Source organism: Mustela nigripes, chromosome 2 (genome assembly GCF_022355385.1).
Source record: "Mustela nigripes isolate SB6536 chromosome 2, MUSNIG.SB6536, whole genome shotgun sequence".
Classification (NCBI taxonomy): domain Eukaryota; kingdom Metazoa; phylum Chordata; class Mammalia; order Carnivora; family Mustelidae; genus Mustela; species Mustela nigripes.
In genome coordinates, this window is record NC_081558.1 from 19269365 (window position 1) to 19521511 (window position 252147).

At 47.5% G+C, this 252147-nt stretch overlaps 8 protein-coding genes, 1 long non-coding RNA gene and 1 pseudogene across 16 annotated transcripts in view; 4 read left to right on the top strand and 6 right to left on the bottom strand.

The window, feature by feature from the left end:
- UBA7 (ubiquitin like modifier activating enzyme 7) overlaps window positions 1-215 on the bottom strand; it is an 8796-nt gene extending 8581 nt beyond the window's left edge. Inside the window, exon 1 of the mRNA XM_059389760.1 lies at window positions 1-215. This exon is cut by the window's left edge and continues 11 nt beyond it. Within this exon, the coding sequence (XP_059245743.1) occupies window positions 1-45 (45 nt within the window). The 5' untranslated portion in view covers window positions 46-215.
- A 6585-nt stretch (window positions 216-6800) lies between these two features.
- On the bottom strand, window positions 6801-27950 carry TRAIP (TRAF interacting protein). The gene is made up of 15 exons (XM_059387832.1): window positions 27728-27950; window positions 22182-22239; window positions 21594-21677; window positions 19523-19562; window positions 18773-18900; window positions 17491-17585; window positions 16881-16994; window positions 15831-15918; window positions 15136-15225; window positions 14612-14700; window positions 9895-10050; window positions 8170-8218; window positions 7747-7896; window positions 7597-7647; window positions 6801-7395 (listed from the first exon to the last, which is right to left on the bottom strand). Exons 1-15 carry the CDS (start codon window positions 27823-27825, stop codon window positions 7276-7278), a joined length of 1410 nt encoding a protein of 469 aa, XP_059243815.1. The 5' UTR covers window positions 27826-27950; the 3' UTR covers window positions 6801-7275.
- A 1400-nt stretch (window positions 27951-29350) lies between these two features.
- CAMKV (CaM kinase like vesicle associated) lies at window positions 29351-42529 on the bottom strand. The gene is made up of 11 exons (XM_059387833.1): window positions 42134-42529; window positions 33751-33859; window positions 33509-33640; window positions 33254-33328; window positions 32901-33039; window positions 32644-32764; window positions 32400-32475; window positions 32166-32302; window positions 31926-32004; window positions 31603-31690; window positions 29351-31305 (listed from the first exon to the last, which is right to left on the bottom strand). Exons 2-11 carry the CDS (start codon window positions 33843-33845, stop codon window positions 30724-30726), a joined length of 1524 nt encoding a protein of 507 aa, XP_059243816.1. The 5' UTR covers window positions 33846-33859; window positions 42134-42529; the 3' UTR covers window positions 29351-30723.
- A 3123-nt stretch (window positions 42530-45652) lies between these two features.
- On the bottom strand, window positions 45653-49393 carry LOC132010411 (uncharacterized). Its single transcript, XM_059388280.1, has 2 exons — window positions 47459-49393; window positions 45653-47368 (listed from the first exon to the last, which is right to left on the bottom strand). Exons 1-2 carry the CDS (start codon window positions 49391-49393, stop codon window positions 45653-45655), a joined length of 3651 nt encoding a protein of 1216 aa, XP_059244263.1.
- Window positions 49394-57964: 8571 nt separating this feature from the next.
- MST1R (macrophage stimulating 1 receptor) lies at window positions 57965-70995 on the bottom strand. Of its 4 annotated transcripts, none has more exons than XM_059389764.1 (20): window positions 69507-70995; window positions 66488-66676; window positions 66279-66407; window positions 65934-66104; window positions 64989-65149; window positions 64469-64634; window positions 64219-64355; window positions 63640-63801; window positions 63451-63544; window positions 63085-63297; window positions 62836-62982; window positions 62593-62755; window positions 62333-62416; window positions 62041-62253; window positions 61622-61702; window positions 61319-61500; window positions 61099-61208; window positions 60686-60851; window positions 60138-60274; window positions 57965-58540 (listed from the first exon to the last, which is right to left on the bottom strand). In XM_059389764.1, the coding sequence occupies exons 1-20, from the start codon at window positions 70743-70745 to the stop codon at window positions 58285-58287; spliced, it is 4200 nt and encodes a 1399-aa protein (XP_059245747.1). In that variant the 5' UTR covers window positions 70746-70995; the 3' UTR covers window positions 57965-58284. The 4 variants fall into 4 exon arrangements, with proteins under 4 accessions (XP_059245747.1, XP_059245745.1, XP_059245746.1 ...); XM_059389762.1 differs by having other exon boundaries at window positions 62041-62256; XM_059389763.1 differs by having other exon boundaries at window positions 62041-62256; window positions 63085-63294; window positions 69507-70994.
- A 59-nt stretch (window positions 70996-71054) lies between these two features.
- On the top strand, window positions 71055-81799 carry LOC132011337 (uncharacterized). The gene is made up of 3 exons (XR_009402363.1): window positions 71055-71224; window positions 73232-73444; window positions 81427-81799. It is a non-coding gene; the product is annotated as an uncharacterized LOC132011337 (long non-coding RNA).
- MON1A (MON1 homolog A, secretory trafficking associated) lies at window positions 74662-87293 on the bottom strand. Its single transcript, XM_059389766.1, has 6 exons — window positions 87035-87293; window positions 79052-79191; window positions 77268-77753; window positions 75909-76674; window positions 75047-75194; window positions 74662-74946 (listed from the first exon to the last, which is right to left on the bottom strand). The coding sequence occupies exons 2-6, from the start codon at window positions 79176-79178 to the stop codon at window positions 74806-74808; spliced, it is 1668 nt and encodes a 555-aa protein (XP_059245749.1). The 5' UTR covers window positions 79179-79191; window positions 87035-87293; the 3' UTR covers window positions 74662-74805.
- A 7920-nt stretch (window positions 87294-95213) lies between these two features.
- RBM6 (RNA binding motif protein 6) lies at window positions 95214-201510 on the top strand. 4 transcript variants are annotated; one of them, XM_059389767.1, is made up of 21 exons: window positions 95214-95398; window positions 123952-124062; window positions 129176-130454; window positions 131663-131752; window positions 132978-133047; window positions 150585-150658; window positions 178306-178380; window positions 185227-185287; window positions 187860-188132; window positions 188533-188693; window positions 189917-190014; window positions 190706-190748; window positions 190883-190964; window positions 191203-191288; window positions 191833-191979; window positions 192746-192841; window positions 193959-194219; window positions 196163-196237; window positions 197166-197263; window positions 200466-200595; window positions 201263-201510. In XM_059389767.1, exons 2-21 carry the CDS (start codon window positions 124019-124021, stop codon window positions 201386-201388), a joined length of 3369 nt encoding a protein of 1122 aa, XP_059245750.1. In that variant the 5' UTR covers window positions 95214-95398; window positions 123952-124018; the 3' UTR covers window positions 201389-201510. The 4 variants fall into 4 exon arrangements, with proteins under 4 accessions (XP_059245750.1, XP_059245753.1, XP_059245751.1 ...); XM_059389770.1 differs by lacking the exons at window positions 95214-95398; window positions 129176-130454; window positions 131663-131752; window positions 132978-133047; window positions 150585-150658 and having other exon boundaries at window positions 123999-124062; XM_059389768.1 differs by lacking the exons at window positions 95214-95398; window positions 123952-124062; window positions 129176-130454; window positions 131663-131752; window positions 150585-150658 and having other exon boundaries at window positions 132976-133047.
- LOC132012603 (U4 spliceosomal RNA) lies at window positions 143119-143273 on the top strand (annotated as a pseudogene).
- Window positions 201511-208963: 7453 nt separating the features above from the next.
- Window positions 208964-233566, top strand: RBM5 (RNA binding motif protein 5). 2 transcript variants are annotated; one of them, XM_059389771.1, is made up of 25 exons: window positions 208964-209086; window positions 210439-210509; window positions 212118-212283; window positions 213050-213205; window positions 216717-216786; window positions 217275-217348; window positions 219829-219912; window positions 221725-221785; window positions 222250-222315; window positions 222576-222736; window positions 223172-223269; window positions 223869-223956; window positions 224131-224208; window positions 224292-224364; window positions 225179-225264; window positions 225656-225740; window positions 225955-226046; window positions 228468-228629; window positions 229055-229204; window positions 229290-229361; window positions 229954-230133; window positions 230440-230514; window positions 231483-231580; window positions 231659-231788; window positions 232916-233566. In XM_059389771.1, the coding sequence occupies exons 2-25, from the start codon at window positions 210493-210495 to the stop codon at window positions 233039-233041; spliced, it is 2448 nt and encodes an 815-aa protein (XP_059245754.1). In that variant the 5' UTR covers window positions 208964-209086; window positions 210439-210492; the 3' UTR covers window positions 233042-233566. The 2 variants fall into 2 exon arrangements, with proteins under 2 accessions (XP_059245754.1, XP_059245755.1); XM_059389772.1 differs by lacking the exons at window positions 208964-209086; window positions 210439-210509; window positions 212118-212283; window positions 213050-213205; window positions 217275-217348.
- Window positions 233567-252147: the final 18581 nt, after the last annotated feature.

Consider the following 252147-nt stretch of genomic DNA (forward strand, 5'->3'; position numbering starts at 1 on the left):
GTACAGCTGCTCATCTAGCAGCTTGGCGGTCTCCAGGACACCCATCCTCAAGCAGGAGGCAAGACGGCAGGCCGCAGCTCCTATAGACAGGGTCGCTGTGTGGGAGGCTGTGCCCGCGGAGACCAGCAGCCCGTAGCAGCCAGTGCAAAGGTGCACTAAGTTTCCGGGAGTGAAGGACGCTACTGCTCACAGCTTTCTTCCTGGCTTTTCTGTCATTTCAGGGAAAGGGAAAGTGAAACTAGACTGAGCCAGCTCCTGGTCCTGCCTCCAGAGAGATCTGGCAGCTGGAGGGCACAGGCAAAGTGGGATGGAACTCTAGGATATTTGGCCTCTGGGAAAGCAGGTATTTTTTTCTTTTTTTAAGATTTATTTATTTATTTGAAGGAGAAAGAGCAGGTGCTTGTGAGTTGGGGGAGGACCAGAGGGGAGAGAATCTTTAAGCAGACTTCCAGCTGAGCATGGAGCCCAAGGACGCAGGTCCTCCCAGGACCCATAAGATCATGACCTGAGCTGAAACAGAGTTGGGTGCTCAACCAGCTGAGCTCCCCAGGTGCTCCAGCAGGTGTCTGTCTTGAGGACAGGAGCCATGGAAGAGACGCAGGTGGGCTGGAGGCCATGGTCCCCTATAGGTCCCTAAATGTTTCAAACCTTGGGCCCCATTCCCCTCAGTGTCGATGCCTGAATGGGCTTCCTGCCCACAGAGTGGTGGCAGGAGCCCCCGTGTCCTGAGGATTCTCACCTGGTCCCTAACACAAGACAGAGCTGGTCCCATTCCAGAGGCTGTGGGAACTTGTGAGGCTTATGTTGCCCCATCCCCGGAGCCCAAAGCACAGATCCAGGTAAAGTCTGACATCTTTGGGAGTACCTACTTGGCCCTGGGCCCACTCCTGAGGATAAGGATTCCCCCTTGCCCACAGCTGCCAGCTCAGAACAGACGGCAGTCCTAGGTGACCAGTCAGGGAATGAGTCCTGGGACTCAAAAGAGAATGGTCAGTCTCTGAGCACCAGACCTCAGAGTGGCACCCATGGAGCAGCTGTGGTCATGTGTGTCCTTACTTTTCCTTTCAACTTTTATTTTGAAATAATTACAGACTCAAAGGACGTTGCAAAAACAGTAGAGGCCCTGTGTACCCATCCCCTAGAGATGTGTCCTTTTGCCTCCTTAGGAATTTGGGGCCAGTTCTCTGGAGGGTGGACCACAGTTCTCCATAAAACTCCACAACAGGGGTACCTGGGTGGCTCAGTGGGTTAAGCCTCTTCTGCTCAGGTGGTGATCTCAGAGTCCTGGAATTAAGTCCCGCATCGGGCTCTCTGATAGACGGGGAGCCTGCTTCCTCCTCTCTCCCTCTGCCTGCCTCTCTGCCTACTTGTGACCTCTCTGTCAAATAAATAAATAAAATCTTTAAAAAAAAAAAAAAAGAAAAAAAAAAAAGAACTCCACAACAGCTAGACCAGATGTGGTCATGGATTCTTTTTTTAAAGATTTCATTTATTTACTTAACAGAGAGAGAGAGAGAGAACAGCAAGGGGAGCAGCAGGCAGAGGGAAAGGGAGAAACAGGCTCATAGAGCAGGGACCCCGAGGCAGAGCTCGATCCCAGGATCCTGGGATTATGACCTGAGCCAAAGGCAGACGCTCAATGACTGAGCCACCCAGGCCCCCCCCCCTCCTTTTTTAAATTGAGGTAAAATTCATATAACATTAAAATAACCACTTTATATGCAGCTATCAACTCTCTGTAGTTTCAAATTTTCCTATCAACAACCCCCACCGCATTAGTGACTGTTCATCCCCTACCCCGATCCCCCGGCAAATACTTAGATTCTTTCTGCCTCCAGGGATTTACATAGTCTGGATGTTTCTGTAAAAGGAATCATACAAAATGTGACCTTTGATATCTGCTCTCTTTCACTCAGCATGTTTTTGAGGGTCATCCAAATTATAGGATGTATCAGTACTTCGTTCCTTCTTACGGCTGAAAAATATCCCATCATATGACTGTATCATGATTTGTTTATCCAGTCACCTGCAGATGGACATTTGACTTGTTTACATTTACTGCGAGTGTCATATGTACAGGGTACAAAAATCAGGGCCGGACTGTCTTCTTCTGGCTGGCTTATTCCACTTAGCAAATATCTTCAAGGTCCATCCATATTGTAATATATTACAGAGTTTCCTTCCTTTTTAAAGCCACATCATAGTCCTTAGATGTATGTACCACATTTTGCTTATTCATTCACTGGGGGATGGACACTTGGGGGGCTTCCATTCTTTAGCTATTGTGAATAATGGTGTTATGAACATGGTGGTACAAAGCTCTCTTCAGGATCCTGCTTCCAGTTCTTTTGAGTAAATACGCAGAGGGGGAATTGCTGGATCATATGGTAATTCTATTTTTAGTTTTTTGAGGAGCTGCCATACTGTTTTGTGGAGTGGCTGTACCATTTGACATTCTCACCAACACTGCACAAGGGTTCCAATTTGTCCAAAGTCTTCCTAACACTTGTTTTCTGTTTTTTAGATACTAGCCATCCCAATGGGTGTGAGGTGGTATCTCATGGTAGTTTTAATTCATACTTCCCTAATGTTTAGTGATATTGTATATCTTTCATGTGCTTATTGGCCCCTCGGCATCTTTGGAGAAATGTCTATTGCAGTCTTTTGTCTGTTTTTTTCTTCAAAAAAATTTTTAAATGTTTTATTTATTTATTTGACACACAGAAAGAGATTACAAGTAGGCAGAGAGGCAGACAGAGAGAGGAGGAAGCAGGCTCCCTGCTGAGCAGAGAGCCTGACTCGGGACTCAATCCCAGGACCCTGAGATTATGACCCGAGCCGAAGGCAGAGGCTTAACTCACTGAGCCACCCAGGCGCCCTTTTCCCTCAAATTTTTATTTAAATTCTTGTTAGTTAACATACAGTACAATATTGGTTTCAGGAAAATTCAGTGATTCATCACTTACGTGCAACACCCAGGGGTCATCACAAGTGCTCTCTTTAATACCTGTCACCCTTCTAGCCCATCCCCTCACATCCCTCACTCTGTCAACCCTCAGTCTGTTCTCTTAAGAGTCTCAGGGTGGAACACCTGGGTGGCTCAGTTGGTTAAGCATTTGCCTTAGGCTCGGGTCATGATCACAGGGTTCTAGAATTGGGCCCCTTATCAGGCTCCCTGCTCACCCTCCTCCCCTCCCCTGCCACTGCTCATGCTCTCTCTCTCTCAAATAAATAAACTCTTTTTTAAAAAAAAAAGTCTCATGGTTTATTTCCCCTGCTCTCTGCCTTATGTTCTTCTGTTTCGTTTCTTAAATTTCATGTATGAGTGGAATCATACGATATTTGTCTTTCTCTGACTTTTTTCATTTAGCATAATACACTATAGCTCCTTCCATGTCCTTGCAAATGGCAAGATTTCATTCCTTTTGATGGCTGAGTAATATTCCATTGTGTGTATATACTATATCTTTATCCATTCATCGGTCGATGGACATTGGGTTCTTTTCATAGTTTGGCTATTGTTGATAATGCTGCTATGAACAAAGGGTGCATGTATGCCTTCAAATCTGTAGTTTTGTATCCTTTGGGTAAATCCCTAGTAGTGCACCTGCTGGGTCACAGGGTACTTATATTTTCAACTTTTTGAGGAACCTCCATTTTTAAAAAAGATTTTATTTATTTGAGAGAGAGACAGCCAGAGAGGGAGCACAAACAGGGGGAGTGGGAGAGGGAGAAACAGGCTTCCTACAGAATAAGGAGCCCAACACAGGGCTCAATCACAGAACCCTGGGATCATGACCTGAGCCGAAGGCAGATGCTGAACTGAGCCACCTAGGTGCCCCTTGAGGAACCTCCATACTATTTTCCAGAGTGGTGGCACAATTTGGCATTCCCACCCACACTGCAAGAGGGTTCCCCTTTCTCTGCATCCTCACCAACATTTTTTTCCTGTGTTGTTAATTTTAGCCATTCTGACAGGTGCAAGGTGGTATCTCATCGTCTCTTGCCCATTTTCAAATTGAATTTTTGTTTTTGACTTTTATAAGTTCTCTATATATTTGGGATATTATCCCTTATCAGATATATGACTCGAAAATACTTTCTCCTTTCTTTGGGTTGCCTTTTTGCTATGTGGACAGTGTCTTTTTGGTGTTAATCCTTTAAAAAATTTTTTTCGATAGAATTGCCAGTGAAGCTATCTTGTTCTGGGCTTTTCTTTCTTGGGAGTTTTTGTTTGTTTTTAAAAAAGATTTATTGAAAGAAAGAGAAAGAGTATGTGCACGTGTGAATTGGGAGAGGGACAGAGGGAGAGAATCTCCAAGCAGACTCCCTACTGTGTGCGGACCACCCCCCCACGAACACAGGGCTCCATCCCATGACCCATGGGATCATGACCTGAGCCAAAACCAAGAATCAGACACTTAATTGACTGAGCCAGCCAGGTGCCCCATCTTGGGAGTTTTTTGAATACTGGTTCAATCCCCTGACTAGTTGCAGGTCAATTCACATTCTCTCTCTTCTCGAGTCAGTTTTGTTAGTTTCTGTGTGTCTACAAATTTGTCCATTTCAATTAAGCTATCCAGTTTGTCGGTGGACAGTTGTTCACAATATTCTCTTATAATTCTTCCCATTTCTGTAGAATTGGTTACAGCATCCCCATTTTCATTTGACTTTGATAGTTTGTCTTCTCTTAATCAATTTGTTTAAAAGTTTGCCGATTTTGTTGACCTTTCAGAGAAGCAGCTCTTGGTTTTGTTGATTTTCTCTATCATATTTTAGCATTCTGACACTAATTCCTATGTGTGTGTTTTATTCCATACCACCAAGCAATTCTCCAATGCCAACTGTGCATCCTGTAATTCAACTGAATTCTGAGACCAGCTACCTGGGGATGAACTCAGACCCACTGCCTGCTCCAGCACCAGTCAGCTACTTTTGCAACTGGAGCTGCTATCCACACCTCCATGAGGAATGAGGGACAGTGGCTGGGTCAATCCCCGCTTTTCCTCTGCCAAGTACTTTCCCAGTTGTCTGATCTGGTAGCAGAGTTCTGAAATAGTTGATTACAATTGCTCCTTTCATGTCTTTGCATTTAGTCTAGCATAGTTGTTTTGTTACTATTTTGTAACCATCACCACTATCTATTTCTAAAACTTTAGAATCACCCCAGGCAGAGGGGAGGTAGAAGTAGGTAAAGGGGATCAAGATTACCCTTATTGCAATGAGCCCTGAGTAATGTATGAAAATGTTGAATGACTATACTGTACACCTGAAATTAATATAACCCTGTATGTAACTATCCTGGAATTTAAAAGAAAATTTTTTTTAAGCAGGCTCCATGCTGGGCCTGAACTCACAACCCTGTGATCAAGACCTGAGCTGAGATTAATAGTTGGATGCTTAATTAACTGAGCCACCCAGACACCCCAGCTCAATTTGCTAGGTGTCTCAGTTGTTAGGCTTCTGCCTTCAACTCAGGTCATGATCTCAAGGTCCTGGGATTGAGGCCCACGTTGGGCTCCCTCCTCAGCAGGAAGCCTGCTTCTCCCTCTGCTGCTCCCCCCGGTTGTGTTCCCTCTCTCGCTGTATCTCTGTCAAATAAATAAATAAAACCTTAAAAAATAAACGGTTGGGGGAAGTTTATGCAGCAAGAAAACAAATCACCCGACAGAAACTCTCTAACCATTAACTCCTCCTTTTCTCCTCACACTAGCTCCTGGTAACCTCAATTCTATTCTCCTTCTGTCTCTATGAATTTAGCCATTCTAGATTCCTCATTTAGGTGAAATCATACAGTATTTGTCTTTGGAGTCTGACTTATTTCCTCAGGGTCGTAAGTTCTCAACCTGTGAAGCTGACTCATCAGGCTCCCACAATTGGGAGGTTAGGGCTATTGTCCGCAGTTTAAAGGAGTGGAGACACCCCGAGAGGTAGGGAGTTTGCTAAGATCACTCGGCTGGCCTGAAAGCCTATTAGGCAGCCACAGAGGGCCCCCTAAGTCAATGCTGCGCTTCTCCTCACCAAACCTCCTTGGTTCAAGGCGGCAACAGAAGAATCTGGCTCCCACCACGAAGAGCATTACTTTCTGTGTGTGGCCCCTCTGGATGCACTGGAGGCACCTGGGCGTGCTCAGCCTGAAGCACGTGGGCACCCACCTTCATTCCCTGTGCCAGGCCCACGCTGGGCCCCGAGGAGAGAGATGAACCCCCATGCAGTAGTGAGAAAGAGAAGTGTAGGAGACCTCAGCCAAGCTACAGGTCACAAGGGGAAGACTGGGAGAAAGTGCTCTTGAAGTTAAGACCCAAAGGTCACAGATTATTCATTTTGCTTGCTGGGAGTTCCCTATACGGCTATACCTGTTTACCTAATTGCTTTCCAGGCTATGTCATTTGGCTTGTGCCCAGCTTAGAGACTGTGGACAAAACTGCAGTGATTTAGGGGTGCCTGGGTGGCTCAGTGGGTTAAAGCCTCTACCTTTGGCTCGGGTCATGATCCCAGGGTCCTGCGATCAAGGCCCGCATCGGGCTCTCTGCTCGGCATAAAGCCTGCTTCCTCCTCTCTCTCAGCCTACTTGTGATCTCTGTCAAATAAATAAATAAACCTTAAAAAAAAAAAAACAAAACTGCAGTGATCTCATTCCTGCTGGGGTCTCCTGGTGCCCTATGAGGGGGTACATGCCTCAGGGTAGGGCTACTGAATCTGAGTCTAGGTGAAGGTCCCATTTTAGAAAATTATGCCAAATGGTTTGTCAAAGGTTGATGCAAATTTATACTCCCAGAGCCATGAAGAAAAGATTCTATCTTTTTTATTTTACATAGAAATCTCCCCTCCCCCGCCCAACCATCCTCTCCCTACCACCATTCCCATCCTGCTCAGCTCTGGCCATGCCTAGCAGCAAGTCAGAAGTAGGCAGAAGCGGGGCAGGCTGAAATTGCAAGAAGCCCCAGGCACTTTGGTCCACACAGTCAACAAAAGACCTTAGTCTTGAGAACCAGCAGCAGCCTAGGCACATCGGCTATAAATAGGAGCCTTGAACAAGGAGGCACACGTAGGCCCAATATGGTAGACCCAGTTGGGGTGGGGGGGGACAGGCAGGGTGAGTGCAGGAAATGCAAGGCTTCTGGGCCTCACCCTCACCCCCATCTTTTTGTTTACCCTTGCCCTTGGGGCTGGTCCTGGAAGAGGGGCCATGCCCCCCATGCCCTCTGCTGAGCCAGTCCTGGCCTGTAACTTGGAGGCACAATATCTGGCCATTGGTCTGGCTCACTGTTCTCACTACCACAGGAAGGTGTCCAGCTTGGCCTGGGAGGGAGGGAGCGCTCGTCTCGCCGTCACTCTCTGCTTAGTCTTGGGCTTGGGTTTCACAGGCAGTGGGCGGATCGTAGATGTGTCAGTCTGAAGAAGATGTCAAGGAAGAGGCCTAAAGAAGAGACTGGGCAGCAAAGGCTTAAGCTTGGGGGCTGGGTAGCTCTACTCTGAGTGAGGTCTAGCTCTGCACACTTGAAGCTGTAGCCACTACCAGGCTGGGGGCTGGGGGTACAGGTGAGGGACGGTGTGGCTAGCTCAGCTCCGCCCAATGTTACAGAACAAGGATACAGGTTGGATGAATTTTGTCCGACCTCCAAGCCCATCGAAGCCTGTCCTTACCTAAAGTAGAAGGAAGAAGTGAGTGGGCCAGACTAATAGGCTAGGGGGCTGGCCACCGAAGAGCACTGGCGCTTGCCCCTCGTGGGAAGCCATACTCACTGCATCTGTGCTGCGACAGGGCTCTGCCTTGGCTCTTTTGGGCTGTTTCTGGCCGAGGACGGCATTCCGGATGAAGACAGGAAAGGCACTGGCCAGCTCCTCATCTGGCTCTCCCACACAGCGCTGGCCGCCCAGTGAGAGCTGGGACTCCTGGAGGGCAAACCCCAAAGCCAGACCTGATGAGCCCGGTGGCAGCAAAGGAGGGGGTGGGTTGCGGCAATGGACCAGGACCAGGAGCTCTGGCACCTCACCCATATGCAGAAAGGATAATGAGAAGAGTTCCCAGGTAGTTCCAAAGTATTTTAGTCCTGGGCCAGGAATGAGAGGGCTCTGGCAAGACCCTGCCCCCTCCGCGGCTCAGCTTCACACTCAGTCCTGGCAAGGTTGGATGGTGACTGCCTGACTTCTTCTGGGAAGCCTTACCTGCTTGGGGCCTTTGGCCATCTTCTTGGGGATGTCTTGAACGGGAGAGCTGCGAAAGCGAGACATGAAGGCAAGAAGCAGGTGAGGAAGACACAAGGCCAGGCAAACCAGGCTCAGCACACAGCCCTTAGGGAGCCACCACGGGGCACGGCTTCTGTAATGGTGGTGTGCTGGGCAAGGCCCCTTGGTCAGCCCCACCCCATGTGCAGGTCTCTGAACAGCTGGACATGATCACAGCTGCCAGAGTGGGGAGAAGGAAGTTGAAGCACTTTCCAGTCTTGTGGCTTCCACTTGGAGCCAAGCCAATTCCAATGCTCCCCAAGGCCTTAGGCACCATAGTATGTCCTGGGCTCTTTGTGGGGCTGGAGGCCCCGCTGATTCACCACCCACAAGAGGAAACCCAGTCATGTCCATACAAGCAGAAGGCACTTCGTGAGCTAAGGCCTAGCTGCATCTGCCCAGAGAGGGGCCACTAGCTCCATAAGACCCTTGGTTGAGAGCTTAGAAAGCTCTGTTATTACACAGGGCTAGGCCATCTTCCTAGATAATCTGTGCAGGCAGGGTCTGGGGAAAGAACTGATCATGGCCCAGGCTGTGGCCATTCATTCACTCCCAGCTCCAGAACTAGACACAGTATTTTCATCCAATTCCTGAGGACACTAGCAGCTGAATACCCTCTCCTGGTATTTACCCAGGTGGGTAAAAGGATGGTAACGTAGCTCTGACCATATGGCTTCTCAAAGCCATGAGGACAGAGCCAAGATTGGGCCTGTCAGCTCTGGAGCCCTCCACTCCTGCCCTCAGAGCCTGTGGTGAGGCTATATGATGACCATGGGAAGAGTCTCCACTTGCTGCAAGTTTGGCCCTGGGGAGACAGATCCAAGGTGGAAACATCCTGGGTTCCCCCACCCTCCCTTTAGGTCCTAAAGATGATAGAAATGTCTTACCCTTTATAGCAAAAGAGACATCAAGAAACCAGTGCCCTAGGCACTTGTAGGTCCCGACAGCAGCCCATATGCCCAAGGGTTGCCTGACTCCCTATGACATAGGTATCTCCAGCCCTGAGGGCAGGGAGAGGTAGCAAGCCCACCTGGCTCTCCATTTTGCCCTCCCCCCAGTAGTCTTCCACCTTCACTGCCTAACACCTTGATTTCTTTCTCTCATCTCCAAAGTCTCTGATTAAGGAATGCCCATGGAGGCATTCCCAGTCCTCTACACCCCTAGTACAGGTCCCACCCAGCCCCTTGCAGCTCCCTACAGTTTCTTATACCTGCTCCATGGGATACCCCCTTAGGTGGTAGAGTCCTGGGCTCCATGATTTGAGATGGTCCTAAACATGAGCCCAAGAGGCACACAGTAGAAGAGGAAGTTCAGAGTCCCTGGCCCAGGACTCTGTTGGGCAGACATTCAAGGTATGGGGAGCACACACATCCCCCAGCATCATCAACCCAGACCCCTACTGGGGTCTCTCCAACTACTGGGACCCCTATGTTCTCTCCAACTCACATTACAGCACATTTGCTTAAAGGGTAATAGTGATGACTACAACAAGCAAGAGAAGAACTCAGGAGAGGAAACAAGAGGTGGTCAGAACCAAAGTCATGGCCAACCCCAGGTGACCCTCACTGCCCTGTCAGCCACTTGGAGTGACAAGGGCAGGGCCAGCAGAGACCTCTTCGTTATCCTCCCTCGAGGCTGTGGACAGGGCTGGGGACTACTACTTACCGTTCTATCTCTTGGCAGAGCTTCTTGGCACGGCCATGATGGATGCTGGAGGCCTGGGATGGAGGGGTGTTGACGTCAAATGTGGCATTGAGGTCAATGTCCTCACCAAAGGCTGGTCGGCGAAGCTTTAGGCTCAGCATCTCCATAGGGGCTGGGCTATAGGCAGAGTTGGACTGGTTACTCTGGACCACCGTGGCAGTCCAGAAGTACAACAGTCCCTGAAGCATCAGAGATGGCCTGGTTCCAGGGGTCTGGAGCCCACATCCAGCCCAGGGCCACCCTGCAAGGAAGCCTGAATCTCTATGGAAAAAACCACTTGGCTTAGTGCTTTAGTCATGGGACCAAAGTCTTCAAGACATGGAAGGAAGAAAGCAAAACACACACAAAACCCAAGTTTATAAACAAAGGCTGTGTTTTGACCAAATAGCTTCATTTGTCAGAATGTAGTGCAAGGGGCCAGAGATGTGCCCACAGACTGATGGAGACGGCAAATGGCATAATTTTGGAAATGGTCAAATGACTCCCCAGAGGGCTGGCACTTTCACAGCCTGAATATGATGCAGACATTAAACTCATGTTTTTGGAGAATAAACTTAATAACATGGGGAAATGCTCATACGTGACATTTAAAAAGTAATATGAAACTCTGTGATAAAAGAAAAAACAGACAAGTTGGACTCTAAAAAGATTTAAAATTGTGTGCATCTAAAGACACTGTTTGGGCACCCAGATGGCTCAATCAGTTGAGCATCTGATTCTTGGTTTTGGCTCGGGTCATGATCTTGGAGTCGTGGGATCAAGCCCTCCATTGGGCTCTGGGCTTGCAGCAGAGTCTGCTTGTCCCTCATCCCCCTGCTCCCATGCTCTCTCTCTCTCTCTTTCAAATAAATAAATAAAATCTTAAAAAAAAAAGAAAAAAAGACATGGGGCGCCAGGGTGGCTCGGTTGTTAAGCGTCTGCCTTCGGCTCAGGTCATGATCCCAGGGTCCTGGGATCCAGCCCCGCATCGGGCTCCCTGCTCCACAGGAAGCCTGCTTCTCCCTCTCCCACTCCGCCTGCTGTGTTCCCTCTCTTGCTGTCTCTGTCTCTGTCAAATAAATAAAATCTTAAAAAAAAAAAAAAAGAAGACACTGTTAACAGAGTAAGAAGGTGATCCATAGAATGTACGAAACTATTTGCAAATCATCTCTCTCGTAAAGGACTAAAATCCAGAATATAGATAGATAGAACTGAAGCCCTGTAACAGAAAACAAACAAGCTAGTTCAAAACTAGGTCCAGGCCCTGAATAGACTTTTCTCCAGAAAAGATCTACAGATGGCCAGTAAGCCCGTGAAAAGATGCTCAACATCACTGGTCATTAGAGTGATGCAAGGTTACCATGAGCTACTACTTCACACCCAGGAGGATGGTTGCTAGAAACAACAACAAAAACCCAAACTAACAGAAAAGAACAAGTGTAGGTGAGGATGTGGTAAAATTGGAACCCTGGGGTGCCGGGCTGGCCCAATGGGCGGAGCGGGTGATTCTTGATCTCGGGGTCATGAGTTCGAGCCCCACATTGGGTATGGAGATGACTTAAAAATAAAATCCTGAAAAAAAATTGGAATCTCTGTGTACTATTGGTGGGAATATAAAATGGTACATCTGTCGTGTAAAATAGTACAGCAGTTCCTCGAAAAGCTAAAAATAGAATTACCATATGATCCAGCCGCTCCACTTCTGGATATACATCCAGAGCTGAAAGCAGGATCTCAAAGAGACATCCTATGTTCATAGCTGCATACTCTCAACAGTTAAAAGGTGGAAGCAACCCAGATGTCCGGCCAGCAGCGGACATATAAGCAAGATGTGCTATACACATCCACCCTGCTACAACATGGGTGAACCCTGAGGACATCACGAGCCGAGTCACAAAAAGACAAAAACCGAATGATTCCCCTTAAATGCGGTATCTGGAGTAGTCAGAATCAGAGACACAAAGTAGAGTGGTGAGTGCTGGGGGCTGGAAAATGGAAGTTATTGTTTAATGAGTATAGAGTTTCAGTTTTTCAAGACGAAAAGGGTTTCGGAGGTGGCTGGTGGAGATGAAACCGCATCACATATGTAATGTTACTTAATTGTGCCCTTGAAAATGCTGGTAAATTTTGTCAGGTATGTTTTGCCACTGTAATTTGGGAAAACAATTCTATGGAAAGTACAGTACTGGTGCACACACATCTCCTCTCAACCTTTCCCCACTAAGAGAGAAAGGACTTGAAGAAAATATATCACATGTCAACAGCGACCTCTGTGCTAAGTCCGTATTTTCCAAATTCTCCATGATGAGTATGTTGTTACCTTTATAACGAGGGCTGGTGGTTTTCTGTTAGAAAACTGCAGCTATTAGGATTTTTCCAGCCTACCCAGGCCTGGTGGCGCTCCTGTGGTCAGAGAACTCTGGAGAGTGGCAGGGCAGCCCCAAGAACATCCTTCCTTTAGGGACCTTGTCATCAGGGGTGTCCAAAGCCCTACTCCCACTGGTCAAGGACAGAGGGATGTCCTGTGAGAGTATGAGTCCCTGGCCGGGAGCCCACTGGGGCATGCGGATCGGAGGAAAGTGAACTACCTGCACTGATTTGGGTGGGTAAGCAATGTGGGAAGCTTGGACTATCTCTTCCTTCCCCTGGCCAGGTCCCTGGAGCCTCTACCCTTCTTGCCTGCAAGTGAAAACAAAGATTGCACAAACCCACCTCAAATCCATGCCATGCTGGTTGCTTTGCTTTCCCCTCTGGGAGCCACAGCATAAAGCAGGAGCCAGGAGCATTCGCAGCAACACTGTTGTAGTATCTGTTAATTCTGCCTCTATCTACCAACCCCAGCGAGTCCTCTGCCACTATCTCCCACCCCAGAGGGTCGATAAACCTCATCACACCCCACTCTCCACAGCCGTGCCACACCCCACTACATCCGGGGGCCCGAGATGCCCGCCCTGGAGGCTCCCACATGCCGGAGAGCTGGAGCTCAGCCCTCACCGAAACCTCTAGATACAAATGGCATAAGCACCATTTTTCTTGTCATGGGATCTGGCCTGTCCTCACGGCCTGTCATGGCCGGGGGCTTTTCGGGCTTCGCCATCTGACCCCCCACCCCAGTTTGTCTACCCTACTGGACCACAAGCTCCAAGAGGACTGAGAGGGCCTGACATGCAGTGTGCTCTCAGTGAGAACCTGCTACAGAAGTCTAGGCCACATTCTGGTGCGGAGTGGTAAAGAAAGTAAGCAAAAGCAGGTATGCAGAGTCCCAGAGAGCCTGGAGGCATCCCTTACTGTGGATGCCGGACACAGAGCACAAGTGTGTGGAAATGCCCTGAGGCCCATGGAGTGGGAAGTGCAGGGAGCACGGTGGAGCTTGTAGATAGCAGCCTGGAGTGACAGCCTAGGAAAAGGATTTTTACTTCCTGCCTTGAGGCAATTTGAGTTCTAAATGCCTGACCACATGAGATGGCCTTTGAGACTATCAGATCTCCACGAGCCAGGCTCCTGACAGAGCCCTTGTGCAACCTGGGCTTTCAAGCCACCGTGGCCATGGGCTCTGAGAGTGGAGTGGGGAGAAAGGACCAGACACGGAGTCTAGTTTGTCCAAATCGGCAACACACTGGACCTCACAGAAAATCACACTCCCACAGCCGTTTCTCAGTCCAACCCAGATGGGTGGGCGGGCAGCTCTAGCTCCATGAGGAGATGCTGGAGGGTCTGAGGTAAAAAGGAAAGAATACGGTTGAAAAACTAAAGGTATGATGAGAATTAGAGGACCCTGGCTTGTTGGCACTCACTCCCCGGTGAGGAATGTTTGTGTAAGGAAGTTCATGTGAGGAACAGAGAGAAAGATGTGGCTCCCGGTCTACTCATCGCCAGGTGTGTGCGCATGGGCTGGTTCCATGAGTGCCTCAGGTACAGTGCCAAGAGGTCTGGGAGTGTCTGGTGGGGGAGGGAATGACGTGAAGCCCAGGAGCTGATAACCTGGGCAGACAGGAGAAGCCGAAGGATGGTCACCAGCCTCACCTTCAGGTGGCCGGGGATGCGGTCAGGAGGCACCACAGAGGTTAGCCAGGTAGACTCCAGCAACTGATTGTATGTGAGGAAGAAGGAGCATAATGATTTTCCAAAGGATATTGAAAAGTGACTCAAATAAAAGTCTGGGCCACTGGCTTATGTGCTTTCCATCTGGGCCAGCAGCTGGGCAGTTAGGCAGGACAGCCCTGAGGTGCTCTTAGCTGGTCAGCTTCTGTGAAACACTCAGTAGGAATGGGCAGCCGGTCCTGGCAGGGACACCCATCCCTCTGCCTCTTGGCTCCCCCTGCCGGCAGCTTTAATGCACACATTCCTGAGAGCAGCAGGGAATTTATTTTGGTGCCTGGTTTCATGTTTGTTTCAGAATCTGGGGCAGACAGATGCATTTGGTAAGCATTCCATAAACAGGAAACGTGCGGACAGTCAACGCTCCTGTCCCTTCCCTGCCCATCCCTAGGTCCTCTCTGGCCGACCTTTCCTTGTCAGAGCCCAGAGCTTGCCTCAAAGCTGTTTTCCAATTACATCTTGGCTATGTCTCAGGGCAGGAGGCCCACAGCCTTCACACCCACACGGACCACCCACCCAACCAAAGCCAGGAGTAGTAAAGACCCTTTCTGGGGAGTTCTTCCAGCTTATGACCCCTGTACACCCCAGAAAGTCAACAAACCTCTCTAAAACTAGGCGGTTGACAGTCTCAGTGTCCACTGGTGGCAGGTTCAGGGTTTCCTGCAGCATCGTTAGCTTTTTTTTCAGGCTCTTGGGGAAGGAAAGAGAAGAGTGTGAAAGGAAGGCTGAGGCAGCAAGCCCAGAGAGACCACCAAGGACGTGGATGACATGCACAACAGGCAAGCCCACTGCGAGCAGGGCAAGGCCTGAACCCCCAACATCCCGAATACCTGGGATCATCCAGTCTCAGAACCCCTGTCTGGTGAAGCCTCTCCTGTGGTGAGGCTACGTCCCTGGGAATATAGGTACAGGACAGGTTGTAGGAGAAGACCCACGGTGCTGTCTGTCCCTTACTGAGGAGGCCAAGGCTCCAAATCAGGGCCAAGGTATACATCTTGACACCCTCTGAACCAGGAGGATGCAGGGAACCCAGAACCACCGCCACAGACTGGGACATAGGTTCCTAGGCTCTCGGAAGATGCACAAACAACCCCTCATTCACGTATGGCCAGGGATGTCCCTCACCACAATCTCCTTGTCAGCACTCTGTAGATCCTTCTGGGCCGACTTCAGCTCCAACTTGGTCTGGTCTAGTTCAGAATAGACTGTCTGCAACTATAAGAAAGTATAGGGAATAAAGACCAGGCCAGCAGGCGGCCGCGTGCTCTGGCCCCACCTGCTGCTACCCAGCGCACGCTCACGGGATCCCCAGGTCCAGAAGAGTCTGAGGACACACAGGGAGACCCTGGCTTTGTGGGGCCTGTCTGTGCCCATCTGGGGCTGCCTGGGAACTAGGGCTGTGCTCTACACCCAACAACCCATGGAGGCACCAGGCCCAGAGATAAAGCAGCTGTGCTAAAAGAACCGGGTTCCAAGTATGTTCCTCCTACTCTGGGCCTGGGGCAAAAGCAGGCCTCTGACACTGTCTCATTCAGGATCTGTGCTCTCCAGCCAGCTGAGAGGTGCCAGAGGCCAGAGAGAATAGAGGGCATCGTGAATGTACATGTACGGGGTGGGGGGGGATGCCTGTGTGACCATCTACCCTAAGTGGACAAGCCACAGAGCCAGAGCTGAGGCCCAGTAACCAGTCCCTGTGGGCCACCCAATGGCCCCATGGAGTCTGCTGCATCATCAGGGCCCATGCCTTTGCTCAGGAGACAGGAACGAGCACTACAAAAGGATAGCCACCACACCCCTCACCTTTGGTTTCCCACTGTTACCTTGCTTTTGGAAGAAAACAAGTCCTTCTTCAGTTTGTCCGCCAGCTCCCCTGAGGCCTTCCGAGCTTCTTTGAGATTCTCATACTCTCTATGAGGGAGCCAGGAAAAGGGATGTCAGAATGGGGCATGCTGCTGATCAGACTGCACCCCGGCACCAAACAAACATAGAGCCCAGGCTGTCCCCTCAGCCAGGTCTCCTCCCTACTCTGAACCCTGAGCCCAACAGGGTGGGGCTGCGGAGGGTCCTGCAAGGGGCGGGGGGAGTCTCTGTTCCCTGCCGGTCCTGCAGGCCCTGGTGATTGGAGAGGGTATGCAGGAAGCCCCGCCCTCACTAAGGTCTCAGGAAGAGGCCCCTATACCACCTGGCCCTCACTGAAGACATCTGGGATCCTCTGCACCTGTCAGCCATGTGGCCCCTTTCCACAACCTCACATCCGCAGTAGTGGCGAATCTGAGCAAAGTTTCTGATTCAAGTTAGGCAGAGTCGGTAAGTGCTGATGGGAAACAGGATCCATTTATCACGATGGGGCTTATAGCTCAGAGAATGGTACCAGTCTGCTTAGCAATAACACTTCTGGGACGCCTGGGTGGCTCAGTCAGTTAAGCATGTGCCTTCAGCTCAGGTTGTGATCCCAGGGTCCTGAGGTCAAGCCCTGGGATCAAGCCCCACATGGGGCTCCCTGCTCGGTGGGGAGCCTGCTTCTCCCTCCCAAATCCCCCCCTGCTTGTATTCCCTCTCTTGTTATCTCTGTCAAATAAGTAAATGAAATCTAAAAAAAAAGAAAAAAAAGAATAACACTTCCCTTCACACTCATTGTCTCAGTAACCCAATGAGGCAAGTTATTACTATCCCCATGCAGGAAGCTGGTCAGAGGCTAAGAAATTGACTCCTAGCCACATGGTGAGAGGGGAGGTCACGGTTCAACTAAGGCAGGATAGCTCCAGAGCCTGCCCTTTTACTCAGCCTTCTCTGCTTTGTTAAGAGATGGGCAACAGAGAGGGTGCCATGGCTTAGCTCCTGGACTGGGCCACAGGGGCCAGAGTACACACTTCTTGAGGGACACGCAGTACACAGCCAGCTGCTCCACCGCGGACTGTCCCACACCCATGTCTCGGATCATCTCCTCCACCTCGGGTCGCTGGCTCTGGAGCAGGAGCTCAATCCTGAAAAACACCCAGCCCACGACATTTAGAATCTGGAGGCTGATGGGTAGGTACCCAGTGCAGCTCTGCTCTCCTTTGCTGCTGTTGCTATGGTGACAGCCTGGCCTGCCAGCATGCTTTAGCAGGCGGGTCTACCCAAAGAAAGGCCCTGCAGCAGAGCCGAACGCAGCTGCAGGGATGCTGCTAGGGAAGAACGGGTGCTGACAGGTCCTCAAGGTCAGGGATCCCTGGAGAAGGGTCTCTGGAGCCAAAGACCTGCCAGGTCACTGAGCCACGGGCAATAGAAAGGGGGAAGACTGAGGCCAGGGGCCCCATGGCAAGTGGAGGAGCCCCCCGAGGCCGAGTGAGGACATGGGGCCCACAACCCCCTGGCCTGAGCTCCACATGGCCGATGGAGATTTGAGCCATGGAAGTGATCCAAGCCCCACTGCAATCCTAACAGCTGGGCCCCGGGGCTAGAGGAGTGAGCTGAGGGTGGTCCCAGTGTCGGGCTCACCGCTCCATGGTTCGCATCTTGGTCCTGAGTCGGCGTGCCTCCTCCTGGGCTTGCCTGCTCTCGTCCTGTTGCTGCTCCAAGTACTTCATCTGCTTCTGCACAGCAAACACACCCATGCCCACCTGTCGCTTGGAAGATCCCAGGCACCACAGCTAAAGTCATCCTGAGAACTGTCCACTTTTCCAAATGCCGATAACCGTGTGTCCCCAGCCCCGTGGAAGGAAGGCTCCTGGGCCCCATTCTGGCTTGTGCTTTTTCTGCTCTGACGCCCTACACCAGCTGCTCCTTCACCTCCCTGCTTGCTTCCTCCCGAGATGTATCTTACCCCAGGCACATCCCACTACCTAGAGGCCCACTGTGGGCTGCCGAGGTACCATGGCGTAAGGGCTCAGGGTGCATGTTGTGTAGGCAGCTGAAGAAACACAAATCCAGGTCTCTTTATCCACATCTAGACCCAAGGACAGTTACGAATCAGGATAGGAGAGCTGGACCAGAGGCAGTGGGCCAGGCTGCCCTCAGCACAAAAGCACTCCATCTCTGACCTGGGAATGCCATCGAAGATGCCTGCTCTGCGGTCAAGTACTGATTCACTCCTTCCCTCCCACTGGTCACGCGTGATCCAGCCCAGCCACCAAGCAGGAACAGAGACAATGAACACCCTGGGGCTCTGTCTGTTCACAAAGATGGCTCCCATTCCCTTTCAAATGGCATCCAGCAAGGACTGCTCCTTCTTACGAGGCCAGAATATCAACCGCAGGTTCAGATCAATCGCCTCATGCCCCTTAGAGAGCAAGAGGCTCACCAACCCAGCCTGATACAAAATTCATCTGGGTCTAGAGCGCCTGGCTCTGCAGGCTTTGATCTGCCTGGTCAGCTCAGCACATCTGACTTCAAAGGCCCCCTGCTCCTCCCTGGGATGCTGTTTGATCTGGCTCCAGAGAGCAGCCCAGCCAAGGACTAGAGTGCTAATGGAAGGTTCCTCAGTCTGGCTTCATCGGTGGAGTACAAACCACTTTTGGAAACAAGGTCCAGCCTCACTGAGGTCTTGGCTGAGCTGACCCTCCGAGAAGCGCCAGGAAGGCCTCACCTCTTCATACTACCTGGCGCCAAATCCGTAAGCATGGCCAATGTGACCCTTTGCTTACGGGCTGGATGGGTACAAAATGGGTGGCCTGGGTAAGAAGGGATTTGCCTCCATTTTATAACCGCACAAAGGTAATGACCAAGGCAGAACCAGAAGATGAGCCCAACCGACTTGTGCCCACAGAACCTGGGGACCCACCTTGAGGGTGGAGCACAGCATTTCGGCCTTGTCTAAGGCCTTCTGCAAGGATTCCACGGTGGCGTTGCGCTCTTCCAGCGTGTCCCGCAGGGTGTCAATGATTACCTGACTGTCCCTTTTCTCCTTCTCTGCAGCAGAGGTGGGAAGGGGGAAGGCCTGTTCACTCATCAGTGTAAGAACCTGAGCCCTTGGGCTCCAGCACCGCACACCGCACCCCAGAGCCATGTAAGGAACAAGTCTCCAGTCAGCAAGTTGGGTGACCTGCTTTTCTCTCTGGCACACACCAAGCCAGGGAAGCTAAGCCAGAGTCTCTTCATGCATGGGATGAGACCCTCTTTCTGCTGCTTAGAACTACTTGAGTAAAGATTTCACTGCTCTCCACTCCCAAGGGTCTAGTTAATTCATCATCTTAGAACTCAAGTAGGTTTCCTGTGAAACTCAGCAGCCAAACTCTCTCCTAGAAATAGTCTGTTCCATTTGGTAGTCCCTTCCCTTCCCAGTCCCAGTCCTGGGGCTCTCTCTTTGTCCTCAGACAAAGAGAGAAAGCTTATCGGGCCTAGGTGGACAGCTTGAGGCACCTCCCTTTCTTCCCCTTTCCTGCCAATCACAAGAGCTGGCAAAACTCTTGGCTGTACAAAGCAGGGAGAGCCCCTAGCTTCACCAGAAGACTGGAACCATTCTTCCCAGGGCCTCTCCCCCAAGCACCTGGGTCAGGGGCTTCCCAGGACCCCTTGTCTCTTACTAACTCACCTTTCTGAGCAAGCTGGGCTCTGGTGTTATCCAGTTCATTCTACAAGGCAATATCCACAATAAGAAGCAGAAAGGCATCATACCTGGCTTCCATACAGCATTCCAAAGGCTTGCAGGGAGATCCAGGAGGGGACAATGAGGCCTGCAGGTCCAGGGAGGCACAGACCCTGATATATGTCATGGCCAAGCTAGGCCCACAGTGGAGATACGTCTTGCTTTTTTATCTCTATGCTTTTTTTAAAAAGTAGGTAAGACGGAGGAAAACAATCTCAAGTATAAGACCCTGGGACAGAGAAGGAGGCAGAACAGGGCAAGAGAGGGGCCATAAAGGGGTAAGAGAAGTGAAGTTGGACCTGTGGGATCAGTCTCACAGCAGAGGCTTCCAAGACTTCCTTGGCCCTGTGCTGGCCCTTACAATCTCTGGGCTTCACTGATTGGGGTCACAGAGTTGGGAGGGCTAAGGACTTTGGGTCACCACTTCCTCCCTCTACCCCAGGTCCTGCTTGCTCCACAGTCTACTCTCCAAGCTCTGAGCTGGCTCTGTGTACCACGAACCTTCCAACCCTAATAAAGTAGGTAAGCTGGGACAACTTCGTGTCTCTGGATGAAACCTCACACGTGCTAGGCTCTAACCAGACTATTGTGAGGGTCAAATGAACCTCTCAAAGCCCGGGCATTAAGTTACAGAGCCACTGCCACAGAACCACTGAGAGGCTGGGGCAGAAATGAGTCCACCTCCCATTCAGGAGTTTGGAGCACTCAACACCCCCATGGGCAAGAGAAGTTTTCCATAAGCAGAAAAACCAGACACTGTAGAACTGAAAGGCTTGGTCAAGGGTTCATGGTGGTGCTGGATGGAATTCAGGCAAAGCTTCCCCCAGATCACCCTTTCCAGGTCAGCACGAGACTCAGAATTTCACTGGTGACCAATACTAAAGACCAGCCCCAGTAGAGCGGTGAGCTCCCTTCGGTAAAAATCCCCCATCCAGGACTCCAGAGCAAAAGCTTTTGGTGGCTGGGTGGCTCAGTGTCGGCAGAATATCCTGGAGAGCAAATGGTGGGTAGAGAAGGGCATGCATGGGCTGCCAGAGAACAGACACCAACCCAAAGCTCCCCCAAGTTGCCTGCCTCCTACACTTAAGCAAGATGCCTGCAAGCCCTTGCTCCAGACTACTCAAGATGCTGCCTCTCTGTCTCCTAGATCTGGCTTTGAAAGCCAGAAAGAAAGGAAGCTGCCTTTGTTGTCTTTATCACAGGGAAGACGCAGCTTAAAACCAGGAGCAGTTACCATGACGATGAACGTGCTGGCTTTAAGCACAAAAGCTCTACGTACTTGAAGCAGGAAGGTTCCAAGGAAATCACAGCAACCCGGGGCCAAGGCCAAATGAACCCTGGGCTGACAGATGCCCAGCAAATGAACCCTCGTGTCCAGGTGCATTGTGAATCCCAATCCCACTTCCTCAAGAGGTTTTGACCAATTCAGTCCCCCCAGTACACAAAGAAAGTTAAATCTTGGACTTGAAGGGAAGAAGTATAGGAGAAATGGTGGGTTTCTGCCCTGGCTCACATCCTGATTCCAGTGGTTCTGCCCTCCATTCCTGGTTCCAGAAAGACTCAAGCAACTGGATATATACCAAGCTTCCCCCCCAGTTTTGAGGCACAGCCAGGTTTATGAATAGTGGGTTCACACATCCTCCGTGGCTGAGGACTGGAAGAGTTTTCTGATCGATTTCTAGCTGTCCAAGCAGCAAGGTGGGCTGGGAAGGATGGCTGTACAACCTCCATGAGAGAACCTCAGGAGAGACACTCTGGCCTTTGGTGGGAATCGCTCTGAAATCCCAAGGGCGAAGGCTCACAGTCACGTGGCTCCCTTCTTCCCCAACAGTGTATCTCTCCAATGACTGGGTCTTTATCATCACGTTTCCTTTGCTCTCTTCCCTTCTGCCTTGAAACCTCTACAAATCTCCCTCTAGACTCTATCTCCACAGTTTACACACCCACCCTGGGAGGGAACAGAGAGTAAATTCTCAGAGGGCTTGCAGTGCAGTAGAATGACATAAATCCCAGGTACCTTTAAGAATTCTGCATCTAAGACACTCTCCTCCTCTTGGGCAAGGTCAAAGAAGAGCTTATTAATAATGGTTCTTCTGCCAACCTGGATGAAAGGACAAGAGAGAGTATGACTGTATAGCTGAGTCACGTGCAAGGCCGACAGGAATGGACATGCTGCTTAACATGGAGCCAGGCCTGTTCTTAGGCCTAACTTTTCACAGCACATCCCTTGGAATCAGATGAGCTCTGTAACCCTACAGGTGCCCCACGCTGATGCCACTGGTTTGGTGGTTACTGAAGTCATGTCACCATAGACCCATGTGGTTCAAAAGACATCCCAACTCTAGGTGCTGGGCACTGAGGATGGGGAAAGGCAAGGAAGGAGGTCAAATTTAGCTAGGTGAAGACCAGCCCGGGCAACAAGTCTATCTGCCAGCTATTCTTGGGCACAAGTAGGTCTCCTGAGCCACTCAAAAGCACAAGTAAGGCTTAATCAGCCTCAAACCATGAGGGTCCAAAAAGGTCAAAGATCTTGTCCAGTTTCAGAGATTTTTTCTCATTCCTCCTCCCCAGCAAGGAAAAGGTGTTTTCACCCCATCGCCCTCACCTGGATTCGACACTGTGGACAGGTCCGACTTGGTGCTGTCTCAAACCACTGAATTAGGCTGGAATGGGAAGCAGAGAAGTAGACTGGTGAGCGCTTACGTGGGCAGAGACGTACAGGCCAGGCAGTCACCCTGACCACAACAGCATCTGACTTATTCCTCCTCAACCCAATGCCTGACCACAAAGGAGGGTAGTATCACAGTGGGACGGTACATCCCACGGGGCCTCACTGGTACAAACACTCTGACCAGTCGGCCCTTTTTTGGCCCTGTTGGTATGGCCGTCCTGACCTGAGCTACTTGCTCTTTTGTCAACATTCCAGGCTCTGACTAGGATGGAGCAGCAGCCAAAGCCCAGGGTCCCTCAGAGATAGGGATTCCAATAATACCCCCCACTTTAAGTTAGGACTCCAAAGGGCTACACTTTCAGAGTAAGGGTACACTAGAAGTAAATGCAAGTTGTGGTAAAAGTAAAACACAGTCCAGCTTCGCCTCATCTATCTGAGTGGTCCAACAAAACCTCAAACCTTAAACTCTAATTAGTCTCCTACTAGTAGACTCTCCCACCAGGGACCAGGGAGAAGCAGAGTCCTTTCTGGAGGGTAATACCATCATCCCAGGTCTGTTTTTTTCTGTAAATACTTTTCCATATATTAGGCATGAGATAAATTCAAAGGTACCCAGGTACAGCGATGAGAATGAGTGAGTCTACATCTAAGAACAACATTATGGATGAATCACATACACATAACATGGAGGAAGAGAAGCCGGATACAACATATATTATGTATGACTCCAATTACATAAAGTAAATGTTTCAGGTTGTTTGTTTGTTTTTTAAGATTTTATTTATTTATTTGGCAGAGAGAGAGAGAGATCACAAGTAGACAAAGAGGCAGGCAGAGAGAGGGGCAGGGAAGTAGGCTCCCCACCTAGCAGAGAGCCCGATGCGGGGCTCGATCCTAGGACCCTGAGATCACAATCTGAGCTGAAGGCAGAGGCTCAACCCACTGAGCCACCCAGGCGCTCCCATTTTAGTTTTTTTAAAAAGCAAATAGACAAGGGAAAAAGCACTACACACACAAACCAGAACATACACACAAAGACTTCAGATATGGGAATTGTCAGACACAATGTAACACAGCATGCTAGGAAATAAAAATCAAGACTGAAAATATCAGTAGAGCGGTGCCTGGCTCAGTCAGTAGAGCATGTGACTCTTGATCTTGGGATTGTGAGTTTGAGCCCTATGGTAGGGGTAGAGTTTATCTTAGAAAAGAAAAAAATATATCAGTAGAGAACTACAGAATAAAAGGTGGCATGGCAGAACTTAATAAGAACCAAACAGAAATTTGAAAATTAAAAATGGCCAAAATTAAGAATTCAATGGATGAGTTTAATGGCAGTTTATGCACAGTTGAAGAATTAGTAAAATGAAAAGATAGGTCAGAAAAAACACTAAGAATCAAAAAGACAGAAAAATATGAGACGGTAAAAGATACAGAAAATAATGTGAAAAGCTCTAGCATACATATAATAAGGAGTTCCAAAAAGAAAGTATTAGGTGGAATTATGCACATTCCCCAAGAAGTCTATATCCTAATTTCTTAAAACTGTGACTATTTCACCTAATATGACAATAGTAATTTTGCAGATGTGATTTAGGATCTCGAGACAGGGGGCGTCCTGGGTGGCTCAGTCGGTTGAGTGTCTGTGATTGAGCGTCTGCCTTTGGCTCAGGTCCTGATCCCAGAGGGATCAGGGATAGAGCCCCATGTTAGGTTCCATGTTAGGCCCTGGGTGGCTCAGTGGGTTAAAGCCACTGCCTTTGGCTCAGATCATGATCCTAGGGCCCTGGGATCGAGCCCCGCATCATCGGGCTATCTGCTCAGCAGGGAGCCTGCTACCTCCTCTCTCTCTGCCTGCCTCTCTGCCTACTTGTGATCTCTGTCAAATAAATAAATAAAATATTTAAAAATAATAATAATAATAATAATAATAATAATAAACAAATAAATAAATAAATCTTAAAAAAACAAAACAAAACAAACCTTGAGACAGGGAGATTATCCAGGTGTGTCCCCATGTAATCACAAGGGTCCCTAAGTGAAGCAGGGGTGTCAGAGTCATACAGAGAGCAATGAAGATGGAAAATGGGGCCATGAGCTAAGAAAGGCATATATCTACTTACAAACATTGACTATAACCTGGTAAACCCATTTTGGACTTCTGACCTCTGGAACTGCAAGATAGTAAATCTGTGTTGTTTTAAGCCACCAAGTTAGTAGTAATTTGTTATAACAAATGAGAAACTAATATGAGAAGAAAACGGATAATGAACTAGAGACAAGACCTGAAAAGATAATGGCTGATAATTTTCCAAAACTAATTACAGAAACCATTCCACAAGTTAGAGAACCATAATGAATCCCAAGCAGGATAAGTTAAAAAATGGTAACAAAAAGAGAGCTGAAGTGCTATGTTATTGTCAGACAAAATAGACTTCAAGTTAAAAAAGGTACAAAAAACAAAGAAGAACTTTACATATTGATAAAAGGTACAATCCAACAGGAAGAAATAACAATTATAAACACACATGTACCTAATAACAAAGCCAAAAAAATATATATGGAAGAAAATTGGACAGGATTCAAGAGAGAAATAGACAGCTATACAATAAAAGTTGAAGAGGTCAATAACCCAAACTTTTAATAATGGATAGAATAATCACACAGGTAATCAGTAAGAAAATAGAGGACTCAGACAACATAAACCAACTAGATCTAACACACAAATACTCCACCCAATCACAGCAGAATATGCATTCTTCTCTAGTGCACACAGAACATTCTCCAAGATAGACCGTATATTGGGCCACAAAACAAGTACCAATAAATTTTAAAAGATTAAAATCATACAAAGTGTTTTTTCTGATCACAATGGAATGAAACTGAAAACCAGTAACAGAAACACAACTGGAAAATTCACAAATACATAGAAATTAACACACTCTTAAATAACTGATGGATCAAGGAAGAAATCATAAAGGAAATTAGAGAATACCTTGAGATGAGTGAAAATGAAAAGACCACATACCAAGACTTACAGAATTCAGTAAAAGCTTGCTAAAAGGGAAGTTGATAGCTTTAAACACACACACACTAAAAAAAATACCCATTAGGTAACTATTATAAAAAAAAAAGAAAACAGAAAATAACAAGTGTTGACAAGGATGTAGAGAAATTGGACCCTTGTGCATTGCTGCTGGGGATGTAAAATGGTGCAGTCAATGTGGAAAACAGTAAAGCAGTTCTTCAAAAAATTAAACATAGAATTACCATAGGATCCAGTCATCTCACCTCTGGGTATAACCCAAAAGGAATGAAAGCAGGCACTTATACAGATACTTTTACACCAGTTCATTGTAGCATTATTCATAGTAGCCAGAACACGGAAACAACCCAACATCCTTTAACAGATGAAGGGATAAATAAAATGTGGTATTCCCGTACAATCGAATTTTACTCATAAAAGGAATGAAATTCTCATACATGCTACAGCATGGATGAACCTTGAAAACATTATGCTGGGCGCCTAGGTGGCTCAGTGGGTTAAGCCGCTGCCTTCGGCTCAGGTCATGATCTCAGGGTCCTGGGATCGAGTCCCGCATCGGGTTCTCTGCTTCGCGGGGAGCCTGCTTCCTCCTCCCTCTCTCTCTCTCTGCCTACTTGTGATCTCTCTGTGTCAAATGAATAAATAAAAATTAAAAAAAAAAAAAAAGAAAACATTATGCTTAGTGAAGTAAGCAAAACTCAAAAGAACAAAATTGTATGATTCCACTTACACAAGATACCCAGAATAGGAAAATTCAAGGAGAAAGAGGGTAAAATAGAGGTTTTGAGGGCAATGGGGAAGAGGGGTAATGGAGAGTTGTCATTTATTGATACAGTTTCTGTTTGGAATGATGGAAAAGTTCTGGAAATAGATAAAGGGAATGAAGAGGTACAAACTTCCAGTTATAAAATAAATAAGTCATGGGGTGCCTGGGTAGCCCAGTGGGTTAAAGTCTCTGCCTTCAGCTCAGGTCATGATAGCAGGGTCCTGGGATAGAGCCCCGAATCGGGCTCTCTGCTCAGCAGGGAGCCTGCTTCCCTTCCTCTCTCTCTCCCTGCCTCTCTGCCTACTTGTGATCTCTCTCTCTGTCAAATAATTAAATAAAATTGTTTAAAAAACAAACAAACAAATAAATCAATAAATAAGTCATGGAGATGAAAAGGAAAGCGTAGGAAATATGCTCAATAATACTGTTGTATGGTGGGTGCCTGGGTGGCTCAGCAGGTTGGGTGTCTGCCTTCCCATCAGGTCAGAATCCCAGGGTCCTGGGATCAAACCCCACACTGGAATCCCTGCTCAGCAAAGAGCTTGCTTTTCCCTCTCCCTCTCTCTCTCTCAAATAAATAAATAAAATATTTTAATTAATTAATTAATTAGACAGAGAGAACACAAGCAGAGGGAGTGGAAGGAGAAGCAGACTCCCCACTGAGAAGGGAGACTGATGGGGAGCTGGACCCCAGGACCCTGGGATCATGACCTGAGGTGAAGGCAGGCACTAAACAAACTGAGCCACCCAGGTGCCCCATAAATAAATAAAATCCTAAAAAAAAATACTGCTGTATAGTGACAGACAGTGACCACAATTAAATCGTGGTTAGCATCGACTAATGTACAGAATTGATGAATCAATATGTTGTGCAACTGAAACTAATATAATATGGTATGTCAATTATATTTCACTTAAAAAAAAGAGCTCTGAATCAGCCAGTCCACAGATGCTAAGGGAATCTTTCCTCACCAGCTGTACATTCAAACGGTCAGTAGGATGGCTGGATTAAGGAGCACCTCCTTGCCCTCCATGTTTGTTTGGCTTTTTTAAAAGATTTTATTTACTTATTTGAGAGAGAGAGAGAGAGAGATCACAGAGGGCAAGGGAGAAGCAGACTTGCTCGGTCCCAGGGCCCTGAAATCATGACCTGAGTCGAAGACAGGTGCTTAACCAACTGAGCCTTCCAGGTGCCCCCTTGCCCTTCCTTCCGTGTTATCTTGGGATTCTTGGCGTCAGTGAGTACACTGAGAAGTCCGACCAACGAGATGACTCTGGGTGGAATAATCCCAAACCATCAACCAAACCACAAGTCGGATAGCCAGAGGCCTTCCAGGTTATCTCAAAGAAATAAAAGCCGTTGTTAATTTGGCGAAAGTCACCTCTGCCCGGACTAATAATTTTGAAGTCACATCTCTCTGCTAGCGGATCAAGGAAGCCCCTACTTTATGTTCACCGAACCAACTCTGTTTCCCTGGACTCAGTTCAGCAGTTACCTCCTCCGGGAAGCCTGCCCAGACCCGCCTCTGCTCAGGTCCGGTACCTACCGTGGGAATCAGTCTAGTGCCGTCTTAATCACCTGTCTAGGCTCCGCCGGGGGACCCAACACCCCTCAGTTCTGTAGCCGTACAAGGCCGAGAGCCCGGCCCCGCCACTGTGGTCACTCACCACTGAAGATGGAATGTGTGGCCGCAGTGGATGGCGGCCACATCTCGGGAATGGTCGAAGAAGTCGGAGCAGATGGTGCACAGGGCACGGATAGGCATGACGACTGATCTAAAGGGGATCAGGCAGCCAAGGAAACCTCGACGGGTCCAGCTTCGCGGCCGCGCCCCCGCGTCCCCGCGGGCTTCAAATTTGGCTCCACAGCGCAACTTCCGGGAGCGAACCGGAAGTGGTGATAAGGTACGTGGAGGCGGAGCCCGGGAGCTGGGTCTGGATTGGACGAGCCATGGGGGCGGGACTTAACGACCGAAGAGATTCCTGGGGCTGAGCGCGAGACTGATCTGTCAGTGGTATCTCTCCAGTAGCTCCCGGAAGGATTCGGCAGGTACCCGCAGTAGCTATGCCGCCGGCTGGCCCCTTTGTGGGGCAAGATAAGACATTATGGTCCGAAGCCAGATCTTGTGCGAAGCGCGCCGGGCACGGGCTCCTCAGCCCTGTTCTATCAGGGCAGGCTTCTCTGCACCTCGGGAGAGTCGAGAAGACCGAAGCCGTAGGGAAATGGGACGGTTGTCCCGATGGAGAGCGGTCTCCTGGGCTCCGGGCAATGCCCGGCCATACACCCGTAAGCCCATTGTTCCCACAGACTAAAAGAATACCCCACCCTCTCAGCCCTCAGCTCTGAGTGGTCCTAGAAATATGCACACAGGTTCTAACCCCTCAGGACACCATGAGCTTACTCTGGCTTTATCCAAGCAAGGCATGATGACCCCTAAGTTTGGAGGCGGCAGGGCCAGTACCCGGACTTCAGCTCTTAACTCCCAGGAGGATCAGCATGCCTCTGGACCGTAGTGGGGTTAGAATGTTGAAGGCCCAGATGCTTCATAGACCAGGGACTAACAAACCCTTTTATTGATTCCCACATCAGAGAAGTTATCTTTGGGGTCCTCCCTGAGAAAGAGCAGCATCCCTGGTGAATTCACCTGGACCAGTCAGGACTGGAACAAGTCTTCCTGGAAGTTTTCATGCTTAACAATTTTTAGCAGCATTACTACTTTCTCTACAGAAAAGAAACCTTATGTAGAGCCCCATGATCTAAAGCTGATTTTTTTCCACCTGAAGTAGACCCAGAGTGAAGTTCTTTGGGCCTATGTGGAAAGCACAGGCATTCTTCACAAGGGGGAGGAATTGACACAAACGGCAGCATAGAACCTTTGCGCACCGCCCACCGTGCACCCTCTCCCCAACCTAAGGAAGCCCACTTTGGCTATGGGCAAGGTCTCTCCCTATGGTGGCTGGTTCGTGGTGAGATTCAGTTGTATGCCTAAGTCAAGACAAGGGCTCCTTGTTCAATAGGACTTGTCAGAACAGCAGTCCAGAGATTTTTCCTTGGCACAAGCCCAGGTCAGGGGCCACCACCCAACGTGGATTTCTGGAGTCCAGAGGACCCGCCACCACAATCAAGGAACACACACAGTGGTAAAGAATGATCTGTACTCTCAGCCTAAGCAATCCTCATGGCACTTAGCAGACCTGTGAACCTGCTCCCAGCCTCTTCCCTCCCCATTGCCTTTCAGAGGCCCCTCCCCAGTAAGACAGAGGAAGCAAAGGCAAGAGGATGGCCAGAGGCTTTGGCAGGGTGACATTTATTTGCCAGGTTCAGCAGGCACACAGTTAGCCTACCAACCTTCATACACCAGAGCAGACCCACAGGCATGCAGGGAGGAGGGCAGGACTGCCACTGGAGTGCCGAGCGAAGGCCAGGACCAGTGTGGCTGCCTGCCCAAGCTGTGGTGGGGTCTGACAAAGGGCACCTGCCAGGAGCCTCCATCAGGAAAACTGGGGAGCCTTATTCCACTTTCTCATCCCAGGAAATGCAACTCAGCATAGCTCAGAGGCACCTGGGCCTCTCTCTCTAAGCCCTGACAGAAGGGGAAATGGGTCACAGACATGGGGGGAAGGGGGAAGTTCCTCTTTTATTTTTGAATTAGGAGAGCAGAAATTTGCCCCTGTGAAGGGCAAACCCCCAAATCAGACTATAGGACACTGCCATGCAGCAGGCCACCTGGGATGGAGACAACCGTAGCCGTAGCCTGAGGAACACCAACACCAACAGAGAAGAGCCAAGGGGTATCAGCCCTCCCTGTCTGGCTCAGGGTAAGGACCCAGCTAGGCCAGTGCCCTAGGTACTGCGCCTGCACACTGCCTTCCCGGTTTTCATTGTTCTCACATCCTGAACTGTTCCTTCTTCCCCTGACAGGCTTATGAAGCTCAGGGCACAGGGCAACCCACTGCAGAACCCAGGAGGGCAGGAAATAGCACAAGGGTATTGGTGGGAAATTTCCAGGAACAAAGGTGGACTTTTCTACCCTCCTACTCATTCTCTTTCACTTCTGAGGACCCCCAAAGCTACCAAGCAGTGCCCCCCACCATGCGACCAGTCTTTGTCTTAAAGTACACTGCCCTAGATTTATACATTCTCTCTACCAGCCTGTGTCCGTTCTTAGAGCAGCCCACATACCACAGGCACATACCTTCATGTGCAGGAGCCTAAGACCGCTGACAGGGCCTCGCTGGAGGACCAGCTCTCAGGGCAAGGCCACCCAAGTTTAGGGCCTGGGAGAGGATGGGGCCTGCAGGGCCTGCCTGGGGAAATCATGAGGCAAAAAAGGAAGGGGAAAGGGAGCAGGGACCTCCTGAATATCCCTAGAGCAGCATCCCGCAAGGAACAGAAACTGGTGAAGCTAGCGAAAGACAGAAAAGCCACAAGGAATCCATGCAGGGGCTGGGGCCGGTCCTGCCTCTGGCCTGCCCACCACTCACGCACATACACACAGGAGATGAGACTGCTCTCCCGTGGCCCCCAGACATGCCCCACACTGGGAGGCAGGGGCAGGAGGGGAGCAAGGGCATCATGCCAGTGACTCTTATGTACAGTGAGAAGCCCCTCATCCACTCTCCCACCCTCCTGCCCGCCCCCTATCCCACACCAGCCTGCTCACTCAGCTGGTCTCCTCCCTCCGAGACTCCTGGGCAAAGCCAGAAGCCTCTTCCCCTTTACTAGAGGGCGGGGCCTGGCCTGTTGTGCCCCCAGGGGCTGTGCTGTCCGGCTGGGCCAAAGCCGGCTCAGGGGTGGCAGCTGCCTTGGTGGCTGGTGTGACACTGCTTTGGGTGGTGGGCATAGTGCTCTCTTCCGTGGCTGGTGTGGCTCTCCCATCAGTGGCTGGAGTAACACTCCTATCAGTGGCTGGGGTGATGCTCCCATCGGTGGCTGGGGTGATGCTCCCGTCGGTGGCTGGGGTGACACTGCCGTCGGTGGCTGGGGTGACACTGCCATCGGTGGCTGGGGTGGCACTACGGTCTGCGGGGCCTATATCATCGCTCTTTGTGGCAAGAGCAGCAGCACCCGCTATGGCTGAGGTGGCACTGCCCCCAAGGGCTGGGGCAGCCCCACTTGCAGCTGCGACCCCACCTGCAGCACCAGCGGCGGCAGTGTCTGTGGCTGGGGCGGACTGGGCTGTCGCTGTGCCGGACTGCTCCGGTGCGCGGAGCCGCTTCATGAGGGTGGTCACTCGGACAGCCTTCTGAAAGGAGGGCAGCGGAGAGAGGCCCGGAGTGAGGCTTACAGAAGCCAGATCTGTTCCTTGGCAAGAGTCAAAGCCAGATCTTTCTGAGCCAAAGCCTCAGACTACCCCAGGGGAGCAGGCCAGGGACCCAGCTGTTCACACACCCACTTAAGGCAGTGACAGTGGCTACAGCCACAACCAATGGCTGAAGAAATGCTTTTGTGTGGCTGCAGGGGTGTGATACAAGTAAGACACTGTGTGTGCCAGAAGGAGCTCTTGGGATCAGTCCAGGAAAGGGAGTCATCCAAGTCTTACCTTCCACTTAGCCCTGGCAAAGTTCTTTTCAATCTGGGCACAGACCCCATCCTTGATGTTCTTGTCGGAAGCAGCATTGCCAGAAATCCTAGAAAGGGTGCAAGTGCATCTGGATCTGAGGGGGTAGAGGCCTTCATGGAAATTGCCCAGCCCTCTTCTCTTAAGATCCAGAGGTTACCAGGCAGGTCCTCTGGGCTGGGCCCAAGTTCTGGGCACCCCCAGCCCCTACTCAAAGCCTCATGGATGGGGGCTACTAGATGCCAGGAGGACAGAGGCCAAGGGAAACCTGGCCTCTCCTTCTGTCCTCCATGGGCCCTGCTCACCACTCATGGGAGATGGCCTCTTCTGCGGTGATGCGCTGGTCTTGCTCCACCTCCATCAGCCTTGTTACCAGGTCTTTGGCTGGGGACAAAGCCAGGGAGAGGCTAGGCATGCGCACCTCGTCTCACTGTCTAGGGGTGATGTATGGGCTGGGAGGTAGGAGCAGAGTCCGGCAGAGAAGGCTGAGAGCAGGTCCCCCACACCAACCCTTCCCTTTACCCACACGCTGGGCACCTCCTCACCCGCCTGTGAAATATCATCCCAATATGGAGAGTCAAATTCATAGTCGCCAGCCAGGATCTTGCGGAAGAGGTTCTTGTCGTGGTTCTCATAGTCATCTTCCTCTACCTCCTCGTAGAAGGGTGGGTTCCCTGAAAGCCTGCATGAGAGTCAAAGGGCAGGTTCACCCAGGAAGGCCATGGGCACAGGACCCCACCGGCCTGACTGAAAGCCTGTGTGCCTGCCCATTCACTCACAGGATGTACATGATGACTCCAATGGCCCAGCAGTCCACAGGGCGTCCATACCGCTGCCGCCCTACCACCTCCGGGGCTGCAAACACAGCGTCCACCGGCTGGTCAGTATCAGGCCTGGCGAGGCCTGGGACCACTCACACCCACTTCCTGGGCTAGAGACTTCCTCAGTCCCATCCCCCGCCCCACCCAGAGCCACTCCTTGAAGGCTGTCTCCCACACTGCCCCTGCCCCACCCCCTGCTTGCCCAGGTACTCGGGAGTCCCACAGGGCTCCTTGATGAGGCCATTCTCTAGCTTAGCCAAGTGGAAGTCACTGATGACGATCTTTGAGTTCTTCAGCCGATTGTAGTAAACCAGGTTCTCCAGCTGCTCCGGGCAGGAATGACATGGGGGTGGGCAGGGAAAAACTCCGTGAGGACCCCAGAAGCTAGACAAAGACCCCAAGGTGCTGCCCACCTGCCCCTCAAGGATGTCTGCCCTCACACCCAGTCCCTGGCCTCACCTTGAGGTTCCTGTGCACTATCTTGAGTGAGTGCAAGTAGGCCACGGCCTCCAGGACCTGCCGCACCACGTTGCTCGTGTCTCGCTCCGAGTAGTAACCCTGGTCCAGGATCCAGTCAAACACCTCCCTCCCCGTGGCCCTGAGGGACACCAGCCCCTGAGCCCGGCGTGGGCAGGATCGGGGGTGGGGCAGGAGTACTCGGGCAGGCTGCCTACACCAGGGAGCCGGCTGGGCAAGGCACAGGGACCCAGGACCCCAAGGGTCTGCAAAGGGGGCTTTCCCTGGTTGCAGAGGGCAGAGGAGATAAAGGCCCCAGGGACTGAGGAATCCTGGGACCCCAGGCCCACACTCACAGCTCCAGGAAGATGAAGTACTCCTTACGGGTCACAAACACATCCACCAACTGTAGGATGTTGGGATGCTTCACCCTGGCAACAGGGAGGGGGGCCAACCTCTCTCTTAGGGCTGGGCAAACCCCTGAGAGGCTCTACCTCCACTGTGGGCCATGGCAAACTGGCCAGAGGCTGGTACTGCTTGAGGCCACCTGCCCTTGCAACCCTTCTCTGCTACCTCATATGGCCCCCCCCACCCCTAAGCCTCACACTCACATCTTGAGGATGCCTATCTCGTTCTTGGCTGCCTTCCGCACCTTGCGGCCGTCCCGCTTCTGGAACTTCTTGCAGGTGTGCAGCTTGCCTGTCGTCTTGTCCTTGGCCCGGAAGATCTCACAGAACTCCTCACTGCAGCCGGCAAGCACCCCACTCAGCCCCGGCCCCAGGGTGGGCTGTCCTCTGCTCCCCTCTCACCAGCCCTTGCCCACCCATCCTCGACCACCAGATCCAGCACTCACGTCTTGATGACCTGTCCCAAATCATATCTGTCAGTCACCTCCGACGGCTGGTTATAGTTCTTCTTGTCGCCCAGAGTCACACACCCAAACGGCATTGCCGGGCTCGGAGCTGCAGGCAGGATGGAGGCTGGCTCAGCAGAACCACAACATGGAAGCTTCTCCCCGAAACACAGAGGATGCCCCTGGGAAACCCCAGCCTGGCTCAGGCCAAGCAAGGGGCAGAGACTGCACTAGAAAGGGCTAGAGGCTGGTCAGGCACCCATCCCTGCTTTTCTGGTCATGGGTCTTACCAGTCGGCTCAGCTGCCTGGTTACAGCAGCCCCCACTTAGGAAAAACATATTAAGCTGCCATAGCATGGAATCATTTTGTACTGTATGCATTCAACAACAACAACAAAAACATTCGCCAAATGATTTCCGTACATTTCAGCTCTTACCCAGCTGAAGGGGCTACAACCACCCGCCAAGCAGATAGCCACCTCTGAAAGTCTGAAGATACCAAGTGTTGGCAACGACACGGAGAACATGAGCGCGGCTGGCGGCGGCCAAGTCTCTCCTTTGGCAAACACTTTGGTCAAACCGATAAAGTTGACCGTGCCCCCTCAAACCAGCATTTGCACTGCAAAATCTAGGCTCTACAGAAATATACACATTGAAGCAGCAGGCCACTCAGACAGGAGCACTCATAGTGGCAACAGTCGTCATTGTCCCTAACTGGAAACGGCCCTCAGAGCCACCAGCAGCAGGATGTAACATGGCACAGTCACACAACGGAATATTAACACAGCAATGGAAATGAAGGAGCTACAGATCTACCCGATCACGCGGTGGATCTCGTCAACATAGCATCAAGTGAAAAAGACACAAAAGAGTACACAGGGTATGATCCTATCACTTACTTATAGAGTTCAAAACATGCAGAACTAACCTGTACTGTGTACAGGTGTATACAAACATTCTGGTGAAACTTTTTTTTTTTTTTAAGATTTCATTCATTTATTTGACAGAGAGAAAGAGAGATCACAAGTAGGCTGAGAAGCAGGCAGAGAGAGAGGAGGAAGCAGGCTCCCCACCCAGCAGAGAGCCCGATTGCAGGGCTCGATCCCAGGACCCTGAGATTATGACCTGAGCCGAAGGCAGAGGCTTAACCCACTGAGCCACCCAGGGGCCCACTGGTGAAACTATTAAAAAAAAAAAAAGGCTAGGAAGTAAGTACCACAAGTCCTTCTGGAAAGAGAGCAATTGGGATTGAGTCAGGACATGGGGAGATTCTGGAGGGCTGGTTTCTGAACCTGAGTGGTGGTTTCACAGGTTTCTGTTTTATAATAATTAGTAAAAATGTGGGACGCCTGGGTGGCTCAGTTGGTTAAGCAGCTGCCTTCGGCTCAGGTCATGATCCCGGCGTCCTGGGATCGAGTCCCACATCGGGCTCCTTGCTCCACGGGGAGCCTGCTTCTCCCTCTGACTCTGCCTGCCACTCTGTCTGCCTGTGCTCGCTCTCGCTCTCTCTCTCTGACTAAATAAATTAAAAAAAAAAAAAAAAAAGTAAAAATGTACATACAAGGTGAGGGCACATTTTTAGATTCTTGTTATATTTCACAATTTTATTTTTTTAAAGGATTTTTATTGATTTGATATAAAGAGACAGAGTGAGAGAGGGAACACAAGCAGGGGAGTGGGGGAGGGAGAAGCAGGCTTCCATGCTGAACAGGGAGCCTGATGCAGGGCTCAATCCCAGAAGCCTGGGATTATGACCTGAGCCAAAGGCAGATGCTTAACAACTGAGCCACCCAGGCGCCCCATATTTCACAATTTTAAAATGTTAATAAAAATCATGGCCATCCTGGGGCACTTGGATGGCTCAGTCACTTAAGTGTTCAACTCTAGGTTTTGGCTCAAGTCAGGGTCATGGGATCAAGCCCTCGAGTTGGGCTCCGTGCTCAGCGCAGTCTCCTTGGCATTCTCACTCCCTCTCCCTTAGCCCCTCCAGCTCGTGCTCTCTCTAATGAATAAATAAAATCTTTCAAAAAAATTACGGCCATCCGTATGAAAGAATACTTGGTAGTTATTACAAAGAATATAGTAGCAAAATGTGCTGTGGTCGGACAGTTTCTGAGATGTTAAATGGAAAAGTAAGGAACACAATGATGGGTCAAGGGTGCTGCTATTTGGGTAAATTTTTTAAAGTTTATATACCAGTGTATACTCACAGACTCAATTCTGGAAAGACATCTAAGGAAATCAGAGTGCTCTCTGGGGCAAATTTATATCTTTTATTACTTTTCTGTTAGAATTTTTTCTACAGGGGCATCTGGGTGGCTCAGTCATTTAAGCATCAGCCTTCAGCTCTGGTTGTGACCCCAGCCAGGGTCCTAGGATTGAGCCCCGTGCCAGGCTCTCTGCTTAGCAGGGTGTCTGCTTCTCCCTCTGCCCTCTGCCTCTGACTGCTTTCCGCTTTCTCCCTTGCGCTCAAGCTCTCTCTCCCTCTCTCATATAAATAAAATCTTTAGGGAAAAAAAAGAATTTTTACGGGGCGCCTGGGTGGCTCAGTGGGTTAAAGCCTCTGTCTTCGGCTTGGGTCATGGTCTCAGGGTCCTGGGATCGAGCCCCGCATCAGGCTCTCTGCCCCGCAGGGAGCCTGCTTCCTCCTCTCTCTGCCTGCCTCTCTGCTTACTTGTGATCTCTCTCTGTCAAATAAATAAATAAAATCTTTAAAAAAAAAAAAGAATTTTTACTACGATTACCTTTATTGATTTAATAAATGTTGTATTTAGGCTTAGTGCTTGGAGAGTTTCCTCAGAAAGAGAACCCCCATTTGGGTGGAAGTGAGGCAAGGTTTTGAGGAAAAAATGGCATCAGGGCTGGGCCTTAGAGAGGAAGGATCTTCCAGGAGGCATGCCGGAGTAACGGTCTGGAAAAGCTAGACAAGCTTGCCAGTGCCTCGGCACTGGGGCCTACAGGAGACCTGGCCAGTCAGGCCCAGTGCACAGGTCCCTGGTCAGAGGTGGGTGTTCCAGGCACAAAGGCAGGCACTCTGGCACCTTGGGCACGAAACCCGTGGGTCTGCAATGCTGCTCACTCCATCCTCTCATGTGGTGCTGGGGGGCCTATCTCCCAGCACCCCAAAAAAAGGGTACTCACAGCTCTTGCTGGAGGTCAACTTTAGGAGGAAAGCTGGTGACAGTGTCTGGACCTCCATAATGCCCAGTCAATGTGACTCTGGGGCCACGGCACAGCTCTGCACTAAGGCCGCCTGCACACTGCTCGGCCTCTGCTGACTGTGCATATTCTCTCCACAGAGGAGCGCTGGCTGTGCACTGGGCCCGGCCTGTGGCCTTGACCACCTAACCGCTCCTCTACCTGGAGTCACTCCCAGCTACAGGAGGAAATGGAGAGGGGAGGAAGCCATCCCCAGAGGTAGCAGCTTGGGTCACAGCCACTCTGCCAGCTGGGATCAAAGGCCAGGACCCACACGAGCCCCGTGGCCAGCACTGGCTTTTGCCGGCTTCCTCTCAGGCGGAGGCCACCCACTTCCCAGGGGTCATATTCCCCGAAGTTTTGCCTCAAATCTGCCTTCAGGATTAAGGAACAAATTCCATCATTCCCTCCTCTGGGTTGTTTGGGCTCAGGGAGAGCAAATGCATTTCATCGGTGTGATTTAAGCCAGGGCTTAAGCCATCTTGTGAGGCACTGCAGAGGCAAACAAGAGAAGCTTTGAAGATCGTCCCCGACTGCGTGTCTTTGCCACCATGGTCACAGCCCTGCTCCTGCGTCTGCCGGAGAGGAGCATGTGGCTGGAATCCCACACTCACAGCTGAGAGCAGAGGCACAGCCACCCACCACTGCCGGCCACCCATCTCTATGCCCTAACAATCTGGGGGAGGGGGTCCATAACAGTCCCTCAATGGCTCTAAGGCACGGCCATTCCCTTTCCAGGCTAGAATCCAAGGACCGCTTACCGGGCGGGAGGGTGGTACCTTAGCCTGCATTGGTAGGGGGGGTGGGTATGGGGGGTGCAGGAAGCTGGGAGGAACCTATGTCTCAGCCCTGTTGGCTTTGCTTACACCGTTCCTGGTGGCAGGAATGCCCTTCCCCCAAAGCCTCCATCAGTATCCTATTTGTCACGGCAGAGTTATTTATAACGTAAAAAAAAAAATCAGCAACTACCTAAAATCCAACAACAGGTGACTCGCCAGCTCAGCTGTGTCCATTCAGTGGCAGGGAGCGTGGGCCCTGGCGACAGCCCTGCCCACCTTGGCCTCCCTGCGAAGCAGCCTCCACATGAGCTAGGTGTCCAGACAAGGGCTTAATCTGTTTCCTCTTTCATTGTGATTTCTGACATTATAAGGCTGTTGGCGCAACAAATCCTCTAAAATGATCCTGATGTTCCCGACTCAAAACGGCCCTTCTCTGCGATACCTTTCCACAAGCTCCACCTCCCCCCCCACCCCAGCTCCACCAGCTCCTTGCTCTGCCGCGTGGCGGGGGAGGTTTTGTCTATGCCCATGCCTGATCTTGCCCGCGGCCATGCATATGCACTTGTGCCCACAAGATCCCAGGGTTGGTCTTGCAGTCTGTCTCCCACCACTGAAATCCAGGCCTCTGCTCACAGTCACATCAGCCTGGATCCCCGTCCTAAAACCTCAAAAATGCATGGCTTGGGAGGGGGCAGATCTGCCTCTCCCCCTACCATGGGGCCCCTGATTGCCGCCAGTACCGCTTCTGCTCACCAGTCTAATGCACTCATCTGTCTCCACCCCCAACCTAGCCCCAGGGCAAAGAAAGGAGAAAAGGGGTCCCCTCCATCCTCACCCACTCCACCATCTGCTACCCACTGCTGCTGCCTGGGAGGCTGCTGGTGGACGCACCAAGCCCCTGGCACCTGCTGGCAACAAAGGGGGCCCTGGCCCCAAAGCTGGGAGGAGCAGTCAAGGGACAGCTTCAAGAACAGTGGAAGGCCAGGCAGAAAGGGGTTTGCTTCTCACCCCCACGGCTCAGACAGCCCAAACCCGATACCCAACAATGAAGAGCTCTCCTCCCATTGACGTAGGACCCAGACTGTGCCTTGGGTCCACATTGGGACATGGGAGGGCACAACAAATCTTGTAAAATGATCCCATAGCGCCCGTTTCCCTAGAGACATGGCTCCTTCCATTTTCTGCAGAGAAACAGTGTGCACGGGGGGCTGTCCAGAGAGAGCTTGGGGGAAGTGCAGAGCCTGGCACTGCCAGTGCCCTCCAGCTGACTCGAAGGGTGCCTGAGGGCCAAGCGCTCCCCAGTTACTGCTTGCTCCTCGGGTCTGACCCCTGGGCTTTGGGCAATCGAGCCTCAGGCAACCCTGAGGGAGCCTCTGCCTGTTGGTGGCCTGGTAATAAAGGGTCCCCTAGGGGCCCTGCTGTAGCCTTAAGCAAGTCTGGCTCCAGAGGTCCTGCGGTCCTGCATTGGAGTCCTGTCCCTTCCTCCACTGGGGTCATCGTGGCTCAGGCCCCACCATTCAGAGCCATAAACAAGTTTCCTGTTGCCCTGGTCTTCTCCCATGTGGAGTAAATCTTGGGAGGCCAGGAGGGGCCCAAGAGGCCTCCAGCTACCTCCCAACAACTGTGGGCAACACCTCCCGATTTAGTGGCAGCTGTGAACACCAGCCTTCAGGTACCCCCTCCTCTTCCCTGCCCTTTTCTCTCAGGGACTGGGACTGGGTTTCCTACTGCAAAGGACATGCCTAGGCCCAAGCCTTGCCTGGCCCATAGCTGAAGTCTCACTGTAAAGATGGCAGGGGGCAGAGGGAATAGAGACTTCATTCTCAGGGTCTGAGGTGTCAGGAGGCAGAACCAAGTTTCTAGCCCATTGCCCTGGGACAGGGGCAGGGGAGTTGTCCTGGCTGGCCGCAGGTGCTAGTCAAATCACGATCCGCAATTTCTGCTGTTGACTCTCTCCCATCTAATGATGGAGTAAGGAGAGGGGGGCCTCTCCAGTCTCGGTGGTGGGCATACAATCCAGTGCTGTGTCCAGAAAGCTCAGCCTTGAACTTGGCATGCCAGAGGTAAGAGCCAACTGGCTCCTCCTAGGCACCGGAGATCCCAGTCTTTGAACCCCTAAAGAAAAATCCACTTGGGTCCCTGTTTCCCCTGTGAGTGGAGGAGGGAAATGAAGGGGAAGTCCCCAGAATAAGGGACTGCTATGGTGATGAAAGTTTTGAAACAAAGGGAAGGGGAATGGGAGAGGTATTAGCCAAACCCCTTGTCCAAGAATCCCCTAAGACTGGCCTGACTCCTTCCCCATGGGTTCTATGACCTGGCCCCATCAAGGAAGGGGAGATGGGTGAATTGAGAGACCTTAGAAAAGAGAGAGGGGCAGGGACGGAGAGGGACAAAGGCAGAAACTGTGATGGAAGGGGAGCAAAGAGGTGACAATGAAAAGGACACAGGCACAATGACACAGGAGGGGAAGGTGGGTAGGGGGTTCTGAAGGGGCCCATGGGTGTCCAGCAGAGCCCTAAGTCCCCCACAGCCATGTGCTCTGAACACCTGGGCCAGGAGCTGCCCGTGGTTCCTGGACCTTTGACACTGAACCCTTCTGTATGCCTCAGATATGCATTGGACTTGGTGTGGGAGGCACAACCGTGGCCTGAGAGAAGAGGTCAGCTGTTGCAGTCCCCTCAGAACAATTCCACAGCCCCTATCCCAGTTATCAGGCAGCTTAGATAAGTAAGGCCTGTCCATCATGTGGAGGGCACAAGTGCGGTGGGGGAAATGAAGCTGAGAGACCTGGCTGCTTCTCTTTCTAGCCCCTCCTCTCAGCCGGCCCAGCCCTGCCTAGACTCCCCAGCCACACCCCCCCTTGTCCCTGTCCTCCCTAGGCCTTGGGTCCCTTGGGCCCCTCTTGCAGTTCAGCCTAATTTCCTGTTGCAGCCGTCCCCCTTTCCAACAGTGGATCCTGTTGGAGGAGCCAGAAACAGCACCCTAAACAACCCAGAAACAACTGCACAGCACCGACCCCCTGCCTCAGTTTCCCAAGATAGAGATCATGGACTCTGCAGCCTTCTCCCAAGGCAAGGACTGACCATCTGCCAGTGAGTGATAGCCAGAACTTGGGCTGGAGAGGAGGGTCAGCAGCAGATATGGGAAAGGCAGCCTTTGGCACCTGGGGGTCCACACCAAATGCTGTAAAAGAAAGGCAGAGAGACCTCTGCCCCACTCCTGGGACCCAGACTGACACAGAGGTGAGGAGAGACACCAGTTCCCCAGCTAAGGAAACTGGGGTCCAGCAGGTGGCTAAAACTCCACTAGGAAGGTGAGGTGGGGGAGGGGGAGAACCAGGTCTCTCTGGGTGGTCCTGGGGGCCACAGGAGTCTGGGCTTCAGAGTGGAGCAGCAGGACAGGGGCTGGACTGCTGCAGACTAAGCTTCTGGTGAAGGATAGAGGGCCCTACTCCCCACAAGGAAACCTGGCAGAGCAGGCTCTGTCTAGGGGGTGCGGACAAAAGCAGTTTGGCAGAGCTATGGGGGGCTGGGAGAGCCTAGGGTCTCTGCCAGGCATTACAGGCGGGGGAAGGCAGAAATTCATTTGTTCATTGTCCACTCCCCTACTTCCCCAGCCCGGACCCGGCTCCCCATCGTGGTGCCACCGTGACCCCCTTCCCCAGCGCTGCTGACTCGCCCCCGCTGGCACAGCAACACACATGCGGGAGGCACACGTGTGAGCACCAAGCCCCGCACCTCCCAGCTGAAACATGTGCGTCCCCTACCCCCACCGCGCAGCGTTGAGACGGGGACCCGAGCCCCCCGCTGGCCCCCACGTTTAGGCAAGACAACAGGATCTCGGCTAGGGGGCTGCTGGGCCCCAGGGGCTTGCAGCCTCCTCCCCCACCCCGCGGCAGCCCCGCCCAGCCCCCTTCAGGTTGTCGCCCATAAAGAACTCTCCGTTGTCATGGAAATTAGTGACTGCTTAGCGGGAGGAAGGGGACCCAGGGGCAGTTGGGAGGGGTTGAAGGCGGCCCCGGGAGTCAGGAGGGTCGGCTCAGCCCTCGACCCCTACCCCCTTGGGGCACCAAAATTGTTCGAGGGTTAAGGTTTTCACAATTAGTAGCCCAGCGAGACGGGGGGCGGGGGTGGGGAGGGCAGGGAGGGGAGATTCGCCTGGACCCGAGTCTCAGAGGCTTCCCCTGGGACCCCCGAGCCGTCCGAGGTGACGGGGAACTTTAAACCTAACCCCGCACGCCGACCCCCGGATTTGCAAATCCCGCCTGTTCTGCCCCCGCTGGGACCCCAAGCCCTCGAGGAGCCCCCGCGCGCTGTAGGATCCGAACCTTGAGTCAGAGACCCAATCCCCCAAGACCCCCAGAACGTGCGTTCGGGGGCGCCCCCCCAGCGCGGCCCGCCCCGCACCTGCAGCGCCGGTCGGTCACACGGAGGAAGCGATCGCGTGTTCAGTGGGGCGCCGAGGGCTCCGGGGGCGGCGGGCAGAATCCGCTCCGGGCACGCGGGGCAGACGCGGCGCCAGCTGCAGCCGCTTCGGCTCGCAAACCTCCAGCATCTCCCGCCGCTCGCCAGCATCGGATTCGCACCCGGGGCCGGGGGCGGGCTGGGGGGCGGGGCCTCCCTCAGCCGGCTCCGCCCCGGCCCTGGCGGAGCCTGAGGCCAGAATCCCACTCTGAGGGGGGCGGACAACGGGTGGCCGCGAGTCCGGGAGCTGTGGCCTGCCCGGCGCCGGCCAGGCTCCCAAAGACTCCCTCAGGCTTTCGGACTGACCGGGCAAGAGGGCCCGAGGGGCCTTTTTTCGCCCCTGAGAGGGAGCCGGGAGCAGAAGGTGTGGGAAAAGACTGAGCCCTGGAGCTGAACAGGAATCTCTTAGCAGGTGGTAGTCCCCAGGGGACCAGCGCTCTGCCTAGCTCCCAAAACCCGACCCAAAGGGCGGAACCGACTTACAAGAACAAAGTGGGCAGTCGCCAGGGCAAGCTGCGTTATAGACTGGCATTCCCTAGCTAGGAATAGTAAACATAGGGGTGAGTGTGTGTGCACGTGGTCAAGGAGGGCTCCCGACCGTGGTAGCAGAACCTCCTATCCCCTGCCTCCTGCCCCCTTCAGCCTTTCTCATCCCCAAGTCCCAGCCAAGGCGGCTAGTCTGGTCCGCCCCACCCTGCTGAGCACTGATTTTCCCAGCCTATAAAAGTCACCTATGACATGGTGTGGATTCTACTTTCTTTCCAGTACAAACAGCAGCAGCAGCCCAGGCTGGGATGTGGGGATACAGGAGAACTCTTGCACCAAAGGTGTCCACCAGGCCTGTCCTCTGATGGGAGAGAGCTGAGAATGGTGAGGAGGAAGCCTGGAAGTCTGTCCTCAGCCATTTCTCTGTCCTTTGTTAGGGAGGCACAGGGACCCAGTGCCTGCCCCTCCTTCCTTACAGGCGCTGAGGACCTTCCTGAGTCCCATGTCTGAAGGCCTGACAGGCTTCTTGGTCCCTGGAGCTGGCTTCCAGCTCACTCCAAACCACCCAGGGAGTCTTCTGACCCCATTCAGGGAGGGAGGTCATCTCCAAGCCTGGGATGTTGAGTGAGTCTTCCCTGCATGGTTCCCTGTGGCTGCTCACAGGAGTGACTGCTCCAGTGAGGAAGTTGGGGCTGACTCTGGGAAGGCTGGCCTGAGTTATGACCACTGAACTCAGGCCCCTCAGTACTTCCCCAGACAAGAGTGTCAAAGGGCCCTTCACATCCTTCCCTGGCTTTGGGTCACTTCTTGCAGGCCAGATAGATGACACCTCTGGGGCCCTCTGGGCTCTGGGTGGTCTCAGTCACAGCAGCGACCCCACCACTGGATATAGGAATTCCTGACAGGCGGAGGCTGTGTTTCATCTCAGTCTGCTCAGTTCATGTCTGCAGAATGAATGAATGGCCTGGCACTCAGTCCTTCCCGTGGTCCGCCCAGTGTCCCCGAAGCACTGTTTTTCTGAGATGTATCGTGCAGCTGAGCCTTGGCCTGCCAACCCTGCACATGTGACACACATTTTCTATCTTTCCTGAAGGTCATGGCTATCTAGGCACGGACAAGCTGGGCCGAGGAGAAGCTGAAATGGGGGATTTTAGAGGCAGGGGAAGAGGTGGTTCGCTAGAGCCCTGCCTGCTGCTGGCAGTGCTCCACCTCTCCTCGGTCGTGTGCACATTCCATGTGCCTGTGGCTGAGTGCACGTGGTGGGGTGTGTGTGTACACGTGCGAGTGTGTCTGTGTATGTGCATGCGTGCACTCTCATGCTGGAGGAGATGGCAGGAGCACCGTGCGTGCGGTGATGCCCAGTGGCACGTGTGTCTGCGTTCTGTGTGCATCCAGCCGTGCTGGCTTGCGTGTGCACATGGACACAGTTGCCAGTCCCTGGAGACCCTGGTCCCTGGAGCCTCCGGTCCCCTTCTGGCCTGACACAAGCCTCAGGACCGTGGAAGCTGAATCAGGGCGTGAAAGCTGGATGGGGAAAGAGGCTGGGCCTGCCTAAGGGCTGGCAGTAGGCTACCCTACATCCTGGGCTATTTCCAGCCACCCCACCCAGGACAGCCCTTCACTCTCCTCTTTGAGGGAGAGCCAGGTCTTGGCCCTTTGTGGAGAGAAAAACCCAAGGATGAGAACCCAGGGTTGGGACCAGGACCTGGCTTGATCCTCAGCCCCCAGTCTGGGAGGGAGACACAGGCAGGATAGGGTTTTGGTGTCTTCACTTCATTCGCCCTCCGGCCGCCCTCTGGGTAGGAAGTAGCCGTACCAGCTGGATGCCATCCTCTCAGCTCTACTAGGCCATGGACTGGGCCCACGTGGAACGTTAGTCCTACCTCTGCTATTCAGAGCTAGACCCAGTCATGGCCCACAGCTTCTAGCCACTCCCCCTGGCCAGAGAAATGACACATGGTCCTTTAGGATAGGGCAAAGCCTGGAAAAAGAGCAGGCGCAGTTGGCATTGGCATTGTCCAGTAGCCTCTCTGAGGACCTCCTGAGGAAGCCTGTGCCCTAGGCGCCCTGCGGGTGGGAGGAGGAGGCTGAGAAAGAGAAGGGATCCCGAGGTTGAGAGTTCTGGCTCCCACCAGAGCGAGGCAGTCAGAGAGGCAGGATAAAGTGTGAGCCTCTCTCCACAGAGCCTACAAAGCCGGCCAGATCTCAAGGCTCAGCTTACGTCGTTCCACCCACCCAGGACCCAGGACTTCTCTGCCACCCCACCATGACCCTGACTTCCTGCCCCAGGGTGCCAAAGGCCAGCACTCCCATACCCTCGTAATTTGACTGGCCCGCAGCAGCATAGAGCTCTAGCTGAAGTTCAGATTTTAGGGGGCACCTGCATTACCAGGCTAGCTCCCCCAAGAAGCCCAAACTTTGACAGGTACCCTCCCTTGGGGGCAACAAATGCTCCAGGTCCCCAGCATCTTTGGAACTGTTAGGCTGTTGTCCACATTGCTCTCCTCAGCCCCGTGTAGAGGGCCCAAGATGGAGGAGGCCGAGCAGTCTTTTCCTGGGGAGCAAGGGGAGGGGGCTGTTCCCCCCCTTCATGACTCACTCCAGGCTGTGTGGGTTATTACATTATGTTTGAAATTGCCATGGCAACCAGCTGGCAATCAAGGGTAATTGCACTTGTCGCCAGGGCAACGGGGCAAAACCCACAGCAGCCACTGTCTGTGGTTGCCCTTGGGGTGCAGTAAAGGTCAGGCTAGACCACAGCCAGTGCCAGCAGAGGGCCTCTGAGGTTCTCTGAAAAGGACAGGATTGCTAGGCCCCATGGAGTTCCCATGTGTGGAGGCAGGGTGTGCCTTGGGAGTTCCAGGGCCAGCCTCCACCCCTGACTCCACAACCAGCCTCTCTGCCCTTCCCCATACCATCCTGTGTCTAAAACACACCACAGTGCTCCAAGTCAGCAGAACAAGAACTTTTATGCGCTCACAGATGGTACTTGTAGATGGCCCACGGGCCCTCCTCCTCGTACTCACGGCGGCTGAGCCACAGGCTCTGGAAGGAGTCCCGGGATGCCATGATGGAGCCTCCAAGCCAAGCAGCAACAGCGCGGTGGGGAGAGCCCAGCACAGTGGCTCGGGGGCCCAGCTCCTGCCGCAGGCGCTCGGGAAAGCCATTGATCAGGGTGCTGCCGCCGTCCAGCACCACATTGGCCAGCAGCTCCTCCTGCTGCTTGGCCTCCAGCCGGCTGATGCTCAGGAGGGCCAACTGCGGGAGGCCAGGCTGGTTGAGGCCCAGCAGACTGGGCTGGAAGAGGGCCTCAGGGCAGCAGAAACGCTCGGAGCCCAGGGTGATGACCTGCTTGTCTGGAAGCACGAAGTCCACCCGGGGTTGGGTCTGGGTGCGGGCCACCTCAGCTGTCATGTTCATGGCCACATAGCAGCAGGCCTCTTTAATCTGGTTGACCAGCCCCACCTTGGGCGGTGAGTGGCCCCCCGCCAGCAGCAACTGAGCCAAATATTCGGTGAGGTCAGCCCCAGCCACATCCAGCCGGTAGGTGTCAAGGGGGGCCAGATCCCCGGTGAGGATAGGCGCCACGTAGGACGTGCCGTGGCCACTGCCCAGCACCAGCCCAGTGGTGCGCCCGTAGGCGTAGAGCGCCAGCAGGGCCTGGTGCACTGTCTGCATGGCCGGCACATGGAAACGCTCGAAGAGGATCTCAGCCACCTTCTCTCGGTTGGTGCGCGGCGAGATGGGCGAATCGGCCACAAGCACCGCCAGCTCCTCCGGCCGCACGCCCAGCCTGCAGTAAAACAGGTGCTGCCACAGTACCTCCAGGGCATCCCAGTCGGAGACCACGCCTCGATTCAGCACTGAATAGGAGGCCTCCTGGTTCTCGGGCACTGTGTACCGGGGCTCATCCTGGGCCGAGTGCTGCAGCAGCTGGACACGTGAGGGCACCACGCTGAGGATGTGGTCCTCCCCAGCCAGTCCGCACTTAGTGAAGCCGGTGCCCGTGTCAATCACCACCGCCGCCATGTCCTGGTAGGGGCCCAGCGAGTGACGGCAGAGCAGTGGGGACTGCACTGACAGAGTGCCCGCGGTGGGCACCAGCTCGTAGCAGGTCCCGTGGAGCAGGCCAAGGTGTGCAAGCACTGATGGGTGTGAGATGTCCTCGGGTGTCAGCTTGAACCGGGGACCCTGCGGCTCGGCGCCCACCATGGCCACGGGCAGGACCTTGTAGCCAGTGCCGGGTGTGGAGAATGTGACCAGGGAAAACTGTTCCCCCTGGGTGCTGGGGGGGCTTCCGGGTTCCCAGGATGGTACCCGATGTGTGCTGGAGCTTTCAGCAGCTCTGACGCCGACCTTGTCCCTGCTCATGTAGACACAGGTCTCCTCAGGGGCCAGAGGTACCTGAAGCACTCCTACGTGGGCCGCCGGCAAGCTCAAGGGCTCCCCTTCCTGGCACAAGGTGGAGGCCTGGCCGGTCTCCCTGGTGATGGGGGACCTTCCTGGGACGATGGGCTCTTTGGAAATGGGGGGTTCTTGGGGAAAGGGAGGCTGCCCAGTGAGAGAAATCTGCCTGGCAAGAGAGGTTCCAGTGACAGGAACCTCACCGGAAATGGAGAGTTTCCTGAAGGAGGGAGGCTGCTCAGCCAGGAGTGGCTGTCCAGAAAAGTGGGTCTGCCTGGTGAGGGAGCACTGCTCAGCAGGAGGAGGCTGACAAATTGGAGGGGGCTGTCCAGAAAGGGGATGCTGTTCAGTTAGAGGCGGCTGACCGCTGGGCAAGGCCTGCCCAGCACCCTCAGCTCCAAGGCTGTCAGGGTGAGCGGTAAGGACCTCTTTCTGGTCATGTTTGCCTATATCCTTCTGAAGGAGGGATCTGGACACCTCCTGGGTTGGGGCTTGAGGGGCAGGCTCTGCGGGCTGCTCTGAGATCATCCACTGCAGTTTCTTCGGCTGGATCGTGGAGGTGTCCTGCATCCTGGAGGGGTTCAGCTTCCAGATGGTATGACTAGTTTCATTTTTTTCTGCATTAGGTTTGGAGCAGCCCGGATCGTGAACATGGCTCAATCTCCTCTCACTGGGTGTCCCCAGCAGAACGGACCGAGTGAACACCCTGATGGGTGTCTCAGTACCTGGGGAGTCCCGCGACTCCAAGTTGAGCCTGCCCTCCTTGGAAACCAGGGCCACCTCTCGGTAGCTTCCAGCTGAGAGGCTGGAGGGCGCAGGGCTGGACAGAATGGGCGAAGTGGACCAGAAGTTGGGGCGATTGTGGTCAGGGGAAAAGATGGGCATGCCTAATGGTGGAGCAGACGACACATTTTTGGGAACATAGACAGATGGGTTGTTGGGCATGACACCCAGCAGCACTGCCCGTGAACCCGTGGGGTCATGGCATAGCAGCCCCATCCTGGTGTTCCCGGTGGCCATATCGAACACCAGCACGCGGTCTTCCACAGCATTCTGGAGCTGGCAAGTAGGGGCAGTGGAGGGGGGAATCTGGTTGGTTTCTCCGGAAGACTGGACAGGTGACTGCTTGTGGCAGGCATCTGGGTAGGCAGACTGGGGCACATTGGAGTAGGTATTGTTGCAAATGTTGAGAGGCTGCTGGTCTGGCTGAGAGCTGCAGTTCTCCTGGCTATTCCTCTGGGACTTAGGGGTCCCTGGGGGCCCTGAGCCTGGTGTTGGGCTGCCTGGCCTAGAGGTACAAACTGGGGCCTTCGCCACTGGGTTCTCAGGCAGGTTGGATAACACCTGTGTTCTGGCAGCCTTGATCTCCTGGACATGGTCTGAGGACTCATTTGGAGAAGGCATTTGGTTGGGAGGCTCCTTCTGAAAACCAAAATCCACTTTGTCCTGGAGGGATGAGACCACTTTGGAAGACTCCAAGAGGACTGGCCACTGGTTGTCACTCTTACTGGGGAGGAGGTCTTGGGACAGGCTATTGGTTGTGATAGTGGTGTCTGTCAAGTGGCCAGAGATGCAGGTAAAAGTTTCAACTACTTCTGGCATTGGAGTTGGAGCCACAGCTAGAGCATTTGCCTGAGTTGGAGTTGGAGGAGTCTGGGCTGGACATGGGCACTTGTCCTGGCCTTGACCTTGGCCTGGAGTCAGAAGAGGATCTTGGCCTGCAGCCGAGCCCTCATCCCCTGAAAGGAGATAGGGTAGCCACCGGCTCTTCCTGCTTCCCAAGGGGGCTACCTGGTCAGGGCTACAGGGGCCTTTGCCCCAGCCTACCAGGACTTTAGCGGGAGCTTTGCCCTGCCGTGCAACCTGCGCCTGAACCCGGAAGCGGCAGAATCCACGCTGGACCGTGTCACTGGTGCTGTCACTGTGTGTGCCCACAGGGAGGGCCAGGGTCCTGTTCTCCATGATGAGATGCGTTGGAGTTCCCACGATGGAGCTTGGAAACGAGCTAGTAGAGGGGGGCCTTGGGGCATCTTGGGAGGCCCTCTCACAGACACACTGGGAGCCAATGTCAGCAGGATCCTGGTGTAGCTGGTGAACAGGGTCAGGGGCATGGACCTGGGAGGCAGGGCCGCAGGTTCTATCAGTGATGGCCTCAGGGGACAAGGACAACCCCTGCCTGAAGTACACAGATCCTGAGTTTATCCATGGTCCCTCAGACCTTCTGAGGCCACCCCCTGGCTGCTGGCTGCTGGCCGAGGTGTGGCCTTGGGGGCCCGGTGGATCAGGGCCCCCCACCTTCTTGGTGACTTCCATAGTCTTGCTCCATGCCCTAGGTGCCCTGCCCCCACTTCGTTGTCATGGCAACCCCACACATCACAGCCCCCAGTGACCTGGTGGGGGGTGACAGAGTGTGGGAAACCAGGGGCCCCACCCCCTTGAGGAATGGGGCCTTCCCTAGGGAACCTTGGGAGACAGAAATGCCCAGGGACTCTGGTGAAGTCTGCCAACCCTAGGCCAGCGAGGGGACTAACTACTCTCTACCCAGGCCAGCTGTGGGGTGAGGGTGGTGCTCCTTGTGGCAGGGGCTGGGAGTGGCTGGGAGAGGACAAAGGGGAAAGGTAGACAGGGGAGACCTGGATTCCTGTTCTACCTCAGACGCCAGACTTGGTTCTTTCTCCTCTCTTATGTGGCAGCTTGAGACTTTAGCCCTGACCCAGAGATGAGTTCCAAGAATGTGACACAAGGCCCTTTGGGGGATCAAAGCCCCTTTACCACTCAGTCCTGGGAGACAGAAGAGGGTGAGGGGCTCAGCTCAGGCCTGTGCTCTTCTCCCGCCGTGTTCCCTGGCTCCCGCTCCAGGGACAACAGCTCCTTGGCAGTCTTTCTACTCCAGATGGTTCTCCTCTGCCTGTGCCTCATAGAGCCCCCTCCCCAGAGCCACATGTCCTTGAAGCCTAGAACCAGTAGCCCACAGATGTGGCTATGGGGGCGAGAGGGGCAGGGGTGGGGCCTTTGCTCAGAATCCTCAAATCAGAATGTTCTAGCTCTTGTCACATTGTGTCGACTTCCCCTTGGCTGGGGGAGGGGGCAGCGGGGTGCAAAGCACTTAGCATAGGGCTAGGCCACAGTGGACACAGGGCCTGCCAAGTGGCAATTACATACAGATGGGGCATAGTAGGGACACCGTGAGCAGAGGGATGGTTATGGAGTGCGGATATGGTTGGTGCAGGACTGGGCACACAGTGGGCATAGCTGTGTATACAGTGTGGACAAGTTGGACACAGGACTGGACATAGGGTAGGCACATAGGAAAGGTAAACTTATTAGACTGGGTTCTATTGGGTTCTTCCTGCAAGTTTTAATTAAACTTATTAAACTTATTAGACCCTCCCTTTCTTAGATGGGTAAACATAGGCCAGAGAAGGGTGATACCTGTCTAGACCCCCATCCCAGGCCTAGTCGTGCCCTACAGCCATAGAAGACAGGCCTAGGCAGCAGTCTGGGGACCCACCCCTTACCACAAGCCTCTTTTGGAGGTTCTGACCTGGGGGGCGGGGTCAGCCCTCTTCCCTACTGCCAGCTGCGAGCTCTGAGCCTCTCTGGTCTGGTCCCCAGGCCTCTGTCCCTTCAGGCCTCAGTTTTTCTGCCCAGGAAACAGGTTTGTGGAGAATGCAGCTATCGGCTTGTCCTCCAAAGCAGTGTTTTCACAAAGGTTAAAAATAGTGTTTACAGTTGGCCGTGGGGTGTGAAACGATGTGACCAGGGACCGCGGCTGGCACTGTGCAGCATCTGCACCTTCCTGACAGGCACTGGGCAAAGCCTGACTCAGCCCCGTTCGGGCCCCCTGGGTCCCCTCCCTCTCCCTCAGATGCTGCCTTCAGTTAAGCTTGGCGACAGATTTCTCGGGATGTTACTGCTCACCCTACATTATGACCCAGGAAGATAGCCAAGTGGAGGGGTCTGTGGCGTGCCTGTGTGTGCCTTTATGCACATCCTTGCTGAACGCTATTCATTCACCTCTGACCCGGACCAAACAGATTTCTTCCCCCACAACAGAGGTGCTAGTGGCAGTCTCTAGAGCCAGGTTGCACCTGGGAGGGATGGGGAGGCAGGGAAGGGGGCGCCCCTCAGCCATACCCCATCTCCTACAGAAGTGGGGCATCTTTCCCAGGGCTAGGAGCTTTGTGAACAACTGACCTGAGAGATCCCCTCCAGGTGTCCTCTGGGAAGGGAGCAGAGCCAGCTGAAGGGTGGGGCTCATGAAGGCTTCCCCCCACACCCCCCAAGAGAAAGCAGTCCTGAAAGAGGAGGAAGTTCTCCCCAACCACCACCAAGCAAACGCCTGTTATAAAAACAATGTCTGATTTGATTGGGTTCTTCCTGCAAGCCTGGGCAGTGCTGAGCTCTGGTAACCCAGCCTCGCAGTGACTGAATGAGACAGGCACTATCATCCCTATTTAACAAATGAGGAAATCAAGGCACAGAGAAGAGAGAGAACGCACAGAGAGCTCAGCAAAATGAGTGGTAGAGCCAGACTCTGCAGCCAGGCAGGCCACCGGGCTTCGGACCTACACTTCAGAATTCTATGTCCCACCACTGGATCCTGTGCCCAGGGCTGGCAGGCAGGGACCTGGCTAGAAGGGAGCCAATATGCCTCCCTTCTGAGTGCTGCAGCCCCAAGCCCCCACAAAAGCCATGTCCCACATGAACCATCTCCTCCTCCCAATAGCTTAGCAGGTGGCTGGAACCTGGGAGGGGCGTTTTCCCTGTGGGCACGTCAAAGCCAATGTCCTCCCAGGAGAGGAGTGCAGAAATAGGGGCCAGATACACACCCTGCTGAACCAGGCTGAGTCCTTTGTCCTCAGAATTCTTGCCTCGCCAAAGCCCACTGCATTTCATCCAGGGAAGAGGAGGCCAGGAGGGTGGCCAGAGAGGCTCCTAAGCTAGCCCCCTTCTGCCGAGCCCCCAGGGTTCAGGCGGGGACATTGCCACGGTACCCCTCCCCCATACATGTTTTTAAACAGTCTCTCACCACGAAGAAGGGCAACCAATTCTATTTCTGATTCTGGAAAGTGAGGAGGGCCAACATGTTGCCATGGCAAACTGGAGAGCCCCTCCCCAAGGCTGAGCCCATTCCCCAGGCTGAGGGTTCTCCGCAATGGAAGGACCCAGAAGAACTGGAAGAAGCCCAGTCTGAGGGCAAGGACAGAAGGAGTCTCCTATGTGAGGGCAGGTCCCGACATTGCCTCCTGTCACCCCTCACCTGGCCCCCTCTGAGCAGGCTTTGGGGAAAGGCCCCGACCCCTGTGGAGAGAGTTGGGCTTCAGGAGATGGAGTCAGGGCACCCCAAGAAACCATTCTTTCTTGTGGATCAGGCTAGAACCCTCTTGCCCTAGGTGGTCTTGAGGGTTGTGGGCCAGAAGGGCATTAAGAGGAGAGGGAAGACTTCAGGACCAGCCAGGTCTCCCAGACCTGATTCTTCAATGCACCTGTATTTTTGGCTTCTTTGTGTTCTCAGGAAACAGCTCTGTCAAATCCTCGGCCCTGCACTTTTCCAGTCTACCTGTCTTCCCCTCTCAGGGCCCTGAAGACTCTCCAAAAATCTAGGATCAAAAGGAGCCACAAAGGGCTCCCAGTGGAGGCAACCACTCGGTAATGGAGTGAAAAGCAAGGCCTGTTTCCCCAGAGGTCGTGCCTGGTGTCCAGGGGCTCATACACCAGCTGTCCTGCCCCAGACCCCAGAGCGTGCAGACGGGTAGTATTTAGATCTTTAGGGAGGGCATTCTGGGTAGGAGCACAGACCAGGTAAAGGCAGGCTTCTGAAAAGACCTAAAAGGATGTTGTGATCCAGCCTTCTCGGGGTGCTAATGGGAAACCAAGGTCACCTGGGAGAAAGGAGGCACCCTTGGTTTCCTGGCTCCACAGACTGGTCTGAGTTTCCCACTTCTGACCCTCCTCCCTGGGGCTCTCCAAGTGACCTGTGAGCGCTAACATCCTGCTTCCCTGAAGCCTTTCCTGGCCAGGGCACACCCATTCCAGAGAGGCCTTGGTCCCCTCCTCCTCCCTGGTCTCCCTGCCTGACCCCAAAAGGAAGACAGCCAGGGTGCAGAGAACACCGCCCCAGGGGGGCCCTTGGTGGGACATGGGGTGATAGTCTACTCCTAATCAGGAATGTGGAATGTAGATCCAGGAGTGCCAGGAGGATGTGGCTTTTGAGTTCTAAGGCATAGGAAATTTAAATAACAGATGTTTAAACAACCTTCCCTGCCAGCCGTGGTGCACTGACCCCTCTGCTGTGATGTGTTACAGCTTAAAAATAGCCCACAATGAACTGCTCCGAGCTCCAATTGACTCAAGCTTACGTAACTCTGCGTGAAAGATGGCCAGCCGCACCAGCCCGGAGGGAGGGCCATAGCACAGACGCCCGGACTGCTCCGGGGCTGAGGCCAGCTCCTTGCCGTCCCTGGGAGCAGCCCCCCCAGCCAGGAGCCAGCCTCAGTCGGGGCAGAGCAAGTGCTGCCAGAAGCACGCATCATTCCATGACTATTGGGAAGAGACCTCTGATCACATCTGCAGAGAGAAGCTGAGATCAGTCCTCCCTCAGGGTCCTTGAAGAACGCAGGCCCCGTGGAGGGTGGGGGCAACTTTAACAACAGGTGGGTCAGAGCCCGTGGGTAAGGAGTCATGTGGGAAGGGTGACTGGGGCTGCCCAGAGGATTCTTTTCCCCCTTTGAAAAGGTGGCTCCCCAGCTCGGAGGAACAGGTCAGCAGGACTGATGCCTGGCTGCAGCTGGGATTACCGTGCAGTCCAGGGGTGGAGTGGACTCCTTGGGGGTCTCTCAGTCTCTATGGTCCAGGCTGCACAGGTGGGGCTTGTGACATGAGAGAGTGAGCACTGGCTTCCTAGCTGACTGAAGATTCTGGGATCTTGGGATCTTGGCTGCCAGCTGCTCTGAGTCTCCTGCCTTTCCTGATACATTTCCAGATCCCCAGTGCCCAATCCAAGACTAACCACATCTGTGCAGGTAGCTAAACCAACGGGAGAGGGAATGGAGGAGAGGAGGCAAGGATGCCCCACTCACGGGACCCTCGTGTGCCCCCTCTGCCTCTGTCCTTGCTGAGCCCCAAGGATGCAGCAACCTCCCTCAGCTCCTACCACCTGAGTTCAAAATAGGAACCACCACGGGCCCTGCATCTGAGCTTCCGCTGAGCAATAGACCGGTGAGGGCCAAATACTGGGGCATCCTGTCACAGGCCCAACAAGTGGTTGTCAGGGCCATAAGTGCCTCTGTTTCCCTGAGAAGGTCAAGGCTGGCAGATGGGTGGAGCAGATGTTGCAGGGGAATGAGTGGTAATGGTAGGGCACAGTCCCAGATTGGGATTCTTATCCTGCAAGAGGACTGTGATCTGGGGACCTCCCTCTACAGGGCAGTGTGACCGTCCCCGCTAGACTTAGCTGGAATGTTCTGGAACCAGGGACAGAAGGTGCTCAGAGCATTGAGAGAATAGAAAACAAGATTCAGAAGCTGTAGGGAGGCTCAGGAGCGGAACCACCCTCTCTTACAGAGCCTGGAGCTGTGAGTTCCTATCCTGGGTAGACTGATGGGGCTGCGGGGTCAGGAGAAACAGTCATTTTTAAGGGGGTCTGCGGATATCAGTGTGAGGGAGCTGGGATCCAGGTGCCCACCCATGGACTGAGCAGGGTCAGGCAAGCTCTGCCAAGAGCTGGGCAACTCCTGCCAAGCTTTGGGCCAAGAATTCCCACCAGCGGTGGACCAAGTGTGAAGATCATGGCTCTAGGTCACCATCCTTAAGCCTGAAGAACCCAGCCCATCCAGGAAGCTACGATAGCTGGATGTGAATGTCACAGCTGCCCAGGCTCTTCTTACATCTACACACATTGAGTTAAAAACCCTGGCTGGAACAAACCCGAGAAGAGTGGCAGGAGAGAACGGGGCTTAGCCGGCCCTTCTGTAGCAGGTGGGGAAAGCTGAAGGCCCTTCACGGAGTCAGCCCCACTCCTCTGAGCTGGTGGAGCTCCACGTTTGGGCTGGTTGAACCCTCATGAGGGCAGAGCAGAGGCTCAGAGTAAGGAGATGCTCAGAGTCTGGGGTCTTCACAGAGGGGAGCTCTCCAGCCCAGCTCGGAGTAAACAATGTTCTTCAGCAGAGCCTGGTGGATGGGGCTCCACGCTCAGCTACAGATCCCTGGGGCTGTTTCTCCCCAGAGGCAGGGGTAATAAGTGTGAGATGAAGCCTGGGCCTCTCTGAGCCGCTGACACTCCCAACAACGCCCATATCCCCCCACCCCACCCTGGCACTGGGGGGGGTGGTCCTCCTCTCTCCCATAGGTAAAGGGAGTTAATTCATAAAGTAGCACCATTGGTGGGCCTCATGGGCTACTGAGGGAGTGACTGGGGAGGCCAGGGTCCCAGAAGATCCCAAAGTTTGGAATGGGGCTACATCTGGAGCTCTCAGGTGTGACCCCAGAGGACCTTGGGATCCCTGGGAAAATTCTCTGAAAGGCTGGGATGGAGGCATAAGGAGGATCTCAGACCAGATTCTTGGGCTCCCATCAAAGCAGGTCGGTCAGCCCCATGTCTGCTCTCCAGGTGCTAGACAACAGTGACACCAGTGGGCAGTCAGGAGGCTGTGAGTCATCTGCAGCTTCCTTGGCCCCAGCTCCCATCCTGGCCTCCCTCCGACCTTTACTGGCACCTGCTTGCCCCCAGCCCCAGTGGGGCTGCAAGAGAGCAGGATGAGGCAGGGGAAATGGTACCTGTCCTCCACAGCTCATGGTAGAAGACTGGACTCCCAAAGCCCCAGGAGAAACTTCTGCTCACCCATCCCACTCTAGGGGTAGGCCGAGGCCTACCATGGCCACCAGCAAACTTCCCCTTGCACTGGCCACCCACCATGTCTGACATACTATTCAGACCTCTCCCAGGGGAAAAGCAACTCAGCCTTCCCTGGCCCTGGAAGCCACTCGGAAATCTTCTAGTTCTCCCAGCGCATCTGGAGGCCTTGATCTAACCCTCCCTCCCTCTTCTCCCTGGTGGCCCAGTCAAGAATTTGAAACCCTGAAGCAGTTCCAGTTCCTGATACTCCAGCTGGACTCAGGTGGCTGTGAGGATGGAGCTCAGAGCTTGGGGGCTGCAGCACTGGGGGGAGAAAGTGCAGCTGGGCCATGATCCAGGGGCCCAAGCACCTGCTTAACCAGGGCCCCTCTCTAGAAAATCCTGGTGTTGGAGGCCCTTGGCTCAGAAATACTTCCAAAGCCTGGTATTCTGGCTGCAGAGGAAAGCTGACCCTCCTGATCTGTCCTCTTTCTCCCTTCTCTAAGAACCCTCTCCTGCTAAGCTCCCCTCCCAGGCACAGACCCCTCTCTTATGAGCAGACAAGCCAGTGGTCCATGAACTTCAGAGACTCAGCAGGGAAGGAGCCTCCGTCCAGCTTCAGAGAGGCCCCTGGGCCTTCTCCTTACTCCCCACCCAGGGTGGGGAGCTCTTCAGATCCCCAGCATGAGGTCAGGGTAAAAGGACTCCAAGCTGGAGGGGTAGAGACAGCCCTTTCTAACTAGTATGGGGACTACAGCTGTCAGGGTACTCTAGGACATTCCTCTCATCCCTCTTCCAACCTCAAGGGTGACACAACTGATTCCCCCCCCCCCCACACACACACACACATACAGAGACCCTCTAGAGGTCTCTGGCTGAGCACACAAGGCTACAAAACCTCCTCTAGGTCTGAGTCGGGGCCAGGGGCACAGGGGTAAATAGGCAGAGTGCATCTCTACCTCTCCAGATCATAGACCCCTGGTCTTTAGAAACATGTGCTTCAGCAAAGAGCCTCCTTTTAAGCTTTACCCACATGTCCTCAGGGTCCTTAGGCTCCCCATGGCAGGGCCTCCTTTGTCCTGAGGTGGCAGAGTAGGCAGCACAATAGGTAGAGAACCACTGGGCAGCTCCAGTTCCAAGGAACGTGTCCTCCCCATTTACCGGGGAGCTCTTGCTCCAAACCCAGGATTCCATGGGTGACAGGGCAAAGAGCTGGGAACTCATGAAAGAGGGAGCTTACTCCCCTTAGGGTGAGCTGGTGTCTCCTAACTGGCAGGATGGAGGCCACAGGGGTCCTGAGCAAGACAGAGGAACGACCACGATGCCTGCCCTGGGCCCGGTCCCTGGCATCCCAGCTGCCCCCTTTAGTATCCAGGGTGTGGGGGAGGAGCTGTCCTTGCTCTCCAGGGGAGTCTTCCCCTCCAGTGGCTATTGTGTGGTGGCCTTGACAAGTATAAATAGCCTGAGCAGTCCAGCATCTTAAACCTGGTGCCTTGAAAGTGTGGAGCTGAGGCCTTACTGCTGTTCATCTGTCTTAAGGCCGTAAGGGCAATACTGGCAGGATTTGGTGGGGGCAGGGGGGAGCTGGTCTTCACACCCTGACAGTGTGTTTGGGGTGGTGGGAGAGCTGCAAAGGGGGGCAGGGAGCCCTGAGAAGGGCTAGGAAGGGACAGACTTGGGCTGGGCAAGGGGAGAAGCCATTCTGGCTGCAGCACGCCTGGGTATTCAACCCCCCTCTCTTGGTTCCATGAAGAAGTCTCCAGGGCCCTGTAAGCTGGATTGGGGCCTTGTCCTACCCTTCCTGTTCTCTGGAGCCTTCTTGCTGACCCTACCCCTTTCCAGCCTAGGAGTCTTTGTACGTGCCGCTCACTTTCCCCAAAACTCTCTTCCTCCACCTCTGTTTCTGGCACAGTTCCCACCTGACAGGGCCTTAGCAGAAATGTCACCTCCCAGGGAGGCTTCCCTCACCTCTCTTTTCTCTCTAAAGCTGCCCTCCATTCCCTCAAAGCAGCCTGTCTTTCTTTCAAAGCATTGACTACACTTTGCACTTGAATATTCGTTTGGTCGTTTACTAGTTCAAGGGCCAGTGCCTGTACGGTCACCGTTGAGTCCCCTGTGCCCAGCAGGTCGAGCACACGCTGGGTATCCCATAAATACTCATTGCATTGAGGATCACGCCACTGCTCCCTCTGTGGAGTGAGGGGCCAAGGAGCCCTGCTCCCTCAGGTCGCCCCTGAAGGTTCAGGAGCAGGGACAGGACAGAGGCCGGCTTGGGCTGCCCCAGGCCTGGCATGGCCCAGTGGCAGTTTGGGATGAACTCCCTGGCTGCTAGGCAGGTCCTATCCCTAGGGCCTGCCTAGAGCTGAGATCACGTGGGCTGTGGAGGCTCTGAGAGAGGCCGGGGCCGAGCTGTGCTCCTGTGCACGGGCGTGGTCTGCGACTGTTCTGGGGGCTTGCTGGCCTCATCTGAGGTACTAGCACCCAGGTTCACGTAGGCTGCAGGCAGCTGCACATAATGGTCCCCGAGCAGCCTGGCCGCCACGTGCTCTACTTCCTCCACCAGCACCTTGAACGTGGGTCTCACTGTGGGGTCAGCCGCCCAGCAGCGGAGCATCACGGCATACCTGCGGGGAGAGGGGCACGTCAGAGTCAGGACGCATCCCCGGCCCAAGATTCTGGGCTGCCCACCTGCTCTGAATCCCCTGGCAGGCCACACAGAGAGGAGGACAGACAACAGGTGGCTGGAGGCGTAGTGCAGAGTGTGGCCCAGGCAGGGGCCACCTCTTCTCAGCATTGCCCTTGCTGTCCCAGTCCTGCTTCCCCACCTGGCAGAGGTCCAGCTGCCCCAAAGGTTAGAGCTTGGACTCCTGTGCCCTGTGACCTGAACTATGTGATCCTGGGCAAGATCCTTAGGCTCTCCCTGCCTCAGGATCCTGCCCTGATCACAGAGCTGTTGGGCCAGAGGGTGGAAGGATGCCGGTAAAGGGCTTAGCTTAGGGTGCAACTCACAAGCTATCACAGTCCTATCTTAGGTCTTTTATGAAGGAAGCCCATATCCAGTGACATGGGGATTCAAAGTCCTGACCACAGACGTGGGGGGTGGTGCCAGTGGCCCCGTGATTCCCAATCAGTGTCTCTCTGGGTTTGACTGGTGGTGGATCCTAATCTGTGCCTCTTTATCTTGGAAATGCCATGCCTGCCTTAAATGACACTAAGTGCCCTACACACAATAATCTAATTCTCGGACTCTGAGGGTGGTACTGTCCTCATCCCAACTTTACAGATGAGGACACAGTCCTCGAGAGGAGAAGGAACTTGGCCCGGTCTAGTGGGTGCTGTGATGGTCCACCCAGATCCCCCCTCTCTTCCCCTAGTGATGGCTGCCGGCTCTTGCCTGGAGCCCTCCCTAGGAAGTGCCCCAGGCAGAAAAGAGCTGAATTCCCCAAACTCTCAGTGTGACCAGCGACTTATTAATGTCTGGTCTAGGGACCCAGCCCTTTGATACAAATTTTGTAAAACTCCAAAGAGCCATCCCAGATCAAGCAGCCCCTACAGGATGGGCTACCGCCTCTGCTGCATCACAGTGCTCCGCAGCCCAGTCCTGCTTCCCTGGCCCCCAGTCTACCAAGAAACCCCCTGTACACATATCCCCAGCTCAGGGGCTCTGTCAGGGAACCAGACCCAGTTCTTCCTGTTCTAAGCACAGAGGCCTGGGCACAGGCGAGGCACGCGTACTGCTCCTGAAGCTGAACCCTCGCACGGCACCCCCGGGCAGGCACAGTGACAACGCAGCTGCCACCAGGCCTTGGGCACAGGGAATCTGAAACTATATTCAGTAGGGAAAAATTGTGATCTGGAGATGTGGAGGGGGCTAGTGTGGGAGCTAATGGAACCTTTCCTTGAGGTTAAGTGAATGGAAAAGATGGAAAACAGGCCCCTTTGGCGGGGGTGGGGTGAGAGGAGTGCTGAGAAATCAAATCACTGGCCTCAACCCAGACTCTGAGTGGGGAGTACCGTTACCATGGCAACCATGATATCCTCCCAGCACTCAGCCCCAAATGGGGGTGGAAACAGTCCACGGACGAGGAAACTGAGGCCCAGAGAGGCGCCTTTCTGGGTCGGCCAGGGGAGTAGTCAGAGAGCCAGGCAAGAGCTCTGTCTCCTGCTCCTCCCTTGTCTCTGGGGCCCCGCGCCCTCCCACCTCCACCCCTGCATACTCACAGAGAATTGGGACAATACTCAGGCTGGGGCAGGCGCCGACCCTGGGCCAGGAATTGAGTGAGGTCGAAAGGGTCCATATGGGGGTATGGTGGGGCTCCCCGTGTCAGCAGCTCCCACAACAGCACACCAAATGACCACTGTGGGAAGGGAAAGGAGACTCAACTCTTACCCTCAAATCTGGGGGCCAGTGCCCCACCCCCTGCCAGGTCCCCAGAGCCCTAGGCTGGAAATCAGTCAGAGCTCACTCCTCAATACCTCACAAGCATCTTCCCTCTGTCTATTCTCACCACCGGCCCCTACCCAGAGTTGGGCCTGGGCAGGCCCTGTATGGTCTGGAAGAAGGCAGTGAGTTCACAGGCCCCTGTTGCCCTGGCAAGAGGAGTCCATCCTAGACCTACTCCAAAGGTGGGCAGACATGCCCACCTGTGGCGGCTGCTTAGCCTGGGTATTCCCAGGACTCAGATCACCAGATGGAGCCAAATGGGCAAGGCCCAGGACTCCCCCAGGACCCTGAGTCCTTGTGGACTCTAGGGCAGGTGGGGCCTCACCACGTCAGACTTGGTGGTGAATCTGTAGGTCTGCAGGCTCTCCAGCGCCATCCATTTGACAGGGAGGCGAGCGTGGCGATGCTGCCGAACACTGTAGTACTCCTTGTCCAGCACGTCGCGGGCCAGGCCAAAATCAGCCACCTTGACAGTGAATGACTCGTCCAGCCTGAGGGTGAGGGGCGGGAATCACACTTAGGACCAGCTGCCACCAGGCCCTGAACCCATCTGTTCTAGGCCTTCCCAGAGCTTCAGAGCCACAGTGGCCAGTCAAAGCCTGAGCCAGGCAGATAGGAAGATGGAGGGTCAGAGAAGGGAGGACATGACCAGGGGTACCCAGCAAGGGCTGGAGGTAGGGCCATCCCCTAAGGTACCCCGTCCCTGCTTGCATCACCCCAAACGCCCTGGCCCCTCACATGCAGTTCCGAGCAGCCAGGTCCCTGTGCACAAACTTCTGCTCTGCCAGGTACTCCATGCCGCAGGCCACCTGAAGGCCGAAGCTGACAAGGTCCTTCACTGTGGGATTCTGGGAGCCACAGGTGGATCCATAAGCAAGGGCCTCACAGCACGTCCCCAGCCCCTGCCCACGTCTCATGACCCCCACCCGCACGCAGCCCAGGCCACCCGAGCACGGACCCGCTGGGGCGAGCGGATGAACCGAAGCAGGTCTCCGTGGCGCATGTAGGGCAGCAGCACACGGGGCAGCCCTTCCGGGGGCAGCACGATGCCAATGAGAGCCAGCACGTTCGGGTGACGCAGACCGCGCATCAGCAGCCCCTCGCGCAGGAAGGCCTCCACCTCCTGCCCCTCCGTGATGCCTGCAGAGCGGCTGCAGTCAGGCTCAGAGGCCAGGGCCAGATGGGGGAATGGAGAAGAGAGGTCTTCTGCTCGGGGTCACTCAGCAAGGAGGGAACACCGCGGGGACAGGGACCCACTTACGACTCAGCGACTTGATGGCACAGTGGATTCGATTCTGGTCCTCGTCTATGTATTCTCCATGATAGACAACTCCAAAGTGGCCTGGTGAAGGGAAGACTGTGAGGGGGCCCCAGTGCCTGGGGAGTGCATACCACACCTTCTCAATGGGCCAATGGGATGTTAAAAACAAGCAGCAGCTACAGTAACAGAGCCTGCAGCCCGCCCGTGCCCGCCTGATCTGCCTCAGAATCCACTGAAGCCAAGAATGAATTCCTATTCCACAGAGGAGCAAATGGAGGCTCAGAGAAGTTCCGTGGTATTCCCAAGGTCACAGAGCTCAGGGAGAAGGCTAGAGCAGAGCCCTGCCTAAATGTCCCTTGAGCCCACGCCATCTCAGGACTCCATCTGTGCCCCAGCCCCACCTGTCCTGGCCCCCACACCTTTGCCAATGACTCGGTCACTGTGGGTGACCACCCGCTCATGGGGGATCAGCACATCCTTGACCTCGGCCAGGAGCGCAGAGTCCAAGTCCCCAAGCTGGATGGATGCCGTCCGCAGCAGTGGGACGCAGGACCCATCCCCACTGTCTGAGGAGGATGCTTTATGTTCCCGGCTGGTGGAATCTGGACCATCCAGACCATCGGCATCAGGGGCTGCTGTGGAGGAAAGAGAGTGAGGGGCCTGTAGAGCAGAGGGTGTGGCTCCAGCTTTCAGTGCTATCCCCTGTCTCACCAAGGCCATTTCTGTAGTCAGAGCCAGACCGAAGCACAGGTAGAGGCATGGCTCCGGCCGTCCGGTCCAAGGATGCCAGGTCACCTGGGTTTAGAGACAGGCTGGTGGAAAGACAGCCCTTGATGGCCGGCCTCCAAACTCCTATAAGCTGCCCTGTACCCCAGGGGTATGGGCAGACCTCCAAGAAAGAGGATATAGGGACTTGGAGAGGCCATGGTTTGAGGCTACAGGCTGAGTCGGGAGAGGAGCGTAGAGCTCACCTAGCTGTTTCCTCCGCCAGTAGCTGAAGATCAGTGCAGCAGCCAGCGCAGCCACAAGCAGGAGAAGGGCCAGCAGGAGACCGAGGAGTAGCCCCTGGGGAACCCCCTCTGGGCCCGGCCGTACTACCCTGCCCAGGATGTGACATTCACCATCCACGCAGACCTGAGGGCAGGTAGTAGCTCAGGCCCAGTCCACAAGCCCTGGCCCCCGTCTCCTGTGGGGGGGCCAGCTGAGCTGCCTACCTGCAGTGGGACGCCATCCTTGTCAAGTTGCAGGGAGGGGGGCAGAGGGCAGATGACCACATCACCCCGGAGCTCATGTTGGCAGCTCTTACCATCCATGGTCACGTTCACATCCACACAATCAGCCACAGCGCCCAGCCCAATATACTGCAGAGACAGTCATGAGGACTGGCCAGTGCCCCCATCTCCTCCAGGCAAGGCTTCAGCCCTAACCCTCCACTGTCCCTGACCTCCACCCCCAACACTTACCTCAAACTTAACAGCATGCTCCTCTGGCTTCAGTGGGGCCAGGTCGGTGCTGGGTGGATGGGGTGGGGGCAGGAAGCGAAAGCCAGGCAGTATAAAGCCAGCAGCTCCATCCCCCTGGGCGCTCAGGTTCCCTGTCACCCACCCCTGGGGGCTTCGGACCACATATTCAGGCAGGCGGCATGACTGCTGCTCCGGGAGCTGCCGCTCACACTGCTGGGGCCCAGGCAAGAGTAATTAGCCAGGCGTTCCTCCTCCAGCCACCCCAGGCTCCTCAGCCCAGCAGGGGGTAGAGCTGGAACTAGAGGACCCATTCAGCCTTCCTCCCTCAGGCTAGTGCCCACTTGTCAGCTGCCCGTGCCCACTCACACTGTTTTCCACTGCTCTGAGCCCATCATGGAATGACAGCACTAGGCGCCATGCGGAAGTCAGATGCTGGCCCTGGACAGTGACCTGGGAGCCTCTGTGGAGGAGAGCAGTGTGATGGGCTTGGGGTGCTCTCTCGGGCTGGCTCCCTCATTCCTAAGAGACCAGAGCGGGCAAGGGTGTGCCATTTACATGTAGCCACAGTTGGGGCTGATGCCCAGCACAACGGGGTCTTCCAGGTAGCTGAAGTTCCAGGAGCCAGGCACCACAGCGCCCCCTACCTGCAGGTGAATGGGAACGCTGGCCGTAGCTGCCGCAGGGGGCGTGGTACATAAAAGCTGTCCCTCGCTAACCCTGCAGAATGAGGGAGTGGGGTGGGGGGAGAATTGAGCTCAGGATCACTCTCTGTGAAGGCCAGACCTACCTTCTCCAAGGGTCTACCAATCCTTCCCAGTTCCTCTGTTGGTCATCAAAACCTGCCCATACTCAATGGGTGTGTTTGAAGATAGGGTCACAAAGTCTTCCATAAAGGCAGGGCGGGAACGGGTTCCCCACAGCCTTGGTTGGAGCTAATAAACTCTGTGATGGGCTGTCTTGCCATCTCCAAACCACCTCTGGGCTGGAAGGGGCATCAGACCCTTCTTCCTGGACCTCTCCCTACACGGGCCATGGGACGAATCTCTCCTCTCTCTGCCTGGACAGGATCCACGTCTCACCTGGTGAAGGTCCCACCCCGGGTAGCCTCCCCTCCCCTGGCCTGTTGGCACTTACCGTTCCAGTGGGCATTCAGTCCCGTTGACCAGCACAGCCTGACTGGTGCCTAAAGAGAGGCCCTCGCCTTCAAGGGTGAGGCGGGTGCCCCCTGCCCGTGGGCCAAAGAGGGGTTTTACTGCTCTCAGCACTGGCTCCTAAGAGGGTATGGAGATGGCTTAGCTTGACATAAAAGGCCTTCCACTCCAAGCCCTTCCCTGCCTGTACTGCCAGGCTGGCCAAGGGCACAGACAAGGCAAAGTGGCCTCACCATGAAAGAGAAGCCTTGCAGCGTGGAGGTGCCATCTACCCGGAAGTGCTTGCCTGGAGACATGTTGCTTACAGTGAGGCTGATATTGGCGGGCCCAGCCAGCTGCATGTCCAAGGGCTCCACCTCACACTCAAGCTCCTCTACAAAGTCTTTCTGGAACACTGGTCTAGGGCACCGGGGGAATACAAGGTCAGTCAGGGGTCACATAGGCTTGGCCATGTGCCCGCCACATATCATAGGTCTCCTCCAGGCCTAAAGATGGTGTCTCTTCACTCCTCCCCTTCCTCCAGGGTAGGCAGGAGCTGGTGAGGCAGGGTCAACATTGCCCAGCTCCACAACTTGACAGATGGATAGGGATATACAGGCTCAAGAAGGGACAGAGATGTCTCTTCAGACACCAAGCAGCCAGAGCCACTGCAGCTTGCCTCCTACCTTCTTGCCCCCAGTAAGCAGAAGACAGGGTCTTCTGTTAGTGTGGTCACCCCTATCAGGGACAGGAAGGGCAGAGACGAGTTTATACCTGGGGTTTGAACTGTCCTTGGGCAGCAATCGGCAGGGACTTTGGCCCACAGTGACCTGATGGGTACCTTCACGTACCGGCTCTGGAGGGTGTGGGTAGAAGTTGGAGCCGCATAGGGTCAGCCTTGTGCTGCCCCTTCGGGGTCCACTCTGTGGGTAGAACTGAAGAAGGGGAGAGAGCCTGAGGCCCTGTGTGGGTCAGGGCTCTCAGCTATCTGCTTTCCCTAGAGTTTTCAGTCATGCCCCTTGCCTGCCCTCCCTCCAGTTCCCTAGGTCACTCCCTAGCCCTCACTTGGGCACTTTTCTGCCTCCAAGTCTCTACACAGGCCATCCCCTCTGGCAAGAATACCCTTCTTGTCAATATGGAGGACATTCAAGGCCTGAGGATCATGGTTAAGACATGCTGACCTACCTCCCCCACCCCGCCTGGGTGGCTCAGTTGGTTAAGCATTGGACTCTCGATTTTGGCTCAGGTTATGATCTCAGGGTTGTGAGATCGAGCCCCATGTTGGGCTCTCCCCTCAGCAGGGAGTCTGCTTAAGATTCTTTCCCTCTGCCCCTCCCCTGCTCATGTGCATGTATGCACTCTCTCAAATAAATCTTTTTTTTTTTTTAAATGATTACGATGGTAATCTTTTTTTTAAAGATTTTACTTATTTATTTGACAGAGGGAGACACAGGGAGAGAGGGAACACAAGTTGGGGGAGAGGGAGAGGGAGAAGCAGGCTCCCTGCTGAGCAGGGAGCTTGTAGTGGGCCTCGATCCCAGGACCCTGAGCCGAAGGGAGATGCTTAACGACTGAGCCACCCAGCCGCCCCTCAAATAAATAAATCTTAAAACAAACCAAAAAACCCCAGAAGAAATAGTTAAGAAAAAAAAAAAAGACATGCTGAGCCCCACCCCAGGCCTAGCTTATCCCACCTGTGCCCCACCAAGCAAGCCATACCTCAGTAAGCTCAGGTGGGCAATGATCCTGTTGCCAGGAGCCAGGACATTCCTTCTGCCGGCCACACGTGTCCCCACACCAGCCACAGCCCATGAAACGCTGTGCCCGCAGACAGCTCCCACAAGTGAGGAAGTGATGGCAGCCGGGACCCTGGATAGGTACTTGGAAGACCTTGGAGCAGCAGACAGGTGGCTCAGGAGTGAGGGGGTGGGAATCAGACCCCATAGATGCCCTAGTTATTGTAGGTCCCAGTGGTGAGACCTGTGTGTCAGTGCTTCTGGGATTGGATGGAGGGGCTCTGCTCCCATAACCTTGGCCCCAGGCCTGACCCCAGTCCCACCTTACCTGGTCCCCAGAGGCAAAGAACAGGTGGTCTCCGAGGCGACTGACATCTGGTCTCATGGGCTGCCCACAGCAGCCCAGTGAGAAGTTGGACACATACAGCAAATAGTTGAGAGATCTGGCCAGCTCCACCTGGGACAGGTTAGCTGTGACCAAAATGGAAATGGGGAATGGGGACCCAGGGACAAAGAGCCATGGAGATGGGGTCCTACCTGCAGGATGCGCCCATCAGCTGTGCCCATGTGGGCCACTGTGACGTTGTCGAGGCGTGTCACATGCAGTGCAGTGACCTGCACAGGTCCTAAGAGCCCGTTGAAGAGGTCCACCCGTGACAGGCTCCCATGGACCAGCAGAGGGAAGTGATGGCAGCTGGTGTTGAGGCTGGGGGCCTCCCGGCCAGGCTGGGGAGGGTCAGGGAAGGGGTCAGGGCTCATCACCACACACTGGCCCCTGGGGCCCTCTGTCAGTGACCACAGCAGTCCCAACCCCCATCCCTTACCTGGCTTAGCTAGATAAGGCCCCATGTCTGCCTCTTACCTGCCACCTTCCACCTGTGGGCCTCTCAGAGGCAGTAAAGCCAGGAAGGAAAGCCTGGGCTAGAAGACCGGCTTCTCCTGTGCCTTGCTCTGACTTGCCATGTTCATTCTGATATTGACTTAGAGTCTTACAGGCCCAACCCCATTCTGTCCTCACAGCCACCTATAAAGTGGGTGTTTTCACCAACCCCATTTTGCAGATAAGGAAATGGGCTCAGAGAGCGTTTGAGAGGAACCAGGTAAGAAGTCCGAGTTCTTGACCAGAGCCCTCTTCCGCCCCCTGCCGATTATGCCCTGCACTTAGCTTGGGCTAGCATTTCCTCTCCAGCTGCAGTGGTTAAACTCTGAAGGTAATTGAGCCAGTATGGGACTGGTAACATGGTCCCTGAAATTCCAAAGATCTTCCCACACCTCCAGCTGCTACCTGTATTCCCTTCAGGGTACACAGGGGAAAAATCAAGGCCTGAAGGCTAGACCCCAGGGATTGTGAGACACCTCTCCCCTGCTCTTAATAAGAAGGTGTTTTGGGGGCTGCACTCAAGCCCCAGGGCAGGACTGTGGAAGCTTCTGCGAAGTCAGATCAGGTAAGAATGCAAGGGACTGGAGCTGAGTGCAAAGCGTAGGCAGGGCTCGCTTTGTAGGTGACCTTCCCTTGCTAGGCCTGAGGCTCCCACCAAACCAAGTACGCTTAACCTAGTGGTCAGACCTCAGTGCTGATCAGAAGCCCTGGGGGTGCAGAGCTGGGCCTAGAAAGTCCACACACTCTTTCTCTGTAGCCTGGGTGGGTGGGAACTGGGACTCTGTCCTCACTTGAGGTGGGGAAAGGGGCCTGGCCTTCACCAGAAGCCATCCAGGTGTTTTCAGCATGACTCAGGGACAGGTGAGGCTGAGGAGTGGAAAAGAGGCCCTACCCTGGTAAGGGCCACACCCCTGTCTGCTCACCTCTGGGTTCCAGGGCCTTCGCTCTGTGTTTCCAGGCTTGTCTATGAGCTCTTGGCTCTGGAAAACATGACTCAAGTGTCCAGGGCCACAAAGAGGAGGGTGACTGCTCCAGATTTAAACCGTACCTGAACCCACAGAGGGCAGGTGCCACATAAGAGTCCCACAGGCTTCCTGAGGCCAGCTGCAAAATCAGCACACAGTGGGTGGTACCCTGGAGGCTATGTGCCTAGTCACCCAACAAACACAGCATAGGCTGGTTCACACCTCCCAAGGGCCTGGCCAGCTTGGGAGGTTGAGATTAGTCCTCCTAGAACCTGGCACTGCCAACTTAGGCTGGATGTCTTCTGACCTACTGACCGCTAGCCAAGTCAGGGAGAGGTTCGGACTCCCCAGAGGGAAAGAAAGGAGGACAGGCGGGGCTGCCCAGGCCCAGGCCCAGGGCTCTCCATCCCTAGGTCTCCTCAACCCAGAGGGACTCAGCTGAGGGAATGAGGCTGGAGATCCCCCACTTCTCACTGTGTCTAAGTTTTCCTCCCACCTCTGAGGCATCAATAAGAGCTTGAAAGGAGTCATTGGAGAATAGCACAGAAGGGCCAGGGCCACATGGCAACCAAAGACTCTGTGAGCAGTGACTGTGAGCTCACTGAAAGCCCACTCATCTCATGCGTGTTCACCCCATTGCCTTAGCTTAATCTCTTATAAGCTAGGGTAGGACTGTTCCAATGGCTCTAAAGGGTCGGTTTGGGTTTGATCCTCAGCATCTTAAAGAATGTCCTGTTTGCCTCTGCTCCAGCTCCCTGACACCATGGCTGGAGAGAACCTGGGTAGGGTCTGCTGGAAAGAGCCCCCAGTTCAGCATGGGCTGGGAGACCTCCCGCCTGGGGTGAAAAGGGGAACATAAAGCAGGGCCCCAACTACAGTGGAAGAAAGTCTGGGACTCCTTCGTGGTGAACCAATTCCAACCACCCCTCCTAAGGCTTTACTCATCCCCAGATGTTTATAGTTGCTTGCACAAGACTGGGGTGAGCCTCCTGGAATTTACTAGAGCCTAGCCGCCTCCGTGTCCTAGGTCCTCCCCACAAAGAACCCCCATAGAGAATAATCAGGGACCAGTGAAGCCCAAGCCATGCAGGCTCTGGGACAAGCCCCCAACCTTCCAAGGCCCAGGAGGCTCCCTGAATTGGGGGTGTGGTGGGGGCTTTCTCCGACAACTCCTGCCCCACCCTCTTTGGAGAGCCTAACAAAACAAGTGCTTCCAAAAGGAAAACGAAACTGTGTTGGTGAGCAGCTGTATCTGTGTGATTCTGTTAGCATCTGCCGTGTGGGGGGCTGTTTCTCTGTGGATGTCCCCGAGGGTGTGTGTGTGTGTGTGGTGGGCAGGTAGGAGGGGATCCCATCCTTCTACCCGGACTTTGGCAACGTGTCTGCCAAAGACAGTTGTGATGCCATCTGGTTCTCACACAATCTGGGAAACTACCTAAAAAATCAGAGGCCACAGTACCCAGTACCCGAGAGGGTGAAAGAGCAAAATGGAGGAGCAACAGGGGCTAGCCTGGCTAAGAGGGGGACCTCCAGGATAGCCTGAGCTTGGCTGATGCCCGCACCCCGGGCACCGCACCACCCTGCCGCCCCCCCCCCCCCCAATCGCTGAGGAACTGGGTGGAAGAGAAAACTTCTCCCCTCCTGCCCTTTCTCCTCCCGGCCCTTCTCACTGCATTCAGTTCACAGGAGAGGGCCCCTTCCTTCTGCTCACCGGGTTGGGGCAAAAACTATGCGACTGGAAGAAGTCAAGGCCTCGCCGCATGCCCTGGGGGACAGGAGACTCACAGCAGCGCTTCACACCCTGCTCGATGACAGTGTCCACCAGGTCGATGGGAAAAGCACAGACGACAGAGTTGGGATTCACACTGGGGCTGCTGTCTCTCCTGGCCCTGAAGACTCCAAATAGCACTTCCTGGCCCTCCCGGATGCTCAGCTCAGTGGCCAACCGGCTGCCCACCGGAGCGGTGTGGGCCGCTCTCAGCACCGGGTAGGGCTGTCCTCCCTCGGCGGCCCCGCGGCGCCGGCGTTTAGGCGCGAATCGGCAGTCCAGGACCAGCTCACGGTAGTCTCCCAGCTCGGGCTCAGCAGCATTGAGCCGTGCCAGGCGTGTGTGCAAGGCTCCCGGGGCGGCTGTCACGCTGGCCCGCTGCACGGTCAGGAAATAGACAAAGGCTCCGGCACGGAAACTGTACACGTACTCGATAGGGTAGGAAGCGAGGTACTGGGGCAGCACCGACAGCGCTGCGAAGCCGGGTGCGAATCCGGAGGCATCGGCCTTGAGGCGCCGGATGGACACTGAGCGCGGGCTGAAGCTCGCTGCCACAGTCTCGTCCAGTGAGGATGCCACGTAGAAGTAGGAAGCATGGCCCTGCTCAACTACAGTCACAACGGTGCCCAGAGGGCTGGCCACGCAGTCAGGGCACTCCTCGGGTTGGTTGTGGTGGGCGGAGAAGAGGCAGATTGGCGGTGCCAGGTGCAAAGCTGTCCCTCCCGGCTCAAGCTCGTGCAGGAAGCAGCGGCCATGCAAGCTAGAGCCGCAGCTGACCAGCGCCGGCAGCGCCGGCTCCAGTACCAGCACCTGTGCATCTGTGTCTCCCTGTGGGCCATGGGGGCCCGGGCCACAGGCTGCACATGTCTGGCAGCCAGGGTCCCCAATAGGACCCGTAGCCAGGCTCTCTACTGGCTCTAAGCCAGGCCCAAGCACGTACAGGCGATTGCGTGTAGCCACGAATACCGCACTCCCGTCCTCGCCGCCCTCGTAGGTCGTTACAGCCTGTACTGGACCTCCGGCCGAGAAGCTGGGCACCTCGTACTCCACGTCAAAATTGCGCAAGGCAGCGAAGGGGGTGCGTGGGCACTGCCAGGACCCTCTGGTCAGGAGCGGCGGCAGCACCAGCACCAGCAGCAGCAGTAACAGCGAGGGCTGGGAGGGCAGCGGGAGAAGCTCCATCCAGGCCCAGCGGGGGCCCTGCTGGGACTCCTGCTGGCGGGAGCCTGGCTGGGAGCAGACTCAAGGGGAAGTCGAGGCTGGGACCGGTGCCGAGAGCCAGGCCTGAGAGCCCTCAGGCAGCTGAGCCCCGCCCGGGGCTACCGTGCTGCCCAGTGCCCTCCCCTGCCCTCGGGTCTGAGCACCTGGCACCGGTGGACCCACACACTCCCCGCGGGAGAACAGAGAGGCCGCCTCACCTGCCACCCCCTCTGCGGCTCCAAGCCCGGGCTTAGAGCAAAGTAGGTCTCAGGGCGCTGGGCGGGGCGGGCGGGGCCAGAGTGTGGGGGCGGAGCTGTGGGCGGGGTCTGTCGAAGGCCTAGGCTAGGCAGCCCCTCAGCCAAGCCGACTTTCCAGGCCCTCACAGCCCTGTCACCTACACTTCTCGGGCGTGTTTTTCTCAGTGACGTGTGGGCGGTGTGCATGGAGTGGCCTGGAGAGAGGTAAGGAGACCTGAGCTGTCCCTTCCCGCCCCCCCCAAGACCGACTAGGCTAAAGTGAGGAGGGATCGGGGCTCAGCGCCAGAGAGGGTTTAAGACCACCTGGCTTATTTCTTCCCCTGTCACCAGTAGCAACACACTCAGACGCTTCCTGAACAGGGCTTGAGCACCCCTGAGAGGACAAGAATGTGTGGAAGACCAGAGGGGAGACATGGAACCACCCAGAGGTACTGCTACTCTCTGTGGCCAGGAGCCATTATTCTTGTGCGTGCCCTGGGATGTCAGTGATGGGATGGTGTCAGAGGAGAGAGTTGCACCCTACCTGCCCAAGGCGGTAGGAGTTATGAGTTGGGGCCTACCCTGTGGGCTGGACATCAGAGTCAGAGGAGAGCTCGCTTATGTGGAGGCCCAACCCTAGCTCTGGTACTTCCACTGCTGCCTCTGTAGGCAGAAGTTGCAGCATGGGGATAACAAAACATAATGGTCACCTTCTTTGCTGACTGTGCTCCAGTGCTCCCTGATATGGGGAAAACATGGGCTTTGATAAGGGACCTCTAACCTGCATAGGGTGGGCTTAGGCCGAGGTCGGAGGGATCTGTGAACTCTGGGTCCCAGGGCTTTGGAAGGTAAGAGGGGTGGGGAAGAGAGGAGCTTTCAGCCCAGCAGGATTCATTCAGCCTGATTTTTGGAGCTGTATCTCCTGTACTCCCCCATCCAGACCATACTCCTTGTCCCACCTCCTAGGAGCAACTTTTTCCTTTCCTCCTCTTGAAACTTAGATGGCACCTCCTCCAGGAAGCCCTCCTGATCCTGGCAATGCCAGAACCATTTCGTGGGACCCACAGATCCTGTGCTATACCCACCGCAGCACAGTTGACTCTGGATATCTGACTCCCCCTTTTCCTGATTCCTAGTGCTGGACTCCCCCCCCCATCCCCACCCCTTGAGGCCAGAGTTCAATGAGCACCTGGTGGAGAAAAGGAACAGCAGGAGTGGGCAGCCACACCCAGTGTTGGGAGGATTCCAAGCCTCGGGCAATGTAAAAGGCACTCCCTTCTCTAACCAGAATTGGCCCGGAAATGAATAAATCCCCATAAAAAAATCATGGCACAGTTCCTGTGTTTCACAGTCAACATGCCTAAAGATAGTCATGCACAGCAAAACTGAAATGAAACATTCTCTGCTGGCGCTGAGACATAGTTTCTTGGACCCCCATCCTGCCTCAGAACATTCGGAGAAAATGTGGGTTGGGAGAAGATTTCAGGGCCCTCCTTGATCACCCTAGCCACCTGTTTTAAGGTTTGGGGTACAGCAGTCAACAGTTAATCCTTTGCTGCCACCGTGTGGCCAAGATGTTGGCTGCCCCCAGGCCTGCATTCCTTCCTGGGCAACCCTCGTCCTTGACAGCAAGCATCCACAGTAACACCCCTTCCTCCTTCCTCAACTGCTCGCTGTGCAGGAGGGGGCAGGAAAACCATGTAGGGGAAGTCTGTGCTAGGTATGAGTGCTCCCCCAAGCTGAACTCATAAGGCCTGGCCCATATTTGGCTTAGACCTGTCCAACTGCCCTGGCATCTGTGACCTCGAAGGAGTGCCCTCTTTTCCCATTTTGGGCTCTCACACCCCTCTGAACACGACTCCCAAGAACTAGTGCTGGCCTTTTCCTCCAACCCGAAGAGATCATCTGAGTGTCAGCAGGGGAATCTTTCTCACCACAGTATGATCATATCATTCTGCAGCTTTAAAACACTCCTGGCTCCCCATTGCCAGACTTTTGCCTAGAGTTTGAGAACCATAGGCTTTGAAAAGTCCTCCAACTTCACTGTCCACCAGTAATGCCAGGCTCTTTACCAGGTCCTTCACTTTGCACATGCTGGTTCCTCCACTGGGAACACCTTCCCTGTGTGCCTGTTATTCCTTCCTTGATCCCCAGATAAACCCCACACTTCAGGGGCCTCCTGTTTTGGGTACACACACTCGTCTGTGACTACCCCTTCCCATACCCACCCAGAATAGATGCTGAACTGCAGAGGAGCTGAAAGCCCTACGAGGATCACAGCAGCCAACAGGGGTACCTAGGGGTGGACCACTGACCAGAAGAATGCCAACAGCAGTCATGGCATCACCCTAGCCCCAGAGGCAGTGGTTTGGTGCGCTGGCCAGGATCAAGGGGAGAAACCGAAGCAGGAACAGGCAGAAAAGAGACCCAGGGCACATGTGCAAGGTGAGCAGCACCACCAAACCTGTGGCTATTCCCCAAGGACTCTGGGGTCAGGGCAGGTGGCTTGCGGCCATACCCATTCTAATATGACCCAGGATGGGGCGAAGGGCAGAGACTGCGCTGCCATTTCCTGGGACAGTTGAACCATTGCAGTGTATCCTTAGCCCATGCTATCCACGCAAAGTTTTTTTTTCCGGCATGGGTTGGTTTTAGCCCAGCTCTCAGAGACTGCATGAGGGGAATTCACTCTACTGTCTGGAGACCATATTCAGTGGACACTTTTCTCCCATAAACATTTCCTAGGTCTTTTGCTCCCCTAACCAATGAGATGGTTAAATTGTGGCAGAACTGGGAAAGCACTCCCTGCCTCCGCCCCCTGCTGCCAGCAGCAAGGAAGAAGCTTTCTGAGCTGTGCCTTGGGCACTGCCCAGTGGTCTGGGATACAGTGAACAGGGCTGGGCCTTCACTGCTGAGCCTCCAGGGAGGTTCACAGTGACCCCCATGGGCTGGGTCACGCCAGAGTACAGGGTGGCCAAAGAGGACCCAGTGTGCCCACTGGCATCTGCCCTTCCTAGGGCAGGGATCACCCCGCCCCAGCTGGGTCTTCTCCAGCTCACTCCTGGAGCCATGTACTGGCTGGAAGTACAGATGCAGAGATGGCTAGCCCTTCAAGCTGGGACAATTTCCCCAGAGGCCTAGAGCTACGGTGAGGCCGAACTCTGAATGTGAGGTCTGTGCTGAACACTGGACCATCCCACCAAGGGCTCCCACCCTCCGTACCACGGTTCAGACCCTCCCTAGTTGACCATCCGTTTCTTACTCAGTTCAGCTATTGCTGAACAACAGCAGCCTATTGAGCAGAGCCCCAGCTCCCAGGGTGTAGGACTGGTCCTTTGGGGGCACACCGCTGGGGGCCCCCCAGGTTGAGAGGGGAGGCACCAAGGGCTCGACTGAGTGTTGGGGTGGGGCGTGGCAAGGCCAGTGAGGTGCTAGAGAACTCTTCATGTGTGGCAAGACTTCAGCTGAAGGCAAAGAGCCCCAGCCCCAGTTTCGATGCGGAAGGCCTGTGGCTTGAGGCTGTGCAAGGGAGCGAGGAGAGGGACTCAAATGTGCAGGTGTCTCTATGCATGGGGGAGCACGGGCAGGGGCTAGGGAGGATTCAGTATCTGTATGGGAGTGAGAGTGGGTGAGTGAAGGGACCAGTGACAAGGCCCAATGAGTGTCTTCCCCAAAGCACTTTAATGCACGCACCAACCCACAGTCCCATCCTGCTGCCTGGGCAAGAGAGGCTGACCCTGCATGGAGGCTCCGGTGGCTTCCGTGGCCCAGTGTGCCGAAGAGCACTGAACCCGCACACGTTCCCATCAGTAGGTGAGGGGTGTGAGGATGAAGAGGCGGTCTTCTTCCTTGCGGATCCAGCGCATCAGCTTATGGATGGCACTGACGGCCGATGCCTTGGTGCCCAGGGGGCTGTAGCACATGTAGAGCTCAAAGGCACCTGTCACCTGGAGGAGGGGGCACAGGGTAGTCATCGAGGTTAGGTAGCCCTCAAGCCCGCTACCCAGGATCCCTGATGAAGCCCAGCCCAGCCCAGGGCCACCTTACCCAGGCCAGGAGGTTCTCATTGGGGCCTGTGTAGTAGATGGTCTTGAGTGGGCGGGAGGCATTGTGGGCTCGGCTGTGCAGGTACTGGTAGAGGCCCAGCAGCCGCTCCTGTTCCTCTTCACTGGTATACGGGGCCTCAATCTCAGGGCTGGAGATGGGGGAGTAGGTTCACAAAGAAATCACTTCCAGTGCCTTCTCTGGAGACCCAGAAACAACTATTCCTAGCCAGGGGGACTCTGCCACGTGTCCTACCCTCCAAATTGTCTCCCAGGATAGAGCATTGCCTCCCTATCACAGAAGACTCTCCAGCCCAGGGCTGTGCCCACCCAGACTAGAGCCCTGCTCTTTCCCCTCCCCCAAGTTCATGGCATCTTTAGTGACCTTTCTTTAGAGAAGCCAATCTGAGTTTAGGTGTCCAAGACAGAGGGACAGGTCTGAACTGGAGGAAAAGTGAGCTGGGAACCCAAAAAGGGGTAACAGGAGAAGAGACGTTGCCACATCCAGCCCCATCCCCTCCGTTGGAGGAGGAGTTCTGTGCATCCCGGATGGGACTAAAATGATCCCTAAGGCAGACTTGCTCCAGGGCAGGGGAATCCAGGAGACCTGGGTTCCAGCTTCCTTTCCTGGGCATATTGGGCATTTCAGGGCTTTTTGGGTAACAAAGCGGAGAAAGGTATGCCCACTAGGAGCAGAGGGACAGGGAGGCTGGGTCCTTGATGTAAGAGGGAAACAGACCCAACATGTCAGTCCATTCCCAGAGGGGCTGTCAGCTTCAGGAGGGCATCAGGGCTCAGGACCAATCCTTCTCCCCCAGCAACCCCACCCATCTCCCTCAAGCAATGTCCCCAAGGCCCTCCCTCACCTGGTAAAGAGTCCTGAGCTCTTTGACTTATAGAGGAAGTGACGCAGGTCGGGGATGCCCACTTGAGCAACGCTGTAGTAGGGCGTGCGCAGGGCCTCCCGCAGCGCCAGGTGGGCTCCCCGCTTCCGCAGGCGCTCCTGAAAGCGGCGGCGGCAGTCAGAGACTGCAAAGAAGTCCTCCCGGTCGGTGGAGACGAGCAGCAGGCAGAGATCGGTGTCAGGCTCCAGGTAAGAGATGTGTGCGTGGAAGAAGCCGGCTGCATTAAACTTGGGCAGGCACACAGGCGTCCAGGCCTCGCCCTCACGGAAGGACGAGGAGGAACTTATGAGGTTGAAGAGCAGGTGCAGGTCGATGGGGTGCAGGAACTGGTCCTTGCGGCGCACTAGCGCCACCAGCTGGTTGCGCGCCAGCAGGATGGAGAAGACGAGGCTGCGGGCGCGCGCCTGCTGCAGGCTGGCACTCACCGCGTCGCGCACGGCTGCCGCCAGGGGCAGGCAGCGCGCCGCCCCCATGAGGAAGCTGGGGTCTCGCGCCATGAGCTGCAGCAGGTTGTCGGTGATGCGCTCCGAGCCCGACAGCAGGCGCCGCAGGTCGTAGTTCTGCTTCTGCTGGAAGATGTGGCTCAGTTGCGCGCCCGTAAGAAGGCTCAGGATCTGATAGTAGATGTAGAGCAGCTCCTGCGCCAGTTCCTGCGCCGACTGCCGCGTGCGCGCCACGGCCACCAGCACCAGTGGGCTCCGGCGCACGAATACTACCTTGTAGCCATCTGAAGGTGGAGGGAGGGGGGGGGTCAGCTTCTCCGGGAAGCCTTCCTGGATTGGCCTTGCCCAGCTCCCTCGGAGCCCTGGCTTCCTACACAGCTTGTCGCCTTCTACGTCCTCCCCACCCTCCCTAAGAGCGCTGTGCATAGTAGGGACTTAAGGATAATGGAGGTAAAACCGGCAGCCCGAGGACCCCTTTCCCTGAGGACTCCAGGTCTGTCCCTGCCACTTGGTTCACAGACTGGCACCAGCCAAAATGCAGTGAGCACTTTGGAAAAACAGGCTTGTGTTAAATGGCAAGAGCTGGGTGTGGCTTGGGACCTGGGGCTTTTTGGTCACCTCCCCAGCCTTCGGGTTCTCTCCAGGGGTGAAGCCCATGTCAGAGCCACCTTTGGCCCTCACAATAGCCCTATCAGGCAGTCAGCGTGGCTATCCGTGTTCAGGTGACAATATTAAAGCCCAGTGAGGCAGAGGGATGGCCCTTGGACCTCCTCACATAGTATATCCCAGCCCTCTCTAGTCCCTGGGGGTCTAAAACCTGCTATGAATTAACCCTGGCTGGGGGAGCCCTCCCTGCCCCCCTTTCCAGGTGGCTCACCTGCGTGGATAGAACGAATGGCATTCTTGTCTGCCTCCAGGAAGGACACCAGGGCCACCATGACACCCATGGTGCTGGAAAGTGCCTCCTCTGACCCATAGCGGGAGTACACGGGCTTCCCCGCCTCGCTCAGCACAAAGACGTGCTTCTGGTGCAGTCGCCATGCCTCAGCAGCCTCCTCCTCATCCCCCTCGCCTGCGCCCTCCCTGGGGGGTTCTGGGGCTGGCCGCCCAACTGCCCCAGAAGACTCTGGCCAGTCCTCAGAGCTTCCTGGCAGCATCTCCTCCTGCAGGTCTCGGGCCACACCCGTCAGCTGGGTGCTCAGCTCACTGAAGTCCTGGCTGATCTGGCGCATGTCTGCAGGCAGTGGTGGGGGACCCCCAGCACCCTCCTTAGGGCTGTCCCCAGAAGCTGCCCCATCCTCCGACTCCGTCAGGTCCTCGTAGGAACGGGCATGGACGAACATGGCACCCTCCTGCCCGGCACCTGCCGGCCAAAAGCACTGGTGCTTAGAGCGGTAGCCGCTGGCAGACCACCTCCCAGCGAGCGAGGTGCCCAGTATGGCACTTTAGCCTTACTGCCTGTCCCAGGGAGACAAGTGGCTGTTCCCTGCTGCTACTGCCTGCCGTGAGTTACGCCTCCCTGCAACTGAGAGCCCACCAGTCTCCTCCCATCTCACTGGGAATAAGACCCCAACCGCTCCTGGCTGCGGGGGCGGCTGGTACCTGCCTGCTTCTCCCACTCTCACCTCCCCGTCCTTACCCATTCCACTCACAAGGACCTTCATTCACCTGCTCTCTGGACACCTTCAACAAGCCCCCGCCCACCTCAGGGCCTCTGCACCTGCTGTTCCCTCTGCCTGGAAGGCACTCCCACCTCCTCATATGGCCGGCTCCTTGTCACACTTCAGCTCTCAGCGAACACCCTAGTTACCTCCTCACCCGAATTCCCACCCTCAGCACTCTTATCACATCTCCCTCCTTGATTTCTCTTGTGCTACTTGTCAGTTGTTATCCTTCTCCCAAGCTGCAGTGGGGCTCCTCCTGAGGGGCAGGAACCTGGCTGTTCACTGCTCTACACCCAGCCCCTTGCCCTGGGCCTGGAACACCTCCTGTGTTCAGAGACTCTCTCCCGTGAGAAGTCTCCCTGACCCTGCTCAGGCCACAGTTCCTAACCCACTCCAGTGCAATGGCCCTACTAGCCTGTGGCTCCCCTAAGGCAGGGACCATGTCAGTCCCCCTTTACTGATTTTTTTTTTTTTTTACAGAATAATACAACAGATATATTTTGAGTCTCTATGAGGAGTTTGGTACTGTACTAGGTATTGGGGGTACAACCACTCTGTGCTCAAAGAGCTCACAATCTTGGGGACGAGAGACGTGCAATATGTACATAAACATATAAAATTACAAAATAATGAGTATCCTGTATAGAGCATGGTCAGAGCAGGCAGGCCTGACTCGTGAGGAGGTGACATTGAAGCTGAGAGCTGAGGGAGGGAGAAGGAGCCAGGAAGGTACACTGTAGACCCAGGGAACAGGAGGAGGACCTGTGCTGGCAGCCAGACAGCACAGGGTGAGGAACCCAGCATGATGTGGAGAGGAAGGCCAGACACAGCCGGACTGAGCCTGGCTGCCTACAGTATCCCTAGCACCTGACCAATAGCCCAGGAGTGACTGAACAAACACATGAATGAGTGGGAGTGAAAGCCTGGTTGGGAATCCCAGTGGCCCTGGAGGCTGCTCTTGAGGTCAGCTTCCTGGAGCTGCACACCCTGCCCATACCTGGCTCCATTCCCTGAGCCAGTCCTGGTGTGGGGCTCTCAGCTCTCTCCATATTCTGCCCATCAGAAGGAGCCAATGTGCCATCAGGGCATCCGCTGCTTCTCTTCCTCTGCATGTCAGCAGCCATCTCTTGGGCTCGCCTGTGGGGCAAACAAAGGTGTCATGGAGGAGAAGGGGGAAGGTGCTGTTGGCAGGGGTCACTGGCATAATTAATAGTGGTAAGTAGAGGAAAGCATCCCTCACTAGGACCCAACAAGCTCAAACCTCTGCGGAACGGGTTCTGAGTAGTCCCCTCTAGAAAATGAAGCTATGTTGTTCTTTTTCTAAATAGAAAAGAAAGAATTCATTGTACCTACTCATTGTAGAAAACTTGGAAAATATAACAAGGTCTGAAGAAAGAAATGTCATCGTTCTCCCACCTTTCAGGATCTTTCACTGTTCACATTCTGGTGTATTTCCTCCCAGTTTTTTAAAATGTACATAAAAGGTAATTTTTTTTTCCCCAAACTGGTAACAGCAGCTAACATTTATTGAGTGCCACAGCAGCATGCTGAGAAGGTCACTGGACAGTTATCCACACCTAATCACTCTGCCCTGGGGCAGGTGCTCCGTCTCAAGCTAGCTTTATAGTTCAAAGGACCAAGGCTGGGAGAGTTTAGATGCCTTGCCTGATGTCACAACAGGGAGGAAGCTGGGATCTGGGAATTGAAACAATTCCGTATCCTGCTATCTTTCAGTGCACATCCTACCACGAACATTTCCCCATTCAAAACTAGATTGACCAGTACTGCTTTCTGGATATTTCGGCATTTGCAAAGAAAGAGCAAACAGGCTTGTCTTCGAGCTGGCTTTTTTTCTGAAAGCACTGTTGTACTTTCTGAATTTGGCACCGGGGCTTGCCTTACCAATTACAAACAACTAGAGACATGACGGTTCTCAGTGCCAGTCTGATGGCCAGGACAGACTCAGCTTGATCTCCCAGTTCTGCTAGCCTTTGGGCCGGGTGGAGGTGGCTAGGAGTGGATCGCAGGGATAACAAAGTTGGATGGCTCACTTGGAGTCACCCCTTCGGCCCCTGAATGGCAAGCTGAAAGGCCTTCACTTGGCAGGCAATATACATTCCCAGGGGAGGGGTTCTATCTGAGGCACACACCCTTCCATTAAGAGAAATCTGGCTGGGTAAGCTAGAAGAGCAGCAAAGACCAGCATGAGACCCACAGAGAGGTCATGCATCCCCCATCCCACCAGAGCTCTTTTCAGGGAACTCCTGTATGTACACAAAGAACTGACTTTCAAGCTCCTTTTTTTGCGGGGGAGGGGGGGAGGGTCATCTTTGTTGGAAGCAATGGAATCCTTTTTTCAAATGAGCCTTTTGTAGAAGTTCAATGTGCAAAACAGGGCAGCCCAGACAGTGCAGCCACTCCTGCACTGAACCCGGAGCACTGCAGAACAAGGGAAGGCTGGGCACCACCGCCGGCCCACAGCATCACCCCACACAGAGTCGGAGCAAAGAAACTTCATTCAGGAGAACCACGTTTGGGGATTGTCTAGGCCACGAATCCTGTCTATCAGGACAATCAAGAGTGATGGTTCCTAGCATGAGTCAGAGCCCAGAGGGCCACCCTGGGCCACCTCATCTGACAAAGGCCCAGAATAACTAAGAGGCTACTTGCTCTCAACAGCAACCTATTCAAAAAGGTCTGCTCAGGGGCGCCTGCGTGGCTCAGTGCGTTAAGGCCTCTGCTTTAGGCTCAGGTCATAATCACAGGGTCCTGGGATCGAGCCCCGCATTGGGCTCGATGCTCAGCGGGGAGCCTGCTTCCTCCTCCTCCTCTCTCTGCCTGCCTCTCTGCCTACTTGTGATCTTTGTCTGTCAAATAAATACATAAAATCTTTAAAAAAACAAGGAAAGAAAGGTCTGCTCAGAGGCAGAGATGGAGAGCAACAGAAGAATCCCAACCAGGCAAAAACAGCCACTGTAACATGGCAGAGCCCAGCTTAGTGGGGGTGCTAAGTAAGGAGGGCACGCCTAGGTCTCCCGCAAGAAGACAGAGGCCACATGAGAAACCTGGAGACCATCCTTTCACAAGCTACCCTAAAAGCCACTGCTACATGAAGAGAGAGTGACCCCAGAGAGGTGCGTCTGTCCGAGTCCAGGCAGAGGGCAAGCTGCTACTGACAGCCCCAGGGTTGTGGCCAGGGCTTCTGGACCTGGCTCTCTGGATGGAAACCTGGATTGCTGTGTGCTTCCTTCCACGGAGAAGATCCAGAACCATTGCTTTAAACTAGCACATTTCTGTGTCACTTTCCCACTCCACTAGACAATAAGTTCACACCCTCTCTCTTCTCAAACTTCCCTCACCTGCTTCTCCCAGGCTCACTCAGCACTATCCGTGATATCGCTGAGGAAACAGAAGTCAGCAATAGAGAACGTTCAAGATTCCCACCACCACCTCGCCTCACCTGCCAGATGCTGCCTTCCTCCTCCTCACTGAAGATGATCTGTCCATGCCCCACCAGGGACAAACTCCCCCACTCCAGTTCTTCTTGCCGTGCAAACACAAGCACTTGGCTTCAGCAGCTGTCCCTCTCTCCCAAATCATTGGTTTCCCCTTCTCCCCTATCCATCGCCAATATGCTGGCGCTTCGTCCACTTTCAAAACACCTTCCCTGGGGTGTGTTCACTCCATTATAATTCACTGAGCTGTACTTATGATTTGTGAACTTTATGTCTGCCTTATTTCAATTAAAAATTAAACCAAATCTCCCTGTAGGTTCCACTTTTTTTTTTTTCTGCCCTTTATAAAACAAACCAACCTCAAAATAGTAAATAGTACTTGGAGTTTAATTAGTCAGGTGGGCTAGGTTATGCTGTGTAACCAATGAATGCCAAAATGGCAGAGGCTTTACACATTAAGGCTTATTTTTCGCTCACACAAAAATCTACCATGAGTGTGGTAGTAATTCACTCCTTCCAAGCAGTGATTCAGGAATCCAAGTTACTTCTGTCTCATAGTTCTGCCATTGCAATACATCCCTTTCCCACATCACTGGGCAGTGGAAGACAGGGTTGGAACACTTCAAAACCCAGATGAGCCAGAACTAGTCGTGCAGCCAGAGGGACAGGGAAATGTGGATTTCTGGTAATCCACATAATGCCACAGCCTCTCTACTTCTTCCACTCACTCTTGAAGCCATTCCAACTAGACTTGTGCCTCCATTACTCTAGTAACACTGCTCCCATCAAGGTTACCAGTTGACCTCAGGATCATCTCACTTCACTCAGTAGCAGCAATGGATACTCTTGATCAGTTCCTCTCTTCTGAAACTTTTTTTTTCTTCTTGGCTTCTGGTGTACCACTCTATTTCCTTGGTTCTTTTCCTACCTCATGGACCATTTCTTCTAACTCCTTTTTGCAGTTCTTCTTACAGTTAGGGGACCCAGATTTCAGTCCTTAGAGCCCTTCCCTGTCCTCATTCAATCTACTGGTGATCTTATTCAGTGTCATGGTTTTAAGTTCCACGGATACATTAATGATTCCGGTTTTTATTTCCAGCACCAATCTCTCTTCCAACTTCTAAAGGCACACATTTTTTTTTTAAAGATTTCATCCATTTATTTGACAGAGAGAGAGATCACAAGTAGGCAGAGAGGCAGGCAGAGAGAGAGGGAGAAGTAGGCTCCCTGCTGAGCAGAGAGCCCGATGCGGAGCTCGATCTCAGGACCCTGAAATCATGAGCTGAGCAGAAGGCAGAGCCTTAACCCACTGAGCCACCCAGGTGCCCCGAGGCACACACATTTAACTGTCTACTTGACGTTTGCCCTTGGATGTCTTACTGAGCTCCTGATCATCCTCTTAAGATCTTATTCCTTCCAAAGTTTTCTCCAACTCAGTGAAAGATGTCATCCTTTCCGTTATTCAGTAAAAGATCTTGGAGTCATCTCTTTTCCTCACACCTCATATACCAAACCATTAGCAAATCCTGTCACCTGCACTTCAGAATACAGGTGCACCCAGCAAAATGTCTCTCTCATTAATATTTTCCCCATAGAATTCCTTTTAGTTTTTAATACCCAACTGTGGTAGCCAGCCCTCATGATGGCCCCCAGTGATCCTCAACTCCTGCCACTCATGCCTTTGTGTACTCTCCTCCCACACCGAGCAGGACTGATCTATGGAACCAATAGGATAATATGGAAATGACGACGTGTGGTTTCTGAGGCTAGGTCATAAAGGATATTACGGCTGCTGCCTTTCTGTCTTGGCTCACTCTCTTCAGGTAAAGTCACTAGCCATATTGCGAGGACACTTGAGCAGCCCTACAAAGAGAAACTCACGGCAAGAAACTGAAACCTGCAAACAGCCAGGATCAAATGTGCCAGTCACATGAGTGAGCAATCCTGGAAGCAAATCATCTAGCCCCAGTGAGGCCTTCAGATGATTGCAACGTCATGAGAGAACCAGAGCCCGAACCATTGAGCTAAGCTGCACCCAAATTCCTCTCAAATCCCCTCAGCAATTGCATGAGATAATAAATATGTATTGTTGGATTAAGCTGCTAAGTTTTGGGGTAATTTGTTATACAGAAAAAGATAACTAATACAATAAACCTATATTGATTCAGCTTATGTTTATACAAAAAAAATGCATTTTTACATCATCAGAACTTGATCCATATTTAATCAAAGTAATATGCATCTAAAGCCTCAAATTATATTCCAAATCAGATAGGAAGTCACTGAGTGGCAACAAAAGGGGCTTACTTGCACAGTGGCTGTTGCAGGAACTGAAAGAGACCGTGATCAGGAAATGCTTTAAGCGTTTCATATCCTAACACTATACCTTACTAGGAATATATTGGGTATCTATTTTTCCTGTGATATCGTACCATTTTAGAAAATTAGGGATTTATGTGCTATGGTGAATGCTGTGATCCACAGACCTGTACCCCTGGGGCTATTAATACATTATATGTTAATAAAAAGTTAAAAATTAAAAAAAAAAAGAAAATTAGGGATTTGGGTTTGATGAGGGAAGCATTATACTCTTCCCCATTTAAAATAACGGGAAACATGGGGCACCTGGGTGGCTCAGTGGGTTAAAGCCTCTGCCTTCGGCTTGGGTCGTGATCTCGGGGTCCTGGGATCGAGCCCCGCTCTAGGACTCTCTGCTCCGCAGGGAGGCTGCTTCCCTTCCTCTCTCTCTGCCTGCCTCTCTGCCTACTTGTGATCTCTGTCAATGAATAGATAAAATCTTAAAAAATAAAATAAAATAAAATAATGGGAAACAGACACTAAGTTAGGGATTCCAGATATAATGTCCAACTTTCGTAGATTACTGATGCTAAATGGGAAATGCCCGTAACCTGAATCTGACCACTGCTCATCACTGCCACCACTACCACACTGGTCCAGGCTATCATTCTCTCTCCAGGAGTGTCACAACCAGTCTCCCCACTTCTGCCTTTGTCCCTGCACAGTCTGTCCCTTGCACAGCACTCAGAGTGATCCTCTTGAAATCAAAAGAAGTCAGGTCATGTAATTCCTCTGCTCACAAAGCCAGTTTCCTCACAGTGGTACACAAGGCCCTACTCTATCTCCCCGCCCCCAATACTTCTTTAACTTCATTTTATCCCTTCCCCTACTCGCTCTACTTCAGCCCAGCCACACTAATCTCATGGATTTCCTTCAGGATAATGTAATGTAAATCCTGAGCACTTCTTCACTTCAGAACTTTGCCCTTGTTGAGCTTTCTGCCTGGACCACATCTCCCTGCCTCTGGCCTCCACCTTACCTATTCCACTGCTTGGGCTAGATATTGACATGACCCACTCTCTCACTTCCTTCAGGTTGTTGTCAAGTGTCACCTTCCAGAGAGGCCTTCCTCCTGCAATAGCCCTGATTCTCACTCCTCTTGCCCTGCTTCATTCTTCTACATTGAAGGTCACCCTGTGACCTGCCACAAAGTTCAGTATGTTAGCTCCATGCACAGGAGAAGTTTAATCAACATTTTCCAGATAAGTAACTTCGGGAGGGAAAAGGTGAAAGATCCTCAAAGAAACACCTGGTTATAATGCAGTCTCTAGAGACCCCTGACTGTGGAGAAGACTTGTGTTGGGTAGTACTCAAGTGCTCAAGAACAATGTTCCTGGATAAACCTGGTTTGGTTTTATAAGTCCTTAGTTTTCTTATCTATAAAATGGGGATAACGATAGTACTGATTCACTGGGTCGTGGGAGGATTAAATGAGATAATCCATATAATTTGGTTACCTGGCACAGACTAGGGACTTGTACACTCACACCATGATTATTTTTACTCAGCATTCAGACCATATGTAGCTGCACTTACACACAGATCCAGTGGTTTCTGCTCCATAAATCAGTCCTTTGAGAGCTGGCTCACCCTGAGCCAGGACCTGAGTGAACTTCCTGGGAAAACATGATTCTGACCTCATGAAGCCAGGTAGTCTCTAGCCTGAAGTGAGCCCCTGTGACATCCAGCCAAAGAGATGTCTGTGGACCTAGGACTGGGAGTTCCTCCAGGCTTACTGGCTCTTTATTGGGACTGACATTGTAGAAACAGACCATTGGTTTTTGGCTGCTCCTGGGAGACTCTCCCAAGTAGAACTCTTTGGTATGCCACATGCCCCTGCTCTGTGCCTTGCACCTTTGGGTCAAAGACCCAAACAAGGTCTACAGCAACTTACCCAATGTCCTGGGGGCCCACTACCCACCGATCCCTTGAGGGCTTCAGGTGACTGAGCCCTATATGACTGAGTAGTACCTAGCATGGTACATGCATGGAGTGAGGACAGGGTCAGCTGGCTGGGGCTAGCAGTGGCTTTCCTTTATAATAGTTCCCCTGCTACCTGAAATCATGTAGCACCTCCGCATCTCCAAGGCCAGTCTGGGGATCCAGCCAGAAGTCTTGATGAAGCAAACAGTTCTCTGGACACTTACGCTGGAAACTAGGCAGGGAGGGGGAGTGACTCACAGCAAACCCCACCCCAGGTCCCACTGGAGCCATGACCTGCATGACTGAAGCTCCTGGGAGGCTGGGCCTGAAGCCGTTAAGCAAGAGAGGTCTTTTGGAACCAGTCCCATATGTATCCTTGGGGCCCCTTCTCAGGCAGCCTCTCTAGGAGTCCCCAGAGCATGCTACTTTCCCTAGAAGTGCTCTTCTGTGCCTACAAGCAAAGTCATCAAACAGGCCAGCTCCATCAGCCCTTCTGGTGCGCTTGCCCTGGAGCAGGTGGAGCCTTCGAGAGCCCCTCCCTACTCACTGCCTACCACTGTTGCTCCCTCTTCCTGCTTAGATAGTGTTCTGTTCTCCTTGACCCCTTTAGGAGTGGACTCCAGATGGGAGGGTGGTGCCAGGATGCATGGATGCATGGCAGACAGGACCCTGGTGAGGCTGTGCTGTAGCTGTTTCAGCAGGATGCCTACTCCATGCTGAGAGCATGGCCTGGTACTTGTCACTGCTGGTGGCCACTCCCCTCTCTGACAAAGGCTGCTGCTCACCCTCCCCCAGCAAACTGGAACCCAGAAAGGGTTGCTGTCCCAGCACAAGGGGCAGATGTATTATCTGAGCCAGGGCACCCTTGAGGGCAAAGTCCAAAGCCTCAGGACACTTCCAGGAGCTTCCCCGCTCACCCCACAGTCACCTCTACCGATCTTCGAGAGGACTTTACAGGGTGGGGGTGAGGAGATGCGAGTGTCTTGGGGGGGGTGGGTCCTACCCGGCTACTGGTCCCTACAGGACTTTGCCCTCCCAGCCAAAGGAAGGATTCTAGTCCTCGCCTTTTGTATTCTCCACCTGGGGGCCAACCGGCTAAGGCACCCCAAAGATACCAAGACCTCCTACCGCAAATGGCAGCATAGGCAGCAGGGGCGCCCTCTCTTCAAGCCCCTCGCTCCAAGGATGACAGGTCTCCAGTCTCTCAGTACCCCCAGGCCACGTGGGTTGGCAGTCGTACTCACCTGTTTCTCCGGGGGGCCCTGGACGCACAGAGATTGCCGGTCACTGCACTCTGCCGGACCCCCGGGAGAGCACGGGTGCCCGGCCGGACCTGGACTGAGGGCGCAGGTTCGCGGGGCCACAGCCCCCTACAGACGCAGACATGGCCACTGCGCGGGCCACCGCCCCCTCCCACCGCCCCTCTCCCGGCCGCCCGCCCAGGAAGACAGCCCTCGCCGGCCTCTCGTGGCGGAGGCCAGGCTCCAGCCGCTCGACCCAGCCCTGCCCGCTCCGTGGTGCATTGTGGGAAATGTAGTCCGCAGCTCGCGGCCGCCTGCGGCACTCGGGGGAGGGGCGGGACGCGCAACCTTGGCAAAGTCGGGGGGGCGGGGCCTGACCCGGGTCAGCATTGGCCTCATCCGGCACGGTCTTCTCCTGCGCTTTGGCGTGGCCCAAGCGCCTCCCCGGAACCCAAAGGGCAGTGTAAGCCGGAGGCCCAGACACCCGGGCCCCTCGCCCAGACTCCCGGGCTCCTCCGCCCCGGCCAACTAGAGGATTATTTTAAGGGGGAGGAAGAGACGTTGGGGTTGTTTCCTTGATTGACTGTGGAAGAGCACTACAAGATTAGGGGCTGGATAAATGTCATTAGTGGGTCCACTATACAGGTTGTAAAGGATGTTGGCACACCAATTGTTGCTAAAGACATCCTCTTAGCCACTTTTTTTTTTTAAGATTTAAAAAATTTATTTATTTGACAGAGAGAGAGAAAGATCACAAATAGGCAGAGAGACAGGCAGAGGGAGAAGCAGGCTCTCTGTATCCCAGGACCCTGAAGTCATGACCTGAGCGGAAGGCAGATACTTAACCCACTGAGTCACCCAGGTGCCTTAGCCACGTTTTAATGTGTCAGTATGAGGCTCTGAAACAGTTCTCAGCTTTGACTGCACATAGAATTACCCAAGGAAATTTTAAAAATCACTAATGCCTAGAGATTTTGATCACTTCTAGAGATTTTGATTTAATTGAACCCAGATGGGACTCAGGCATTGGTATCTAAAAGCTTCCCAGGTGATGTGCCAGGGCAAGGAATATTGTTATGGGCATTTGTAATTTCCTAGACACAAAGCAGTACAAACAACAGGAAAACATAAAGCTTTCCCAAACAATCTTATTTTTTGAAGTACAGTTTAAAGAAGTAAAATTAGAGATTAACAAAAATACTGCTCATGTTTTCTCTGAAGCAATGAAATCACTTTATAGCCTTCTGGTTAATTCCCTCAACAATTCTAGGATGAAAGAAAAAGCCTGAAATCACTCTTTTAATTCTCCCTGCTGCTTCAAGCACCTCAGGGCAGTGCCCTGTCTCCATCTCAGCCCTACACTGGAATTGGGAAAGCTCTGTGCCTCAGCTTCTCTCATGGTCTCAGATGGCTGCCAACTGTAGCCTACCTCCACGATGCTGGTCTGTGACTGAAATGATGACAAAACTGTGGCCTTTTACTGGAGATGACTTTGCACAGGGCTGAGACTCTTGCACAAAATTTTTTTAAACGATCTATTTATTTGAGGGTCCCTAGATAGCACAGTCAGTTAAGGATCTAGCTTTGGCTCAGGTCATGATCCCAGGATCCTGGGATAGAGTCCTGCATCAGGCTCCCTGTCTGCTTCTCCCTCTATCTCTGCCCCTCCCCACTGCTCATGTGCTCTCTCTCTCAATCAAGTAAATAAATAAAATCTTTAAAAAAAATCTATTGGGGCGCCTGGATGGCTCAGTGGGTTAAGCCTCTGCCTTCGTCTCAGGTCTCGGGGTCCTGGGATCGAGCCACACATCGGGCTCTCTGCTCAGTGGGGAACCTGCTTCCCCCTCTCTCTCTGCCTGCCTCTCTGCCTACTTGTGATCTCTCTTTCTGTAAGATAAGTAGATAAAATCTTTTTAAAAAATCTATCTGTTTGGGGACGCCTGGGTGGCTCAGTAGGTTAAAGCCTCTGCCTTCGGCTCAGGTCATGATCCCAGGGTCCTGGGATCGAGTCCCGCATCGGGCTCTCCGCTCATCGGGGAGCCTGCTTCCTCCTCTCTCTCTCTCTGCCTGCCTCTCTGCCTACTTGTGATCAAATAAATAAATAAAAATCTTTAAAAAAAAAATCTATCTGTTTGAGGGGGGAGAGGCGCAAAGGGAGAGGGAGCCTTAGTTGGAGCCTGACATGGGACTTGATCTCAGGACCCTAAGATCAGAACCTGAGCTGAAACCAAGAGTCAGAGGCCCAACCAACTGTGCCACTCAGGTGCCCCCCTTGCATGTAATTTAAGGGAAGCTTTCTCCTCCCTTTTAGTTAAGAACCTGTGAGAAAAAGTGTAATTCCTTCACTATCTATTTCCCTGGAGAGGAGAGGGGGTAGGAAAGCCAGGGCTTCACAGGTCATTCAGTATTTTCTCTCCTTACTAGCTCAGGAATCCAGGTTCCATTGCTTGGAGTAAGTATCATGTATAACGTTTAGCTTTCATAGATCCCATCACATTACACTATAAGAGTTTAAACCAGCAGGTGCCTGGCTCGCTCAGTAGGTAGAGCATGGGTCTCTTATTTTTTTTTTTTTTGTAAGATTTTATTCATTTATTTGACAGAGAGAGAGGGAGGGAGAGAGAGCAAGCACAAGCAGGGGGAGTGGCAGAGGGAGAGGGAGAAGGCTTCCCACTGAGTAAGGAGCCCAATGCAGGCTGGATCCCAGGATCCTGGGATCATGACCTGAACTGCAGGCAGACACTTAACCATTTGAGCCACCCAACTGCCCTGAGCATAGGGCCCTTGATCCTGGGGTTGTGAGTTTGAGCCCCACATTGGGTGAAGAGATTACTTAAGAATAAACTCCTTTAAAAAATTTTTTAAGCCAAGAAGATCTCATATTCTCTGATTGGTACAGAAATATCCTGGCTATATTCCATTAACCAGAAGTTGCACCCCATAGAATTGATCTCAATAGAAGACAAATTTAAAGTTTCCTAACATACTAACCAGTCTCCTCAACAGTCTTTATGTTGACCTCAGGGTTTCTTCTAGAGTCTCACTCTTGCTTTTCAGCATATCAGTTCCACCAGACAGCATCCTGTCATTTGGAAGTAGAGCTGGCCCTTGAATGAGAGGTGTTTTGTTATATGCAAATCCACTCATATGCAGACTTTTTTCAATAAGTATATTGGAAAATCTTGGGGGGATTTGTAACAATTTTTTTTTTTTTTTTTTTTAAGATTTTGCGTATTTAGAGGCACCTGGATGACTCAGTCCATTAGGCCTCTGCCTTTGGCTCAGGTCATGATCACAGGGTTCCTGGATGGAGCCCTGAGTCAGCTCCCTGTTTAGCGGGGAGTCTGCTTCTCCCTCTCCCTCTGGCTCTCCCCCTGGCTCGTGCTTTCTTTCTCTTTCTTTCTGTCAAATAAATAAATGAAGTCTTTTTAAAAAAATTTATTTATTTATTAGAGAGAGAAAATGAGCGCACGTGGACGGAGGGGCAGAGGGAGAGGGAGAAGCAGACTTCCTCCTGAGGGCAGAGCCAGAGGCTGTGCTCAATCCCAGGACCCTCAGATCTTGACTTGAGCCAAAGGCAGCATTTAACTGTCTAAGCCACTCGGGCACCCTGCATTTGCAACAATTTGGAAAAACTTGCTGATGAACCACATAACCTAGAAATATTAGAAAAAAAGGTAAGAAAATGTTAGGTAAATAAATGCATTAATTATTATATATATATATATATAAATCCATCCTATTTACTACCATAATATATACACGAATCTATTATAAAAAGTCCAAATTTATTAGACTCCCCACCCAAATATTTGTAGACTGTACATGGTGCCATTTACAGTGGAAATATAAACAGATGTAAACATGATATATTAAATCATAACTGCATAAAATTAACTATAGAACATACTGAACTGTAATAATAAAGTAGCCACCTACTGTTGCTTTTGTGGTGAGTTCAAGTGTTGCTAGGATCCACTAATCATCTCCTTGTGAGCAGTTAGTGTCTCTAGTAAATTGTTTATCACAAGTAGAAGTGACCTCATAGTTCTCACTGTTAAGTAGTTAAGTTTTGGAGAAGTCAGAAATTTTACAGATTTCAACTCTACACAGGGGAAGGCAGTTGGCAGTTGGTGCCCCTAATCCCTAGGTTGTTCAGGGACAGCTGTACTGCATCTACTTAGTCAAATAAGTGGCTACATGCCCATGGGCTTCTGGTTAAGACCTGAGCCTGACACTCTCATAGGGCAAAGCACTGTGGCTACTTAGTAAAACATTTGAAGGCTGTTATGCCAACGCTGTTTTAATCCACTCATTAACTTATATTTGACTAGTGGGACAACCTTTCCTTTTTGCCCATAGAAATTACCGAGAAATAGAGGCACCTGGGTGGCTCAGTTGGTTGGGCGATCAATGATTGTTGATTTCAGCTCAGGTCTTGATTTCAGGTTTTTGATTTAAAGCCCCATGTTGGGCTCCAGACTGGGTGTGGAGCCTACTTAGCAAATAAAGAAATAAGAAATTACCAAAAAATAAATCTTAGGGGCGCCTGGGTGGCTCAGTGGGTTAAGCCGCTGCCTTCGGCTCAGGTCATGATCTCAGGGTCCTGGGATCGAGTCCCACATCGGGCTCTCTGCTGAGCAGAGAGCCTGCTTCCCTCTCTCTCTCTGCCTGCCTCTCCATCTACTTGTGATTTCTCTCTGTCAAATAAATAAATAAAATCTTTAAAAAAAATAAAAATAAATAAATCTTAGACTTTTGGAATAATAATAAATGCCAGTCCCAGGATGATGCTGCTGTCTTGTACTATGCTGCTTCAAATCTTGGTCATTGCCACAAACAATACAATCAATACCCTACACCTTCTGTCACCCTCCAGGTCAGGGGCTCCTCTAAATCTCTGCTTTCTGGGCACCTGGGTGGCTCAGTTGGTTAAGTGATTGCCTTTGGCTCAGTCCTGATCCTGGAGTCCTGGGATCGAGTCCCGCATCAGATTCCCTGCTTGGCAGGGAGTCTGCTTCTCCCTCTGACCCTCCCCCTTCTCATGCTCTCTCTCACTCTCAAATAAATAAATAAAATCTTAAAAATATTCTCTGCTTTCTGTTTTGTCTGGGCTGGTGCTTTTCATGGACCCAGCATATCATCTTCACAACAGTGGTACTGAAGACTAGCGGGAACTGGAACTATCATAAAAAAAGATCTCTTGTTCTTTCCCAGATTTATTTTCTTTCATAGCTTTAGTGGGCATTTCAGAACCTGAGGTGCTGTGAGGAGGAGGTCATGGCTAAGGTGAAAATGCCTAATCACGCCCTGAGGCTGTGATCTGCTCCCCATTCTGTTTCTACCTTCTGTGTGTGTCCCTTTCAGCCCTTCAGCCATTTCCCCCTCCTACAAATACAAGATACCTGGTAGGAAATATTTTTAAAAGATGTTATTTATTTATTTGACACAGAGAGAGAAAGATCACAAGTAGGCAGAGAGGCAGGCTGACAGAGAGGGAGAAGCAGACTCCCCGCTGAGCAGAAAGCCTGATGCGGGGCTCAATCTCAGGACCCTGAGATCACCCCAGGAAATATTTTGAGCTAATAATAAGAACATCAATCCTTCCCTGGAAAATCCGAAGTTTTTCTTCCTGCCTTTCTTACTTGGCAGCTCCTGGTAAGGCAGCTGGGTTTTTTGCTCTGCTGGGAAATCTCATCTATGGTGTTGTATCACCTGTGTCTCTCCTGGTTCCTGTCTCTCATTTTAACATCTCATCAAATCCTACTTTCCATACTGGAGAGCCATGGCCCCAAAGGAGACCAAGGCAACAAGGAGCAACAGACAGGACATGGTCTTTCTCTTTGCTGAGTCCTCCCCTGTAAGGATTTAGGGGCTGAAAATGGATACATCTCCCCGACTAGACGTTGTAAATCCCATTCCAGGTGAAGGTGTTGCTCAGATCATCTCTTCTAAATAGCTCATTTTTCCTGCTCTTAGGCAGTACAAACAAACTTACAAGGACTGTGGGTACTTGTAAGTTTAGAAAAAAAAGAAAGGAAATTCCTTATGCTTCTTCTGAAAACCTTCAATAATAACCTTAAGGAAAAGGGGAAAGTAGTCAGGGACATAAACCTTGGACTAGGACTGACCTGGGTTGGAATCCCCCACCTTATACTTTCCAGCTGTGGCAATAACTTAATTTTTCTGGTCTTTGGTTTCCTTAACTATAAAAGGGGTTTCCTCATATGATTATTATAAAAATTAAATGAGATAAGGAAGTGCCAGCACAATGCCAGCCATATAGTTTGATAAAGAGCAGCAATTATTATTACCCAAGGAGACTGGGTATAAGGCAACACTAATTAGTTCCTTAATACCATTAATCTCTTCAGAAGAGGACAAAGTACTATCTGATAAGGGAGAGATCTACGAACAATGGTTCAGTTTGGGAAGCAAAGGCAAAGTACCCACAGTTCCGTGTAGCTAGCTGTTCCTTCTCTTCCTCGAAACTTCTTAGTGCTGGTGTGTCCCCTGGCTCAGGGTTGGAACTCTGCTCTCCTGTCTACACTCACTCCCTTATTTCCTTGGTCACCCTTTGGTTACCTCATCTAAGTCCATGGCTTCAGATACTGGCACCAGCAATATGCTTGTACCTCCCAGATTTGCATCTCTAACACTAACCTTTTACCCTGAATTCCAGATTGATGTATCCAACTACCAATTCCATGTCTCACTTGAACACGATGCACCAAAAATTCAACCTACCGCAAACTGAGCTCCTGTTTTTCCTACCAAAACTGCTTTGCCCACATTCTTCCCTCTCTGCCCTCATCCCAACCTCTCGTTTCTACTGTTACCACACAGGTACAAGTACCATCCTTCTGTGGTTGCATTATTGCAACAGACTCCTAATTGGCTGCATGGCTTCTGCCCTTCCTACCTTTAGCCTATTTCCACACAGCAGCCAGAGGGATGGTATAACATGGACCTGAAGTTATGGTATTATTCTATTTAGAGCCCTCCAATGACTTTCCATCTTCCTTTTTACAGAAACCAAACTCATTTCAGCAGAGATTGTATATCTTGTTTAGTTTTTTGTCCTCCTCCAAAAACTACCCCACACCCATATCCAGCAGGGCAGCAAATTCTATCAGCTTTGTTTGTTCCTGTATCCCCAGCACCTGATACAGTGCCTGGCACACACAGGCCCTTCATATAGTTCTCAAATGAAGGAATGACTTCCAGACAAGATGCCTGAAAAGTGGGAAGATAATTTTAAAGACTACTTAACCCAAATACCTTCTTTCTCTGCAGATAAGAATTGCTTTACTTTAGAATGCTTTATAGGCTTTTCTTGCAGCAGATTCCTTTGATCCCATGATGTTGAATTTAGGCTACAAAATCAGGTTACCTTTCTGGTAGAAACACCAGGTGGCCGGAACCAGCAAGCATATTAACAGTGTAGATAACCCATCTGGAAGCTTGGACCTTGCCATTTGAAGATTAACCTAAGGAGATTCTGGAAGTGAGATGCAAACTGAAAGCATTTCTGCTAGACTGGGAGATTTGCAGATAGCCTTCCAGTTCTGAGACCTCATAGGTCACCCTTGGCCAGATTTATTGCTTGAGATCTAGCAAGGCCTGTGGAAGGTGGGTGGATTTGCCCTCATAGGTAGGACCACTGAACCTTTAACATAGGTGGTATTTGCTTGATATTCTTGAGCAGGGGATGCCTAACTTGGAAACCCCCTGATTACTTCTTCCCTAATTCAAGAGCTTCTCTCGCACCTATCCTCGGGTCTTGGGCAAAAATGGCTAAGCTCCTGGACTGAAGGGGTCAAGAGTCAGCCGCTGGTGTGGTCCGACAACCATTTCTCCGGAAGGCTTAGGCCTGAGAAGTCTCCCTTCCTTTGCCTTCACAATGACGGGAAAGAAGGCGTCCTCGAACTAGGCCGACCAAGGCTTGATATGCGCTCCTGGAGGAGAGCAAAACTCGGAGAGTCCAAGCCAACTGCAGACAGATGGCAAATCTTGTAAATTCCAAAGAGCACGGGAAGACGAACCAGGGTCTAAACCACAACCCCCAGCAGGCCCCGCGAACCTGGGGACGCACGCCCTCCCATTGGACGCCGCTGAGCAGCGTGCCCTCACGCCTCGCCCCCGTAGGTAGCCCCGCCCCAACACGCGCGAGGGACGGCGGGAGTGGAGTCGGCGCGACCTGCCGCTGTACTCTATCTCCCGGCGGGCCGAGCGCTGAAGGCGGCGGCGCGGCGCCTTTGTGGAGGCAGCGGCCCGGCGCGGAGGAAGTTCCGGTCTCCGCGACGCTGGGTCGGTGGCGGCGGCTGAGGATTAGGAGGAGCGGGCCGCGGAGGCCGCGCTGCCTCGGTAAGGGCCTGGGGCAGTAGAGAGGGCGTGCCGGAGCCTGCGGGTAAAGAGCCAGCTTGCCAGGCCGCTATAGAAGTCGCGGGTCCGCGAGGCCTGGAAGCTGCGGCTTCGGTGTCGCGGGACGGCCGCGGCCTCGATCGGGAAGAAGAGAGCCAAGTGGCGGTGTGGTGAGGCAGGCGCCGCCCTCGGGAGGAACGCCCCGGAACGGTCGCGGACCCGGGGCGGGGCCCGGTGCGGTGGTAGAATTACCGGTCCAGCCTCGGGGCTGTCGGCTGCGGGGTAGGGGGTTGGCGCGTGGTTACGGTTTGGTGTTTCTGGTTTGCGGGGCCGCAGGTCGGCCCTTTCTTCCTTTTTTTCCTGCTTTTGCAGGAATGTGATCCAGTTCTGAGGCATCGCTCGAGAGGGAGGCCTTCTTGTGCCTAGCACGTAGCCTCGTCCTTAGACCTGGCTAGACACGAGTGAGCTCGGCCAGACCACAGGGTGCGAGAGCTCGGAGCCCGGCACGCGGGGCTGTAGAACCTGGAGGCGGGGGAGTGGTCTGGTGGGTTCTGCGCCCGTTGGGAGAATGTGAGAGGAGGGATGTTTTTTCGTATATACTCTTCAGATTCCTTTTGGCGTTGTAAATCTGTGTTTTTCTCCTAACTTTAGTATTGATGTACTGCTGGATTCAACCCTAGGAGCGCATTTTTTTAAAATAAAAAGGTGCATGTAAGGTACCAAAACTTTTTAAGAGTAACGGTGTTTTTTTTTTTTTTTTTGTTTGTTTGTTTGTTTTTTCCCATATTCCAGGTTTTGCATGTGAGGGTCAGAGTTGCAAGTGAAGGAGTTCAGTAGACTCTGATGCGCTTGGTCACTTAGTTCATTTTCTGAACTCTGGATTGTACCCTAGGTTGTTAGTCTTCCAACTTTCTGTTGAGTAATGCCACCAGTGTGAATAGTTGATAATGTCAACATCAGCCCACTTGTGAGGACTGTAGGGAAAGGTATGAAGAACTGATGGATGACGGAAGGACTGGCAATGTATAAAGTAACTAATGGCGTGTTACTGTTTCGGTGAAACACAGACAAGTTGGACATGAACCTTGGCATCTAACTAGGTATTTAACCTATAGGGAAGGTACTAGGTCTCTTTTCGGGACATCTGTAGCACCCTTCTTGATAGAATTCTGTTACCAGAGTTGGGTTTATTTTTGTTGCCTTTAGGATCCTGGGTTGTTTCTAGCCTTTCTGAAGAGACTTGTGAAGGCCTGGGTGGGGGAGATGAATGCATGTTACTAAATGAACTCTCTTATTGCAGACACTTGAGCAAGGTTATAGAATTGTGCCAGTGTTTAAATGGATAAACTGCTGTTAATGATCAGATTCAGGGTTGTATTAAAATTAAAACTATGGGAAGGTTCTGAAATCTTAAAGATTATAAATCATTCCTTGATGGCCTTTTTTAAGCCATATACCAAGTACTTAGAATTAATTTTTCTGCCACACTCCCACAATACCGTCTTCATTTCATTCACTTAGTTAATGGGGCATCTGTTGAATGCATTTTATAACCGTCTTATCATGGTGTGGGACTCAGAATAGCAGAGTGGGTAACTGGGGGAGCCCTGGAATCTGATAGGTTTTGAATCCTTCACTCCTCCACTAATTCAGTGACATTGGAACTTAAGTTTCCTCATATGTGAAATAAGGTTGTTGTGAGGTATATGTAATGCCCTTAGAACAGTGCCAGGTGTGCAGAAGGTGTTCCTAAATGTTAGCCACCACGGTTGTCATTTTTTAAAGCAGCTTTGTTGAGATATAATTCATAATTCATATGCCATACAGTTAACCATTTAAAGTGTATAATTCAATGCTTTTTATATATTACATTGCTAATTTCTTTACAAGGTTGTGGTAAATGTATTTTGTTACATATGTTGTAACAAAATTCGCTATTTAAACCGTTTCTTTTTATTTTTTTTTTTTAAGTTTGTTTATTTAAGGAATCTTTACACCCATCATGGGCTGTAACTCATTACCAGGAGATCAAAAGCCACACTTCCAATTAAGCCAGCCAGACACCCCAAGCCACTTTTAAGTGTAAAATTCAGTGCATTAGTTACATACACAGAGTAGTGCAACCGTGACCACTATTTCCAAAACTTTTTCATCACCCTGAACAGAAACTCTATCCATTAAGCAAGTGACTCTCATTGTTCCTTCCATTTAGCCCCTGGTGACTTTAAGTCACTCTGAATTTGCCTGTTTTAGGTATCCCATATAAATGAAATCATACAATATTTGTCCCTTTATGTTTCACTTACCATAATGTTTTCATGGCTCAATAATGTCATAGCAGGTATCCAAACTTCATTCCTTTTTTTTCTTTTTTTAAGTTTGTTTATTTATCTTTACACCCATCATGAGGCTCAAACTTACAAACCCAAGATCAAGAGTTTATCACTCTTTAACTGAGCCAGCCAGACGCTCCAAACTTCATTCCTTTTTTAAAAATTACAAAAAGTATATTTTAAAAATTGAGATGTAATTGACATACTCATTCTCTTTTACGGCTGAATAAATATTCCATTGGTGTGAATAGGTCGCATTTTATTTCTTCATTTGTTGGTAGACAACTGTGTTGTTTCCACCTTTTGGCTATTGTCAGTCATGCTGCTGTGAACATGGGCATGTGCCTATTCTGTATATTAACCTTTTATCAGATATGTGATTTGTAAATATTATCTTCCAGTCTGTGGGGTGCTTTTTTACTCTATTTATAGTGGTCTTTGATGCAGGAGAGTTTTCCATTTTGATGAAATCTAATTTGCCTGCTTTTCTTTTGTTGACTGTGCCTTTGGTGTCATCGCCAAGAGATCATTGTCAAATCTAATGTGTGACGCTTTCCCCCTATTATTGTAAGCGTTTCATAGTTTAGCACTTACATTTAGGTCTTTGATGCATTTTGAGATAATTTTGGTGTGTAGTGTTAGGTAAAGGTCCCACTTCACTCTTCTGCACTTGGATATCCAGTTTTCCTGTGAGCATTTGTTGAAAAGTATGTCTTTTCCCCTTGATAATCTTGATACCCTTGTTGAAAATATCCTGACCATATATGTAAGAATTTAGTTCTGGTTTCTCTATTCCACTGATCTGTATGTTTGTCCTTATACTAATACCACACGGTTTTGATAACTGCAGCTTTGTAGTAAGTTGAAATCAGGAAGTGTGTCTCCTCCAACTATGTTCTTTTTCAAGATTGTTTTGGCTATTCAGAGTCTTTTGAAATTCCTTATGAATTTCAGGATGGGTTTTTTCCTAAGCATTGGCTTTAGACTCAGACCGTCTTGAGTTTGCATGTTGGCTTTTTCTCATATTAGTTATATTGTTTTGGGTCAAATCTCTACCTGTTTGAGCCTCGGTTGCGTGGTCTATAAAGTGGGAATAGTAACTGAGTTTACCCTACAAAGGACTTGCAATGAATAAATGAGTGCTTAACTGTGGTAGAGTCAGCATTCCGGCTATGCTTGTCTTTATTACTCTCATTTTGGAGAGTGGGATTAGACCTACTCAGGAAGGTCCTTTCCAGCTTAATATTATTATGATTTTAAAAATCTGAGCATGGAGCACTTGCGTGGCTCAGTGTGTTAAAGCCTCTGTCTTCAGCTCAGGTCATGATCCCAGAGTCCTGGGATCGAGCCCGACATTGGGCTCTCTGCTCAGCGCAGAGCCTGCTTCCCCCTCTCTCTATGCCTGCCTCTCTGCCTAGTTGTGATCTCTGTCTGTCAAATAAATAAATAAATAAATAAAATCTTAAAAAAAAAAAAATCTGAGCATAATAGTAGTAGTAATAGTATTTGTTACATTGTTTTAAAATTCTTTAAAACTTTTGGGGTTCCTGGGTGGCTCAATGGGTTAAAACCTCTGCCTTCAGTTCGGGTCATATCCCAGGGTCCTGGGATCGAGCCCCACATTGGGCTCTCTGCTCAGCAGGGAGCCTGCTTCCTCCTCTCCCTCTCTGCCTGTCTCTCTGCCTACTTGTGATCTCTCTCTTTTTCTCTCTGTCAAATAAATAAATAAAATCTTAAAAAAATAAAATTCTTTAAAACTTTTTTTGGAGATGTAGTTTGCATATCATAAAATTCCTTCATTGTAAGTGTTCATTTTGATGTAACCATTACCACTGTTCAGATTTAGATTTCCAGCACCTCAAAACATTCCTTACTTCCTGTTTGTTGTTTATCCCCACTTCTCCAACTGCAAGTCCTAGTATCTACTGATTTGCTTCGTATCTCTGTAGTTTTATGTTTTCTAGAAATTTCATATAATTGGAATTATACAATTCTTTCGTTTGTGTCTGGCTTCTTTCACTTGCAATGCTTTTTTGAGGTTCATCCATGTTGTGGCATTTTTTTTTTTTTTTATGGTGTATTTCTTTTAGTTCAGCCATTCACTTATGGATGGACATTTGGATTATTTCCAGTTTGGGGCTATTATGAACAGTGGGGCTATGAATATGATTGCTTCTTATGCATGATCTCATTTACTCCTGATAGTAATTGTATGAGGTAGGTACCATTATTCCTATAACATAGGAGAGCTTTGAGATATATAGAAGTTAAATAATTTCTCAGAGGTGCAAACTGGAGTTCTGGGGCACCTGGGTGGCCCAGTCATTACGTGTCTGCCTTCGGCTCAGGTAATGATCCCAGTCCTGGGATCAAGCCCTCCTCATTGGGCACTCTGCTCGGTGGGTCTGCTTCTCCCTCATCCTCTGCCTGCTGCTCCCTCTGCTGTGCTCGCTCTTGCTTTCCCTCCCGAGTTCTCTCTCTCTCTCTGTCAAATAAATAAATAAAATCTTTCTTTTTTTTAAAAAAATATTTTATTTATTTATTTGACAGACTGAGATCACAAGTAGGCAGAGAGGCAGGCAGAGAGAGAGAGGAGGAAGCAGGCTCTCTACTGAGCAGAGAGCCCGATGTGGGACTTGATCCCAGGACCCGGAGATCATGACCTGAGCCGAAGGCAGCGGCCCAACCCACTGAGCCACCCAGGCGCCCCTAAAATCTTTCTTAAAAAAAGAAAACGAGTTCTGGTTCAAACCGGGCACATGCACTAAAACACATGCACTATGGGGTGCCTGGGTGGCTCAGTTGGTTAAGATCTGCTTTTGGCTCAGGTCATGATCCCCAGGGTCCTGGGATCCAGCCCTGCATCAGGCTCCCTGCTCAGTGAGGAGTCTGCTTCTTCCTCTCTCTGCCACTCCCCCTGCTTGTATGCTCTCTCTCTCTTTGTCAATTAAATAAAATCTTAAAAAATAAAACAAAGCAAAAAAAAACCGTGTGCACTAGACCAGTGGTCTTGAAATCCTTTTATTCTTGGACCACATAAAATTAAAAAAAAATTCCTGCTAAAATTTTGAAAAACTTATTACCATCTTACATTTTTTTTTAAGGTTTTATTTATTTGTTTGACAGAGATCACAAGTAGGCAGAGAAGCAGGCAGAGAGAGGGAGAAGCAGGTTCCCTGCTGAGCAGAGAGCCCGATGCAGGGCTTGATCCCCAGACCTTGAGATCATGACCTGAGCCGAAGGCAGAGACTTTTTTTTTTTTTTTAAAGATTTTATTTATTTATTTGACAGAGAGAAATCACAAGTAGATGGAGAGGCAGGTAGAGAGAGAGGAAGGGAAGCAGGCTCCCTGCTGAGCAGAGAGCCCGATGCAGGACTCGATCCCAGGACCCTGAGATCATGACCTGAGCCGAAGGCAGCGGCTTAACCCACTGAGCCACCCAGGCGCCCCGAAGGCAGAGACTTAACCCTCTGATCCACCTTACACATTTTTAAGTCAGTGTTAGTGCTTTAACATTTCTATCGTAAATGGCCGCAAAGGATGTATTTTTTGGCATAATATATGTTTGCTTTATATATATATATATATATATATATATATACACTTTAGAGCAGCAGACTTAATTTATAAAATGTCATATAATCTAATTGGAAGATCAGATTTTTAATGTCCGCCGCCATTTAGCCAAATCAGACTACCTCAATGGGAATGCATTCCAAATCTCAGTGATTTTTGAAATAAACTCTTAAAGTAGTAATAGGTAACATTTATTGAGCATTTTACTTATTGGCCACTGTTTTAATAGATTTGCATTTTCATTCCGTTTCTGATAACTGTATGAAGTAGACATTAGCTTTATACTGATTTTACATATAAGTAAACTGAAGCATTTAGTTAAATACTTGCTTAAGGTCCTGTGGTGTGGCAGAAACAAGTTTTACCTTCAGGCAATCCATCTCTGAACCTAAGCAGAATATGTCCAGAGACAACACTTTTAGGCCTTTTCTCCTACACTGTACTGGCTTACAAAACTCACTCTTGAATTAGGAGCCTGACTAATTTGCTGCTATTAGGAATCAGGATATAAAAATATTTAAACCCTGGGGAATTTCTATTTCTTTCTTTATTACAAATATTTATTTATTCATTAGAGAGCGTGTGTGTGCACAAGCAGAGGGAGCGAGAGAGGGAGAAGCAGGCTACCCATTGAGCGGGGAGCCTGATGTGGGGCTCAGTCCCAGGACCCCGAGATCATGACCTGAGCCAAAAGCAGACACTTAACCGACTGAGCCACGCAGGTGCCCTGGGAAATTTCTGTTATAAGAAAAAGCAGCTCTAATGAAGTATTTAAATGTCTTCCTGCAGTATTAAGTCTAATTTGTACATGACTTTGAGATTCCTGTGAGATAGCCAAGTGGTGATTTCTGGCAGGCAATTTGGACTTTACAGGGGAAATCTAAGAGGAAGATAGAGATGTGGAAATTATCATTGTAGAGATGGCAGTTACTGTGATTAAATTGGGAATAGATGCAATTCCTCATGTCTAGTCAGCTTTGGCTGCCATAACAAAGTAACATGGACTGGGTGACTTGAACAGTAAAAATTTATTCCTCATAGTTCTGGAGGAAGGGAAGTTCAAGGTCAGGGTTCCTTCTGATTTGGTCCAGGTGAAAATCCTTTTGATTTGCAGACAGCTGCCTTCTTACTGTGTCTTTATTTGGCTGAGAGACAAATCTTTTTTTTTTGTCTTTTCTTACAAGGGCACTAATCCCATTCATAAGTGCTCCACTCTCATGACCCAGTTACCTCTCAAGGCCCCCACCTCCCAATATCATCACATTGGGTATTAGAATTTGGGGGGTGAGGGGAGCTCCTGGGTGGCTCAGTGGGTTAAAGCATCTGCCTTTGGCTCAGGTCATGATCCCAGGGTCCTGGGATTGAGCCCCACATCAGGCTCTCTGCTCAGCAGGGAGCCTGCTTCCCTTCCTCTCTGCCTGCCTGCTGCCTGTTTGTGATCTGTCAAATAAATAAACAAAATTAAAAAAAAAAAAAAGAATGTGGGGTGGTGGGTACATAGCACCTGGGGGTGGCATGTGGATCAAGAATAGTGCTAAGGCGAAATAAGTCAATCCAGGAAAGACAGTTATCATATAATGTGTCTGAATGAGGAATTTGAGAGGCAGGTTATGGGGGGTAGGGAGGGAAAAAATGGAACAAGATGGGACTGGGGAGGGAGACAAACCATAATAGACTTGTCATCTCAGGAAACAAACTGAGGATTGCTGGGGACTGGGGGGAGGAGGGATAGGGTGGTGGCTGGGTTATGGATATTGGGGAGGGTATGTGCTATGGTGAGTGCTGTGAACTGTGTTTAAGACTGATGATTCACAGACCTGTACCCCTGAAGCAAATAATACATTATATGTTAATTACAAAAAAAAAAAAAAAGAATAGTGTTAGGAAACAGTGTAGAGCCTTGGGGGTTAGCAATATTTGGTGGACATTTATTTAAATAATATTTAAAGGTGGGGTGCCTGGGTGGCTCAGTAGTTAGGGGTGTGCCTTCGGCTCATGTTGTGATGCCGGGGTCTTGGGATTGAGCCCTACATCCCAGCTCCCTGCTTGGCTGGAGGTCTGCTTCTCGCTCCTCCCATCCCCCTACTTGTGTTACCTCTCTCACTGTGTCTCTCTCTTAAAAAAAAAAAAAAAAAAAATATATATATATATATATATATATATATATATATATTTAAAGGTTTTGTATTTGTGTGTGTGTGTGTGTATTTTTGCATGAGAAAGACTTGAGTGTTTATAAGCAAAAAAGCAGCAGTCTACAGAATGGGAATATGGGCAAAAAAAGAAGTTGAGTGATAGAGAAGTATAAGTGCAGGTTCTTCAAACTACAGTCTTCAACCTGTGGGTACACAAAATCATTCCAGGGAGAATGCAGGCATATGTATATGTATTTTTTTTTTAAAGATTTTATTTGTTTATTTGACAGAGATCACAAGTAGGCAGAGAGGCGGGCAGAGAGAGGAGGAAGCAGGCTCCCTGCTGGGCAGAGAGCCCGATGTGGGGCTCTATCCCAGGACTCTGGGATCATGACCTGAGCCGAAGGCAGAGGCTTTAACCCACTGAGCCACCCAGGTGCCCCCTTTTTAAAGATTTATTCATTTTATAGAGAGAAAGAGAAGGCATGAGCAGGGGGAGGGGCAGAGGGAGATGGAGGGAGAGAGGCAGACTGCACTGAGTGTGGAGCCTGACATGGGGCTCAGTCTCACAACCCGGAGATCATGACCTGAGCCAAAATCAAGAGTCCAGTGCTCAACTGACTGAGCCACCCAGGCTTCCTTGCATATGGATTTAAAGGAATAAGTGTGCAAAACTTCACCTTCCATAAATATTCTTCTAAGAATGAATCTTGCTTCTACATATAAGAACTAGGGGCACCTGGGTGGCCACTTAGATGGTTAAGTGCCTGCCTTCGGCTTGGGTCGTGATCTCCTGGTCCTAGGATCAAGCCCCATGTTGGGCTTCTGGCTCAGCCGGGCATCTACTTCTCTCTCTTCCTCTTCCCCCTGCTTGTGCGCGCTCTCTCAAATTAGTAAATAAAATCTTAAAAAAAAAAAAAAACACAACCTAAAACCATAAATACATTGGATTTGGAAATGATCTCCTGGGTATGACACCAAAGACATAGTCAGCAAAAGGAAAAATAGACAAATTAGACTTCATCAAAATGAAAAACTTTCCTTCACCAAAGAACACTGTGAACAAAGTAAAAACGTACCCCACAGAATTGGAGAAGATATTTGTAAATCACATATCTGATAATTAATATCCAGAATATATAGTAAGGTTCTAAACTCAACAACAAAAATACAACCTGATTCAAAAATGGGCAAAGGACTTCTATAGTTATTTCTCTAAAGAAGGTTATACATATGGCCAATAAGTCCTGGAAAGAGGTTCATCATCATGAATGATTAGGGAAATGCAAATCAAAATGACAGAGAAGTGCCACTTCACACCCATTAGGGTGATGATTATCAGAACAACAACAAAACACCTCCAAAACAAAATAACAAGATGGTGTGGATGAAATTGAAACTTGTATTATTTTCCTAGGACTGCTATAACAGCATACCACGGATGAGGTGACTTAAATAACAGAAATTTATTTTCTCTTGCTCTGGAGGCTAAATTCTAAGATCAAGGCATCAGCAGGGTTGGGTGTTGGTAAGGCCTTTCTCCTTGGCTTGCAGAAGAAGACTGCCTTCTTGCTGTGTCCGCACACAAACTTTCCTCTGTGCATGCATTCCCAGTGTCTCTTCCTCTGACACCAGACTTACTGGATTAGTGTCCCACTCTTAAGACCTCTTTTTAGGGGCGCCTGGTGGCTCAGTGGGTTAAAGCCTCTGCCTTCGGCTCAGGTCATGATCCCAGGGTCCTGGGATCGAGCCCCGAGTCGGGCTCTCTTCTTGGCGGGAAGCCTGCTTCCCTTCCTGTCTTTTTGCCTGCTTCTTTGCCTACCTGTGATCTCTGTCTGTCAAATGAATAAATAAAATATTAAAAAAAAAAATCTGCGTTGGTGGTATAGTGGTGAGCATAGCTGCCTTCCCCCCCCCCAAAAAAGAAGACCTCTTTTAACTTTATGTCCTTAAAAGCCCTCTCTTCACATACAAACCCATTGGGGTTAGGAGTTTAGCATATGAATGGGATGAGGGGGCACAATTCAGTCCGTGACAGAACCTTTGTGCCCTATTGCTAGGAATGTAGAATGGAGAAACTGGTAGAAAACAGTATGGTGATTCCTCATAAATTAAAAATAGAATTACCATGTGATCCAGCAATTCCACTTTTTTTTTTTTTTAAAGATTTTTAAATTTATTTATTTAATACAACCGAGCAAGGGGAGTGGCAGGCAGAGAGAGGGGGAGAAACTGGTTCCTTACTGAGCAGGGAGCCTGATTCGGGGCTTGAGCCTAGGACCCTGGGATCATGACCGGAGTTGAAGGGCAGATGCTTAACTGACTAAGTCCCTCAGGCACCCCTAAAGCTGCAATTCCACATTTGGGTATATGTCCAAAAGAACTGAAAGCTGAGTTTGAAAGAGATACTTGTACATCCAGGTTCATTATTCGAAGTGGCCAAAAGATGGAAGTAACCCAGGTGTCCATTGTCCATCAGTGAATGAAGGGATAAACAAAATGTGGTGTATACACATACAATGCGATATTATTCAGCCTTAAAAAGTAATGAAATTCTGGGGCTTCTGGGTGGCTCAGTCATTTAAGCAATCAACTCTTTTTTTTTTTTTTTTTTTTTAAAGATTTTATTTATTATTTGACAGAGAGAGATCACAAGTAGGCAGAGAGGCAGACAGAGAGAGGAGGAAGCAGGCTCCCCACTGAGCAGAGAGCCTGATGCGGGACTCGATCCCAGGACCCTGAGATCATGACCCGAGCCGAAGGCAGCGGCTTAACCCACTGAGCCACCCAGGCGCCCCAGCAATCAACTCTTGATTTCAGCTCAGCTCATGTATAATCTCAGGGTTGTGAGGTTGAGCCCTGCATTGGGTTCCACACTGGGCATGGAGCCTGCTTGAGATTCTCTCCCTCTGCCCTTCCCATCCCCCTCTCTCCCTTTTTAGGGGAAAAAGAAGTGTGTGTGTGTGTTTAAAAAAAGTAATGAAATTCTAATAGATGCTGCAATGTGGCTGAACCTCGAAGATATTATGCTAAGTGAAATAAGCCAATCACAAAGGGTCAAATATTAAATGGTTCCACTAATATTTTGAAATACATAGAGTAGTCAGAATCATAGAGACAGAAAACAGAATGGTGGTTGCTGAGGACCGTTGAGAGGGAAACGAGGAACTACTGTTGAATGAGTACAAATTTTCAGTTTTGCAAGAAGAAAGAAGTTCTGTGGATGGATGGGGATGATGGTTATGTAACATGAACATATTTAATGCCACTGAACTATACACTTAAATATGGTTAAAATGGTAAATTTTTAATATAATAATTTCTAAAAATAATTTTTTTAAAAGTATGTATTTATTTGAGAGAGAGAAAGAGAGTGATGGGAGGAGCAGAGGAAGAGGAACAAGCAGACTCCATATTGAGTGCAGAGCCCAGCATGGGGCTTGATCCCAGAACCCTGAGATCATGACCTGAGCCGAAATCAAGAGTTGGATGCTCAACTGACTGAGCTCACCCAGATGTCCCCAAAAATAATTTTTAAAAAAGAATGGATCTTGGGGTGCCTGGATGGCTCAGTCCTCAAAGTTGTCTGCCTTTGGCTCAGGTCATGATCCCAGGGTCCTGGGATTGACCCCCATATCAGGCTCCCTGCTCAGTGGGAAGCCTGCTTCTCCCTCTACTACTCTCCCTGCTTGTGTTCCCTCTCTTTGTCAAATAAAATCTTAAAAAAAAAAAAAAAAAAGAATGGATTTTGTTGATTCTCCTTTTCCACCTCCCCTTTCTTACTCATCCTTCTCTCCACTTTACCAAAAAGGGATCTCTCCATTTGAAATCTAACTTAAGTGTACTACTGCAAGGATAGAAATCCTCAAAACACCAAGCTATGTGTTTATTTCATCTCCTTTGGAAGGATCTTTGGGTTGGTTCCATTTTTTTAAGCTATTATGAATAAAGCTGTTATGAACATTTTTGTACAAGTTTTCATTTGTCTTAGGTAAATACTTAGAAGTGAAATTGCTGAGTCAGGATAGTGATGTCAGACCAGTTTCTAAAGTGGTTGTACCATCTTCCATTCTTTCCAGCAGCGTGTGAGTTCTAATTGCTGAAAATCCTTGTGTATTTGCTTTAGGAAGTCTTTTTAATTTTAGCAGTTCTACTGGGTGGGTATTAGTTTCCCATTGTGGTTTTAATCTGTTTTCCTTGTGACTAGTAATAGTATTTGTCAGATGTGTATTACAAATATTTACTCTTATTCCATAGTTTGCCTATTCATTTTTTTAAACAATGTCTTTTGAAGAACAGGTTTTTTTGGTTTTGTTTTGTTTTTTTTAAGATTTTATTTATTTGACAGAGAGAGAAAGATCACTAGTAGGCAGAGAGTCAGGCAGGGGTGGGGAGAGGGGGAAGCAGGCTCCCCGCTGAACAGAGCGCCCAATGCGGAACTCGATCCAGGACCCTGGGATCATAACCTGAGCCGAAGGCAGCGACCCAATCCACTGAGCCACCCAGGTGCCCCTGAAGAATAGGATTTAATTTTATTTATTTATTTATTTTAATGGTTCATGCTTTTGAATCTTTTATAGAAGACTTTGCTGACAAAAAGCTCAAGAAGATTTTCTCCTATATTTTCTTTTAGAAGTTTTGTAGTTTTAGCTTCTACATTTATGTCTGATCCATTTTAATCAGCTTTTAAGTATGGTATGATGGAGGGCAAGCAAGTACCATCGAAAAGGAATCAGGAGGGGCGTCTGGGTGGCTCAGTGGGTTAAAGCCTCTGCCTTCAGCTCAGGTCATGATCCCAGGGTCCTGGGATTGAGCCCCACATCAGGCTTTCTGCTCAGCAGGGAGCCTGCTTCCCCCATCTTTCTGCCTGCCTCTCTGCCTACTTGTGATCTCTGTCTGCCAAATAAATAAATAAAATTAAAAATTAAAAATAAAAAGGAATCAGGATATGGTTCTGGAGAGGGAGCCTGGGAAACAGATGCTACATCTAGGGATGTCCAAATCTAAGGACTCTTTAGAGGCCCTGTAATTGGAACCAATACACCTAAAATCTTTTAATGGAAATTTTGCAAGGGACAAGGATGCTGCCAGCAGCTGCTGATACCCACAGTGCATATTAAAGTTGCTACTGTCTAAAACCTCAGAGGTGGATCTTACTTGGTAAGTGCTCAAATCAACCTTTGCCTGTTGATGCTCCCTAGATGTTCTTAACTGAGTGTCCTGTGGGGGCTCAAAGCATATACTTTGAAAAATGAGAGTGTTTGGAGCAGGATCAAGCTGCTGTATTCTGCAGATAGAATAGGACCCCTGGTTCTGCTCTGCTGGCTTTTGGAACTAAAGTCATGATTAAAAAGGATGGCCCTGGGTATTCAAATTATGTGGTTAGAGGTAAAATTCTTGGACCTTTGCAAGATGGACCAGAGTGGAAGTGTTTGCCAAGAATACTTTATTTATTTATTTAAATTTTTTATAAACATATAATATATTTTTATCCCCAGGGGTACAGGTCTGTGAATCGCCAGGGTTTACACACTTAACAGCACTCACTATAGCACATACCCTCCCCAATGTCCATAACCCCACCCCCTTCTCCCAATCTCCCTCCCCCCAGCAACCCTCAGTTTGTTTTGTGAAATTAAGAGTCACTTATGGTTTGTCTCCCTCCCACTCCCATCTTGTTTCATTTATTCTTCTCCTACCCCCTTAATCCCCCATGTTGTATCTCCACTTCCTCATATCAGGGAGATCATATGATAGTTGTCTTTCTCCATTTGACTTATTTCGCTAAGCATGATACCCTCTAGTTCCATCCACATCGTTGCAAATGATCATTATCCATTCATCTGTTGATGGACATCTAGGTTCTTTCCATAGTTTGGCTATTGTAGACCTTGCTGCTATAAACATTCGGGTGCACGTGCCCCTTCAGATCACTTATTTATTCTTTTTTAAAAAAGGCTTATTTGAGATAGAGACTGCGCACACAGGTAAGCAGGAGTGGGGGCAGAGGGAGAGGGTGAGAGAGACATTCTCAAACAGACCCTCTGCTGAGCATGGAGCCCAACATAGGGCTCCATCTCATGACTCTCAGGTTACGACCTGAGCTGAAATGGAGTCGAATGCTCAACCAACTGAGCCTCTCAGGCACCTCTGAAAAATGCTTTATTAATGAAGAATGAAAGATGGAAGAGGCACGAAAACAATCAGCTACCATCATTGTTCCAACCATAAAGAGTACTGACCTGCAATGGGGGTTCTTTTTTTGCCAAACTCACTGGTCAGCTTCCAGGAAACCATTGTTTAGATTCTAGAGTAGTGTGGCTGCAGAGTTCAACATAAGTGTGTCACTAGGAGTGTAGCCTATAGTTTAGTATAATGCTTACCATCTTCTAAAGCAGCTGACCCCTGTTCAACAGCTAGGTACATGGAACCATTTTTCACTTCAATCTTCAAAATTTTCAGTAGTTTCTTCTGCTAGTCTTTCAAACTCACCAAAGGGTCCTTTTCTTTTACTGGTTGGTGTAGCGTGTGTTGGTGGTGGAATCTGGGCAGTTTAGGTGGCAGGCCCCTCTAACATTGATCTGCCACACTCTCCTAATTACTGTAACTTTGTAGTAAGTTTTAAAATAAAGAAGTGTGAGTCACCTAGCTTAGTTACATTTACAGGAGTGGGGTTTTTTTGTGTGTTTTTTGTTTGTTTGTTTGTTTTGTTTTGTTTTTGCAGATACTGCATTTTTTTACAGATTGAAGACGGTTTGTGGCTACCCTGGGTTGAGCAAGTCTGTCTGTCAGTGCCATTTTCCAAGAGCATTTGCTTGCTTTGTATCTCTGTATCACATTCTCAGAATATTTCAGACTTTTTATTGTTACCGTATTTGTTATGTGATCTGTGTTCAGTGATTACAATTTGCTAAAAGCACAGATGATAGTTAGCGATTTTTAACAATAAAGTATTTTTTTTTAAGATTTTTTATTTATTTATCAGAGAGAGAGGGGGAGAGAGCGAGCACAGGCAGACAGAATGGCAGGCAGAGGCAGAGGGAGAAGCAGGCTCCCTACTGAGCAAGGAGCCCGATGTGGGACTCGATCCCAGGATGCTGGGATCATGACCTGAGCCGAAGGCAGCTGCTTAACCAACTGAGCCACCCAGGCGTCCCAACAATAAAGTATTTTTTTAATTAAGGTACGTGCATTGTATGTTTAGATAAATGTTACTGCAACTTAATAAACTACTGTATAGTGTAAACATGTATATGCACTGGGAAACCAAAAAATTCATTTCACTCACTTTTTTGTGGTAGTCTGGAACCAAACTTGCAGTGTCTCCAAGGCATGCCTGTATTCTTCTCTGTTTTGCACCGATGGGATGATACTATAAATAGTATTTCGTACAGATAGTTTATTCTTGATCAGTTCACATAGCTCCCTTGTTTTTTTGCGAATTGCATGGCCTTTCAGTAGTGCAGTATACTATGTTGATGTATATTTAGATTTTATAATCTTGCTATTACAAACAGTGCTGCACTGTGCGTGTTTGTAAACGTGTCACCTAACACTGTAAGTTTCTAGAGAATGAATTCCTAGAAGAGGAACTGGAAAGTTGGGTAATGCACTTCAAATTTTGTGAATATTAGTTTCCTTATGTTATGACTTTTAACCTTATCCCTGTTGGTTGGAGAAGATACTTACATAGTATCTCTTTTTATATCTATTGAGACATGTTTGTGGTTTAATCAGTGGTCCATTCTGGAGACTAGCCCAGGTGCACTTGAGATGTGATTCTGCTACTGTGTAGCAGTGTTCATATGTGTCTGTTAGGTCTAGTTGGTTTATTGTGTTCTCTATTTCCATTTATTCTGTTTGGTTGACTTATCTGTTATGGAAAGTGGAGTTTCAAGTCTCCAACTATTAGAGAACGGTTTATTTTTCTCTTCACATATTTTCAGTTTTTGTTCCATGTATTTTGAGAGTGTTCTATGCTTAATATTTATGATTACTTTATCTTCTTGCTATATTATTTCGAACCTTTTATTTATCTATATTTTAAAAAAAAGATTTATTTATATATTTGAGAGAGAAAGAGAGAGAACATGAGAGAGATCGGCGGGAGAAGCAGACTCCCTGCCAAGCAGGGAGCCCAGTGTGGGACTTGATTCTGGGACTCTAGGATCATGACCTGAGCTGAAGGCAGTCGCTTAACCAACTGAAGGCATCCTTGAACCTTTTAATATATAATGTCTTCCTTTGTCTTTCATAAACTTTGGATTCAGAGTCTGTTTTGTCTGATATTAATCTAGCTACCCAGCTTTCATTTGGTTACTATTTGCAGGGAATATGTTTTCCATCTTTTCACTTTCAACCTATTTGTGTCTTTGGATCTCAAGTGAGTCTCTTGAAGCGTAGACAGCTTATACAGTTATACATATACAGCATATGCAGTTGATTCTTGAGCAACGTGGTGGGTTGGGGTGCTGGCTCCGTGTACTATTGAAAATCTGTGTATAAGTTTTGACTCCCCCAAACTTAACTACTAATAGTTTACTGTTGACCAGAAGCCTTATAGGTAAGATAAACAGTCAACACATATTTTTATGTTGTGTGTAGTACATACTGTATTCTTATAATAAACTAGAGAAAAGAAAATGTTACTAAAATCACAAAGAAAATTCATTTACAGTACTATAATTTTTATATTTTTATTTTTTAAGATTTTATTTATTTGACAGAGAGAGATCACAAGTAGGCAGAGAGAGAGTGGGAAGCAGGCTCTCCACTGAGCAGAGCCCAACTTGGGGCTTGATCTCAGGACCCTGAGATCATGACCTGAGCTGAAGGTAGAGGCTTAACCCACTGACCCACCCAGGTGCCCCTGTAATGTTTTTTAATCAATACCATACAATTACATTGTCAGTTAACAAAATGAATTAATTGTTAGTACCTATATCAATACTGTCTTTTTTTTATTTTTAAGATTTTATTTGTCAGAAGAGAGAGAGAACACAAGCAGGGGGAGCAGCAGAGGGAGAGGGAGAAGCAGGCACCCCACTGAGCAAGGAGCCCGATACAGGACTTGATCCCAGGACCCTGGGATCATGGCCTGAGCTGAAGGCAGACTCTTAACCAACTGAGCCACCCAGGGGCCCCTTGATACTATCTTACATGATAAAAACAGTATAGATGTTTATACATGTTACTGATATTAGACATCAAAAATGAAGATTGGAGCACCTGTGTGGCTCAGTCGGTTGGGTGTCTGACTTGATTTCAACTCAGGTCCTGATCTTAGAGTCGTGAGATTGAGCACCCCCCAATCCTCTGTGCTCAGCAGGCAGTGTACTTCTCTCATCTTTTCCCTCTGCCCTTCCCCTTGCTCGTGCACACACAAGCATATGTACTCTCTAAAATAAATAAGTAGGTACACATGGGTGGCTCAGTTGGTTTAGCATCTGCCTTTGGCTCAAGTCATGATCCCAGGGTTCTGGGATCGAGTCCCACATCAGACTCCCTGCTTAGTGACTCCCTGCTTCTCCCTCTGCCTGCTGTTCCCCCTGCTTGTTCTCTTGCTCTCTGACAAATAAATAAAATCTTAAAATAAGCAGATAGATAGATAGACAGATAGATAATCAAATGTTTTTTTTTTTAAATGAGAAGATTCAATGAAAAAGAAATTTGTGGGACGCCTGGGTGGCTCAGTTGGTTAAGCAGCTGCCTTCGGCTCAGGTCATGATCCCAGCGTCCTGGGATCGAGTTCCATATCGGGCTCCTTGCTCCGCAGGGAGCCTGCTTCTCCGTCTGACTCTGCCTTCCACTCTGTCTGCCTGTGCTCGCTCTCGCTCGCTCTCTCTGACAAATAAATAAAATCTTAAAAAAAAAAAAAAGAAAGAAAGAAAGAAAAAGAAATTTGTGGGTGCCTGGGTGGCTCCATTGGTTAAGCGACTGCCTTCAGCCAGGTCATGATCCTGGAGTCCCGGGATCCAGTCCCGCATTGGGCTCCCTGCTCAGCAGGGAGTCTCCTTTTCCCTCTGAGCCTCTCCTCTCTCATGCTTTCTCTCTCACTCTCTCTCTCCCAAGCAAATAAATAAAAGAAAAAGAAAAAGAAGAAAGTTTGTATTTGTTTACAGGTATAATGATTCATGCATTGATACCAAAAAAGCAGCAGTATAATTGTTTCATGGTAGCCTAGCCTATACATTAATGAATGAATCATTTAAAAATTTTTTATGTTATATAGTATTATAATCATATTCATAATACAGTATTGGAAACATTGTTAGATTTTCTTTATTTTTATTAACATACATTATTTGCTTCAGGGGTACAGGTCTGTGAGTCATCAGTCTTACACAGTTCACAGCACTCACTAAAGCTCATATCCTCCCCAATGTCCATAGGAAACATCCTTAGATTTTTTTTTAAAGATTTTATTTATTTGACCGAGAGAGAAACAGGGAGAGAGGGAACACAAGCAGGGGGAGTTGGAGAAGCAGGCTTCCTGCTGAGCAGGAAGCCTGATGCGGGGCTCAATCCCAGAACCCTGGGATTATGACCTGAGCTGAAGACAGATGCTTAACCACTGAGCCACCCAGGCACCCCACATTGTTAGATTTAAAAAACACTTAACTGTGATGATAGGCTGATATGCAGTTTCTCCAATTACAGGATAAAGAGGCGTAGTGTATGGTAATGTAATTCTTTGAAAGCAGTATTATAAAACAGTAAGAAAACTAACACAATATGAATTTTCTATTAAAATCACTAATCTAAAATAAATAAATTAAAAATTAAAAAAAAAGAATCGCAGAATAATCTGTCCACTTCCATTCAAGTCTCGCACATGATGTTGTACATGATGAGTACTTGGGTGATGATGACACAAAACATCTCACGTGTTTCGAGAAGTTTATTTATTTATTTATTAAAGATTTTATTTATTTATTTGACAGAGATCACAGGTAGGCAGAGAGGCAGGCAGAGAGAGAGGAAGGGAAGCAGGCTTCTCGCTGAGCAGAAAGCCCGATGTGGGGCTCAATCCTAGGACCCTGGGATCATGACCCAAGCCAAAGGCAGAGGCTTTAACCCACTGAGCCACCTAGGTATCCCAACAACAGAGAAGTTTATTAACTATTCACTGTGGGAGTTGGTCTTGCCCTCTCAAGTGGCAAAGGTAGAAGAGGTAGAGGAGGTAGAAATAGAAGCAGGAAAGGCCTGCATGCTCTATAACTTTATGGAAATGCATCCTAATTTCTGACTTTTTTGTTTTCCAGTATCTCTAAAATTGTTTCTGTGGTGATTCTACAATCCTTCCACTGTTTGCTTTAGTTTCAGTGCTTGTACCTTAGAAAGTCTGGATCATCAAAGAAGTCAAAAGCAGTCTTCAATAATCGAATGCAGTCAGATGTCTGATATCAATTTGTTTTCTGGGATTGCTTCTTCTACATCCTTTTTTTTTTTTTTTTTTAAAGATTTTATTTATTTATTTGAAAGGGAGAGAGAGAGAGAGAGCACGCATGAATAGGGAGAGAGTCAGAGGAAGAAGGACAGGCAGACTTACTGGTGAGCAGGGAGCCCAAGGGAGGGCTCAGTCTCAGGACCCTGAGATCATGACCTGAGCTGAAAGCAGACTCTTACCTAAATGAGCCACCCTGGTGCCCCTTATTTCTGCTACATCTTCTTCATCTTTCTTGGGCATGGTTTGAAAGTACTCATCTCCGTCAAGTCAGCCTCTTTTAATTTTTCTTGGGGGTGTGTGTTAGCTCTTGAATTTCTCCAAGATCCCTATTTTGAAATCCTTCTCCACCACCTTTTTGTATCCACTCTTTCATGATTTCCTTGGTTTCCTCTGTTGTAAATCTGTGAAGTCATCATACTTTCTGGACACAGTTTTCTCCAGCAGGAACTTACTGTTTCAGGCATAATGGCTTTCATGGCTTTTCCTACAACAGTGGCATGTTCAGTGGTGTAATCCTTCCAGACTTTTGGGGTGCATTGGTGGCTAAGTTGGTTGAGTGTCTGATTCTTGGTTTCAGCTCAGGTCATGATTTTGTGGTTGTGAGATCGAGCCCATGTTGGGCTCTGCGCTCAGTGCAGTGACTGCTTCAGATGCTCTCTCTCCCTCTCCTTTCCCCTCTGCTCCTCTCCTCACTCACACAAACTCTGTCTCAACTAAATAAATAAAATCTTTAAAAAGAAATCCTTCCAGGGGCGCCTGGGTACCTCAGTTGTTCGGTGTCTGCCTTTGGCTCAGGTCATGATCCCAGGGTCCTGGGATTGGGCCCCACACTGGGATCCCTGCTCAGCAGGAAGCTTGCTTCTCCCTCTCCTGCTTCCCCTGCTTGTATTCCCTCTCTTCCTCTCTTTCTCTGTCAAATAAATAAAATCTTAAAAAAAAATTTTTTTTCCCCAGACTTTCATGATGTTCTATCAGAGTTCTCTTTCATTGCGTTGACAGTCTTTTCCACACAGTACCATGTATAAGAAACTTTCAAAGTCCTTATGATCTCCTGATCTAGAAGCTGAATCAGAGATATGTTTGGGGGCAAGTGGACCACTATGACAACTTCAGTGTTGAACTCCTGGGGTTCTGTGGGGTCAAGGCCTTTGTTCAGTATGGAAAGAACTTTAAAAAGACAGTTCTTACCAGCAGAGTACTTCCTAAATCAGGAAGAGTCACAGCATCAGTGGAACCAGTCCAGAAAGAGGGTCTTGTTCAGGCCTTCTTGTATAGCCAAAAGACTTGCAGCTGTTTATCTTTTCCCTTCAAGGCTTGGGGATTAGCAGCTTATGGATCGTGAACCTAAGAATGGTAGACTTAGCCTATATCTTCTTGCCTTGTATCTTGGTGGTCTGTTCTCTTTCTTATTATTTTTTAAAGATTTTATTTATTTATTTGACAGACGGAAATCACAAGTAGGCAGAGAGGCAGGCAGAGAGGGAGGAGGAAGCAGGCTTCCTGCTGAGCAGAGAGCCTGATGCGGGGCTTGATCCCAGGACCCTGGGATCACGACCTGAGCTGAAGGCAGAGGCTTTAACCCACTGAGCCATCCAGGTGCCCCTCTCTTCCTTATTAATAGATGTCCTTTGTGGCCTTTTTTTTGCCCCCAGAGTAGGGCATATTTGTCTGTATTAGAAACCAGATAGCCTTTTTCCTCAGTGATTTTTATCAGTGGCCCTGAGAACTCAGCTGCTGCTTCTTGGTGGGCAGAAGCTGCCTCTCCTGTTATCTTGACATTTTTTTAAAGTCAGACCTCTTTCTAAAATTATCAAACCATCCTTTGCTGGCATTAAAATCTCTAGATTTAGCTCCTTCACCTTTATCTGCATTAAGTTGTCATATAATATGACTTTGCTTTTTCTCAAGTCATATTAGAACCTGTAAGTATGCCTTTCTTTCTTTTTTTTTTTTTTTTTAGATTTTTTTTTTTTTTTTAAAAGAGATCACAAGTAGGCAGAGAGGCAGGCAGAGAGAGAGAGAGAGAGAGGAGGAAGCAGGCACCCTGCTGAGCAGAGAGCTTGATCCCAGGACCCTGAGCCACCCAGGCGCCCCTGATTATGCCTTTTCTTACAGCAATCCTGCACCCACATAAAAGCTGCAATAAGCTGCATTTTCAATATGAGATAAAAAGATATCTTATAAAAATTACAAGGTTTTCGTGCCTGCTGGCATAGCTGCAGTGATGGCTTCATGAATTTTCTTTTTCTTTTTTTCTTCCCATGGTCTTTACACTGGATTCATTGATCTTGAAACAGCAGACAACTGCAATTGCAAACCTCTATGGTACATATCAACCAATTCGACTGTTTCTTGTAGTTTCATGACTACTCTGCTTCTTGGGAAGACTTTCAGCATCAATGATGGCACTTTGTATGGGTCCCATGGTGTTATTCAAGGTTTATGGTGTTGCATTAAACATGAAAAATAATAGGAGAACCAGGAGAAATCACTTTTTACTGTGATAATGCAATTTGCCAGAAAGACTAACTGCCTCTGCAGGGATGATTAGTGTCATTTTTTTTTTTTTCTAAGAGGATACTTGCAACACTTGAGCACACCGCAGTAGCAGCAGGAGGTGACTGCGGAATTATTACAGTAGTACAGTATGTACTACAGTTAATATCGTGCAATTATGATTTCACACTATATCTTTACCTTTGTTTACATCTTTCTCAACTGCAAATGGTACCACTTATGGTCTGTGAGTTTGTAAGTGTTTTGTTTTCGTTTTTTTCAAAGATTTTGTTTATTTATTTGAGAGAGAGACTGTGAGAGAGAGCATGAGCAAGGAGAAGGTGAGGGAGAAGCAGACTCCCAGTGGAGCTGGGAGCCCGATGCAGGACTCGATCCCGGGATTCTGGGATCATGACCTGAACTGAAGGCAGTCGATTAACTGACTGAGCCACCCAGGCACCCTGTAAGTTTTGATAAATTTTAACTTTTTTAATAAAAGACCTATTTACTTTAGAGAGAGGGAGAGTCCTCATGCAAGTGGAAGGAGGGGCAGAGGGGGACAAGCAGACTCCATGCTGAGCAGGGAGCCCAGCGTAGGGTTCCATCCCAGGACCTGAGATGATGACCTGAGCCAAAATCAAGAGCCAGATGCTTGACCAACTGAGCCACCCAGGCACCCCAAATTGTAACCTTTTATAATAGTTCTGTGTGTATTTTATGGTAGTAAATGATAAAATACACCTTTTTCTTAGTTTTATTCAGTATTTTTATGTTACATGGTTCATCTGCTTTGTCATAAATCTCCAGTAATTTTCCACTATATTTTTTGAAAAAAATCTGTGAATTGAAAAGAAAAATCTGTGAAAAAACTCATCATGATTTAAACTTGTGTTGTTCAAAGATCCTCTGCAGTTAGATCATGTTTTTTCATTTATCCTACCCATTTCTTCTTGTGATTAGAAAAGTTTAAACTTTAGATTAAAAGTAATTACTGATAAGGAGGGACTTCTGCCATTTTGCTTTTTGTTTTCAATATGCCCTATAGCTTTTTTTTTTTTTTTTAAAGATTTTATTTACTTATTTGTCAGAGAGAGAGTGAGCGAGAGCGAGCATAGGCAGACAGAGTGGAAGGCAGAGTCAGAGGGAGAAGCAGGCTCCCTGCGGAGGGCAAGGAGCCGGATGTGGGACTTGATCCCAGGACGCTGGGATCATGACCTGAGCTGAAGGCAGCTGCTTAACCAACTGAGCCACCCAGGCGTGGCTTTTTTTGTCCTTTGTTTCTCCCATTGTTGGCTTCTTTATGTTCAGTTGTTTTTTTGTTTGTTTTTGCAGTGAAATGTTTTGATTCTCTTCGCATTTTCTTGCATGTGTGTTCTTTGTGGTTACCATGGGAATTACATTTAACATTCAACAGTTGTAACAACTAAATTTGAATTTATATCAACTGAAGTTCAGTAGCATACAAAAACTCCACTTCTGTAAAGCGTCTTCTCTTTCTGTTCTCAGTGTCATAGATAACATCTTTATAAATTGTGTCCTCAGTAACTTAGATTAATAACTGTTCTTTATACATCTGTTTTTTATTATTTATTTTTGGTGCACACAGGGTTTTTCTTTGTTTTTGTTTTTTTTTTTTTCTTTAGGATTTTATTTATTGGGGTGCCTCAGTTGTTGGGCATCTGCCTTTGGCTCAGATCCTGATCCCAGTGTCCTGGGATCAAGCCCCATATGGGCTCCCTGCTCAGCGGAGAGCCTGCTTCTCCCTCTCCAGCTCCCCTGGAGCTTGTGTTCCCTCTCTTGCTATCTCTCTCTGTCATAAATAAATTAAAAAAAGAAAAACAGATTTTCTTTATTTGAGAGAAAGAATGAGAGAGAGAGCATGGTGGGGGAGGGTCAGAGGGAAAAGTAGATTCCCTGCTGAGCAGGGAGCCCCATGTGGGGTCCTGGTACTCCAGGATCATGACCCGGGCCCAAGAAGTCACTTAACCAACTGAGCCACTGAGGCACCCACACAACTGTGTTTTTATTAAAGCATGGAGATAGGACCCCTAGGCAGAAAGAGCTGCCTTTGCATCTATCTGTCTTTTAAATCATGTGCAAAATAAAAAGTGGAGTTACAAACCAAAGTTACAATTAATACTAGCTTTTATAAGTGCCCCTATGTTTATCTTTACCAGAGACCTTTATTTCTTCATATGGCTTTGGCTACTGTTTAGCCTCTTTGTCATTTTATTGGAACTTCAGCATTTCTTGCAGGGTTCAATAACAAACTCCCTCAGATTTTGTTTACCTGGAAATGTCTTAATTTCTTCCTCATTTTTGGGGGGAGGACACTTTTGTTGGATACAGAATTCCTTTTTTAAAAATTAATTAATTTATTTTTTAAAAATTTATTTGACAGAGAGATTACAAGTAGGCAGAGAGGCAGGCAGAGAGAGAAGGAAGCAGGCTCCCTGCTGAGCAGAGAGCCCGATGCAGGGCTCCATCCCAGGACCCTGGGATCATGACCTGAGCTGAAAGTAGAGGCTTTAACCCACTGAGCCACCCAGGTGCCCCTGGATACAGAATTCTTGTTTGGCAGTTTAGTTCCCCCCCTATTTTCAGAAATTATCCAGTACCTTCTGGCCTCCAGGGTTTCTAATGATGACTAATAATCTTACTGAGGATCTCTTGTCACTTCTCTCTTGTTGCTTTTGAAAATTGTCTGTCTTTAGTCATAATGTGTTGGATGTGAGTTTATCTTACTTGTACTTTATTTATTTTTAAAAAAGATTTATTTTAGAGAGAGAAAGCTTGAGCACATGCATTGTGTACAAGTTGGGGGAGGGGCAGAGGAAGGGAATCCTCAAGCAGACTCCCTACTGAGCGTGGAGTGGGTTGAGGGGCTCCCTCCCACCACCTATGAAATCATGACTCTTGCTGAAAGCAAGAGTGGAGTGGTCAACCAGTTGAGCTACCCAGGCGGGTATTTCATTGTATTTCATTTAGCTTCCTAGATTTGTAGGTTCATATCTTTTATAAAATTGGGGGAAATTTTCTTTTCTTTGGCCAGTATTTCTTCAAATAATCTTTCTGCCCATTCTTTTCCTTCTGGGACTCCCTTCTCATTTTGCTTGGGGAATCATTTATTACATAATCATTGTCAGTTTGACAGTATCTCCAAACCCCATAGGTTTTGTTCATCTTTGTTCATTCTTTTTTCTTTCTGCTCTTCAGACTTCATAATTTCAATCCTCTTCCTCCGAGTTTGCTGATTCTTCTGCCTACTCTAATCTGTTGAACTACTCTGGTGAACTTTTCAGTTATTGTACTTTTCAGCTCCTGGTTTTTTATTCCACTGTATAAATTTCTGTCTCATTTTGCTTATGCATTGTTTTCCTGATTTCCATTAGTTCTTTAAGCATAATTTCTACCATTGTTAGAAAGTCCTTGTCTAGTAAATCTGATACCTGGTTTATTAGAGATAGTTTCTGTAAGTTTATTTTGTTTCTTTGTGTTTTTTTTTCTTAATGAAAATTGGGCATTTGACTATCATGGTAACTCTGGAAATCAGATGTACCTTTTGTTGGGGTTTGCTGATATGGTGGTGGGGGATTGTTGAAGGCTATAGTCTGTTTTGAGGCTTTTTCTAAACTGTTTTGCAAAGACTATTCTTTGTTATCAATGCATGATCACTGATGTCTGTTCCATTAACTCATGTTCATCTGATGTTTTCCATGAATACCAGAAGCTCAAACAAATGAAAATGAACAAAAAACACTAACAAAAACAAAGAGAAAAGGAGCAAAATGAATAACCCCCTCTGTTTGTTTTTGCATATTGGTTCTGTGCTGGGGCATTCCTTCAACATTTGGCTAGGCTTGCTCTAGGCCTTGGGATCAACCTGAGGTGAAAGCCTAAGGTCTTCTCAGGTCTTGTCTCATCATGTGTCTTGCCTGAGTATGCATGTAGTTTTCTAAAATTTCCCCTGTGTTTGTTACTTTGGAATGTCCTAATTTCCCAAAGTGTTTTCACCCCAACTTCCCCATATCTGAGTCTGCTTTGTAGCTTTTACTAGCAATGCTTCTTACCCTCTCCCCACCCACCACTCAGGTTCTGAGTTAGATGAAACAGAGACAAGCACCAATCCTCACATCAGTCCTTCAGATATCTCCCAGACAGATTAGAAGAGATGTGCACAGTAATCTGCAAATGAGGTTTCCCTCTGATTTGAAGGAGGGAGCTGGGAACTAGGCTGCCATTTCCTCAAGATAAAACCTCTGCCTGTGCAAGGGTGGGTCGGACAGGGGTGAATGAAACCACCACAAAACTTGACTGTTATTTTAAAGATAGCTTATTCTTGATTGCACATTCTCTTCATTGTTATGCACCTTTGGCTGTTTTCTAAGCCCCAGCAGAGCTGGCTCAAACATTTACTGCTGTTTTTTGATGTTTCTGTGGAAGAATGAGACTTTGGAACTTCCTCATCTGCCATTTTGCTGAAATGTGGTTTGTCTTTTCACTCTCTTGGTAGTGTACTTTGTTTGCACAAAAGTTTTTGATTTTGGTGAAGTCTACTTAATTTCTTCCTTGTGCTTTTGGTGTCATATTTAAGAAGCGGTTGCCAAATCCACGGTGGTGAAAGTTTCCATCTTTTTAAATAACTGCAGCAAAGGTTGTGGAGATGACTTCTCAGGTTGACTTGGGTTACATGCCCATTTTTAGTTTTAATTTTATTTATCTTTTAGCAGGAGAAAATTAAATATAGTGTCATACATATGGGGAATCTATGTATGAGGAATCCATGCAACCATGACATTTCCAAGGCAGTCCGGCAGCATGAGGTTTATATGACATACCAAATAAGGAGAGGGTTAGGGACCTGAGAGTCCAAAGGAGAGGAAAACCCTTAGCATAAAGGTGAGAAGAGATGTTTGAGAAACAGACTTTGCAGATAAGAGTTTTGATAAAGAGGAATCTCTTTTTTTTGTTAATAGTTCTCTTCCTGATACAGTCAGACAGTTAAGAAGCAGATAAAGAGGGGCGCATAGGTGGCTCAGTGGGTTAAAGCCTCTGCTTTTGGCTCAGGTCTTGATCCCAGAGTCCTGGGATCGAGCCCCACATCGGGCTCTCTGCTCAGCAGGGAGCCTGCTTCCTCCTCTCTCTCTGTCTGCCTCTCTGCCTACTTGTGATCTCTGTCTGTCAAATAAATAAATAAATCTTAAAAAAAAAATCTTAAAAAAAAAAAAGGCAGATAAAGAGCTTTTCCTGCTAGGTTTTGATTTGTTTTAATTCTAAATAATGTTTATCTCATAGTATGGTACATCTTGGTACATGCCCATTTTTAGAGCAATTACTGTGATGAGAGTGGTAGACTATTCTGATTGACTAAGCAAGATTGTGTAGGATCAGCCATGGACTGAATGGTGTTAATATTAAAGATGCTGTTTCCAAAAAGGAAGGTGAATGGAGGATAGAAAAATTAGTAAATATTTAGAAAACGTAAACCATTCTTATGACACTGAGAAAAACTTAAGATGCCCCAGAGTGCACATTTTTTTAAAGACTTCATTTATTTGAGAGAGAGAGTGATCATGAGTGGGAGAGAGGAGCAGAAGTGGAGGGAGAAGCAGACTCCCTGCGGAGTGGGGAGCTAGACCAGTCCCAGGATTCTGGGATCATGACCTGAGCTGAAGGCAGACACTTAACTGACTGAGCCACCCAGACACCCCAAGAGAAATACATTTTTAATTTAAAATGTTTTAAATTTAATTTTAATGTTTAAATTGAATTTTTAATTAAAAATGTATTTCTCCGGGCGCCTGGGTGGCTCAGTGGGTCAAGCCTCTGCCTTCGGCTCAGGTCATGGTCTCAGGGTCCTGGGATCGAGCCCCGCATCGGGCTCTCTGCTTGGTGGAGAGCCTGCTTCCCCGTCTCTCTCTTCCTGCCTCTCTGCCTACTTGTGATCTCTCTCTCAAATAAATAACTAAAATCTTTTTTAAAAAAATTTTATTTCTCTTGGGGCACCTGGGTGACCCAGTTGGTTGAGTGTCCAGCTCTTGATTTTGTCTCAGGTTGTGATCTCAGGATTGTCAGAACAAGTCCCACATTGGGCTCTACCATTGGGCATTGAGCCTGCTTGAGATTCTCCTCTTCTCCCACTGCCCCTCCCCACCTCTCTCACTTGCTCATTCCCTTAAAAAAAAAAGTATTTTTCTTGTTATTCTTGTTATAAATTAGTAAGTAAATGTTTAAAAGTGACTTCCGGGGTGCCTGGGTGGCATAGCCAATTAAGTGACCTGACTTTTGGTTTTGGCTCAGATTGTGATCTCAGGGCCATGAGATCAAGCCCTGCGTCAGGCTCTGTGCTCAGTGTGGAGTCTGCTTGAGACTCCCTCTCCCTCTCTCCTTTTCCCCACTAGTACATGCACGCTCCCTCCCTCTTTCTAAAATTTAAAAAAAAAAAAAAAATTAAAAGTGACTTCCAAAAATATCCCTGTTTTTGTTCCTGATAAAGCAAGGTGGAAGAAATTAGTTTTTTTCTTCATGTTCTAATGTGTTTATATTTTGTGGTTTATTTTATACAGGTACTACTATAACCAGAGTTTGGTAGCAAAAGGATCTACTTACTGGGCTCTCTTAACATAGAAAGAGATGTGGGGGGATTCTCGATCTGCTAACAGAACAGGACCTTTTCGGTAAGTCTTGAAATTTGAATACTGAAATTGTAATATTTTCATGATAAAGATATATAATATTTTTTGGTCTGTCATAAAGAGGGATATTATAGAAATAGCTTGGCTTTTTAAAAATAGAAACTATTTTAAAAATTTCTAGTTGTTTCCAGTGTTTGTGAGGTTGAATACTGAGCATGCCAAGTGTTTTGTGTGTCAGCACTTTTTTTTTTTTTTTTTTTTTTTTAAAGATTTTATTTATTTATTTGACAGAGAGAAATCACAAGTAGATGGAGAGGCAGGCAGAGAGAGAGAGAGGGAAGCAGGCTCTCTGCTCAGCAGAGAGCCCGATGCGGGACTCGATCCCAGGACTCTGAGATCATGACCTGAGCTGAAGGCAGCAGCTTAACCCACTGAGCCACCCAGGCGCCCTCAGCACTTTTTTTTTAAAGATTTCATTCATTTGTCGGAGAGAGACAGAGCACAAGCGGGGGAGCAGCAGACAGAGGGAGGAGCAGGCTCCCCACTAAGCAAGGAGCTCAATGTGGAAGTCAATCCTAGGGCCCTGGGAACTTGAGCTTAGCCAAAAATAGACACTTAACTGACCGAGCCACCCAAGCGTCCCAATGTTTCAGCACTTTTTTTTTTTTTAATTTTATTTATTTGACAGACGGAGATCACAAGTAGGCAGAGAGGCAGGCAGAGAGAAAGGGGGAAGCAGGCTCTGCAGTGAGCAGAGAGCCCGATGTGGGGTTCTATCCCAGGACACTGAGATTATGACCTGAGTCAAAAAGGTAGAGGCTTACCTCACTGAGCCACCTAGATGCCCCAGCACTTCTTTGTTTTTTAAGATTTTATTTATTGTTTGACAGACAGAGATCACAAGTAGGCAGAGAAGTAGGTGGAGAGAGAGAGAGGGGAGCAGGCTCCCTGCTGAGCAGAGATCCCAATGTGTGGCTCGAACTCAGGACCCTGGGATCATGACCTGAGCTGAAGGCAGAGGTTTTAACCCACTGAGCCACCCAGGCACTCCTGTTTCAGCAATTTTTTTTTTTTTTTTAAAGATTTCATTACTTATTTGAGAGATTGAGAATGAGAGAGAGAGCATGAGAGGCGGGGAGGGCCAGAGGGAGAAGCAGACTCCCTGCTGAGCAGGGAGCCTGATGTGGGACTCGATCCCGGGACTCCAGGATCATGACCTGAGCCAAAGGCAGTTGCTTAACCAACTGAGCCACCCAGGTGCCCTGTTTCAGCACTTTTTAAACATTAAAAAATAATCCCCAATTATTTTTTTTAAATCTCTGTTAACAAAGTAATACATACTTGGCAAATAAGGAAAGCTAGCAAAAACATACATGAACATTTATATATGTAAATAAAAGTTTTGTTAATTTCACTAATTTATGTCTAGAATCCAGAGCTGTGTTTGGCCCATGGCAAATTGTGTTTCAGTTATCAAAAATAGTTCTGAGAAAAAAAATTACAGGATGCAATTTTTTTTTTTTTAAAGATTTTATTTATTTATTTGACAGACAGAGATCACAAGTAGGCAGAGAGGCAGGCAGAGAGAGAGAGAGGGAAGCAGGCTCCCTGCTGAGCAGAGAGCCCGATGCGGGACTCAATCCCAGGACCCTGAGATCATGACGTGAGCCGAAGGCAGCGGCTTAACCCACTGAGCCACCCAGGCGCCCCAGGATGCAATTTTCTAAGGCATTTTCAGTATTAAGTGTTACTGAGTACCTTTCAGTTATTAGTAGATTATATTTTAGATCTGTAGGGAGTTAATTTTTTTTTTATAGCCAATATAATAAATGATGATGGCTATATTTTTAAAGCTTTTGTATTATGCTTACAATTAATAAAATGCCAGAGGAATGTGATTTTTATGATTTATGGTTTTATTATTTTACTTGGTATATGGCAAAGAAATCTGATCTTTAAAATTATATATTAAATAATTATATGTATGTTATAAATATATATGTATATATTTTTTAAATGCTCCAATTGAAACTTCTGTTACTAGTAAATTTTCTTTTGGATTGACAGTCTGCAAGTTTTTATCACACAAATTCAAGAGGTGTTCTCATTCTGAAGCTGGGGGTTCTAGTGAAAAATTAGATAGGGAACTGAGTTTTAAAATCCATAAAATATTTAGTAAAGCTAGTGTTTCATAAATACTAGATAGTGGTCTTTACTTTTGGCTCAGCAGTCTTTAAGTTAAAGCAATGGTGATGATGCTGGGTGCATTTTTCCTTTCAAAATTTAAGGTCTGCGTCAGTGGTCAGCAAATTATAGTCTTTAGCTCACTTTTGTTTTATTGTAACACACCCATGATCATTTGTTTAGCTGTTGTGTGTGTTTGCTTCTATGCCACAATGGCAGAGTTGAATAGCTGTGACAGACTGCAAATCCTAATACCGATACTATCTGGCTTTTTTGTGGAAAGTTAACCGATGCCTAGTCTAGATCAGTGGGCTTATACATCAACATTTTTAAATATTTAGGTTGTAATCTATTCTTTTTTACTTATATTTATGGATAACTATTTTGTAAGTAAGCCTATTTGTACAGAATTTGCCTAATTTAGATTATTTTTAAAATTTTTTTATTTATTTAGATTGTGTAGTTAAGCCTTCAGAAATGTTGGGTAACCTTTACTCTATTTTGTAACTTGGAAAAACATTTTCAGAACATTTTTTGTTTGACCAGTTTGTTATTTAAAATTGTATTCCTCCACCTTAATTTTAGTTTTTTTTTCTTTTAAGATTTTATTTATTTACTTGAGAGAGAGAGAGAGCGAGCATGAGAGGGGAGAGGGTCAGAGGGAGAAGCAGACTCCCCGATGACCAGGGAGCCCGATGTGGGACTCAGTCTCGGGACTGCAGGAGCATGACCTGAGCCAAAGGCCGTTGCTCAACCAACTGAGCTACCCAGGTGCCCATAATTTTAGTTTAAATATAAGTTATTACGTGCTGTTTTTAAGGTCTTTGACTAGAAGGGAGATGTAGTTTATATAGCATAACTTTTTGGAAGACTAATTTGGATTTTTTTTAAAAAGGGGCATCTTTTCTTACAGGGACACCTGGGTGGCTCAGTGGGTTGGGCCTCTGCCTTTAGCTCAGGTCATGTTTTCGGGGTCCTGGGATCGAGCCCCACATCGGGCTCTCTGCTCAGCGCGGAGCGTGCTTCCCCTTCTGTCTCTGCCTGCCTCTCTGCCTACTTGTGATCTCTCTCTCTGTGTCAAAAAACAAAACAAAACAAAAAAAACACTTAAAAAAAGTATCTTACAGGAAAATGATTTTACATTTTATTTTATCAGCTTCTTAAAATTTATTTGATTGAAAATGATTTTCATAATCACTGCTATTTTATGTTAATAGAACTGTTTCTTGAATAGTCTGCATAAAATACATTTCTAAGAACGCTAGTACAGTAGGTTACTCTAGATCTATTTGATCCTCCCAACTTAAGAGGGTAGTATAATCTTCAGAGCAGTATTCAAAGACAGTGTTAGAAACACTCTGGTCAGAAAACATGTAGGTTTAGATGCCTCAGCACCCATGAGTGTTTGCTGAAGCTTAAGTCTTCCTATAAGCTAACTGTTGGGATTTGAGGATTTTAAATATGAGAGACACTAGAGTTAGTGATAATGTCTTAATTTTAGTGCAAAATACGAAGACTGTTTCAACTTGCTCCTCTTGGGATGAACCACACAGACATTACTAATGTTAATGGGAGCTAATGGAAGTCATCATGTTCCGAAAAGCCATTAAATATGCATCTTTCTAATGTTCAGGTTACTGTTGTTGAAGTCCTATTACTTTAAGAAAGGGTTTGGCCTTGTAACTCTTTCTCCTGAACTGAGTGACCCAGAATCAGTTGTCCTTTGAGTTTTTCTCTCGTGGTATAGTCTGTGCTCAGAGGGTCATATCCTGTATATTCTGGTAGGAGAGAACAGAGTTGGACGTGATTTCCTAATACTTTTTGTTTTACTGCTAAATAGCAGATAGCCTTTCAGATCATTTCCTGTTTTATTTTTTTGTACCCTCCCCTTAAACTTCAGCTCAGGTTCCTAGGTATCTAATTGCCTATTTAAATTCCTTTTTACCAAAGCCTAAGTGTGTAAATGGTCTGAAGGCTAGGCAAAGGGAAGAATTGGGTAGAATGAAAGAGTAGGCCAGTTCTCATTTATCTCTTGAGTTTTGTAAACTGAGCATGTGAATTTAATACTTTGCTTATTTTTAAATATATTTTACTACTATGAAAAACTAGTACGAGGCATTAGAATCTGGAATATCAGCTTTTTCCTTTGGGACCTGGAAATAATACTTGGAGGCCAAATGCTCTCTCTAGGTCCCTTTCAGCATTAAGCTAGATGCTGTTGCTTGGCTAAGTTGATGTACATATGCTTTGTAGCATGATTCATGCTGCCTTTTGTGATACTCTTGGGTAGTTAACATAATAGGACCCAGGTGAGAGTGCTTCTAGGTGGAGCCAGTGTAGAACTGGATTTTAGATGCAGCCAGGGTTTATGCTCAGCTGGTGTACCCTTGTGTGCTCCTACTGGTGATTTACAGCCAGTGTTCCTTCATTTTGGGCGTGCATCCATTCCGATCTGGGTGGTGTCTATGCTGTAGCTGTAATCAAATATTTTGCAATATTATTGTTGTATGCAGAAATGAGAAAGACACCTCCTGAAATTTACTGTAATACATTTATAGTGCATTGATTTATTTGACGTATAGGAATCATCATGTTGATCTTGGAATTCTAAGTTCCCTGGCTGTAGGAAATGGAAATTTTTGTAGTGTGTCACCATTGCTAGCTTATCTGGTGTTGCGGATTTTCCCTGTTGCAGGACTGGGTGAAAGCTTTTTCTGCAGCAGTCATGTTGAAAACCTTGTGTTGACTTTCCTCGTGTTCTGAAATGGGAACATAAAAGTTTACTCCGCCACTTCGTCTTAAAATAGCAAAACATTGCTGTTTTCTGCAGATCTAGGACCTTGTTACAGAACTCTGCCAAAAAAAAAAAAAATGTTTACAGAAGAATGTGCTGTGATTAGAGAAGAATATGCTGGTGTGTAGATTTCAAACTCTCTGGACAATATGAATAACACTGTCTTTGTTTCTACAGTGGGAGCCAAGAAGAAAGGTTTGCTCCCGGGTGGAACAGGGATTATCCTCCTCCTCCCCTTAAGAGTCATGCTCAAGAGAGACACTCTGGCAACTTTCCTGGCAGAGATTCACTTCCCTTTGATTTCCAGGGGCATTCGGGGCCTCCCTTTGCAAATGTAGAGGAGCATTCTTTCAGCTATGGAGCTAGAGACGGACCGCATGGTGACTATCGAGGAGGGGAGGGACCTGGACATGATTTTAGGGGGGGAGATTTTTCATCTTCTGATTTCCAGAGCAGAGATTCATCACAGTTGGACTTCAGGGGTAGGGACATACATTCTGGGGATTTTCGGGATAGAGAAGGACCACCAATGGACTATAGGGGTGGAGATGGGACTTCTATGGATTATAGAGGTAGGGAGACATCTCACATGAACTACAGAGACAGGGATGCTCACACTGTTGATTTCAGAGGTAGGGATGCTCCTTCATCTGACTTCAGGGGCCGGGGCACTTACGATTTAGATTTTAGAGGCCGGGATGGATCCCACACCGATTTTAGGGGACGAGATTTATCAGATCTGGATTTCAGGGCCAGAGATCAGTCCCGTTCTGACTTTAGGAATAGAGATGTATCTGATTTGGACTTTAGGGACAAAGATGGAACACAGGTGGACTTCAGAGGCCGAGGTTCAGGTACTAGTGATCTAGACTTTAGGGACAGGGATACGCCACATTCAGATTTCAGAGGTAGACACCGGTCCAGGACTGATCAGGATTTTAGGAGCAGAGAGGTGGGACCTTGTATGGAGTTTAAAGATAGGGAGATGCCCTCTGTGGATCCAAATATTTTGGATTACATACAACCCTCTACACAAGATAGAGAACATTCTGGTATGAACGTGAACAAGAGAGAAGAATCCAAACATGACCATACAACAGAAAGGCCTGCTTTTGGCATTCAGAAGGGAGAATTTGAACATTCAGAAACAAGAGAAGGAGAAAAACAAGATGCGGCCTTTGAACATGAGTCCACATCAGACTTTCAAAACAGCCGGAGTCCACTTCAAGACCAAGACAAGTCACAACTTTCTGGAGGGGAACAACAGAGTTCAGATGCTGGTGTGTTTAAAGAAGAAGGTGGTCTGGACTTTCTTGGCCGGGAAGACACTGATTACAGAAGCATGGAGTACCGTGATGTGGATCACAGGCTGCCGGGAAACCAGATATTTGGCTATGGTCAGAGCAAGTCTTTTCCAGAGGGCAAAACCTCCCGAGATGCCCAGCGGGACCTTCAGGTATATTAATGGAATAGATTGCTTTTCTGCTTCTTGTTGTATCATAAGGCATTTCTGAAGGATGAAGCGTTAGGGTCCAGGATCCTTGGTCATGGGTCTCCCCTTCTATAACCATTAAAAAACAAAATGGGGACACCTGACTGGCTCAGTTAGTAGAGATTATGATGCTAGAGCTCAGGATTATAAGTGTGAGCTCCATGTTGGGTGTAGAGATACTTTTTTTTTTCCCCCCAAATATTTTATCTATTTGACAGAGAGAGAGAGATCACAAGTAGGCAGAGAGACTGACAGAGGAAGAGAGGGAAGCAGGCTTCCCGCTGAGCAGAGAGCCCAATGTGGGGCTCCATCCCAGGACCCTGAGATCATGACCTGAGCTGAAGGCAGAGGCTTAACCCACTGAGCCACCTAAGAGCCCCAAGATCAGGACACTTTAAAGAGTAAGAGAGGACAGTGCAGTTGAGGCTTCTGTGAATACAGAAAATACAGATTTCTCTGAATTGTACTCTTGTATGGTCAGATGACACCTTTTGATTTTGTTCTGAAATTTATTTATAGTTGACATCTTTGACAAATGGCACCTGATTAAAATTTTTTTTCTGGGGCGCCTGGGTGGCTCAGTCAGTTAAAGCCGCTGCCTTCGGCTCAGGTCATGATCTCAGGGTCCTGGAATCGAGTCCCGCATCAGGCTCTGCTCAGCGGGGAGCCTGCTTCCTCCTCTCTCTCTCTGCCTGCCTCTCTGCCTACTTGTGATCTCTCTTTGTCAAATAAATAAATAAAATCTTTAAAAAAATAATAATAATAATAATTTTTTTTCCTATTTTCTCATTCAGGAAAGGAAAATTTTACATATTTATATTTACATATGCATACATATTTTTTTATTATGTGAAAAATATTTTTTAGAATGTTAGTGGGTTTTTTTTTCTTTTTTTTTCATGGTTATAAGTCCTATTCAGCACTGTTTCTCTTAATGTTCTGCTTTACTATTTCAAGACTCCTCAGTGAGCCTTGATTTTAGCACACTTATATACTAATGATTTGAAATCAAATTTTGGAACTCAGAAAAGTAGAGAATTAAAATTTTTCATATCTTAATGTGATGCAAGTGATTTTGATATTTGATACTTAGAACTTGCATTTCATCTTTGCTTTCATTTGCAAACTAACATGCTTTTATTTCTGAAATAATTTTTTATTCTGGATTCAAGGATCAAGATTATAGGACTGGCCCAAATGAGGAAAAACCAAGCAAGCTTATTCGATTAAGTGGGGTACCTGAAAATGCCACAAAAGAAGAGGTAAGGCTCTTTTTCCTTTTTCTTTTTCCCTTTTTTGTCAATTAAAAAATTATTTTTACTTTTTTGTCTTGAAAAATTAATAGATTCATAGGAAGGTGCAAAGAAACTTACAGGGAAATTTTGGGTGTCCTTCCTGCAGTGTTCGCATCTTACATTACTATAGTACAGTAGCTAAACCAGCAAGTTGGCTTGGGTACAATCCATAGAACTTACGTAGATTTCAGCAGTTACGCATTCACTCACTGAGGTGAGGTTCATGATTGCTATCCTCAGACCTGGTAATCATCCCTTAAGACATAATCCCAGAGGGACCATTGGATTGCATACATAAAGATGCAGTTTATTTACAGTAGTAAAAACTAGGAGATGCATAACTCTTCAGTGTTGAAGGACTGGCTGTAATGGCTGAACTTAGAGGAAAATATGGTCAGGCTTTTATAATAGGAAGAGCAGATTGTGTTTACTCTGTGCCAGGCGTCATGTGATGCTTACTAGCATTAGTTCTTTAATTTTGACTGCATCCTAGGAATAGGTACTCTTTATTCATTCCTTCCAAATACAAAGCACCAAGCACATGCTAGGCACTGAGTGATGCAGCAGTGAGTATTGTAAAGTCACTGCGTCCATGGGTAATAAAAAAGTAAACAAAAAACATAATTTCAGGCAGTGATAAATGATCTAAAGGAAACAAAAATAAAGGTGTTGAGCATAACTGGGCTAGGGGCTATTTTCATTTGGGTAGTTGGGGGAAGGTATCACTAAGGAAATGACATTTGAGCCCAGGCCTGAATGCTGCAAGAGAACAGTCCTTCTGAAGATGGGAAAAATAACCTGACCAGGCTGAGGGAGTTAAGTGCCATGGCTCTGGACTGGCATGAGCCCAGGGCATCATCGCATCATCTTATGTTTAACAGATGAGAAACTGGGCACTGAAAAGTTACACAGCAAGAGAGCAAAAGAGGCTTGGAACGTAGGCAGTCTGATTTCAGAGCTCGGGTACTTGATGGTTATGTTCTTCTGCCTTTTTTGTGTACTTGGGAATTTTTGAGTAATTATGTTCTGCTTATTAACAGTTTTGAATGCCTAGAATGTACATGGGTTAATTTTGCCTTAATAAAGTGATGATAGCCTTAAATTACATAGAATAAAATCAAGGAGGGAAAATTAAATATTTAGTGTTTGATTAATGTTTTACATCATTCGTGTATACACCATATTCTTGCAGATTCTTAATGCCTTTCGGACTCCTGATGGCGTGCCTGTAAAGGACTTGGAGTTGAAGGAGTATAACACAGGTGAGTTTCTGCACATGCCAGTGGCCTTGGGTTTGGAAGAGTCTTTGTCACATTTCTGCATCATGTGCTACTCAAAGTTATTTTAAGAAACCACGGTTAAGATTTCCAGAAGCCTCCTATTGATGCCTTCAAAGAACAGCCAACTTTAGGCTTAGCTGTGGTTCTTTGTGGCTGTTTGTCCACACGTGGGCGATGAGGATGCATGTTCCAGTTCTTCTGGGTGCCTATGAGATATAAAGTGAGTGTTGTAGCGTTTAAGATAGAAAGTTAGTATCGTAGCATTTATCCCTGAATATATTTTATATAATCATTAAATTTACTATGTATGTTCTTCATTGTGGTGGAGTGTTTATGTTTGAGCCTGGCAAGATGTAATAAATTTACTTTGTTTAAAAATTTACATTTCATTGCTTCAGCCTGAAATTTACAACTTTCCAGAGAACTTGTACAAATTAGCGGTTTCTTGGATTTTCAATCTTGCTCTGAGAATGAAGCCCTGCAACAGCTGTTTTGTTGAAACCTATGAATAGATCGAGAAGAACTTTCTCTTTGACCTCTGCTCTGTGGTCTGAACTACAGATTAAACTTTTCATAATATTGTCCTAGTGTTTTAGAGTATCATGTTTGGTCAGTTCCTTCAAATCTTAGTACAAAAAAACTGAAAGTGAAATGCTAGGCACTCAAGGCATTGAGTGATATTTTAGTCTGTATAATATGGAATGATTTAAAAGTGAAAGTAATCTTCAAGTGATCTCTTGTGGGATTTTAAATTGAAGAAAGTAGATCATTAATCTGTTCACAGAACTTAGAATTTTAGTAATCCAAATTAAAGAACACTTCAAGTAAGAGTATGCTGTATTTTGAGGATATAGTTTACCTCTAAAGAGTTTACCATGGAATAAATTTCTTTGTATTAACTAGAGAGCTGCTTCTTCAGTTTGGTTCTGCAGAGGAAAACTATCCATAAAAATAAATTTTTGGTGTTTGAAATAATTTGGTATTTTTGTGAAGTCCAGAAGTATTTTTTTCTGTAAATATTTTTCTAGAAAGCTAAGTATATTTTTGTTTTAAAAGCCTCAGTTCTCAAAAAAAAAAAAAAAAATCAGTCCTCAATTTGTGGAAATGTAAGAGTAGTAATGGTTGTTCTTACACATTCATGTCTTTTTTTTTTTTTTGCACGTGTCTTATACACATTTTCTAGATGTACTATTATCTTTAAGAACTAAAAGTAGAATTTATAGACCACAGTTACATTTTAACTGACAGCAGTAACCTCAGTTTTGGTCTTATTTCATGAACTGTGTTTTTATTAAGTATTGGTATTTTAAGGAAAGTAGAGATGTCTTGAAGTTTAAATAGCAGCTTAAACTCTTCATTTCTTCATTGACTTTATATTGTCAGATGTATTAGCAGAGTAATACTTAATGTATAAGGTCCATAGAAGTAGTTCTTAAATTTGCATGGTATAGTAGCTATTAGAAACCTAATTGGCAGACCAAAGACATTGATACTCATGTGAAATCATTCAAGACAGTGGTTTAAAAAAAAATCACCTTTCAGGAAATAGTCTTTTCTTCACATTTTATTATATGAAGTGACAGTGTATTAAATATGTATATATGGTTCTTTTTTTAATGAGAGAATTGGATTACCAGTCCCATGTTATCCATCTCTTCGTGGCAAGTAGAATGAATGTTTGAAGATATCCGTCAGATCATGTTAACTGCCATGCCTAAAATCCTCTAATGGTCTTCCATCTCATTTGGAAGAAATTCACAATTCTTTGTTCTGACTTACAGAATCCTGCATGAGCTGGCCATTGGCTATTTGATCTCATCCCATACTGCTCTCCACTTTTCTTCTTATGCTATAGCCACACTGAACCTTTCTGTAGACTTGATCAGTATAGACTTCTTTCTCTGAAAGGGCCTTTGCACTGTCCTTCCCTCTGATCCTCACTCGTCTTTTGGGATTTAGTTCTTGGCTTCAGTTTCACCTCTCAAGGCCTTACCTCACCATCCAATCCAGAATCACTCCTTGGTGGTTTTTCATCATATCCTGGTTTGTTGTCATAGGATCGATCATTCTGGTATTTTCTTAGTGGTTTTGTGTATCTTATTCCTCCCAGAGAGTTAGTTCCATGACAGTGGGAGCCTTGTCTATCTTGTTCCTTCCTGTTACCCTCATGCTTGCCACTCTCCTGGCACTGATGGGTTCTCAGTATGTGTGGAATGAGTAAGTGTCTGTGATGTGTATTCATAGCAGCTGCGTTCTCTTCTCAGGTGAGGAACGTTAAAGGGGTCATTTAGGTTTCAGAGCAGTGCAGCCTTATATCTGCTGAAGAATATGCCTTGAAGCAATCAGATGTTTTAAGAATGTTTTTAACATTTGCTTGTTAAAAGACTTTATGTGCATTTTAGTAGAAGAGGTAACTTTCATAAATGGCAGTCAGTTTCTTTAGGCTTATAATAACCTGCAAAGACCATGCAGGATGGACACTGCTCTTAAGAAGGGGACTGTAGGGCAGAGGTTTAGTTGGTGTAATGGAGAACAGTCTATAATGGAGAGAAAAGATTAATGCCTGTTCACTGACTCTGGTAATCATTGATTTAATTTTTGTTTCATTTAGGGCTGTGTGAATACAGGGTCACAACTTTTATCCAAAATCTGTGGGGTCAAATAAGTTTATGACTTTTTCTGAATGCAGAGGGGCAATGTGGTACATAGATCAAATATGAATTATATCCCCCAGTGGGATGTATATCAGTCATAAGAATACTTCTGCACCAAAATATGTGACTATTCTCACTGAGAGGACTGTAAAGACTGTAAAGAGACGCAGTATACCATAGGTCAGGATTTGTCTCCAATTGACTTCATATGACTTGAAAATTTTCCAAAACACTTAATATTTAAGGGATTTTGGAGTTCCAGATAAGGAGTTGTGAAGCTACATATGTGATATATATTTGAGTTTTTCTTTTGCCATTTGCAAATATATTATAACCCCATTAGTTGTAAATTACCTTGAGTGAAATGATTACATTCCTGGGAAAAGTATCGAGAGTGAAATTTGGTGGCTGGATGAACAAACTTTGGTGTGCCTACAGTGGAATACTACTCAGCAATAAAAATGACAAAACTACGCATGTACGTAACAACGTGGAGGAATCTCAGGTATTGTGCTGAGTAAAAGAAACAAGATTGAAAAGGCTACACACTGCCATAAAAAGAAATGAAATACTGATACATGCTATAACTTGGATGAATCTTGAAAACATTGTGCTGAGTGAAAGAAGCTAGGCACAAAAGAGCACATATAGTATGATCCCATTTATATAAAATATCCAGAATAGGCATATCCATGGAATAAGAAAGCAAATTGTGTAGCTTGGCTGTTGTCTGAGGCTGGAGAAGGGGGAGATGGGGAGTGACTGCTTAATGGGTATAGGGTTTCCTTTTTGGGGTGATAAAAATGTTCTGGAAGCAGGTAGTGGGGATAGCTGGATAATGTTGTGAATGTATTTAAATGCCACTGAATTGCACTGCAAAAACGGTTAAGTGGTGTATTTTATGTTATGTGTATTTGATCATAATTTTTAAAAGGACTACATACAACATGATTCCATTTCTGTGATGCTCTGGAAAAAGCAGAATTAAAAGGAGTAGAAAGTAGTGGTTGCCGGGGTGTTGGGGGAGGAGTCAATTGTAAAGTGGAAGCATGAGGGAATTTTGGGCAGAATGGAACTCCTCCGTATGGATTGTGGTAGTGGTGTATGGATGTTAAATTCACTGAAATTGATATCTACTGTATTTATATAAGAGAACATCCTTGTTAGGAAGTACACACTGAAGTTTTTAGGGGTAGAGGACCAAGTTGTATGTTTTTTTCTCTTATGTGGTTTAGGGAAAAATACTTGCTGTGTATGGACAGGGTAGGAAGAGAGTAATGAATGATATTAGATACAACAAAGTATGTCAGTAGCTATATACACAAACAGTGAATCATGGAACACTACATCCTAAACTAATGATGTACTGTATGGTAATATAACACAATAAAAAAATAAAAAGAAAAGAAAACAAAAATATATCAATAGCTGAATCTGGGTAACGTCCATGTGTGTGTTCTTTGTGCTGTTATTCTTGCAACTTTTTTGTAACTTGGAAATGATTTTCAATAAAAAGTTGAAAAACTGACAGTACAATTGATGTATTTTTTGTTAAGTGATCAGCATAAATCTTTCAAGATAAAGACTACAATGAACAGCCTCTGTGAACTATAGTGCAGTGGTTCTCAGAGTGGGTTCTGGACCAGCAGTGTCAGCACTACCTCAGACCTTGGTAGAAATATAAATTCTCGGAATGCTTGGCTAGCTCAGTTGGTTAAGCCTCTCTGCCTTGGGCTCGGTGTGATTCCAGGGTCCTGGGATTGGTCCCACATTGGGCTCCTTGCTCAGCGGGGAGCCTGCTCCTCCCTCTGCCTACTGCTCCCCCTACTTGTGCACTCTCTCTCTCTGACAGAAAAAGGAAACAGAAAGAAAGAAATACAAATTCTCCAGCCTTGATTTAGACCTACCAGATCATAAACTCTGCGGAAAAGGCCCAGCCATCATTGCTTTAACAAGTCATCCGTGTGATTTTGATGTGCCCTGAATTGGTAGAACCACTCACTGCATTGGATTGATTATATTCTTTTTTTTTTTTTTTAAAGATTTTATTTATTTATTTGACAGATCACAAGTAGGCAGAGAGGCAGGCAGAGAGAGAGAGAGGAGGAAGCAGGCTCCCTGCTGAGCAGAGAGCCCGATGCGGGGCTCGATTCCAGGACCCTGAGATCATGACCTGAGCCAAAGGCAGCGGCTTAACCCACTGAGCCACCTAGGCGCCCCGATTATATTCTTTATTCTAGAACTTTTTGGTACAGTTTAGAAGAGACTTAATAAGCAGGTGGACCTTCTTTAAGTCAAAAAGGCTAATGCTTATGTGCTTTAGGAGCCCATGGCAAACACTTGCCTTTCCTACCTGATACCAGTTCTGCTGTAGTAAGCTGTGGCAGGAGGTAGAGTAGGGTTGATGCTATTTTATGCCCTTAGTTGTACTTTCTGTTTATGTAGCATATTTCCTCCAGAGATCTTGGAATGGTGGTAGATTAATACCACTTTTTAAAAAGATTTTATTTTTTGAGAGAGCAGGAACAGAGGGAGGGAGAGGCAGAGGGAGAAGCAGACTCCACACTGAGCAGAGCGCCCAATGTGGGGCTTGATCCCAGGACTCTGGGATCACGACCTGAGCTGAAGGCAGATGCCAAACCAGCTGAGCCACCCAGGCGCCCCAAAGTGTTTCTGTAACTTATGAACATAGAATTGTTCTTGGTTTTTAGATGGATTTACATGCCATCCAGTATGCTATGATGCTTTTTCCAAAGGAATTTGTATTATTTAAGCAAAAATGATACAGCTTCTGGATTAAGTTTCCTAATATGTCTCATACACAGAAAGTAATTTTTCATAGTTACTGAAGTGGTACAGAATTATTACAGTACTGTTTTATTATTTAGCAAACAAAAAAATTTTAATAGGAAAGTTAGAAGGCTAAATGGAGGTAGTAGTAGGAAGAAGGCATATCTTGCATTGAGTCTGTTAGCATTCATATAACAAAAGGGCACAGTTTCTGTGGCCCTGAGTAACAGGCTTATATCGTAACCTTTCATTTTTCACAATTGAAATGGTTTGAGTTTTTACCATCATGTTGATAAAATAGAAGTTTTAAGAAAAGAAAAACCCAGAGAGAATCTGTCACTTTAGGGGCAGAAATCCATTGTGAAATGGATTGATCCTGATGATACAAGACATGCACAGTTGATGATACTCCAAATGGAGTAGCTAAAGACACAATAGTTAACGTCATTTAGAAAAAATAGAGCTGGAAAATGCAAATACACATTTTTTTTTTGCAGTACTTTTGGCACTTACAGACTAGACAAGTAAAAATTTTTAGTTTTTAGGGGAAAACTGACCATAGGCTAATTGGAAAGCATCCCATTTTCTTGTCACATTTCTAAAACTGCAGAAGGTACTGTTTTCAGCCAGGAGTCTTAATAGATTTGGTACCACATTTGGGGAGGGTGTTTACAGAGGAGCCTTAAGCAAAGATGGCAAAGCTTTTAAAATAAAAATGTCTTGGGGCATCTGGGTGGTCCTCATTTTCTATTCCGACTCATCCTTCAATTTAAACTCCTTTGTTGAAACCACTTAAGTCGAAGGATGGCTATGGTAATCTGCAGCCCTAGTAGGGAAGTTTTTATATTATTGTTGACTTTTACTGGACTCCCTGCATTCTTCTTTCCTTGGGGCTTTTGGGTATAGAGTTTTAGTCTATAAATTTTATTTTTTAGATTTTATTTATTTGAGAGAGAGAGAGAGAGCGCAGAGGGAGAAGGAAAAGCAGACTCCCTGCTGAGCAGAGAGCCTTACGCAGGGCTCAATCCCCAGACCTAAATATCCCTACTTGAGCTGAAGACAGATGCTTAACCAACTGAGCCACCCAGGTGCCCCTGGAGTTTCATTCTAGAACTGATAATGAGACATCTTCACAACCCAAGGCATCATTTTATTCAGAAGCAAGAACCACCACCTTTGTGGGTTTTGGTTGGTAGACTTTGTAATCTTGGAGATCTCTACCTAAACTGTATGTGACATCTGATATAGAAGAGATAGCATGAGAATATAGCACGACAGCGATGAGCAGATGCTTTAATTGGCAATTCATTTCCTCTTCCCCAGAGCTATTTAGCCAAGATGGAATGTGCATCTCCGAGATGGGGAAGGTGTTTGAACTCTAGCCCTTTGTTAGCTTCTTGCTTTTCCCAGTTCCTCACTCTTCTCTAGGTAGAATTGCTTCTGGCTTCTGTACTTGTTTCTTTGGCCAAATGCTCAGGTGGCTTTGCCTGAGTCTTCTAGGTTATATAAGTCTATATGGGGCTTCTAGTGCCTTTGGGTGTTTAGAAGGATTCATGAAAGTTTCTTCTGCTGGAGTAGCAAGAATTAAAGGGTCCCTAATCAGGGGGAGGGAATAATGCAGCAGCCAGTTGTTTTCTAGCTTCAGTCCGCGGAGGGAAAGTCATTATGTTACTACCTTCAGTGGGCAGAAGATAGAGGCTCTACATACAAACTATTTATAGGATATGAAACTACATTGGCCTCTTCTTTTAACTTTATCCTTACACCAGAACATCTGATCTGTGCTCACCCTTTCTAGCTTAAATTCTGCACCCTCAAAATGTTAATTAAAACAATTTTTACCTGCTTCCATATTTCTTACATTAGCATTTAGGACCTCTATCTAATTTATGTGTAAGCTTTGATGACACTACTTTATAAATATACCACTGAATTGTACAGTTTATTTTGTTTTATTTTATTTTTAAGGATTTTGTTTTGTTTTTTGTTTTTTTGGAGGGTGCTGGGGAGAGGCAGAGGGAAAGGGAGAAAGAAAATCTTAAGCAGGCTACACACCCAGCATAGAGCTTGACACAGGCTCTATCTCGCAACCCTGAGATCATGACCTGAGCCAAAATCAAGAGTCAGACACTTAACTGACCAGGCACCCCTCAAGATTTTTTTTTAAGATTTTGTTTTTATTTATGAGAGAGTGGGGGAGGGGAGGGAGAGAGATACGTCAACTCTGACCCAAGCTAAAACCAAGAGTCAGACACCCAACTGGCTGAGGCACCCAGGCATCCCCTAAGATTTTAAGTAATTTCTACACCCAGCGTGGGGCTTGAACCCGTAGTCCTGAGACCAAGAGTTGCATACCACCTACTGAGCCAGCCAGGTGCCCTTGAATTGTACACTTTAAAAGAGTTTATTTTGTGGTATAAATTACATCTCAATTTTAGAAAATAAACCTTGAAAATTGGTTGACAAGTCATATAAAGATTGATTTCTTAAATCAATCTTTAAAATTAAAAACATTTTCATGAGTATTTAGAATATTTAACAGAGCTTTAACCAGATATTAATGGCTTACTGACTGGTACTTAAACCTTATAGGTAGAGTTCATAATTGATTGTCCCTAGTCTCAGTTCAATTCATTATGCTGCGCCTAGAAAATGTTGTTATATTTTCATCTTTTAAAAAATAAAACAGCGGGGCGCCTGGGTGGCTCAGTGGGTTAAGCCGCTGCCTTCGGCTCAGGTCATGATCTCAGCGTCCTAGGATCGAGCCCCGCATCGGGCTCTCTGCTCCACAGGGAGCCTGCTTCCCTTTCTCTCTCTCTCTGCCTTTTTTATTTAAAAAATAAAAAAAATAAAAATAAAAAATAAAACAGCACCCTGTACCCCCTGAAAAGCTTATGATTCATTTGCCTACCAAGTATTTGCCATTCTGATTAGTATATGACTCTACCTTCGTAACTACTACAGAATATTATTGTTTGTTTATTGATTTATTTATTCAGCCAATAGTTATAGTGCCTTGAGGTGCAGAGGATATGCTGGTGATCATGAGCATTGTAATCTTTGACCTTAGGGGCTTCGGTTTCTGTGGAAAATGGATATATGTTCCTGTATTCATCTGAATAGGTCACAGTATCTTATAAATCAGTTTTTTTTTTTTTTTTAAGGGATCTGGGAGTTCTTACATGGGTTCTATTTGGCTGAAAGTTTGATGTTTACCACTATGGATAACTTGATGAAAAATGGTTAGTTCTTTTTTTTTTTTTTAAGATTTTATTTATTTTATTTGCCAGTGAGAGAGAGAGAGTGAGAGTACAAGCAGGGGGAGTAGCAGGCTCCCCTTAGACTAAGGAGCCTGACGCGGGACCCATCCCAGAACCCAGGATCATGACCCAAGCTGAAGGCAGACACCTAACTGATTGAGCCACCCAAGCATCCTAAAATATGTTCAGTTATTTCTAATGCTAAAGTCACTAGAGGATGACAAACATAGAAATTTTAGAGTCAACAGGCTTAGAAAAAGAATAACACCTGGGGCAGCTGAATTATTCAGTCAGTTGAGCACGGCCTTCAGCTTAGGTCATAATCCCAAGGTCCTGGGATCAGTCCCATCTCAGCCTCCTTGCTCAGCAGGAAATCCACTTCTCCCTTTGCCTGCCACTTCCCTTGCTTGTGCGTGCTTTCTCTCTTTCTAACAGATAAATAAAGCTTTTTTAAAAAAAATAACACCTAAGTGAATGGTTGGAAATAATTATTGGTCAGAGAGGTCAGCAAGTTATTGTTAATGATGTCCCCCGATTTTCAAAGAGTTAAAATGAAACCAGACTTTTCATGGTTGTTAAAGGAAATGATAGACAAGAAGTAGAGAAAATTGCACACAGATATATGTGGGTACTTTTTACCAACCTGGAAGCTTTCCAAATTCCATCATTGGGGGGTTTTTATGGAAGGTTCCATTATGTAGTCATTCTTGATTAAATCATTGTGGCTACTGGTGCTTAGCTTAAATTCCAACTCCTTTCCTGTCCCTGCACATTGGAGGGGTAAGGCTAAAAGTTCCAAGCTTCTGATCAAGATTTGGACATTCTGATCACCAGGCCCCATCCTGATGCTATCTAGGATCCCACCCAAGAGTCACCTCATTAGAACAATGGGCACTCATGTCACCCTTATCATTCAGGAAATTCCAGGAGTTTTAAGAACTCCATGTCAGGAAACTAGAACAGAGACCAAATGTCTTTCTATATTATCATAGTTGGGCATCCCAATTGTGGATCTGGCTGGTATCTGGTATGTTTAGGTGGGCATCAGTTTTCTGTTACAAGGTATAGGTGACATAGGCTTATGGTCTGATCATAGTGTGAGTCTCACAGAATGCCCGTAGTCTGACCCTTGTCTGGATAATATTTTACTTCTGGAATAGGTAAGTGGCTGGAGCAGTATGATCTGTTCTCATCTTGAGCAACTTCCATCTCAGAAGCCACTATCTTTGTGGAACCTTCCCAGAGTCCCTTAGAACAGTGGTGACCTGTCTATTTATTTGTACTAGGGTCCAGGCAATGGGGAAAATGTTTATGGGCCATATTTTTTTCCACTTGAAATGAAAATAGCTAGCTTTGCGCAGTGGCAGTATCGTAGCCAATGAGGTTTATCCGAGGCGCGATTATTGCTAATTGAAATGAAAATAGCTTTGTGATCTATGAGGGAAACAGATATATTCTTAGCATAAACTAGCAATCAGTGAGACAATTGATCAGTGCCAAAATTTTAATACTGGGGCATATTTGAGGAGCATCAACACAGGTACTGTCTGATCTTTAGTTCCTGATAATGCTTTGTAATAGAAACATGGGGGTCCTGAAATGCATTATCTCATGCACTCTGAAACCACCCTGGAAAGGAGTTACCATCATTGCAACTTGGCAAATGGATAACCCAGGCCCAGAGAGAAATGGCTCAACTGAAAGCACATGATGAGTTAGCTTCTGCATATGTACAGACTGGAGAAGTTACTTTTCTTGTGTGTTGCTCCAGTGAAGAAACTCATTACAGTTGCTGTGGTGTTAACTAAGCACCATTGTATTGGAGATAGAGAAATGAAAAGAGCTAGGGGCGCCTGGGCGGCTCATTCGATTGGTCTTCTGCCTTCCACTAAGGTCAGGATCTCTGGGTCCTGGGATTGAGCCCTGTGTCAGGCTTCCTGCTCAACAGGGAGTCTGCTTTTTTCTCTCTCCCTCTGCCCCTACCCACCTCTAGTTCTCTTTTTCAAATAAATAAACAATCTTCAAAAAAGCCAACTCTCTGAGGTCAAGGACACACCCCTCCACTGTGCCCACATAGCGTTGTTAATGTCACTGGAATGAAAATAAGTAAGGGTAAGAATTTCCTAACAAATGATATCCTGGGCCCAGAGAACCATCATAAAGAAGTCACCCTAAGGTTAATTTTGGACTTTGAAAACTACTTGAAAATATAACCGCCCCCCACTTTTTAATAACCAGTTGTCACAGATAGAGGGAGCATAATCAAATAGAGCCATATGCAATTTTGAGAAATTTAGCAAGTAATCATGACTGTGTATCTTCCTCATTTCATCTTTTATTATAAACCAGCAAGCCTTATGTGAGTAGTTGAGGGGGAGAGGATTGAAAGTGCTTATAAGATGTCAAAATGATATATTTCATGGAGTCTAATAGTGTTCTTCCCAGATAGTAGGTTGACAAATCAGATATTTTCCAAATTTTCATAATGCATATTGAGGTTTTGGGTTTTTGGTTTTTCTTTTAAGATTTTATGAGAGAGAGAGAGAGAGAGAGCATCAGCAGGAATGGGGGGAGAGGGAGAAGCAGACTCCCTGCTGAGCTGGGAGCCCAATGTGGGGCTTAATCCCAGGACCCTGAGATCATGACCTGAGCGGAAGGTAGCTGCTTAACCAACTGAGCCACCTAGGCACCCCCACTTGTGATTTTAACAGAGCAAAGTACTTGTTAGAAATCTTGTACATCGGAGGGGTGCCTGGGTGGCTTAGTGGATTAAGCCTCTGCCTTCGGCTCAGGTTATGATCCCAGGGTCCTGGGATCGAGCCCCGCATTGAGCCCCGTATCAGGCCTTCTGCTCAGCAGGGAGCTTGCTTCCCCCCCTCTCTCTGCCTGCCTCTCTGCCTTTTGTGATCTCTGTCAAATGGATAAATAAAATCTTAAAAAAAAAATCTTTTACATCGATTTTTTAAAAAAAAATCTGGACTTTGAAAAAAAAAATAGCAATCTTGCACATCTGCTTTCTTTGTTTTATTATTTCCATTGGTGGGAATTCACATAACTGTATCGATTCTGTTTTGGTTTTTGCTTAAAATTTCTAACTTGATAATTTACTTGTAAAAGTCTGTAGCCCCAATGAAATGTGAAAATAGGACCTATAAAAATATAGCCCTCTTGAATCTCTATTAAAGATTTTTTGTGGGGCGCCTGGGTGGCTCAGTGGGTTAAGCCGCTGCCTTCGGCTCAGGTCATGATCTCAGGGTCCTGGGATCGAGTCCCGCATCGGGCTCTCTGCTCAGCAGAGAGCCTGCTTCCTCCTCTCTCTCTCTGCCTGCCTCTCTGCCTACTTGTGATCTCTGTCTGTCAAATAAATAAATAAAATCTTTAAAAAAAAATAAATAAAAATAAAAATAAAAGATTTTTTTGTGGTGCTCTATATATTCATAATGCTTTATTCCTACAGAAATAATAATCCTGGGCGCCTGGGTGGCTCAGTGGGTTAAGCCTCTGCCTTCGGCTCAGGTCATGATCTCAGGGTCCTGGGATCGAGCCCCACGTCGGCCTCTCTGCTCAACGGGGAGCCTGCTTCCTAACTCTCTCTCTGCCTGCCTCTCTGCCTACTTGTGATCTCTGTCAAATAAATAAAACCTTAAAAAAAAAAAAAAGAAATCCTTGTTTAGAGAAAAAAAAATCTGTTTTCTTTTCCCTCGAAGATACCCAATAAAATAAAGAAGCCTATTTCCCTCATCCTTTTTTTTAAAAATTCCAGTGTAGTTCCATTTCAGTTATACAATATAGTCATTCGCAGTTCTGCAGATTAGTCAGTGCTCATTATGAGTCCCCTCTGCCTGTGTCCTTTAAAATCCTGATTCCTTTTTTTACATTTCCTAGTTGGTATGTGTATTCTTGGCTTTATCAATGTAAATCAGTCCTCCTAATGGGAAGTTCAGCTGGACTTGTTTATGATAGTTGGGTTTTTCTAGACTAGTTTGAACAGAGGACTGCTCATCTCATTTGCCTTAAGTAAATATTGCTGTGTAATTGTTAAAAAAGCAGGGTTTGGTATAGAGGTTACAGTTGACTTTAACAATTAAGAGCTATGTTTGTCATCATCTCTGAGTCAGCTTTTTTAGGAGCTGAGACTAAAAGATATTCAATATTCATTAAGGCTTTGTTTTCATACCTTGTTCCCCTTAAGCACCTGTTAGCTTTTAACACAGTATTTTTTTGAGTGATAGGCAATCATGTGATTCATGAATATGAAGAAGAATTGAAATTTTAATGTTACCTTTATAGATTTCCTTCTTTCTCTGTTCTCATCCTTCTTAGCTGCCAACAAACAAACCTGTAAGGAGCATTCACATTTTTATGAAAAATCTATACATTTAGTTAGGTTAGAACGTAGAGTAAAATATCCTTTTTAATAGTCACATAAATAAGCACAAAGATCCATCAGCCCACCAGGCTTCTTCCCAGAATGTGGGGGTAGAAGAAAAAGGTAATAAAAAAATTTCTTATTCCTTAGGTCAGAGTCTGTCTATGGGACTGTTAACCCCGAGTTTACTATCTTAATACCCAAATAGCTTCTAGCAATTCTGAATGCAAGTTTGGTTGGTTGCTTTCAGAATGTTTAGGTCTGTGGGTGGAATAGGTCTACTAGAACTTACTCTGTGAATTATAAAATTACATTGGAGGAATTAAAAAGAAACCCCCAGTTATCCCACTATAATAGTAGAACCACTGTAATCATGTTCAGGTACAGTTGTGTTGCATTACATCATTTTCAGATTTCTGTATATTCACCTGTGGTTGCTCAGCCCCTCTCTCCGACTCCATCTTCCCTCTCATGGAGTGAGCATGAGAAGTGGGATGTGACTCAGTTGTGGCTTCAGTTAGTCTCTGTCTCCCAAGTTTCTCTAAGTGTGAGCATTCACTGTGCTAGCTGTGATTCTGTTATTTAAAGTGATATGTTTTTCATACATTATGGTCCTTAAATGCAAGCCAACCACTTCATCTGGTGTCAACCAAAAGAAAAGTGATCTGTTGCGACGCTGGAGGAAAAACTGGCAATATTGGACTTAACCTATGTTGAGAGATGGTATGTTGTTCTTCACGTTGGGGTGTTCGAGTATGATTTTGACAATGCATGGTTTTCATCTCATATGCAGACTTTTATCTCTAACCTCTGAGTTATAAGTGACTTCATAGTATTTAGTTCTGGTTCTTTTTCCTATACACATTATATATAATTATCCTCATTTTTAAAGCTTTTTAAATATGCTTTATTAAACATCTCATATCAAGTATCTTGCTGTATTGTAATTTTTATAGCTATAATTGCAACAAGACTTTTGGGTTTTTGTCTTTGCAGAAGACTTTCGGTAGCCAGTATAGCAGTCCATGAGTGTGAATGATTTCTAACTTGCATACTTGGGTCCATGCACAAGGTTCTGCCGTAGGTATTTTAGAATGGGGTAACTGGAGTGCTGCAGATTTCTGTATTTCTCAACCATAGACATGGTCTTACTTGTCTGTGCTTGAGCATGTGGGACCCTTTCTATGACTGGGCTTAGTAAAATTCAGAATTCAGATTACTCGTATCAGTCTAGGATTTTATTAAAAGGTGAGTGTCTAGGGATGCTGGGGTGGCTGAGTTGTTAAGCATCTGCCTTCGGCTCAGGTCATGATCCCAGGGTTCTGGGATCGAGCCCTACGTTGGACTCCCTCCTCAGCAGGGAGCCTGCTTCTCCCTCTCCTACTACCCTGCTTGTGTTCCCTCTCTCGCTCTGTCTCTGTCAAAAATAAATAAGTAAAATCTTTAAAAAAAAGAAGAAAGGTGCAAGGCTATGCAGTTAACAGCATCAATTTGAATGTGGTCCCTGGCTCTGAGCCCATATTGCTACTTACCACTGAGGTGATTTTGAGCAAATTACTTATTCTTTCTTTATCTGCTTCCCCATGGGTAAAATGAGGTTAATGGTATTTACCTCATAGGGTAGTCTTGTGGGGATTTAATTAGTGTATATAAAGAGTTCAGAATGCAGCCTTGCACCAACAAGTGCTATGTAAGTATTACTTCGAACTGTTGTCCATTTGGGCAATTCCTGGAAGTCTTAGACACACAAAATGCCCAAGCTCAAGACAGGGCATTTTTTTTTTAAGTTTTGGGTACTATAATTAAGCCTTAAATTTTTGTTATTATTTAATAGCTAAAATTTCGGGCAGAAAATATTGAAAGTTGGGCTTATGGATTTAATGTTCAGTCTGAAGTACATTGTTAGGGTAATGTATTGCAGAGTTGATGTATAGAAATGCTCATAATGTCTCTTGCAAACTATCTTTTCCTTCCCAGTGACTGTAATATCAGAGTCTTATGTATTCTTCAGTAAAGTGTGAATGTTGTCATAAATCTCACTCTTTCTCTTCACCCACAGATTCTGTGAGCTCTTTTGGGCCACAGTAGTTACTTGTCTAAGCACAGAAAGGAAACTCAGGGCTTTTCCAATGTGGTGTTAGTTCCCTGTGTTTTTCATTTGGGCAGCCATAGAGAGGGTTGCATTCCACACACCTGGGCCTTGATACGCTCTGTGCAGGTAATCAACACACTTGAGAGTTTATCTGCTTGTTCCATAGCTACCCCTTTCTGATTGTGGACATGCAGTCAAGTGTTTGCAGTAGATATTTGCTGATACAAGGCACCTTATTTGCTTCTGCTATTCTAGTGTTTTCCAAGAACATTCAGAGTGCTTTACAAAATGCAGAATGTTTTCTTTTCTTTTTTTAATTTATTTTTTTAAGCGGCTCCACACCCAGCATGGAGCCCAGCATGAGGCTGGAACTAATGACCCTGATGAGATCAAGACTAGAACTGAGATCAAGAGTCAGAAGCTTAACTGACTGAGCCACTCAGGGGTCCCCCAAATGCAGAATGTTTTCTGTAGGAGAAGTTCACTGAGTTTGATCAAGAAAATCCACTTGAGGGGCGCCTGGGTGGCTCAGTGGGTTAAGCCGCTGCCTTTGGCTCAGGTCATGATCTCAGAGTCCTGGGATCAAGTCCCACATCGGGCTCTCTGCTCAGCAGAGAGCCTGCTTCCCTCTCTCTCTCTGCCTGCCTCTCCATCTACTTGTGATTTCTCTCTGTCAAATAAATAAATAAAATCTTTAAAAAAAAAAAATCCACTTGAAAGGAATTAAGCAAGACAATTTCTGTTGTTAATAGGATATATAAAAATACATATACCGTTTCTTTAAGGTAGTTTCATTTCTTCAAATAGTTACTAATCAGAAAAGGCTGATTTTGTCGTAAATTTAAGTAAAGGTTGCAGCAGTTAGTTCTGATCTGTGTTAATCAAAGCTGTAAAATCAAATAGAAAATCTCTCTCTCAGCCTAAGGTGATGCTGGGATATCTATCGAGTAGATTTGTTTTCTTCTTCTTGGTCATTTTGCAAAATTCAAAGCAAGAATCAGCCTATGCCATTGTAACATTGGAATATTTAATTTGAAGTATTTAATAAGTCTGAAGTCACGGTTTTATTATTATCATAAGAAAACATTTCAGACCATTCATTTCATGTGGCAAGGAATCCAATCCATCTCACCAAATTTGGTCTGTTTTTTTAAGTTATATTTTCTGTTGCTCCAGTTTTTGTTTTGTTTTGGTCTTGATACTTTGATTTAATAATACTTAGTTTCCTGTTGTTATATATACTCTGTGCTCAAAATTGGCCTGGGTCCTGTGTTGTTTCTCTTCTCCTGAGTTTTATTTCTCATCTGAACAAATTGCATCTTTTTCTTGCTGTTCGTTTGCACAGCATCACTCCTAAAGATGAGCTTCTTTATCCTGCGAGGCAGTGGAGGAAGCATGGAAGTCATTTGTGGAGCATTGCATTGCCAAGTGTGTTTTTGTTGTCATGTGGTGCCAGTATCCGGGAAAATAAAGGATGGGTTCACATTAGAACTCAGCAGTCTGTAAATCCCATGAGCTCCCAATCTCATGGGTCATGAGAGTTGCAAATGATACTTGCTTAGGGGAAAGGTAAAGGGTGTTCCATAACTCTAATGGTTTATACAATTCTTGAACATGTACTGATTGCTAACAACTGCTGTCTCTCCCCCAGCCTACTCTACTGCCAATCTTTGTGCACAAGCACAATTTTGGACCCAGCTATTTGTACTTACTTATGCTTTTACACCTTCTTCCTTTCATAAAGATTTAAGCTGGTTTATGACTTGAGTTGAAACAAGGAAAAAAAGAGGAGACCTGAAATGGTCTGTCCCCTGCCAACCAGAAGCCTCCTGTGGTATCCAAACAGAATAGTTGCCTCAGTCTGTCAGCACTTCTGTCTTTGAAGGTGGTTTCTGCTTGAAAAGTGGTGACTATTAGCATAGCTTTGGGATAATTGCTTCTCCTTCTTCTCTCGGGATACATTTTTTTTTTTCCAGATACTTTCCTGTTCTTGTTGACTTTGTTTTTCCAGAAGATTCAGCCTGTGGTGAAATGTTCTGGGTCCCCACTTGAACTTTCTGTGGGATTACCTAACTCTGGGGTACCCTCACCAAGACCATCAGTGCTAAAGAGGGCAAATCTTCTTGGTTAATAGAAAATGCCATTTTGGAGTGACTCTCAAAGCCCAGAAACATCCAGATTTTCCTTCAGTACTTTTTTTTCTGTTTGGAGTAGTGGCTTTGCCTAGTATAGGGGAGGGAGGGCCTAGTTGGGAGGGCTGTGTTAAGGGGTTCAGAAACAGGGGGTTTAAGTGTGTCTTTTGTGTTTGCAAGGCACTAACACCACTCCCGTCTGTATTTAAATGCTGTCCCCAGGTTACGACTATGGCTATGTCTGCGTGGAGTTTTCACTCTTGGAAGATGCCATCGGATGCATGGAGGCCAACCAGGTTGCTTTATACTTCGGTCAAATGATGCTGGAAGGATATATTTTTTATGTAGGGGGAGGGAGGGTTTCAAATGATTGAACTTTGGAAAGGTACCAGAAATCTGTATTTGGAGCATACTGCATTCCAACCAGAAAGAAGTTGTATTGCGAGACTCTAAAAGAAACTGGGAAGGTTTCTCTACAAGTAGAGTTACTGGACACAAGTGTATTTTAAAAACTAGAGCCCAGTTGCAGTTGGACTAGATGACAAAGACAGTATATGGGGAAAATGACAGGTTTGGAGTGTGACTGATACTGAGATCCTAATGTAAAGAATGATCCTTGACTGTCTGTCATCTCAAGGATCTGCCTGGCACAGGAATTCTAGGTCAGTACATATATCCAGACCTAGGGTGAAGACCACTGATGGCAACTCCTGTGGCACTCAGGTCCTGTCCGCATGTGCTGCTTTCTCAAGAGGGCCATCAGGGAGGAGAGAGGAGTGGCTTGTTCATGTGTATTGCATTCATCGTGGCTCTTTATAAATTGGAGTTTTGTACTCAAGTCCTTGGCTGTATATAGTCAGAGCTGGTGAATCTGAATCTATACTTACCTTATGTTTGAAACATCTAGATGTATTCCGCTTGCCACTTAGAACTGTCATTTGGACTTTTTTAATTGAACCTTACCTGATAGTTTTGGAAGGAATTATGAAGTAGAAAGAATCCTTCTTGTCATGGTATTTCTTTGGGGAAAGTTATTTTCTTTGTGGTGTCTTAGTTCCTTCATCTGTCAAGTGGGAGAAAGAAACTTAATGATACAGTTTGATTTTTATGTACCCACTGCTTGTATTTAACTGTGAATGCAGTGTGCCCTTAAGGGTAAGAGCCCTAAGGCTCTACCAGAAAAGAGTAATATTACGTGTGAACTCTACCTCTCTTAGAGCCTGATGCCCTTTCATCAGCTTTGTTCCATTCAGCATGGCTCATTACTTAACCTTCTCCCTTCTTTGGCCATGTTCTCCCCTTATGGGTATGGAAATGACATGGTATAAATCCTTTGGGAACAAGCGCTAATTAGAGGATATTTGATATATCCATATCTATTGTTAGTAGTATAAATGCTGTTATATCCTCAGAGAATGACTAGATTAAGGCCATACCCCCTTGACAGAGTTCTTGTTGACTGATTTGTTCGCTGTCCATCATTAAGCCAGTCACTTAATAGATATTAATTATGTGTCAGAAACTGTGCCAGCTACCAATATTTTGAGAGAAGAGTGAAGGTCCCAAACTTTATGCTTATGGTTGATTCCATTCTGACGGTCCTAATAGAACACTCATGTAATTCATGAACATCTTGTAATCAGTAAATAATCATTAAGTCCTGTTCCACTGTGCTAAATCATACTATGAGTGGTGGAAACATAAATAGGAGAGCCATGGCACATGCCATGCCATTCTCTTTTGTACCGTTCTCCCAACTGTGTCTTTCTCTTAGAGGGGTGTTACTTTTTATCAGAGCTGTTTGATCTTCGATTGATCGTAGCAAATAACAATATTGTGTTTTAACTGCCTCGCCCTCTGTCCCAACAAAAAATCCTGTCTGAAATTTCTAGTCCCTTAAGAGAAGTGTTAAATAGAACGAGGACAGCCTTCTTTAAAAAGGTTTATCCTAGGTAGGGTTTCTTTTAGAGCCATATCTGGAAAAATGTTCATTTCACAGGCAGTATTGAAGGGGTGTGGCCTTTCAACATCTCTGCTCCCACCCTCCCCACACATTCTGTGAACATTCTTAGGGCTCCCAAATCCCTGTTGACTGACTCCTACTTGGTGAACAAAGCACGAGCTGGGCCAAAATTCTTTCATGGTGAAATAGGATGTTTTGACAGGTAGCTAACCTTAAGCATAGGTACCATAAGGTACTCTGTGTCAAGTACAAATAAGAGACAGCCTCTGTCTTCCAGAAGCTTAGACCAAGAAAAGAGACAGACATTTTGTGGTATTCATAGATCCTATGGAGTGTTCTCTCAAATTCCAAATTTTTGTATGATCTCATTTTTTTTTTTTTTTTTTTTAAAGATTTTATTTATTTATTTGACAGAGAGAAATTACAAGTACACTGAGAGGCAGGCAGAGAGAGAGAGAAGGAAGCAGGCTCCCCGCTGAGCAGAGAGCCCGATGCGGGACTCGATCCCAGGACCCTGAGATCATGACCTGAGCCGAAGGCAGCGGCTTTACCCACTGAGCCACCCAGGCGCCCCTATGATCTCATTTTTAATATTCACTGGAATAATTCCTTAAGAAGGTAGCACCATATCCTTAATCAGTCAACCTCCTTTTGTAGCTTTTTATTCTTCCCCTAGTCATGGGGCACAGGGCATACTGCTAGCACTGCCACACAACAGAACTCTCTCCCTGAACTGTATAGATTTCTTGATCCACTCAGCATCCTTCTCATAATCTTTGCCACAACTCAGGATATGTGCAAGTCATTCTGATGGAAAGATTTTTGAGAATGAGATCTCGAGGGGAATTTTTGTACCTAGGTAGTACAGCATAGCAAAGAGGAGTGTAGCTTCTGCAGCCAAATTTACTTCCTAGCTGGGTTGTCTCTGGCAGGTTTCTTTACCTCCCTCAGCCTCAGTTCCCTCTGTACCAGTACCTCATCAGGCTTTGGTGTGGACAGCATGAGATCATACTTTTGTGAGTGCCTGCTCTGTGTCAGGCACCTTTCTAGAATGCTGGAGATGGTTCAGTAAACAAGACATTATAGAACTTATGTCTTAGTGATAAGAGACAGGGCATAGACAAATTTGTACAAAGTAGACAAATTTAAAACAATATGATATATGACAGTGCTGAGTTCTGTAAAGATAATGCATGATGGGGACAATTTTATATGGGGTGGTCAGGGAAGCTTCTTGAGGAGGGACATGAAATTTGGTGAATTATGTGTACAGAACACTTAGCATAGGATCTGGTACCTAGTAAGCACTGCCTCCTGCATGTCAGTAATTTTCAACATAATTCTAGGAGAATAAATTTATTTTTATATCTGGATGTTCCTTAAGGGAATGGATGTGGTTCAGTCTCCCAGTAACAGTATAAAAATCTTAGGAGAGATGTAAGAATGTGAGAGAAGTCCTTCTCAGAGTGGATAAAGCAGGTGTTTATGGAAGATGCATGTCTTTGTCTGTTCATTCATTTTCCTAACCTCCAGGTTTTTACTTATAGACCAAATTGGTACAGATTCTGAGTCACCATCTGCTGGACACCTCTCAGTAGAATCTGTTTATATGATTCTGAGGAGTTTCTATTGAATGCTTTAATTTGAATTTTTTTTATTTTTTAACAATTCTTCGCTTATCCTGACTCTTTATGTGAAATGTCTTTTTACTTATTGACAGTTCTAAGTCTAGGGGAAGGGAATAAAGGAGGCTTCTGCCAGTTTACTTTGTCAAATATTGCGAGATATATGTGCCGTAGAGGGGTTTTCCTGGTTGATGACCAAGGCCTCTCTAACCCTTTTCCAGTGCCTTCATGGAGGCGTCAGACAGTAGGACACTTGACAGCAGTACTGAGCATTGTGGCCGAGAGGGCTTCTTAGGGCAAAACCTAGCCAGCAGCTGTCTGGGCAATTCATTTCCAGCAGAGGTTTGTCAGTATACTTTCACTGTCTCTGCCTAGAAGTAGAAAGCCAGCAAACACCGTGAGGAAGGGTTTTTATTCTACCTCTACGGGAAAGGTATTTCTAGCAGCATCATATACCCTGGGCTTTCTTTGTTGTCCAAGTCCTGCAGTTTGAGGGTGAATATTACCTCTTTTTGCTGTATGTGCCATTGCACTGGGACTTAGGGGAGTAAGAAGCATTATATTAGAGGACTGATCCCTTTCAGTGGTTGCCCAGTTGTGAGTACTAGCTCTTTCAAGCTCTTGTCAGTTCTACAGAAATTAGCATTTTATTTTCTTCTGTTTGCAGGTGTGATGTTTGTGGTCTCCTCCCATTCAACCAAATGTTTACTAAAATGCCCTTATAATGGATAGCTCTGGAAGAAGATTTCATTTCTCTGGAAGTTTTACTCAAGGGTCTTAGCATTGGTGACCTTCTTTAGCCAAATGACGGGGCTGTATGACAGAATCAGCCTGACTTCATAAAGTGGAAAGAAAAGATGCCATTATCACCTAACATGAAAATTCTTTCAGACACTGGCCTTTGCTGGTGCAGAGGGGAATGAAATTTTATGAAATGGTATTTTTTGTGTCAACAAAATTAAGAGAATTTGGGTTTTTTTAAGTTATCAGGGTGTCCACGGTGGTTCTGAAGATAATGTGAAAGAACCCAAATCTGAAATGAAACCCAAATCTGTCTTTTGACTAAAATGAAATCAACAGGAAAAGGTTGTGTTTTGGGGGATGGGTAGACTATTTGTGAGGCTGTGGTAGAAAAAAATAGGTGAAGACCTAGTTTGTTGGAATGTTAGTCAGGATGATAGCATTACTGTATGAAACACTTCAGTATTTCAGTTGTATGCAGTCCAAGTAACAACAAAAACAGTAATCTTTATAAATTCGAGAGGTTGTGTTGCCTAGATGCACACCCCAAAACTACTTCACTGAAGAGAATGTGGCACCCAAGCCAGGGCTCAGCTGTATGACTTGTGTCTTGAATTATGCCATTCTTCCTGGAAACTTCAGTTTCAGTACCTTTTCTGATTGCCCTCCGTAGAGGTTATTGGTGGGAAATAGAAAGGCAAATGCATTCTAAAATGAGTGTAAATCAGTAATTACTGAAGATTCTTGTGAGTGGGATTTAAAAGAATTACCTGTCTAGTAATTGAGTCTTGACTGATGTAACGCAGTAGTCCTTAGTAATTAAATACTTGAAGGCAGACTGCCTGCAGTTGCATTCCTGGCCTGTCACCTTTCTCTGTGTTATTTGGACAAGTGGCTTAACGTTTCTGTGTTCCAGTGTCCTCTCATGCATCTAGGCATTAAATGAGTTAATGCATGGAGGGTGATTAGGACTGGACCTGGCACACAGTGAGCACTGAGTCTGTATTTGTTACTGTCACAACTTTGCATCTGACTGGAACAAGAAAGTCTTAAGTTACAGCAGCTTCAGTTTTGGCTTCATGGGGTATCTAGCTAAAAAGGGATTTGGTGGCAGTATGCAGAAGGATTATTTTTGTATCAACAGTATTTCCCATTTAGTCTGTCGACTGGGACTGATTCTCAGGGGGCTGCTTCCAGGTCTCTCTGGGAGCTTCTGCTGCATTAGCTGTTGAATCTTAAATTCTCCCAGGAAAAGAGCCAGACACACCACTTGGGGGATGTGGAGTATGGTTGACCACACTAAAAATCTAGCCTGTGGCTTTTTTTTTTTTTTTAATATTTTATTTATTTACTCAAGAGATAGAAAGTGAGAAAGCACAAATGGGGGAAGGGGTAGGGGAGAATCAGGCTCCCCGCTGAGCAGGGACCCTCATTCGGGGCTCCTATCCCAGGAACCTAGAATCATGACCTGAGCCAAAGGCAGAAGCTTAACTGACTGAGCCACCCAGGCACCCTAGCCTGTGGCCTTAAAACCCTAAGCTCTGATGACCAGCCTGTGGCTTTACTGTATCTCAGACTTTTATAATAATTGTAAGAAGTGCTCTAAACTGGTTTCAGTTTAATTTTCTTGAATCATTTGGCAGTTTTTTTTATTTTGTTTTAAGAGCGAGTGTAGGCATATGTGAGTGGGGATGGTGAGTAGGGGGGAGAGAATTTTAAGCAAGATCCATACCCAGCATAGAGCCCAATGCAGGGTCCGGTATCATAACCCTGAGATCATGGCCTGAGCCAAAATCAAGAGTTGGGCACTTAACTGAACCACCCAGGCACCCCTCATTTGTCAGTTTTAAGGGACAGCTACTTGTGTGTCTCCTATGGTGAGGTTTATGATTTTTGTCATGCATATATATCTTGGTTATTTCTGCGGATTGAAGTAATTTAGGTGTTTTTTTTTTTTTTTTTAAGATTTTATTTATTTGTCAGAGAGATAGAGAGACAGCACAAGTAGGCAGAGTGACAAGCAGAGGGAGAGGAAGAAGCAGGCTCTCCGCTGAGAGGGAGCCCAATATGGGGGGTCAGTCCCAGGACCGTGGGATCATGACCTGAGCTAAAGGCAGCCACTTAACTGACTGAGCCACCCAGGTGCCCCTGGTTCTTAATTTGTTCTAAATTGGAAATATGCCTTTGTATTTCAGTCTTTGATGTTGTATCCCCTCTTTCACCTGGTATTTTTAGTTAATGTCTATACTTTTTATAAAAATGGGGTTATGTGAAATGCTAATTTTCAGTCTTTGGGCCTTTTGGAACTTGATTACAGACAGTTACTGGAAAAAAAAAAGAAGAATATGTATAATTCTAATTAACTGTCAAGGGTTATACAAAGACATGGTTCAGTTTGTGATCTTTATTACAACTTTGGTTTATGATTTTGCACACCTCCAGACAGTGTGTAGGATGTTAGGAGCACTGAGAGGTTTAGAATTCCAGCTTTGTCACTTTCTAGTTCATTTTTAACTTTTCAGTTTCAGAATCTCATCTGTAAAATGGAAGGATAATCATAGTTCCCACCTCAGAGCATTGTGACATTAGAGCAATGTATGTGGAGCACTTGGTACAGTGGCCAGGCTGTGGCGGGTGCTTACTACCAGAAGAGGTACCGAAGAGAGTGATTCTATAACACTGGACTCTGCTTGGTTGTCTTTTTTTACCTTGACTGCTTTTTAGCTCTTGGGACTCCGGGATGCCTGAGAAGTGGTCATGCTGCTTTGGGTGGCAGCTAGATCTTTGCAGCCTGTTCTGATAGTGCTGTTGCCCATTGTCTCTGTCATGAGATGGGGCTGCCTGGGCTCAAAGGGGGAAAGGCTGGGCTGCATCTGTCCCAACAGTGTCTGTGGGATGAGTGCACAGGCATGCAGGCATGTGAGGGAAGAGGATCATGGCCATCCTGGGGGTGGGGATCCTTGTTTCTGAGCCTAGCATTGCTGGTAGTTCTCCTATGACAAAATTCTCTTAGGCTAACTAGGGCATTCAGTGTTATTAGACATCTTACCCATCTGAGCTGAACTTGGAGGTTATTTTTTTTTTTTTTAAGATTTTATTTATTTATTTATTTGAGAGCAGAGTGAGAGGGAGAGAGAGAGAAGAGTGTGTGTGTGTGCGCAAGCACGAGTTGGCGGAGAAGGGCAGAGGCAGAGGGAGAAGTAGACTCCCCCCTGAGCAGGGAGCCCAACTTGGGGCTCAGTCCCAGGACCCTGGGATTGCAACCCAAGCCAGAGGCAAATGCTTAACTGACTGAGTCACACACGCACCCCCCTGAGCTTGGAGGTTATAACGTGTCTTTGTGTCTCATTCTCCCCATACCAAATATTCAGCTGCTGCTATTTCACCTTTTAACTCATTTATGAATAAGATAGATAGATATTATATATAATACGTATGTATTTCTTGTTAAGAGTGTTGATGGTATGATTTTGAAAATCATGCATAAGTTTATCTAGATTAATAATTGCTCTTAATCTTACAACATGAGATTAGCAATGCTAATGTTATATACTAATAACGTATATTTTACCAAAATCTGTGACTAAGTGTAATTTGTGTTTAATCTGTATAAATACTTTTTCCAAAGGGAAATAAACAGGAGAGAAAGAAATTTATCACAGAAAGCAGGTTATTGGGGGCACCTGGACGGCTCAGTCAGTTGAGTGTCTGATTTTGGCTTAGGTCATAGTCTCAGGGTAATGAGATTGAGCCCTGCATTAGCCTCCATGCCCAGTGTGGAGTCTGCTTGTCCCTCTTCTGTTGCTCCCCCCGCTCACACTCTCTCTCTCTCTCTCTCTCTCTCTCACTTTCTCTCTAAAATAAATATATAAAATCTTAAAGAAAGAAGGAAAGTAGATACTAGTTACCAGCCACTTAGGGAGAAGTGCTCTCAAGAGGGAATAGTGAGTGACTGCTAATGGGTAAAAGGGTCTTTTTTTTTTTTTTTTTTTTTTTTAAGATTTTATTTGTTTATTTGACACAGAGAGATCACAAGTAGGCAGAGAGGCAGGGGCCTGGGGGAGCAGATTCCCCACTGAGCAGAGAGCCTGATGTGGGGCTCGTTCCCAGGACCCTGAGATCATGACCTGAGCCAAAGGCAGAGGCTTAACCCACTAAGCCACGAAATGCCCAAGAGGGTCTCTTTTGAAGGTGATAAAATGTTCTAGAATTAGATGGTAGTGTTCATTGACCAACCTTGTGAATATACTAAAACCCACTGCATTATAAAAAAGCACAGTAAGACAGTGAATTTTATGGTATGTGAACTGTATCTCAGTTAAAAAAAAAAGTTTTTAAACTTAGCGTGGAAATTAGTTCAGGGTCCCAGTCCAGTGGGAATGAGTCCAGGTCTAAAATAAAACACAGGGTCATTTACCCCCCAAAAAAAACAAAAACAAAAAAACTTGTCAGTTTGTCTGGAAGCTAGAAATTTAGAACTTCAGTCTTAAAATGTAAGAATTTTTTTGCTAATGGTATCTGCTTACCATCTAAGAATACTTAAGCTGAAAATCTGGAAGATGGTTGGAATTGAATAACAGAGCTCATTTGAAGTGGCCACGTGGCTTGTGTACAGTAGTTGCTCAGTAAAGTTGAGTGGGCTTTCTGCTTTAGTATCCATACAGTTAGAAAATTAATAAGAACTATTTGAAGTAGATTTTAAATAAAAACACCACTTAGGAAATCCTTGGGCTACTTTTTAGAGGTGATATTGCTGTAATTGGATGGTTAGTAGGTACCAGTGTAGATCTTTCCTATTTTCCTGGAACTGTTAACCAAAGCTCAAAGCAGGGGTGGGCTGGTGGGGTGGAGGAGACAGGGAAAGGGAGGTGACCAGTTCACTGCTGGGATAGGTTCCTTCTCTGTGTATCTTTCTTAGAGGCGTCTTTCCAGCAGCATTGCCATTGTGACTGCCATCTTTAACCTGTAGTACAAGGTCTTTTTTTTTTTTTTTAAGATTTTATTTATTTATTTGGCACACAGAGAGAGATCACAAGTAGGCAGAGAGGCAGTCAGAGAGAGGGGGAAGCAGGCTCCCTGCTGAGCAGAGAGCCCAACGTGGGGCCCTATCCCAGAACCCTGGGATCACGATCCGAGCCGAAGGCAGAGGCCTCAACCCACTGAGCCACCCAGGACCCCCCCTTTTTTTAAAGAAAAAAATTACTGTGATAATTTACAGATCGTGGAATCCACCCATTTTAAGTATACAGTTCAACAGTTCTTAGTTAATTTACTGAGTTGTGCAGCCATCATCATCATCTAGCTTTAGAACATCTTCATTACTCCAATAAGATCGTTGATTGAGCCTTTTTTTTTTCCCGAAAGAGAGAGCATGGGTGTGCACACCGCACATAAGCAAACAGGGAGGGGACAGAGGGAAAGAGAGAATCCCAAGCAGGTTCCATGCCTAGCGTGGAGCTGGACATGGGGCTCGATCCCACAACCCTACAACCCAAGCTGAAGTCAGGAGTCAGACACTTAACTAACTGAACCACTCAGGGCTCCCCAGAGGTTCATTAAAAAAAAATAATTTCAGACTTACTGAAAAGTTGCAAAAACAATGCAAAGAATACCTATACACTTTGTACCCAGACTCATCAAATGTTAACACTTTACCAAATTTGAATGCAGAGATTTTTGAATAGCAGTGTCCCCTTCTCCTGGAAAGAGGCATCATTTGACTTGTCCTTCCACCAGACTCTCTTTTGGTGGTTAGAGGGCCTTGTTGGTAGGGGAAGGTATGTGAATGTCTCAGGGGTTGAGTGGATGCTTTGGAAGATGTTTGAGGCTTAAGCTATCTTGTCAGTGCTCCCAAGAGGGTCCCCTGCTGGGTAAGGGCTGAGTTTGGGATTGAGGTTGAGGGATGGGAAATAGGGATAGATTCAAACTTTGCTCTCCTGGGCACTGTGGAGATTTGTGGGTTTTCAATAAACTAGCAAAAGTGTTCCCCATGAGAGAACTGGCATTTGGATGCCTGATACTCAAAGAGACTATGTGCTAGTCAGCATTAAACCAAGAAGCATTAGCAGCGGGGGGAAAGGGGACACTGGCCTGATAATGTTTTTGTAAGACAGTAGTTCTTAACAGTGGGGGGACAGAGGGGGAAGCAGTTTTGACACCCTCTTCTCCCTTTCCTAACCACTGGACATTTGGCAATGTCTGGAACATTTTTGTTGTTGCTACTAGCATCTAATGGGTAGAGGCCTGGGATGCTGCTAAACATCCTACAATGTACGGGACAGCCCCCAAATGAAGAATTACCTGCTGCCAAATGTCAGTAGTGCTGATGTTGAGAAACCCTGGTATAAAGGGATAGGAGTTTTGGTTAGCCAGAGAGAATGATCCATCTTGCCATGGGTTATCTCTTAATGAATCATCTTTCTCCTTGCCTTCCTTCTGGTCCTAACAGTGGAGAATGGTGGGTGGGATTAGAATTGTAGCAAGAGTGTCTATAACAACAGACACTGTTCCTGGCCCCCACTCCAGAGTAGCAGTCCCAGGCCTAGCTTGTGCCCTTGGGAGAGGAGTTTTTTTTTTTTTTTTTTAAAGATTTTATTTATTTATTTGACAGGCAGAGATCACAGGTAGGCAGAGAGGCAGGCAGAGAGAGAGGAGGAAGCAGACTCCCCGCTGAGCAGAGAGCCCGATGCGGGGCTCGATCCCAGGACCCTGGGATCATGACCCGAGCCGAAGGCAGAGGCTTTAACCCACTGAGCCACCCAGGCGCCCCGGGAGAGGAGTTTTATAATGAGACCTGCTTGGGGCACCTGGGTGGCTCATTTAAACATCTGCCTTCTGCTCAGGTCATGATCCCAGGATGCTGGGATGGAGCACTTCCTTGGGCTCCTAAGTGGGTAGCCTATTTCTCCCTCTCCGTCTCCCTCTGCCTGCCTCTTTGCCTGTTTGTGCTCCTCTCTCTCAATCTCTCTCTCTCTCCCCCCCTTTCTCCCTGTCACATAAATATACAAAATCTTAAAAAGTGGCGGTGGGATGCCTGGGTGGCTCAGTCCATTAAATATCTGCTTTTGGCTCAGGTAAAGATCCCACAGTCCTGGGGTCGAGTCCTGGATCATGCTCCTTGCTCAGTGGGGAGCTGGCTTCTCCCTCTGCCTGCCATTCCCTCTGTGCTCTCTCTCTCTCTGACAAATAAATAGTTTTGTATATATACAAAGTAGGATAATCTTGTATGTATGATTTTAGAACTTTTTTATTTCAAGTATTGTGGACATATTTCTTTATCATTAAATACATTTTTATCATATCATTTTTGATGGCTCTATAATGCTTCATAGTATAAATCACCATGATTTAACTAATTCTTCACTTAATGTCTTGAGGTCTGTTATTTTACTAAACAGTGCGCTGATAAATGCCCTTATAGCTAAATAGTCACACATCCTTAATTACTTCTTTAAGTGAGTTTCCTCCAGGTAGACTTGACAGATTAAGAGGTAAGTATATTTTTACTTGGTAAATGTAGTGAGATTGCCAACTAGAAGTTTCCCAATTTATTCTTTTTTACCAGCAGTGTTTGAGTGTACCTATTCTCCCTGCTTCCCAACCAGTGCCAAATATTAATAACAAAATACTTACACTGGGTAGCGGTACATGGATATTTGTTATTGTGTTCTCTAATTTTCTGTGTGTTTAAAATATTTCATATTTTTGGGGCTCCTGGGTGGCTCAGTGTGTTAGGCTTCTGCCTTCGGCTCAGGTCATGGTCTCAGGGTCCTGGGATCGAGCCCCGCATCAGGCTCTCTGTTCAGTGGGGAGCCTGCTTCCCCTTCTTTCTCTGCCTGCCTCTGCCTACTTGTGGTTTCTCTCTGTCAAATGAATAAATAAAACCCTTAAAATTTTTTTTCATATTTTTTAAAAAAATGTTGCCAATGTAGCAAAGAAGGGATTTGATTTTCCTGTCTTAGGTTATTAGTGAGATAGAACATTTTCATATTTAATTACTAGTTATTTGTATCTTTTTTTTTAAAGATTTTATTTATTTATTTGACAGAGAGATAGAGAGCACAAGTAAGCAGAGCAGCAGGCAGAGGGAGAGAGAGAAGCAGGCCCTCTGCCGAGCAGAGAGGCCTATGTGGGGCTGGATCCCAGGACCCTGGAAGCATGACTTGAGCTGAAGGCAGCCGCCCAACCAACTGAGCCATCCAGGCGCCCCTGTATTTCTTTTATAAGTTGTTGGTTCTTGATATATATTCAACTAAAAGAGAAAAAGGTAGGACATCTTAGTTACCCCATCTAGTCTTAAGGTAAATACATATGGAACATCTATTAGACTTATCTTTTCTTTTTTTTTTTTTTTAAATTCTATTTATTTTTTTGTCAGAGCGAGCAAGCACAAGCAGGGGGAGTGTCATGCAGAGGAAGAAGCAGGCTCCCCACTGAGCAAGGAGTCTGATGGGGGACTTGATCCCAGGATTCTGGGATCATGACCCTGAGGCAAAGGCAGACACGTAAGTAACTGACTGAGCCACCAAGGTGTCCCTAGACTTTTCTGAAATTTTGAAAATTAGTATATTACCTAAATATGAGATGGGATTTCTTAAGGATTTAACCCTCAGAAAAGATTTTTTTTTTACAGTCTTTGCTATATATTTTCTCAGTTCTTTTGAGTCACAAAGTAACATTTGAGGGAGATATATTAATCACTGGCTTTAGCCCATGCTAGTTTTAATGCTTATAGAGATAAACTGCTAGACTCTGGAGTGGGTAGGTTGGTTCATTGGTTTTTTAAAGAAGTAAAGAAAAAAAAATGTTTTTTTTTTTTTTTGAGATTTTGTCTTTAGGGGCACTTGGATGGCTCAGTCAGTTAAGCATCTGCCTTCAGCTCAGGTCATGATCTCAGGGTCCTGGAATTGAACCCCACATCTGGCTCCCTGCTGAGCAGGGAGTCTGTTTCTCTCTCTGCCCCTCCCCCTGCTCATGCTCCCTCTCCCTCACTCCCTCACACTCTTTCTCAAATTAATAAATACATAAAATCTTTTTTTTTTTTTAAGTTTTATTTTTAGGGTGCCTGTGTGCCTCAGTCAGTTAAGTATCTGACCCTTGGTTTCAGCTCAGGTCATGATCTTGGGGTCTTAATGTCGAGCCCTGCATGGGGTCTGCTTGGGATTCTCTCTGCCTGCCCTTCCCCTGGCTCGCTCTCTCTCATTGTGTCTCTCTATCTCTGTAAATAAATAAATCTTAAAAAAAAATAAAGATATTAATTTTTTAGTACTCTCTACACCCAATGTGGGGCTGGAACTCACAACCCCACGATCAAGAGTTACATACTCTACCAGCTGAGCCAGCCAACGCGCCCCTAAAGAAGTAAAGAAATTTAACACAATTTCAGTAATGATTCTCAGGTTATAATCATATAAAATGTTAGATAACATTTTTAATAAAATAAGTATTCAAATTCACTTACAAGACCAATGAAATAATTGACTATTGTTACTGTAATTTTGTTCTAAAATGTACTTGTGGCTTAGGATAAACTTTACTATAAAGACATTATTCACAGATTTGAAGTGGTGTATCTTAAGTAAGTTTGATGGCAATTAAAATGATGTGCTTTAGAAATTGCTAGATGACCTAAAATGGCCCTGTCAGTGAGGGAACTTATAAAGACCTTGAATAAGAGAGAAAGGAAAAGGCAATGTCTTTTTTTTTTTTTTTCCTAAAGATTTTATGTATTTGACAGAGAGAGAGGGAATATGAGCAGAGGGAATGGGAGAGGGAGAAGCAGGCTCCCCACTGAGTAGGGAGCCCAGTGCGGGTCTTGATTCCAGGACCCTGGGGTCATGACCTGAGCCGAAGACAGATGCTTACTGACTGAGCCAACCAGGTGCCCCGAAAGAGCAATATCTTAAAATCATTTCTTTTCCCCTTCCTCCCTCCCTCCCCCCACTTTCTTCCTTCCTTCCTTCCTTCCTGTACTTCATACATACGGAAAAGAGCATATCATAAACATTACTGTTCAGTGAATTATCACATACTATATATACTTGTCTTAATCAGTTTGGGCTGCTGTAACAAAATACCATGGACTTGGTGGTTTAAACAGTAGAAATTTGTTTCTCAAAGTTCTGGAGGCCAGAAAGTCTAAGATCCAGGTGCCATCCAATTTATTTCCCTATGAGGGTCTTCTTCCTGGTTTGCAGATGGTTGTCTTCTTGGTGTATCCTCAAATGGTGGAGAGAAAGATACTCTGTTATCTCTTAGAGTAATAATTCTATTCATGAAGGCTCCACCTTCATTACCTAACTACCTCCCAGAGGTGCCACTTCCAGATAGCATGAGGCTGAGAATTAGGACATCACCATATAAATTGGAAGGGGGTTGGGGGCCACAGGCATTCTCTCTGTAGCACCTATGTAACTACTGCCCAGATTAGTAAGCAAAATGTTGCTTTATATGCAGAAGTCCTTCCTGGCCTCTCCTGGTTGTTTTCCTTTCTACCCTTCCCAGAGGTAGTCACTGTTAAGTTCTGATACTGAAGAGTCCTTTCACTTTTGAGCCTTATGTATATGTAATCACATAGGATGTATTCTTCTCCCTGTCTTTTTGCTTAGTGTTGTTTTTTTAAATTTATTTGTGTATAACTGGAATATGTTCATTTTCATTGTTACACGGTCTTTCAGCATAAGAGTGGTCTTTCAGCATAAGAGTGGTCTTTCAGCATAAGAGTATATCACAATGTATTCATCAGTTCCTCTGTTAAAGGACATGTAGATTGGCAGGAGGGCATTATTTCAAAATTTTGTCTTTTGGTGAATAGGTATACTCATTTCTCTTAATACAAACCCATGAGTGCACTTGCTGGACTTGCTGGATTTTCTGTGTTATCTCCAGTCTGTCACCCATTAGTTAAAAGTTTCATTGATCACTGCCTGCCTAAGGATCTCAGTCTGCGGAGAGCCCTTCTTTTATCGTTCAGTAGCTGTCGATCCCCCACTATGTTTAATATGTCTGCCATTGTGTAGGTATTGGGTATATGGTTGTAATTAAGGTCATGTTATTTTATAACTTATGTGTATAAGACTAATAAATTAAGTATAAATAGTTTATTCACATCCCTAAAAAAGTTTATTCATTCAGGTTCAGTCAGATTGCTTTTTGGCCATGTTTTTGTTGAGAGAATAGATGTTCCTTTCTAGTTAAAGTTCTCTAATTTTCCTTTTCTTTTTTTAAGAAGATTTATTTAGGGGTGCCTGGGTGGCTCAGTGGGTTAGAGCCTCTGCCTTTGGCTCAGGTCATGATTCCAGTGTCTTTTTTTTTTTTTTTTAAAGATTTTATTTATTTATTTGACAGAGAGAAATTACAAGTACACTGAGAGGCAGGCAGAGAGAGAGAGCAGGAAACAGGCTCCCTGCCGAGCAGAGAGCCCGATGTGGGACTCGATCCCAGGACCCTGAGATCATGACTTGAGCCGAAGGCAGCGGCTTAACCCACTGAGCCACCCAGGCGCCCCATGATTCCAGTGTCTTGGGATGGAGTCCCGCATCCGGCTCTCTGCTCAGCAGGGAGCCTGCTTCCTCCTCTCTCTGCCTGCCTCTCTGCCTACTTGTGGTCTTTGTCTGTCAAATAAATAAATAAAATCTTTTTAAAAATATATTTATTTATTTATCTATTTATTTATTGGCGAGCACATGGGCTCTTACTTGAGTGGGGGGAGGGGCAGAGGAAGAGACTCTTCAACCAGACTGCCTGCTGAGCCTGGAGCCTGGCTTGGGACTCAGGGCTGGATCTCACCACCCATGAGATCATGACCTGAGCTGAAACCAAGAGCTGAACACTCAGCCATCTGAGCCACCCATGTGCCCCAGAATTCTCTAAATTTCAGTTATATATGATCATTGGGAACTAGAGCTTTGGGCAAGAATGGGGGTGCGATAAGGAAGATGAACATGGCAGTGGTGGTCGTGGTTAGAGAAGAGGCTGGAGGCAGGCTGCTCCCTGAGAGACTGTGGGTGGAGGCAGGTTAAGTGAGCCAGTGAGTGGCAGAGAGGGAGGAATGAAATAACTGAATGTCTATGTCCTGGCAATAGTTTTGCAGCCCTGAAACTTCTATTCTGTTTTATTTTGATTGAAGTGAAATCCATGTAACATAAAATTAACCCTTTTAAAGTATACTGCTTAGGAGTTTTTAGTATATTCACAAGGTTTTGCAACCATCACCACTGTGTAATTCCTGGACATTTCTGTTACTTCAAAAAGAAGTGCTGTGCTTATTAGCAGTCACTCTGCATTTCCCTCTGCTTTCCCCTTCCCATGCTCTAAAGGCCCACTAGTCTGCTTTCTGTCTCTATAGATTTGCCTGTTCAAGATACTTCATACAGATGGGGTCGTACACTTTTTTGACTGGCTTCTGTCATTTAGCATTATATTTTCAGAGTTCATCTGTGTTGCTGTATGATTTGGGAACTTCATCTCTTTTTATGGTTGAGTATTCCATCATATGAATGTAACACATTTTCTTTATCCATTAATTAGTTGATGGACATTTAGGTTATTACTACTTTTTTTTCTACTTTTTTTTTCTACAATTATGAATAATGCTGCTGTGAACACTTATGTACACATTTTTCTGTGGGCATATGTTTTCATTTCTTTTGGGTGTATATCTAGGAGTGGAAATGCTAAAGCTTTTGTTTTTTTCAGGAGCTTTCTCCAAATGGTTAGTTCCTTGGGTCCCATATTAAGAGTCGTGTGGTGGACTGCCTGGACTACTCACAGTCCCAGTGGCTGGGTTTCACTTCTGTTCAGGATTCATATTGCCATTTTGAATTCTCCCTTGGGCTGTGGGGTGTTTTGTTTGTTTGTTTGGGGATTTTTCGACTGGATATCTCCAGGTACTGGCTGCCCTGGATGTTGATCTATCTTTATTACTTAGATTTGGGGCATATTTAGGATTTGCAGTGGACACTTGAATAGCTCATTTCTTCTTTCCATTCCTTATGGATTCTCCTGCAACTATTAAGTAGCGCATTTATTGTGTCTGCCTGTGTGTCTGGTAGTGCTCATGTTGTCTAGGTCTGAGGTATTTATTTTAAAAATATATGGTAAAAGTCTTTTTTTTTTTTTTTTTTGGACCCAATTCTTGAGTAATGTGAATCCACAGCAATACAGGATATGTTGGGTTCCCCACATACTGGAGGAGTGCCAGCTCCGACATGTTTGTATTTATTCCTATCAAGTTTCCAAGCTCAGCAGATTTCTTGAAGTCAGAGAACATTGGATTGGGCACCTTGCCTAGGAAAATGCTCCCTGTGTCTCCTTCGAGTGCTTGGGTTGAGTGCTTGTCAGGCATCTCCTTAGATATTTTCAAGACAGTAGTGGAGCCCTGAGAAATAATGGAATGAAGGAGTAAATCGCTAAGCCAGACAGAGTACCCGGGTAATGACTGGCAGAGATCTATGTACAATAAAGCAGATGCCATCGGATAGAATTGGACATCCCTAGATTGAAAGGTTTATAAGGTCAAGGACTGTTTCTTTCCTTCTTTTCACCCCCACCCCCACCCCATCACTGTCCAGGGGTTTAGAGCTATACCTGGCAACACATGTGCTGAATAAATACTTGTTAACTGGGTTAATAAATGTTGAATAGTTTCTGACTCCGTAGTCCTTCTTTATATACTCTTAGCAGTCTTTTTAGTCTCTGCATAATGTAGAAAGCTCTTGTCCTTCCAACCTGAGCCACCTCTTGACTTGCCAGATTTTGGTACTTCTATGAGGTTTCAACCCTATCATCTTTGATAGGAAATAGTAATATGCTGTTTCTGTTCTTACCAGAGGTAGCCACATCTTGTTTGTTATAGCTCCCGGATTCCTTCCTGATTCTTGTCCTCATACTCTGGGAAGTATTCAGATGAATAACTTGGAAAGTGCAAAGTAGGTTGTCAAGAGCCTTACATTTTATTTTGAATTTGAAGACATGGGAGAACCACCTGAATATAGCAAAATTAAAATGACACCTAGGGAAACTTCTTGTGGCAGTGTATAGTCTTGACTAGAGGGGAGAAGGGAGAAACTGCAGAGCAGAAGGCCCTAGGGTCTAGTGCAGTGGTTGAGATGTGACGAGATGATGGCTTGCACTAGGGGCAATTATATGGCAATTATATGATCACTTGGTTATTTTGAGAGCTTTAAGTAGATTAAAGGATGCCTTTTAATAACACTGGATGGTATGTCTTAGATCTGAGGGTGTTTAAAAGTATCCAAGGGTCAGGGCACCTGGGTGGCTCAGTGGGTTAAAGCCTCTGCCTCTGGCTCAGATCATGATCCCGGCCGGGGTTCTGGGATCGAGCCCCACATCGGGCTCTCTGCTCAGCCTCCTCCTCTCTCTCTCTGCCTGCCTCTCCGCCTACTTGTGATCTCTGTCTGTCAAATAAATAAAATCTTTAAAAAAAAAAGTATCCAGGGGTTAATAAGTCTGTTAGATTTTCAAGGCATACATACAGGTTAGATCAGGGAGAGTTTCTTGATGTTTGTGGGCTGTGCCTTTGTAGCACTTGGCAGCAACTCCAGCAGGGGCATCATTAGAGACCTCTTGGCTTTGTCTTCTCTCAAATTCCTGGAATACCTGAGATTTCTACCCTGTGTAGAGATCATTCCCTTATTCTCTATAGGTACCTGCTGCAATGGCAGCCATGATATAGCCCAGCAAACGCTGCTTTCTCAGTGGAATAATTTAACTTGAGCTTGTCTTTTTTTTTTTTTCTTTTAAGATTTTATTTATTTACTTGACAGACAGAGATCACAAGTAGGCAGAGAGGCAGGCAGAGAGGAAGGGAAGCAGGCTCCCCGCTGAGCAGAGAGCCCAATGCGGGACTTGATCCCAGGACCCTGGGATCATGACCTGAGCCGAAGGCAGAGGCTTTAACCCACTGAGCCACCCAGGCGCCCCTTGAGCTTGTCTTAAATGTGAAAAGCCACCCCTTATTTTTATTAGGACTGAAGTTTGTTAATTCCCTTATTCCCATGTGAGAATGAGTAGACGGAAAATGTTTAGGGTCCTAACCTTTTGTCCCAATGGACCTTTACTGACTCAAACCTTCCATTCTTGGTGTTGTACCTACTGTCACAGTGTCATTGGGTCTTTTTTTTTTTTTTTTTTTTAATCTCTACACCCAGCTTGGGGCTTGAACCTCCTGATCCTCAGATCAAGAGTTGCATGCTCTTCCAGCTGCGCCAGCCAGGTGCCCTGGATCTGTAGCTTTTTGCCTAAGAAAAAAATAATGGTGGGTGGTTACTTCCCTGCAATGGCAGTTGAACAGTGTGTGTTCAGAAGTCTGATGGCACTGTGTTCTATTCATCTGTTTAGGGTATTGTTTCTGCAGAAAGTATATCAGCAGGGTTTTTTTTTTTTTTTAAATGTCTTAGCAAGGACATTGAAGCCAGAGAGGCTAATAGTGACAGCCTTCGAGAGAGCTGAGGTTCTTGGGTGGGAGGTAGCAAATGAAGAGCCTGTAGAAATAATCTCCAATGGTGAGGCCGGAAGAATAGCTGCCGGTTCTTTGGGAGATATCTGGGGAACACTCTGCAGCCTTTGTGGTGGGCTCAGCAGTGTGATCTGTGCAGCGTCTTGGGACTTTTGGGCCTTGTATTTTCTCTTGGCTATTCCTCCCACGTCCCAGCATGAGCTCTGTCGGCAAAAGAAATGAGAGAGAAAAGCTTTGATTATGTTACTCAGTAAACAAAGTAAAGAAGCTTTACATTTACCATGTTGATTTTAGAAATTCCCCTCTTCTTCCTTTACAGTGACTCGGTTTAGAGATCTAGACAATGAAGCATGTGTATCTGTTGAATTTAGGGTCCATTTTTTCCAAAGAAATGAGTGTTGGGGAGCTGGGACAATAGTCATCTCAGGGGGCGCCTGGGTGGCTCAGTCAGTTGAGTATCCAACTCTTTGTTTCAGTTCAGGTTATGATCTCGAGGTTGCAAGATCAAGCCCCGCTCTGTGCTCAATGTAAAGTCTGCCTGTCCCTGTCTCTCAGTTCCTCCCCTCTGTTCTCTCTCTCTCTCTCAAATAAACAAATAATCTTTTTTTAAAAAGGTCATTTCAGAAAATGGAAGAGTGTTAAATAGTGTTGTAGTATTCAACGGTGTGGGTAGAAAATGGCCCTAAGGGTCTCAGTCGGTGGAGAGCCCTTTTATCTGGGACTAAAACCTCTGCCCTGCATACTCCACAACTATTTTAGGGCTATCTGAGAAAATTGTGAGGAAGGAACAAGCTGTGTCTTGTTTCTATATCTGTTCGACTTTATGAGTGCTTTGATTTCATTACGATGTGAAACCAACTGAGGGAAAAAAAAGTGAAATGGTGGTTATAGAAGCCTGAATTCTGAAGGGAATTCTGAGGATTATCACGTCTTATGGCATGTTCAAATATGATCCTCTGCTTCCATTTGGAAATAAATTATTATTGGTCTTAATTAATTAATTAATTGGTCTTAATCTTAATTAGGCTGAGGTCCTTGTCAACATTAGATGAAATACTGCTTTAAAACATACAAAATTGGGGTACCTGGGTGGCACAGTTGGTTAAGTGACCGACTCTTGATTTCAGCTCAGGTCTGATCTCAGGGTCATGAGATTGAGCCCCATTTTGGGCTCTGCGCTCAGGACCAAGTCTGCTTCAGATTTTCTCTCCCTCGACCCCTCCTGTTCATGCTCTCTCTCTCTTTCAAATAAATAAATCCCTAAATCTTAAAAAAAAAAAAATACAGAATTATAACAATGTTTCAAAAATGTTTGCATTTTAGTGGTTCACATTTATTCGGTTATTCTAAGTACTATAGCTGGATCTTGTAATTTTTTTAAAACTCTTTATTTAGATTCAATTTAGTTAACATATACTGTATTATGAGTTTCAGGGGAATCTTGTAATTATTTCTTCATAGTAAGATGTTTGTGGTGAAGGAGTTTGGTGAGTGCCCCATCTGCCTGGCCTCAGTCTCTGATAGAACCTCACCTTCTCACAGGGAGAGAAAAGACTTGCCTCAGTTTTGATTATTTACTTATTTGCTTACTCATTTTGCCTCTTTGTTTTTGACCCAAATGACTCCTATAGCGGGAGAGTTTTGTGGAGACCCTAGTAGACAAGTCTGGGAGCTAAGTTGATGAAATTATCTCAAAGACTGCAAGTTTTCTTTCATAATGACAAGAGGCGTTTAGTAGAAGAACTGAGATCCCTTCCGTTTAGTAGAAGAACTGAGATCTTATTTTAAAATACACCACAGACTAGCAGGGAGTGGTGCTGGAGGGGGTGGAATATATACTCAGCACCAGATACCTTTGAAACAATCAAGCTCTGTATGTTGGGGCCTGGTCTAGCGTGTATTGTGTTCCTAGAGCAGGGTTCATCTGGCGACTCTGTCTCTGGCTAGCTCTGAGCCTGGTGGGTTAGGCTGAGTGAAATACAGGCCAGCCATGCTGCTTCAGAGAGCACAAATAAGACTTTAGCAAAGTGCTCTTTGTGTCCTCTTAGGAAGTGACAGACAAACTGGTCAGGTAGTAAAAAGATTTTATTTATTTATTACAGAGAGAGACCACGAGCCAGGGAGACAGAGGGAGGAGGAGAAGCGCTGGCTCCCCCTGAGCAGGGAGCCTGACATGGGGCTTGATCCCAGGATCATGACCTGAGCTGAAGACAAATGCTTAACCAACAGACAGACACCCAGATGCCCCATGAAAAATATTGCTAAGGAGCATTTCAGAAAAAAATGATTGTGCTTTCATCTAGATAAGGAAAGGTATCAAGATGAAGTATTAGCTGAGAGTGCGATGTCTCCTTGCCCCTCAACTTTAAACTGGACCCTGAAGTGAGATTCTGTTTCTAGTGGAGCTCCCATTATGGTCTCATCTCCTTGCTGCTCAGAGAGTGACTTAGATCCTGTTCTGTGAAAAGTCAGTCTATGGCTCTTGGATAGCACAGTCGGTTAAGTGTCCAGCTCTTGGTTTCTGTTCAGGTTGTGATCTCAGGGTCGTGAGATTGAGCCCTGTATCAGCTCCGCACTCAACATGGAGTCTGCTGAAGACCTCTCTCTCTCTCAAATAAATAAAAAAATTTTTTAAAGATTTTATTTATTTGTCAGAGAGAGAGAGATAGTGAGAGCAGAAACACAAGCAGGAGGAATAGGAGAGGAAAAGGAGGCTTCCCGCTGAGCAGGGAGCCCGTCATGGGGCTTGATCCCAGGACCCTGAGATATGACCTGAGCCAAACACCCAACAACTGAGCCACCCAGGCATCCTTCAAATAAATAAATCTTCAAAAAAGAAAAAAAGAAAGAGAAGGAAAGAAAAGCCAGTCTAACAGAGGGTATAGAGCTCACTGAACAGAGCTACTACAGAGTTGTCACAGAGCATTCTGTGTGCTTCCCTTAGGATTTCTTCCTCTATACTTCCTCCTTCCTTCCTCTCCTCCTTTGCTCTTTCTGCTTCATTTTAGTTTTGGCCTTTGGAAACACTGAGTTTTCCAAGATGTTTGAACTATAACATATCCTTGCACCCAAAAGAATGAACCTGGCTGCTTTGCAAAAGATTTCTATAAAAACTACCCTTTTGGGGCACCTGGGTGGCTCAGTGGGTTAAGCCACTGCCTTTGGCTCAGGTCATGATCTCAGGGTCCTGGGATCGAGTCCCGCATCGGGCTCTCTGCTCAGCAGGGAGCCTGCTTCTCTCTCTCTCTCTCTCTCTCTCTCTCTGCCTGCCTCTCCATCTACTTGTGATTTCTCTCTGTCAAATAAATAAATAAAATCTTTAAAAAAAAAAAAACTACCCTTTTACACTAAGAGGTTCGACATACATCTGTTTTAAACCTGTTATTTGGTTCCTCTTGCTTTACTCTTTCTGCAAGTCCATTTGATTGCTGGGTTGTTGAAACTGCTGGTAGCAGCTGCTTACTGACAGCTCTCTTTGTCTTAGGCACTTGCCTTAGAGTAATTGTAGTGCTTGGAAAACACAAAGACCACTTGAGCAGACCAGTTTGGGGGATTGGCAACGCTATCCGGGAGCAGGGTCTTTATGTTAGTCTCTCTAAGAAAATCCCTATGGGGCCATTGCCTGCGAATTTCTTTAGACTTTATGCATCTTTTGATCAGAAGCCACCTCTTCGGTGTGGCAGCTATTATGAGTTGGCTGACTCCCTGGAGGCGTAGAAGGAAGAGCAAGCAGTATGGCAAAAAGAAAACCTGACTTTTGGTTTGGTATGTGTTGCTCAGGAGCTCTGTGATCTCGTGCAGGCAGTTCCATGTATCCCAGCCATACTTCCCATGTGCAGGTTAGGTTTCATATATGCCGTGCTTGTGAGGATTGAGCCAAGTGACATTTGTGAAGAATGTCTTTGTAAACTGTAACTGCCTTGTGAATAAAGATTACTATCTCTAATAAACAGTACCAGTTCTCAGCCACCAGTAGCCTGACTCTCTCATCCTATGTTTGGAAGAAGCACAAATCTGTGAGGAGGGATTGCTGAATATTTCAGCGTGAGTTGTATTCACGAGACTCACATACCTTCTCCCTGCTTTTTGATCCTATCTGTCTCTCTCCATGCTTCAATGGGATGACCTGTTCTGTCGCACAGCAACCATGCTCTCGGTACAAAATGTGATTGTGACCGTGCTTGTGTTGGGAGATCATCAACAAACATGCCAAGCTGCTGGCCAGGAATGTTCTTCCCTTCCTATTTGCTCTTGTACCTCCCCAGTACCTTTAGAAAGGATTCTTGGGGTTTGGTTATGAGCCAGTTGGACCATATGATTCTCTGACCCAAGTCCTTGTCACAGTCACAAAATGAAGTAATCAAGTCTCCAGGAGCAGCAGCTAGAAAGGGAAATGGAAGTGTGGATGTTGAGTTCAGCTGCCCTCAGACCCAGAGTGTGTTAGGAATAACTATATGTAACTTTGTCAAGTGAGGGCTTTGGGCCTGGGAGATAAATTTTAGCAGGTATTGATCTAATTTATGCCTATCTAACACTTTTTTTTTTTTTTAAGATTTCATTTATTTATTTGACAGAGATCACAAGTAGGCAGAAAGGCAAGCAGGGGTGGGGGAAGCAGGCTCCCCACCAAGCAGAGAGCCAATGCGGGGCTCGATCCCAGGACCCTGGGATCATGACCTGAGCCAAAGGCAGAGGCTTTAACCCACTGAGCCACCCAGGCTCCCCTCTATCTAACATTATTGAGAAAGAAGTTGTCTCTGGTTTTATTTTCAAATATCTGATGCCTCTTTAGAAGCCAGACCTGGTTAATTAGACTTGTGGTCTTTGTGGTACCTTTGCTTTAGTAGCTTAACAATCCAGTAATTCAAATGATGAATAAAAATCCTGATGTGTGAAGATGGTAGATAATAGACAGTTACAAGTGGACAACTAAAAATGATGAAACCATTCATTAATGATTTATTAATTTATTATTTATTAATATTTATCCAGCTCATTTATTAATCCAACTCTCCACAGTTTGCTTCCCTAGGAGACACTGGCAGATCTTTACCCTATGAAATCTGAAGAAAGGGCCTGGCCAGGATAGGGAGAGTCACAGTGTATGTAACCTGTACTGGGTATATGTGAGCAGCTTAGGTGTTATAGCAGCTGGGGAAGCAAATCATAGGTAAACCTGATTGCTGTCACTCAGGTGATTTCTCTGTTTATTCTTACTAAAACAATTGGCTGTTCTTTTTTTTTTTTTTTTAAAGATTTTATTTATTTAGTTGACAGAGATAACAAGTAGGCAGAGAGAGGAGGAAGCAGGCTCAGTGCGGAGGGGAGAGCCCGATGCGGGGCTCGAGCCCAGGACCCTGGGATCATGACCTGAGCAGAAGGCAGAGGGAGGCTTTAACCCACTGAGCCACCCAGGCGCCTCCAATTGGCTGTTCTTAACGGTGATGTTGAAAGCATTTCATATTCTCTAGCAGTGGTTTCCTGGCAGCCTTGTGTCTAGCCCTGTGCGGATTGAAAAGAAAAGAAAGCCATCCTAGTGGTAGGGGACTCTGAGGGATTGGAAATCATTGCCTTTGTGACTCCTGAGGGGAAAGCAATCTTCTCAACGTTGGTATGTTAATGAGTGCTCCTGGCAGGAGTTTCCTACCCTGGACAGAAGTCATCCATGGTTCCTGGAGCGGCATATTTGTTACCCTAGAAGTATAAAGACTCCTTGCCTTAGGAATTCCTGAGTATACTGACACTTCCAAGTGGTGAAATAAAAATATGCGAATGATTGTGTTCACAGTAGTGCCTTGTGTCAGTGGCACTGTTCACTCTTCAAACGGCAGCCCACATATTTTGTGGCCAGGGTATACAGATGCACGCTATGACAGCAGTACCTCCCTCCAGAGCCACTCTGTGCTGAGCACTCCAGTCTTCCAGGGATCGTTGCATCCATTCAGTCTTTTGTTCCTTCCACAAGTACTTATTAAGTTCCTTTTCTGTACCAAGTATTGTACTTGCACCTGACGACAAAAGGTCAGAAAGATTTAGCCTGGACACTAAGATCTGGCCCAGCATTTGACAACTAAGTGCTAACATAAAGACACAGGTTCTGACCTGCAGTGACCAATTCCTGTGAAAGCTTAGTCTTTTAGTAGATTGAAATAGTTGTGAAAAATTACCTGACAGGCAAGTGAGGCGAAATGAGTGGCTTTTGATCTGTCTAGTCTCACCTGCTGATTGATGCTAGTCCTTTTTTTATTTTAGCACTTAGAAGTCAAAGTACATTTATTGAGCCCTCACTATATTTCATGCTAAGCTCTTTACATGTATTAACTTAATCTTCATAACCACCTTATGAAACAGGTACTGTTATCCCTACTTTACAAATGAGGAAACTGAAGCACATAGAAGTTAATAAGGTCCTTGTTGGAGGTCATGAGGTGGAGGGAGGCAAGATTCAAACTTAGGGAACCTGACCCAGAGTTCAAGTCCATGTTCTTAAATGATGTGATATACTGCCTCTAGGTAGAAGGATACCATCTTTACCAACCTCCTGTATGGGAGAGCTTGGCAGAGTGATAGTCCCCTGACCTCCCTGCCTGCAGAGTTCTTCTCTTTCCTGGATGGGTTTCCAAGAGCAGATTGCTTGTCCTTAATACAGAGTGGGAGGTGATGAATGCCGTAGGAGGTCCCTTATCTACAGCCCACATGTGAATCTGGTTCTGCCTTTCACCATCTGGGTGACCTTGGCTCCAAGCATGTTTCCTCATCTGTGAAGTGGAGATGATGATACTATTTTATGGGATCATCAAGGGATTAAATAAGATCACATACTTAACCATTTCTGGCTCTGAGTAAGCGCTTAATAAATGATAGCAGATTTTTATTATCATCATCTTCTAGCCTGAGAACAAGCCACGAAACAATTTCTCAGAGACCAGAATCTAGGACCTAGGTAGGTGGGCAGATTTCCTTTGGTTTTGACAAGACAATAATTTTATTCTATGTATTTTTCTTGACTCTTTTGGTGTGAAAAGCAGAGAGGTAAAGCATTATTTGACAGATGTATGGATTCAAGCAAGAAACTGAGGTCCAATTGCAAAGAAATGCCTTGTAGAACTCAGAGCCCTGTCTGAGGAGACACAGAGGACCCTAGAGGGCGGAGAATGAACACAGCGCAGGGGCTAGTTCCAGAGTCGCATCCTCGGTTAGTTCACTTACCAGTGTGGGTGAGGGTCTCTTGTCAGTAGGCAGAGATTTTTTTTCCTCTGCTCTAACACGGATCTGCTGGCTAGTGTTTAATAACCTTACTTTTTCTTGATGTGAAATAGAATTTGTGACTTTTCCAAAATGCAGAGGCAAAGGAGCTCTGTAACCGCAAGTTTATTGAGCCTTTTTCCCCCACCTGTTCCTGTGCCAGACTTCCCCAAAGTGCTTATTTGCCAATGGTCGCTCCTCAGATCTCATGGCTAGCTCACTCTGTAGGCTCCACGCCAGAGTGATGCTGCTGCCGCCGCCGCCAGCACCTCCGCTGCCACCATTGGCCACTCAGGTTCCTGCCACAAGGATGGGACCTGCTGTGAAGCTTCACCTTCTTCCTTTCTGCCTGTCATCGGGGTTGTACCTCTTTTTCCTGGGGCTTTTGCCATGCAGCCAGTGTTCTAAAGAAAGTTTTCAGGCACCACAGTTAAGAGCCCTACCTACCTCTCCAAGGAGATTTGAGTTAGCCATGGACAAGAAGATGATTGAGAGGGCTCCTGTGCCTCTGTGCTGCAGAAGGAAGAGTTTGCCTCTGATAGTGTGCTAGCTCCGAGTCAGGTGGGGGGCTTGCTGGGACTCGTGAGAGTGCGCTGCGTGACATTTGGAGAAGTAGACTCGGCCTAACCTGCCCAAGGACAGCGCCCTGACCCACAAGAGGCAAGGCTGAAGACCGATCTCACCTTCTCCCACACCCTTTCCCTAAGCTTGAGCTTGCTCTGCCACACTGCCCCAAGTCTGTGGCTTCAAACAGCCATTTCCTTTTGTCAATAAATAGGTTCACTCTTTGTAAAATGTTTCAGCTTGGGGACTGGAAAGGCTCTCTGTGCCTTCCTGTCTCTCTTTTTCTCTGAGGGTTGATGTTGATGGCTTCTGTCTTTGTCTTCACAGGGGACTCTAATGATCCATGACAAAGAGGTCACCCTTGAGTACATACCAGGCCCAGATTTTTGGTACTGCAAACGGGTAAGTGCCAAGAATTCCGTTCCTTAGAGGTAAGGATCCAGCCTCACAGCTCCTCTGTGTCTCCAGGAGTGCCCCCTGGTCGTATGCATTGCAAGGGCAAAGCTCTTCTACCTTAGTTTGCTTCAGATAAACCAAGGGTCAGGGCAAGGCCAGCCACCGTTCATGCTTCCCAGCTGCTGCCTGTGGCCATAGAGGGTTCTGGGCCTATTGGAGGCATTTTCTCAAGGGACACACACCAGGCTTTTTAATTGATTATGAATTGCATTGACTTACAGCCTCTTCCTGGTGATGCTTCCTGAGGGTGGTTATAGGGAATTAGTATTGGGAGAGGTTGGATCTATGAGAGGTACACACTTTTTGGATATTATAGGTTTCCAAGGATATAGAACTTCATGGCATTTTACCTCTCTTAAAGTCTAATAGTCAGGCGCCTGGGTGGCTCAGTGGTTGAGTGACTGCCTTCGGCTCAGGTCATGATCCCGGACTTCCAGGATCGAGTCCCACATCGGGCTCCTGTCCCCCTGGGGAGTCTGCTTCTCCACTCTGACCTTCTTCTCTCTCATGCTCTCTCTCACTCATTCTCTCTCAAATAAATAAATAAAATCTTTTTTAAAAAAAAGTCTAATAGTCTTCTAGAATGGCATATTTAAAGATTTTAGGATATACTCTTCAGATTTTATTTATCTGAGAGAGAGAGCATGAGGTGGGGGGCGGAGGGTTGCCGAGGGAAAAGCAGACTCACCGCGGACCAGGGAGCACAATACAGGGGTCAGTACCAGGACCCTCCATCATGACCCAAGCTAAAGGCAGATGCTTAACTGAGCCACCCAGGTGCCCCTAGGCTATACTCTTACTGGAAGTCCAGCTGGCTTGCAAATGAGCATGAAAATAAAATTTGTCATTTTTTATTGCTGCTACTTAGTTTCAGAAATAATTATGAAAAATTTATAAAATTTCTGAACCATGATTTATTAAAAGTTCATTATAGAACTTGATAAAACTCAGTAAAAACTTCAGCTTGACATTTTATTAGTCTCAGTGAAATATCATTTATATAGCTGTGGTTGTCATTAGTCAAAGCACTCATATATCATGGTGTCATTTTAGGAAAACGTTTAACTTTTTAGGGCGCCTGGGTGACTCAGCTGGTTAAGCATCTGCCCTTGGCTCAGGTCATGATCCCGAGGTCCTGGGATCGAGCCCCACATCAGGCTCCCTACTCGGTGGGGAGCCTGCTTCTCCCCCTCCTCTCTCTCTGTGTCTCTCATGAATAAATAAATAAAATCCTTTAAAAAAATTTAAAAATTGTATTAAAATACACATAACATTAAATTTATCATTTTAACAATTTTAAAACACATAATTCACTGGCATTAAGTACATTCACAGTGTGGTACAACCACCATCATGTCTAGTTCTAGAACTTTTCATCACTTCAAAAGAAAACCCGTATCTATTGAATAGTCACTCCTTAGTCTCCTTTCCCTCATTTCCTAATAAACCACTAATCTTTCTATCTCCATGGATTTGCCTGTTTTAGACATTTCATGTAAGCGGAGTCATAGAACATTTGACCTTTTGTGTCTGCCGTTGTTCAGTAAGCATGTAGTCAGGGTTTCTCCATGTTGTAGTGTGTATCAGTATGTCACTCATTTTTATGGATGAATAATAATATATGGCTATACCACATTTTGTTTATCCATTCGTCATTTTATGGACATTTGGGTTGTTTCCACCTCTTGTCTGTTATGAATAAGACTGCTGTGACCATTCATGTACAAGTTTTTGCCTGAACACACATTGTCAAATCATATGGTACTTTTATGTTTTAACTCTTTGAGGAATCACCAGGCTATTTTCCAGAGACAGCAGCTGCACCATTTTACATTCCCACCAGCAACATATGAGAGTTCAATTTTATGCATGCCCTTGCCAACATTTGTAATTTCAACCCTTTTTTAAAATTTTTTTTTATTTTTAAGTAATCTTTACATCCATTGTGGGGCTCAAATTCACAGCCCCAACATCGGGGTGACACACTTTACCAACTGAGCCAGCCAGGCACCCCAGCCCCTTTTTTGGTAATAGCTATCCTAAGTGGGTATAAAATAGTATCTCATGATTTTAATTTGCATTTCCATAGTAACTAATGATGTTGAGCATCTTTTTTTGTATTTATTGCCACTTTTGTATCTTCTTTGGAGAAATGTTTATTCAAGTACTTTGCCCGTTTTTAATTGGGTCATTTGTCTTTTTGTCGTTAAGTTGTAAGAGTTCTTTATACTGGATTCTGGATATAAATCCCTAATCAGATATGTGATTTGCATTTATTTTTTCCCATTCTGTATGTTGTCTTTTTCCTTCTTACAATGTTTTTTGCACAAAAATTAATTTTGATAAAGTCCGATTCAGCTGTTGTTTTCTTTTGTTGCTTATACCTTTGGTGTCAGGAAACAATTGCCAAATCCGTGGTGATGAAGATTTACCCCTGTGTTTTCTTCTAAGAATTTTATAGTTTGGGCTTTTATATTTAAAGCTTTTATCTGTTCTGAGTTAATTTTTGTTCATGCTATGAGCTAAAGGGCAGCTTCATTCTTCAGCGTGTGTGTATCCTCTTGTCCCAGAATCATTTGCTGAATTAACTATTCTTTTCCCATTGAATAGTCTTGCTCCCTTGTTGGAAAGCAGTTGACCAGAGATCTGTAGGTTTATTTCTGTAGACACTCAGTTTTATTCTGTCGTTGTATATTTTTATCCTTACATTAGTACCATGCTGTTTTGATTATTTTAGCTCTGTCATAAATTTTGAAATTGGTAAGTATGTCTTTCACCTTTGTTCTTTTTTAAAGTTCTTTTGGCTATTGAGTGTCTTTTACAATTCCATATAAATTTGAGGGTTAGCTTTTCCATTTCTACATAAAGACCATTAGGATTTTTATAACATTTAGTATTTTAATAGTGATTGCCTCTACAGTTTGAGATTATGGGTGATTTCCCCCCTCTTATACTTTCTGTATGAGCTATAAGCACATGTATTGTTTCTTTTATAATCAGGGATGGAGGGAGCCAGGATTAAAGAGACAATTTTGAACTCAGTTTTTTTTTTAAGGTTAATTTACTTATTTTCAAGAGAGAGTGAGCAAGAGAGTGAGCATATGAGCAGGGAAAGGGGCAGAGAGAGAGGGGTACCTCAGAGATCATGATCTGAGCTGAAACCACGAGTTGAATGCTCAACCAGCTGAGCCATCCCTGTGCCCCAAACTCTGCTTTCTGTTACCTGGCAGAGAGCAAATTTTGATATCTGATGTAAAAATTACATAGCTATTGCTAAAACTGTTGCTTGAAAGAACAGAATGGCTTAGTTACATTGTCCCCTAAGATGACAAGCCACTTGCTTAGCTGTCTCAGGGGTACTTGTAATTTCTGCACTTTTTTGGAAGGAGTGCACCAGCCCTGCATATGTGACCTTTGACCTGATGTAGAAGCTGCCAAAATATAATATTTATGGCAGTATTATATGTAATGTCCTGGAAGTGGAAACAACAAAAAAATCCATCAACTGATGAATGGATAGACCAACAACATGCAGTACAGCACTACAGTGATGTTATTTGGCAGTTAAAAGGAATGAATGAGGGGCACCTGGGTGGCTCAGTGGGTTAAAGCCTCTGCCTTCGGCTCAGGTCATGATCCCGGGGTCCTGGGATCGAGCCCTGCATCGGGCTCTCTGCTCAGCAGAGAGCCTGCTTCCTCCTCTCTCTCTGCCTGCCTCTCCACGTACTTGTGATCTCTGCCTGTCAAATAAATAAATAAAATCTTTAAAAAAAAAAAAAAAGGAATGAATGAGGCTCCTGAGTGGCACAGTCAGTTGAGCCTCCGACTCTTGTTTTGGCTCAGGTAGATGATCTCTGTCTTGTGAGATCAAGCCCTGCATCAGGCTCCTTGCTAAGGGCAGAATTTGCTTAAGATTCTCTCTCCCTCTGGCCCTCCTGCTTGTGTGCACACGCACATACCCTCTCTTTCCTCTCTCTCTCAAATAAATAAATCTTTAAAATAAATAAAAGGATGAAGTGCTGCAACATGCAAAAACATGGATAAACTTTGAAAATACTATGCCAGACACAAAGCACCTTATATTGCACTATTCCATGGGACTGGTGGTGAAAGTGCAAAATGACTCCACGAGGTTCATTGTTAAGTCAATGAAAGTCTTCTAAGGGTCTCTGGGTGGCTCTGTGGGTTAAGCCTCTGCCTTCAGCTCAGGTCATGATCCCAGGATCATGGGATCAAGCCCCGCATCAGGCTGTCTGCGCAGCAGGGAGCCTGCTTCCACCTCTCTATCTGCCTGACTCTGCCTATTTGTGTGCTCTGTCAAATAAACTCTTTAAAAAAAAAAAGAAAAGAAATATTCTAAAGGTAGATTGTGGTGATGGTTGCACTCTGTGTATACTGGAAATCATGGGGGTGCTTGGGTGGCTTAGCTGGTTAAGTATCTGACTCTTGGTTTCAGGTCAGGTCATGATTTCGGGGGTCATGAGATAGAGCCCTGCATCGGGCTCCACTTTCAGCATAGGAATCTGCTTGAGTTTCTCTGTTTCCCTCTACTCCTCCGCCCCTTCCCCCCTCAAATAAATAAATTAATTAAAAAAAAAAAAAGAAAGAAAGGTTAAGCCCCTGCCTTCAGCTCAGGTCATGATCTCAGGGTCCTGTGATCGACGCCTGCTGAGCAGAGAGCCTGCTTCCCCCTCTCTTTCTGCCTCCTGCCTACTTGTGATCTCTCTCTCTCTCTCTCTCTCTCTCTGTCAAATAAATAAGTAAATAAATCTTTAAAAAAAAAAAAAAAGAAACAGGTGAACATTATGGTACTTAAACCAAGGTTAGGATCCTGACTTCACCATTTACAACTCTTTTGTAGTAACAAGCAACTTCCAAATCCCAGAGACTTAAGTCCATTTAAATGGACAGACATATACTTCATGGGTCATTGCTTCTGTTTTGCTCTATGACCTCTCATTCTGGGACCCACCTAGAAGGAGCAGTCCCAATGTGGCACTGCTATTCCCCTGCCTAAGAGAGAGAGCTCATGCTCCCAGCCAATGGCTCTTAGAAGCTTTTGCCAGGCCATGTTCACTCACACTCTGTTGGCCAAAGTGAGACACGGCCAGAGTTGCCCATGGAGCGAGAAGTGCATTCACCCTGCAGGGAGGCATCGCAGTTGCTGGACAGTGGGCAGGGCTGTGCCTATGATTCTGCCACTCACCGAGAAGGGACCAAGGAGATAGTCGGTTATGACCTTACTCGAGTACTCTCTCCAGGCCTCAGTTTCATCTTCTACAAAATGAGGAGATAATAGTTGTCTGAATCACTTCAGGTGATGGTTTGTGGAACAGGCCTGGTACCTAGTGTGTGCTCTTTACTCATTAGCTTCTGAACTGTAGTGGTCATTGTTCTCCTCCATCTCGCATGCCCTCCTACTCCCCCTACAAGGTCCTACTCAATAGCAGCCTTATCTTCACAGTTCCTGTTCCTTGGTTTCCTGCCAGCCAGCGTTCTGTCCTCTACTACTTGGAAGCTCACTGGCAAATGTTTAGCATCTTTGGAATTGGGTAGTGTGCTTTTACCTTTTTATTCTTAGTTTCAGACAGGAAAAACTACATTCACATTGCAAAGTGCCTCTTCCCTTGTTTGAGTGAATGAATGTTCCTTTTCCGTTTAACATCCTCAGAAGAGCTGCCAGAGGCACTACTTACATATCTTCCTCTTCTTTCCTTGCTCCTTATTTATTTGTTTGTTTAAAAATTTTAATTACTGGGACGCCTGGGTGGCTCAGTTGGTTGGACGGCTGCCTTTGGCTCAGGTCGTGATCCCGGAGTCCCAGGATCGAGTCCCGCATCGGGCTCCCAGCTCCATGGGGAGTCTGCTTCTCCCTCTGACCTTCTCCTCGCTCATGCTCTCTCTCACTGTCTCTCTCTCAAATAAATAAATAAATAAAATCTTTTTAAAAAATTTTTAATTACTTAACAGAGAGAGAACACAAGCAGGGCGAGTGGCAGGGAGAGGGAGATGCAGGCTCCCTGCTGAACAAGGAGCCTGATATGGAATTCCGTCCCAGGACTGTGGAATCATGACCTGAGCCAAAGGCAGATGCTTAACAGATTGAGCCACCCAGGTGCCCCTCCTTGCCCCTTTTTAAATCAGTGTTTGAGAAAGGAGCGTTGCAGTTGAATTACCAGCTCCAGCTTAGCCTGAATGGGCCTGAAGTTCAGGACCAAATGTTGGATGCAACTGTGAGGGGCAGTGGCTTTGGGGCAGTAGTATTGTATAAACCATTTAACAGTCCAGTTTTCTTTTTTTTTTTTAATTTAAAAGATTTTATTTATTTATTGATAGGCAGAGATCACAAGTAGGCAGAAAGGCAGGCAGAGAGAGAGGAGGAAGCAGGCTCCTCGCTGAGCAGAGAGCCCGATGTGGGGCTCGATCCCAGAACCCTGGGATCATGATCTGAGCCGAAGGCAGAGGCTTTAACCCACTGAGCCACCCAGGTGCCCCAACAGTCCAGTTTTCTTAGTTAAATTTATTTCCTGTAGAAATCCGTGTCCTCAGCAAAGGCATTTGGGATTGCTCTAGTATCCACGTGCCCTGTTAGAAGGCAGCTGTCGAACAGCAGCTCACCTCATTCTGTCTGCCAGCTGTGAGGAGTGGGGAGACATCAGATTTGTTAGGCTTTATGGTGATCTGGGATATGGCTTATTTCTTTCACGTTTGGCAGGTGATGTTGTGTTGGATAAACACAAGATTTTTTTTAATGTTTTTGGTCAAATTGAAGTCTTTCCCTTTCCCATGCAGTGTAAGGCCAGCGTAGCTGGACACCGATCTTCATGTTCACTCTGCAAGTGCTCAAGAGAAGGTGAGTGATGGTAGAGGTGGTAGTGGTAGTTTTGTGTATTGATCAAAACAAAGCTCATGCTCTCTTTGGCTTTTAAGAGTGGTCATCCCTAAATACAAGTTGATCTATAAAGCTCTTGGAAGTGCGATGCGATCTCTAACTTCGTGTTACCTGTTAGTGAATGATATTGGATCTCAGTTCCACCAGGGGAAGGAGATGATGGGTTGCCAGATCCTCACATTGAGGGAACTAAATGGGCAGCTGACCAGAGGTCAGAAGAAGTGTTATTTAGAATACATTTAAGGATGTGAGGTTGAAAAAGAATCTCCATGGCATTCAGCCATGTGACCCTTATCCCCTACTGCTTTGTAGTTACTGAGAATCATCTGCTATCAGGATCGTTTTCTTATTTACGCTCTATATAAACATTTCAGGATCTTCAACAGAAAAATATTTGTAAAGTAACAGTAAAAAATGAACAAGAGAAAATAATCAGATTTATATGTTGTTTGTGTTTTTAATTTTATTTATTTTTAAGATTTTATTTATTTTTTTTTTTAAAGATTTTGTTTATTTTATTTATTTATTTGACAGACAGAGATCACAAGTAGGCAGAGAGGCAGGGAGAGAGAGAGAGAGAGGAGGAAGCAGGCTCTCCGCGGAGCAGACAGCCCGATGTGGGGCTCGATCCCAGGACACTGGGAACATGACCCGAGCCGAAGGCAGAGGCTTTAACCCACTGAGCCACCCAGGCGCCCCAAGATTTTATTTATTATGTCAGAGAGAGTACAAGCAGGGGGAACAGCAAGCAGAGGGTGAAGCGGGCTTACCACTGAGCAAGAAGCCTGATGTGGGACTTGATCCTAGCACCCTGGGATCATGAGCTGAGCCGAAGGCAGATGCTCAACCAACTGAGCCACCCAGGCATCCTGGGTATATGTTGTTTTTATAAACGAATAAACCTACCAGCTTCTCAGTCACTTAACTTTAAGTCAGTTTCTCCAGAGAACCTTTAGATAGGCAACCTTAAAGAGTCTGTCAAAGGCATCTGTAACAACAGTCCTATAGCAATGACTTTTTTTTTTGAAGATTACTAATTTACATATTGACAGATAGAGCAAGTGCATAAGCAGGGGGAACAGCAGAGAGAGAGGGAGAAGCAGGCTCCCTGCTCAGCAGGGAGCCCAAGCCCAGGACTCTGGGATCATGGCCTAAGCCAAGGCCTAAGCCACCCAGGTGCCCCAGCAATGACTGTCATATCCCTGTTTTTGATAATACACATTCAGAGCTAGGGCATGACCATAAAATATAGTTCAATGTGGGGTGCCTGGGTGGCTCAGTGGGTTAAAGCCTCTGCCTTCGGCTCAGGTCATGATCCGGGGTCCTGGGATCAAGCTCCACGTCGGACTTTCTGCTTAGCAGGGCCTGCTTCCCATCCTCTCTCTCTCTGCCTACCTCTCTGCCTACTGTGTTCTCTGTCAAATAAATAACATCTTAAAAAAAAAAAAAATACAGTGTAGGGATCCAGGTAGCTTTTAAAGGACCTGTTGGTTCCAAGTTTAGAACTTAGTATGTCTACAGTTTCTTAGCCTTTTGGCCTGCAGTGGAGATTCTACTCTCTAGTGAGGACTGTGAAACAGGTTCTGAAAATCTTTAAGGAAGGCTCTAGATGCTGTAGAAGCCAACCCAACTTGTGAGAAGGTGAGTAAATAACTGAGATTTTTAGTTTGCATTACTTCAGATTAGGCAGAATTGTGTGTATTTCCCCTGAAGAAGGACTTCTTTCTCTGTATATTCTAACAAATGAATGGCTGGTTTATAAATACCCTTGGGTGCCCTGCCACTAAGAGGGCTGATACAGCTTTAACCTGGAAACATGTAAAGCAGGTGTTCACTAGTTGCTTATCACTGCTGTTAAGTTATCTCTACATTGGTCCTATAGAATGTATTTTTTTGAACGCCTGGCTTCCTGTGAACCCTTCAAGAATGAATTCATTGCAAAAATATGTTCCTAATTAATTGGACAAATTGTCCTGCTATAGAAAGAGATTTAAAATGAATCATTTATATTTCGGAGGGCATTTGCTCATTGTAATTCTTTGCAAATGAATGAGCTATACACAGGTAGGTCTGTTAGCTTCCCCAGAGAAGAGGGCACCTGTGATCTTACAGAATTTTAGATGGCTGTTTTAATACTATAACACTGGAAGAAGGAAGACTCCTAGTTGGGATATACGTTTCTACCAAACTTCTGGCAATTACCAAAGATAATTTTGTTCCCAAATCTGTTCTTATCATTGGTTTAAATAGTTAGGCCCAGCATCTCATGAAGGATTTCTTATATTTAAGTGTTTGAGAAGTGGTAGAAAACTCCTAAGATGAAATTTAAATACTTGAGTGGCTTCTTTGAACTATTTCATGTGCTTTCTCATTGGCCTGGCTTAAAATCTATTAAAGGACATTTTTTGTAGCTATTTCTGGGACTATTAAAAGCATTCCATGAGTATTTGGTAGCAGGTAAGGAGGAATCACAGCAGTAATGTTTTTGGGATGAAACCTGCTGGAGACTCTCTTTCTGTTTCTGTTTCTATAGTGACAGAAGCCAAGCAAGAATTAATAACCTATCCTCAGCCTCAGAAAACATCCATACCAGCACCATCAGAAAAACAACCCAACCAGTCCCCAAGGTCAGCTGATAAGGAACCTGAACCCAAGAAGAGAGAAGAAGGACAAGAACCACGCTTGGGACATCAAAAGAGAGAAGGAGAAAGGTATCTACCTCCTCGAAGGGAAGGACTCACCTTCCGAAGAGACCGAGAGAAGGAACCATGGTCTGGGGAGACACGCCAGGATGGGGAGAGCAAAAGTAAGTGATTTGTCAGGGCACGAACCAGCCTGTGACCACGGCAGTTAGAGTATAGGTGTTCTGTTTTGTGGTTAGGTACCAGGTGTTTCCCACACCCTAGTAAAACTGTTCAGCCTGATTGTGGAGGCTGTTGCTTTCTGCAGGCATTGCTGTAACCAGTCAGAGGAACTTGCATCCTCCAAATAGCAAATTGCTATTCAAATACAGCAAGACATCATTTTAGTATTTTAGTATTGACGAAGAAATGTTTGAAGTGTATAACCCAGCAATGTTTTATAGAATCAGCCTTGCTAGAGCAGAGTAGCATCTGCAGTAAAAAAGGACAATCAGGCTCTGGCGGCTTTGAAAATTAACCTTTCTCTCTTTCCTTGCTCCTCCCATTCATATGTGGTTCGTTCAGCAATTATGCTAAAGCGCATCTATCGTTCCACTCCACCTGAGGTCATAGTAGAAGTGCTGGAACCCTACGTCCGCCTTACTACTGCCAATGTCCGTATCATCAAGAACAGAACCGGCCCCATGGGCCACACTTATGGCTTTATTGATCTCGACTCCCATGCGGTAAGTTTCCTCTGCCTTGGAATGGCCAAGGGACAGTTGGCTATAGAAACCTTAAGAAGGTTTGAAGGACTTCCTTGTCATTGGAATTCTCATGTGCTACCTGGTATCAAAAACCCTCTTGTTCTTTCCTTTAGGTGTAATGTTCATTCAAAGGAAGGGACTGCCTTTGAAAGTTAGAACTCTGAGCATTTTTCTAGATTTGGTTTTGTCTTTTGGTATTTACAATGTCCAATTAAAATAACATGAGAACTTAGTTACTTGTGAAGAATCTGTGTACTGAACCTTGCAAGCTTTAGTAAATTTTCTAGTTTCTTAAATTTGTTTTGCTCAGCCATAAATGATTTTATATTTGATGGTAACAGGACATATTCTCTTTTTCCTTAAAATGTTGTTTAAGAGATTCCTGTGGCTTGAATTTTTAGTTGTGGGGCCCTTTTCTATGGAAATAACATGAAAGTAGTAATGAAAATCCTTGATATTTTTCTTTTTTTTTTTTTTTTTTAAGATTTTTTTTTGAGAGAGAAAGGGCACGAGTTTGGGTGGGGGTGGCAGAGACAGAGGGAGAAGCAGCCTCCCCACTGAGCAGGAAGCCCGACGGGGGACTTGATCCCAGGACCCTAGAACCCTGGGATCATGACCTGAACCAAAGGCAGATGGTCGGGGCACTGGATGGCTCAGTGGGTTAAAGCCTCTGCCTTTGGCTCAGGTCATGATCCCAGGGTGCTGGAATCAAGCCCCATATCTGGCTCTCTGCTCAGCGGGGAGTCTACTTCCCCCTCTCTCTGCCTGCCTTTCTGTCTACTTGTGATCTATCAAATCAATAAATAAAATCTTTTTTAAAAAATTAAAAAAAAAAAAAGGGCAGGTGGGCAATTGACTGAGCCACCCAGGTGCCCCTCATTGGTATTTTTTAGATTTCATGTTTAGAAGTCACAAGAGACTTCGTAAACCATATTTGATGCAGTGAGAGTTGCAGCCTAAAAGAAGAGGATTTGAATTTCTGATATCAGTACCAGAAACTGATGTCTACTGTGATCACTATTCTGATCAGCCCTTCATCTGGAGTTGCCTATTTTTGCCAGTTTGCTCTTACTATTATAATTATAGCCAGAACATAATGTTCAGTAAATTTTTCTTTTGAGAAGGAAAATCCACGTTTAGTTCTCTTTCAAAGGACATGGCCTTTTCTCTCTTTGTGCTGCAATTTGTCTTTGGTTTCCCAGGAAGCTCTTCGTGTAGTGAAGATCTTGCAGAACCTTGATCCACCATTTAGTATTGATGGGAAGATGGTAGCTGTAAACTTGGCCACCGGAAAACGAAGGTAAGGCGGAGGAGTGGGGCTCCTTTGTGAGTCCCCTACTCAAGTTCTTGGGAGGCAACTCCTAAAAGGTAGAGATAGTAAGACATGGTACCTTCCCGTGTGGATTTCTTCAGATATGTGTACATGTTTTCTTTTTCTGTAGCTTGGCTTATTCTGACTCTAGTTTTCTTTTTTTTTTGTTTTTGTTTGTTTGTTTTTTCCTGAAATAGCAGTACTAGGTACTTTAGTGCCTTCCCTCTTCACTGCCTGGTATCTTTGGGTTCCAAATGATACAGTCTTGGATGTGGAGAAGAATCTCGATACATCCTTGCCCCTTGGAATCCTAAGAAAATGCTGTCCTGACTCCACACTCCCCTGACCCTGTTCATGCCTCCATGGTACCAGGAAATCTGATTCCCCTTCATTCTTATACTTACCTTGACTTAGGAGTGGTCACTGGGAAGCGGCTATATCAGAGAGGCAGGCTTGGAGGATGGGGCAGATCGTGCTCTGGCACCTCAGCTCGTTTGCTGTTCTGCTCCAGCAGCAGCTGTGTAGGAGGAATCTCTGTACTGCCGGGCCTGCTTGCTCTGGATCCATTTCTTTCCCTGCAGAATGGGCAAAAGTTAGTTTCTTGGCAAATCCATAGGGTTAGCAATTCTCAAATGGCTTTTTGTAGCAGACTCAAGATGTGTTGTGTTATTTGTTGCAGAAATGATTCTGGGGACCATTCTGACCACATGCACTACTATCAGGTAGGCTTCAGCAGCTGGGGAGTGCTCTGTCAAAATCCTCAAGTGACTGGAAGAGTCATCTTGAATTTTCTCCAGCGGGTGACTGGTAAGGGCTATCAGAAGTTCCATAATTTTAACTAGCCTTTCTGTGATAGGGTAAAAAGTATTTCCGAGACAGGAGAGGAGGAGGCAGAAATTCAGACTGGGCTTCAGATACAAATCGACAAGGACAACAGTGTGAGTCACTTGTTTTATTTTTGTTGCTCTTTTTGACTTGACTGCTCATTAATTGAGATCTTTGTGGTCACAGAGTTAGCAAGAAATACCATTAACTGGGGATGCTTATTCAGAGAGCACCGTCTGCACGTTCTGCACCTGTGTGGGTTGGCTGGCCCCATGCTTGGGTTGTTCTCAGTCCCACAGCAGGGCTCCACTGGACAGGGACTAACATTGGCTCTGGTTTTATTCCCGCTAGCATCATCTGACTGCTACATATATGATTCTGCTACTGGCTACTATTATGACCCTTTGGCAGGAACTTACTATGACCCAAACACCCAGGTGAGTTTTTGGTTTGTTTACTTTATCCGTGATTCTTTTGAGAAAAGTACCTATAATTTGTTGGTTTGAAGATTTTATTCCCTGGATTTTTGGTTGCTTATTACATGAAAAGTGGAAAAGTTTAAATCTCATGGAAGTTTAAGTACTTCTCTGTTTCTGGCAGCTGCTGTTACACTGTCTGTATCTCATGTCTAGCCTGGTGTTTTTTGAAGTCCACATCGTATATTGAGTTGTATTTACTGAGTTGTGTTCATTCAGGATTTACAGATGGTGACCTTTGTGTTAACTGTTGCCTATAGAGAAAATCAGTGCTTTGTGGCATTATAGGTAAGAATAGTGCTGCTCTTGGAAAAATGGACAGTGAATGGTCTGGATAGGTCCTAGCCCCTGGAGTGGGTTTCAAGATTGTTTGATGCGGTCTCTTCTTAGGCTTGTGAGGGAGAGAGCTGTTCTTTCTCCCAGAAGGGAACTTGTTCCTTAGACCTAGAATTAACTGGGGAAGTGAGATATTCTGCAGACTTAACAGTTTCTAACTAAATTGCAGCAAGAAGTCTATGTGCCCCAGGACCCTGGATCACCTGAAGAAGAAGAGATCAAGGAAAAGAAGTCCACCAGTCAAGGAAAGTCAAGTAGTAAGAAGGAAGCATCTAAAAGAGATGGAAAGGAGAAAAAAGACCGAGGAGTGACAAGGGTAAGAGGACTTGGGAATCTTCTTTACCAGACAGTTACAGATTCAAATAAAAGCATTATAAAGGAGATCTAGGGTTGAGGTGTGAAGTTACCAAAAAAGCAGACAATCCCCTTGCATCTTACAGCTGGTGGTCACTCCTTCACAAAGGCCAAAACTGTGGATGGCAGAACAAAGTGACCCAGCTAAACCCTAACGCCTGGGCTCCATGTAGTTTCACTTTCCTACACCCCCTCTTCAGTGCTTGACTCTGTATACACATTACTGTAGTTGTAATTGTAGCAGAGGTTACCATTCTGTATTCTCTGCTCTGTTTATATTTGCTCTTAAGTAGTTTTTCCATAGTTCTATAATACTTAATTATTTATAATTATTTATAATATTTGGATTCAGCTTTTGCCACTTGCTCTTTTTTTTTTTTTAAGATTTTATTTACTCGTCAGGAAAGAGAGTGCACAGAAGCAAAGGAAACTTCCCAACCGTATTCCCAATCCTTTGTAAAATAAGGGTATTAATGCCTATCTGGGAGGGTTATAGTAAAGTCTGAGGACAATAATGCATATAAATGTCTCATCTGGTGCCTAACATATAGTGATCACTCACTATATACTGAATGTTATGTTTTCAAAGGCTTTTTATTTTAAAATCATTATAACAACATTTCAGATACTTCACAAATTAGGAGTTTTTGGAAAATCTGATTAAATTCAACAGGGTTCTTAGCCCAGCTTTTTTATGAGTATCATATAAGAATTATGGGTTTAATCAGTTTCAGGAAAATGCCACTGAGGGGACAGCCCCCCCAGAGGACGTCTTTAAGAAGCCCCTGCCTCCCACTGTGAAGAAGGAAGAAAGTCCTCCACCAGTAAGGCTAAGCCAACACTCAGGGCTGGGGCTGGAGCTGGGGATCGGGTTGGTTCTAAATGGGAAGGGAAGTTCAAAGACTGATGTTTCACTTGGGTGTTGGTCCTTTTGTTCTCTCTACTGGACAAACAAGGACTTCCCTTGAGTATGAGCATGAGATAAATGTTCCTGTCTGCTAATAGACACCCTGCACCATTCCCATCAGACAAGGGAATGTCTGGCTCTTTTTAAGTTATAATCTTGGTCTTGTTAATACTTCTAAAAGATCTGTTTTCCTGGCCCCAATTTTTCCTGCCTTTTGGTGCTGTGTACGAAGCTCAGGTGTGGAGTGCATGTGTGGTCGTTTTTATGGTTTACCTGTCTGGCCAAAGTGAATGATGCTAAAATTAGTACCCGTTTTTTAGATGCATTAAAGTGATGGTCTCCTCTAATCTGATTCTGATTAAATGTAAATATGTAGCAATAGTGATCATGCTTTATTTTTTATTTCGATTAATCACAAGCCCATGACCATGCATCATTATTTCACAGTCCTATAAATTACTGATAAATACTCTTCCCGTGTCCCATTATTAGTTTAATTCATTGTAGCATCAGTCCTGGCCATGCCTTTGCCTTGCTCAGGAGCTCAGTGTCTACCTGAGAGCTTATTCTTCATTTGCTTTCGGTCCACCTCCTAAATCCCTTTTGCTGTAGGGGTTACTGTTGCCCTTCATAAATTTTATCTTTCCTTTTCTCCTGGGTTACGGTAACCTGAGGGATTGCTGCTTTCTCTTCCTCTTTGTAACCTATAACTTCTTAACTCTCCCTGCCTCCATGTCAGTTCTCCTTTCCCTCCTTTCTCTTCACTGTTCTGTTGCTAGAGTCACTTCTGAGGGAATCTTTCTGGTTTTATCTGAGTAATCCAGAAGAAAAGTCAAGCTTGAATATGTTGCTTCCATGAGGGAAATGAGCAGTGTGGTCATTAATCATCATTTTAATCATTAATCATCATTTTAAGCCCAGTTCACTATTCAAACTAAAAGACAAGAAATGAGATACCCATATTGGAATATCCAGAAAAAAGGCCCCACAGTATAGGTTGAGGTTGGTGTTAATCTCTGGCCTTCTCCCTTCAGCCTAAGGTGGTAAACCCACTCATCGGCCTCCTGGGTGAATATGGAGGAGACAGTGACTATGAGGAGGAAGAAGAGGAGGAGCAGACGCCTCCTCCACAGCCCCGCACAGCCCAGCCTCAACAGAGGGAGGAGCTGACCAAGAAGGAGAACGAAGAAGATAAACTCACTGACTGGAATAAACTGGCTTGTCTGCTCTGCAGAAGGCAGTTTCCCAACAAAGAAGTTCTGATCAAACACCAGCAGCTCTCAGACCTGCACAAGGTATGGGGTAGCAGCCCTGACCTTTCAAACGTTGGCCTCTTACCATCATGTATTACAGTCCAATGAATTGTTCCTCCACCTTTTGTCAGGAGTTGCTTTGCATTAAGGCTGTGCGCACCTTCAGAAACCTTGGCAGGCAGCATGGCTGGGGCTTGAGCCCCAGACTCCGGGGCTGTGCTGAAGACAGGAGGGGAGGGAGTCATCAAGTCGGAGGCTTGTTTGCTGAGTTCTCATCATAGCTCTTCTATTAACCTAACAATTGGACTTCAGATAAGCCTCTTCTCTCCTGTGGTATTTGATGGCTTCCTCTGGTTCTGTCTAGTTCTGATACTGTGCAGTTTTCCCAAAGGTGGGTCACATTCTGCCATCTCTTCATGTGGTGAGTCATTGCTATAAGCGGGGGCACAACGTCTGCTGTTAGAGAGTTAACCTGACACACACTGGCCCTCCCCTGCATCTTCCCGCTCAGATGTACTGGCCAGAGAGCCAAATTCTGGACGAATAAAACCCCTAGATAGACTCTTGTTCTCAGTCTAGGGTGATTTATTTCACACTCCTTCTCTAGCAGATGTTGCTAGAGCGGGTGAGGAAATCAGATTTAGACTTTCCTTCAATATAAAGTCCAAAGTCTTATGTAGCTAAAAGCTGAGAAGCTCTGCTTTTGGTAATAGGCCCCCCTTTTCTCCTAGCTGCCTCTGGAGGCTCTGCAGAGTTTCTAGGGGTCTGAGAAGTTCCTCACAATCCCTGCAACAGATTACCTCCCAGGTCCCTTTGACCTCGAATTCTCAGTCATGAAACTGACACATTCAAATTTCAGCTCTTTAGGGACGCCTGGCTTCCCCAGTCTGTAGAACATGTGACTCTTGATCTTGGGGTTGTGAGTTCAAGCCCCACATTGGGTGTAGAGCTTACTTTTAAAAAAATTAAATGAAAAAAAAAGTTAAAGGATATATAAAATTAAATAATAATAGATTTCAGCTCTCTGATGAAAATGCTAATAAATGGCTGATGTCAGGAAAGAGGAGCCAGAAATCTGGTGAATCCACGAATTGAACTGACTCTGGGATAGTGGAAAGTGGACTGTAGTACTTTTTTCCTTTCCTTGCAGTGATGCAGTGCAAAGAATCCCCATCCATACTGTACTGGACCCCTTAAGTTTCTTACATATGTTGGAGAGTATTGTGTAGTAGAGCCATGTTCGAGAAGTGTGGGACCCTTAAAGAACACAGGACTCTCCAAGCAGTCTTTTTGTTCTTTTAGCACCTTGGGTTCTCCTTTTCATTTTTTCTGGATGCTTGAAAAAGAGGATAGTGTTCGAGGATGGTGAGTGGTGGTGGTGGTAGTGATGGTGGTAGTAGGAAAATCATGTGGGCATTCAGTTTTCTCCACTGAAGTGCTCAGATTCCCCTCTCTCATAATTTTTTCTTTAGATAAAAACCTATAAACCAGTTTTGTGTTTTCTGCATTTTTTTAAAAAGTTTTTATTTATTTGAGAGACAGAGTACAGGGTGGGCTATGGAGGCAGGAGGGGCAAAGGGAGAGAATCTCAAGCAGACTCCCTCCTGAGCACAGAGCCTGATTCGGGACTTAATCTCATGACCCTGAGATGACCTAAGCTGAAATCAAGAGTCAGACAGTTAACTGACTGGGGCACCCAGGTGCCCCTGTTTTCTGCATTTGGAGAGAAGTAGAATGAAGGTCTCTCTTGTACCACACCATGTAACTAATCTGTGTGACAAGCCAGCATTACAACTTGGGTTCCTACTGGAGAGCCTAAAGCCAGTCTGGTTAGGAATTGTTAATTGCAGGGTACAGTGATCACTCAGGAGAGTTGGTCAGTGAAAGAAGCCACAGTCCTAAAGTAGCTATTGGGAAAGACCTAGAGGCATTTTCTAGGACCACTTTTTCTAGACCTGTACTCCTAGAACTTTCTATCTTCTCAGCAAAACCTGGAAATCCATCGGAAGATAAAACAATCTGAGCAGGAGCTAGCCTATCTGGAAAGGAGAGAACAGGAGGTAAGTTTTGATGACCTATTAACTCCCTTGACCTCAACTCTTTACTCTCTGGTGTGGAATTTGTAGACTGTACTGAAGACAGAGAGTGAAGAGGACCTAAAAGATGGTGTATACATTTATCAAAACCCATCAAACTACATTATAATGGGTGCACTTAATTGTTTATAAAATTATACTTTAATAAAATTGATATATATATATATATTTTTTTTTTTTAAGATTTTATTTATTTATTTGACAGAGAGCACAAGTAGTTAGAGAGGCAGGCAGAGACAGAGAGGAGGAAGCAGGCTCCCTGCCAAGGAGAGAGCCTGATGCGGGGCTCAATCCCAGGACCCTGAGACATGACCTGAGCCGAAGGCAGAGGCTTAACCCACTGAGTCACCCAGGCACCCCTGATATATATATATTTTAAAAGGGTGGTAGTTTAAGGTCTCCAAACAGGTCAAACAAATAGCATTTTTCTTTCCTGCCCAGCTTTTAAAATCAGTAAGGTAGGGCTGCTAAAATACCTTTTTTTACTATCAGAGGCTAAGTTAGAAGAAGCAGTTTAGCGTAGAGCCAAATGGACTTGTTACCTGGATCACATAATTAGGCAGACTCCCCTACAGATAGCCACAAGCTTCACTGCCCAGGCCAGATCTTATGTGATGGGTAGGAATCCTCCCTGGAGGCCTACTGGAGAGCACCTCCTTAGACAAGGTAAACACAGCTGTAGGACAAGCACACCAGTTCATTCTTCTCAAATTTACCAGTCAGAGAAGCCACTGCTTTCTCAAGAAGAGTATGTGAAGGAGCAAGAGATTCCAGGAGTTAACCGTTGAACCCCCTTCTCTTTAGAAGGACTATAAGGAATAAAGCGAATTTTCCCCACTATTTCAGCTCCCTTAAATGGAAATTTCAGGTCTTTTCTTCTGCTTACCAACAGGGAAGGTTTAAAGAAAGAGGAAGTGATCGCAGGGAAAAGGTCCAATCTTTTGACTCTCCAGAAAGGAAACGAATTAAATACTCCAGGGAAACTGACAGGTAAGCCAGGAACTTTTCATTCAGCCTAAGCCTCAAGGCCTAATGGTGAAACCATCTTCTTCTCCAGCTGCACTGCTTTTTTCTCTCTCAGGGATAACTGAAGTCAGCAGGAGCAGGTTCTTTCTGAACTCCTTGAGTATGAGGTTCACTCCAACCTCTGACCACCCAGCTTCACTCAGGGAATATATGTGTTTGGCTGGCTGTTTAGCTGCTCTCCTTCTCTCCTCATCAGTAATGCTGTACCTCCTGTGGACCTGATAATGTCATTCTTTCAGGCTTTTTCTCTAGGGAACCTCCGTCCTCACACGTAGGTGCTGAATGAATGGTTGGCTGCTGATAGACCTATATTATCTCTAGATTCCTGTGCTTATTTCTAGTCAGTTCAGGGTGGGGAGCCCAGCAGAGTTAGATAGAATTTGTTGATAACCCATCGTGTCTAGGCACTGCACTAAGTGCAAGGAATACTCAGGTGGACAAGACCTATAAGAATAAGGAAGGTTCAGGTGATGCTGTGTCTCATAGAGCAGACAATTCCAGTGGAGAAGGAAAGGTCATTTCAGTTGGAGCAAACCACATATGTCGTGGATGAGAGAGAGAGGAGTCATAGGATGCATTTGAAAAATTATAAGTAGCCTGATGGAGGCCAGCTCAGGAAGTTCATACTCCGTGAATATCATGCTAAGACTTTGTCTTAGGGCAGCAGGAGGTTATGAAATGATTTTAAGGAGGGTGCTGATCTGATGAGACTTGAACAGGTCTGTATGTTGGTAAGCAAAAGAGCAGCTAATAGCCAGGGTAAATTATGCCTTTGGGGATGGGGGAGATCATTAATGGAGAAAGGCCCCAAAGGAGGGTTGATGGGGTCTGGGGCTCTAGCATCCCAACATATTTGCTCACTGCCCACAGTAAGATTATTTTTTAATCATGGCCCAATAATCATGTGTGTGTAAGTACCAAAAAGAGATCTTCATGAAAAATACTTATTTACTGAATATGATAAGCTCTGGTATTTTTATTCTAGCTTTTCCTATTTGCATTTTTTTTTAAGGATGAGTGTTTTTTGTTTTTGTTTGTTTTTAAGATTTTATTTATTATTTATTTGACTGGGGGAGAGATAGATCACAAGTAGGCAGAGAGGCAGGCAGAGAGAGTGGGAAGCAGCCTCCCTGCTGAGCAGAGAGTCCGATGCAGGGCTCGATCCCAGGACCCCAAGATCGTGACCCGAGCCGAAGGCAGCGACCCAACCCACTGAGCCACCCAGCCACCCCAGGATGAGTGATTTTTTTAAGATTTGTTTATTTTGAGATAGAGTGAGAATGCACACACGTGAGCAGAGGGAGAGAGAATCTCAAGCAGACTCCCTGCTGATCATGGAGCTTGACGTGGGGCTTTATCCCACAACCCTGACATCATGACTTGAGCCAAACAAGAGCTGGACACTCAACCAACTGAGCCAAGTGCCCTGTTTGCATTCTTTTTTCTTTCTTTTTTTTTTTTTTTTTTTTTAAGATTTTATTTCTTTATTTGACAGAGATCACAAATAGGTAAATAGGCAGGCAGAGAGAGAAAGGAAGGAAGGCTCCCTGCCGAGCAGAGAGCCCAATGAGGGGCTCCATCCCAGGACCCTGGGATCATGACCTGAGCCGAAGGCAGAGGCTTAACCCACTGAGCCACCCAGGTGCATTCTTAAGAAGTGCTAAGGAAGGACCACTTAAACAATGTAATATCCTACTAGGTCATTCTCTGCAATTCGAAATATACTGGGCTAAGCCAAAGGTAAAGGAGTTGGGGCGCCTGGGTGGCTCAGTGGGTTAAAGCCTCTGCCTTCGGCTCAGGTCATGATCCCAGAGTCCTGGGATCGAGCCCCACATCGGGCTCTCTGCTCAGCAGGGAGCCTGCTTCCTTCTCTCTCTCTGCCTGCCTCTCTGCCTACCTGTGATTTCTGTCTGTCAAATAAATAAATAAAATCTTTAAAAAAAAAAAAAAAAAAAAAAAGCCAAAGGTAAAGGAGTCATTAAGGAGGAAGGACACCTTAGCCCTGAGTGAGCTGGGCTGGGTGCAGAAAGATACCCTTCTGTATTCTTGGCACCCATCACACACATTCTGCTGGTTCCCTTCCTTCTTAGTCTTCTCCCATGCTTCTCTTAGTTTTCTGGGCAATTCCAGATATTCTCCAGGACTCTGCCCTCGGTGCTCTTTAATTCTTGTTGTTCTACCTCTTGGCCTAGACCCAAGGCCACAGTCATCACTAACAAGCTAACAGTTCCCTATGACTCCATTCCAAGGCAGTTTGGTTTTCTGAGTGCAAAATTACTATTTCAGTTTACCTCCTGGGAATGTCCTTGTGGAGACCTCTTAGGCTCCTCACTCTAAGCAATAACTCAGTATTATATTCCATATCATATTCAGTTCCAGTCCTGCTAAACCTGCTGTGTGATCCTCTTTCAGAGTAGTGACATCACTGCATCATGGCCTGCCTGGTCTGACCCACTCTTCCCGCTTTTTCCCCTTTATCGTTACTGGCCACGTCCCTAATTAAGCTTTTTCCCCCATTCTAGCTCACCTCCAAATTGGACTCTTTATTCTCCGTCTCTTTTCTTCAACCTCTAGTGTACTCTCTACCCTGGCACCAAAACCATTTTGTGAACAGAAATCTCCTAAAACTTACCTTTTTGTGAGGGCATACCTTGCTAAGAAGGAGGCCTGGAGTCCAGGGGTTTTTTTGTCCCAAAGAATGAAGTCCAGAATCATGATTTAGCGTGAAGTTTCGAGGCTTTCCAGTCTAGCCCAAGAAGCCTTTGTCAGTTCCTACAATTCCTCTCCTAGACAAATTGTATTCTCTAACTTCTTATTTATGGCCTCCTTTCCTCTCATACTTTTTAGTCAGTTCGGATGTGCCCTCTTGTTGGAATTCGTCATTGTTGGTGATGCTCCTTCAGAGCTTGTGTCTTCTCTGATGTATTTCCATAGATGTCTCCTGATCCCACATCCCTGGCTGAGTTATCCTTTTCATGTCCTTCCCCATGAATAGGGATGGGTCTTGGGCATCTCTGTATCCCGAAGCCCAAAGCCTGTTGCATAGATAGCAGGCACTCAGAAGTATTCCCTAATACACTTCAGCAAATGTGAATCAGACAACAGAGGTTTTTATTAGGGTCACTTTGAAAGTGATGGTATGTAAGTACATCTGCTCCTTTCGCAGTGATCGCAAACCTGTTGGTAAAGAAGGAATCGACAGTAGCAACAAAGGAGGCTGTGTCCAGCAGACCGCTGGCTGGAGGAAGGGGGCGGGCCTCGGGTATGGCCATCCCGGATTGGCTTCAGCAGAGGAGGTGAAATGGTTTCCGTCTTTTGGGGGTGGCCTGAACCTGGAATGTACTTAACGTTCTCTCTTTCAGTCAGTCTTGATTACTGGATGATAGATGGGCATTCTGGGCCCTTGTAATTTTGGTTGGCTGTGGGAGAAGGAGAAAAGTGGAAATGGGGCTCCTCTTACTCTTGCACGGAGTAAAAGGTGGGGTATTACAGGAATCAGGCAATTTGAAACTGGCAAGTCATTTGGTGACAAAAACCAGGGAACCTGCAGTAAAAGGAACAAAAGCATCTGAGAGGCATCATCAGCTGAGGAACTGAAATAACTAAAATATGAGGAGGACGAGGTTAGTCCTGGTTCTCATAAAGGGCTCTGCCTCACTTAGGTCAGGAACAGAAGAGAGCAAAGGTTTTGAGAGGGAACGTTGCCCATTTTGTGTTGGCTTGGTCCCCCTCTGAACATGCCAACTGCAGGAGACTGGCTTCTCATGTCTGGTATTAAATCCCGTATCCTGAAGTCATGGCATCACCACCCTCCTTATTCATCTTGGGTTTTGTTTATTAATTAAACATTCTAAAAAATTCCCCCAAATCCTGATCCTTACTGGTCCAGAAATACTTGTAATCAATGGCCAGACCTGAGGCTTATTAATTGATAGAGCCCACTTCATTGTCTTTGTGTTACAGACTGAAGGCCGGATGAGGGGGCCCAGTGTGGGGGCTCCAGGAAGAACCAACAAGAGACAGTCCAACGAGACTTACCGAGATGCTGTGCGAAGAGTCATGTTTGCTCGGTATAAAGAACTAGATTAAAGAATGGAGACAAGTCCCCACAGAACACAACCTCCTTCTTGTTTTGTTTGTCCGTCTCTCCTTTTGTTTTGTTACTGTTCTTGCTGCTAGAACTTTTTTAAATAAACTTTTTTTCAATGTGATTTTTTTTGGTGGTTATATTTTTCTCCCACAGGTGGGTGAGGGTGGGGTGTATGGTAGGAGGGAGAGAGCACGTTGGTGCTACCCATTTGAGGTGGCACTGAAATGGCAGCAAGTGCTACCACCTGAGACACCACCTGCTGTCAGTATGAGTGGATGTGTTGCGGTGACCTTTGAACTCTAGCTTGTGTGAGTACTTTCAGATTTTAAAAATTATTTTCCTGATCTAGTTAATGAAAACTGTATCCCATTATTGCTTGCTTTTATTTCTTTGATAACTGCTGAAAGTGAATATATTTCCGTATGTTGGTTTACTACTGATTAGACCTTTGAAGTCGTCTTCTGACTTCCCTATTGTTGGTGGGGGTGGGGGAAGCAGTGTGATAGCTCTTTTTCTAGGTGCCTGCTGGGTGCTTAATGTGTCACATATTATGATCACCACAATGAGTTGGCATAGTAAGAATTATTACTCCCCTCTAGCCACTACCCCAGGTTTTCCTTCCCTCCTTGGCTGAAATTCTCCAGAGAGGTGTCTTTGGACACCCTCTTTCAAATCTTTCTTAATTTTCTACCATATCACTCATACCATTTCACTGGATTTGCTTTAAAAGAGAGGGTTGTTTTTAAATTTTTTTTTTTATTCTTTCAAGTTAAAAGTACAATATCCTACGAATATATTAAAACTTTAAAAAGTAGGGTGCCTGGGTGGCTCAATCAGTTAAGCGGCCAGCTCTTGGTTTCAGCTCAGGTCATGATCCCAGGGTCCCGAGGTCAAGCCCTGCATCAGGCTCTGCGATTGATGGAGAGTCCGCTTGGGGATTCTCTCTTTCCCCGTCCCCAGCTTGCACTCACTCCCTTGCTCTCAAGTAAATAAATCTTTAAAACATAAAAAATAATTCCTCCAGATAACATATTATAGTACTAAGAGTTGCACTTTTCAGATGTCTCCGGAGGAATATTTTTTAGGAAGAGAACTGCGGGTTTAGAAGAGTATGTTGATGGTACAAGGTGGGAGTTTGTAAACTTACCCAACAAGGTGGGACACCTGGGTGGCTCAGTGGGTTAAGTGTCTGCCTTCCCAGGGTCCTGGGATCAAGCCCCTTGTTGGGCTTTCTGCTTAGTGGGGAGCCTGCTTGTCCCTCTCCCACTCCCCCTGCTTGTGCTCTCTCTCTCTCTCTCTCTCTGTCAAATAAATAAACCTAAAATCTTTATTTTAAATTAAAAAATAAAAAGCTGGGGCGCCTGGGTGGCTCAATAGTTTAAGCCTCTGCTTTCGGCTCAGGTCATGATCTCAGGGTCCTGGGATCGAGCCCCGCAACGGGCTCTCTGCTAGGCGAGGAGCCTGCTCCGCCCTACCACCTGTCTCTCTGCCTACTTGTGATCTCTCTCTCTGTCTAATAAATAAAATCTTTAAATAAATAAATAAATAAATAACTTACCCATCAAGGGTCCTGGGATCGAGCCCCGCATCGGGCTCTCTGCTTGGCGAGGAGCCTGCTCCCCCCTACCACCTGTCTCTCTGCCTACCTGTGATCTCTCTCTCTGTCTAATAAATAAAATCTTTAAATAAATAAATAAATAAATAAATAAATAAATAGCTTGCCCATCAAGGGCCAGAGTCAGTATTTTATACTTCGCAGGTCAGATGATCTCTGTTGAAACTCTTCAGCCCTGTTATTGTAGTGAGAGCACGGCCACATTGATAGACAGTAGCAGCGATACATAGACAAGTGATTGTTGCTGAATTCGAATAAAACTTTATTTACAAAAACAGGTTGCAGGCTAGAATTGGCCCATAGGTCTAAGGGCGTAATCTGGTTGCATAAAGCAGAACCAAGGACAGCTCTGTAAAAATAGTATGGAGGTATTACCATTTGAGGGGGATGGGCAGTGAGGGGTGAGAGTTGTAAGGAGAGGTAGGTATATACCAAGAAGAAAACATTTCTAGAAACAAGAATGATATATGTGAAGTTAAATTGTTTGCCATGCTGTCTCCAAATATAATCCTTTCTTCTTTATTAAGTCTTTACCCCTCCCAAAGGAAAAACAAAATCAGGAACGAACTGGCTTAGGGATTAAGAGCCCCAGGTTCAGGGCTCCTGGGTGGCTCAGTGGGGTAAGCCTCTGCCTTCAGCTCAGGTCATGATCTCATGCTCCTCTGCTCAGCAGGGAACCTGCTTCCTCCTTTCTCTCTGCCTATCTCTCTGCCTATTTGTGATCTCTGTTTGTCAAATAAATAAATAAAATCTTAAAAAAAAAAAAAATGCCCCAGGCTCTGGGCCTTGCTACCACTAGTGCAGCATTACAGCATTACAAAGTCCAATGACTTGGCTGCAGACAGATGCAGTGCAGTAGCCCTCTGGTCTGAAGGCCTGCAGGAACCTCTATGGTGCATCTCTTTTTTTTTTTTTTTTAAAGATTTTTATTTATTTGACACACACAGAGAAATCACAAGTAGCGCCCGCTTCATCTCATTTTTGCGTACATCAATGAGCACATCAAAATACTTCTTGAAAGCTGATCCAAGGGGCGCCTAGGTGGCTCAGTGGGTTAAAGCCTCTGCCTTCGGCTCTGGTCATGATCCCAGGGTCCTGGGATCGAGCCCCACATCAGGTTCTCTGCTCAGCGGGAAGCCTGCTTCCTTCTCTCTCTCTCTCTGCCTGCCTCTCTGCCTACTTGTGATCTGTCTGTCAAATAAATAAATAAAAATCTTTTAAAAGTTAAAAAAAAAAGAAAGAAAGAAAGCTGATCCAAGTTTGTCCTTAACTGGCCAAACCAGGTTTTCCTTCTAACTTTGTATTACTCGTTTGGGCCTAAACTGTGGAACACTTCAAATGCTCCATTACTGAAGACTCTTTCATAGACTAGTTAGTTAATTCCAGTTCATTGGCTCCCCGGCAGAAGCACCACTGAGTTCCCTAGTGGTCATTCTATGAATGTTTTGAGAACCCACTTTACTTGTCACTGGGGCTTCTAGCAAGATCAGTGTTGGTTTCTGTGCCCATAGGACTTAGTTACTAAGGAAGATGGATGTTGAACAATTGCTGATGTGATGAGAGACAATACAGCAAGCTTTGGCAGCATCTTCTCTGAAGAAAGTATTTAAGCTCAGACCTCAAACTAATTTACCTACTTTTGTTTTCCAGCTTTATTTTGCCACTTAAATGGAAATTTTGTGGTTGAAAATATGGACTTAAATGTTCCATATATTTTTAAGGAACTACTTTGGGTATTGATGAAAGTAGGAATGGATGTGAAAAATGTGTTACCCTACCATGTCCCTGAGCAGTTCCCTGAGGCTTTGATCAGAATGCCAGCTACATAAGAACAGAGATCTCGGGTAATTTTCTTTACTACTGTATCCTTAGGTGCTAACACAGTAGGTACTGTATAAATGAGTGAATAATGCCTTGTTCATAGGTCTATATAAAATACTTGTTGAATTCAATTTTGATTGCATATCTCTGCCAATTCATCAAAGCTCAGCTCTGACAAATTAGTTTCTTGGTATAGACGAGAGTTCTCTCATGTGAAAGTCTTCTTATTCTGGAGTAGTATTTTTACAGTCTAAGATCAAAACATGTGAAGTGCATTTTCCTTTTGCTAAATGGGAGAATAAGGCAAAAAAGATCATTTCGGGGGCATCTGGGTGGCTTAGTGGGTTAAGCCTCTGCCTTTGGCTCAGGTCATGATCTCAGGGTCCTGGGATCAAGCCCTGCATTGGGCTCTCTGCTTGGCAGGGAGACTGCTTCCCCCGCTCTCTCTGCCTACTTGTGATCTCCCTCTCTGTGTCAAATAAATAAATAAAATCTTTTTTTAAAAAAAAGCCTTTCGTTAAGAGAACTTTTTTTTAAACCTCAGAACATTAGGAAAAGCAGTCTTTTTTTTTTTTAAGATTAAGATTTTATTTATTTATTTGACAGATCATAAGTAGGCAGAGAGGCAGACAGAGAGGGGGGGAAGCAGGCTCTCCACCGAGTAGAGAGCCCGATGCGGGGTTCGATCCCAGGACCCTGAGATCATGACCTGAGCCGAAGGCAGAGGCTTAACCCACTGAGCCACCCAGGCGCTCCTAGGAAAAACAGCCTTAAAGAACTTTGCCTAATATTGAACATACATGGCTTTACTCAAAACAAAAAACAGGGGTGCCTGGCTGGCTCAGTGGATGGAGCATGCAACTTTTGATCTCAGGTTTATGGGTCTGAGCCACATGTTGAATGTGGAGATTACTTCGGAATAAATATTTTTTAAGTACTTACTTTTAAAGATTTTATTTATTTGACAGAGAGATAGCACAAGTAAGCAGAGCATCAGGGAGATGAAGAAGCAGGCTCCCTGCTGAGCAGGGACCATGACCTGAGCCAAAGCCTCAGCCTAACTGACTGAGCCAGCCAGGCACCCCTATTTATTTATTTGAGAGAGAATGAGTGAGTGAGAGCAAGTAGGGGGAGGGGGAGGGACAAGCAGACTCTGCCCTGAATGTGGAGCCTGATGTGTGTTTGATCCCACAACCCCAAAATCATGACCCGACCCAAAATTGAGAGTTGGACACCTGACTGACTGAGCCATCCCGGCACCTCAAGAAAATACACTTGGGAGCCTTCTGTTGGTCGCATACTTCTAGTTTTTTCTGATGATGTAAGTTTTACATACATCTACTCCTCCCCAGAAGTTGGACACTGTATATAAATACATATACACATATGAAAATGTAGAAGTGTGTATTTGTGTGTGTGTAGGTAGTGCTATGATCTGAATGTGTCCTCTCCCCTCTAAGTTCATACATTGAAATCCTAACTCTCAAAGGTAATGGTATTAGTAGGACTTTGGGAAATGATTAAGCTCATGAAGATGGAATCATCATAAATGGGATCAGTGCTCTTTTAAAAGAGATCCTACAGGGGCGCCTGGGTGGCTCAGTGGGTTAAGCCGCTGCCTTCGGCTCAGGTCATGATCTCAGAGTCCTGGGATCGAGTCCCGCATCGGGCTCTCTGCTCAGCGGAGAGCCTGCTTCCCTCTCTCTCTCTCTCTGGCTGCCTCTCCGTCTACTTGTGATTTCTCTCTGTCAAATTAATAAATAAAATCTTTAAAAATAAATAAATAAAAGAGATCCTACAGAGGTCCCTAGACTCTTCTACATGTGAGGATATAAGTCAGCAGCCTGGAAGAGGACCTTCACTTCACCATGCTGGTACCTTGATCTTGGACTCCAGAACTGTGAGAAATAAATTTTTTGTTGTCTATAAGCTTTGTTGTTTGTTGTTGGTTATAAGCTACCCAGTCTGTGGTATCTCTTTATAGCAGCCTGAATGGAGATGGATGGATGGATGGATGGGAAGGAGAGAGGAGGAGGGAGAGGAAGTTACCCATTTTTCCAAAGTCAGAAATGTCTACCTTTCTTTCTATTGTTAGATTTTTTAATTATCCAAAGAACTTCCAGTGTCCATCACTTAATGCCCTTAATGTAGAATGCCTATCATTAAAACATGTTTTTTTTTTTTTAAAGATTTTATTTATTTATTTGACAGAGATCACAAGTAGGCAGAGAGGCAGGCAGAGAGAGAAGCAGGCTTCCTTTGGAGCAGGGAGCCCGATGTGGGGCTCGATCCCAGGACCCTGAGATCATGACCCGAGCCGAAGGCAGCAGCCGAAACCACTGAGCCACCCAGGTGCCCCTAAAACATGTTTAAAGAACATTTTTCCTGGATGTTTTTCCAAGAAAAAGATTTTCCAGTGTATTTGAAGCTTCTGGTTTGGAATCTACTCCTTGACATCATTCCATTATTCTTGATAGATCTCTCAGAAAGAGAGGAGTATAGTATGGTTTTCTATAACTGATAGCTTCCCTCTGCCTTATCATGGTCTAATTTTTCATGTCTGTATATGTGACCTGAGAAACCAGTTCCACTAAAAATATATCTACAAATAATGCCAAGGGGGCAAATTATGCTAACTGGAGGCACTGCAGTACCACCATCTCACTAACCAGTCCCAGTCCAGAATATCTCTTAATTCTCCAAGAAAGCTTGCCTTTTTCTGCCCCAAAGTTTAGCTTGCTTTCTTAGTGGATTCATTTGTGTATTCAACAAATATCTATTGTATACATACCATGTGCCAGGCATATAGTATTATATTTAGTTCATATAGTGAACTAAAGAGGCATAAATTCCTACCCTTTTGGAGTTTACATTCTAGTAGTTGAGGGCATGGACTCTGAAATCAAGTTTATTAATTCAAATCCCAGTTCCACAACCATGAACTCTGTGTGAAGTACTGTCTTTCAAACAAGGGCAGTGATGTTAGCTTTGACTAGATGAACAGCAATTTAGGGAGCCAGATGTGGACAGATCCTAGATATATTTTGAAGGTAGAGTCAACAGGATTTACTGACAGATTGGGTACAAGGAAAAAAGTCCTCCATGACTCCAGGGTTTTTGTCCTGAGTAACTGGAAGTAGGGAGTCACCATTTCTGAGCTGAGGAAGACTGTGAAGGAGATAAGGTTGAGTTTTGGCTGCAACTTTGAGATGCTATTAGATGTCCCAAGTACTGTTAAATTAACCCTGGAAAATGACTCCTGAGCCTTTGCCTTAGACTAGAGAATATCAATACAATGACACTCTGAAGACCATTCTTCAAGCTCTTAATTTGGGCACCTGGGTGGCTCGGTGGATTAAGCGTCTGCCTTCAGCTCAGGTCATGATCCCAGAGTCCTGGGATCAAGTCCCACATCGGGCTCAGAGAGCCTGCTTCTCCCTCTCCCTCTGCCTGCCACTCTGCCTACTTGTGCTCTCTCTCTCGGTGTCAAATAAATAAATAAAATCTTTAAAAGATACACACATATAAGCTTATTTTAAAAAAAAAAAAAGGAATTATCTTAATTTGGAGGCGACTGGCTGGCTCAGTAGAGCATACCACTCTTGATCTTAGGAATCATCAGTTCCAGCCCCATGTTTGGTGTCGAAGCTACTCAAAAATATAATTTTAAAAACTCTTAATTTCCATAAACTTCGTTTTCCTCACCTGCAAAGGGGTTTAATAGCCACTTCATAGATTACGAAAATGAAAATAAATATTTGTAAAACGTCTAGCCCAACAATCTGGAGTCAAGATATAATAATCAGTCAACTAACGTGAGTTCTTTTAAAACCAGATTAAACGTGATATTCTACATTATATCAGTGAAAGCAAACTGTGCTCTCTAAAGCCTTTGTAGCAAAGACAAAGAATTGCCAATAAAGATAAGAGCTCTAATCAGGGTCTGCAAATGGCAGACTGGCAACTTCGCCCTTGGTTTTGAAAAAAAAGAAAAAAGAAATACGCAGGAAATTAACACAGGGCGTAGTGAGTGACAGGAGGCCTTAGCGACCACACTTCCCAGCAGTCCTTGCGCAGCCAGACACCGTCGCGGATTGGATGCCTCCTCGGGAGGCGGGTGGTGTGGGGGAGGGGACAGGCGCGAGGTACTGTGGGTAGGAGACGGCCGTCGACCGAGGCGCCATTTTGTGAGGCGGCCGTATCCTGTTGGATATTCTGGGGCGCAAAACCGCTACTTCTGCCACTTTGGTCTCTCCTGGGGGTAAGTGCGGCAGCCTCTTGTAACGGCGCACGGCTCTTGCTTTTGAGGCAGGCCTTGTGCAGTCTCCCTGACAGCCGCGGGCGGCGGCCGATCAGCCCCTGCCGCATCTCTCGAGTAAGCTACCCGAGGCATTGGAAGGCCGCGCCCCTCCTCGCCGCCTGCGCTGTCAGCTTTCAGAGGGCGTCCTCCTGCCCCACCCGAGGTCCGCTTCTTTCGGGTTCTTTACTGTGCCTCTGCCGGGACGCGTCTCCGACTTCACAGCCCAACTGAACGTGGAGCCGTCGCCTGTCCCTCGGGTACTCCTCAGGGGCGACCGGCAGTTTCTAGCCGCCATCGCCCCGCAGCTGCTGCATCTGAATCCGAATCCGCCCTCTCCGGAAGGTTGTTCGGTGAAGGCTGATCTGCAGACCAGGGAGCCTCTTGGGGGCCGGGAGGGGTGTGTGCAGGCAGAAAGGGAAAGCCGGACGCCCGAGTCGGTCGCGCAGGCTGTGGCGCCGCCATCTCGGCCGCAGCACCCCACGGAGGTGGGTCCAGGCACTGACGGGGCGACGAGGGGCGGCATTAGAGATTTTGCCCAGGCCTTATTTCTCCCAGGTGGTTCTCTTCCATTTATTACTAAAGCAAATGTTCGTTGAGCACCTCCCCTGGAACAGGCAGGCGCCAGGGACGGCTGAAACTAGTTTCTCAGACCTCGCACGAATTGAACGCGGTCTAGCTGTGTGTTGTTTTATCACCGCCGGGGCGCTGCGGGGCCCAGCTGGCAGCCTCAAGGGTTCGTGGTGGTTATTGTTACTGAGGAATTAAGTCGTGTGGAGCTTTGCTCTTGTCTCATTGAAATAGCTTAGGTCAGCCGTTGCGTTATAAATAGAGTAGATTTCAATCAGCGGAGCATCCCGGCTTCTAAATGATATAAACTTTTCATCAGAAGATTTTGAATTGTATGTTGCTCCTTGTGTTAATAGAGACGCTTTGATCAATGTTTTCACGGCCAACTACCCCACTGGAGTTGCTTTGATTAGAACACAGGGAGCTAATTGGATCTCTGCCCTTTTTTGCTTTGTAATCCTAAAGTAGGAGAAGGAAAGGAATCTTCTGCTTGCATCCTTTTATGAGTTTGTTATTGAATAGGGAATCTGATATTTTAAAGTAGCTTCATCTTCCTGCTATGCTTATTTTTAACAAATGATTCTTATGTTGACAGTTGATCTCCCTCCCCCACCTACCTGCTCCCACCTTAGATAATCCCTGTTAATAGTTGATGAAATTACAACCTCAGTAGTATCCTAACTTATAGGAAGATTGACTTAAGTGATCTCTTAAATTTTCAGCAGCCACTCTCTCTTGTTTCCTAGAAAAAGACAAAATTTGAATATTTTGGGACAGTGTGCTACATCTTCAGTAGGACAATGGGTTCAGACAAACGGTAAGTTACTACTATACATGTCTTTGATCTCAACATTTCATTGAGAGTGAACTGATTTTTAGAAATTGTTGATCAAACAAATACTTGAGTGTCTGTTTTGTGCCAGGCATTGCTGTTAATACCTTCATGAGCCTTGCTCTTACAAGCTTGCAGTTTAGTGAGAGAAGTGAAGTACTGTGTGAACTATGCTATGTAATAGAAGTCAGGGGGTGCTGTTAGAACACATAGGAAGCATGTGTTTTCCTGGAAACATACTGGAACGCTTCCTGGAGAAAATACTCTCTAAGGTAAGTAAGAATTAGGCAAAGGAGGGAGTGGGTCACTGAAGGTTCCCAGTGTGGAAAACAGCCTATGCAGAAGCCAGGAGATGTCATACAAGTCTGCCACTTTACCCAGTAGCTGGCTGGAGCAAGCAGTCAGTGAATGTTGCTGCTGCTGCTTGTCGCTTCTGTGGTAAGATTATCCAGATTTATAGAAGTTTTGGACCTTTCTGTTGGTTACATGGAAAGTCAGTGAAAAGTTACTAAAGAATTAGTGGAGAATTAAGATGAGAGCATTTGGCTGCCATGTCATGTGGATCCTTCCACTCAGACTATTTGGTTTACATACACAACCTTTTCCAGCCACCTTCCTACTTAGTGTTGCATCTTGTCCTAGGGGTAGATCAAATTGATGGCCCAGAGAGACTCAGGAGATGCTCATGTCACACGATGTCATTATTTTAATGCTGTGTTAGCAGTCTGAGGTTCCAAGTAACTTATTAAATTAACATTTGCCCTTTTAGGTTTCTCATCCTCATACTTCACATTAAGAAGTAGTCCTAAACTACTTGTTTCATTGGTGTCTTTTTGATAAATTTGTATACTCTAAATGAGGCCCTTCTAAGCCATTCCTTTGTCTTCTCTTTACACAGAAGTTTTATGAACCTGGTAAACAATTTATCGAAGAACTGTATCTGTAGTCAAATGGGTTTATGCTCTTGTTACTAGACTTTCCTGTGAGGCCCAGTGCTATCCAGTAACCAAAAGTAAACCAGATGTTACAGGAAATGCTATTGTCTGCTTGTGCTGATTATGTCTAACAAAAGAATTTGGTTAACTGCTTGATGAAGAAAAAAAATTAATTTAACTCATCCAGGTTATTTGGTCCGTTTCCCAGTAGTGTGATACCTTTGAGAGTAGATGAGTCAGAACACACTCTCCTTTGAAATTGGGTGAAATGCTAAAAATTGCTCTCTTCCTATTTTTGATCACCAAGATCTGAATCAGGGATAAAAGGGGTGATATGTGTAGACTACAGTCTTTGGAATACATGGGATAAACTTGGACAGACTGACCTTTAAAATATATATATATATTAAGCCCAAACATGTGATAGTCATATCATTAGATATAGCATGATTTCCTGAAAATTATCTCTGCCTTCAGGGATATAGATGTTTTCCTAGTGTTTATAAACTGGAGTTTGGTGATAAGTTTTAAGGGATATGTCAAACTATTTGGATATCTTATACACTGAGTGGGAGGGGGGAGATGTTCTTCAACTGTGTTTTGTAAAGGTATGAAGTGTGATTTAACTTAGAGTAAATGAAAATTATTTCCCTGGCAGAGTGAGTAGAACAGAGCGTAGTGGAAGATACGGTTCCATCATAGACAGGGATGACCGGGATGAACGTGAATCCAGAAGCAGGCGGAGGGACTCAGATTACAAAAGATCTAGTGATGATCGGAGGGGCGACAGATATGATGACTACCGGGACTATGACAGCCCAGAGGTGAGTGGTCAGCAACTGGTGTGGTGTAGTTAAAGTTATGAATTGATGCATAAAGCCTCTAAGATTCTGGAAATGTAATAAGTATATCAAGTGTGGAACGCTCCTCTTGAGTATTGTATTCAAACCCTCTGTTATTCTAAAATCTGTTGAGGTAACTCTAATCCTCAAAGACAAACTGAGCCGATGGTAATAGAAATATTGGCCAGGGTTTACATAGGGCTTATCATATACCAGGCACTCTTTTGAGCACCTGACTTATGTGAACTTAATTAATCCATTATGGTAGGTGTCTTCCCATTTTAAAGACGAGGCAATTGGAGTATAATAATATACCAACCCTGGGTCTGAGCTGCTGCTTCTAAAAGTTGTAGTTTTAGTCAGCATAGTCATTTCTCATTCCTTTTTATATGTGAATATAGCTTTGTTGTTTAGAACTAATTATGCTTCCCATGTATTTTTGCAGGGTTTTTTACTTTTTCCATGCATATAATCTTCATATTATAATACATATTGTGTGATAGTATACTGTACAGTGAGTTGTTAAACCATTCTTCCTGGACTAAATGGTTATGGCCCTTTTCCCCCAGCCCCACCTCCAGCTCCACCCCCTGGCCACCAGTTTGAAAACAGTACAGTGAACATCATCATGGAGTTCCCTTACCCTCCCCGTTGTTCCTGGAGATAAATTCCTAGGAGTAGAGGGCCTCTACTCAAAGGGTCTAAACCCAGTGTTATTTTAATTGTCATTTTGTTTATTGTAAATCAGAGAGAACGTGAAAGAAGGAATAGTGACCGATCCGAAGACGGCTACCATTCAGATGGTGACTATGGCGAGCATGACTACAGACATGATATCAGTGATGAGAGGGAGAGTAAGACCATCATGCTGCGAGGCCTTCCCATCACCATCACGGAGAGCGATGTAAGGGGAAACAGCAGTTCTAATGAGCAGTCCAGTGGGCACAGCAGATTTGGGGCTTCTACCATCTTCTCACTGTTGTTTTATCTCAAGTTAACATCTCAGGCAGTGAAATACATTTCTGTCTTTAGGATGGAGATCTTTTCAGCTTGGTTCAGAGGTAAATTATCATTAGCATTTAGGCTTTGAAGTTCAACACAGAGTTGAGTTTTCGGAAATCCCTTAACTAGGGGCGCCTGGGTGGCTCAGTGGGTTAAAGCCTCTGTCCTGGGATCGAGCCGAGCATCGGGTTCTCTGCTCAGCAGGGAGCCTTCTTCCTTCTCTCTCTCTGCCTGCTTCTCTGCCTGTTTGTGATCTCCGTCTTTCTAGTAAATAAATAAAATCTTAAAAAAAAAAAATTTTCTGGGGCGCCTGGGTGGCTCAGTGGGTTAAAGCCTCTGCCTTCAGCTCAGGTCATGATCCCAGGGTCCTGGGATTGAGCCCCACGTTGGGCTCTCTGCTCTGCAGGGAGCTTGCTTCCTCCTCTCTCTCTCTCTCTCTCTCTGCCTGCCTCTCTGCCTACTTGTGATCTCTGTCTGTCAAATAAATAAAATCTTTAAAAAAAAAATTCCTTAACTACAGGGAGCAGATCTTTTTCCTTCAATAGCCCGTAGAAGGTAATCAGTACATTTTTATTTAACTGGTTACTTACTTTGTGAGGATGTATCAGTAAAAACATTTTCTTCATGATCCGGCTACCCTTTGATTTGACTAAATGTGTACTATCCATCTGAAACCTGTAAGCCTGTCAAAAAGGAGGCCATTCCCTGACTCCCCACACCTCAGACTGGCCAGCTAGTGGCTTGGTATACTGGGCCCTATCTCATTTCCAATGCCAATCTCATCTCTGGCCCTCACCCACTTCTTCCAGCTACATCCATCTCTTGCCTCCCTCCCCTGTAGCCACTTAGGACATGTTTGTCATTCTACCAGTGTGCCTTTTTCTGCTTGAAGGCTTCATCATGTGAGGCCTTCCTGATCTACTGTGTGAATTGGTATTGAAAGAGGTTCTGCAGAATGTCTCTGGGGAAAGGGGTGGGGGGCGCTTACTGGCTCAGTTGGTAGAGCATGCCACTCTTGATGTTGGGGTTGTAAGTTCAAACCCCACCTTGGGAATAGAGATTACTTTTTAAAAAAGGACTGTCTGGAAGCTTTAAGGGACGTTTTTACTAGTGGAAGGTAAAGACTGGTTCTAGGGAGATCTTAGTTGAGCTGATTTTTAAGGGATAGAAATGTTTGGAGAACTAGGGGAAAGGTGTGGTAGACTGGCCCTCCAGGCAGTGGGATCACACAAGCAAACTTGGGAATAGAAACATACTGAATATAGACAGGGCCTATCAACCAGGTTCATTCAGTTGAATTTAAAGGCTTTTGACAAGAGAGAGGTAGGTGGGAAAGTGCTGTTGAATCCATGTACTAGGGTCATTCAGAGCCCAGATAAGTATAAAAGGAGTTACTTAGGGCTTTGTCCAGTAGTAAAAGAATTGAACAGCTTAGAATGTTGGAGGGAAAGAGCGGTAGTGGGAGGACAGGGAAAACAGCTGACCTCAGGTAGGGACAGCAGTGGGCATGTGGAATAGGAGATGCAGGAATTCCTACAGGAGAAGTCAATTCAAGAAAGTTTGCTTGTTAAACAGGTTGTTCCCTTATGTAGTCTGCTGGCCTAGGCCCTGGGAGTTTGCAGAGGAAGTGCATGGCATAGGGAAGCAGTGCCCTTGCAGACTTTTGGGGGCCTCCCTCCTAGCAGTGAAATAAGATTTAATGCTTTTGTATTTTAGGCTTCTTCAGGGAAATAAAAGTACCAATCATAAGAAGGCTGGTTTTCAAAACAGAATTTCTGAGTTTCCCAAATTGTGCAGTATTCTAAGCAAATTTACTTGTTGAGGTCCTTAAAACATTTTAAAATTTTATATAGTATTTAATCTCCTGAACTTCAGTTTATCCTATTCATTGTTTGAGTTTTTTTAGTTTAACCCTCCCACTGATAGGGGAACTCTTAGAGGTACTGTATTTAGTTACTATGTTACTATATGTGCTACTGTTACACTACTTTTATAGTAACTGTCTTTAGTTACTCTGATGACTAACTTTTCAGTTACTATGTTACTAAGCATAGACCTGAGTCACATGATGGGGTCTGGCTCAGTGTAGAACTTCTACTCTGTGGAGAAAAATAGACATAGTTAATTGTTTTTATTGGTGGTGGTTATGGTCTGTAAAGCCACTGCAAATAGAATACTGAATATTGAGCCATCACTCCTAGGAAAAAAACAAAGTTCGGTTCCTGTGAGCCTCTGGTCACAACCATTTTCATCTGCAGATCAATACATAACCTTGTTTTAGGTGCATTTTGGCTTAGAGATGCCTTATTTAGTATATAGTGTTGATTCATTAACCTTGAACTCACATACAGCAACATTATAACTCATTTCTGAATGAAGCTTATCCAACAATATGTATTTTCTCTCTGGGGGACATCACAGCCTCCTTGTGCTTAGGAACACTAGATAGAACTTCAACACTACACTTGGAGAGCCATTTTTTTTTTTTTTAAGATTTTTTATTTATTTATTTGACAGAGAGAGATCACAAGTAGGCAGAGAGGCAGGCAGAGAGAGATAGAGGAGGAAGCAGGCTCCCTGCTGAGCAGAGAGTCCGATGCGGGACTCGATCCCAGGACCCTGAGATCATGACCTGAGCTGAAGGCAGCAGCTTAACCCACTGAGCCACTCAGGCGCCCTGGAGAGCCATTTTAAATAGAGAAATGACTGGGGTGCCTGGCTAGCTCAAGATCAATCAAGAGCAAGAGAAATCAGGGGCGCCTGGGTGGCTCAGTGGGTTAAAGCCTCTGCCTGGGATCCAGCCCTGCTTCTGGCTCTCTGCTCAGCAGGGGACCTGCTTCCCTTCCTCTCTCTCTGCCTGCTTGTGATCTCTGTCTGTCAAATAAATACGATCTCTCAAAAAAAACAAAAACGAAACAAAACTGAAACAAGGCAAAGCATTGCCTCCGTCTCAGACGTTGTGCATCAAGCAACTCAAAGCTTTCCCTCTGCATATGTCCGCAAATGACTTGGAAGCACCACAAGTATTGATTGACTCCCCACCAAGTACAGAGCCCAACACAGGGCTCACTCAGTCTCATGACCTGAACTGAAATCAGGAGTCAGATGCTTAACACTGAGCCATCAGGCACCCCTGTGAGACTGTTTTTCATAACATAAATAGTTGTTACCTGAAAGAAATTCCCAGGCAGCATATAAATAATGCCTTCGAGGCTGTAAAAATACATTCATTTCTTGGAAAAATATTTTTTTATTATTATTATTATTATGGTTTTAGAATGATTAAATTTTGGTGATAGAAGTTAAAAACTTGGTTGATTAAGCATTTGTCTCAGTTCCTGGTCCTTGAAATTTCTTTGGTGTGGAATAGTTTATGGCTGAAGCTTTAACTATAAATGTGTAAAACTCTGCAGATTCGAGAAATGATGGAGTCCTTCGAAGGCCCACAGCCTGCGGACGTGAGGTTGATGAAGAGGAAAACAGGTGAGAGCTTGCTTAGTTCCGGCTGTTCTGGCTCTCTTCCCCATTCCCACTCCAGCCCCTAAAGACCATCCTGATTCCCCCAGTCTTCAAGCACATGAATTCAGAATGAAAGGTTTGCCATGGCTAAGGAATGTGACTCTTTGAAAACGATATTAGAGAGCACCTGAGGACCTTTTTAAAAACTTTGGTTTTAGGGGCTTTTTTTTCCTTCGGTAAGTAGTGATTTATAAACTCCTTGTTTGACTGTTTGTAGTCGGTTGCATGGTTACGTTTTAAGCGTGGAATCAAATCGAGTGGCACTTAGTTCAGGCGGCTTGGTTCCTTGCCATGGCAAAGTATCAAGAAGATCCCCAAGTCAAGTCACATTTGTAAAGCTGCTTCCCAATTGGCTTTGTCACGCAGTGTTGAAGCAGTGGGAGAGAGATTCACCTGTTATAAAGGAACTGACTAACACGAGTATCCCGTCTATATCTGAATGCTGTCTCTAGGTGTAAGCCGTGGTTTCGCCTTCGTGGAGTTTTATCACTTGCAAGATGCTACCAGCTGGATGGAAGCCAATCAGGTTGCTTCACTCACCAAGTCTAGATATTCATGAAAATGGAACAAGTCTGTACAATACAAAAAACAAAACAAAAAAAGGTTAAAGGAGTGGTTTGTTCCAAAGGAGTGATTTTTTTTTTAAAAGAAAAGCTTTGTATATATTAAAATTGATACTATTAGGATACATACAGCGGCAAGGACTGCACTGTAGAATTTGCTCTGCCTTTAAACATGGCTGCCTGGCAGGGCTTTGTTAATCACTGAATACCTGTTTGGTGAGTGCCAGAACATCTTGACATTCCCTCTTCCACTGCTGCTTATGTTCCTATTCATTATGTCATTGAGAGTAATCTTAAAATAGCCAACTCTCGATTTGACAGTGAAGAGAACACAGTAGAAGTTTGCTACAGGCATTTTGAAGGTATTCCTTATTCCTGCTTGGAGACCACAAGCCTCCAGGAGGCATAACTGCTCCTTTGGGTCTTCAAGGACTATTTAAGGATCTCGTGGAATTTATGAACAATAAGTCTGATGAGATTAGCTTGGGAGCTGGTGTCCTGCTGCTGTCTAATCTAGTTAAAGTGGCATTAACATTCTAATCTCCCTGAGAATGCCTTTTATATTCCGTTCAAAGCAGATCATTGATGGTTCTTTGATATAGCATTAACTGAAGTGTTCTACAGTTTGTCAAGTTAACGTTCAGTACTTGGCACTTAAATAACATTTTTTACCAGAACTCCACAGTATTGAATGCCTTAACCAAGTGCATTCTGGAAAGTTTGCTTAACTCCTTATGTTGCTTTTCTGCAGCATTTTATGATTTATCATGCATAAATAAGTTATATTCTTCGGTAATATATGGCCATTTATAACAAAGACTCACTAATGAGGGAGGGTATCATTTTGATTGAATGATTTGTTAGATTTTTTTTTTAAGCCTCTCATTTTCTTAACCCAGAGGTGACAGCCTGATCTTATACAAGTAGAGCTTCATTCATTTCATACCATGGACACCATCCTAGTAAATTCAGAACCTACACACAGGCTTCATGTGAGTCTGCTTTCTTGACATGACAGCATCTTTTGATGCAGTGGCTGTATCAGAATGGCTTGCCTGGGAGTTTAAAACTCCAAGGAAATGAAAACCCACAGACATTAAAAAATCTCCACAATTTTAATGTATACAAAGCTAAGTTCATGTGTAATATTTCATTACAGTTCAAATTCACTCCAGAAATAAAAGGCCAATAGGATTAGGGACTCAGTGATAGTTTGGAGTCTCCCTCAGCACACACCTCACCTACTGGGATGATCTGTTGACATATCTCCCAGCTTCATTTTTGTTTCTGTACAACACAGTGAGTGGATGGCCCTTCAGCTCTTTCCCTCTTGGCCAGACATGCAGTCTTGCCTTTAGATATTGCAGAGACAACATTCACAGCATGTCTTAACTCTTCCAGGATTTGCAAGAACCAAATTGCTCAACAGTATGTATATTTAGAGGGGTTAGACTCCTTTTAAAAATCTGGATATCTAACCACCTCCTCAAATCTGTTCTGATAGTGTCAGAGCACCCCGCTCCCTCCCCTCTTTGCCGCCCCATAAAAAGTAAAAGAAAAGGTGCTCCTGTTAAATGAAGGCTCTTTGGGGGCAGGTGCTGGGCATACTCTTGGCTAGACTGATTGAGCTTGGAGTTTTGACCTTTCTAAGTTGCGTCCCTTTTAGTCACATGGTTGACTTGAAGGGAAAGGCGGTGAATGCATTTACGAACTCTTCCGACCCCCCTGAAGAAACTTCATTGGCTCCTGGTTACTCATCTTGAAGAGAGTACCATGTATTTCAGGGAAAAACACATCCGTCACCTAGGACATAACATGGTTTCAGTTGGCAGGAAGAAATCTCATTTAGCTGCTTTAGAGTCGATGGCATTCAGAATAGGCCCTCCAAAGAAAGAGTTGTAACAAGATTCCCTTTAAAGCTGAGCTCCCCTCCCCTTGTCCCCCAGAGGACACATCCTGACGCAGGAGTTGGGGAAAGGGAAAATAGAAAAGCTTTTACTTTGCATAAAGACGGGGAACTGGGGGAAAAGTGAAGCGAAGCCCGAGGACACCATGCTGAGGCTAATAAAGTAGGAGGCAATCTCAGAACTGGGAGAGTTGTGTCTTCTGCTTTTTGAAATAGACTGTCACTCTCAGGCAGCCTGGCAATGCTGAATGTTAGGACTTCTGTCTCTGCTGGAGACACGGCCTGGTGCATGTCAGCGGTTAGAGTTTGGCAGCTTTCTCAGCACTCCCTGACTCCGTTTACCTTTACTCCGCATCCCATTCTCTTACTGCCTATCTGAAGGATTGGATGGGCAGAGTATAGGTGGCGGTGGTTGGTCCTCCCCGTATGTTGTCCATTTAATTCCAGAGCACTGATTTTTCCGAAGTGTGCTCTGCCCTGGGAAAATGGACACATGTTCCTCACAATGGGAATAACTAATTACTTCTTTTTTTACAGAAAAAGTTGGTGATTCAAGGAAAGCACATTGCGATGCATTATAGCAATCCCAGACCTAAGTTTGAAGATTGGCTTTGTAACAAGGTACGCATGTATTCTTACCAAATAGACAAAAATCCTTCGAGTTTTGTTGTTTTTTTCTTTGTCTGAACAAGAAAACTAGAAAGTATACAATAGCCAACTTTTATCATAGGGATATTTTCCTGCTTTGTGACTTTCTTTGGGTCCTCCTGTGTAGATACTGGAAATACTAGAGTCCCTAGAACACTAGTAATTTTATTTATTCAGATCCAGCTTCTAAGCTCAGTATTTCAATTAGGACTTTAGGTTTGTTCCACTTTACTGTTTCTTGATTTTTGGAGGTCTCAACTTGTGGCATAGTCTCTTAATTACATTCAAGTCCTTCTGACCTTGCTCAGGTTATGAAAGATCTGTTGTAGTTAGTCGTGTTGGGAACCTGGCTGGCTGAGTCAGTAGAGCATGCAACTTCTGACGGTAGGGTTATGAGTTCTAGCCCCATGTTCAGCATAGGGCTTACTTTAAAAAGTAACAGAGGGGTGCCTGGGTGGCTCAGTGGGTTAAAGCCTCTGCCTTCGGCTCAGGTCATGATCCCAGGATCCTGGGAGCGAGCCCTACATCGGGCTCTCTGCTCAGCAGGGATCCTGCTTTCCCCCTCTCTCTCTGCCTACTTGTGATCTCTCTCCCTCTGTCAAATAAATAAAATCTTTAAAAAAAAAAAAAAAAGGTAACAAATTTGGGGCGCATGGGTGGCTCGGTGGGTTAAACCTCTGCCTTCGGCTTGGGTCATGATCTCAGGGTTCTGGGATCGAGCCCTGCATCAGGCTCTCTGCTCAGCGGGGAGCCTTCGTCCCCCCCCTCTCTCTGCCTGCCTCTCTGCCTACTTGTGATCTCTTTCTGTCAAATAAATAAAATCTTAAAAAAAAAAAAAAAGTAACAGAAATAAAAGAAATAACATATGGTCCTGTCACCAGTGCACTTTTTTTATTTTCTTGGTAAAGGTTGATCACTGAGGGCACTTTGGTGGCTCAGTCAGTTGGGTGCCTGCCTTTGGCTCAGGTCTTGATCCCAGAGTCCTGGAATTGAGCCCCGCATCGGGCTCCCTGCTTCTCCCTCCCACTGCTGGTCCCCCTGTTTGTGCTCACTGTCTGTCAAATAAATAAATGGTATTAAAAAATTAAAAAATAAAATACCAAGAATATACATTAAAAAAAAAGATCGATTGATTTGAGAGACCACGCGTGCAAGAAGTGAGTGACTGGGTGGGGCAGAATCTCAAGCAGATTCCACACTAACTAGGGAGTCTGACACAGGGCTTGATCCCACAGCCCTGAGATCACAACCTGAGCAGAAACCGAGAGTCAGACGCTTAACCAGCTGAACCACCCACGTGCCCCACCAGTGCACCATTTTGAGCTGGGGTGTTGCCATTGACATTCTGAGAGTACTTGGATTCTTTGTCCTGCATGTGGTGTGTGTCCGGGAGGGAACTAGACAATACTCCATTTATGTCGTGTTTGTGTATATAGAGTGGTCGATATAGTGAGTGCTTTTTTGATACAAGAACAAGAACTTTGCCACTGTAGGGTTTGCTGTAGGGTTTTGGGGTGAACTGAAGCTTTTCCCCAACTTGATAAAAATAGAATTGTACTTCAGAATCTGTCAAGATTTGTTTTTCTTGGGAGATTTCACAGTGAAACATTTTTTATTTTAAATTTTTAGGTGAATGCCCCTTTGTCTTGGTTACACGGTATCACTCTCTGCTTTTTTATTTGCTTACTGGGACTTGTCCATGGCCCTATTGCTCTAACCCACTTAATTAATAGTAAGCCTAGCCTGGTATGAGAAATAATTACAGAGAAAACTTTTTTCTTCCAGTGCTGCCTTAACAATTTCAGGAAAAGACTAAAATGCTTCCGATGTGGAGCGGACAAGTTTGGTAAGCCCACACTCAGCTGTTTGGAATAAACACTAAAAACCTGACTAGTTGAAATGTCTGCGAACCTGAAGAAAAGTATAGATTGTAGGGCATTTCAACAAATAATTCATATATTTTCCTTATACTTTCTTACCTTACATTGGGTAGATGCTTCTGATGATTGTGGGTGCAGAGGCTTCTATTTTCCAAAATTAAGCCTGCTCACCTGGTTTGCATTCTGCGTCTGCTTTTCTTTAGTACTGAGGTAATGTCAGTCCTCCACTGGCCCAGTTTCTGCATTCCACATTTATCACGTCAAAACGAATCATGTTTTATTGTAGCCACAGATGTTTCTTTAAAAAATGAGTGCTACATTTACTTACAATTGAAACTTGGGGTTTGAATGTATTTCTTTACTAAAAATACACTGGTTTATTTTTTGTTCGTCTTAAGTTACTGAGTCTCCCTGTCTCCTTCCCTTCTAGACTCTGAACAGGAAGTGCCCCCTGGAACCACAGAATCTGTTCAGTCTGTGGATTACTACTGTGATAGTAAGTCCCACTATGCCCTTTTGGCCTTTGTGGTAGAAGCTGACCTCAGTTGGAAGTTTTTGTTCTCTTACCCTTTTTTAATGAATAGTGATGGCTTCAGTTTGTCCCGTAAAAGATTGGTTTTTAGAGTCTTCTTCATGTCAAAGTGCAAAATATGCTAGAAATCTCCCAGAATGGATTTGTGTTTGTCCTTGAGCCTGCCTTGGAAAGCACTGGTGGTGGGAATGCACATACATGCCATTTGTCTCTTTCACCACCAGCAATCATCCTTCGAAACATAGCCCCGCACACTGTGGTGGATTCCATCATGACAGCACTGTCACCCTACGCGTCGTTAGCTGTCAATAACATTCGCCTCATAAAAGACAAACAAACCCAGCAGAACAGAGGCTTCGCATTTGTGCAGCTGTCTTCTGCAATGGTGAGGTGCTCACTGAATCTTTGCTTTTAAAAGAAACTGGGCTTTCAGAGGCAAATGTGGTTCATCTAATTTTAATACTATGTGAAAGGCTCCTGGAACCCAGAGTTCAAGGCTGCATATGATAAGTGGTAAAAATAATAGTGTATACTTGTAGATAATTGGCAGAAGTGAAGTTTGAGCCACAGCTTAATTTTTTCTTCTTGTTTGTTTTAGATTGGTTTAGCATTTACTTCTTTAATAATATGGGGTACCTTCATGTGCTGGAAGAAAGGGCTATTTTTTTATTTCTTTAAGGTTTTATATGCATAAAAAATACTGTGTAGAGTTGTTTTGTTTTGTTTTTTAATAGAAACCTGCACTACTTTGAATGGGGTAGGTGATAGGGAGAGATTTTTAATTACATGACACAACTGTCTTTTTTGACATTCTCTTCAGGATGCCTCTCAGCTGCTTCAGATACTGCAGAGTCTCCATCCGCCTTTGAAAATTGACGGCAAAACTATTGGGGTTGATTTTGCAAAAAGTGCCAGAAAGTGAGTGGCTTTATTGTCCTTATTTAAACTGCTGTACTTGCACACTTGCCCAGGGATGTTTTGCTGACTGAACCTTAAGCCCATGTTCTCAACCCTGAAGCACAATCCTCCCTGGTTGCTGAGGTCGGGAGGGAGACAGTTGTCTGTCTTTTCTTACAGCATATGCCCTCCTGTCCTGAAAAAACAGTTGCCAGAAAACTTCAGAGCAGGACAGAGGCACACATGACAGATGGGTTGAGAATATGTGCTGTGCAAACAGCTTCAGGATAGTGTAAACCCATCTGGAAATAATCCTTTCCAGAACAGCGTGCTAACAGCTTTGTATAGAGTGAGCTTCAGTCTAGAGATGTAAATTTCCTGTTCGTAGTATGATTACTCATCCCACAGACACCTTACTAGATGGCAGGATACAGACTACAGCAGTGATGTTACAGAGGCATTTACCCAGTGAGGCATTGCCTGTGGGGACCACTTCCTGCTCTGAAATGAGGCCTTTCTGGCACTCGAGAGCTCCCAACAAAGGCTAGAGTGAATTGCTCATCCCTAGCGGTGTGGGGGGACAGATTGGGAGCCACATGCTTGGGTTTTTGTGGTTTCAGAGACTTGGTGCTGCCAGATGGTAACCGGGTCAGCGCCTTCTCTGTGGCTAGTACGGCCATTGCTGCTGCTCAGTGGTCATCCACCCAGGTAAGGTGGAGGATTTTTTTTTTCCAAGTAGTGTGGTGGTGCCCAAAGTCGCAGAAGGGAGCTTTCCTCTGGTGTCTTAGGAGCTCTCCAAGGGCAATTTTAGGGAGTGCTTCCTGGCTTCTTTCTTTGATGTCCACTGACCTCACCTGTGTGTCCTCTTTTGACATTTTGTAGTCTCAGAGTGGCGAAGGAGGCGCTGTTGACTACGGTTACCTGCAGCCAGGCCAGGATGGCTACGCCCAGTATGCTCAGGTAGGCAGACTGAACCAGCCTCCAACGTCTCCTGTCCAGAGCATGTCTGAGAATAGCAGCTTTAACAGTGGACTTTTCTTCAGTACTCACAGGATTACCAACAGTTTTATCAGCAGCAAGCTGGAGGATTGGAATCTGATGCATCATCTGCATCAGGTAGTAAACTTCATCTCTGTTATAGCTTTTGTTTAAACGGCTGTGGTTTAGGAGATAGGGCGCATCCAAGGGTGCACTTTCAGGGTTGTCACCTTGTGCCGAAGGTTCTGGGCAAGATCAGGAATGGATAATAGCCTTTTAGAGACTGTGCTGTGATGAGTGTTTGTTCTCAGAATTCAGCTTGTATCTCCTTTGGCTGCGGCATTTGGAATCGTGGGTGCCCACGTAGGTTTGTGTGAGCAGAGGGTATGGTCCTATAGTCTGGTGCCCAGACATCAATCAGATGGCTCATTGTAAGAAGCGTTTGCTTTGGGGTTTTTTTTTAAATTATTAAAGCCTTAGAGTTAAATCTTTTCTGAAGCCCAGACCAGTTAGGGATTCTTCTCTTCTTCTTTCCATCATGCAGAAAATTTAGTTTTGTGTGTAGCTGTCTAGTAGGATTATAAAAATGATAATGTTGTATGGTTCCAGGATGTTTAATAGGAATTAGGTTACTAAGAACTGACTCTTACATGGGGCGTCTGGGTAGCACAGTTAAGTGACTGGTTCTTGGTTTTGGCTCAGGTTATGATCTCAATCTCATGAGATCGCGCCTGCTTCGGGATCCACGCATAGCTGGGCCTATGCTTGAAACTCCTTCTCCCTCCCCTCCGCCCCTTCCCACCAAGTTCTCCCTCTAAAAATCAGTAAATCTTTAAAAAAAAAAAAATAAAAAACTGACAAAGACAGAAGGCTAGGTTGGGCAGTACAGATAAAAATGTGTGGCTTGGAGTTCAGTGCCCTGGCCCTTGCTAACCCCTGTGTTTACCATCAGGCACAGCAGTGACCACCACCTCATCAGCCGTAGTGTCCCAGAGTCCCCAGCTGTACAATCAGACCTCCAATCCACCCAGCTCTCCGGTAATCCTGTCGTCCTAAATACAGAACTGGTGACTGTGGGGAAAACTTTGTTTTGCTGTCCAAGTATTATCCTTTCCTGCTGTGTGAGCCAGGATTGAATAGTACACAGACATTCCAACCGTACTTCTCTCTGTCTGGTAGTATTAGATAATAAAATAATTTGGGGTATGTATTTAAAGCATAAGATTCCGAACAGGGTGTATGCTTTCTGCATGCTTCGACTTGACCTTCAGGAAGAAAGTTGTCAGCATGTGTTTTGTTCAAGGATTGCCTTAGATCATTGCTGCAGTGTGTCTGTCCGGGGAGCCCTTCCACCTGGATGATTGCAGTGATTTAGTTCTCTTAAGAGGCTTTACAGTTGAAATTATATTGAAGCTGCTGTTCTTTCCAGACTGAGGAAGCACAGCCTAGCACTAGCACAAGTACACAGGCCCCAGCCGCTTCCCCCACTGGTGTAGTTCCTGGTACCAAATATGGTAAGCCAAACCTCATGGGGCGTTGACAGTTGGAAGGTCCTAGTTGTTGTCTGTGTCTAGTAAGAGTTCCTCTCCCTTTGTGGGGGCCAAGAGGGACACTTGGGGATATGAGAGAAGACAGCCATTAAGGCCTGCCGCATCTCAGTGGCTTAGAGGTTGAAGGAAAGCGCGTTCCTCACCTGGAATGACCATGCACTGGGTTTTGTTTTTGCAGCAGTACCTGACACATCCACCTACCAGTATGACGAGTCTTCAGGATATTACTACGATCCAACAACAGGGCTGTACTATGACCCCAACTCACAGGTAAGCGCACGCTCTCCTCCCCCATTTCACTAGAAATATCTTTGTTTCGCTCAGTCCATTTATGAGGCATGACAGGAAGTGTCTCCTGCAAAGGAGCAAATGACCCACATTAGTTTTAAGTTCTTCAGAACCATCAAGATGTAATTTCTGTTTTAGGATTTTAATGTTTAAGGTTAAAAATGCATAGTGATCACGTAGAAAAATACACAAAGCTGAGGTGTACATTTGTTTGAATGTTTCCGTGTAAGCACATTCATGTGTATACCGGCCCTGAGGTGAGCACTTGCTGGTCAGTACCAGCCCTCTTCGGTAACCTCTAGTCTGACTTCTGGTACCATTATTTTGTCAAGTTAAAATTTATGGGTGGGCTGATAGTGTTTGTCAAGACCTAGATAGGAGTGTGAAAACGTGATTTCTTGTGTATTTTTTTTTAATTGAGTTAAAGTTCACTGTTTGCTTGTTTGTTTGTTTTGGGGGGGGGGTGCTTAAGTAGGCTCCACACCCAGTGTGGACCCCAGCACAGGGCTTGAGCTCATGACCCTGAGATCAAGACCTGAGTTGAGATCAAGAGTCAGATGCCTAACCAACTGAGCCACCCAGGCGCCTCCTTCAGATTTTTTTTTTTTTTTAAGATTTCTTTATTTCAGTAAGAGAGTACGTGCACAAACACATGCACGCACAGCAGGGAGGGACAGAGGGAGAGGAAGAGAGAAACCCAGGCCAACTCCCCACTGAACATGGAGTCAAACACGGGGCTCAATTCCACGACCCCAAGATCAGACCTGAGACGAAACTAAGAGTTGGATGCCTAACTTACTGCACCACCCAGACCACCACCCAGACACCCTTAGGTTTTATTTTTAAGTAATTTCTACACCCAGCTTGGGGCTTGAACTTAGAACCCTGAGATCAGGATCATGCTCTACCAACTGAGCCAGCCAGGCACCCCTTGCTGTTTGTTTGTTTGTAATTCAAAACGTTTCATCACCCCAGAAAGAAACCCTGTACCGTTAGCAGTCACTCCTTAGTCCCTCTTGACCTCAGCAACCGCTCTTTCCTTTCTGTCTCTACAAATTTGCCTCTTCTGAGCATTTCATGTAAATAAGAGTCAGATAACATGTGACCTCTTGTGTCCAGCCTTTTTTACTTAGCATCCTGATATATTCATGAGGGTAGAAATTAGCAGATCTCTGGGGTGATGTTTTATTTTGGGTAGTGGTATATTATTTTAAAGAGGGAAGGCAGCTTTAACACTCCATAAATAAACAATTACCTATGACCAGAAGCTATATATATAGAATAATAAAATAAGTGCTTTTAACAGGAACTTGGCATTGAGAGCTTGTGGTTTTTGAGAGTGAGGTGTGAAGCGGAGAGGGACCACCTGAGCAAGCTAACCTTGCATGGTTCTGCCTCTCTTGTTTGTGAAGGCTGACCGTTATCCAGGCAGTTCTTAGTGGCCATAGCTGTTGTGACTCCTGTGTCTGACCCATGCCAGTTTCCCCCAAAAGAGACATAACAGACCATCTCCCATGGGTCCCTGCAGGTAGAGTGAATGACTAGGGAATAAGGAAGAGGAGAGATAGGAGCTACCTATCCACCGTTGAGGTGCCTAGATGTATCAGGGTCGGTTCCTTCACTTACCACCTTTCAGGCTCCCGAGCTGGCTCTTTACAACCCTGTGTTTGGTTGCCTGCGTTCGGGTTTAGGGCAGTTGAACCCAGTGAAGAACTATTAACTGGTTGTCATGGAGGATGTGTGATTAAAAGCTCCTCCTGAACAAGGGGCACCTGGCTGGTCCAGTCAAAGGAGCATGGACTCTTGATCTCAGGGTTGTGAGTTCAAGTCCCATGCTGGATGCGGAGATTACTAAAAATAATAATTAAAAAAACTTTTTAAGAAATCCGAACCACCTGTTTTGGCCTCCTGTTTTGTATCAGTTGTCTGTCATTGGAAAGGAGTCAGACACATGGCTCTTCGGGTGCCCTTCAGGCCCAGGGATTAGATTAATGGAACTACGCTCTTTAGAAACCATATTCTGCTTTTGCCCAAGAAGTTTCACACCTCTTCCCTGGCTGGTTCTTCATCCTTACTACACCAACACATACGGCAGCTTCTCTGGGCAGGAAAGACTACTGCTCTGCAACATGTTTTGTGTTTGTGTTTAGTTTTTTTTGACAAAACAATCTTGACAACCTTTTTTTTTTTTTTAACTTATTTATTTATTCAGCAAGAAGCAGGCTCCTTGCTGAACAGAAAGCCCGATGCAGGGCTCGATCCCAGGACCCTGGGATCGTGACCTGAGCCAAAGGCAGAGGCTTTAACCCACTGAGCCACCCAGGCACCCCTTGACATAACTTTTTAACAAAATAATCCTTTAATGATACAAAACAGTCTGTATTAATTGTGCTTTGTTTCTAGTACTACTACAATTCCTTGACCCAGCAGTACCTTTACTGGGATGGAGAGAAGGAGACGTATGTGCCAGCTGCGGACTCCAGCTCCCATCAGCAGACAGGTCTACCTCCTGCAAAAGAGGGGAAGGAAAAGAAGGAGAAACCCAAGAGCAAAACAGCCCAGCAGGTGAAAGACCATGACCCCCTGACCTCAGTTCTCTCTGGGTGGTTGGGCTTTTTTTGTTTTAGTTTTGGTTTGGTTTGAGTTGCAGCATCTGTGTTGGTTTTATTTGGATGTTTTTAAAAACGGGGCCACATGTCTTATTTACATTAAGTTCGCAGCGCATTTTGTAATTTGTTAAGGTTACCATACATTGTCAATTGCCTGTGTACATACTTAGAGGGAAGAATATCCTAGAAGATTCACAGGCTTTTGCATAATATTCGTTCATGACTGTGGTCATATGAAGAAATTTGTGGGTGGGAAGTAAGGGCGCGCGGGCTGGTTGCAAAGCATGTGATTGAGGTGAGACTCTTACTGGCTGCTCACTGTGGCACCAGACGCCATTCTCTAAAGTCCTGTATCGTTTTCTCCTGGTGGTTCGGCATTAGATCGCCAAAGACATGGAACGCTGGGCTAAGAGTTTAAACAAGCAGAAAGAAAATTTTAAAAACAGCTTTCAACCTGTTAATTCCTTGAGGGAAGAAGAAAGGAGAGAGTCTGCTGCAGCAGATGCTGGCTTTGCTCTGTTTGAGAAAAAGGTAACAACAATAGCAGGAATGGCTGCACTTCGAGCTGGGAACTGAAGTAAAACTTGAGGCTTATGACTGATTCTCTGTTTCCCAGGGAGCCTTGGCCGAAAGGCAGCAGCTCATCCCAGAACTGGTGCGGAATGGAGACGAGGAGAATCCTCTCAAGGTGAGGGAGGACCGCCGGTGTGTTTGTGCCGTTTGTGCTCCATGTCTCACTGGGAATCTCCGCTTCATCTGGGCTGTGATTCCTCCTCAGAACTGGATAAGCTCCTGTCAGTGGGTATTGAGAGCAGCTCCTGCACATACAATGTGTGTCCAGGGCTTTGTTTTCTGGGTGAGAGCTGGTGAGCTGGAGCGTTGAATGAAACCTGAATTCCTAAGCTCAGTTGAGTTTTATTGCATTTGTAAATAGAGCATCTTAACAATCTGGAAAGAGAAAATTAAGACAATAAAATGTGTTACTTGATAGGTAGTGGTCTGTGTGGGCCATTACTCTGATCTGTTCTATTTGGGGTTCTCATCCATAGTTGTTTGGAAGCAACCATCCAAGAACTTTTCCTGGGTCCCAGGAGGCTGGCAGGCCCTGCCCTTAAGGACTTGACTGTTGTGCCCAGTTGAATGAAATGCAGTTCACTGTTGAAGCATGGCAAGGGGCAGTGGGAGCTCTTGCACATCTGGAATTACACTGTTAATCTGTCTAGTTACATAGTCCTGGCTCCTCACTGTGTGTGTCCAATGACCCACCCTTTTGTCCCCAGAGGGGTCTGGTTGCTGCTTACAGTGGTGACAGTGACAATGAAGAGGAGCTGGTGGAGAGACTCGAGAGCGAGGAGGAGAAGCTAGCCGACTGGAAGAAGATGGCCTGCCTGCTCTGCCGGCGCCAGTTCCCCAACAGAGACGCCCTGGTCAGGCACCAGCAGCTCTCAGACCTTCACAAGGTGGCTGTGCTTCTCTGAGCCATTCGGAGGCAGGGAGGGGAGGTGATGTGGGTGCCCTGACTGTGGTGAAGGTTCAGCAAGGCCCTGCCTGGAGTGATTGCCTTTAAAAGGCTGTTCTTATTACAGTCTGTTCCAGATCAAAGAGTGGCAAGGAGCATGGTGGGTCCATATACACCAGGCTCTGGTTTTCCTGCCTTGGTATACTGAATGGGCTTTGACTCTCAGAATAAATATAGATATTGATTGAAGTAGACATTGCAGATCAGTATAGTCTGAATTACGATGTCTGTCAAATCTCTTGTACAGCAAAACATGGATATCTACCGACGATCCCGGCTGAGTGAGCAGGAGCTGGAAGCCTTGGAGCTGAGGGAGAGAGAGGTGAATGAGCGTCACTGTGCCACTGGAAGGAGTGTCTTGTATCTCCCTTTAGCTTTTATTTGTAGCACATAGTTCCAGGTCTCAGGGGCAAGATAGGATTTGTCACATATTGTCACCTGGGCATTGTGGCTCATGTAGCCCGTACCTGGGGGCTCTGTAGGTTGTGAGCTTTGCTCACAGGTACTGAATGCCGAGTGCTTGCTGGTGAGGTACACTGGGTTTTAGTAAGGAGAACGCAATCTTGTTTGGCCTGCGGTGAGGGAGGCTTCCTATTAAGCCCAGGAGACATCAGGGCATAAGACTACTGGAGGGATATGGACGGAAGCAGCGGGCAGGGCAGGGCAGGGTTTGGGGTGAAGGCAGCAAAAGTGAGGCCAATAATGGAGAAGCATTGGATCGTTCATGAGGCAGGTTGAGGGCCAACCGGGTTTAAAATACAAATAGAGGCCAATGGGTTAGAAATGAGCCAGTGGGCAGAGTTACTTGAAATTTCTCACCCCACAATCATTCTGTAGTTCACACTGTCAGTAGTTAGGGCTTCAGCTTTCCTGTTCTTTTCCACTGTTTATGGTGCCGCTCCCCAGGGACTGATGAGCAGGTCTCTGGACGCCACCTTGGTGCCGTCTGTCCCTGGAGATCGGCCTGTCCCAAGTGGGGAGAGGAACGGCAGCTCTGCCTTCCTCTAGGCTGCACTCATGGCCAGGCAGCCCTGTCCAAGGGCTTGACAAACAGTGGCTAATTAAGTAAAACTCCTTGGTGCAGGTGTAACTCTGCCCCAGGCCCCACACACAGTAGATCGGACTGAGCGCAGTGAGGGAAACAAGCATGTTTGGTATCTCAGACCATCTTAAGAGGCCAAACTCCAGATGAGGAAAGTCCTTGAGGGTGGTGATCATGAAGTCTGAGTGCGTTAGCCTGTTACAGATTCCAGTCTGAATATCTCTAGCATCATTTGTTCTCCCACACAGATGAAATACCGAGATCGAGCCGCAGAAAGGCGGGAGAAGTATGGCATTCCGGAACCTCCAGAGCCCAAGCGCAAAAAGCAGTTTGATGCTGGCACTGTGTACGTGTTGTGCACCTTTTCCACTTCATTAGCTGGGGCTCTGGCTGTTGTAAGTAACTGTGTGTTTTCCACTGGCAGGAATTACGAGCAGCCCACCAAAGACGGCATTGACCACAGTAACATTGGCAACAAGATGCTGCAGGCCATGGGTTGGCGGGAAGGCTCCGGTTTGGGACGGAAGTGTCAAGGCATCACAGCCCCCATCGAGGTAAGCAGTGAGAGTGGGCTTCGGCGGTTTGCCAGCTTATTCTAGTGAGGAGACAGCTGGAAGCACCCACATAGCCCAGGGCCCAGGGATGGGTTCATGTCTCTTCGGGCCGCGCCACCAGCCTGTGGGAGTCTTGCTCCCTGCAGGTTGCCCTTAGGTCACCAACCTCCTTTATGATGTCAGTTGAGAGGAATGGGAGTCGTACCCTACTTGATTTTTCTGGTCTTTTGCTATCTTTGGGTAAAAGCCATCTTCTGAGAAGTGTATATGTCCTTTTTTAGAAATAGTCTCTTATTTTTTTTTTAAGATTTTATTGATTTATTTGACAGACAAAGATCACAAGTAGGCAGAGAGCAGGCATAGAGAGAGGAAGGGAAGCAGGCTCCCTGCCGAGCAGAGAGCCCGATGTGGGACTTGATCCCAGGACCCTGGGATCATGACCTGAGCCAGAGGCAGAGGCTTTAACCCACTCAGCCACCCAGGCTCCCCCAGAAGTTGTCTCTTAACACCAACTCAGATCCACGTAGCTTAGATTGGATTTTTTTTAAAGGTGTACTATGCTTTAATTTCTAAGTGATCTTGGTCATGTAAAAAATAAACTATGATTTAGTAGGATTTTTATCCATGATAAGAAATTCTTTAGTTGGTCAGAGCTCAGATTGAGATACGGCCTCAGGGTCAGAAGTCCTACCCACTGGGCTTCTGGACCAGAGCATCACCAGTGATCAATCCCTCTCAGACCTGGCAGCACAGCTTAGGTCAGACTGTTAACAGCCAGAACATGTTGGTCTCGTGCAAGTAAGTTCTGACATCGGACTGTCCTGCTATGATCCGTGCCCGTAATTACCAGGCCTTTCTAGGCTTCTGTGGAGTGCTCTGGGGCCCTCACTAGGCACAGAAGCTTGCTGAGGAGGCACTGGGAGACAAGGTTGGGGGATGTGTCTCTCTCTCTGCCTGTCTTCCTTAGTGCATTTTATTTCTTCAGTCCTTAAACCTACCCTGGGTCTCCCAACTTCCTTCCTCCTGTCCCTGGTGGGTGGTTCTGGTTGGGAGTCACCCGGATGAGCAGGTGTTAGAGCAGTCCACACCCTCCCTGCCAGCTGCTGACAGAAATTTTGTTCCCCTAGGCTCAAGTCCGGCTAAAAGGAGCTGGCCTGGGAGCCAAAGGCAGCGCATACGGACTGTCGGGTGCAGATTCCTACAAAGATGCTGTCCGGAAGGCCATGTTTGCTCGGTTCACTGAGATGGAGTGAGGCTCAGAGAGAGAGGGAGGGAGGGAAAGATGACAAGGAGCTCCTCGGAGCACAAGGAGTGGTCCATCTCCTGAATTCACTCTTAACACCTGTCTTTTTAAGGGCATGCCTTGTGCTGTTAATAGTTTTTAGGGCGAACCACTCCATTCTACAAGGTTCTCCCACTTAATAGGAGTTCTCCTTATATGGACTGTCTGGTGAATGGCCTTCCTTCCTGCCAGAGGGCTTGTGAGCTGGCCAAGGGGACAGTGGGTCTTTTATACTTCAGTGTACATAGTGTAATGTAGTGTGTTTTACGTGTGTAGCCCATGTCATGGTCTGTCAGCCCCTCACACTCCTAGGGGGTGTTGAGATGCCCTAGGTGGTATGTGACACCAAAGCCGCCTCTGTCATTTGTTGTGCTGTCTTTTCTTGGCAAAAGCCTTATGTATATTTGTATATTACACATTTGTACAGAATTTTGGAAGATTTTCAGTCTAGTTGCCAAATCTGGCTCCTTTACAAAAGAAATACCTTGAAAAATGAGTGTCTGTGTTTCTTTATTCTCGGGTGACCAGGTGTGCAGAGCATGTCTGAGCTAGTCAAGCCCGATGGTGAGATAAGTGTGTTAAAAGTTATTTATAAATAGTATTTTATGCTATTTTCCTTACCCCAATCATGTTCAGATTCTTAACTTCAAGAGTGTGTTAAAATGTTTTAAAATTCTTCATGAAAACTCAGTCATAACTGAGTCAGCTTTTCCACTTCCATTTTCTAAAGACCAAAGAGAATGTGTGCACTTGTGAGCCTCCAGTTTCCACAGACTATTCCAGCATGCAGCATCGGGCCGTTACAACGCTGCTGAAGCACAGGGCCTGAGAGGGTCCCGTTGCCCTCCGTGGCACTCCACTTGCTTCCTGTCTTCTCACCTCAGCTACTGAGGAGCTGCTCCCGGCTGTTGCAGAGTTGGCCATTCTAAATGGGGTCATCCCGTCCTTGTCATCTTGGCGAGGGCAGGAAGTGTGTCTGAGGCTGCTCTGGGGCCTGGTGTGATGGGGCATCCATGGTGCCAATCTGACTGAACTGAGTGCTTGGGCTCCATGTTTGGCATATAGTCAGGGAGGGGGCTTACTCTGAAAGCTGGAATCCCACAGCTTTTTTTTTTTTTTAGATTTTATTTATTTATTTGACAGAGATCACAAGCAGATGGAGAGGCAGGCAGAGAGGGAGATAGAGGGAAGCAGGCTCCCTGCTGAGCAGAGAGCCTGATGCAGGACTCGATCCCAGGACCCTGAGATCATGACCTGAGCCGAAGGCAGCGGCTTAACCCACTGAGCCACCCAGGCACCCAATCCCACAGCTTTTTTGGGTGGTTATATTTTCTTATCTTCAGGCAGGCCTGGCCCTTCTAAAAGGATGGAAAGTACTCAGGAGGCACTTGCAAAGTGAGTGCTTTGGGGCCCTCACCCTAGCCTCCCAGGGGGGCCTTGGAAAACGAGGAGTCAAGTGCAGAAGCCCCACACCTGGGCTTCTGTGGGGTAATTCCTCACAAGTAAGGATCCCCCTGATGACAGATTCCTGCCTTCCAGGGTCAGCCCTGGGGTGAGGAGACCACCCTGCCTCCAGAGCTGTCATTCATCCCGGACATGATGCTGTCTTCGTGCTTGCACAGCAGTCCCAAGAAACCTAGTTAAGTGGATCTGACAGCCAGCCTGGAAGATTCTTCCAGGTAGAGACACATCCTGAGTCTTGGGAAGCTCTTAATTACATGCACCCAGCTCATCAAAGGCTGACTAGAAGCCTCTGGGTGCGGAGGAGGGAAGCCCAGCTGAACCCGGGCAGGGAGCCAGGCCCCCATCAGCCATCTTGAGCCCCAAATAGGCTGCCCCACACCAGGAAGGGCTCTTGCATCTGTCCTGTAGTGCTTGGTGTGGACACCCACCATTTTCAGCTGTTCAGGAATCCCCCAAAGACTGCTTGGGACCACAGCATCTTAGAGCCTGGCATGGGCTTACCTGTAAGCATGAAGTTTGTGTGTAGCCCCTCAGAGAAGCTGGAGGCCCCCATCTCCCACTTCTAGGCTGCTGCATAGCCACTCCTGTCACCAGTATACCAAACCAGGTGACCGCTTTCACCTTCGCAAGGCAGTGAAGGAGTTCAGATGCAAGCCTTCACCTTGCGTCTAAACCTATGAGCCCATTTCTTGATGTTTGACAAGCTGTACCATTGGCTCTGGTCTCTCATGCAAGGCCAAATTTAGGGGTTCTGGGTACTAGATGGCTGAAGCCCCAAGGGCCTGGCATCCCCCCACCAGCTCCTCATGGGCTGTTCCAACCCCAAGCCCAGGAGTGAGTGTCCTGTGTCCTGTGTCCTGCCTTGCCCCACCACAGAGCTGCCAGTCCTCCTCCCCATGCCTGGTGGGGTGCTGTGAGGGCAGTGCAATTGCCCTAATCAGGGAAACCCGAATGCCAGATTTGGAAGGGACTCTGGCTGAACTGGAGGGATCTCCAGGGATCCCAAGTCCAGCCTGCCCTTGGCTGGGACAACTGCTGCAATATTCAGGCTTTGAGGGCCATCCAGGAACAGCTGTCATGGCCAAGCATCAAACAAGTTTCAAAACCCAGACGAGCAGCCAGGCCTGAGCTAAGCTCCCCAGGCATGCGGTCTGGCTGGGGGGGTCTCAAGGGCACCCGGAGCCCAGCCACTAGACAACCTGATTCCCGATTGATGAGTGTCCTCAGGGACAGGTGGGGTGTGAGGGGGAGAGCTCCCCAGAGAAGGACTTTGTGCTGCTGGTGGCCACCAGGTGGCAGCACAGCATCGTCTATCAGGCCAGGCAGGTTTAGGGGGTGGGGAGTGGGGGGGTTCTCTGGCAAGTTCTGATGTGCTGGAGGGTCCCGGGGCCTCTTCCAGGTCTCTGAGATTCAGGAGCACGTGACTGGAACTCCGGCCTTGCTCTGTGTGGAGCCAGGCAAGCAACAAATTGGCAGACCCTGCGGGTACCTGACAGGACTCTACCAAGCCCCCCACCCAGCCCGGAATTCCCTTCGCTGGAAGGGGAATTGTTACCCTCTGTGGGGCCTGAGCTGGGCTGGCCCCAGGCACAGTGAGTGCTTCAGTCTCTTAGCATTTTTTTCCAAAGCAGGTAAATAGTTTCTGTGGTCGATAAAATGCATTTCTGCCTCTCCCACTCCCTTCCCCACCGGCCTGATTATTGACTCACAGAAATACTCTCTTGGCAGAGCCCACAGCGGATCCACAGCCAGTCTCTGCAGTCAGGGGAGTTGGGCCAGGCTCACCCAGGGCTCTCAGCTGGAGGCAGGGGATGCCCACGTACCCTCACCCCGCTTCCCAAAGATGGAAGGCAGAAGGGGAGCTTTCCACCTGGAGACACAAACCAGAGGCAGTGCCTCCCTATCGGGCTTAGTCCCTGCACTGCTCTCAACTGGTTTAAAGAGGAAACTGAGGCTCAAAGAACAGTTGCTGGAGGTTACCAAGCTGGCAAGTGCTGAGCGTGGATTCTAACCTAGGGGCTCCTGTCTAGCTGGCCCCTGAGCAGAAGGAACTCAGTGGAGAAGGGAGACCTTAGCTGCAGGCACAAGGTCAGGCTCAGGTTTGGGCAGGACTAGCTCCAGTTTCAACTGAGGAGCTGGGGGTGGAGCGAGCTGGGCCTTGGGACGCACCCCCGCCCCCCACCACCATAATGCCCTGGGGAGAGAGAGAAGACAGACAGGGAGAGGCAGAGAAAAAAGACAACTGCAGACAAAGCAAGGCCTAGAGGATGCTGGGAAGAGGAGCAGGAAAGGTCCGTGGTGCTGCAAGGGGCGGGAGGAGGATGCAGGGGCAAGATAACGGAGATAGGGGCGGCTGAGTCTGGGGGAGTCAGTTCCGCTCCACCCCCTGGCCTCAGCCACCCAGATAAGACAACTGAGAAGCAGTGGCGAAGTCTGCACGCTGATGGGGGAGGTGAAGCCACAGTAGGAGGGGGAGGGGCCAGGAGGCCTGGCCCAGACCCCCAGTCGCCCGCCTGCCTGCCAGACTGAAAGGGCCCCAAGAGGCTGATGCACCCAGGCCAGCTCCCAGCTCCAGCTCCAGGCTCCCAACCCTGAGCAGGCACCACCAACCCCTGAGTCTGGCTAGACAGGAGCTATTTGAGAATGATTCATGGATGTAATTAAGTGTCCCCCCACTATCCTCTTGCTCGGGCCCTGGCGGGGATGGTGCAGATGTGGGAGCCCAGCCTGCTGTGTGCGTGTTGGGTTCAGTGCCAAGTGCCCCAAGATGCCCATCTGTGGGGCATGGAGGAAGGCAGGGCTGGACCCAAATCCTGCGGGCACCAGTTGGGGGGCTTCCTCCCCTTTTGCTTTCTGCCCAACTCCCCAGTCGAGGGTCGGCCCCCTGTACTCACAAGCACTCAGCAGGAGCACGCACATCCTGGATCCTCAACCAGCAGCAGCGGGCAGACTTTCCGCAGCCCCCCATCCTCGCTGTGAGGACACACAGATGCCTGCAGACCCCAAAAGCCCCTCACACATACCTCTCCCTGACCACCTGGACACGGCAGGCAGGCCAGGTCCAGTCAAGGAAGCTCACCTCCATACACAATTACGGGCTGCTCTGGCCCAAGGGGGCGGAAGTCAGGCGCTCCTTATCACCTACCCAAGGAAGGAAGTCTGGCCTCAAGGCAGGTGGGAGCTGGGAAGGGGGAGGCCAGGCACAGCCTTGCGCAGGCATGTGCTTTCTGTGGCTCCCTCTTCCCCAGGTAAGAGGATCTGGGGGGCTTCCACCTGCCTAGGCTCTTGAACTCACTTGACAGAGTCCTCCGCTCAGCCCTAGGGTTGAGAGAGCTGAAGGAGAAGGGGAGGCTGCGGAAGGTGGCACAGTGCGCCTGAAATAGATCTGCTAGAGGCTTAGAACCTTCCCTTCTAGTACCTGCAGCCACACCTAGCTGGGAGGGGAGGAAGCAGCCTTCTCAAACTGATCCACTGAGGCTCAGAGATGGGGAGCAGCAAACCCTCATGGAAACCCAGGGCTCCTGCCCTTGCCCCTCATCATTCCCATGGGTTGGCGTCCTAACCCACCCAAGACTGCGCTCTGTCATCTCCCCTCAGACTGGGAGAGCCTAGAGCCTGGTTGGCTCGGCTACCCCCACCCCTGCCGCCCAGGCTTGGGGTCCCCAGAATCTGCAGGGCTCTGCCTCCTCCCTCAGACAGGAATCTCCTAAGGCTGGTTGGACTCTGCCCACTCACCTTGGACTAGGCACCCCAGCACTAGCTCGGCGGGGCCTCTTCTCTAAAACTTGGAGCCCCAGCCCGAGCCCCTCGGGCTCTACCAGACTCAGATGTAAAACGTGAGCAGCTACCACACGCTGCTGTGGCCCCCCCCCCCACCCAGATTTTTCTGGTTCTTATTAATGTAAATGAAATCTGCTCCGAGCAAGCGTCCTTAATGGAAAGCGTTCCTGGAATTTGTGCACACGTGGTGGGGGTGGGGGGGCACCGTGAGATTAACTCTTGTGCAGCCAGACCAGGACTCATTGGGCTGCCATGACCCTGTGGCCTCAGGCTGGGGTGGGCCTTCGGGAAACGGGGACAGTCACTTAGCTATTCCCAGGACTGTGTCCCCACAAGAGCAGGGTGGCAGAGCACCTTACATATTCTGCCCTCTCCCCGGTGACCAGCTGGGCAGGTCCAGAGGTCTCTCAGAGCCTGAGGAAGGTGGCCTTGCCAGGAAATGGGGAGCCCCAGAGGGCCTTTGATCAGGGAGAGACCAGCCAAAAAGACTGGAGGGGCCAGGAGGCTGAGGAGGTGGGCAGCCGACAATTCCACTGTCCATCCTGCTCTCATCTGGCTCTCTGCTGAGTTGGGAAACTGGACCCAGGCAGCAGACACCTTCTCTTTGAACTGCCCTCCTTGCAGGGAGAAGACTTCCCCTCTGTGATGCCCCCCCATCCCTTCTTTGCCTCTTACTCCTGAGATAGATACGCCAAGACCATCGTCTTCCCTCCTGGGGGTGGGGGACACAAGGGAGCTGGAGAGCTCAGAATGGGCCCCCAGAGACCATGGTTTGTGAGGGGGGGGGGGGGGGGGACGGGGAGGGGCACAGAAGGCCTGGCCTGGAGCCCACAGCAAGCCCTGCCTGACTCCCGCCCCCAAATCTGGATGCTTGTTCTGGCCCAGCCCCTCAGCATGCCCCAGCGGAGCTATGCTTTCCTGCCTTTAGGGCCAGGACAGGGATGTCTGCTTCATTGGCGGGGGTAGGGAAGAGTCTAAGATTTCAATTTCTCCCAGGTGTGGCTCAGTCTGGAGGATGCCTTGGGGAGGCTGGCTGAGGGGCCGGCACCTGGGGGAGGGGGTGGTAGGGGAGGGGGGGAGGGGCTCAGGAGGGGTTTCAGGAAGAGGAATAAGTCACAGAGAGAAGGGGTGTCAGAGAGAGAAAGGGGGTTTCAAGGGGGTAGCGGCTTGAAGGCTGGGGCTTCTTTGGGGAGGAGGGATTCAGAGGGGGACCGACTTTAATGGGGGACAATAGGCTGGCAGTCCTCCCTCCCACCCACACCTGTCAGGCGGGCTGGGGGAGGGAGACTGACCCACTTAGCTGCCTCCCCTCCCAGGCTTCCACTAATGAGCGCTCTGGGCTTTGGGAAGCAGCCTTCCCCCCCCAAGGCTGTGCCTGAGGCTGTCCCTTCCCCCCAGCCCCTCATTATCTACTGGGGGTGCTCACTGGCTCAGGCTGCCCCCCTTATCTGCAGCTGTGCCTGCCTGCCGGCGGTGGCAGTGAGAAGACTCTGGGCCCCAGAATGTGCCCTCTCTGCCCCGGGCTCCCTACACCCCCAGGGCTGGGGAGACAAAGGCTCCCAGCTCCCTGCTGTGCAGCTAGGCGGGCTCAGGCTCCAGCTCCGAGCAGAGGGCTTTGATTCCACCTGTGGGTCCCACTAGCATGCCAATGAGGGAGGCGGGGGTCGGCTGGCTGCTAGGAGCACCGGCAAGCTGGGACCTCCACCCCGGGGATGGCAAGTCTGCTCCACTTACCAGGGCCCCTGTGGTCAGAGTCCCACTTGGCCAGGAGAGGGGCTCATGATGGGGGGTGGGGGAGGTGGGGGGTGGTTCCTGAATATGTGAAGAGCACAGCTCTGGAGGGTGGCAGGGAGTAACCCCTTTTGGGGTCCCAGCTCTGCAAAGACTCAGTTCTAGGAGGTAGGCATGAGGTCAGAGGAGATGGTCAGGCGAGGTTTGTGTGGGGCACAGCTCCTGAGGGGTGGGCAGTTCAGGCAGCAGAGCTCTGGAGGGAGAAGAATCTGTAGGAGCACAAATCTGGGAGGAGGATATTGGTGGGAGCACAGCTTCAAAGGATGCGATGTGGGAAGCACAGCTCTGGGAGGATTGTGGGGAGGATTGTGAGGGCAAGAGCACGCAGTCTGGGGGCTGATCGTGGGGAGCACGGTTCCCAAGAACACTCTGTGAGAGGACAGTCCAGGGAGGAGCCTGCCATGTCTTCCCAAGATTTGGCCTCTTCTGACTCCTCCTCCCCAACATTCCTGGGGTGCATGGGGAGGTCTGGTTGCTGGAGCATGCCCAAGTCCCCCCAGGGTCCCCCTGACTGTCCCGCTGTCCATCTGTCCTCCCCGTCCCCAAGGATTCCAAGGCCCAGGTGGCACACTCTCCTCATGGTACCCTCATTAGGAAAGCTTTGAGATCCTTCTGAAGCATCTGCCCCCACCCCCCCCCCCCCCCCCCCCCCCCTCCCCCGTTTTCCCAGCCAGCTGCAGGCTCTGGCCCCTAGAGCCTGATAAATATTTATGACAAGATAAGCAGTATCTGCCAGGTCCCAGCCCAAACCTTTGTCCTAGGAACCACAGGGGGAGGCAGGGTCAAAACTTGAGTTTGTGGGGGCAGAGCTGGGCCTCCAGGCTCAGGGCAGGGGCAAGCCTGAACGGTAGGCTTCCTAGGCCAGTGAGGGGGCTGAGATGGGACCTCGCCCAGGATTCAGAAGTGAGTAAGGAAGCTTCCTCCAGGTGCCACACAAGCCAAGGCGATCCCCCCCCCCAATCCCGCCAGGCCTCCTACAGGGACATGGGTACACGCTGTCCTTGAGACACACTGATTTCCTGCTCTAGTCTGGACAGGATGCTACCCTGTCCACAACTGTACCCAGGGGCAGGGAGATGCCACATTAGGGGTCAATCCTTAGTTCAGGTATCCAAAGCAGCCCCAAAATTAAAAAGAACATCGCTAATGGTGAGGCCAATGAGACCCTGAGCATTCCTGACCCAGGGGGTGGGGCCCAGGTGATCCATGGGGTCATGCATGGATTCTAAGCCAGCCCTTAGAGCGCAATCTCACAAGGCGGCCTACTTGGTTCTGCCAAGCTGGGTGAAACCCTGATGATGAAGTGCGGGGGGGGGGGGGGGGGGGGATGCGGGCTGTCTGAGGAGGCCTGGGGGAGGAGTCCCCACCTTTCTCAGTGTCTGGGTCCTGCCTAACGGGCCCCAGATCTTTGTCCTTCTGGCTTATTAGTGCTGGGAGCGTGGGTGTCACCTGGTGAGCTCCCTGATGGAAAGGTCAGGCTCCTTTGGCTGGGAGCCAGAGGCCGAGGTGGACTAGCCCAGGCTGGGGTCCTTCGCTCCTGGCTTGGCCTCTTAAGCATGGCCCCAGGTGCTCCAGGCCTCAAATACCAGCCTGGGGCAGTGGCGGCTGCGCCTACTTGGCATGGTGTGGGCGGGGAGGGGGGAGGGATGGAGACTGATGCAGGCTCAGCTGGTGGCAGTGTGAGGGTCCCTGCTCTGAAAAGGGCTCGGCCACCTTGAGGCAAGTGTCAGGTGGTCCTGAGTCCCCGCAGGCCGGCTCCGCTGGGCCATCTGTCCCATCCCTGTGCGTACCCAGGGGTGTGCATGAGAGGCGTGGCCTGGGTGTACCCCCACCCCATCAGCCTTAACTCCAGCCACGCTTCAGACCTACCTTTGCCCCCAGTGATAAATGCTCCCTCTGAGCCAAGCCTGGCCAAGCTGGGGTACATGAGGCCTTCACCAGGAGGTTTTTCTGTGCTGAGCAGAATTGCTATTGCCATACAAGTGAAATTTGTTAACCTAGAGCAACTTGGACCAGTGGGGAGGCAGAATCCCACCGGGGCCACGCTGGGCTGGATCTCCCCTCCCAGAGCTCCGGGGAAGAGCTCTCTCACCACTGCTAACCAGCCTCCCTCCCGGAAGAGCCAGCCAAGGCCATTGAGGGAGGGCAGGAGGCATCAGAGTGCCTGGGGTTCTTTCCTACTTCTCCAGAGTCAGGAGACCTCTAACCTGCCCAAGGGCTGCTTTTCCCCTCCATTCTCTACCCACCCCAGTGGGGGTGTTCCTAGCCTCCCTGATGCTCTCGTGTCTTCTCAACACTTTTATGCCCAGGGCACACTTTCTGTGGAAGGGTCTGGGAATCTAGATTGGAAAAATCCTGTCTGAGGCTAGCAGACTGGAAAGGTAAACCACCCCGCCCCCGCCGCCACCCCGGCCGGCCTCGGCCTTTGCTGACCCGAAGCTCACAGGGCCACGCCTGCGCAAGGAGCCACATCTCCAAGGCCACGGGCAGCCCACATCATCTCTGAACCTTGGCTACACTAATGCATTAATGGAAAAGCCTGAGACTCCAGGAGCTCCCAGGTGTGTGCCTAACAAGCATCTTCTGGAGTTACTGGGATCCCCAGAGACAGCCTTGGCTGTAGGCTGTTGGGCCTTGGGGCCAGTGAGCCTGAATGCCCAGCCCCTTGTGTGGAGCCTGTGAGTGTGAGAGGGTCAGTCCCGGAGCCGGGGGTCGGGGGGAGTGGTCAGTGGCTGTCCAAGTCAGCCCTGAGTCTCCACCAGGACCTGTTGAATGTGACCTGTGCGTCTGGCTCCCAGGCTGTCCTGGGCTTCCGAGAGTGTCCCCAGTAGTGATGGAACAGGAGCCTTTCTGCCTGTCCCTCGACCTTCACACTCAACCAGGGTCCCAGTGACGTGGCTAGAGTCCCAGGGGCTGTGGCTCTTGAAGGACAGGATGGCCACCTTGAGGAGCCATCTTCCAGGGTCTGCAGGCATACTCCAGGAGAGCACAGTGACAACCACCCAGGCATGCGTAACTGTCCTCAGGTGTCACACAGGGTCCTTCAGGCCTGAGAGAGCAGATTCCTGGCTGTGCGCTTCTCTTTCTCAGACCAATGATTATAATGGTGACTCCCAGACTGCCACTCCCTGAGGTCAGGAGCCGACTTGGATGGTCTCCAAATCCCAGTCTGCCCAGTTTGGAGCCCAGTTAAAGGGACTCAGAGTTCCACTCAGGGCTCCTAGGGTGGAGACCTGTGAGATAGGGGTGGGCGGTGGGGGCTAGGGTATTTCTCCCAACGACCCGGTTCTCCTCTGCCCCCACACCTGGCCTTCTGGCCCCTGGAATGTTGGGACTGAGTGATCCCAGGATGGATAGTGGCCCCCTCTGCTCTAGCTCAAACCCAGCCTCCTCCACCCACCCCCTCCGGCCACATCCCAAATCCCCAATCCCAGCAGCAGACCTCGGTGTTTGCCTGTTGCCATGGCAATGGGATGCACCTTTCTGTTACCATGGCAACCAGCCAGGGGTTTTTAAAATTCAGTTGAGGTAATTTCCACCCCTCAATCCTCATCCTCAGACACCTCATTCTTCTTTTTTCTTCTCTGGATCTTAGAAGGTTGGGTTGGGGGGTGGTGCTACAGCCAGGAGCCAGAGGTAGAGGGTCAGAGGGGCTGCTGAGAAGACTCAGGCCTCATTCCTCCCCGACTGCTCCACCCAGACTAGACCCTGGAGAACAGGGCAGCCTCTTCCCCATTTCTTCTCCAGGCCCAGGTCTGTGGTGAGAAGAAGAAGGCTGTGCATGGCTGGGCAGGCCTGCGTGAGGGGGCAGCCCTGTCAGCAGAGACCCTCGCAGACCCCTGTCTCTGAGGATCTCAGGGCCCCAGGGCCTAAACCCCAGGACAATAGGGGACAGATGTTGTTTATGCTGTATCCTGGTGCTAAGGAGCTTAGCTTAGTGGAACCCTGGGCCAGATTTGGGCAGAGGGTGTTCTAGAAGGATGGCAAAAAGGCAATGCTGACACTGTCTAGTACCTGTCCCTCCCCCTCTCTACTAGGAAACTCTCTCCCTAGGCACCTGCCTCATTAGTCTAGTCATTGTAAATTCATGAAGCCCCACATCCCCTCCCTGCCCCTGCTTGCCTCCTGGCTAGGAGGAGAGATGCTGAGAGTCCAGGATGGACAGGTGGTACCCCCTGGGCAGAGTACATTGGATCTAGGGGATAATGGGACTCCAGCGCCAGGCACTGCCTGACTTCGACCCATCCACAGGTAACCTTTTGACACTTTGTGTCTGTAGTAGACTTGTGCTATCATAGATGGACCCCCCAAAAGAAGAGTTTTCAAAGAGGAAGAAGTTGGGGAGAGCCCTGTAGCAGGGGTGCCCCTCACCTCCCCTGTTCTGTCCCTAGGCCGGTTCTCCTATGCCATCAATCCGCTTGGGGGCACCTTCCCCCCCAGGATGGACACAAAGTATCTGTGTGACCCCAGTGGCCATGGGCTTGGTTCTCAAAGCCAGGGACCGCAGGGCCATGGTCGGTGGTGGTGTCAAGGCAGAAGGGAAGTCACTTCCAGCTTCCCTGTCCCTTGGGACAGCAACCCCTCCTGGGGGCACAAATGGGCAGCCTGACTTTGGTGGGGCTACAAAAAAAAACCCAGATTGAGGCCCAGGCTGCATGAGGCCCTGCCCACTCCCGCTTCTCCTTCACCCAAGACAGGAAACTCCCAGAGACAAGATTTTGTTTGGGTAAGAATTGCCCATCCCGGGCGCCTGGGTGGCTCAGTGGGTTAGGCCGCTGCCTTCGGCTCGGGTCATGATCTCAGGGTCCTGGGATCGAGTCCCGCATCGGGCTCTCTGCTCGGCAGGGAGCCTGCTTCCTCCTCTCTCTCTCTGCCTGCCTTGCCTCTCTGCCTACTTGTGATCTCTCTGTGTCAAAAAAAAAAAAAAAAAAAAAAAAGAATTGCCCATCCCAATCTCCTTTGTTATTTTTTTTTAAGGTTTATTTATTATTTATTTTAGAGAAAGAGAGCGCAGGAGGGAGAGGCCGAGGGAGAAGGAGAGTCTGAAGCAGACTCCCCATGAGCAGGGAGCCCAGAGCCTGCAGCCCAGTTTGAGGCTCGATCTCAGGACCCTGGGACCATGACTATAGCCAAAGGCAGAGGCTTTAACCCACTGAGCCACCCAGGCGCCCCTTTTCTTTCTTTCTTTTAAAAGATTTTGTTGGGGCACCTGGGTGGCTCAGTGGGTTGAGCCTCTGCCTTTGGCTTGGGTCATGATCTCAGGGTCCTGGGATTGGGCCCTGAATCGGGCTCTCTGCTCAGCAGGCAGTCTGCTTCCTGACCCGTTTCCCCCCTCACCCCGCACCGCCTGCCTCTCTGCCTACTTGTGATCTCTCTCTCTCTCTCTCTGTCAAATAAATAAATAAAATCTTAAAGAAAAAAAAAAGATTTTGTTTATTTGATAAAGAGAAAATGAGAGAGAGAGAGAGAGCATGAGAAGGTGGGGGGTCAGAGGGAGAAGCAGACTCCCCGCCAAGCAAGGAGCCAGATGCAGGGCTCTCGATCCCAGGACTTTGACCTGAGCCAAAGATGGTCGCTTAACCAACTGAGTGACCCAGGCGCCCCCTCAATCTTCTTTATCAAACAGCAGTCCCAGGAATGCCTGGCTAGCTCAGTCTGTAGAGGATAGGACTCTTGATCTTGGGGCTGTGGATTTGAGCCCCATGTTGGGTGTAGAGATCACTTAGAAATAAAGTTTAAAAATCTTAAAGAAGGCGCCTGGGTGGCTCAGTGGGTTAAGCCGCTGCCTTCTGCTCATGTCACGGTCTCAGGGGCCTGGGTTCGAGGCCCAGATCGGGCTCTCTGCTCATCAGGGAGTCTGCTTCCCCCTCTCTCTGCCTGCTTCTCTGCCTACTTTTGATCTCTATCTGTCAAATATATAAAATCTTTTAAAAACAATAAAAATAAAATATCTCTTTGAAGGGGCACCTGGGTGGCTCAGTGGGTTAAGGCCTCTGCCTTCAGCTCTAGTCATGATCCCAGGGTTCTGGAATGGAGCCCCGCATTGGGCTCTCTCTGCTCAGCAGGGAGCCTGCTTCCCTTCCTCTCTGCCTGCCTCTCTGCCTACTTGTGATGTCTGTCAAATAAATAAATAAAATCTTAAAAAAAAAAAAAAAAACTCTTCAAAAAAAAAAAAGCTCCAGCCCTAGTCCACTCCACCTGAGGGAGGGTCTCCTGCTGCCCTTCCCACCGAGGACCCACAAGACGCTCAATGGATCCACAAGTGCCCAAACACCTGGATCTGTGGCCCCCATGTGCAGGACAATGAAGTCTGTATTTGACACTTTCCATTAGTTATTATTCCCACCAGCCTTGGAGGCTCCGCTGGCCCAGACAAAGCCACGGGGCTCACTGTGGCAGGCATGGTTACCTCTTTTCTGTTCTCCTGCCAGCTGGGAGGAGGGCTGGGGGAGGAGTAAGCGGGGTTGGGAGGGAGACAATGGGAGAAGGTTGTGCCCACCCACCGCCCCTGCTCCACCTGCCCAAAGTTTCTTTAAGCCTTGCTCCTCCCAGGCTCCCAGACCCCAAAGGCCGCAGGCTAGGCTGGTGAGGAAGGAGACCAGACCAAGCCCTAGGTGAGCGTGGGGGTGTGGCAGGTGGGAACACCCTGGTCCCTGAACCTTTCTCCAGGCACCCTTGAGTCTCCCTGCAAATCTCCCATTCACCTCTTCTCAAGGGCCACAAACTTTCCCGGGGCTCTGGAGCCCAGGGAAGGACAGACCTCTTCTCTCCCACCAGCACTCTGTGGCTCTGAACCAGACTCTGGCTCCGCCAGGGGTGTCCTGGGTCTCCACACTTGAGAGCCCGAGGCTGAAGCACTGGGAAGCAGGACCACTCACGGGAGCAGCAGGTGGCGGGTGGGTGGGCCTCACTGAGGGCAGTTTGACATTGGTTGGAGCAATGTCCAGCTGGGCAGACCCTCCAGGGAGGTCTGTTGGCCCTGGCGGACTCATACAGCACTGGAGGCCCACCCGGGCGGGGTCAGAGGGTACAAGAGAAGGGGGCACCAGTAGGGCAAGACAAGGCTGATGCGAGCCTTCTGCTAGGGCAGGACAAGTGTCAGTCGGATGGGAACAGAGAGAGACCACTTCATCCTGGGATGCCCGATGGCCTAGATTCTGGGTGCCATGGAGACTCTTGACACCTTCTCTTCTCTGGGGTCAGAGCCAACACCCTGTCTCCCATACCCCATGAGCACACGTCCTGCAGGGAGCAGGCCTCACATTGTGCTGCTGGGATCCCTGGACCAGCCTGATCCCCGGACACTAAGAAATCCCAAATTCCTCTGCCTCAGTGGAGAGGGGTCCCTGGGGTTCCAGGACCAAGGAATCAGGGCCCAGAAGCTGGTGTCCCCAGAGAGCATTTAAGAGACAAGCTGGGGAAATGCCAGCAACTATCTATAGCCTGGGGGGTATGCTAGCCCAAACCCAGAACACATGCCCTGGTTCTCCTACAGGCCACCTGCCAGCCAAGGGGGAGGCGTCCTGCTCTAGAGCGGGGAGACCCCAAAGATCCAGAGAGAGAGCCAGAGGCTTGTCTGGAATCCCACAGCTCCTGAGCCGCAGAGCCCTGGGAGCCAGATGATGGCGGAAGGGACAGTGGCTCCTAACCAAGGGCACAGAGTGAGCGGCAGGGACCCTGGAACGGGGACACGTCCTCAGATTGCCAGGACAGGCGGGGGGGGGGGGGGGGGCCGGGGGGTGGGGGGCCAGAGGCGGGGGGGCGGGGGGGGGGGGGGGGGGGGGGCTGGTCAGTGGGACAGTGTGCTTGAACAGGCCTCGTGGTTGGGCAAGGGGAGAGTCCAGTTTGCCTGCGGGGCGCGGAGGCTGTCTGTCTATAGGAGGGGGTGGAAGGCTGGTTGCTAAGGAATGGAGGAAACAAATGGTCTTGTCAGCTGTTTGGTGACCCAGCCATGGAGCAGGGAGTAGATCAGAGCTGGCAGCATGGGGGGCACTGGGTATCATTGAGACTCGACCCCACAGCTAGAGAAGCGAACTGGAGATTGGAAGCTTAGGAAGCCCTCCCTTCTCACCCACCTGACCCCAGTGCCACCCATGAAGTCCCTGCAGGAAGCACCCATGCCCCCTGACCCTGACAGCCCGCCCTCTCCCTAAGACTCTGACAGCCCATCCTTGGCTTCTCTGGGGTCCAAGGGCATGACATTTATTTCCTTTGTCCTAGGCCCTTCCTCTGGGCAGGCAGAAAACATTTCGGGCTAAAGCCCACACTCCTCCCCACACACTCCCCAACCCCCACCCCAGGGGCTGAGAAAGAGAGGGCCATGCAGGCTGTTCATATTCTAGGCAATGAATGACTTTTGCCTTAAAGTCTTAGAAATCCACTGTACCTGCGGCCAATCCATCAGCTGACTGAGCTGTTACCCAGTGCGGCCAGGACCCAGGGACAATGTATGACTGAGACCGACGTGGTCTCCATCCTTCCAGAGCTCAAAGTCCCACTGGCAACGGGGACAAAGCAGATACAGAGCGGTTCGCCCGGTGATGAGGCCCCTGGGAGCCATGGGAAGCCAAGGTAGGGGACTAAGGTGTCTTCTTTGAGGAGAGGTGCCTGAGCTGAGCTGGCCTGCCCGAGGGTCTCTGGTCTGCAGCCAGGAGCGGGAGGCGGGAGGCGTGTCAGATCCCAGGCAGTAACCCTCAGGGCTGGAGCTGCCTTGATGGGCCTTCCCTGAGAGAAGTCTCCGGGGAGGAGGAAAAGAGGGAGGTGGCAAGGGGAGGGTGGGGGGCACCGTGTGTCCACAACAGATAGCTTGGGGGCACGGAGCTGGGACAAGCCAGTGACAGGGACTTAGGGCACTGCCTGTCAGTTACCTGACAGGACCCCTCTGATCTCACTGGCAGGTGACTCCCCTGATCTGACTGGAGACTAAGGACCCAGCCAGGAAGAGGCCCAGGGACACTGGGGAGCAGACTGTGGGAGGTACTGGCCACCCTGGCTTGATCTGGACTCAGCTGCGTTCCTTCCCAGCAGGCCCAGCACGGGGCCTGCCAGGGTGAGCCTTGACACCCTTGCCAGGCACATACCCATCTCCCTCCCGTGGACATGGGATGGGCTGTACCACATCTGGACAGGTGAAGCCTATTTCCACCAGCAGCAAGAACAGAGCCAGCCTCCCTCCAGGGAAACCATCTGTCCAGCTCAGGTTGCCTGAAATGGGCACCAACATCTGAACAAACAGCCCTGGGAGCAGGGGCGGGGGTGGTAGGAGGGACACAACCCACCAAGCTCGGCTCCGGAGCTCAGATGAGTTCCTACCACTGCCCACGGCCCAGGCTTGCCCCATACCCGCATGGACCTCCATCCCCTCAGTCCCATGGCTGACACACTGCCTGCTCGTGTTCAGCCAGGCCGAGCTCTCTCAGGCCCTCCTCAGGTGACCTGAATTCTCTGCCTGGCACAGAGTGACCTCTACTTCCCTCCTGGAGGACTCATGCCATAGCCCTCCACTCCAGGCCATGGTGCCGATAGAGCGGGCCGGCCTTTCCAGTGCGCACCACGGCCCCGGGACAAAGGACAGGCTAACACACCGAGGATGCTTGGTAAGCACTGCTGCCTGTAGTCCAGCCTCTAGCAGGTTGCTCCCAGGGATCATACGGGGTTTGGACACCCTGTTCTTCCTGCTCCTTCAGTGCACGTGGACTTGCCAGGCTCTGAAGGGGTGACCCAGACTCAGAGGGCTGGGCCCTGGGGCAGGAAGGACCCCTCTGAGGTCCACACTCAGCGCAGCTGTCCCTGTCCCTGCCCATCTGGGAAATGGAGAGGCTGGTACGACCCCTCCCCCATTCCCCTTACATCTGGTTGGGGCCTGTAGGCAGCCCTGTGGCCTGGGGAGAAGGAGCAGCATCTGGGGGCCTCAGAGTGGGGTGGGCAGATGATAATCCCCCCAACTATAGGGTATGGAGCCTGAGGTGCTGGCTGCCTGGGGCTGGAGAGTTGAGGTGTAATGACCTTTAATGCATCTTTGCCCAGGAGGGACTGTCCTGCTGTCTCCTGGTGGGGTCTTCCACATAGTGCAGGGCTGGGGCTCTGGGTAACCTGGGCTGGGCAAGGGCCCAAGGGCACGTAAGGATTCTCACCCACCTGACTGTGCCCTTGCCAGGAGACCTCGGGCCAGTGGGGAGTGTGATGTGTGCCACCCCCTTCCTCTGGGGACTCCAAAAAAGCAGTCCATGCAACCCTCGAAGTTCATTTCCCATTTCCTGTAGGTCGGCTCTCAATCTGACAGGCGTCCCCTCTCACCTCCCAATCACCGTTCCTCCCGCCCCTTCCCCTCCCCTCTCCCCACTTTCTACTCCCCACCCCTCCCCCCTACCTAATCAGAATACCCCCACCCCCACAGGGTGGCTTCCTCTCCCTGTGTCTCATTCCAGGCCCTCAGAGAGGGGGAGGCCGTCCCTCCTGCCCCCTGCCTCCCCACAGTCTCCGCCCTCTCCCCTCCGCCCCTGAGGAAGCCCCCACCCCATCCAGAAATACCCCACCCTTCTGGAACCCTCCTCCCCAACCTGGGATTCGGTGTCCCAGGCCCGCCCCCCCTCAGCAAACTTGGCTCCTTTCAGCTCCCCTCCCTTGCGGGCAGAGGCAGGGCGTTCAAGTCCATTTAATCTTGGCAGAATGCAATTTCCTGCTTCAGGGAGCTGGCGGGTTTAGGAGGCTTAATGAGGGGGGAGGGGGGTGATGGGGAAGAAGGAGGCTGAACTGGGCTAGGAGATGGAGACAGAGTCCCTGAGAGGGGTGGTCCAGGAAGTTCGGGGATGTGTGCGTCTGGAGGTTGCCTGGGTGGGGGGTGGGATCACACAGGGGTCAGCTCAGCAGCTTTGGGCTCCCACTGGTAGGTCAGGGGCCACAGGGCCCAGCTCCCCACCCCCAGTTAGTTGGGGTGGAAACGAGGGGAGGGGAGGGGCCTCAGAGTGGCCCACTGTCAACAAAATGGGGAGGGTCTGAGGAGGTTATGTGTGTGCACGCGCCTGGGGCTCTGTTTGTGAGGCACGAGTATGCTTGGCCAACAGGGCGGTGGGGGTTCAGGTCCAACTGTACGGGCGGGAGAGGGAGTCCGGGGGAAAATGTGCAGCTGGAGGGGATTCTAAGTGGGTTGGAGACTCTGGGTGGGTCCTGGGGAAAAAGTGCAGCTGGCAGGTCCCAGACCCCCAGGTGGAAGACAGGGCAGCCAGGCTGGAATTTCAGTCCCCGGTAGGATGCTTATCTGGATACAGCCACCAAGGCAGAGAAGATAAGGGACAAAGGGACCTCTCAGCAGCCGGAAGCCCCACACCTGGTGGGGGCAGGGCGGCCAGGAGACTCTCATGACTCCCAGAACGCAGACAAGCCCTGGGGAGACAAGTGGAGCATCTTCTGAGGGCCCCTGCCCTGCAATCCCGTTTGGTCCTCTCTCCCCAGCCCTCCCCGCCTCTCCCTGACCTGGTTCAGCAGGTCATCCTGGAGAAGGCCTCAGAGGAGCCCCAACCCCGGAGACAGGGAGTCCCCAGGCGGGGCTGGTGGAGAGGGGTGGTCAGGGACTGGTGTTGGGCCCTTCCTTAGCTCATGGGAAGCAGGCCAGTGGACGGGGGGGGGGGGGGGTTCTTCAGAGGGAAAAGCAGGCAGCACCCCAGCGGCATGAAGAAGCTCAGCTAAGCCAAAGCCCGGGCGGGGTGGACGTTCGGAGTAAGTAGAATGGAGTGGTTTTGGGGCTCTGGAAGGCAGGGCTGAGACTGCTGGAGGCACCTCCCAGCCACTGGGTGGTCTGAGCCCACTCTTTGCACCAGGGTTTCTCATTTCCGGGGGCCACGGAGGAAGGCCCATGGAGACGACAGAGGGCTGAAGCTGGGTAAGGTCCTCTCCTCTGGGCCTCAGTTTTCACCATTTGTGAACAACGGTGCTGGGATAGTGTCTCTGAGTAGCCGCCCAGGGGGCCCTAGAAGCAGGTGGGCCCCGCCCCAGCCCGAGGGTCATCGCGGGGGGCGGGGCTTGGATGGCAGGCAGGTGTGTAGA

Bases quoted from the DNA above. Each gene is read 5' to 3' on its own strand.
- LOC132010411 (XM_059388280.1), bottom strand. From the start codon at position 49,393: ATGGAAGTCACCAAGAAGGTGGGGGGCCCTGATCCACCGGGCCCCCAA. The intron at 47,369-47,458 runs GCCTTGCCCAGC...CCTGCTGAGCAG, and splicing joins GAGCTGAGGGTGCTGGGCAG to TGCTCCCTCACCAGGCAGAC.
- CAMKV (XM_059387833.1), bottom strand. From the start codon at position 33,845: ATGCCGTTTGGGTGTGTGACTCTGGGCGACAAGAAGAACTATAACCAG. The intron at 32,005-32,165 runs GTGAGGAGGTGC...CTTTGTCCCCAG, and splicing joins GGATGATATTTCACAGGCGG to CCAAAGACCTGGTAACAAGG. The intron at 31,306-31,602 runs GTAAGACTTGGA...CCCTCCTTTCAG, and splicing joins TTGCCAGGGCTAAGTGGAAG to AAGGCTGTCCGAGTGACCAC.
- MST1R (XM_059389762.1), bottom strand. From the start codon at position 70,745: ATGGAGCTTCTCCCGCTGCCCTCCCAGCCCTCGCTGTTACTGCTGCTG. The intron at 61,703-62,040 runs GTGTGGGGGCCA...TCCCTTCACCAG, and splicing joins TGACCGAGTCATTGGCAAAG to GCCACTTTGGAGTTGTCTAT. The intron at 61,209-61,318 runs GTCCGTGCTCGG...TGTGGCTCCCAG, and splicing joins TCATCCGCTCGCCCCAGCGG to AATCCCACAGTGAAGGACCT.
- MON1A (XM_059389766.1), bottom strand. From the start codon at position 79,178: ATGGCTGCTGACATGCAGAGGAAGAGAAGCAGCGGATGCCCTGATGGC. The intron at 75,195-75,908 runs GTGAGGGAGGGC...CCCCATCTCCAG, and splicing joins AGCTCAGGACTCTTTACCAG to CCCTGAGATTGAGGCCCCGT. The intron at 74,947-75,046 runs GTAAGGTGGCCC...CCCCTCCTCCAG, and splicing joins ATGAGAACCTCCTGGCCTGG to GTGACAGGTGCCTTTGAGCT.
- RBM6 (XM_059389767.1), top strand. From the start codon at position 124,019: ATGTGGGGGGATTCTCGATCTGCTAACAGAACAGGACCTTTTCG. The intron at 130,455-131,662 runs GTATATTAATGG...TCTGGATTCAAG, and splicing joins ATGCCCAGCGGGACCTTCAG to GATCAAGATTATAGGACTGG. The intron at 192,842-193,958 runs GTAAGGCTAAGC...TTCTCCCTTCAG, and splicing joins AGGAAGAAAGTCCTCCACCA to CCTAAGGTGGTAAACCCACT.
- RBM5 (XM_059389771.1), top strand. The intron at 219,913-221,724 runs GTACGCATGTAT...TTTTTCTTCCAG, and splicing joins AAGATTGGCTTTGTAACAAG to TGCTGCCTTAACAATTTCAG. The intron at 231,581-231,658 runs GTACGTGTTGTG...TTCCACTGGCAG, and splicing joins CAGTTTGATGCTGGCACTGT to GAATTACGAGCAGCCCACCA.
- TRAIP (XM_059387832.1), bottom strand. From the start codon at position 27,825: ATGCCTATCCGTGCCCTGTGCACCATCTGCTCCGACTTCTTCGACCAT. The intron at 10,051-14,611 runs GTTTGTTGACTT...CTCTGCCTATAG, and splicing joins AACCGCCTAGTTTTAGAGAG to CCCAGCCCCTATGGAGATGC. The intron at 8,219-9,894 runs GTAAGTAGTAGT...TCGCTTTCGCAG, and splicing joins CTCTGCCAAGAGATAGAACG to CTCTCCCGTTCAAGACATCC.